Raw genomic sequence first — 243,132 nt, 5'->3', positions numbered from 1 at the left:
GTCGTAGCGGCCCGTTAGACGGCCCGTAAAAAGCCAGGCATTGCAAGCTCCGATGCTTCTAATCTAATTAAAAGACCTAGATAAGGTGGATGATGACGGCTCATCCTGCGCGCGAGCTTTTGAGCTTTTTTATCGGATGTGACGCGCAAGATAACTAATACGACTCTTTTAGGGGGCAAAGCCTTACAATTTTCGAACGGACAGTTTCGCACATCCGTCACTCAAATTCAAAACTGAGGAGCAAGCAAAATCTTGGTTAGTAAAGCTCTACGAACTCCCGTATCGGGAGGTATAAAGTCCACTCGAAAACTCCGTGTCTGACAATCGAGGCCAATAATCAAATTATATTCTCGCGTAGTACTACTTCGACGACGATGTATAGAGTACCTAAATACCGAACAATTGGAACATGATTAAAGCGGCTATAGCTGAAGTATTGTCGTTGGTCGCGCACTGCCTGCAAATAAGCCCTTGAGCTTGCAGCGTGTATAGAGCTGCTGCGCACACGAACGACTCTCGCGCGCGCATTCTCATCAAGATGTTCTTCTCGTGCTAGCGGTGTATTCTGAAACCAGCGCAGCGTGCATTTTTAATTGCTCGTTTCAAAGTAACGCACTGCGCCGCGGAGAGAGAGAGAGAGAGAGAGAGAGAGAGAGAGAGAGAGAGAGAGAGAGAGAGAGAAAAGCAAGGGAAAAAGCTGTGCTTCGACGTGTTCAGGATTTGCATCGTAGCGCGATGTTTGCACGGTGTAAATTTGCGAATTAAAATTTTGCGGTCCGAGCGAGCGACAAAGGCACGCACGTTTTCTTCTCTCTTGCATAGGTATTGGGGATTAAACGAGATTAAGCTCGTTAATGTCGAAGGAGACGCCCCTGCTTTACGCACTTTGTGCTATAATATGCTGTTTTTTTTTCTTTTGAAACTTGGACCATATATAACACACGAGTTTGCGTTTCTAGCATAATTAGCATTTTCGCGCTGCAACAAAGCTCAAAGGGTAAATTCAAGCTTTCGCGCGACTGTTGTTGTATTATCGTTATTTTGATATTAAATTTGGTTCAGCAGTGTGCAGACGCGCGTGTGTTCAGCAAAGCATTCTTCGTATACCTGGAGGCTTCTGGAAAGGCTGGTGCTAGCTTCTGACCAGTCAGATATTAAATTAGAACGTGGAAAATCGGCGTACAAAGGTCCTAAAAACACGGAAGTGCGCTCAGCATAACTATTCGCTGCGTATACAGCTCTTTGTGCATATCTTGTATCCTTTGATAGAAAGATTCGCGATCGACGTCGATACATTGTTCTCGATCTCTCTGAGCAGCGAACGGCTCTTTTTGCCTCGCTTACTCTGACGTATGAAGATACTGTATTAAACGCGAAATCTCGCCGAAGCAGAGGAAAATAATTAATATGAACGTAATACGCGCGCCTTTCTTCCAAAGGATCCACCGAGCCAGGAGTATGTGGTGAAAAAAAATTCGCTCGAACTTTTTCTCGCTAAATTATACGGAGAGGGAAAAAATTATCAAAGACACGCCGCGAAGAATCCTCTAGCGCGCTATTTAATTTTCACCCGCGCGGCCGGGCGCATAGTCTTTTCTCGCTCGCTAGAATTTCCTTAATTTTTCATGAATCCGCCAGTTTTAATTACCCCGGACGTCGCTCACACACACACACACATACACATACACATATATATATACACACACACGCAAAGTTAATTTCCCGTACATCACACGCGCGAGCGTTAAATCTGAAATTTTTCATCGAAGCTTTATACGCAGGTGGGCTCCATTATATACCCCATCCGTAACGAGAACAAATTCCAGCGCGCGAGGAGAGGGAAAAAAACGGGCGGCACATAGACCTCCTTCTCTCGGTCCCGCGCGAGCCGCATACAAATCAGACTCCGCGGATCATTACCATTAATGAAGACGTAGGGATATTTCGAGAGAGCCGTTATATGAATAACTCAGAGCTAGAGAGAGAGAGAGAGAGAGAGAGAGAGAGAGAGAGAGAGAGAGAGAGAGGGAGAGAGAGAGAGAGAGAGAGAGAGAGAGAGAGAGAGAGAGGGACGATCCGCCGCAAGTTTCTCGATCGTAATTTGCGATTTCGCTCGGCTCGGATTTGGCATGTCGACACACAGTGTACGAGCGATTGCATGATTTATACCGGCGCACTGCGAGGTCGGACGTAGCGCGCTATACAGTGGGGAGCTGGCTGTGTAAGTACATGCCGGGGATGGTCTCAAGTTGCGGGGCAATTTGCGAGCTTTCGCACTTTGCCGAGGCAGATTGGAGATTTCTGATCTCTGTATACGTGCGCACTGCGCGCGACGCGGCTACTGATGGTTTATTCGCTAGAGGATGAAGTCGAAGTCGCACTTAGTTATCGCTCATAGCGGATGCTGTTAATTGCGTTGCCGCGCGAGCTCTTGAATTATTAACGGCTCTGCGTGCTTCGAGAATTGCCTCTCTGCCGTTTCGTTATTGTCGTTGGTGCTTTTTTTTCTTATTTAATACGTCGCGTAATGCAAATTAAAGAAAATCGTCCTAAATTTTAATTTTGAATAGTTCGTAACAATGATATCACATTTTGAGAGAACGAAAATCAGATAACATCAATTTTCATGTACCTTCCAATTATTGCGGCTCGTGAATTAAGTATTACACTGAGAAAACTAGATATTAAAATTTACTACATATGCAGGAAAAATTACTATATTATATAATAACGGACGGTTATACTTGCTTTGTATTAAATTTTACTATCTCAGATAGTAATTTGTATACTGCAATTCAATTTTTTTTTTGCTGGGCAATTTTACGCGCTTATTCGAATATGATTATATTTAATGTTGTTATTGTTTATTGGTGAACAACTAAATTTTCTTTTTATATATATCAGAACGTCATACAAACACTATAAGTACAATGACACGGGAATGGCAAGTTACGTAGTAATTATCTTGAGAGTTGTTATTTGCTTCATTACGATTAAATATAATATACTTGACTTTGTTTGATTGATTTCAGTTCTTTTCTATCTGTAATTTTGTTGCGGAATATATCAAACTCGCCTAACCTTTTAGTTTTTTAAGAGTTAATTTTTTTTAGAGATAGTAATTTTTCCTACATATGTAGTAAATTTTAATATATAGTTCTCTCAGTTTAGTTTTAGATCTTTCTAGAAATCGTATAATATATATTAAGAGAATAAATTATTAAAGTAGTGGGACTGTAGCGTTTCATCGTAATTAAATTCAATAATCGCTACAGGCAATCATGTGCAATTTAAATTTTTAAGGCGATAAAAAATGTATGTAACGAAGTTACTTTCCCAGTCACCATGTATACACATAATGGATGTAATCAAACAAATGAGTTATACTAAATCGTCATTGCATGCAGTTGGATTTGGCTTTAATTATAGCAGTAGAGCTGTTGTGAATTTTTAAACTAGTGCGCGGCGGGGTGTATCGAAATATCGGTCGCTTAAAATTTCGAGCTCCATCTTCGCAAGAACAGCCCGACCTCTGGAAACGCGAATTTTCCATTCTTTCGTGGCGAGCGAGGGCCAACGCGAATTCAGAAGGAGAGGCATGCGGCCGACTCGATACAGCCAAACCAAACGAAAGGCAATTTTGCGCCTATCTGGCCGTTCTTGCACTCGACTCCCGGGGGGTTGTATCGCGCGGATGTTCGCTGAGAGAAAGCAGCGGTAGCCGCATGTTTAATTCATTATACCGAGGGCGTTTAGCTCGAACCGTCTTCTCTTTATCCAGGAATTTCAGTCTTCGCCTACTGCTCGCGGAGCGGCGGATCTTCTTATTTCAAGGTGTACGCTAGCTGCTACTCGCTTTTTCTCTCCTCTTTATTCGCTCGGCGGCCGTTGCTGCTGCTGCTGCTTTTTTCTGACTTATTTCTCCCCTCTGTGTCTGCGTGCGCCTTCTTTTATCCTTTTGCCCGCGGGGAAATAGCCGAGAACGGGGCCTTCGTTCATCTTCTTCTTCTTCTTCTTCTTCGCTGCTATACCGCCGTCGTCGGCGTCTCTTCTGCTGCTGCTGCTGCTAGTGCTTTGCTCTCGCTTGTTTTTTTCACAAGTTAACCGCTTTACTTTTCTTTCTTGGCTTTCAGCTCGCGCTCATTCGCTCTTTGTGTTTTGGCTGACTGTTATCGTAGCCTCGCGCATTTACATCTGTAGCTTTATTATCGGGTTATTATTTCTGACTGTCTTTCTCTGTTGCTGATGCCTGCTTGAATTCGCGGGATTGGCAATAAATGTCTTGATTTTTTGATGTAGGGCTTTATCGATTAATTGGCACTTCCGAGTTTAATGGGTATACCAAGTACTGTAGTAGTATAAATTACAGAGCATAGACTTTTTCAAGACCTTCGTATATCTTTATTTTGAAATCGCTTGAATAAATACAAGGATATGCAATAATCGATTTATCATACTTGTTTAAAAATAATGCAAAGATATTCGCAGTTCAATTAGTTTTTGTCAACGTATCGATTTTCCAATAACAATATGTGAATACATACGTGATGTATGTAATCATTTAGTAGTAAAAGAGAATATAGTACAGTATGAAATTCACCTGAAAATAACTATAGATTACAATTTTGGGACTCAATAGAGCTTTAGCTAAATATTAGAACAACATCGGATAGTATAGTACAATCTACTTATTATTTGGGCCTCATAATTTTAATTTTAATTTTATCTAATTAATTATCTGGTAGAAAATTGGCTGGATGATCTGGCCGCGAAACTATCTTTTGGGCAGTTCTGCAAACATTTTCTGCGCAGAAATTGGCAGATTCGGCCAGAATCTGGCCGGGAAGTTTATTTTAAACAGAGCCCCTAACCTTATATTATAAAAGTACAATAAATAAGAACTTCGTAAATATTGATGGAAATAAGTCCAGCTTTGTTATTCAGGGGTTTTTGGGGTCGCTGAACACGAATATCGCGACGGTAATACTCTCCGAGGTACCCGGTGCCCAGGGTGAGCAGTATCAACGTTGTTTCCTGGAGTTTTGTGGGAATATGATAGTAATTGAGTTAAATACGTTACTCAGGGATTTCTCGGGTCGCGGAACATGGATATGGATATGGTGTTCTACTTAAGATAATTCTAGGAGACGACGTTAATACTGGCCACCCTGGGCACCAGGTACCCCGAAGGACCTTGTCGTTGCTATATTTGCGTTCAGCAACCTCGAAAATCCCCGAGTAACGAGTCTTAACCAAATATGTTGTTAATTTACCTTGAAACTCTAGGGGACGACGTTAATACTGGCCACCCTGGGCACCAGGTACCCCCAAGGACCTTGTCGTTGCTATATTCGTGTTCTGCGACCTCGACAACCTCCCGAGTAAAGAGTCTCGACGAAATATATTATTAATTTTTCGTGAAACACTCGGGGACGACGTTGATACTGGTCACCCTGGGCACCAGGTACCTTGGGAAGCGTTGCCGTTACAATATTCGTGTTCAGCGACCTCGGAAACGTACTCCCAATCATCGAGTCTCGACAAAATATATTATTAATTATCCGTGAAACTCTAGGAGACGACGTTTGATATCGTCAACCCTGGGCACCAGGTACCTCGGGGAGCGTTGCCGTCACGATATTCGTGTTCTGCGAACTCAACCCCGAGTAACAAGTTACGACTAATCATGTTTTAAATTATATCGAAACTCTAGAAGAAAACACGTTTTAATTAATGTATAACCTCAAAATCCTTGCTATTATTTGACTCGCCACCAGATTCTGGCCGAGTATCGTCGCCACTGGGAGTAGATTCTGCCCAGATTCTCCAAGATATTCTGGTCACCCAGCATAAAATTCGCCAGATTTTGCGCAGATATGGGTCAAATTTTCTACCAGGGATATCGTCATCTTAAAAAATATTTCATAACATAACAAAAAACTTATACAAGCAGAGTAATCTCCTACCTCTAATTTTTTATCCGAGATTTCCTGGCATTTAGTTAATAACGGTTTAGAACCTTTTTGTCAATGCATTAAAAGGTTTTAGAAATAGCTTCTACTATGGTAAATTTTTTTTTTTAATCGATTTAGTACGAAAACAATAAGTACCCTAGTGGAAAAAAAAATGTAATAAGTTGTAATAAATTGTAATAAAACGTGAAAAAATGTAAAAAAATATAAGAAACTGTACCTTTTTTTTGGATTTCGGACCTTTTTTCTCATACGTTTTTTTGTACACTTTCTTACATTTTCAGATTTGTTAACTTTTTTTTACATTTTATTACATTTTATCACATTTTATTACATATGTTATTTTACCGCCTAATATAGTCAATATATTTTTTTAATTATTAATTTTATAATAAAATGTAATAATGCATAAGAAATTGTAAGAAAAAGTAAAAGAATGTAAGCAGAAGTAAGAAAATAAAAAAGTCGCCATTTTCTTATATAATATTACGCTTACAGACAATTTTTTTACATTTTGTTATACTTTTTTACGTATTGTTACATTTGTCGTTTCAAAGAAGAGACCTCCATGAAATCCTGGACCAATGAATTTGTAATACATTGTAATAAAACGTAACAAAATGTAATAAAATGTAGCAAACTGTAATAAAACGTAAAAAAGGTCCGAAATCTAACAAAAGCGTACAAAATGGTACGATTTATTACATTTTCTTATATTTTATTACACTTTATAACATTTTTTTATTTCCACTAGGGTAACTAAATAAAATTTGACTAAAAAATGTATCTCAGCTTATAATCTTACGTTACGTAAATTAACCTTAAAAGAGTAAATAACTGAGAAAGCGTTAGCAAGCGAGGTAAAACTAGCTTGTTATAGTGCTATTGTAAATATATTTTAATCATGGTGTAAATACACTGCGCGCGACACGGCTACTGATGGTTTATTCGCGAGGGGATGAAGTCGAAGTCACTTAGTTATTACTCATAATTTTTTATACTGTTAATAATTTAAGTAATAGACCTGGACTCCTTACCGACTACCAGTCAACAATTTTGCAACTCCTCCAATAGTCGTAAGCGCACAGAAAAATCAACCACCACTTCTACCAACGTAAGTAAGAAAATAAAACTTTAAGTTTACGTAGGATATAAGTATTATTGTAAATATAATTTTTATAGTGTAAATAATTTCTGAATTCTGACTATCCCATTTTTCTAGTGCTTACAATTTGCCCTACTATAGCGGAATTAAATAATGCCACTTCAACTTAACCTAGGTTATAAGTATTATTGTAAATATATTTTATTCATAATGTAAATAATTTTGTTATTTTGACGCACATTATTCTTGTGCTTACAATTTACCCTAACCGCTGCATTTAAAAAATGCGAATTTAAGTTTGCCTATTAGTATTATTGTAAATATATTTTAATCATGGTGTAAATAATTTTTTATGTCGTTAATAATTTGTTAATCTTGACAAGCACATTTTCCTAGTGCTAACTAATAATATTTAAGCTTATAATCTTACATTATGTAAATTAACCTTTAAAAAAGTAAATTTAACCGAGAGAGCGTTAGCGAGCGAAGTAAAGCTAGCTGGTTCAGTAATAATTTATTTTTTTGATTATGATATTCAAACTCCCTGGGTCAACGTCAAAACCTACAAACGATGAATAAAGCTATTAAGCCCCGCTCCAAATTCACAGCATCTTTTACACTAATTGCTGCGGTTTAAGATCAACTTTCGGGGACGCATTATTAAAGCCTAGAGAAACCGCCACTGTACGAGCTGACTGCATAAAGCTGTACCAAATGCGTCAAACATTCAATGCATGTTTTTTTAATCGACAAGCGACTGCTAAGTCTTTATTGTTCTAGCAGTGTATAGTGTAGAAGATCTAATCACCGAGGTTGACTACAACCTATTGATATTACAAACGCGATTGTCTAATGGCTATTTGATTTCCAAAGTTATGAAAAAACAATGCGACTCTAAATCTTCGGTAAGCTCCACTGTGCATTAAAAGTTACAGACACAGTGTAAAAACAAGGTTAGCATCTTTATTAAGTAACGCACCGGGAAAATTAGTTTATTAGCTTTTGCAACTTCGTAGTATAATCCGCGGAAATTAAATAACGATGTCTCGGGAGAAAAAAAGCTGGAAAAAGGCGCGCGCCAACCAGACTAATTCAGAGCTTTAACCGCGGTCTGCATGAATGCCTTCAATAAGCCATGTAACCGATAAAATTAGTCTTTATCGCAACTCCAAAAAAGTATAATAAGTAGGTAAATCGATAATTCCACGGACAGTCGACGGCTTGAATCGGCAGCGAAGATCAGTACACAGCGAGAACCTAAAATCTCGAAAATCAACGACCATTGCCTCGAAATCGACTGTATTTTGGAAAAAAGATCGAGCTACCAGGCAGAAAAAGTCTGCAGAGCGAGAGAAAGAAAAGCCGAAGCGAGTCGCACTCAGCACTGCTGTTGCTGCTGCTGTTGTTGCAGCCCGGCCGTTCATTTGTTTTTTGCATCTGACACTCCTCCGGGCTCGGGCAAACCACAAATCCCCAATTCCCACGAGAAAGAGAGAGAAAGAGAGAGGGAAAGAGAACAAAAAGGGCGACTTGTGGCAAGTAGAAGAAGGCGAGCTACGGCCAGACGAGAGAAGTCTAAACAATTGCGAGTTTCCTCAAGTAAAAAGCCCTCGAAAGTGCATCAAGTTCGGATCAACGCTCCGGGGGATCAGCGTTAAGAAGTTTTAACGAACATGCGCTACTACTCGACGGGAGAGAAGAGAGAGAGAGAGGCTGAAGTGTACAAAGTATCCCGCGGATGTGTTCTTTAATTGCCATCTCGCGACGACGAACAATACGTGTGCGTTTGCAAGAAGCATCGCTCGCAGCAACACAGCTCGTTCTCTCTCTCTCTCTCCCTCTCTCTCTCTCTCTCTCTCTCTCTCTCTCTCTCTCTCTCTCTCTCTCTTTCTCTCTCTCTCTCTCTCTCTCTCTCTCTGAACTAGAGAAATTCAGGTCGATCGCTCCTCGCCCCGATGTTCATTGAATTTTAATTGACGACTCGCTTCCGCTCTGTTTCCCCCAAAACCATGCGGTCGATCGCATCCCTCGGCCTGATTCCGCTTGCTACTACGAAAAAGTATAGACGCTAATTACCCCGCGTAACGCGACGACAAAAAACCGCCCGACTATGTACCCCTGCAAGTATATACGTAGCTGCGTCGTTATCATCCCCCCCCCCCTCCCCCCCCCCCCTCTCTCTCTCTCTCTCTCTCTCTGTCTCAATCCCCTGCTTCCTTAATCCAGCGGTAGTCGTCGCGAGGTTAACGAGGGATCAAAGGGCGGCAAAGCGACGCTGTAAAAGGCGAAGATTGGCGCTGCGGTGTTGCGGCTTCGCGCGAAAGTGTCAGCTGCAAGGTTATATCCTGATATCCGCACGATGGAGAAATTCAAGAGACTCTCGCGGCAAATCTTGGGACTTTCGGGTTTTTCTGACCGGCCGAGGCTCGGAGCTTTGCCACCGAGTGCCGACTTAAAAAGTTTCTCCTGCACTGTTTCGAGTATATTGCTGCTGAAATAGACGTTCCAAATTTGAACGATTGATTTTTAATTATTTATCTGCTTATTTTCCGCTAGACTAAAAGTTAAACATACAGGAAATTCAGCATTTCAGGATGCTTATTCATTGGCCTTCAATAAATTCATAATTTATATTTCACATTTTCGTGTAGTATATATTGTCGCCCCCTACGAATAGTATGAGATTTCATTTTCACGCGACGAAGAGCTTTACATTTCAAATCTCGCCACGAAGAACTTCACATTTCAACAATTGCCGCAAAGAATAGCTTACTCCACCTTTTTGCCACGAAGACTATGAGATTTCACGTTTTTTCCGCGAAGACTAACACGTTTCACATTTTGCCATGAAGACTAACATATATCATTTTATTTGCCACGACGACTATTGTGTTTTGGAGGAAACATGTTAAAACAGTGAATTAATGTTACATGTGTTTAATAATCTTAGAACGAGTGAAAGAACTCAGAGTGAGTTCCGACAAAAGGAAAGGGTTGAGTGAGTGAAGGGTTCTTTTTAATTAACACACACGATTTCGCGGTACACAAAAAGCACTTGCTTTGGCGTAAAAACCCTCACGGTTTAGAAGGAAAAGCCTCAGCAAGTGTAAGCTTTATAGAAATTAAGGAAAAGGAAACTATACAAATAAAAGAAAGAGAACAGTGACTCTAAAAGAGAAAAAACTCATGTGAAAGAACGCACGCAAAACGCAAAGACGCGAGGTACCTTTTCCGCACGAAGAGAGAGCTCTCTTACCGCAAAGACGAAAGCAAAAACCGCCGCTAAAGAGGGCGTTGAGCAGGCCTCGTCGTAGTCCGCCGCTGCTTTCATCCTGGTCCTGGAGGTCTGGAAGCCGGGCCTGGGGAGCGAAAGGATGGTCCGCAACCGTGCACCAAGCGCGCCCCGACGTCTCGGGGAGCCAGAACCCTTGGCACGAGGGCAACAAGGGGTGTTGCCGCTGTTCGCTCGCCCCGAAGGAGTAATGTACAACACGTGGACACCTTCGCCAACAAACCTTAAGACTATCGCCTCGAGGCACACTCACACACTCGCACAAATACACACACGCTAACGACGCGATCGCGAATTTTCCGCTAAACACAACAAACACGGCGCAGAACGAGGTGAACAGTGATAGCTCTGAGAAGAACAAGTCACTGGCTCACCGTACAAAGAAAAAAATCGAAAATCATAAGGAAGCCAAACGTGCGAAGCGCTAGGCAGTCCTAACAGGAATCAGCGCGCGCGGGCCCTTCGCGCGCTCGCGAGCGGGGCCGGCGGCGCGCAACTCGACGCATGCGCGCGCGCTCTCAACGTCGCAACGGAGAGCGCGCAGCGGCGCGAAATTCAAAAAGCCTAAATTTACACCTACACTACTTGAACGAATAAAACGAACTGAACAACATGTTAACAGTAAATTAATCAAAAGAGAGGAAAAAAATAAAAATTTCATTTGTAAGAGGAATTTGTGTAATCAATATCAGAGGTCACATAAATTTAAACGTAAAGTAAAATTTTACGCAAGATGAAGAAAAGCTTCAGATATTGAAACAAAAATTTTGAATGGAAAGCCATAAAGCGCTACCAAGTGCCTAAAGCTTACGAAGGCAAAATTCCTTTAAGCGAAAAAAAAGCGAAGACCTTCAGGCAATGATTGCAAGAAGGCTTATACCTTCTCAATTCCACGATTTTTATAACCGAATTTTATAAAAATAAACAAATTATTATTATAAATTATTTTTAATTCTTCATTTGAACCCTTTTTTGATTTTATTGTATGCACTTTGATGTTCATAGATTTTATCAGAATTTGAAATCTGTTGGTCTTCGTGGCAAAGACGTGAACTCTCATGGTTATCGTGGTTAGAAATGAAATCTGGCAGCTTTCGCAGGGAATTTGGGATCTGATGTTTTTCATAAGGGGCGACGGTATATTTTATGTTTATTGCACAAATAAATCTACTCTCGATGCAGCTGTTCGTGCTAAAAACAGTTATTACATGTTATAAATGTTTGAATTTTTAATTTGAAACGTGATGCGAAGTTCGCTGTATGGGATATTAAAATTTATTTAAAATTTTTCCTTTATTTTTATTTCTTTTTTACATTGATTGGTTTATAATAATAATCTTGCAAAGGTAAACATATATTTACCTTCACACGGGCTGCTGTATGTATGTAAAAATAACGTATCTACTCTCGCTGATATTTGTGCTCAGATTGTCTGATGCATACTGTATTGAATTTCGCATTCAAATTGTTAATTATATAGCATTTGAATTTTCCACGTCACACACAGAAAATCGAAAATTATGCTAGCATTTTAATTTATTTTTTTTCTCATTCACCAATCAATTTACAACAATTCATAATCATGTAGAGGCCAGCATTATCCTTATAAAATCATTTAAATGTTCCTACCAATATTTTGAATAAAAATTAAAAACAGTAACATTTTTAAACAGAACCCTACAAATCAAGTGGAGCGGTAGCGCCACGAAGACGAGCAGACGAAGCCGCGGCGCCTGTGACACTATTTACTTCTATATTGGTGTTCGGATTTTTATGATACAGAAAAAAATGCTTATTGTTACTGTTCGTAAGATTTTTTGGCTTATTAGTATGTTTTCTGAACTAAACTATGATTTCCAACAAAAATATTAGTGAAAAGGCTGCTTATTTTTATAATATGTGTGTATAACCCACAAATGCTAAAATTACGTTTTTCTTCTTCAGCCCGAAATGTGAAAGGACCGTTAAGTTAGCCGCAAGAAGTGTTAGGACCGTGAAGTTGGGCGCAAAGCTATATACAGATGAGAATTGCTTTATCAAGAAAATATAATAATTAATATATTACGATATTTTGAATTAAGAGGTTGCCAGTGCATACTCTGCGTTCCGGAGCTGTAACAGTAACTAGCTTGCCAGGGTAGCCGATGACAAGGTCTAGGTGGCGCGCCCCGTGGTTTTTGGTGTCTAGGTGTAAAGATCATTTAAGGGCGGCGTCTAGGTGTACAGGGTGGCCGATGACGAGGTCTGGGTAGTTCGCACCGTGGTTATTGATGTCTAGATGTAGAAATAATTCGATGGTGACGTATATTAGAACAATTAGTGATTTCATCTTAGTAATAAAAATGTTACAAAAAAGCTGTGGTCGAATGGTGCTAAAGATGCTTATATTTTATTTTTACGACTTTGAATATGCAATACTCTAAACAATTTTAAAAAATGGATTGAAGTCTTTAAAAAAATTAACTCTTAAAAATGTAAAAAGTTAGGCGAGTTTGATATATTCCGCAACAAAATTACAGATAGAAAAGAACTGAGGTCAATCAAACAAAGTCAAGTTTATTATATTTAATCATAATGAAGCAAAGAACAACTCTCAAGATAATTACTACGTCACTTGCCATGCCCGTTTCATTGTACTTATAGTGTTTGTATGACGTTCTGATATATATACAAAGAAAATTTAGTTGTTCACCAATAAACAAAATGAAACGGGCATGGCAAGTGACGTAGTAATTATCTTGAGAGTTGTTCTTTGCTTCATTACGATTAAATATAATAAACTTGACTTTGTTAGATTGACCTCAGTTCTTTTCTATCTGTAATTTTGTTGCGGAATATATCAAACTCGCCTAACCTTTTACTTTTTTAAGAGTTAATTTTTTTAGAGATTAATATTACATGAAATTTCAATTTGACGGTATGTTTCGACATACTTCATTATCAATGAATAGGTAATTATAGGTATATAGGTAATTACGTTGACTGTTCGCACGCAATATTACATATCGAAATAAATGAATAACATAAAGATGTAACAAGTGGAAAAATTTATATATACTGTATTAGATTATGTAGTCGATGCTCCTTTATTTTATATAAGAAAGAAAAAACGCGCGTCGATCACTTTTCTATATTACGTATAATTATGACAAACCTTATTCTAACTTTTTCTATGATATAGTTGCCTGTACATTAAGGAAAATAAAACCTTCGAACGCGATTGAACGAGAGGTATCTTGGCGCTGAAAAAGGTTGCGTGGCAAAGTTACAACAGAAAAAGATTTCGGGGGCACAGTTCTATTTATATCTAAATCCTATAATCAAAGGTGGATTCATCGTTTCGGGCAATCCCATTCGTTTCGAAGGACCAGCGCTGCGATAAAGAAATGTCCAGAAAGATGAAACTTTTTTTATTTATATAACGGAGAAAAAGTAAATCCTCCCTCTTTTTCACCTTGTTTTCTCATTGGTCCTTTTTTTAAAAAAAAAAGTAACAAAAAACTAATGCTTCGATAAGCAATCAAATTCTTCACCTCGATTCGCCCCCTGCCATTCTCCCGATCGCCATCTCGCTTCACTCATAGTCACTCAGTCACCTCTTCAGTAGCAGCAGGAGCTCTATACTTGCCGAACTTCTGATGGGTGCATAGCCAACCCTCCGAGTTTCTCAGAAGCATTTTCTTGCACACATACCCCTCGAGCATCGCGTCAAGCCCCGCTTCTCTCGCCGCCACCACCCCCTACTCTACGTCTATATATCTATGTACACACATACATACACAAGTTGTTGGAACTCTCGCTTGAATCGATCGGCCCGCGTAGGTATACCGAGAAGGCAGGTAGCAGGCGGCCTGCGATTACCCGTGACACGACAAATTATTCAGCCAATTGGCCTATCGGCCGATGTCGCAGTGGGAGCAGTATACCGCAGTGCCAGAACCACACAGAGACAGCGCGACTCCCTGTACACCATGTATATACTGCTGCTAATATACGCTGTTGCGTGGGAGGAGGCAGATAAGGCAGGCTGCGTGTCGGTGTAATTTTTTGCTCGAGACTACGCGATGGTCGAGATAATTTGCACGATTATTAGCGTTTCGAGCTAATGATGGGCTTGTTTGGGGAGGGATACTCGTTTGCCGGCTTGTGTACTTCTCTCTTCAAGTGGTGATTCATGCTTGCAAATTGATTTAAAAGGCTGCCGTTCGGCTATACTGGAATATTCGCGCGCTGATTTCATTTCGAACGAATGGCTGATTACGTCGGCGGGAAACTTCTTTTATTGATCACGGTTTTTGAGTACTCTTTAAATTACTCTGGTTTATCATATAATGAGCTTTCGGCGCGGTAATCCTCTCAGGTTCGATTTAAAAAGCATCCCACAATTCTACGCGTCGAGAAAATTGTTTAAAAAATCGTCGACCAGCTAATCGCGTGCATTAAACTTTAGCAGATCTACCGCGCGCGCTCGCGTTTACCTCCATCACTCGGTTAATCTAATATTTTAATCATCGCCGAGTTTCATCCACATCCGCAATCTCTCTCTTTCTCTCTCTCTCTCTCTCTCTCTCTCTCTCTCTCTCTCTCTCTCTCTCTCTCTCTCTCTCTCTCTCTCTCTCTCTGCCTCTCCCCTTTCTTGTTTGTATTCACCGAATATTTTACAGCAAGCTTTCGCATATATCCAAAAGCACAACGATACTGCTCGTACACGTGACTTATATATATGTCGAGGAAATAATATCGATGACGGCGTGTGCAGATTTTCAAGCGCTTCGCACATGCCGAAGTCGCGCGGAGTATAATTAATAGACGCTCGTCCCTCTTTTGTGACTATAGAATAACAACTATTTCTGCACCCAGGAATAAAGGTCGGGGAATAGATTTTTCTTAACACGTGCATGAAAAAGACCCGTTTCCATGCCTCTAAAGTGAATGGCAAGCGGCTCATTTCGAGCGTGCGGGAGGGAATTATTCCCTCCCGCTGCAGCGGGAGAGAATGGCTATTCCCTCCCGCTACTCATAAACACTCAAAAACACTAAAAAATAATCAAATTTTTGAAAATTTTTGAAAAATATTGATATTTTTTGAAAGAGAGTGGTTTAGGACTCAAAATGCGCAACTTACCATTCACTCTATATGCATGAAAACGGGTCTTTACAGGCACTTGTCAAAAAAAGTACAGTGTGCAACAAGGGGGGGGAGGGAGGGAAATTTCTACCTCGGGTGAGATTTGAGCACTCGTCTCCGTCTCGGTCGTTTTCAACGCCCTCGACTCCAACTCGTGCTCAAATCTCACCCTCGTTAGACATCGCCCTTTTCCCCCCTTAGTTGCACAATATACTATTCTCGGTTTACGTATACATGCAATACAGGCCCATCATTTCGAATTCCACACGTAAAGATTCGATTGCAACGATTGAATGTAAGCACCAGTAGCAAAAGCTCTCGGAACAACGAAAATTCTTCCGGTCCCTCGCGACGCCCGCGCCTCTTTCTCCCTAGCCTTAGCTCCATTATTCTGAGCGCCAGCAAACGGCTATACAGCAGCCTGTTAGGATGCAACGCGGCGATATACACACACATTGGATTCTCGAGCTTTCTCTCTCTCTCTCTCTCTCTCTCTCTCTCTCTTCATCTCGCGGACGGTATAACTACAAATGACCCCATAAAACGCGCGCGTAAAGCGCAGCCCCGCAGCTTTTCCGGCTATATAACGCTTCCGCGTATACGCGTTACGTATAATGGACAGCTCGCGGAATTTTCATTTTTCCGGTCGACCTGCCGGAAAATCATAACCCGCGCGCTTGGCTGACCGACGCCATTTCCGAGCGCGAGAGAAAGCGAGATACTTGTATCCTCTTCTTTCCTCGTATTCTCTCACTGCGTGTATTGTACGCGCCATAAGGATAAGAATCGGATCGACTTTTTCGCAAAAGTTGCCATAACATAGGTATAGTCGCGCTGAACGTTTATCTTGATTAAAGCATCGGAGCTGATGGATATTTTTCGGCGGCAATTCGATACATCTCGGGACGAGCGAGTTTTCATTCTGATGGAAATTGGAACTCGTTTTTTTTTCAAACAAAAATGGAATAATGAAATTTCAATCTGGTATGGAAGCGCTATAAGGCACTTTTCAAAATTCCGCGTTGCGCGTCCCTCTCTCGTACGCGCGAGCGTGCGCGGCGGCGGCTTTTAACCATCGCGCAGGCAAATACGAAGCAGCGGCACGTGCGTCACAGAGGCGACGGCTGCAGAGACGCGACGATGAAATGAATGACATTAAATTTAACGTTACCAATTTATCGAGCCGCTTGCGCGCACGCGGACTTTGACGCGGCTGCAGCAGCCGGTAAATGCCTGCGTGGATGTATGCGTGAAGGTACATATCTATACCTGTGTATATATATATATATGACGGGTACACAGCACGCATGTCGCGTTCCTCCCCGCAATATCCGTCCCGTTCGTCCTCTCTTTACTGTGTGTATATATAGGGCTATGGAGAGCGAGAGGCTTTTATTTCGAGCCGACGCTGCGTAGCACTTTTGCGGCTATAGGCAGGAAGGAAGGAAACGGAGGACGCGGCGTGAGTGTTTATGAAATTCATTCTGCACTGGCAGCTTCGCGAATAGCGTTCGAGTGTGGGTGTGCGGGTGAATCTGTGGAATCGTTCGTTGAGAGAGGTTGGATTTTTGCGTTTTTCTTGTTCTCGCGCTTGCACGGCCGTATAGCTGAAAGGATTTCGATGTGTCAGAAAGTTTTTTTTTTACGTCGTTGTTCGATCAGATACGTAGATATGCGATACGGTGGTATTAAATATATTGCGTAAAGAGCTTTTATCAAGGGGCGCGACAGCGCCGCGTTGGTAAGAAAAAGTACGAAGTACGATTTGTCGACGGCGCAACCCTATATACTTTGAAATTGGGTTTCTTAACCTTAAAAAAAATCTCGAGAGTATTTAAATCATTTCTATTGCGCGTATGCGCAATCTGTTGGTATCTACTTGAATATATTAACCTAACCTTTCATGATTAAAAAGATTAATCCAAAAATATTAAGTTATTAACTTAATATTGCAAGTTGAAAATTTGCTCGGTATATTTCTTTTCGTTCAGAGTTTCCATCCTCTCTCTATTTTTTTCGTCTCCTCCGGTCACGTGACTTCCGGTGAGTATTATATTAGATATTATATACACCAGTGGTTAAAGTGGTTCATCTACGTATATTAATTTTCAAAAATTCAAAATACCAATAATGAAAAGAATAATTAAAATTAACTTTCTGCAGTATGAAAATTCTTCATGCAGTGCTCGTAAATAATAAATCTCCTATATTTCATTTTGTATCCATATATACATGAAATTATATATGCGCACCGATTTCAAACATTACGAAATTGGGTTAAGCCTCTTTCAGGATTTTCTGACGGTATCATAGCATTTTTTTATCCATTACGTACGTGCGGTACATCTGAATATGTAAATTTTTAATAATATTGAACAGAGTAAATTTTGCGCGTAAAAAAATATTAATGCGAATTGTACGAATACATACATTGAACTAAAATTAAAATAACCCTCGATATAAAGTGAAAATCCAACGTAATGATCTCGTAAAAAACATCGCTGATGTATCATCTTGTTGGGCCGCTCGAACACGCATGAACCCTGATATCAAAGGCAAATTTCGCATCGCTCTCTCGTCGACGGTGGAGGTCCTCATCCTCCTCCAACTACGGCATTAGCACGACGAGGCACGTAGGTATCGTTTGAGGTGGTGGCGTTCGACGACGCGCCGCATAACGTATTATATCTGCCCAGCAGCATCAGCCCAGCAGTTCAACGCGTACAGCTACACCCACACACACACACACATGCGCGCATATGAACGCAGCTACAGTATAGGCCGTTGCACGTAATTGATTGTAGCATCGTGTGGTTTGGCTCGCAAGTGCCGGCTGCGATCGGTACAATGCTCGCAGGGCAAAGTTAATGGTAAAATATTCATCGGCGGACCGCGCGACGCTCCAGGCGGGCCTGTAATAATAACGGAGCCATTCGCGAATCCATCTCGCGTCTCCGCAGTAGCAGCAGCAGTAGCAGCAGCAGCAGCGGTGACAGAAATCCGCGGCATTGTACTGCTCTCGGGTCAATCTAGCTCTCTCTCTCTCTCTCTCTCTCTCTCTCTCTCTCTCTCTCTCTCTCTCTCTCTCTCTCTCTCTCTCTCTCTCTCTGTGCGCATGTACGTGTACCCCGCGTTTGCGGCTTTCTCCGGTTGGGCTTAGCTGGCACGTCGCGTTACTTATACATGACTGGCCGTCATTCAGCGCCTCTGCTGCTGCTGTTGCTGTTTCTCTTGTTGCCGCTACTGTACGTGTATATTCGTCAAGTTTACACCTCGGCGGGGCGACCACCCGAGTGTGAGTCAATTCAGCGCTGTTGAACTCGCGGCAGATGCTACTGCGCGCCCTGCTGTACACTCCGCTGATGCTACACAGTCGTATATGAGAGAAGGATGAGCTTGCGAGCGAGGGCCTATTCTGAAATTTTGATGGCGATGATGCCCGTTCGGGACATTCTTTGGCTGGTTTTAATTTCTAGTTGACGAAAAGCTCCAGTATTTGTCATGTGATGCGAGTTACGCTGATAACACACACGCTGATAAGAAATAATGTACAAGTTTCCTATTATTATAACACTAACGTATTCACAGATAATCTTCTTTTCAATATCGAAGTGGCTCTATGTTATGCTGAAATCCAATTTTTACGGCACTGATTAATTCTTACAAATTAATTCTGCCAGGAATTTCGAAGATCTTTTTGAATTCAACGAGGGTATCATGAAAGATATTCTGCCGCACACGCGAAGTTAATGAGTACACTCAAAATTTTAGATAGATATGCTTCGGTCTATTTTAAATATAATGTGCATTTGGTTTCGTGTTTCACTTAATAAAAATATCTCATTAATTTTTTTTTTCTTAATATTAAATCAAATTCAACTAAATAATAGTAATAAACGTTTTTAGAAGCATAAACCCTGGTAGAAATGTTAACGGTTAATAAGTTAAGTTTTAAGACACTTAGCTAAGTTGTGGTTAACGATTTAACTAAATAAGCGTTTAACCGTTATAAATGCATAGATATGACGCATTAACTCATGATAAAACGAAATTTTTGCTTGAAATTTGTCAAATGACTGTTACAATCTAAAAATTGTAGAAAAATACGTTACAATCGTAAAAAATCCAGATATTCGTAATAAGAGATATATACGTTTTAATGTCAAAAAAAGGAAAAAACAATTTTTAACTTAATAATAATACTGATGTGGTATTATAGATACGCATCACTAAAATATTAGCAATATTTTAATTAATTTTTTTACATTAAAATTTTATATAACTGGCCAATTAAACTTAACTTTTTAACGAATTTCAACCGTTAATTTTCTTACACAATGCCTCTCGCTACAAGTTAAATCTACACTCTATACAGTATAGGAGTAGCAGGATTATGTTAAAATCTTCAAGAGTCGTTTCCCTCAATGCATCTTATACAGCAGTGCACTATAGTATATACAGTACCCCAGCAGCAGCAGCAGCAGATGCAACACTCGGTAGAATTTGGCACGAATCCGGCGAATATCGAGCGGAATATTTCTAATCCGGCGACGACCTCGAAACTGAAATATGCAGCCACTTCTTCCGCTCGGGTGCACGTTCGGCCATTACCGTAAACGCGCGCGATTTTTGAAACACAAACGACGGAAGAACATATATAGCGCAGCAGAAGCGTCCCGCGCAATTTCGCCGAGCGACCGAACGGAAATCTCCCGGAGCCGCAATTTCACTTTCAAGAAATTCACAGAGAGACTAGACCACCGCAGCCATGCGCGCGCGCGTGTGTGTCGGGCTCGAGCGTTCGGCAGCGCTTCCCCTTTGTCCTCTCTCTCTCTCTCTCTAGCTCTCGCTGTTGCAATGTACAGTCGTGTACACTGGCAAGTCTCTTCGAGTCTCGCTTCTTGTGCATAAATCACGCAAGTTTACCTCGGCCTGGACTCCTCCATTGTGCGCCCCGCAGACTGTCCACGTCGGGCTTCAGCGCTGTTAAATCTTCAAATAAATCTTTGTGCCGCGCGCCAGGCCGAGAAGCTTCGAATTAGCTGTTCTCTGTCCGCGCGTGGATGTATATACAGAGCAGAAGCGAGAGGGATACTGTATACGCGAGCGGGCGCACAAGCTGTAGACTGAATAAGGGATGAGGAGACAAATCTCATTTCGACGTCGTTATTGTTTCATGGGCCGGCCAAGCTTCCACCTACTCTCTCGCTCTCTCTTTGTGCGCGCGTGTGCATGCGAGGCTGGAGACCTCCTTTTGCACCTATACTCGGCCACTACTTTCCCGAGGATTTGGGTTAAGAGTATAGCCGAGATCAGCGGGCAGCTTATTGCATCAATATGAAGACCGCGAGAGGAAAGTTTTATTCGTTGTCGTTTGGATTCTAATATCGCCGGCAGGGCTCGCTCGCTTAATACACGAAGAAGGAAGCACTTAAGACACGAGGTGCAACTTCCATACGTGCTGCTGTGTATCGTCTTTCAATATCGCGATAGAGACTTTGCTCTCGTAAAGAAAAATCGTATATAAGAATGGAACTGCACAAACGCGCCGAGTTTCTTATACTCCCAGTTGCGTCGCTTATACTTTCATTTCTTCCGCTCGCTCGGCGCGGTATTAATACCTCGTTATTATAAACAAGAAAGAGAGAGAGAAAATCTCTGCTCTCTCGGAGAGCGCGCGACGAGAAAGACAGAGGCTGCGAGCTTGCGCGCCAGAGAGAGGGTTCAAAGCTCCGGAACCTTGGGATTTTCTTGGGTAATTTCAAAGTTTTCGACTTGTAGTTTGAAAGCAAAGAAGAGTTGTTATTGGTTTAGCGTACTTTGTCCTCCCTCTCCGCCCCTCTCTCTCTCTCTCTCTCTCTCTCTTGCGCGAGTGCGCTCAGCTGTCTCGTGCTGACCCTTTCTCTGTCTCTCTCTCTCTCTCCCCCTCTCTCTCTCTCTCTCTCTCTCTCTCTCTCTCTCTCTCTCTCTCTCTCTCTCTCTCTCTCTCTCTTGGACCCTCCTCTCCGTTGGCCCACGGAGTTCGAGCGTTTGGTAATCAAAGACCAACTTTCGGCTGGCAAACTTCCAAACCGTAATCAATTTTGTATGACATAGACTCAGGTTTACTGATTAGTCAATAGATAAATCTAGACCCCGCGCGTTTTCGCTCCGCATAGCGCGAACTTGTACAACGACGCGCAGGAGGGGCGAAATCATGCGTTGAACCAGAGAATGTTAGTTGTTGCTTTCGAGTTAGCTGCTATTTGTCCCCTGCAGTTTTCGAGTTATTTTTAATGAAATGGAAAACGGGATTGAGCTATATCGTGCGGTGACACGGAACACTAGGGACGATGTAGTGTAGTGCCTTTCATACGCACGGGAGTATTATCGGCAAAGTTTTGCAACTGGATACAGAGTTTGTTGGTGTCGAAGTCATTCCGTTCGAGTTAATTGCGTTTGATATTACCGCAAATTAGCACAACCTTGCATTTAACTAGCTACGACCGGATAACTGAGCCTGTCCCACTTACCGGCTCCATCTATACTCTCTACAATCAAATTTGAGCTTGCCTGTTGGCTAAATTCTTCGAATTGTTAATTTGCCGGCATCATTTGCATAGACCAAACAAACAAGCAAACACACACATGTGTACCTACGAAACAAATCAAACCAGAAGCCACTAAATAATTCTAAACGGGACGCGCTGCTCGCATAATTAACACCATGCATAATTTATCGAATCAATCTACAGATCTAGTAGAATGCATCCGACTATCTTTTCACAAAAACAAAAACAAAATTCTGTGCTCCGAAAGGCTTTTGAAAATTTTTGATGTGTGAGAATTTTGTTGTTGCTCCCTTATTGTGACGGTATTACGAGAAAGGGAGCCCGATGTTCAGTGTAGCAAGAGAAGTGCGGCGATACGAAGTAATCGTCGACAATGGATTTCGGCTTGACACGATCAAAGAATTGTCGGGCAATGTTTGTACAGCGGATTTTTACTCGAAAGTGTGAAAATTTTATTGTTATAAAAAAAGGGGTACAAAGGTATAGTGAAATTAAGAACGTGTGCCTTTCGAAACGTCAGGCAAAAAGAATGGCTTGAACGATTTGGCTTTCAAATTTCTTTTTGCTTGATTCCTGATAAGAAATCCTTATGATAGTAATTTTTAGAGTTTGTGTAAAACATAAAGGAAGTATGTTTTGATGCATTTTTGTGTGTGTGTGCATGTTCGTTTATTCGTTTGTTCGTTTGTATACATCTTTATCTCTGCTTCTACCCAGTGGATTTTAATGCACAAAGTCTCATTATCTTCGTTTTATTCAACACAATGGGAAGACAGTTCGTTTTCACATTTTGTCGACGCGGTTTTTTTCATAGCGATTTTTTAGTTTTGTGAATTCAGTTTTTTTCTAATAGAGTTATTGAAACAGTTGATAAAAGTAAAAGCCGCTGTTCTCGCATTCACCTAAGCCGAAGCTTGTGACGTAGGGAAAATTATCGTTTTGTTTTACGAGCAGAAAACACACGTCGAAAACATTGATCATATTTTTCGATCTTATTAATAACTAGACACACGAGCATTGACGACCAATCTATCGCACTCATATACACTCACATATCACATACACGCTGCGTTGTACAAAATACATACGCGCGGGCCGCTTTCAAGCGTATACCTATTTCGCAGATACGACGCATCTGTGACTCTCTAAGCACAAGAGCGACACTTCGATAACTATAGAATCAAATGAGCCGCGAGCCTGCACTTTGGCTTTTATAGATCCACAGTGCGTCTTTCCACGAAATTGTGCATATCGAGAACATGGATTTTAATCTATAACCTAGGCTCGTTTGTGTATGTAATGTTGAAAATAATACAAGCAAAAATATACATAATTAAAATGTATTTACATATAAAATTCCACTTGCTTGATTTTATAATTATTTACTCAGTTTAAAAATCATTTAAGGATTGCTAGCCCGCGATGTGCTCGGCAATCAGTACTTTTGAGCTGTCTGCCTACTTAGTTCAGTACTTTACTATTAGGTGGATGGACCTGTTTGTAGATCTCCATAAGTAGATTTATCACCCGCTATGCACAACCAGATCTTTTACAAAATCAGCCAGCCATCAATAATACGGTACTTTAACTAATACGACGTCATTTAGTTGGTATTCATTAAACCAACTTGGAACTGCTTGTAATACATTCTCTGATTTAGTGATTTCCCGTTTAGGTTTCAATTCTGCTTGTGAATTTTCTGTTTCTTCAATTGTCATGTTCTTTGATGAAGTTATTGACAGATTATCGCTTCCGCTATCCTCTATAATAATAGTTATTATTCAAGTTTATTGTAGTATTTATAATTCTGATCCTACCCTGTTGAATAATTCCCGTGTCCTGTATTAAGTTTTTATTTACCTTCATTTCTATTTAGACTACTTTCGTTGTAGTACGACTTGTATTCGTAGTACCTTCCGCTAAAATCAGAAACATTGTACCAGATCAAAAGTTTTTGTAAGAACAGATGGCTTGACGATGACATTTTCAAACAATATTTTGACTTTATTAAAATTGGTGTTCATACTCCTTATTAAAAATGAACGAAAAACGGGCTAAGAAATGAAAACTAGCTAGCAAAGTTAAAAATATCTTCTTTTTCCAAATTTAAAATCCAAAAATAGATACACATATCAAATTTTTATGCCATTTAAAATCTAGATTCAAATTATTGCGGTGTACATACACTTACGTATACATACACACACGTGTTTAAACGACACACTTCCGTTAAAAAATAATAAAAAATTCGCATTTTTCAGAAAAATTCAATAATACATTGCTTTATCCAGATATTTCGATAATAAGCGCGCACATTCTCATCTTGGCGCGAAATACACCAGCACGAAAGAGAGGGAGGGGGGAATGAAGCTCCGTTAAATTTCGTTCATTAGCGTCCCTCATTTTCGCGATATGCACGCGCGCTTTTGTGATGTTTGAGTGCAGCACACATAGCCTATATATAGCTCCGCGGCGAAATTGATGACTGCGTTCTCGCGCGCTGTACGTTTTAACAAATACGGCGCATTTGACAAGATTAACATTTTAAATATTCGCGCGCGCGCCGAGTTGTTTCCCCGGATTCTTGGCGGAAAATTTTTCGAGCTTAATTGAAACGTAAATATTTTCCCGGCAGAATTGGCTCGTCAAAATTTTCTTTCCCCGCCCGTGAAATTGAGGACCGAATAAAAACGTCGTTGGAATTCTCACGCCGGTGGCTTTAATCGGTCTGATTCAGTTACAAGTTTGCAATCTCTAAAAATGAAGATTTGTGGGGGCAAGTTTCCGCCGCGCATTCTCAAAGTTTTTCCTTTCACTAAAGTATCGTTCTAATTTCCATTCCAAAATCGCTCTACCTCATTTTCTTGTAAATCCGAGCATCCTCGATAGTCTCACGCATCCCATTAGCCATAAAATCGCGTGCTTTATCATTCCCCGTCGTAAACCTCGTCTATAAGCCTAAAAAGGGCAGCGCTTTCCTTCACAAGAAAGCGGACCTTTGTATAAGCGTAAAGGCCCTGGAAAACATCGATATGGCCCCGACATAAAAGACTCTCTCATGAAGTCCAGCCAGTCCCACAGCTATAGGAGGGAAAAGACGCAGGTGCGCCGGATGCAAATCGTCAGCCATTGAGAGAGCGGCTCGCTCGGCTGCGGTCATACTGCAGCTGCGTACCCCCCCGCAATAAAGAGCAGTGGCGCCTATACGCTCACTCCGCTCGGATGTCTATGTATGCGTGTATGCAAGCACACGCGCAGGGAAGGAGGCTTCGACTAAAGCTACACCGACGGCTCGAATGGCTGCAGTCTTTACGCGAGAGCTTGTTTATCTGCGCCTCTTTGTTTTATATCTGCGATTAATATACATAAGCCGAGAGTATCTAAGAGCGAAAGAGAGAGAGAGAGAGAGAGAGAGAGGGAGGAGGCCTGTAATGCGAGGTGTTGTTAATGCGTGCGCGTAGGGCTCGTTCGTTTTAGTGGAGGCGTGAAGGCGCGGTGATTCGCGTATCCATTTTCCCGGTGTTTTAAGGGGCCGATTCCCGAGAGGAGAATTCTCTCGGATGTATGCGGATGAATTGTTTAGGACGATGTCGTTATCTTGCGGCTGAACTTGCTTGATCTCCCGCGGAGCTGCTGTGTAGTTAGTTTGACTTTAATTCGGTTAACATGCGGGAGAAACTGCGGCTAAAATTCTGAAGTTCGTCGCGCCCTCATCGATCTGGCGCCGTCGTCGACGACGACGACGACTTGACAGACGCAATCACTTTACGCCGAAAATTGCCTCGGCAAAGGCGTCAAATTTGTGTGCGCGTACCTACATATTTCATTCAAAATTCAGTTGGTTTTTCCCCGCACGTTCCAATTTAGCCGCGGCAATTTCGACCGAAGATCCCGCAGCTTAATGAATAACAAAAATACCCAGTCCGAAATTGCTAAACTCAGCCAAAAAGTAACCCACCGTGCTCGACAATAAAAAAATCCCCTCCAGTCAGACGTACGTATAAAAGATGCCCAGCGGCACGCACTCGGCATGGCATGACGCGCGGCCGAGAGAGAACCATAAAAAATGTATAACAACCGGCGCACGAAATGTTTTTTCGAAAGCGCCGGGCCAAAACGACGAAAGGCAAAAACGAATGCAGGACTGGTCCGTGTGTATACCCGTGTATATATTTTCTCTCCCTCTCAGCTCGGGTGCAGAAATAGATCGTCGCGTGGAGTCGTAAAAGCGACTCCCCTTTTGCCTGCATATTATATATCGCGCGCGACCGCAGGGTAGCATTGTCGCTGTGGGCTAACGCGACATAGCTATGTGTATTTGGAAAATACAGATGTTTTCGGCAGGTTGCGCTCACTTTTTTTTCGGCTGCAGAGTCGCATGCCTGTGGGATGCGTTTTTTTAGCCGAGAGATATGCGCTGAATTCTCTTTCTCCGCGCAGTTCTGTGCCATTCAATTAGCGCGACGAACTGGACGTGGTGTTCGTTGTTTTTTTTTTTGGTCGAATTGATTTCGCTCCTTTTTTTGCAATCGACGTTGTTCAGCAGGAACCCATTGATCATCGCACGCAAATCAGCGGTAACGTCGGCGCAACGGCACATTATGGAAATTCGCTAAACGTCTTAGAGCAACACAAAGCGCGTGGGGTGGGGGGGGGGGGGGGGGGAGCCGGCCGATCGACCGCGAAACCGTCACTTTTGAAGGAGCAGCGCAGCTTATATGTATGTATAGTCGGTGAGAGAGCGGGTATAGCGATCGATGAATAGAATATGGAAATCCCTGCGCCGTGTCGTTCGGCCGTATAATACCCGAGCTACGCAGCGTCAAACGCATAACGCGAGCGGCGAGCTCGAAATTATTATTTTCACCTCCTATATATGTAGCGCACGAATGATATACAAAGGGACGACACGCGCGTTTATTTTTCGGCGCTGCATATGCGTGGAAAAAGAAAAATCGAGCTGAATCGGCTCGGCCGTTAAGCTTCCGAGCGGTTTCAACGTACGATAAAAATTCTTTCTGTTCCCAGAAGCATTCAAAGTTCACTTTTTGAAAACACTTTTTTTGAAAATAAAGCACTGTACGCGAAATCCAATAGATTCCGTTGAATTTTTCGAGCAAGCGGCTCACGTGAGAGGGGGTAAAGGCAGAAAATTTATCCCCGAAAATACGGATCGGGGAAAGGCTATTTAGAGACGTCCGTAAAGTAGTATCTCTCACTCGGCGCGTCGACTGTTTTACGAGGCCGCACGAGAGACATATACGTGTCCGACTAGCAGAGGAGTGCAGGTGTTTTTTGGGCGGCATCGCGGCGCAGCAAGAACTTTCGCTCGGCTATACCTTCTCGAGAAATCGATCGATTTAAATGGATAGCCTCTGTACAGCCTGCAGAGAGAACGATCCGCACTCGTTTTATCAATCTATATCGAACATATCGATTCGCAGCTAAATTCAGCTGGTTTATATAGGTCTTCCGCGACACGCAAAAATAAACTTTGGACGTGTACTAAATGCGAGAATGGTAAAGAATACCATTCGACGAGTAGTAACAGCCGCGATATGGCCAGACGTGCGTAGGGGAACTATTAAAAGCGAGCGAACTACCCACTCACAATTCACACCTCGCAGTGGCTCTCTTCTAAACACAAACTCCTTGCAGCGCTCGATTCGGGCCATTGGTCACGACCGCAGCGGCGGCGGGAGCGGCTTAAGGCTCGGATCCCCCTTTGGAAAATCGCGTCTACGGTAAGTGATCCACTGATTCCCGGCAGCGGCGTCAAGAGCAGCAGCCGACCCATAACTCTTTCGTTGCGCCGAGAGAGCGACTTGGCCGGATTCCATTCTCCCTTTCTCTGCGACAGTAGTCGAAGGAGTGAGTGAGTGAGTGAGTGAGAGAGAGAGAGAGAGAGAGAGAGAGAGAGAGAGAGAGCAGCAACGGCTTATGATTCACGCCAGGTTCTCGCGAAATAACTCGCGCCTCGCGTAAATCCATTTACTGCCTAGTCCTCCTCTCCTAAACTCTCGCTCGCTTCCATCCTCTCGAAGCGTATAATCCGTCGCGCGCGGCGCGGGTTAGGAGAGCCGCGTATAGGCGCAGTGTCGCTCTCTCCCTCCCTCTCTCTCTCTCTCTCGCGCGCGCGCGCGCGCTCTCGCTCTGTGTGTGTGTGTGTGTATATAGAGCCGGGGCGCGGAATTGCCGAGGCTTTAAGGCCGGGACAGGCTGCGTATGCGAGATGTGCGCGCGGATGTACGGCTTTCCACCCCCGCGCGTTATATGGTGCACTTTTATCGGAGCGAGCTGCTGGTGTTCCGAGCGCTAGAGTGAGAGAGAGAGAGAGAGAGAGAGAGAGAGAGAGAGAGAGAGAGAGCTGGGCTGTACTCTAAGTGGCGAGAGAGCGCGCATTTTCAATTTCTTAGCTCGTTGAATTTGCTCTTAAAATGAGCAGATCGTTTGCCGGGGTTTATCCCGCGTAATTTATAAATTGCCAGGGGGTTTCACGACGGCCGGTATATAAAGTGCGTTTTTTAATGGGTTTCGAGACTTGCAAACAGGTGGATATGTTACGCACACGAAGACGAGTTGGGATGCTTGACGCTGCTTCTTTTCCGCGACGCTCGCACTGCACGCCGTAGGCTCGTAAGTTTGAAAAATGGCAAATGGCATTCTGCCTCGGCACGAACGATGTGGCTAAAGTACGAAAAAAATGTATTACAACGCGGGATGCTCGTGCCAACAGATCCTCGTTTTGAAAATACGCTGAGAGCTGAGCTAACTCACCGAAGCAGAAACGAATGTACATTTTCGATGGCACATGCACACTATAAGTAGCATTGCGCACGATTTTCCAGTCGACATTACGCTTTCGAAATAAACATCCCCGAGCGTGCGTCTGACCAAAGCCGAGCTCTTTCACTCGAAGTACGAATAATCGCGCGCGCGATCGAGGAACTGAAGAAAATCCGCGTTCGCGGAATATCTCCAGCCACGGCACACAGTGCAAAACAAGCCACTTCACCGGCAAGAGTGATATTCTTGAACCCTTGCCATTATCCCCCAGCTGCATCACGCACAATGTGTGCTCGTACGTTCGACGACCCTCGTATACATCATATACACACACGCGCCAGTAGTGCAGAGCTCGCGCTTCTCTCTTGGCTCTCTCTCTCTCTCTCTCTCTCTCTCTCTCTCTCTCTCTCTCTCTCTCTCTCTCTTTCGAGCGAAAGACGACGCATTCGTCGGGTATACGTACACAGAGGCGATAAACAAAACGATCTTGGCTTTCGCGCCGTCTATGAGCGCATACACGAGCTGTAATGCAGCTCTCCGCGCCATACACTGCAATTTCTTTTTTTTTATCGCCCTCCGAGAGAGGGAACTCGTCGACAAATGGAGACGTTAAGACGGCTATATTCCTCTCCCTTCTTCTCCAGCTAGCTCGCTCGCGTTTTTATACGCGCAGACGTTTATTGGCCTGATTCATAAATCAGGCGTATAGTTCGTCTCTTTCTCCGTATACACAACTGGGTTTGTTTTACGCTCTCTGCAGAGTACACTCACACACACACATACTGCGCACGCGAACGAGTGCGGGAGTTTCTTTGCGGGGCGAAAAAAGCGCTGCAGCTGCGGTACTGCAATCAGGCATGTAATACACGGACTGTATACTGCTCCGATGGAATATACATTCTCGGAGTACACACACGCGCATGTGTATACGCTCGTATAGTTTCGCGAGTCCGAACACGTAACGCCCTCGTTTTCTTTCGCTTTAATAAATAAATATCGCCGGGAACAAACAGCAACTAAAGTTTCGCGCGCTTTGAAATTTGATTTCCCTGACCGCGGGCAGCGAGTTATTCCCAAGTATACGCTCGCCGTGCGGAAATATCAGATTTGTACTTCGTATAGCTTGGTTTTTTGTTACTTGGCGCGCTGAGCGATATTTTTTTTTGGAAACCGCAAGCTCGTTTTTCACCAATTTTTCAGCGCCGCGAGATTGGAAGGAGGGATTTTGTGGAGTTTCGGCGTGTGATTCACCCGCACAGTTCCGTGCACTCGCTAGATCAAGCTATTTTCTCGCAGAGCCGTAACCGTTGAATCAGCCTAAAGATTTATAGCCCGAGCGAGCTGTCCTTAAAAAAGGAGCCCTCGTTCGTCGCGATCAAACGAAACAACGCGAGAGTACCGGCTCTTAGCCGATTCTTCCCAGGCTACACCGCTGAACACTGTGTACGCGGTTCAGCGTTGAAAAAGCTCGAGAGTCACGTCGAGCTTCGGAAAAAGGGGACGACTTTACATCCCCATACTCCCCGGGACACGTCCAGTCGAGAGCCATAATTCTTTCGAGCCCCTAAATACAGATATCCAACCCCTTACACGCGACGTACAACAACCGCACGGCGAACTGCGGTCAGTGGTTAAAGGCATTCCACAGTCGCCGTCGGAGAAGCTTGAACTTCAGATCTTGCCGCCGCCGCGCGTGGATATTACAGAGAGAGAAAGCGAGAGCTGCGCCCGAAAATTCTTTCAAGGCTTTGTGCGTCCAGCCGATGGCCGAACTTTAGATGAGAAATTGCGCTGTGGTGCTTTTCCTAAGCTTTTCCGGTCCGGCGGAATACCAAGGGCTCAAAGATCCGGATACATTCTTGCCTTGATACTGCACGACTATCGCTCCTCAAGCGCGTTTTTGCAGGGGCTGCTGACCAGCAGCGCCGTGGCGATGCCTTCTCGCGCTCTCTCTCTCTCTCTCTCTCTCTCTCTCTCTCTCTCTCTCTCTCTCTCTCTCTCTCTCTCTCTCTCTGTGCTCCCTTATTGCAGCCCGGGAAAGCCGCGAGCTATCGCTATGCGCTGGCTTCTAATCATTTCCCGAGGCGTGGCTCTCCAAAGAGAGAGACGGAACGTTATATGCGCGTACACCCAGCTCGGTACAGTGCCTGGAAAGATTTATTGCCGCCGTTCGACTGGAGCTTCGACTGAAACGCGGCTGATTTAACGTGTGCGAAAAGCTTTTTGCCGCCGCACAAACTTTGCAATTCGCATACGCTCGCGCAATATTACCGCCTCGTTACTATTAACGGATTCAGCCGGAAAAAAATATGAATAATACAGGCGGCGGCGACGCCAAGAGGGCAGGTTAAACAACGCTTACCATTAGGTGCGGGGAGAGCTGAGGTGCTATTCAGGCTAGCGGTACATGTGTATGTATCGGAGCGATGTACATCGCCACGATACGATACGATGCGTTTTGATACGTTTGCGCATGCGTCGAATCGTTTTGCGATGGTTTGCGTTACGTGCTGCGAATGCAGACGAGTCCAGAAGTGGTGGAATTTAGATAACGGTGATAAATGACACAATAATAGTAAAACTTTGACATTGAGATTTATTATGTAATAATACAATTTAAATAAATAAAATACACTATTCTTTTTTCAAATCCTTTAAAGCGTCTAAAATTTGTTCTAGCAGATCAAGTTCTTTCTTCTAAAATTCCTGTTCCTGAAGTTTAGTAGCATTGAGTGTTGCAGTAAGTTCTGTTATTCCCTCATACAACTTAGTCTCTTCGAGTCTTGATGTAATATTGTTTATAGCTTCATGTAGCTTTTTGATCGCAACATTGTGCTCAGACATACAATCGATAGCAGCTCGAGCCGTACTACCAGTTATGGTATCTATGAAATAAAATATTATAATAGAATGAAAATAAAATATTATATAAAATTGATTATAAAAAACTTACTTGTTTGAAACTTTATTCTCTTTCTTATTGGTGACTCGACAATATTATTAGAAGTTACAACGTTCACCTCAGGTGAAGCAATTGATTCTAATACACCAGCACTATTCGAAGATTCAGCATTCGCCCCAGGTAAAGCAATCGATTCTGATAAATCATGATTATTCGAAGATACAGCATTCGCCCCAGGTAAAGCAATCGATTCTGATAAATCATCATTATTCGAAGATTCAGCGTTTAACTCGCTTTTTAATTGATTTGGTGGCATTATGTTGGCATGAATTGTAAATCCAACAACTTGTATTTCATCGTCTTCATCCTGGAGCTCGATAACAGGTTCTTCGACTAAAACAATAGTGTCAAGGTTTTATACAATAGAAATTACACTTAGTGGAACAAAAAAAATCATTACAGTTATAATATATATTAAAATTTAACCTTTAAGTATTGGTGGTTGCAGCAATTTGTACAGTATGATTTGCTCAAGAGAAGGTGCAAATGCCTCTGTTTCTACCGTCACTGTTGGGGATACACTATTTGTAGCTGCCATCGATGGGCTATTATTCGTAGAAGCTGAGATAGGAGACGTCATTTGGGGCCTCACAGAAGTTTCAGAGGCTTCTTGTCGAGTGGAAGATGTCGCAGGAGCTGGTAGTCCAGTTGAAAAAGTCACAGGGGACGGTAGGCCAGTGGATGGCATAGCAAATGTACTCGCAGGGTATAGTAGTCAAGGGAATGATGTAGGATCTCGTTGTCCAGGAAACATTGCACTAGATGATTGCTCTGAGTTACCCAAAGTCTTATTACAGCATTCAGGAACATTCTTTATTTGGTCGTGCCAGGACTGTATAAATAATGAACAGATAACTTTATAAATATTGCAAGGTATATCATGCTCATAAATAATAATAATGATTGGGTAAGACTATTAACAACAAAAATGAAAATCAAATATTTACTTGTTTCCACTGTTGTATAGTTTTGGTTTTTCCTAATGGGTCAAGGGTTGCTTTCAAAATTTCCCACTCCCTGTCAGCATATTTGGTATCATACAACCAAGGACGTTTTGCCATTTCTTTTTTAAAGCGTCAATCTGCTTAGTAGTAGCTATTGCTCGGGCACCCTTTCTGTAAAATTTATTGGAATTGAGGTTAGGTATACGAGGTTAGGGCACGCTAATAACATCCTCCGAGCTGATGAAAAATAATGACAGTTGAGAATTCGTGAATCACGAATCATACTTCTACTTACTTGTCCTCATCTTTCTCATAATTTTCCATAGCAGCAATCTGTTATTTGCAGAGGTAAGTATCCGGTTGAGACGCGAGTTGCTGTGAATCGACGGGCTGGAGATGATACGCGAGTCTATAGTCGCCGCGTGCGCAAGCGATAGTGGCGCCATGTAAAATGCATGCATTTATATAAAGTTGATCTCGAAGTTCCAATTTTTCACACTATACGAAAACCTATGCTATCCCCTGTTATGCACGTAGCGAGTACATACTTGTTTACTTTTACTAAGTTATAAGATTACACGTTTCGTACTTAAGTTTTAATTTACAATTATAAAATAGTATGGATGAGCTTGCTATTTTTTTTTTTTTACATGGCATTTGGAACTCGAAAGTTCATCGCCTCATCTACGCAAGCCTTCCACGCTGCCCTATCTTGTGTCAACCCCACCCAAGATGCACCTCTCTGATCGACACCCACCGTCCTATTTCTACTAGATCCGCTTTTACGTTGTCCTCCCATCTACGTCTAGGTCTACCTATTTTGCTTCGCTTAATAGAGTCGTACGCTTTTTTAAAATCTATAAATAGTTGGTGTATGGTTTCGCAAAATTCCCACTTTTTCTCTAACAACTGTCTTATGGTAAACATTTGATCGCTCGTCGATCTGTTGCGCCGAAATCCGCACTGATAATCTCCTACTATATCTTCCGCGAATGGAGTGAGTCTAGCTTGTATTACGTTTGACAGAACTTTGTAGCACATTGCTAAAAGTGAAATACCCCTATAGTTATTGCAGTCTGTCTTATCCCCCTTTTTAAAAATCGGTATAATGATAGATTCCTTCCAATTTTCGGGTATTGTTTCATTTTTCCAGATGGCACATACTAGTTTATAGATTTTGAAAGTGAGCTCGACGCCCCCATATTGGAGTAACTCAGCTGGTATAGAGTCATTTCCCGCGGCTTTGTTGTTTTTTAGTTTTTTAATCGCGGCCTCTACTTCTTGGTAGCATGGTTCCTCCACGTGGGGTTCAGCAGTGTGAATTTCGTCCCCTAATTCTTCGCTATTTTCGTGCACGTTTAATAATTTATCGAAATAATTTTTCCACAGCGACAGTAATTCGTTGTCATTTGTTACGAGGTCCCCGTTTCGTCCTTCATCAATTGCGCTCTACTCCTAAAACCCTTTCTGATGGCGTTAATCCCTCTGTACATTTCGCGGGGGTTATTTTCCTTACTGTTAGTTTCTATTCTCCTAATAAGATTCTTTTGATACTCCCGCTTCTTATTTCTGTAGATCGCGCTCGTCCGTTTCCTTACGTTAGAATACTCTTCTACGGTCCTATCGCTTCTATTTTGTAAGCTATCTAATTTAGCCTTTTTGCGCCTTTCAAACCAGAGTTCGCACTCTTCGTCAAACCATGGTTTGCTCTTTGGCTTTTTCTTTTTACCCAGTACTTTGTTCGCGGCCTCTTTTACCGTTTTTTCGATGTCCCCCCATAAGCTATTCGGTTCGTCATTCCCCTCCGGCGATGTGTTTGCTTCTTCAAGTGCCTGAAACCTGTTATTAATTTCTATCTGGTACCTAATTCGCTCTGTTCTATCTCGTTGTTTCTCAATATCGAAGCTTTCTACCTTGTTTGCTAGCTTACTATTTTGATTCGCTACTAGTCTAGCTCTTAATTTGGCTACTATAGGAAGTGGTCCGAGTCGCTATCTGCCCCTCTGTAAGCCCTTACGTCAAGAACATTAGTATGACGTCTTTTTTCAATGAGGAAATGATCAATTTGGTTCTGTGTGGCCCCGTCCGGCGATGTCCACGTTGCCTTGTGTATGTTCTTGTGCTTAAAACACGTAGTTTTGATTATAAGATCTTTTGCCGCCGCGAAATTTATGACCCTAATACCGTTATCATTGCTGGCTTCGTGCAGGCTTTCCTTACCTATAGTAGGCCTAAACATTTCCTCCCTACCTATTTTAGCATTGAAATCGCCTAATACTATTCTTGTATCGTAAGACGCGAACTGGTCGATTACCTGCTCTAAAGTTTCGTAATAGAGATCCTTAGCTTCTTCTTCTTTGTCCTCCGTAGGACAGTGTACATTAATAAATACATATCTATACCATTCACCTTCGATAATGATGTAAGAGAGCCTATCATTGACGGATTTGAAACTTTTAACCGAATGTATGATGCTTTTGCTTACGAGAAATCCGGTGCCTAGAGATCCCCCACTCCCGGCCCCATACAGGTACGTGAAGTTACCCGATGCTAGTACTCCGCCATCTGGCCACCGCGATTCCTGTATTGCTACCGAATCTAGATTGTACCTATCAGCTTCCTTTACGAGTTCTTTAAACGCACCTGCTCTGTATAGACTGCGAACATTCCAAGTTCCGACCCTTAAGTCCCTTTTGGTTCGGATTTGATTTTTTTGAGCCATGATGTTATGTTAAACCCGCGCGCTTCGGATCCTGTTCCGATCGCAGGTGAGTCCACCGTTCTAGATGTGATAACCCCCATACCTCTCTAGAACTAAGTATGAGAGCTTTCCGACTTTGACGAGGACAGTGTCAATTCGTCGTCAGACACACTACGGTTTCATTCTCGCATCCTAACGCCCCCCCTGGAAGGCAGCGCGCCTTCGCTGGCATCGTTACCGCGTAAGACCAGGTGACGAATCATTCTACACATCCCCTTTCGGGGCAGTTGTCATCGCTCCCGCATCCTCCTCGGCAGCAGGATTTTGGCCCATTTTTGTAATGTGTGATGAAAGAGATTGAGAGATAAGAGATAATGTGAAGTGTTTTTGTTGTTGTGGTGCTTACGTAGTGTTTCTAGATGAATGCGTTCGACAGTGTGGGCTCATCACACCCACGCCTGTTCCTATCGGCTGTCCGCGGCTGCTTATTCAATTTATTCGCAGCTAACCTCTTTCTCAGGGGCTGTTCCTCTATCCGCAACCTAAGGACGCGCTGTGTAGTGGTGATAGGCACCCACCCGTCCGATCTGGACGACAACGCCCAAGACCCGCTTAGGGTAGCGGCATTGTAACAGGAGGGTGAGATATACATTATTTAATATAAAGTTAATTAATATTTATTACTAATATTTTTATTTAAACAGATTTTTTATTACTCTATGTATCTTCGACATAACCAAGCTATTTTTTAAAATCAATTTTTTAAATGTTTTTTTCGGAATATAATGGAACCAGGTAGTAAATAAGAAACACAGGATTATTTATTCTGAATTAAACACGTCTTTAGCTTCGCTTGATTTCGACCAGACTGGTGTGTAAGGAGCCAAGCTCCGAAAGCTACGATATGCAGCTTCTCGAAGTAGTCAAGAGTACGGGGAGAGCGGTCACATGTATACTATAATACATAGGCGCACTATATACTTATTGTATATTCCAACACTCCCTCCCGACTATGTACTTCTCGATATACATATTAGAATTCACACGGACTCTTTTACATCCGATTATAACATATCATACTCCATAAAAATAACATAGTAAAATTTAGCTAATAGTTTATCAACTTTTTCAAGTATAAAAATACAAAAATACAAATTATATAATAAGAGGTAGATAATTTTTCTTTTATTATAACTAAGTAATCAGCAAATATTTTACTCATTCTGGTTGCCTGTAACAAAATAAATATTAACCATGGTTTAGTTTTATTTCTTTTTACACATTGTTCATAATTTTATCAACTAGTCTTTTATGAACTTCTAACGAAAGTGGTTTGGTAAAAATATCTGCTATTTGTTCTTTCGATGAATTCTAACTAATTTTAACTAAATTACGTTTTACATATTCTTTAACGTAAAGCTCTTTTACTTCTGTCATATGCCTCAACTTATTACCTCCACTCGTTTTCGCACTTATTTCTGCAGCTTTATTATCACACCATAAATTCATAGGATAAAATGAATGATTAAGTATTAATTCTAACGATCTGTTCATTGCTATCAAATCTTGGCAAGTCTCGCTCATTGCTATATATTCGGTTTGGCAAGTAGATAGAGCAACATAACTTTGTTTGTGCGTTCTCCAAGCTATTGTATCGCCATATAACTGAATAACAAACCCACACGTTGATAATGAATTTTTACAATCAGCGAAACTAGCATCAGAGAAAGCTTGCATTCTATCATTTTTAGCAGTAAACTTTAAACCTAAATTTTTAGAACTTAATAAATATCTAAAAACTCGTTGAACCATTTTCCATTTGTTTTCGGTAGGATTCAATTGGTGTCTACTTAATACATTAACAGCATAAGAAATATCTGGTCGCGTTGCCCCTGCTAAATACAAAAGACTTCCTATCGCTTCTCTGTACGGTTCATTTTCTATGGCTTTATTCTGTTTTAAAGAATTTAATTCACACGATTCTTCTCGATCTCGTCTTTCTCTATTAGCGACTTGCGTAGTTACCATCGGGGTACGTTGTGGATATATTTCATCAAATTTAAATTTAAGTAGAATTTTGTTAATATATTTTTCTCGACTCAAAATTATTGTTTGTTTATTTCTATTTCGTTTAATTGAAATTCCGAGAAATTCTTGTGGCTCTCCTAAATCTGTCATTTCAAAAGGTTTTTGTAATTTACTTTTCACTTCATTAAGTTTTCTCAATTCGTTACTAGCTATAAGTATGTCATCAACATATAATAAAAGAATTAAAAACTTATCGTTATTTCGCCACATGAATAAACAAGGTTCATTATCATCATTAGTTAAACCTATATCTAAAGCTACTTCAGTAAACTTTTGATTCCAACGTTTTGGACTAATACGTAAACCATACAACGCTTTTAATAATTTACACACCTTTTTATTTGTTACCTCACTAGAATAATTTAATTCGTATACCTTCGGGTATTTCCATAAAAATTTCTTCTTCAATAGTTCCATTAAGAAATGCCGTTTTTACATCTAACTGATTAATAGCTAAATCATATTTATTTATAATTGCTAGTACAGCTCTTACTAAGGGCAAGCGAGATACCGGTGCATACGTTTCTTTTAGGTCATAATTATTCTTATCTTTAAAACCTCTGATAACTAACCTAGCCTTATATTTTATATTAACGTTTCTTTCAAGTTTTTTCTTTAAAACCCATTTTCAATCAATTATATTTGCTTTTCTTCCATTTCTTAATTTTGTAGGTCGATCAACTAAATTCCAAACTTAATTTTTATACATCGAATTTAATTCACTTAAGATCGCTTTTTTCCACTCATTTCGTTCACTACTCTGCATAGCCTCTTTATATGATATTGGATCATTATTAATTCTAGCTAAGAGAGCATGATACATTTCATCATTAATTTTAAACACATCATTTTGTTCTAATTCATAATTTTGAGCAGCAAGCAGTATTTTTGAAATATTAGAAATGCTTGTGTCACTAATTATGTTATCGCAGTCGTTGTTATCAATATTATTATCAATTTTTATGGGCAATTTTTTCGGTCTTCCTCTCTTTCTTTTCGATTCTTCCTGCCCATTAGAATTATTTTCATTCGTGGTTTGTTTAACTTCTCCCTCCGAATTTGAAAACCCATCATTACTTTTTCTACTTTCCTTTTCAAATTCAACAAATCATTTATTTTCATCATTTTTTTCTTCTACTGCAGACCAATCTTTAATCACATCTTTGCCATATTTATCACCATAGACTAACTTTTCATTGAACCTTACATCTGATCTGCTCTCATAATATTTGCCTTCTTCTAGTTTTAAAAATTGATAACCTGTTGGAGTATATCCTACTAAAATTACCCTTCTTCCTTCATACCTGAACTTAGAACCGGTTTTTCTCTTTACTTTAATATAGGCTATATGATTCACATTATAACTATGATTTGGAGCAAATTTTTGCAAAGGTGTAATCATGTCATTTGACTTATATGGAGTCCTATTATACGCGTATACGGCTGTATTTAATGCTAAATCCCACATATTTTCTGGTAATTTTGAATCATACATATACGCTCGAATTTTCTTTTGAATCGTTTGATTAAATCGCTCAGACACACCGTTATGTTCAGGAGTATCAGGACAAGCAAATTCTATATTTAAATTTCTATATATAAATGTTCTATTCCTAGACGATTCAAAACTTCGAAAGTATATCCACCCGTGAATTCAGTCCCTTGATCAGATCTTAGATAACACACTTTAGTATCGCGTCCTAGTAAGTTTCTAGCGCTTCGTATAAAAGCTTCAAGACAATGTCCAGTTTCATTTTTAGATTTCATTGAATATGCCATTGCTAATCGTGAAAAATCATCAATACAAACAGCAATAAATCTATATCTTTTCGGATAAGATGGCGGATTAATTGGTCCCATTAAATCAGAGTGTATAATTTGTAATGGGTCTGTTGCACGTTTACGTGTTGAACTAAATGACAATTTATTAAATTTAGCTATCATACAAACTTCACAATCTAAAATTGACTCATCAAAAATAGCATCTTGTAATTGTTTGTTTTCTGGAAATCATTTTTGCAATTCTTTTAAATAACTTATTGAAGCATGGCCCATTCTTACGTGCCAGAGCATTGCTTTATTATTTTTAACAAATTTATAATACTTTTTACTAAAAGGTAATTATGTATGAGTTAATTCAACTATTGACAATTCGTCAATATCACTTATTTTACGATCCCAAATGGTCGTATCAAAATAGAATGATCATAAATAATTTTCTTTTCATTTTTAGTTATCTCAACTGAACTAGTTTCTATCGTTTTATTATTATCTAAACTGGACACTTCTTTTATCACTTTATCTTCAATTTGATCATTATTATGATTAATTAACTCAGACGAATCCTTTAACTTAGATGATTCTTGTGCAGTTACACTACGTGTAATGTACCTTGGTTCTAATATACTTTTTGCACTTTCATTGGTTGTATTAACAAAAACTGTATTATTGCTACTATCTAAGTTAAAAGAATTAGTCTTATTTGTTTTATTTATTTCTAATTCAATAATCCAGTACGGACTTTTATAAATTCCTTTTATAAACAGTTCATTCGAAATTGGATAAAAAATTTCAATTTTTTCGTTGTCTAAATAAATACCTAAACCTAACTCTGTAAATTTCCTTTAAAAAAGTAAATTTTCAGACAAATATTTTGCACAAATAACTTTGTCTAAAACATAAATTTGATCTTTCGTTTTATTTAGAATTTCTACTACACCCTCTTCCTCCGTTTTTAAGTCTGCTTTCGAATTTTTATTTGCGCATTTAATCTTTCTACAATCAGACTTGAAAGTTTTAAATATAATTTTTGAATTTGTCAAGTGCTCAGTTGCAACTGAATCAGCTAAAAACTTTGCTATAAGTCTATTACTTTCACTATTTGAATTTACATATTAATTTATATCATTCATATTATCCTCGACTATTTGTGTATAATAATTATCTAAATGAGAATTCTCACCTGTTTGTTGGACATTGGCTGCATTGGCTTGACAGTTTTTATTATTACTATTATTTGTTGACTTTTGAGAGTTTTAGTTATTATTTTTCTTAAAATAATTATTTCTTCTATTTTACCCCTGCCTCTGTTGCCATTATTATTGCGTTGAAATTTATTACGGTCATTAGATCTCTCATCGTTATTAGCACTTCTTTTAAGACCTCTTGATCGATTACTAAAACCTCTGCCTCGTGTATTTTGCTTCTGATTTACATTACTTGGAGTGTTATTTCGACCTAGTCTCATTACAGAATTTAATGGACACTCGGCAGCTTTGTGTTCTACAAACTGATTACAGGAGTAGCATTGTTTCAATCCGGTTCCCTTCCAAGGACATTTTGCACTGAGATGGCCTTGATCATCACATTCAAAGCATCGATCTTTCGCATCGTATCGATCTTTCGGCTTTCTTGCCAACATAGCTATTCTAGGATTGTTTTTGGATGTGCTTTGAACTTTTTCTGCTTCAGCTCGCATAATACAATTTTTCAACTCATCGTATGACAAGCCTTTGTCCTTTGCACTTCTAATCACAAAATCTAGGTTTTGTACCTGCGGGACGTGTAACATTATTGCATTATAAAATGCGTCTTTCTTCTCTTCTTCCGGCAGAAAACTTACACCTGGTAAATTTTCGTAAGTTCTTATGAGTTCCTCGAAACGGTCCCAGAACTGTGCCGCTTTTTCTTTTGCTGGATTATACTTTATTGTGTATAATTGTTGCCTAACTGAAACTGACGTTGTATTTGTTTCACATCTTTTTATTTCTTTAATCTTTTGCAATATTTCAACTGGATCTTTCATATTAACTACTTTATCATAATAACTCAATTCTAATCTGTTAATTAAAATATCTCTTACTTTATATTTGTGTTTTTCTTTTAAATTTTCATCCAGTGAACTAGATCTCAGTGCAACTTTTGAATCAATTACATATAGTAGATCTTGCATTCTTAATTTTGACGAGAAATAATCATAAAAAATGTTCAAACTTCATTTGAGGATTGAGTTTGTAATCTCTTTTGACTCCGGAATCTTTATTAATTAATTTCACAACATTTTTAAATTCATCAGCTAATGATTTTGTCGGACTCGTAGTTGAAGTTGCATTTAATTTTTCTAACTCTTTTCTTACAGCTATAGCTATTTTATCATCATTTTTATTACTTTCGTCCCCAGATAAAATTGTGCTAGATTTGGCAACATTATTTTTATTTACTGATGGCTGATTTTGTTTTTCTATAATATTTTCTTGACTAAGTGTCTTAACCATTTCAGTAAGACCTTTAACGTTGTATTCTAAACTAGAAAGCTTCACGTCTTTTTCATTCTTTGATAACTCTAGATTATTTAACGCATTTCTAGTAGAAACAGCGTGCTTCTTCCAGATACTCATCAAATTATTGACAGTTGTGCACATCGTATTAAATGATCTTTTAAGTCCTGCAAAACTTTGAAGATCTTCCTTCATTTCACCTAAAAAAAATAATACTTATAATAATGCTTTTCACGTCTTTACACGTCTTCATTTCACCCTGAGCATTATTTGTTTGAAAATAAGCAGGCTGGATATTTCTTTTATATAAAAGTTAATTTGGACACTTTTGTTAATTAATTTTAGCAAATTACCTTTTGATCGATCAACCACGTCATCTCTCTTATCATACACATCTTTTTCACATCTTTCTGTATTTTCGTTCACATCATGGATATCCTCGTCATACAGGAGTTGATTATCAAACTCCTCAGAAATGCCATCTGCCTTTTCTTGCTGGATTTGCGTTTTTGGCAGCTCCATGCCTTAGTCCTCTGTTGTTTCTGAATTAATCACACCTTTTATCCATTCCCACTCTTCAGCACGGAACTCAATGTTTGCTATAAAATATTAGTATATTTAGATTGAGCTTTGCCAATTAAACTGTGCTTCAAATTTAGTGTTCCGAACAACAAGTGCTACTAAATCGAAACAGGTGAAATCGTCAATATCCGAACACAAGATATTTTTCGATCTCACCTTAGTCATCCATACAATAAAACTCGCACAGCGTGTAGATATTGCATAAATGACCCAACAAGCATTTATGTGTCCTTTTCAATTTTTATTTTATATTGAAATTTCAAATTTTAAATATAATAATTCACATCTTTGATCACATCTTATCGTACTTAATATTTGTCTTTTTACGCACCTAATTTATAATTGGCACCTGATTCTGCGTTTACATGTACAATATTCTCTTGTACATTTACCCATACTTTTTCATTAGCATGCTCTTTGTCTAGACGAAAAGTATTGTTGCACAAGTCTAGAAATCTTTGGAAAATTTCTAGCTCTGTTTCTAAAAGGAAACAATTTAATTAATACACATCGTAATTTTTATACATCAGTTCGTTAATACGTATTCAAATTCTTTCTTTGAAATGTATACATTTGAAACAATCTCAAGTCGATTTTCGACTCACAAAACACAAGCGGTATGCCGGGTACTGCGTAACCTATAAACAAGCGGGCTATCCACTTTACTCGAGCGCGCCTCAATTTTCACGCCTATGGCGACGTCACCCAATGCTTGCTTTGAATCGAGTCATGGCTTTTTGTCCACGTGCGCAGTTTCTTTGTCTGCTTCAATTAATAATTTTTGAAAAATCTGGACAACGACGTCTCGTTGTTCCAGAAGAACTGAGAAGTGTCGTCTCACTTTTATACTCGAGTTCTTTCCCATCTTTTTGTAATTTATTTATCACATTCCTTTTAGTAAATTGTATCACGAAATCTTTGAATTTAGTTACATCTTTTTAATAAAATATTTTATTATTTATTTTATACTTTCTTTAAAACATTCACGTTTCTGTGGGGAGGCATTTGAGAATCGAAGCCAAGCGACGCTTTTCCGCTGCAAATGGCGGTAAGCGAAGCGACGCTTTCCCTTCCTCGCACGGCCAAAATGCGTCACGGGGAAAACTCAGACTCCGAGTCTCGGTGGAAAATCCCAAAGCCCTCCAAACGAGCGGCGGCGGCAGCGTTCTAACATACCTGAGCCCGCAGGGGCGCAGGGAGGGAGGTACGCCGCCGGCCGAGAGCGTCGGTCTGGGAAGGGCCCGACGCGAGTGAGTGGCTCAGTCTGTCAACCGACTAGCAACGACGAGGACGACATCCAATGTAAACCCTAGACAACTACAAGCATTCTTATAATACACAGCTACAAATAAATACGCGTTTCGATTCTCTATGGAAATCCTGTCCACAAAATCCTTCATTCCCACATTTCAATATATTTTTATTGTGATACACTTACTTTTGCCAATCGTTTACTCGACTCATTGATAATTTTTGCAAGTACCCGACACTAATAACTTTTACGTAAAAGATTTATAATTATTCACATCTTTAATCTTACCCTCTGTTCTTACTGTCGCATTGTCCTCTGCGATTTTGCGCTGTTCAAATGCATCGCAACTTTGTTCCGAAACCATTGTTCTTCTAAATTTTCTCGTCTCCCAGAAGAGTAATAAGGCACCTGTATATGCACCTCAGCTAAAGCATCGGCCTTCTGCTCAATCACACGGAGAAAATCGACAGAACAAAGACAGCAGCAATTGCATTCATTTCTTTAAAAGTTTTTTTTCTTATTTATACCTAGTTATTATGTACTATCACTCGCGCAGTGGATGCGTGCTGGGCCCATAACCTTTCGGAATATAATGGGACCAGGTAGTAAATAAGAAACACAGAATTAAACTAATTAGAATTTATTCTGAATTAAACACGTCTTTAGCTTCGCTTGATTTCGGCCAGACTGGTGTATAAGGAGCCGAGCTCCGAAAGCTACGATATGGAGCTTCTCGAAGCTAGTCAAGAGTAGGGGGAGAGCGGTTACATATACTATAGTACATAGGCGCACTATATACTTATTGTATATTCCAACATTTTTTTAATTAAGATTTGCAGAAATTATTGGATTTCCCGGCGTGATAGGCGCGGTGGATTGTACTCTGCCAAAAATCATAGCTCCAGCAGACCACGAGGAAGCATATTTAAACTACAGAAGGCAGCATTCTCTGAATCTTCAAATTGTATGTTGAATAGTATTGTACAACATTGCGAAATTTCTAAACATAATATGCGGTTAATTTAATTTCTTATCTTACATAAGCTTAGCATCAAAATTATAATAATCGAATTTTCGTGAACATACTCTTACCTTGACAAAAAGTTTATTGTTTTAAAATTATTTTCTATAGGTTGCTAACACAGAATACAATATTTTAAATACGAGGATTTGTAGTGGGTCAACTAATGACCGGTTTGATTGGAACCAGAGTGAAATGCGGGAGGAAATGTATGAATTAAGAAATAATCAGGAGATAATGCGCAATGAGGGACCTTTTTACATAATAGGTAAATTTAATTTATTTAGGGACTCTTCTTGTATTATTGTGTTATAATATATATCGTTACGCAAATAATGATTATTTCAAAATTTTTTCGTTTTTAGGAGACGGAGGCTACACACAGTCTCGTGTTTTGCTTGTACCAATAAGGAACGCGGTTAGAGGTACTCCTGAACATGCTTTTACCACTGCTCTACGAAGAGCTAGAGTAATAGTGAAGAATGTATTTGGTATTTTAAAAGCAATATGGAGATGTATTAACAAAGCCAGATGTCTCCATTACACACCTCTATTCGCGGCTGAAATTGTACAGGCATGCACAGTACTATATAATTTTTTAAGTCAACAAGGGTGAGTCTAAAAGCTTATATAATTATATCATAAATTGACAATGAATATGTTTATGTTATAATTTATAGAATGCCAGTTCCTGATATTATCGAAGCTGAAGATCGAGACATATTGCAGGATGCCAATAGGGGACATAATTTACATGCTCAAAATGAATATTTACTTGGACTTGCTGAACGGCAAAGAATTATTAATGCATATTTTAATAATATTTTGTAACCTACAATAAAGTACATACATTTTCTATTTAATTGTTTAACTGTTACTAACGGCAATTTGAAAAACGCGCTAAATATTTCGGACTGTCTGAATAAGATGTGCGGAACGCCGAAATCTCGAACGTGGGGTAAATTGTAAACATGCTTACTTAACGTATTCCGGCATAAGACAATTTTGTCGCATGCATCACAATTAAAATAAAAACTAAATATAATTAATTGGCAAAATGATATCAAAAGTTACTAATGATCAAAAAGAGTGTTTGTTATCCTACATGGAGGATCATAGTGGTTTTGCTGCTCACAAGTTCATGGGACTTGATGGTACAGCCCAACGACATGAGCAATGGAATAAATTGAAGGTTATGTTGGATAGATTGGGGCCAGAAAAAAGCATTGAATCATGGTCAAAGGTAAGTTTTTAAATGTAGACTGATTTTTCGTTAGGGATTATCAATGATTTTAAGTACTGGACTGACATGAAATCGGCAGCTCGACACTATAATGCAGAAAAAAAATAAGAAAAACAGAAAAACTGGAAACCATGCAGATCAAATAATAGAGATTAATTGTCAACACGAAAGAGTACTCAAAATTGTAGGAATTTTATCATGGGAATGATCTTGCGCTTATACCAGTAATGGGCGTTTCTTCAAGAAAATTAAAATATAAGGAAGCTGTATTGTTAAAACCAGATGAAATCACTGTTCGTTTACAGCAAATTCATGAAACTATCGCAGAAAGTAAGAATTATATTTTGAAAATATATTGTATCATACAAAACTTTAATTTTTATTGTCTACTTATAGTTGAAACATCAGATTTAACATCTAATAAAAAAGATGGGATGCAACTCAACGAACAACGAACGAAGCAACACCTCAGAATGTGTATCAGACGGCAGTTTTAACAAATCTTAGCCGAATTTTAAAAGCAGTGCAGGATTTGAAATAACAAATTTGAAATAATTTTAAATAAAATAATTTCATTTAAATCTTTATTAATTTCAATTATTACTTAGATTATAACCTAAAATATTTCAGGGACTCGTCTGTATTTGCAGCACGTAACGCAAACCATCGCAAAACGATTCGGCGCATGCGCAAACGTATCAAAACGCATCGTATCGTATCATGGCGATGTACATCGCTCCGATACATACACATGTACCGCTAGCCTGAATAGCACCTCTGCAAACGCGTGGGTAGCACTCGCGCGCATGTAAAAGAGCCGTAACATAAAACTCTCGACATCGGCGTCGACATTCGCTCGAAATTATGAAGATACTATCGTCTCTCGTTTCGCAATACGCGGCCGTACGATGGCACACTTTCAGCAGGACGGGATAGCCTGGTGGGAGTAAAGAGGGAACGGGAAGGGCGTCGAATAGAATTTTTTATGGCAATGCATTTTCCGCCTGCATGTTTCATAACGCTGCTCCATTTGTACGTATACGCTGTATACCCACTACCTACCCACTACACCCACTCGCGCCAGATTCCCCCCGTGTCTTTATTTTTCCGCGAGTACTGCCGCAGCGCGCCTCTTCTTTTTCGATAATGTATCCTCTCGCGCTCGCACTAAGCTCTCCTACTGCTGCGCCTGATCCTCGCGTCCGATCTTTTCTATTTTTCTTTGCTTAAGGCGCTCGGCGCCTGGGATAAGAGGTTGGCTGTGCCTTACACTTTTGGATTTTCCGGACAGACCTGCAGGGTGTATGAGGAATATGGTGAAAAATTCGTGTTTCAAGAATTCAGGAGATCATCAACATCGGGTTGAGCTGATTTGCTTGCTTTGTTATATAGGCCGTATTTATTTGTTTGGAGACTTTTTATCGTCGCTCTGTACGAAAACTAGCACAGTTCAACATTTATACTAAGAGTTACACAACTTATTTTACATACGTACGGCTTAAAATTAGCCGCGAAGACCATAGTACAATTCGTGCATTCACCACGAAGATAAGCACAACTTAGAGTAACCAAATCGCAGGTTCTTCCCTGGGCTGTTCTAGTCCTTACGGCATATTTGAACTATGTGCGCTACTCTTCGTCGCAGCTAACTTTTATTTATGCTATAGTTTTCATTGGAAATTCAAACTGCGCTAGTCTTTAGGGACCTACGATATAACGTGAATAATTTTTAGAAACATAGATTGACGAGAATTACTGTTTTGCATTTAAACGAACCTGATAATGAAAAATCCATTTTTGGCATTGTGGATATAGACTCTGTTTATTTAAATGGATACTTAATTCGCGTACAATTTTGAGAAAGAAATTCAATTCACATAATTTCAATTGGCTGTAGTAAATATTTCATTTTGATGGAACACGCGCTTGAAAACACGGAAATTGAAATCCGAAATAGAAATTTTTTTTGAAGTGATAACTTCTTATGGGACGGTGAACCTACAATGTTTGTAACTTCTGGAATGCGTTACAGTGATATCTATAGGTATACTGGTATAGGGCTCTTAGCAGTTAGCTCTCGACCCGGCAGGCCCCCTTCTCCGCGCGCAAAGCTAAATATAGATTTACTCTCTTAGGACCTTATAGTACACTCTCTCCGGGCGCAGGGATAAGTATACATATAGCTATACTGTTTTCGGACCCCCACCCTCTCCGAGCAATACCTATAGATTTACTCTCTTATGTATAATATACCGCATTACTTTGCTTACGCTTTCCTCTACTGTCTTTCTCATTCTCTCTGTACTTCTCGTTGGTATATCGCCTTCTACAGACAGTGACACTGTGTATTTGTTATCCAGTGTCATACGAATTGTTAAATGCATAATTGTGAAAATAATTGAGTGAGCTCTATCGGTACTTCGAGGAGGGTAGCTTACCGATCGGCACAGCTGATTCGGACACACGTCAATTTCGGTTATCGATACAAGAGGATTGCAATACGAGATCGTGTTTGTACTAAATAAATTTTATATAATCACAACCAATATTAACGTAGTAGATGGGCTTGCGAACGGTACAGTTGGAAAATTAGTTTAGATAGAAACTAACGATCAAAATGAAATTACACGTGTAAGGTTGCACTTACAAGATTCACCAAAAACTGGACCAAAAATAAGACTAAAGGCTGATGCTCGCATAACTAAATATAATATCCACCCTCAAGCGGTGCCAATAGACCGAAGAACTGCAACTGTTTACTTAAATAATAATAAAACCATTATTGCAAAAAGAAATCATTTTCCGTTAGTATCAGCATGCTACTTTGAAAACAATACTTCTGTATTTTTATAATGCTTTCCAAAAATTATATTAATTTGAATAATAAATAAGTTCATATAGAACCCGAAAAATCTTGGGTTCCCAAGATTAAACAATACCTATTTTTTTGCTGGGCAGTTTAAATTTTTTTATGGGAATTTAACACCGAGAAAATTATCGAAAACAAGCCACGATTCAACTTTACCTACTCAGTGTATGAAGGTGCAATAAAAAAATGTGTATGAATACGATCAAAGTATCCAAAGAAAGCTTCAATTTAAGCGCTGGTGAGTTAAAAATGGTTGCCTAGGCAAAAAGTTGTCTAGGCTTGAAAATAGTAGTCACGAAGAGTAAGATGTTTTACGAAAATCAGCGATCTTTCTCTTATTCTTAAAATTCTTATAACTTTTGATCCAAGCAGCCAATTTTAATCATCCAGAGCTCAAATTAAAGCTCTTTTCTTTTATTTTTGTATTAGAAAATTGGATTAACATTTTAATTTTACAATCAGCTATGTATATGACTATCAATTATGGTTGTTTTTTTATCTTTTTTATCGTCATATATATATAGCTGATAGCAAAATGAAAATATTAATCTAAATTTTCAAACCGAAAACGGAAGACAAGAGCTACAATATTCTATAATAGGCATCATTCTATAAAATAATATTCATGTAGCACAACACATAATCATCCGTAGTAGTAATACGGGTTTTACCAGATTCATCGTACATCGTAAAAATGAATTTTAATCATTGTAGAATAAAGTTATATCGATCGAAGTCCACAAAAAAGTATAATCGAAAAATACACCTCTCGCAGCAACGAAGAACTGGTCAGGCAATTTTCATTCGGCGGTTGAAAATCGATAATTGGCGCAAAAACGCACGTGCAACCTGTGAAATTCGGCGTTTCATCTCCTGGCCCACATACGGGATGTAATCCAATATTTCGCTGGAAAACAAAGCGCCCTGCGCAATCGAAATTTTAGTTATTCCTCGTAATGAAAAAAAAAAGAAAACTAAATCTCTCGCGCAACGCGTGGAAGTATATCCTTCGGCGAATAACCACCGTCACCGCTCGAATTCCTCGAAAAATAATAGATCGCTATATTCTCTACGGGAGCGCTAAGTGATTTCGCTCGAAACTCATCGGGGATGATTCTTTCGGCTGATGGTATCCCTCGAGAGTGAAACAACGAAATTGGATCGAGGTATGTATGCATTTGTATACATTTTTCCGAAGCTATCAGAGCCATTCGAAGCGAACACTTATTTAATTTCCCTGGCTCGCGGCGTATTTTTGCAGGAGCGCACAGCGTACGCTGAATCTCTCGCATTTCCACAAATGAAACCTCGATCCCCAAAGCAAACACAAAACACATCGCAGCTCTATGAATTTCACGGCAACGAGCCGTCTTTACCTGTACGCAACCGTATTCTTCAAAATGAAAAATAGAAGCAAAAGCGTTCTGCTCTGATTCGCGCAAAAGCAAGCGAGGGATTCGATCGGCTGAAAAAATACAGAAAAGCAGCAGAAATAATAATTCCCTCCGGAACTCGGCGAAACGACGGCACGATAGACGCCACATCAGGCGTGTATACCTAGCTGGAAATATCGGAAATAATAATTTGTCCACCGTCCGGACGAGAGAGAGAGAGAGAGAGAGAGAGAGAGAGAGAGAGAGAGAGAGAGAGAGAGAGAGAGCTCTAAGGAGCAAAAGCAATCCAAACAGAGGACCCAAGCGAAATCTTCGCGTTATACTTCTGTTTACCTTCGGCCCGCGGGCTTTTCTGCGATTGCTCGGAGAGTCGCATCGACGACGTCCTCCGATCGGCCTCCGCAGGACCACCATCACCACGACCACCACCACTACTTCGTCCGGTGTTTGGTTTTGAGATTGAAGGAGGAAGAGTACAGCGAGAAGAGGAAGCTGCCTCCAGCTTCTTGCGCGCAATCGGCGCTGCGATCGATTTCCAATCCAATTATCAGGAGAATGCAACGTGTAAACCGCGCGCAATATACTTTCATGAGAGCGGCCGAAGCTTGAGTCGGCCGGCGCGCGTGGATTAGCCCCGAGAGTTGCATTGGAGGGCTTGATCAATGGGATTTATTGGAAGTCCAAGGAAAAATTGTTTTACTCCAACGGTGTGTACGTTATTCTCGATAACTCTGTTATACGTAAGAGTGTATATGATCCCCGGTATCGAACGTTTGTTCGCAGCGCGAAAAATTCAAGATCGCAGAAATGCAAGCACGAGAACGCAACGGAAAAGAAATTTAAAACATTCTCTGGAAATGAAAAAAAATATGCGCCCACTTAATACCGTAAAAATTTCAGGGTCTCTGGACAGCGCTGGCCGTCCTGTCGTGGAATCTGCCGTGCGCGGACGTGTACACCCCCACAAAGGGTCGGAGCGGAAGTGGAATTCCACGCAAGGGAGGAAAAAACCAGAGGGTATGTATACCTACGCATCGCGTATACGGGAGGGTAATGAAAGAAGACGGACGTAGAGGCCGGCTCAAAAGACAAGAGCGAGGACGTGTACACACAATGCCAAGGAGGTAAGCTCGCGAGTGATCGAGCCGTGTCTTTCGGCTTTGGGCCTCGTCTCGAGGGGGCAGGCCTTCTTTGTGTGGGAGTTTAATGGTCGATGCATGTGTTTTCTCGAGCTCTCGAGGCTTCTTCTTTAATTCCAGGCGTTAGCTGATTGGAATGGGAGTGCGCGGGGTACGTACTAAAGTTGTATTTCTTCTTTCAAGGAGATCATGAATTTTTTGTTTGCTACCCGCGAGGATTCATGCCTTTCTTTGACGTAGCGAAACATTGTTGATTACGACAATGGCTCGGGAAATCATGCTGAAAGCTAAGTTTATTATAAGAAGATTAATTGACAATGGCAAACCAATTCATTAGTGCACTGTGCAATCGTACGTAATAGAATAATAGTCGAACATGAATATTATTAAGGACGTAATCAAAATCGAATTTCCTCGTAATTAACGATGATAAAGCTCATCGTGAACCATCAACAACTAGTCCATCTCGTCAGAAGTGTAATAAACTAGCGAGCCTAATCAGAGTCCCGATTAAAGCGGAGCACTCGTAAAATCGTCGAACTAACAAACCAAAAAGACGCTCGCAATCCTGCGATAAAATCGAACTCTCGAGGCACGGAAGGCGAGTCGGTAGCTGATTCCGGCATAAACTCATAATCCAGCCCCTTCTCTCTCGGCGGCTTCAGGAGAGAGAGAGAGAGAGAGAGAGAGAGAGAGAGAGAGAGAGAGAGAGAGAGAGAGAGAGAGAGAGAGAGAGAGAGAGAGATCCACTCTGCCCGGCCCTTCTTCCGTTCCAATTTCTCCCGAAGTGAGTCGCTTCTCTCTCTCTCTCTCTCTCTTTCTGAAATGGAATTTCCCTGCGTTTTTTCGAGTATCCCTCTACGTCTATTTGCGGCCACTTAGTGGTCTGCGATAGTATAGCGATGGTTCACGTGTGGTCATACCGAGTAAACAGCGCTTCGCCATTCCGAGAGACAACATTGATTTCCAATGTTTAATTCTTTATCGAGTCGATCCCCTGCATCGACGTAAACAAAGAAAAGGAAAACGAATTTCTTGCGAGTAACTCTCGGTCTGGTTACGAGGCTCTTCAGGGCGTTCGATTACGTAATCCGCACGGCCAGTCTGACTCTGTGTGTACCAAGAGTAGAGTCTATCGAACGACCTGTCGACCAAAGCAAAGAGCGCGCGGTCTCTTTCACGTCTGACACTTGCCGCGACGATCGCGTCAAAAGTTACCCAAGGGAGAGAGAGAGAGAGAGAGAGAGAGAGAGAGAGAGAGCCTGCAGCCATCGAGAGGATCGTTTTTCGAGTTTAGCTCTCTCTCGGTCTAGTTTCGGAAATAGGCTCCGGCGAAAGTTTTATCGCACAGCTCGTATCGTGAATTCTTTATACGACCGGACGTGTATGTGTGTGTGCTTTTCGTCGAGTGAACTGCACCGGATTTCCAAAGCTCCTTGTTGATTAAATGTTTCTCGCCATTTTTTCTCTCCGCTCGGCTGCGTCGTGCGAACGAAACGTCGGCGAGTTGAGAAATAAAAGAAGAGGTCGTGTCTCGCGATTTCCCTCGCCTTTAAATACAATTCATCTGGTACAGGGCGAACAGTCCTCTCGCGACCCGGTGAAGGAGCCACCCTTTCAATTCCCCACTGCCTCCAATTTCGCGTCGCGCTGCCCTCCTTTCGCCCTCCCCTCCACCCTCCCTCTGCTCGCATTCCATTTGCACTCTCATTCTCCGGCTCTTTTTGTTCGCTGACTTTCGTTCCTTTTTCGTCGTTTGACTCGCTGCCGCGTGAGCACAGGTGAGCGTCTCTGGAACTTGGCTCGATAAATTCGCGAATTTCGTCGCCGTTCTCGCAGCCGCGACCCGTTTTTGAAACGAATTCACTTTCTCCCCCCCCCCTCTCTGTATGACGTTTTGCTTCCTTTGAATTCTGCATTGGATTCAATTCGTGATAAAAATTACATTATCTTGAAAGTTTTCGAAAATCGAGATTCGTGCGCGCTTGGCGAGGAAACATTGACCATATCGAGGAGTATCGAATCAACGTACGATATCGAAAAACAATGAAGCCACTGATGATATACGGCTGATAGGAGTCGTTATATGTAGAATAAAAAAACGAGGCCGTTATTTTGCCAGCGAACTTCTCTCGACGACACGCGATGAAGTTCCGATAGCATCGGATTTTACATTTCAAGTTCCAAATACATACGTACGTGCGGCACACGATTATACAGTCCATCACTAGATATCTATTCAAATTGAGAAAATCCTGCGCTGCTCATTTGAATACCTCGGCGGCGAAGGCTGCAGATGCATGCGAGGGTAAACATTTGAAATCGCGTGGAATTTCACTTAATTATGCTCCCATTCAATTATTTGCTCGGCAGAATGTAAAGCAAACCGTTTGATCTAATCCCTGCAGGATTCCGCGCGAGAGAAGAGGAAGATTTTAATCGGCATTAAGCCACGTCGGGAAAATTTCCGAAAGCGCTTAATGAGTGAGATTTTGAATTCAGTAGCAATTCGAGAACTGCGTTCTAATTACGATAGCAGTGCAAACACTCATCAATCTCCGAGAGAGAGTCATTTAAAAAACAACCTGTCGAGCGGGGTTGCGGGACGTTGATATAGTTATATCGACTCGCAAGGCTCTCGGCTAATTTGCCGGAACGTGTAAGGGCTTGCAATGGTAATTTACGTGATCGTATGCGCGCGCGAGAACGTCGCCTGCAGAACTACTCCAGCGAGTCACGGGGGTCGCCGGGCCGCGTCGGAAGGGCTCATTAAAGATTGATGAATGAAACGGGACGTTTCTCCGCTCTTGGCCTGCGACACGACGTCGTCGTCGTCGCGTGCAAAGCGCGTATTAAAAATCAGAGCAGCTGGGCTGGACTGCTTACACGGGCATTGCAGTCATCTCCAGGCTTTCCGAGAAAAGCTAGGAGCCGATCCATTAGCGTCACGACAATGTCGCGCACTTGTGTGCACTTCGAACTCTGATGGGCGATTATTGTTTTCGGAAAAGGGCTGCGCAGAGTCGTCGCGTGATTTACGCGGGGACAGGTTGTTCAACGATAATCTCGTCCGATCATTCAAGACTGTTTCTACTTAAAACTTTTAATCGGCCTATACTCCGGACGTGAAAAATACCTCGTTGGTGAAACTCGATCTTCGACTCGTCAGAGATATCATCGGCGCGTCACGCGTCGACGTTAAATCTCACCTCCCCGCAGCGAAGCGCAGAAGCGCATTTCCACGAGTTCTGCGCTCATAGCCGATTCCCGAGGCGTCACTCGATACGCCGACTACCTTGATCTTCTTTTTCTTCTTTTACTACTTCTTCGTTCGCGAGATCGACGAGAGAGCGAGCAGCGGCAACTGTAATACACCGGTATCAAGGGAGGCAGGCGTACAGGCGGGCTAAGTCCATAATCGAAAGAAGCTTCAACTGTCTGCCGAGGATTACCCGACGCTTATAGACGAGCGAGAATTCTGACTGACCGGGTGTATATACTCGCTCACGGAGGTCTCGTATCTTGTGTAACCCGCTTGTATGATCTGAAGCGCGCCAGGATATATACGCTGGTAGAAAATTCATGATTATAACCATAACTTCTTTATTTCTACGGACACAGATAAGAAATTCACTGACTTGTAGCTTTTTCAAAACGTAGCTACCATTCAATCGTGCCATTAGCAAGTTACGTATTGTCCAGACACAATCTATATGTCAATCTATAGTCCTTCTTTAAATAAGAGATTTAAATATTAGCTTAGAGAAAATTGTTTGGTTCGTAACTTTCTTCAAACTATTGTGTATAATCCAATACGAAAAGCATTATTAACTACATATAATAGTATGACGTTTTCATACTTTTTGTACAATGGCATAATTAGATTTGTCGAACCATTTCCACTTTCTCCAACCAATATAATTAGATTTTTAGTAAGCAACCGAGTATTGTCTGAATTTATTATAAAAGGGCTGCTCTTCACACGTCCTTCATAAGTGGAAGATTGACAAATAATTGAATTGAAAACTTAAAATTTATAAAATTAAATTCTTAAAAACAAAACATGCATTGAAATGGTCAACAAAATAAAAACGGTTATTTTTTTCATTATTTTTTTTTAACACGTGCATGGAAAAGACCCGTTTCCATGCATCTAAACTGAATGGCAAGCTGTTCATTTCGAGCGTGCGGGAGGGAATGCCTCCCGCTACTCAAAAACACTCAATATGAATTATTTATATCCATACAGAACATTTTCCTAAAATACCATGCTTTATGAAAAAATGCCTCAGAGCACGTTTTTAAAATTTGTTACGACAACTTCAAAGTTTAGCGTTGCACAAAGCTTTCTTCAAGAAAAGGAGCAAACTTTTCCAAGATATAAAGTATGTACTTTTTGACTTGTTCAAGTACCTCAAATGGAAATCAATTTTCCTATAAAATTGTTATGTTTATATTCTTCAATAGTTCAATTCTCTATGTTATCATGCATTCGGACATACTCCTTTAAAGATGCGAAGCAATGAACATTAAAATGCACCTTCTTATCTTATTGACTATATAGAAGGCAGAGCTTGCTAATGTATAATCTCCTTTTGCATGTCGCACAGTTGCAAAGTAGAATAACTGCGCAAAACTCTAACGATATTAAACTTGCCTTGACAGATTTCAACCTCTCAGTACTGAAGCTACCATATAAGCCCGTCTCGAGAGCAGCTCAGGCTTGTTCCGATATCACGCCGCAGAAAGCCTGGCGAAAGAAGTAGAGCCGCGAACGAGCGGGAGAGAATGAGAGAGAGAGAGATGGAGAGAGAGAGAGAGAGAGAGAGAGAGAGAGAGAGAGAGAGAGATAGAGAGAGAGAACGCAAGCTAAGCCGTTGGTGCGCCTGGAGGCTTTGCGCCTGTTGAGGTACTCCTTTTCCCGGTACGACGATGAGCTTGGTTGCAGCAGCAGCTCCAAGCGCCAACTTAAATGACAGTTGAGAAATATAATTTCCCCAGCTGTCAAATGTGTAAACCAGATCTCCTTGCGCGCGATCGTGCGTGTCACTGAAAGGACGACGACGATGCAGCGCACTGTATAGTGTACACTGCAACTCTATCAAGTGTACGTAGTGTGTATATATATATATATATATATATATGCTGGAGTTGCTACAAGCGAGAAACGAGTTCGACGAACTATTCACCCTCGACGTCGGGAATAATGCGCGCCAAATTCAAATTGCGCGATTACGAGAGTGCCGAAGGCGTACATGCGCCGGATCTTTTCCAACTGTCGGAAGTGGAAGAGCTTTGGAAGATACGCTAACTCGTCAAACTATCGCGATGCTTATCAGATTCGCCGCTCCAACAAAAAAGCGTGGAGAAGATGGAGCGGAAAACTGGATTAAGAGCCGAGTCGCGTGACGCATAAGTATACGCGTGTGAGCTGTATACTTACTCACGTCGAAGCGGAAAGCTCGTCTGGCAAAGTAATTACATTCCAGGAATCTCGAGACTCCTCAGCATCTCTCGTTCGCGGATGCGTTAATTGGAAATTAGCACATTTGCTCGTGGCGTACTTATACCCGAGCAGCGTTCCCTGCTGCAGAGCTGCGCAGAGAGCGAGGCAATTTTGAAAAAGCTCTTAACGGCCTCATTTGGCCGTCAGCCCCGAAAAGTCACGCGCAGCTATACTCGGCGTTCCATTAGACAGGGGCCTGGAAATTGTCGTCGCGCGATGGCCGCTTCGTCTCGGAAATAAAAAGAAGCGCCTCTCGCTCGCCGCACCTTCGCCGAAAGCGATCGCGCTCGCGCGCTTAGCTCATTGCGCTTTCAGAGTGTAGCTCGCGCGGAAGCTTCGAGATCGCTAACGAACTTGCTCGCTCGAGTGCTGCAGCTCGTAAAGCCCGCGCCAATCTCGGGATTGTTCTTCTCTGGGCCGTATATAGCAGTAGCGCCGCTCTGCAGCCTCCCCGAGTATATATAAAACGCGAAGAAGGTCCTCGCGCGGCTGTATCTCTTTTACGCGCGAGCCGGCAATTACTTTTGTTCAAAGCCGGCGGCGCTGCTTTGGCACATGACGAGATGTTTTATTCTCCCCGGTTGCGGAAGAAGTACGGGAGAGGAGCTGTGATTTTTGAGCACACGCCCGAGCTTGATTTCATGCGCGGACGGAGCGAATTCTCTGCTGATTTTCAAATGGAAACATTCTCTGGAAAGCGACGACTTGCGACGAAATTATGGACCTCGTAGCCGAGAAAAAGAAACCTGAAAGCCACGCTCGGCCGTTCGTTTTTACACATTTTTTATCTGTACCGCCCGGTACACGATGTTAAACGGTAGGTCGTATACACACACACACACACACGCGCGCGCGCGCGAACAGGCGAGTCGCGCGCGTGTCTGCGTAGTGTGTATACTTTGGTAACTGGCTGCTGCGGTTTACGGCTCGCCTTTTCGCTCCGGCGTGACACTGCGTCGGGAAGACCAGTCGGAGCCGCGATAGCGAGGGATGGACCTGCCAAGAGAAGAGAGAAGTAGTTGTAGTTTGGGTAGTTGAGGGCGATGTATATGGGTAAGCCGGTTAGACGGAAGTAGTTTCTCTCCGGAGAACTGTTGGGAAAGATAGACTTCTTTATTGTAAATTTTAAGTATTTTCTTTTATGGAACGATAATTTTTTAACTGCATTATGATGGTTCTCCTCTCTCTCTCTCTCTCTCTCTCTCTCTCTCTCTCTCTCTCTCTCTCTCTCTCTCTCTCTCTCTATTAGGGAAACTTTACTCAATTTTCTTGTTTAAACAACGATATCGAGTTACTGCTTTTATCAGATCGCTAACGACCGGAAGCTCCGCCAGGCGGCGATTCCTTTTTTTATGTTTACGTTAATAGCGCTGCATTAATTTGTAATGAAATAGCCGTGTTAAGCAGGGTTATTCTAGATTTAAAAAATTCGTTATTACTCAAACTGCAGAAGCGGATTTCGTTCTATTTTAAGCAATTTATTGTGCGGACTCCAATCGCTAATTTTTCCCCTTTAAAATCATTACGCAGCATTTAATTTTCACCTCAGAGAAAGTACAGCTCAGCGGAAATAATGCGTACTCGTTGGAAAAAGGTCAACCAATTCAAACTACTCACCCCGTAGCTTTGACGCGCCGAATTTCTCGTCCCCTTTTCCTAATTATCCCTCTCTCCCATCAGGCAGATATACACTCGTAACACCTCGCATAACGCGAACGCGCGCATCCTTTTATTTTGCCTCTCTATAGCTATACTGAGAGTAAGACTGAAATTCTAGCCAACGGAAGGGGGCATTTAAATTTTCATTAAGGCCTCCCCGGCATTTTGCCTACACTCGCCACAACTACTCTGCCTTTTGTCCGTCGCTCGCCTGTATGCTTTTTTTTGTCCTTGCGTCAATTTGACCCTGGCTCTCCGGGGAATTCTTCCGGCCGCGCTAATGCTGGATCGTAAAATGAATTTTATGTGTACTGCTCGCGCAAATTCGTTGCTTTTGCCTTTCTGATCGGAAAAGGATTTAAATTTTCGTTTAAGACGTGGACCTAACGAAGGGTGGTTGCTTTTTCTTATCGACCATTTTCGGAGCCATTGTGTGCGGCGGAGCCTCCCTACTGCAGCAGCAGATTTTTTTCGGCTGACTGAACACGAGAAATCGCTGAGTAAGCCCGCGATAACGAGCGTCTTGTGTGCGAACAGAAAGAGCCTTTAACTTCGGAAAATTGTTTTGCGATGCGTGATGGTGTATGTTATAAAAACAGTTTTCCAACAAATTTATTTTCATAATAACTGATTAGTCCGGCTTAAAACAATTATAACTCGATCATATGCGAGAAACGTTTACGCGTCCAACTATATATATATATATATATATATATATATATATATATATATATATATATATATATATATATATATACGAGCATCCTATTCATTCAACGAATACATAAAATTTATCGGAAATTCTGACTCAACTTTTTGCAACATTTACTAAATATTAAAGGAAAGAAGAAGAAATAATCAACCTTTGCATATTTTTCACTTATTTTTATATTTTCAAAATCAGTATGAAAATTAGCTACATCGTATATTGCGTTATGTTTTATAACTTTAATAAGTTTAATCGCATGAATTTCGTTAAAAAATATCGATTCATTTTTGGGATATTTTTTACAAACACTAGACTTGGCGCAGTGCGCTGCGCGCACTGTAGTAGGCTATAATTTCATTAACTTATTAAATGGAATATAAATGATTGATATTTTTAATATTTGTTTTCTATCACGGAAATATATCAAACTTTACAATATATGATTCATTTCGCGCTCATATAAATTTCAAAATTGCCGCGGCTTCGTCGCCAACTTCCTTTTAAAATTTTAAGGTTATATCTAGAGAATAGAATAGTCTCGAGAGTAAAATGTCTCTAGAATATTATAAATACACAAATTATAATTTGATATGTATTATAGTATTATATTACATTTTTAATATTAGAATCAATTTTAGAAATCAAAAACAAATCAAAAAATTCTAACGATACTTTTGACGCATGCGCACTACATGAGCCAATCATATTGACGCATTCTTGGCTTCACTTCATCTGGTCATGACTTTTTTATATAGGGAATATAAATTTCTGTTTAGTCAGTTTCAAGAACTAGAATACTATCACGAAACATCAACACTACGCAGTTTCAAATAGGAAAATATGTATGCATTGCTAATTGAATCACGTTTCTTTAAAAATAATTTATACAATATTTTTATTTGATTCCATCACAAGGAAATTTCTATCTATTTTGTTGAGTTCCTAGACTTTGAAAAGTAACTGAACATAATATCAGCGTCATTTAATACAAAAGTTCACAAATATTTAAATTCATAATTTTTGAAAAATTGAGTTAATTAAAATATGTCTTAAATAAAATAAATTTATTGAAAAAAGTAATATAATTTTACTTTAGCGGATTTTATATCAAGACAATTTTTTTTTTGTTTTCAAAAAGTAAATTTTGTAAAAAACAAGGTTAAAAAAATGTAACAAAAAGTTAAATTTTCAATTTTATTTCATTTTCAATAAAAAATAGTATAAAATATTATTATAAGAGTAGTAAAGTAACTCAATCCATTTAAAATACGCGCCCTTAGTATGCCTCTTGACTGACGCATGCGCGTCAGTGTATCCATGTCTGGCATCAATATCCATGTTGTCGCTATTGACCGGTAGGTGGATGACGACAACCCCAAAGTGAACAAGCGTTCTGAAAGTCTTATAAAGGAAGGGAAACTACGGCGCGGTATATTTGCTTGTTACTTATCTATACTTATCGGTTTCATTTTCGATACGATTCTCATCGAAAGTTTTAAGAGTGAGTTTGTGTTAGTGAACGAATCTCGGTAGTTATTATTATCTATGCTGTTATGCAACAAAAAAGTGACGTAAGTTGATATACTCATGTCTACTTTAATCTTTTGTTTTATTATTTATTAATAATGATATAAGACGAATTTCAAGCTATATTTTTTATTGAATATTTATTTAGAAATTGAATTGTCGTAGGAAAATTAGAAGAAAAACAGCTGGTTTAATCTAAATACTGACATGTGTTCGACTAAATCTACAGATTCAAAAAATAAACTTTCGGTCTTCAGCCATCTAAAGTACGAATATCTTGCAGCTGGAGTGGCTGGCGGGACAATTTCCACTTTAGTGCTGCATCCATTAGATCTTATAAAAGTGCGTTTTGCTGTCAATGATGGCCGTGTGAAATCAGCTCCACAATATAGCGGGCCAATAAATGCATTTGGAAAAATAGTTAAAAATGAAGGTTTCGTCGGTTTATATCGAGGAATTGTGCCCAATATAATAGGAGCAGGAGCTGCGTGGGGATCGTACTTTTTTCTTTATAATTGTATAAAAACTTGGATTCAAGATGGAAATACGACTAAGCCTCTCGGACCTTGGATGCATATAGTTGCTGCTACAGATGCTGGGGTTCTTACACTTTTACTAACAAATCCAATCTGGGTGGTAAAAACTAGATTATGTTTGCAATATGCCGAAGACGTGAATCTTTCTGAAACAAAAAGATATTCTGGAACGATAGATGCTTTGAAAAAAATTACTACGACTGAGGGGATCACTGGGCTATATAAGGGTTTAGTACCAGGTTTGTTTGGTGTTTCTCACGGAGCCATTCAATTTATGTTATACGAAGAAATGAAAGTCAAGTATAATTTATACAGAAATAAGCCCATAGATACCAAGCTTGAAACAACAAACTACATCATTTGCGCAGCCGTTTCTAAATTGATTGCAGCAGCTATCACATATCCATATCAAGTTGTAAGATCTCGATTGCAAGATCATCATCATAATTACCAAGGAACACTTCATTGCATTAGTAGTATATGGAAGTATGAAGGATGGAGAGGTTATTATAAAGGACTTAGTGCAAACCTTTTAAGAGTAACTCCAGCAACAGTTATAACGTTTGTAGTTTATGAACACGTTTCGAGCTATCTTTTAAGTCACAAATAAAATTTATGCTTTTGGAACTTCGATAGCCACATATGTTTTTACCAGTTTGATATCTAATTTGCTCCTTATTGAGGAGTCAGTATATCGAACTGATTTTTGGAAAATGGTGAAGTGTCTGGGGCTTGCTCCGACTTCACCGCGGGTCACCTTGCATTGCAGTATCGCAAGGACCGACCCGCATAATTAATTCAAACATAATTTTTTCTTATTACCAAAATAGGTGCAGTGATGTGCGTTATTAAGTAACTTATTTCATGATTATTTTATAAGGTTATACAAATACATGTATTAAAATAATTTTGGGGATTATATGCGCCTGCAGCCCTTTTTTAACCCAAAAAATGGCCACTAATGCCTTTTTTATAAAAGACATGCGATAATTGCGTTTTTTTCCTTCAAGTGAGCTAGCAAGTACTGTGTTCAAGTGGCAAAAAAATTAACAGCAAATAGAAAATAGGGATAAACGATTTGTTTTACCCTCTGATAAAGAAATGTTCAATTACAAATTTTCGTTTTTTGAGAATTTTTTCTGATTTAAATAACGCTAAATTCTATATATTCGATACAAAATGTACGTTGTGTAATAAGAGTTAAATGGTCTTCTTAACCTCATCAAAAAAACCTACTAAGTGTGTTAAGTATGAAATATACTATTTTTTCTTAACCCTGTCACATTCGATAGTGTTTGCTTATTTCGAGATATTTAAGCTCAACACTTCACCTCCCTTGCAGAAAAAAAGGCCATAAAAGCCTCAAGCGGCTGATCAATACAATGCAACAACACACTAAGCATATCAGGCGTGAACCTTTCGCCCGAGGTAGTCGTACTCTCTGTATCGAAGAAAAGCTTACATCGGAAACGCGTATGAAATGTGGTCAGAGTTTATCGAGTAATAAAAGTCCTGAATTAGCGATTGGATTTTTGTGCGTGAAAACCGCGTCGCTAGAGCGGAACTCACAGAATGCATCTTCGCAACTATACAATACATGGTCAATGGCCTCCCAATAAGCTGGGCTCAATAAAAGAAGCAATTTTCAAGATTTTTCTCTCAAGATCAGTAATACTATTTTTATGGGAATGTGGGAGCTGAAAACACTGTTTTTCTGTTCCATATAACTTTTTGAATAAAGCTTGCAATGAAAAACCAAGACCAGAGCGCCATAGTGTTGAGTTTAGTGAATCATTCTACCGAAAAAAAAAATACCAATCGGACTTTTGGTTTTTGTAAAAGTTGTGAAATACGAGCGGGTGTTTACGCGTATTAATGCGATTACAGCGCCAACCTCAAACGCCAATTTTACTTATTACCTTTTTTTAATTTGAAATTTCATCAATACAATGAGCAGAGCGCCATAGGTTTGAGATCAGTGAATCATTCTATCGAAAGAAAATGTCAATACGGTTTTTAGTTTTTTTTTTTTTTTGGCATTTGAAATACTAAATACCGTGTGGCGGATTTGCGAAGCTATAGCTCCACCTCCCCTTAAGCGTGCTCGAAAGATCACTACAGGTCGTTGGCGAACATTAGAAATTTCTGAAGAACGTAGTTTCTACATTTTTCATTGAACTAGGCATACCGTATGAGCAGTGCCGTTTAGAATTGACACTTCAGGAGAAGATCGTAGAGCGTGTCGGTCTCGGTAAACCCCGCAAATCTCATGTTTTTTTTTACGCTCCTTGGCGACTCTCTCGTCCTGCGATCCCAGCGCCAGCGTCTTGAGCAACAGTCCTCGCCCCAGCCTGATGATGCTCGAATGAAATTTTGGATGAGGGACTGTCACACTCTGAACAACATCGGAAGGTGTCTCGATGCGACAATCTCCCACGAGCATGTTTGCGTAGAGCATTTTTAAATCGACGTTCGCGTCACCTGTGATCTAAATTGTCAGCATCAAGTTTACATGCGTATGTTTTTTGGGATCTACATGTCTCTTTACGAATGATCCAAATTCACATCCCCTTAGATTTTATAAAGATATACATTTTTGCTGTGATTTTTTCCTTTATTTTTCTCGTATATTTACTCTTGCCCCTTTTTATTTTTCATCTTTTTTTGGTGTCAGAGCCGGAGTTTACGCTATTTTGTTTTTGCCAAACGCTGAATCTGGGCAATGACAGCTTCAGTTACTTCAACCTTGGAATTTGAGCCGCCATCTTGTCTGAATTCATCGGAGGGTTCGGGTCGATCTTTTGCTCTCGTTTACGGCGACCAAATGATTCTCCCCTCTTGCTGAACTCGTGCCCTGCTCAATAGGGAGCTGAGAGTCGTTATTTTTTACTCTTATGTCTTCGCAACATTGAGGCGCCTTTCTGTATTATGTTGCAGGGGGAGCGACATAATTATGAGCTGTTCTTTTCCGGATCTGATAGATGCATTTTTATGCAAGCTCAGCTTTTTGGGGGGCCGTGATGAAGCATGAGTGAGGAGGGTACTTATAGGCTTTCTGTCGGTGACTGCCTCATTTTTGAATGCGGAACTATGATCCCAGCTAAAACTGGCCTCGTTAATTGTGTGGTCCTTACCACGGGTCAATCCCGACATCGCTCGTCTAGGGGTCTACAAACCTGTCACAGCAGCAGGTATATCATTAGGTTAAAGCTTCTTCTTTTCAGATGATGATCATTAGTTTTAAGATAGATGTGTGATAATCTATATATTTATTTTATTTAACAAAAAATTGTAATTTTTAGGAACTAATGTAATACCTCGATACAAAACTTTCTCTAGAAAAGGAAGCAAAACAAAAAAAAACTTTACCGAATTTCGCCTGTACACACACCTTGCAAAGTACTGACAGGCTATATACGGACAAACCGAATTACGCGTGCATATTGCGTCCAGGCGCGAAAAGCGAATAATATGCCGTATCGCTGTTTCTCGCTCATATGGTTTGTCAATAGCGGTTAACCGAATTATTCAGCGTTGGCGTAATTCCGCGCGCGATGCCACGGGGGAACAACGCGGCAGAATATTCATAAATATGTATAAAATCGAGCGTGGAATCACGTCATACGTAGTTTCGCGTGTAGCGAGGAAAGTTCGTTGATATACGCCTGTGAGGTCGTATCGGCCCGGGAAATTCCTTGCGTAGTTGACGACGGCCTGACGCAAATGAGACACGGCGTGTATGCGATTTCCTTCTTTTTGCCATGGCGTTGGATATATTAATCAATGGCGGCGCTTGTGTTTTGCTCTACTTCATTTTCTCTTCGATTTATTGCGCGTACTATGTGAGTTATATTTTTTTAATCAAAAAGCTCGAGTTTTCGATAAAAAAGAATCGGCTTCTCAAAAACTTTTTTCTTTTAGCAAGCTTGTTAGCGTTAACACTTTTGTTTGAAATAATTGATTAATTTTCGTTTTCAGAATGGAAAAGTAATTACCAAGCTTGTTTGTGATAATTAGTTTGTTTCACGCTTCATCGACAAGATTCGGATGGAAAAATCAATGACAGGCTGAAATAATGAATGGCTTGGCGCTACGAGAACAGGTATTAATTTTCGAGCTGCCACTTTACAATTACTTTTCACTATTATTCGTCGAAAACTTCGTTAGGCCGGTCGAAACTATACTTCGATAATAACTCTCTTCGCTTTCGGGTTTGATTTTTCGATTATATCATCGGACTTCTAGCATCTGAATCTTTTAATAACGAGCGAGAGTTATTAAGCCGAAACGGATATATCATTTTATCCAAATAATTCTGTATACTTATCACGTATATATACGCGTTATATCCAACGCACTGAGCTCTTATACGTAATGCACCCTCACGGGCGATCTATTTACGGCCGTGCGTGGATATGAGTGACTCGGTGAAATTTGCGCTGTCGCTGCAGACCAGGGTTGCGGAGGATGCCGAAAATCGTCGCCGGAGTTAACGCATTAGATTAAAATTCGGAGGAGAACATCATAAAATTATTCAGATAAATGTTTTAAATTACGTTTATCTTTCATTGCGCTTAATTTTAGTTTGCACTTCGTAACGTGACCCTATAACCTATCCTTTTCTGAATCGTTGTTGCTATCTTTTCCTACTCCTAGATTAACCGGTTTTCTTCAAATAAATTTGCAATTACGACAAGATACTTTGTGGATTTTCATTTTTTTAGTTTCAGATAGCTGCGTACGATACGAAAACCGACGTCAGCCTGACAAGAGAGTTATCGCATCCAAAGCAAAGGATAACCATACTTCGCTCGTCTTTCTGGTGCTAATCCTATCCTAGAATCAGAGGGTAGTCTGCGCCGTGGATTTTCATCGAAATCAAGGTGCAACGAATTTCGAGCTGTGTCTCCGATGCGAGATTGGTCCGAGAATCAGTGCCGCAGAAAGACTGCAGTAAATTTTAAAGAGCAACAGACGATTTTTTTAACGTGCTTCTTTTATTAACGTGCAAAAAAGAAAAAAAAATAGTATGGCGATTAATCTGGCTCAATAATCAACACTAAAAAAATAGTATGGCATTTAGTATGGCGATTGATTTGGCTCTATAATTAACACTAAAAAAAGTAAATAAAATAAAAATTTTTTTAAGCGGGCATTTAACTAAAACGATGCCGTTGTTTTGAAATCGTCGGATTTTGCTGTAGATGTGCTGCAAGTACGTCTAATTGTTGATGTGTTTCAGTACTGTGAACCACATAACCTCAAATCACTGAGCGTCTCAATGCCTGACATGAGTACAAAATTTGTAAGTTTATACTAAACTTACCTTTGGTAGTTTCTTTTATCCTGAGGGCATTAGAACCCTTGCGCGGTGCACGCTAATAATTGAATAACTTCTACAACTTTTATGTTGACAGCAAAAACATAGAACTTGTTTTTCAGTCGGTTCAGTTCAGTCGGCCACGTTCCAAACGGAAATGGACAACAGATTTAATTTCTGTTGCGTCATGACCGAATCACTTTTAATAGAGTCACTCAAAAAAACTGATAAGGTTCGCGGTTCTGTCCATCTCCTGAGCTTCAAGACTGTTTCAGATGGCTATGTTTGGTGTATGCAAGACCCGTGCTACTCCCTTGCTGCTTGTAATCTCAATGTGTCAATAAAGCTGTTTACTCGTCATGTACACAGATTATTTTTTAAATTTTCTTCATACGCTCAACCATTTAAATCGGTATTGAATTTAGTAATTCAGAACCATTTGGCTCAAGTAAAAGTGAACCTTTACCTATTGCACCAATATAACACATATGTTGGTTATGTTCGATACCGTCAACCTACACTAATTTGAACCCTTATGTATTCGCTTAACCACTGCTTATATCGCATACTAGCGCACGCACATAGAAAAGTATGAAAAGGAAGCGTGAAAGTAAAGCCCTTTCTCTCTCTCTCTCTCTCCCTCTCTCTCTCTCTCTCTCTTCTGGCGGTATCTTCGAGCCGCAGGCGCTGTTTTCTTTCCGCAGTTTGTTCGGAAATTTATCGGCTGCCGCAGGAAGCGCCAGCCCCGGAAAGAACAGGATACAGACCAAATGTGTGTAGGTGTGTGTGTGCGTGTGCATGCATGGAGAGGAAACGGAACTGGCGGAGCCGTAAAATAAGAGTAAGACAGTACAGACGCTCGATAGCGCGCGGAAGTCTTTTTTTCGAGGGGGTTGGCTACACTCGACTCTGATGATGATTGTGATTAGTTGGAGGGGGGGGGGGATGTATGGGGAAAAAATTGCAGTTGGGTTTGTTCCTGTACAGTTTGGTACATAAATATTGCTGGTCTCTTTAGGAGTGGATATTACAAGACTAGAGCGCTTACGGGTATTATGAACTTAAGGAACTTTGGCTTGCAGTCAAAGGGTATTACGATTTTAGAATGCGGAAACTGCTAGATAATATGGTTACAAGTTTATTGACTTGAGCACCTTGGATAGTTTCGAATATGAAAAAGTCATTTGCTTGCAGGCGATACTTTTAGAAGCTATCGATATTTTACAGTAGTTGAGAATAGAATAATTGGATAATAATATCTTCGGAATAAAACGCTGGAACAATCCCAAACAGATAGCTTATTATTCCCCTAGTCGATCACAAAAGAATAACAAACAACCATATCCACAAAGGCGTCACCTATAACGCCGCAGACATAAATTATTCTAATGCGCGCTCTCTCTCTCTCTCTCTCTCGCCCTCTCTCTCTCTCTCGCCCTCTCTTTCCACACACACAGTAGAGCGAAATCGTTAACCAGGCCTCCTTTAAAAACACGCCGTAAAGCAACAACGACGTAGCTTATATGCGCAGCCTCTCGGAAAAAAGAAAAATCCGTTCCAGCAGCATAGAAACGAGCACGTATATAAATAATTCATTCGCCTGAGGCGACGCTGCCGAGAAAATTCGTAAGCAGAGGTACTACACACGATGATAACACCTGCTCGGGCGCGCATGAACGGTGTTAATCCCAATAACAAACAAGGAAAATTAATTCGCATTTGATGCAGCGCGCCTCGGCAGCAGGTGCCTCTTACATCTTCTTAACGGGGCCCTAAGCCAGCGCACACCTAACCTTGTTTGCCTTAGGCATCGCGTGCATATATATACATACATATACGGCCGTGAGAGATACGATATATGCGGAAACGGATGATAACCCGGTGTGCTTACGATTTCGCACGCTCATGTTTTATCCTCTGCAGTTCGGGCTTTCGTCAAACAAAGTACAGGATACCGCGTTTCGATTATGTAGGTGTGATGTGGGACGAAAAAGCGCGAGTTACGGAGTTAGGAACATGGGAATTATGTGGAAATTAATTAATGTTCATGCGCGTAAGTCTAATTACTTTATGCATTCCAACATTGAGAGGAATTACATGGCATAGCTTTTTCATCTGGAGTTTGCTAGTTTATTTGCCAGGAACAAAACGGCGGAGCATTTTAAATTTTACCATTCCAATCAATTGCATTGTTTATTTTATATATATTGTAACGAGTTGAGCACCATAGCCAACTCGTAGCGGTATGAGTACCGCTGCGCCGCGCCGAAACCGCGTAGAGTCGCGTGCGCGATAGTAAACACGTGCGAATTCGGCAATAGGCGCGAAAGATCTATCTAGCTCTCGGGCTTCGCTAGATAAACACGCGACTTCGCTAAAATTTCGAAAAGCTTCATCGTGTGCTGTGCTGTGTCCAGCGGATAGAGGTGTGATTTTGTGAGTGAGTGAGACGCCGAGTCCAGATGTCCTTGTACTTAGCCTAGTGGCCCAGCGTGGTGACCAAGTCTTGCGGCCTGTCCGGGACCAGGAACGTCGTCGACGAAAGAGAGAAGGTTTGTGTGGCGCGCAGTGCATGGGAGAGAGTGCATGTGTGAGTGTATATCATCCATGCGAGGGTGATCTGGCGCGCGCGACCTTCACGTCGATACACTCGTGTGAGCGCGATTATTCTGGCGTCGCGGCGAGACGCAAGGTTGTTGGCGACTCTCGTATTATTATTTCATTATTGTAACCACGTTTATTTCGCGACTGGCAAATATAACCTTAGTCTTTTTATTTTACGTGATTTGTCGTAATTTCTAGACCTCGTTCGCTTATTTCCGATCCCTGTTCCGATCCTGCGAATACCGCCGACTCCGCGGGCGTTATTTATTAGCACTTATTTAACGCAGTTGAGCAGCCGAGCACGTGCCAGGCGGCGCGTAGACCCAGTATACAGAAGCAGCTGAAACAGCTGCATGCAACGGAGGTGTTTCGCGGGCGGAGAGGAATCCTCCGCCGCATCGAGGGAACGCGATCCAGTCTTTTTACGAGTTATTCGTTGATCGAATTCACTCCCCGTTACATTGGAGCCCCACGTTGGGCGCCATGTAACGGGGTGAGACTTGACGTGAGAGGAGAAAATCACAAAAGGTGACGCCGGGATCGAGAATCGATCCGGCGCTCCCGAGATCTCTAGGTGCGCGTGCTACCGCTTGAGCTAGTGATGGGCGATACAATATCGATATAGCAAATATCGATACTTTTCATCCAATACATCGAAGTATTGTATCGATATTTATCTTACCAATATTTTTGTGTATCGATACATGAGTATCCTGTATCGGGTTTCGATACAGATATATAATTTAAAAAAAAATTATTCATGAAATAAAATAAAAATATAGAAGGTATGTTTTGAGAAAATAAATAAAACAATAATCAAATTTTTCATGCACTTGTATTATAACCTTACACACATAACCTTAAAATGCACTAAAATGCACTTAAACTTTTTACAGTTCTGATAACTATAACTAGAATCGTTTTGCTTCCTGTGACATAATTTAATTATTAAATAAATTATTTAATGTCCACACTTTCGCACTTTTAGATTCTGCAACTTTGTACCAGGTCTTCTCAGTTTCTTCTGATTTAATTGAATTGAATGGACCTCTTTTTCTCTTTTCTTCAATTAGTTTCATAAATTCTTCAAACATCTTATGAATAGGATTTTCTTGTCTATCACATAAGATTCTATAAATGCTAGGTCGCTTCCACAGAAACCAAAAATTAGCGTCAGGGTGGTTGCTAATGTCACTATAATCATCCAATAAACACAAGATTGTATTCTTGTACTCAAGAGCAATTTGCAATTCACTTTCAATTGCTGAAATTACAATTTCTTTTATTTCGTCGAAGCCTTGAAATATTTCATCGTGCAATAAGCGGATGCATCCACAACCTCTCGTAGATATAAAAAAACAATATCTTGCAGAATAGTTATTACCGAGATCAATGTTCATAATTCTAATGGCAGCTTTTACAAACCTCTCACTGTTTGACGCTAAAAGAAAATTGAACGCGAAACGCATTCTGTCTTTAACAAACTGATCCTCGATCACGTCCAGCAAATCAAGAGTTTTTTCGAAAACCATTGCGTCTAACCTATGCATAAACGTACATAAAAACTGTATATAATTTACTAAAATTCATGTTTACCATCTGCAAAACAATTTTTTTAAACTTACTCAATTTTTTCTTGAAGAATTCCTGATCACTACAGTGCAGTCGTGTTGACGATCTTGGACAAATGAACGTTTTGACGTCCGTAGAGGGAAAGTAGAAACAACAATAACTGACTGCACGTAAAAATAATTGAACATCGATGTTCTGAGTTTGAATAATTCTAAATCGCGCGTGGTACGTAATGTACGTATTGCGCAGGCGCGCTCGACGCTGATGAGACTGCTGACCTAACTGTATCTGAGGTGAATGAAATTCAAAGTTCGAAGTCTTTCGAAAAATTCGGAGTCGAGCGATCACGAGTACAACTACAACGACTACGACTGCCGCTGCTCCTAGCTTCTGGTGCTGCTTCATCGCGAGGATACGTGTGTGCTTGAGAGTTGAGAGACCCAGGCTATAGAAGCGTCCTCCACCTGCGCTTGGAGTCATCATTGTCGGCGCCGCGAGCCCATCGCTGCACGTGCGACGTGATACCTAGGTTTCTTCTTCGTCTGTCCATTCTTCGTTCGTACTCCTGATAGCACTTTTGTAAAAGCTCCGAGGAGAATTCTTCGAGGACGAGCGAACCTCATTCCTCTTTCTGTTTGGTAAGATTTTTCGTTCTGTAATATAAAATATCCATACTGCGATGATATACATTACAGATCAGCATTGACGCATCCTGGCTCATTGAGCTTAAGCTAAAATTTGTATTTTTTACTCCAGCTCTATCGCGAATCGGAGTGCCAACAAGTTTTAAAAAAGAAAAGAAGACATAAGAGAACTAAAGAAGAGAGACAGAAAGAGAGATAGACAGTGTACATTGTAGCCTGGTCCTGGTGCTTGTTCCGTGCATCTGAATATATTTTACAGGTATGTTTTTTTACAAAAAACTAAAGTTTCATTTGGTGGTCTAGTTATGAACTTTTCTTTTATTATTATGGTATGAGGAATATACATATAGATTAATAAAATAAAATATTTACAGCTTAAAAGTATCGTCAGGATTTTTAATTCCATTCGTCCATCCCATCACCATAGCATGTTTACAACAGTATGCACAATGCACATTCCATCCTTTTCTTGTAACCACTTATATCTGCCTCTTCTTTTACATGCTTTTTTCTATTTTTTCTTTTCTATGTATATATATACATATAATATAAAAAAAATTATTTCAGTGCCACCGACAAGCAGTGGAAGTATTTTGTGAAGGGTGATAATACGTCAAAGTGCAAACTTTGCAATAAGGAGGTCAAATGCAAAGGCAATACTACAAATCTAAAATTTCACATTCAACGTAATCATCCAGAGTTGAATCAAGAGAAAGAAACTAGATCTACTGAAAATAAAAGCATGAAGAGGAAAATGGATGAAACATTGAGCGAGTCTGAGTCTGATCGATGCACCCCTTCTCCAGCTTCATCGACTGATTCAATTTCAACCACTTGTGTTCCTGAACATTCAGAAATACTAAGAATGTCATTAAGCAGCAAGCAAATAAAGTTAGATTCGACTTTTGCTACACAAAAGTCATTCTCAGGTAATCATGGACATAGACTAATTATATATAAGATAGATTTGATTTTATAAAATAAATAATTTGCACACTATATTATATTTTATTTATTATTACAGAAGGAGGAGAAAGATCAAATTATATCACGAATGGTATTCTATTTTTTATTGCAAAAAACAACATACCATTTGATGTCGTGGATACAGAAGGTTTTAGAGTGTTAATGTACAAGACAGCTCCACTATATCAAGTACCCAGTAGAAGAATAATCACAAGACTTACAACAGAGAAATACGAAGTATTATCTTCGATTATCAAAGAAGAACTTGCTACTACGCAAAATATTTGTTTAACCACGGACGTATGGACAGAATCCGGAAATACGAAAAGTTTTCTAGGGCTTACAGCACACTACTTAGTAAATAATACACAAAGGAGCGTTGTAATAGGTGTAGAAGAATTAAGTGAGCGCCATACATCAGAGTATTTAGCTGAAAAATTGTTGCAATTTACATCAGAATGGAATATCAAGAAAGAAAATATAATAGCAATAATATCTGACAGTGCTGTTAACATTAAAAAAGCGATTATAGATGCTTTCGGTGAGGGAAAGCATCTGCCTTGCTTCGCACACCTTTTAAATTTGGTACCATCCAAAATTATTAAAAACGATGAAGTTATAAGTCCTGTAATCAGAAAAATTAAGAGTATCGTAACTTTTTTTAAAAAATCTTTGATAGCGGCCGATAAGCTGAGAAAAAATGTAGGAAAAAACTTATTCAAAGCATCGAAACTCGGTGGAACTCAACGTATGAGATGCTCTTAAGATTTGTCGAGTTAGCTGATAATATTACTGTAATCTTACTTCAAATTGATAATGGTCCAGATATGCTAACTGCATCTGAACTGAAAACTGTTAAAGAGTTTTGTACATTATTGGAGCCATTTTATCATGCAATCCAAATCATTTCCAAAGAAAAATATTTCACAGGAAGCAAAACGATCCCAGTTATCAGAACTATAAAGAGTAAATTAACCAGTATAATGACCAGTACAGAATCGGGATCTAAAACGAAGAATCTTTTAATAGAAGAGTTTGTTTTGAGATTTTCGAAAATAACAGAAAAATGAAAGAATTTTACGTGTTTTGGTGGGGGGGGCCAAGGTGGGGGGGTGGTGGGGGGTATTGGGGGGTGGTGGTGGGGGGGAGTCTTGCCAAAATGACTATATAATATAGGAAGATATATATATATATATACTAGGGGTGGTTCCCCCTGCTCGCTCCGCTCGCCAACCCCCCAATTTTAAGTTAAAAGTCAAGTCTTGAGTATAGTTTTGATAAATTATTTTGTGTTATAAAATGTAATAATATTGTATTGCAATACTATAGTATATACAATAATAATAATACTATATTGCAATATAAATATTGGAAATTTTAATTTAAATTATATTAATTTATTTAATATTGATAAATAATATTACAATAAAATGAATTTAAAGAATACAAAAATGATAAAATATCATATTCTTGTATATGATAAATTTATTTATTTTTTTTTCTTGAGTAAATAACAATATAGGTTATTATTTAATAAAAAATAATTAATAAATATTTATAGCAAATTTTATATTTTACAAAAGATTAAAAGGCTAGATTTATTCTTTACAAAAGAACAAATTGTGCGATTTATTCTTTACGAAAGAACAAATCGTGCGATTTATTCTTTTAAAATGGCGGACCGAAATTTAATTTTTTGGAAAAGATAAAATCGTGCGTTTTATTCTTTGAAAAAGAATAAACTATGACATTTATTCTTTTAAAATGACGGAATAAAAATTTATTCTTTATGAAAGAATAAATTGCGAGATTTATTCTTTACAAAAAATACAATGCGAGGTTTATTCTTTATAAAGATTAAACTTTACGTTTTATTCTTTACAAAAGAATAAACTGTACCTTTTGTTCTTTTTGCCCTAGTCAAAAGTATAAAAGTAATGATTTATACTTTTCCAAAGTATAAATAGAAACATTTATTCTTCCTAGCGCCTGTTTTTACTCTTTAGACTTTAGAGTGTATATGTAGCTATATTCATTTTCATTAATGTTTATTTACAACAACCTCAAACTACCAAACATTTTCCAATATCATATCCTTAGTATTTTTAATATTTGATCTGCTAAATAAATTGAATAAAGTATTACACTATTTTATTAGAATTGTAATGGACAAGCAAGAATATTTAAAAATTATATAAAAGAGAACAAAAATCATGTTTTATCAAACAATTTCAAGCATTAATTGCTCGGATATTATTAAAGAAAAAAGCATCAATAATTACTTTAATTTTTTTTTATTTTTTGTCCGATGTTAACGAAACAAGACTCATTTCGTTCGTTGAGAAATTTCAGGGGAGTAATGGTAGGAAATTTTAAAAGATGCGTTTTACCAGAACGGCGCTAGATCAGTTTGTTTATTAAAATTTGAATGATTTTCTTAAACAAACTGATCTAGTGCCGTTCTGGTAAATCGTATCTTAAATTTTCCTACCTCTAAAATTTCTCAACCAACGAAATGAGTCTTGTTTCGTTAACATCGGACAAAAAATAAAAAAAAATTAAAGTAATTATTGATGCTTTTTTCTTTAATTAATATCCGAACAATTAATGCTTGAAATTGTTTGATAAAACATGATTTTTGTTCTCTTTTATATAATTTTTAAATATTCTTGCTTGTCCATTACAATTCTAATAAAATAGTATTTGAAAATTCTAAATTCTAAAACTACTCTTTTCACTGAGTGAACTACCTTAAAGCAGTTATTGTACATTACCTATTGCATGAGGTAGAATGAGTTGATTATTCTTTTTTTTTTGGTACATAGATAATTTTTCTGTTTGTCAAAAATGAATTATAAAAGTGTATGTAAAAAATAAAATTGGTTATAATACTGAACACACTATACTAAAGTGTCTTTTGTATTACTTTTTTGTTTGTAATAACTACAAAACAGAATGAAAGGTGCTACTTCTTTTGAAGATTTGCGAACTTATGATAATAAACTATCAATCTTATAAAGAAGCAGCACTTGCTATGGGATTAGTAGCTGATGACTCTTGTGTTTATAATATTTTCGAAGAGGCCTGTCAAATAATGTTGCCCTTTCAATTACGTAAATTTTTCGCTTGATTTATATTAGTAGAAAACATCCTAGGAAATACAATTTGAAATATGTTTAAAATTTTTTTACTGCAGATTTTAAAGAAAATAAAGAAAATAATGCTTTATCTCATATCGAAAGTATATTAGAAGCAGAAGAAAGATGTTGTAAGGATTTTAGTTTACCAGAACCTGCTAATCTTATTGTTAATAATGATATGTCTTCCGAAAACATAATGCAAAGTGCCACTATTTTCAAACAAATGGTAAATCAATTAAATGAAGATCAACATTCCATTTTCACAGAAATCATTAACAGTAAAACTAACATTTACTTTATTGATGGTCCTGGAGGTTCAGGAAAAACTTTCTTATACAAAACTTTAATTCACTATTTTATTTCATTGAACAAACAAGTCTTATCAATGGCTTGGACTGGTGTTGCATCTATATTATTACCAAAAGGTATGACAAGTCATAGAACTTTTAGATTACCTTTAGATTTGGATAATGTAGATACTGCTTTTATAAAATTAGAATCGGATAAGAAAAAATTAAGGTTGGCTGATTTAATTATTTGGAATGAAGCCTCTATGATTCCGATTAAAGCTTTAGAAATAATAGATCGAACCTTGCAATATGTATGCTATAATAAATTACCTTTTGGAGGAAAATTAATAGTATTAGGAGGTGATTTTAGACAAATTCTTCCAGTAATGAAACATGGTTATAGAAATTTTATCGTTGAGGAAACAATTAAATATTCTAAATTATAGCCTCTTTTCAAAGTTTTAAAATTAAAAAAAAAATATTCGTTGTAATGATAGAGAATTCTCATCATTATTATTAGATATAGGAGAAGGTAAAATTAATCCTTTCAGAGTACCTCAACTTTGGAAAACTAATGATGTTTGTGACAAAATTTATAGCAATATTAATCAAAATATTTCTATAAATTCTGTAATTTTAGCTCCTCATAATGAAAATTATAAATAATAACGTATTAAAAGTGTTATATGGTGATTCCTGGACATATTACAGTATAGATTACGCAACACATAAGGGTGTAGATCAAACTGACGAAAATATTCATCTAAATTATCCAATTGAAATGTTAAATGAAATTAGAGAAGGTCTTCCACCTCATAAATTGGAATTAAAAATAAATTCAACAGTAATGTTAATTATTAAATTATATCAATATAATATTGAAGCAGAAATAATTACTGGAGAGAATATTGGAAATAAAGTCTTTATACCAAGAATCACCTTAAATACTGGAGAAAATTCTTCATTTCCATTTATTCTTTATAGAAAACAATTTCCAATTATATTAGCTTTCGCAATAACAATAAATAAATCTCAAGGACAAAGTTTTGATTCCTTAGAAATTTTTCTTAGACGACCATTTTCTCATGGTCAATTATATGTAGCTTTATCTAGATGTAAAAATCCTAATAAAATATTTATTCAAAATGAATTAGAAGACTTTTCAAAAATCGATAATATTGTGTGGAGTGAGATTTTCAAAGATGCAATTTAAAACAAATTTATTGCATTTTTTTTTTATCCTATGAGTTATTATTATAAATATATTTTAAAAATATCATCGAAATTAAAAAAAAAACAAATTTTTTTTATAGATTATTATTTTTTAAGACCTCCGTTACTTTTTTTTATATTACGATACAGTAATCACAATTAATTCTCTTTCTTTCAAAGCTCGCCAACAAATTTTAATAATTTGGTTTAAAAAAAATACTAATTTTTAAGTTCAAATATTTATTTACTTATTAATATAATTTTTAGCAGATTATTAACAATGGAATGGGATCCAGTTCAAAATTCATCAGTTCGTGTAGAGAATGTTGAACACAGAGATTATTTAATTGCATTGAATAATCAAATAGATCAACACTTAATCGAACAAGTAAATTATGAACTTTACTTGAATGATTTAGTAAGAGATCACGAAAATAATAAATTAAAAGAGTTAAATTCTCAAATAGAATTTTATGAAATATTTGACAATGAAATGGATGTACCTTGAATATTTTCCAATTTAGATGAAATTCCTACTGATATAACTTTAACTATTCAAAAGATTTTAAAATTTCGTAAAAAATAATTTATTACGAAGTAAACTCAAAGATAATAATCATGATGTATATGTTAAATATATTTTAAATATAAGCAACATTATAAATCATATTCAATTAACTACAAAAAATAATTAATTTGTAACATTTTTTTATTATTATTTGGAACAACACTAAATTATTTCTTTTAGATGCAGGAAAAAATTTATATTATTTATAAAATGATTTACTAACGAACTTAATTTACAGATTGGAAGTATGTAAATCAACATTAGTCAATAATGCAAGCATAGTTATCCGTTATCTCTAGTAGAAAATGTTAAATAAATAAAAATTATTATTATTTTAGTTTTTTTCTACAAATAAAAATCAAATAAAATATTTTACGTTATATTTTCTTAGAATTGATCATAAATATTATCTAAATATTTTTCATCAAAATTCAATCACTATATTTTTTTTCATAACAAATTATTATTTTTTAAGACATTTGAAAATTTTTTAATTGTAGAAAATTAGAATCACTAAAAATATTTCTTATAAATTATTTTTTTGACAACTTTCAATATACACAATATACAAACAGAAACCAATACAGAACAAATACACAAATAATTATTAGATAATATCATAAGTTTATTTCGTATTATTATAGGACATGATATAATAATAATACTTAGTTGACTTGTAAAAATTTAAAGATTATTTGTACACTTTTACATGAAAGAAGTTTTAATTAAATTTAAGCTTAATAACTTCTTTCAAGTAAAAGTGTTTCTGTAGGAAGAAGGATGGTATGAGGTGGAGTCTTAGGGGAGGATGATTGGTATCTAAGACTCCCGTGGTTATATGGCTCTAGGCGATGATTCCACGTTTTTTTTTAGATTATTGTATACAAATTTTAATTGATAAAAATGGATCGGAATTAATCATTTTATTTTTAACAATAACCATAATTTTATATAATTTAATCATGTCATTTAATTATGTAAAATTATTGGTGAGTTTTATACAATAAAATTAAAAAAAAACAAAAAAAAAATCAACGCACCTAAAGTACATTGTATTATGACTCTAATACAATATGCTCGTCAGTCCCTCTTGGGTGGTGTGGAAAACTGTCATTCTAAACTTTAAACCGATGTATCGATTAGAAATTTAGTGAGGCTTTGATCTTTACATTTTTGATGTAAAGTTCGGACATAACGATCGGATGCTTTAATCATTTATTTTAATTCCATCCAATCGTAAAATGTTATAAATTTGTATCTAATTGTTACATTCTTCTGTCTTACAATAATCCTCAAAATGTTGCACTTCTCAAAGTGTGAAATTACTCCAAAGAGAAGAAGTGGCGGGAAAATGGAGGGGAAGTGGATGGGAATTGGAGGGGAAGTGCATGGGAAATGGAGGGAAGTGGAGGGGTTAGTGGAGTGATTACGGAGGGGGCGGAGGGGGAGTGGAGGTAAGTGAAGGGGCAAAGTTTAATCAAAATAACGTTATTTTTTAAACAATTTAACGTTGTTAAGTGGAGGGGAAGTGGAGGGGTAAGTGGAGGGGTAGGTGGAGGGGTAGGTGGAGGGAAGTGGAGGGGGATGGAGGGGATTTTGAGCCTTAAAATAACGTAAATTTTGAAACAATTTTACGTTATTTAGTGGAGGGGATTTTCAATTAAAATCACGCTTACAAATATATATATATATATATATATATATATATATATATATATATATATATATATATATATATATATATATATATATATATATATATATATATGTATATTAAACAAGTCATTAATCATTAACATTTGGAAAAAATAAAATTGTATACTTTACGAAGCCGATGAATTACTCATTTTTGAGCTAATAAACAAATGTTTTGATTCCGTTTTTACCGTCTCCCCTATACCCATCTGACTTCTAAATTCAAGCGAGAAGACAAAAGTTACATGAATATCACTCTCGTTCAAGATCAGAACTCTCAGATAAACGGGCGACAAATTCTTCCCACTACTTCTACCCATTCCCGACGAACTAACTCACGAGCCATCATTACAATCCCACGAAATAAAGATAACGACAACGTCGCACGACGATGCAGTCGTTACATCGCGACAATTGCGGCCTTATCACCGTCAGGATCGCACGGAAATCGTAAAAGGCATCAGCCCGCGCGTGTGGATGGAAATCGGAGCGCGATATACTCGCCTATATACGGAAGAACGAAAAATCGTCGCGCTCTCTCTCTCTCTCTCTCTCTCTCTCTCTCTCTCTCTCTCTCTCTCTCTCTCTCTCTCTGCACGGCAACGCATTTAACAGTTATAGCGACACTGCAGCGGCACTACCTTATCTCGTTGCCTACATCTAATCGGCGTTTCTTGCCGCGACGTCTTATCGCGCACGTACTTCCGTCCCAATTTGTCGCGACGGAAAAGAACAAAAAACGGAGGAATAGACGTGGTTCGAGGGGCGCCGGAATTAATGCTAATGGTATGCATATCGTGCCAGCAGTAGTAATTCAATGACGGCGCAATAAATATCGCCCCGGCCGTAGAGATATTGCATCATACAGTCAAATTCGTACAAATGACGAGGGGCACAGGTGGGTCGACGTTGCCCGTCACACAGGCTGTTCAAGTTATTCCTTTCTTCTTTTTTGAAGATCTACATCGGAGAGACCGAAAAGCGTCAGTTTATTACTTTGCGTAATTGAAAGTAGAAGCGCGATTCTTTTCATTTAGTCGATTTTGTACGCCACGCTCGTATAATGAATCATTCTCTATACATCACGCTTTTCAACGAAAAAGTATACAGCGCGACTCGGTGCGCGCGATGAAAAGTATTGAAACTATTCAACCGCGATAATTACAATTCTCTGTCACTCAGTCTCAAAAAACTTTTCTAATTATTAAAACTCCATTTCTTCGCTAACTTAACGCTAGAAATTACCGCGCCCTCGTACAGCAGTAGCTGAGCGGTCGTCATATAATTCTATAAGTTTTTTCCGCGAGGACGAGAAAAAAAACAGAATTTTGCGCAACACGTATACTTTGCCGTGCAGTCGTGTAACGACGGGGGCAGATAAAAATCGCGTGACTCGGCCATAACTTTTAATTGCCAATTACAGCTATTTATATGCGAGCACTCTCCAGACTTGTTCCAGCAGAGCGAATAAACATTCGTTGTTGGGATGAATAAAAAAAGAGCGTATAATGCGAACGGTGGCAGAAGCGCGAGCGAAGCTAGGGAGAAAAATAGAATGAGATTGAAATAGCAGGGGACGCGCTGCTAGTTGACAGTGACGAATCTTTACATTACGTCGAACCGCGGGACGTGCAGAGACGCGTGTGCCTGAGTTAAAAAACATTGCGCGCCGCATCGAGCGGCTGTATGCACGTATGCGAAAGCGGATCAGATAGGCAAATAATAAAAATTCGTCGTGTTTGTTGAACTTTGATAGTAATAATGGCCTTTCCACGAAGTTCGTTTTTTATCTCATTCATCATTTATACAGTGCATGTTCAGAAATTGCAAATATGTTAAATATCAGTAGATAAAAACAGTCATCTTTCAAAAGATATTTAGACTTACTTTAGTAAAACAGATCAAGTTGAAAAATGAGTTGATGTTTTTCAAGCGCTAGCTAATCAGTGTAAAAAATGGAATATGTTTAATTTGGATTCTATATTGAATTTTAAATCCATATTAAATGTATCGATTACCTCGTGACCCGCACCGTCCTCTGCTATAGACCGTTCAAAAAGTATCGTTCCATCATAAGGTAGAATTCGAATATTGCGCAAGTTGTTCGACGAATCTTCCACGCATGAATGGCGCTATTATATACGGACGAACGACATTGTATTCCATTCAGGCTGCGATCTCGCAGAGGAATATAAAATATTCGATGCAGCTTTCGCAGTATGGCAGTAATGATACGGCCTTTTACATGCAAACGGCCATTTCAGCAAAGCCTGCGTAGCGCGCCATTATCATCCAACTATCTCTCAAAGTATACACGGAGCGTGCAGGTCTCAAGAGTTTCCGACCTGAAATCGCTCGACGCGGCTCGCGCCATCGATCGACGCGGCTTTGTGCATAACGGTATTTTTTCATGTATTACGCACAATAGCAGGAAGCATTGAATTATATCAGGATACCCTTGCGTGATTAACACATTATCGATTACGTATAGCGAACAATATGGTAGTCACAGGAGGGGATACATTAAGACGGGATTTGCCCGCGGGAGGAGCGTTTGTATACTGGATTCGATTCGCGTAGGATTCTCACGTTGCGGGCCCCTCGCCAATGAAGACGGAGTAGCGCCGGCAGCTTCAAACAATAACTCGAATTACCCCGACGAGACGTGAGAGCTGTGCAACAGCACCAGCAGCAGCAACAGCGAACGATGAGCGTCTATACTGTTGCGCAATGTGCGCGAGGTGTGTGTGTGTGTGTGTGTGTGCTACCGCGTATAAGTGCTTGTCGAGTTATTGGGAGCTGCTTCTCGTTCACCGCGGGATGAGGGTTGCCAGCATGCGTGACCAGAACTTTATGGCACTTTGTCTCAAAATGAATTCTAATGGGATCGAAGTGTGTTCCTCTGATTGGATTAGTGCGAAGAGACACGTCATTTTCAGCATACGGCCTGGGTTTTCGGCCAATAAACCTGAAAGTGAAGGAAACGTTACGTGCATAATGCTTGCGAAACAATGTTTTATAAGAATTGAAGCTAAAGTTACATTAAAAAAGTGAGAAGAACTTCTATGTTTGACTTTTGTTTTGCTGTAAGCTGCTTGGTTTAGGCAAATCTCGGCTGCATCAACTAATACGCGCTTCGAGTTTGTCGAATCAACTTTTCAGTAACCAGGAAAGCATTTCAAATATTCCGTCAACTATATTTATAAATTCGGACCACGCCAAATAATCCGAAATTCCAGAAAACTTTATTATGAGACAAAATGAAAATCTCAGCTATTCCCGTCCATTATGTCCCATCAATATTCAAAAACATTCGTAAGTAAAACGACTTCCGTCATAATTCACCGCACATCCGCTCAGCGTTGAAAGGTAAAAAAAACCTGAATCACACGAGCGCGCCAACCGTAATCTTCAACTTCCAGCGCCTTAAACTCGCCGTAAAAAAACCCACAGCTCAAGCTCAGAGAGTCCAGAGGCCACCTCAGCGTTAAAACCCCGGTACTTAGCCGGCCTCAGCGCCATCCAACACATCCCCCTCTTTCCTCCTCTTTTCAGAAAAAAAGTCCCATCCTGCACCTGCAGTTGCATGCAAAAACTCGGAGGCGTCGTCCAGGCGCGCGCTCGTAGCTACAATCTATTATACCCGCGCGGCACGCGTGTGTGCGGCGGTGGCGGCGACTTATCCTCCGTGTGCTACAGCTGTAAAAATAATAGCCCTCAGTTACGAGCATACGCGAGACGCGTCTTAACGTCGGTCGTTAAAAGCCCGTAATCCCGAGATTCCTATCCCCACGCGAGCTTCTGTTGTCAATCCGCCGCTGCCGTCGCGTTCACCCCCGGCTTCTTGGCAGAAAGTGCGTTCCACCGGGCGTTTAATACTTTTAGTGCGGGCTTTAGAGGGACACGAGGACGACGACGACGCCGTACACATTGGCCGGGAGATATGTGTATAATGGAGGAGACGCGCCCCGGTGCTTTCACGGCCTTCCCCGCCCTTTGTGAGTCTTCCTTGGGATTTGGCTTGGGCAGTAGTTAAGATTGCACGCGGCCGAGCTTTTTCCTCTCCGCGCACAAAGAGTTGTAAAAGCGCACAAAACGGGCGTAATTATACGCGGGAGAGCTGTCGTTTTTCCTAGTCTTTTTTCCTTTTATTGGATCACGCGCTTAACGATCTGCTCGACGATGGAATCCTTACCCCCGAGCTTGCAAGCATCATCAAGCTTCGCAGGTACACGGAAGCTTCCGCGCGTCAGGTATTGTTGCAGCGCACTCGATTGTTCTCCCGCGTGCGCTGGATTGGAAGTTCCGCAGCATTTCGCCTTAATAGTCTTTTCCGCTGTTGGCTCGCTGTGTAAGATGTGATTAATTGCGAGCATGCCGGCGGGCACCCTTTGTTTGTCCGGCTGTGATAAATCGCAGTCGTTTTGCTTTCGAATTCTTTCATTATACTCCCGCGAGGCTTTAATTAGGTTGAGTTTTTAGCCGGTCATAAGCCGAGGGATTTTTCTCCCCTCTCCAGCTCCACGCGCGGATCGCGCCTTAAATTGAAAAAGTTTCGCCGGTGCCCCCGTGCGCGCGCGAGAGAGAGAAAGAGAGTTAGCTTAACGAGCAAGAACCCAGCCTTCCCTTTCCCGCTGCAGCGGCCTTATATACTTTTTTAATTGCGTACAAATAGCTCAGCGATTAGGCTTTAATTCTGAATGATGACTCTTAACGAGGGACAGAGCGGCCGGCTGGAGATGAGAGCGAATCATCGCCCAATTAAATTTTCGGCTCCCGCCGCGACTGCGTACTAGTCGCTCGAGGAGTGCGAAGAGTCTCCGCGAGGATGTCAATCCGAGTGCAGGTGGGAGAGGGTTGAAGATGAGGGTCGCGTGCGCGCGAGCGCGATCTCGAGTTAGTTGGGAGAAAGTTTAAAGGGCCTAGGCGCGCCGTGCAATCTCGTCTCGACCCGCTGACTTCGTGATCCTTCTCTCTGCGTTGGATGAGATTTTAATATGCTTTTGAAAGATCTTTTTTAGTGGTAAATAGGAGCTCCACGCGCAAATTTGAATTATTTAATTAAGGACGCCGGAGAGAGGTGAGCTTTTTTCTCTCGTTACGGGATGAAAATATCAAGAGTCTTGACTTACCTCTTGACCTTAGCGTAATATGCTGGAAAAGTCTGCGACGAGCTACTGCATGCGTATACTCATGTGAAAATAAAAATACGGTCTTTTGCATGAGTAAAAAGGTAAGAGAATCGATGTCGGGGCTGATTCTCAAGTAGGCTAATAGTTTCTGGGGAAAAAATCATGCCAACCAGCTTCCATGTCAATAAAAATGTTATGCAAACGAAACTCGAGTTGCGCGAACTTTGCTTTCTCGCGGAAAATCTGGCGGACTAACTTTTAAGTGATTGCTTGAAAATTCAAATTCCGCAGAAAGCGATATTTCAGAAACTTGGAGCTCTAAAACAGACTTTGCCGCGGCTTATGATTATTTATGCCGGAAAACCCCGGCAGGGGTATGGGGAGCAACGAAAAAACCAGCGAATCGATAATTTTAAGACTATCGGTTCGAGAAGATACACTCCTTTGTAGAAAGAAGAATAAAAGTTGAATCGAAATTGTTAGTTTTGAAACAAACTACTCGCTGTCTGGCCGTTTCTTCACCTCTTCTACTGTATCTGCAAATGGGGTTAATCCAGGGTATACTCAAAACTCAAAGTAGAAAAAGCAAAAACTCTTGGTGGATTTAAAATGTTAATTTATTCTTATAATAAAATTTCTATACTGTATATAAAGAAAAGTTATAAGTACAATAATTTCATATAGACATAGTTTTATTCGAATGTGCCATCATGTACATAGCTCGAAGCTGCCATCCCTGCACTCGTTCACTGCACTCGCACACGCCTCGGTAAAGTTCGTCTTCATGCGAAGACACTGACCGCACTCAAGAGTCCCTGCAGTCTGCTGCAGAGGAGACTTACTCACCGCAAGCTTCTCTCACTCACTCGCTCTCGTTCATCCGAAAAATCGATATATCGTACACAAGCCTCCACTGCCACACACTCGCTCGCAAGCCGGGCCAAAGACTTTTCGACTGCACCTCACACAAACACACTCGCACGCGCACACAAACTATGGATCCCCGAAGGCTAGAGAGGCTTCTCTCTCTCTCTCTCTCTCTCTCTCTCCTCGGGGGATACATCGAAGAGCCGAAGTTACGCGCGGGGAGTAACAGGTGGCTCGCTTTCATGGTTTGTCGCTGCCGCCGCCGCTCTGCTGCTTGTCGGCGTCATTACTGACGGCCCCGAGCTTCCATTCACGGGCCATTAACGACGCGCCTCGACGCCTTTGCATTCGCCGCCGCTTCGTGATGTGTTCTTCAGCAGTTGAAAGACTACCGAATCTCGCTCGTCCTTTTTTGCGCGCTCTGCACACACGCACACACACACTCACAAGCGCGTGCACTCACTCACGGAAGCTCTCGCTGGCTTATGGCTGCTCGAAGTCGACTACAGAGTATGATTATTAGAGAGAGCGATACACAAAGTCCTATTTACACAGTAGAGATTTTTCCGAATAGATTTATACAAGTAGGTATATTGAGCTTGAGGGAACGAAACTTATACCGTAATAGCGCTACGCATGTACACACTCGCACCGGCTAAAATATATACCTTTTGATTATGTTCGTCGATTAGCGTTATTGCTGTCATACAGAGAAATCTAGACACATAAGCCAGTTTTTCCCGAAACAATCGCGACGCATCGTACGATCGTATTCGTATACAAGTACAGTCTTCTCTCCGCAGGCGCTATACGAAAGGATGCGAGCGACGGCTTCGCGCAGCAGTGGAGCGAGTCCGACTCAATTAGTATTCCGCGATGTCCCGGCGATTTATTTTCTCCGTGTGCGCGCGCGCGCGCGAATATAATACCGAGCTAGCGAGCCGCGAGCATAGGAGAGCTATTTATTGCCGGGGCCGGCCGTTGAAATATTCATGAAATATGAAAGCCCAGGCGTGCGCGCGCGCAGCCGCTCTCGATGGTCCCTCTCTCACTGTATTTTGTTCCTGCTATATACCCTGTGTGTGTGTGGGTATGTGCGCGCACGTTGGTGTTTGTGCACGCGGTTGCATAGAGAGCTATTTTTCTCGGGATTTTCAAAACAACTGGGTCACGCGTGCGGCGTTCCATCGTCTTTCTCCGTCTTCTGGAAATATATAAATAATCGTTGTTTATCTCCCCGAAGTAGGTATCGCCTCCCTGCCGAGAAATCGACTTTCCGTCTTATCCTCTCGCGAGTGATTTCGCGCTGCCGGTCTCGGGCCGAGAAAATTCGGAACGACAATCGCCGATGTCCGCGTCGAGGCAGGTAAGCATCCGAGTCAATTATCTTTGTCTCTCTCTCTCTCTCTCTCTCTCTCTCTCTCTCTCTCTCTTTCCCAAAGGCTTAAAATAATCGGATGAAAGAGTTTGCTTTACTCTTGCCGGACTCTTTCCCACCTCGGCGTCGCGTATTGTATTTTTTTTTCATCTTTCGTTGGTAAATTTTCGACTATACCAGCTAAGAGGCTTACGTGTATCGCGTATCTATTCGCCGCACGACCCAAACAAAGCAAAGTCGCAATGATATTCGAGGATATACGTCGGTGTATATTTACAAAGTGATGCTTTTTTCAAATTTGTTAGTCTCTCTTTCCACACGGAGATCTCGGGGTCCGCGAGCTCGCTCAATTTCGAATTCCCGAAAAAAATCGGTAATTCTCACCATCGACGCAAACTAGGTAGTGAGCAGCTCGATCACGCATCGGTGAACTCGAGATCGCACGCATCTCTACGCAAATACAAAGGACCGTCGAGAGCTTTTTACTCGTCCCACTGCTGACCCTCACATACGCACGTCTACGTCACACATCATTCGCGCGTCACGTGCAGTCTGATATAACAGGCGCGTGTATAAAAAAGGGTACATCCACGATGGATTTACTCGTATTAGCCGCGCGAGCCTCAATCAACGCTGCGTTATGTGTACGTTTGTTTGCGTTATCTCGCTCTCCTCCCACCCTCTATTAGCCGCAGTTCACGAGAGCGTGAATTTAACGACTCTATCCGTCCATCAGTATACACATGCACACACACCACACACGCCTGCCTCTCTCTCTCTCTCTCTCTCTCTCTCTCTCTCTCTCTTTCGCTCTTCGCGAGGACGACTAACAAGATCGGTAATTGCCGCCGTTAATTTGTTACGGCTGCGGTGGTTGCAGTCCGGCTAAAAATAAAAATGACGACGACCGATCGCTGTATAATTGGGTAATCGCTGCGCGGCTTCGACGAGCTTCAGAAATCCATAGCGGTCGATGGAAGCGCGATCAAAGCCGTGTTTACAATCATCGATATAAGGAGAAAGAGGATAACCCGCGCGAGAGTGTTCAAAAATGAGCGCGAAATTTGAATTTCAAGATTGCCTTCGAAGAGCGCGTAAAATGCACTGCACGGCAGGCGTTTCAGCGAGCAGGGTCCATTCCATCGCAGATAACTGGATTCTCGTAAGCGCGAAAAACAGAGCAACGAAATCCGCGCTCTCATCTCTCCGAAGTTCAATCCGATAGGGCAGCTTCTCAGCAGTATACACACACACACACACAGGAGCAGGCTATCCCAAAACGACCTTTATCTCAAGCGCAAAATTTCATTTATACCTCGCGCCTTTCTCTTTCGAAGCCGCGAATCGATACGCGCTTAGTAGGAAAAAAAGAATAACGCAGAGTCGATCGAAGCTATACAGCACACACACACACACACACACACATACACTCGCACCTCTGCGTAATTTTACACAGCTCTGCACTATCGCGCACACACATCGTTCTCATATCCGCGTGATGAAAAGCCTTCGTCGTCCGCACACACACGTTCCAAATATTTCGTGCGACGACGGCGCGCCCCATTTTTCCTGCACTCGTCGTTGGCTGCACCGCATTTTCTCCTCCCCCGTACTCTCCGTATGTATATATGTATATATATGTACCAAGTAGTCCGGCTCTCGCTGAATAATTTCCTCTGCTCCTTGACGTCTCGGCGGTGGTGGCTGCCGCTGCTGCTGCTGGCGGCCTCTCACGGGAACAATGAAGTGTGGCGGCGGCGGTCGTCGTCGTCGCTGCAGTTCTGCCGTGGCGCCGGCTAGGTCGCCAAATTCTGCAACACGAAATTCGTTAAACGCTTTGTTCGCACTGCGATAGGGGTGGCGCGAGCGAAAAAATGCAGTAATGGAGGACGAATGAAATTTCGGCGAGCTTTTTTTACCTCTTTCTCTCTCCCGCGGAGCCATTGTTCGGTATAGCCGGGACAGAAAAGGGGGGTAAAACAAATCGGCCGCTAATTCGTGGTGACAATGTCCGTTAACGAACTGACGAACTGTCCGACTGCGACCCGTTGTTTCCCGGGGAAAAAGCGTACGACGAGTGCGACGACTTTTTAGCAGCTGCAAATGCTGTTGCCGTGCGCGGAGAGGGGCTATCTCACGAAACGGCCCGAGCTTTTCGTCAGAATTGATTTGTTGCCCTCGGAAGAAAGGGGTCACGCAGCTGTGCGCTCGGCCTACGATTTCGCGCCATCGAGCGCATGTTTGTCCGGAATGTTTCCCTCTCAGGTTTTATTTTTCGCGCTATACATTGCGAGAAACAAGCGAACAAAGGCCGCCTCTGTGGCGCACGTAATTTGCGACAGCGGGGATTAATCGGCATCATTGCCGGGCTTTTATTTTCCCGTCGCAGAGATTCGAAATGGAGGGTATTTCTATGCAAATATCAGTCGGCGGAAAACAATTTTTAGCCTGGAATTGTTTAGAGCTGTACGAATCTATGCGTTTCAGCCCGACTATTTTTTTATACAGCATGAAATTTTGACACGGGAATTGGCTCGCCTCTCGCTTCTATTTATTATTCTCTCAGCGAACGAGCGCACATCGAAGAGAGATGAAAACAGAGCGAGGGGGAACGAAACGCGAAAGTAGCGCGGCGCACGACAAATTAAGCCGGCGGCGTATTACGCTTCTTTTTTTCGCCTACTACTCTTTCTCTCTCTTCTTTTTACTTGTTCTCTTGTCGATGCAAAATTGATACACCTGACGCTTCGTGTTTTTATATTAATGCGAGCGCGCGCGCGAAGCCCGAAAAAGTTCCATTTAAACGCTCGAATCCTGGAAAATACTGTCGCGCGCGACGGCAAATTCAATTTGAATCATTGATTAACCACTCGTTTTCTGCCTCTCTCTTCCTCAACATCTCGCGCGCGCGCTTTTATCCCATTTTTTCGTAATTTCACCTGTAGTTGACAGTCTGGCGGAGCGATAATCCACGTTATTACATTTGTATTAATTTTTGCAGCGCGCGATATTGTTCTTTCTGATTGGGACGAATTAAGTGAGACGGAAAATTGCCGCGGATTTCATCCCGTCCCAGCACGCATTTAATAATCGGTTTTCACTTCGGACTTGCTTTATTGCAGTTTACTCGTTTATTGCACTCGCGATCATTGATATAGCCGTGTACGTCGCGCGTGAATAAAAATGATACTGGAATTTCATAATAAAAAAGAGAGGTAGAGTTTAATTGGGATTTTGTCCCATTAACGCAGTTTGTTACGCGAATGTTACAATAAAAAACTGCGTAAAGACTGAATAAAGTTAATCGAGTGTGCATATTTCAAAGCTGACGAGCTGCATGGTTTATTCGAAATTCACTAGCGCAGTGTGTTTCGTTAGTTTGCAAAACCGCGTAGACTCGTTCAAAATTACTGTATTTTGTATAATAACAGGTTGTGTGTTTCGCAAAAAAAACTACGCACATCGGAATACGAGCGTTGATTGAGCAAAAGCGAACCAAAAATCTGACTTCGCATTCCTTCAAGCCCGAAAATTGGCTGTGCACGCGTGACATAAAGAGACACCGCGGTCCGGTCGCGCTTCACGCAAAATACGCAACCGCAGTGACTCCCAAACTTCCGTCGACGCGACCGTGCGTTATGGAGGGGTGTATACTATACGCAGCATAGGGAGTCGAGGGGAACGGTAGAGCCACGTGCAATCAGCTGCTAATTGGGAAATGATTGGAGAGCCTCGACGCTATCGGTGCGGCTATATATAACAGCGACGCGCCTCTCGTCCGCCGGCGGTATAACTCACGAGCTCGGGTTATAAATGCCGCCATAAATGCCAAAGTGGACACATGCGCGCCCGCATTGCTGCGCCAGCTTTCGTCTATTCTTCTTGTTGTCTTACTGCTCTCTTTGGTCTGACTGGCTGCGCGCGGAGGGTAGGGCCGCGCGAGGGCGGGAGCCGAGAGACAGAGAGAGAGAGAGAGAGAGAGAGGGATAGCCGAGTTCTTTTCTGCGGTAGGAGTTTTCGGAGAGAAAAAGAGAGAGAGAACGAATTTAGGACGACTGTACTGCATTTGTCAATTGGAATGAACATCGGCTGTCGAGCGCCGAGTAAATTATTGCTCGGGGATGGCCCGGCTATTATGGGGTTATTTTTCTACGGCCGCGGCAGCTATAAGAGCAGGAAATTGGAGGAGTTCAGCCGCGAGAGCACTTGTGCCGTCCTTTTTCCAGCGGATCCGATTCTTCCGCGATGTATATCTCGCTAAAGATCGAAACGATGCTTAGTATATATAACTCTTTGACGAGCGCGGAAACTCGTTTGCAATAATCACTCAGCACGATCAAACGAGAACAGCGATTGAAAATGTAACGGAACACCCGAGGGGATCGGATCTGTCTATGCATCTTTTAGCAACCGTCATAGCATATCTCGAAATCCAACTAACGGCCATTTTACACAGCTGAGCGCTCCCGCGGAGATTTATAAATCATGCAGCTGGCGGATAATTGAAGCTGGCCAGCTTTCCTAAATTCATCGTGGAATTCGTCTAATGTAGAATGCAAAGCCGAGCTCTCTCGTTTAATTTCAATGAGGCTCGTCGGCGCGGAGCGGTCTATTAATTCGCGAAAGCGAGAGAGAATAGTATACCCGCGGAAAGTTATCGTTCGTCGAAAATTCAGGCAGCTTTTTTCAAATTTACCGATTGCTCCGAATCGATCGAGCTTAATTTCGTTCCGACCAGAAGCGCGCAGTGGGATATAGAGAGGAAAAAAGCGAAGCCCGAAGTTATTAACGCTCGGAACGGACACGCGTCGCCCCGCTCTCTGCACTTAGTCCGGCAATCAGGTAGAAAAATATGGTTAGCGAGGACGTCGATTTTTTTTGTCCTCGGCGGCCCGGGCACCGATTTTTGCATAACTCGATCGACGCGTTTCCAATGGCTTTTCGGGTAATCGCCCATCGGCTTTAATACCCGTACGTCGTATCCGATTAGAGGCCCGAAATTTTCAAACAATATTCCGGCGATGCTTTTTAATCTCGAGGCCGTCGCCCGGAGGAAAATAGCTGCTTGCTTGTGTGTGTACATGCATATGCGAGAGGCAGAAGCAGTGATACAGCGGCTGTATGTCGCTATAACTCTGGAGAATATAACGAGAGAGGGAGAGACAGAGACCTCAAAGCGAATGACCCTCGATGTCTCCGCGCGCCGTATTCGGTGACAGCGGGATTATGTACACAGTATATCGGAGCTTCTGCGTTTGGCTGCTCTGTTATTAGTCCTGGAGATCCGAGTCTCCGAGGCGGAGCAATAAACAACAGGGCCAAGTTCGCTCTATATTGAAAGCGAGCTGACGACGATAAATACGAGCTTTTACTTTTATTCATCCGCGAGACAGCGCTTTTATCGCGTACAACGCAGTCGGCAAACAAAGGACTCGTACATCCAGTGCTGCAGCCGCAAGTCCCGAGTACAAGCCCTGCAGTACCAGTCCCTATACAATATACAAGCCGTGCAGGGTACTCCTTGCGGGTCACAGAGGGAGAGCAGCATTGCACGTAGTCGCGTTCTTTAATAACCATGCTATTAGAAGCGCTGGCTCGTCGCCGCCCAGGGGACTCCCCCGGCGTCCGCCGCAATTAGTTTTACGAGCCTTCCTTCGCCTCTGTATGCGACTGCGTATACCTATACATACGTCCTATACATACGTAGGTGAAGGGACGAGGTGCCGCCGGGGCTTAAACGGCCCGTAATGAAGGTTATCGCTGCTGCCGCCCCTCTTCGAGTGGGCATCACCGGATTATCGGAGACCCGCGCGCGGTAGGCATTAACGCGACGTACGTGCCTCCGATTGATTGGGAGGCTAGACTCGACGGGCGGAAGGGCTGCTGTTTCATGCCGAGCCGTTCTCCATTTCCCTCTAGCTTTTTTCGACGCGTGAGCAATTTTTTTCACAAAGGGTTTTCCATTTTTTCCGTTCGTTCGTCCGACCCGGCAGTTTGTATTTTTTTTCCCCACGACCGGCGCAAGTTGGCGGATATGAAAAATACGCAGCGGCGAATATGTCGGGCGTCATCGGTGTTTTCCTTGCGCCTCTGGATTTATGCCGTCCCGGCGTGATTTATACGGGCCAGCTGGTATACGCCCGACTGCCACACGCCCAGCGCGTCGCCGCGAGTAAACAGCGTGGGATTCGTTCCGGGTTTTTGAAATTCGCACGTCGCGAAGCGTTACACGCAGTTCCGGCGTAATGGCCCTCGATGCTGGCAAACAATCGAGATTAGCCTTTCGGCGCCGAGCTTCTAATTCAATCTCGGCCTCCGGAGCGAGTTTCGAGCTTCGACGGGTTGCGGTCGCTCGCTCTCGGTACTAGAGACTTTGTGCGCGAAGCTGCCGTGTGGAGAGCTCGATGGTTCTCGAACACGTGCGCCGCCGCTACACGCAGTTAAGAAGAGGCCGTGGCTTTTTTCTTCGCTTTTCGCTCGTCGGGCTGTTTTTGTTTGCGGACTGGTCGCGCGTCGAGAGCTTCGAGAGCCTACCGCTGCCTCCGCTGGACAGTTTGTTTGCATTGCGGGAAGGCTACTGATGGAGCGGTCAGCTAATTGAGGGGTTTTGGCATGTTTACGATGGTTTCGAGGCTGTTGCTCCGACTGATGAAATATTGTTCAAAAGTGCGCGCTCGCGTCTGACTGAACTCGGGCGTGACCACTCGTCGGCTTTTAGCGCGTCGAGGATTAATCGTACGCGCGTCGATTCGACCGATTATCATCAACTATATACCTTTGACTGCGCATTTCACGAGCGTCAAATCAGCGAAAAGCCGATGGAAATGATGCCTCTCAATACGCTCTCCCATCGGCTGCAATAATAGAAAATCCCGGCGGGAAAACGAGCATGATAAAGGAGCGGGCACTCGAAGATTCTTTTACGGCCCCGATTACAATCCATAAAACATACGCTTCGCCTTCCCTCGCGTTCGTTCAGCAACTCGAGTGGTTATACGAGGGAGTGGGAGCTCTTTTACGATATTACCCCCTGTCTGCCCTCTTACCGCTTCCTAATTCAACTTCTCAGCTCTTGCCGGGAGTCATCTGCTGGCAGCTGCAGTAGCGGCTACTCTCGGATGACGTCTTGCTCGGGGAATCCGTCGGAATTTGTTACGGAACTTTAAAGTTCCATTTAGCCGCTGCCGCCGTCGTACGATTACGCGGTAGGATCGGAAAGTTTTGCTCGTTTGGCCCAAGCTTCGGAACGCGCCGCGCGCTGTCGCAATATTCTCTCGTTTTGTCCGCGACCTCCGCCAGTATAATAACTCAATTCGCGGGAAATTTCTTCTTTCGCGGATGAGGCAAACAGTCGCGACGTTCCGAAATAGTCCTCCGGCTATGTGTGCTCTCTCTCTCTCTCTCTCTCTCTCTCTCTCTCTCTCAACTATATAAGCGTATGTCGGAGCGTGGGAGAGTGCAAAGTTTCGGAGCGAGGTGAAATTATTGCGCTGCCGGCTGCACTTTTTTCGCAAGCGCTCGTGACGAATTTTAAACTTAGATTAGGGGATTATGCATGCGGCGCGTCGCGCACTCGTATATACGCGTTTTCCCATCTCTCATTTGTCAACGGCTTTTCAGCCTGGATGTGCTCGCGTCGTTTGGGCTTCGCCATTTGGCCCCGATGAAAAATGCGCAGTGCAAAATTAATACGAAAACACTCCTGTCATTAGCGAAATCAGCCGAAAAGCCCCTCGACCGCAAAAAGAAACCGAGTGTCATCCGGAGAGCGAAACCACAACAGCCGCGACAAGCAGTTTCATCCGGTAGCTCTGTGTATACACGCGTATATACATGCACGTTTAGCAAGTGATGCCAAGAGGGCGAGAGAGGGAGGGAGAGAGAGAGAGAGACCCTTGGCGGAGATATGAGATTGTAGCGCCAACTGCCAGAGCAGCGCGGGCGAGCGCGCGGCGTTTCACTAACGAGGTTTCGCCTGCGCCGCGCATATTCACAGCCGCCGGGAAATGTAACCCGATAGATAACGCGTTTAGAGACACTACGCTATATATGCGGGCAAGCGAGAGAGCCGTGGAAGAGCAGCCGGTTAATTGCCAGAATTGATATGTCGCGGCGGGTACTGCGGCCGGGAGATGATACCCTTGTCGCTTTGTGCGAACCTGTGCGAGAGACGGAGCGCTCGCTGTGTCTGCCTATATGTATACTTGTGTCTTGAGTACGCGAGCAAAGTCGCTTGGCGCTGAGAATCCCCAGACTCGCTCGGAATTCGTCAAGTTCGCGCGTAAGCTCGGTGTTACAGCAGTTGTTACTGCGTGTTCGTCGCGGCAATTTTGAGTTTTTCTCAGCCAAGCCATCTTGTAACGAGGTCCATTCGATGTCGGGCGACTGTGATATCCAAAGCCGAACCCCAGGGCAAAAGCTTGCAGGTAGAGACGAGCTCTCGCATTACTACTCGCCGCCCTGTGTGCCGCGAAAATTCGTCTAGGCAGCGTAGGTGTCGGCGCTGAAATTGCGCGCTAAGAGACTCGGGCGTCGCTCGTTGGCAAAGTGCGTTTAATTGGCCTCTTTTGCTGGGACGCTAGCCAGCCTTCTCTCGGCGGCGGCAAAGGGTCTCCGCCGCGTGCAGCGTACACCGCGTCCACTTTAGAGCGAGATAAAGGACACGTGTAAATTCGCCCCTGACAGCGCGGCGGATCGCGTTGCCGCGCGCGAGCTTAAGGCGAGCGAGAGAGGGAGAGTCGGCTCTTTGTGCAAGCTCTTGTGCACCGACCGCCGCCGTTACCGTCGCAAGCTCCGGTCTTTGTTTCGGTTATTCTTTAGCATTCTTTGCCTCGCTTTTCCCGCTGTGCGACGACGCTACTGTTTTTGCGCGCATTGCAGGCGGCTGACAGCTGGCCGGTCGCGTTTAACGCCGGTGGTCCGCCAGTCACGCAAGCTTTAATTCCGGGCATTACGATCGCGCTTAGTAGGATTGATTTAAATTCTATTTACGTCGCGTCTCGGACTTTTTCCGCTGGCCCTGTTTTGCCGCTAGCGCGTGCGCGCACGTTTTTAATCCAAATCCAGATTATATGCTAATGCGATCTCTCTCTCTCTCTCTCTCTCTCTCTCTCTCTCTCTCTCACGGGCTTTTTAATTTTTTGATTGTATCTCCGGGGAATTAAAAAATTATGCGCAGCGTGCTGTGCCTTTTCCGCGTTCAGCGGCATGATACAAGCTGAGCAACTTTAATAATGAAAATTATAGAACTCGTCACGCAAATCTCGGCTCCGGAGCAGTCTTTTCTTTTGAAAAAAGAGAGATAGAGAGGGAAAGGGTGCGAGTAGAGCTTGCGAGCGCGCTAAGTGGGTGATTAAAGGTGTCAAAGCAATTTACCTCGGCTCGCGCACTTGCTACACTGGCGCGCAAGTAAACCAGGTTACGCTCGCGAGAAAGTGTCTTTGTATCACATTAACGGGCTGGTTCCGCAGGCGACTGCAGATTTATCGTGATTACAAAGGTAAAGTGAAAGGCGCGACTCTCTCGCTCGTCGGTTGATCAAAGCGAGAAAGACCGAGAGCAAGGCAGCAGCAGCAGCTTCTCGAGTATCGAATTGGAACGCAGACGTTCTTCTGGCTTCTCTACTCTTTCTCCGTCTTTCTCTTTCTCCCCCTCAGTATATATGCGCGTCGAGCTTCCGCTTTAAAGGAAGTATCAGGTTATGGCTGCAGTACACTGGCAGCAGCAGCAGCAGAGAGGAGCGACGGACAAAAAAGACGATGAGGTAGAAAAGCTTGGGGAATTGTCATTCGCCTGGAGCGTTAAAATATTCCCAGCGGCTGATTTCTACGCGCGCCAGTCGACTTTTCCGCTCCCCCGACGTAACGCATACACACACACACGCACGTATGGCTGGATATAGAAGGGGCTTAGGACGTTTCCATATCTAACGCCCATCTCGCCCCTCTTCCTCTTCTTTTTTTCTGCTCTGTGTCTCACGCTTTTTTCTCACTCTCTCTCTCTCTCTCTCTCTCTCTCTCTCTCTCTCTCTCTCTCTCTCTCTCTCTCTCTTTTACCTTATCCTCCCTAGCCGCTGTTTGAAAATTCCCTGCCTTATACAGCGGCGTACAGCAGCAACGCAGAAAGAGACGCGAGCGCGCGCAGCGTAACGAAGATGCTTTATTACTTTTTTCTCCCTCCCTCTCTCTCGCTCTCCCTTCCCGCCCCGCTCGTGTTAAAATATGCTCTTTGAAATTTCCATGTCCTCCATCATCTTTTCCTTCCTTCCGCCGGCAGCTCCTCTTTTTTCGTACCTCCGCTCAGGTATACACACCTGCGTTTAATCTCGTCAGTATTAGCCCCCGCCGGGCCTTCTGTTCGCTCCCTTGAACCTCACTTTTTTGTTGCGCGAACAGCGGCTTAATTTTCGCGCTGCGCCCTAGGTATTAGCATTTATTGTCGGTAATAACGCGAGATTTCGTCGGACGCGGCGCGTAAGCCGAAAGCTCCGTGCTGTACTCCTTTGTAAACTGCGCGAGAATGTTTATATACATACAGAGGCTGCGAGGGAAAGAGGAATTGCGAGGGAGCTTCCGGAGCTTGTATTCCGCGCAGAAGAACCCGATTGTTTACGCGCGCTCGTCGGGCTTGTGTTTTTAGTCCTCGTCGTCGTCGGATCTTGCCTTTTTATTTTTCCCGCCAGGCATAGCTTCTTTTCAAGCTATGATGCGATTCAGACGACAAGCTGTTTACGACGAGGCCCGAGTCGTAAAAATTACGCCAGAACTGCTGTAATAACGCTGCGCACGTTCAGCGCCGTGGCGGTTAGTGTTTCCGTGGAATTTCACAGAGGAATTTGGCGCCCAAACTTGTCCGTGTCGGCAAAGTTAAAGAGCTAATTAGCGCTGATTTTCATGACGGCGGTTGCCAAGCTGTCGAACTTTACAGCGTCTATACACCGTGCCCCGCGATTGATTCATTCGAGTTTCCCGCGTCGGTGAACTTCGCTCTCGAGGAAAATACACACATCGTCGTTTCAAAGTGCATGCGGAGTCTCCCTAGCATTTAAAAAAAAAGGAAAAAGTTAAAATAGTCCACAGTCGAAAGAATAATCAACCCGATGGCAACGAAAACGCGTCGCTCATTACCCGCGGGGGAGTAGCGGTGGCGGCTCCCCCCGAACATCTGATTTTAATCAAACTTGGCAGAATCGCAAAGAGGGTGAGAACATTCCGCAAGTGCCTTGTCGTTTTTACTTTTTACGGTATCGTTGCGTCGCGCTCGCTCGCGTTATACATCCTCGTCGTCGGGATCCCCCCGAGGCATAAAATCAAGCCCCGCAGAAAATTGCAATTTTTTATGCCGCCCATCATCCCGTAAATAAAGAAAGAGCTCGTCGCTTTCAAAATCCGCGAGCGCTCTGGGAAATGATCTCTCGCATATCGGGGCTCGGGCAGCTGCTATATAGATATACGTATACGCGTGATTCGAGGAGTTCGGAGAGAATTTATGAATGCGTTTATCGCGTCGTACACCTCCTGCGTATGGATCGGATTATAGCGTGTTTTAAAGCATCGCGCAACGCGTTAAATAATCCGCTCGAGCTCTCGCGGCCGTTTATATATTTTAAGTTAATCTAATAAGCGCGTCATGGAGAGCTCGGGATTAATAAATAACAATTATAATCATCAGCCATGCGTGCTCGATTGGATATTTCAAGCGCGCTGCAGGAAATTCAGCTGTATAATGTATACATAAAAATTCAAGCATCCAGAGACGACACGAGTGCATTATTTATATAACGAGCGTATGCGCGTAATGTGCGAGTCATTGGTGCAAGGGGGGTAGTGTCGAGAGACGCGCGACGTCAATACGCTTTAGAAACATGTGTGAATCATGCATCATAATTCATGCGAAAAAGAGATGCGCTGAGGTAAAAGATGAACAGCCCCATAACGGGAGGACTAGGGTACACAGGGCGTAATTACCGGCGCGTTCAGACGGCTTCGATTGCGAGGTTGCCTCATTACGCGAGAAATAGAGGTGGAATATCGCCCTCTCGCTGTCTCGTCGCTGCATAGACTCGCAAGCGGTTATCCTCTTTTGTGGATCGACACTCGCACGGCGGGTTACACGCTGCCAAAAGGAGCTTTGTGCGTGAAAGAGCTCGCCTAGAGATTTTTCTTACGCTCGTCGCCGTTAACTACCCCCCCCCCTCACGCGACTCTCTCATTAAAGTAATTACGAAACTCGACGCGCTCGAGCTACATGGCTGCAACTTTACTAGGCGTCTTTTTTCCTTTTGCTTTGTGCGCGGGAGTCAGCAACTTTTTGAAGCAAAAATTATCCCCTAGCTAGCGCGCGAGGCCGAAACTAGAGTTGATCAAGCGTCAATTGAGTTGTTTATTCGCGTTCGCACAAGCAGCGTCGAATTCATCGTTGCTCTCTCTCCCTCGGACTGTTTGGCCAGCGCGTCGTGTGCGCGATCATTGTGGGAACACGCTCGACTGTGTACGCGATGCATGCGTTGGTTATTAATTATAATGACGATCGTTTAGCCCACACGCACTGTAATGAATCGAAATTCAATTCAAAACAAAAGCGCGTGGGCAATCTAATCTAATTACACAGAGCAATTAACGGGCTGGGCAAAATTAATCATCGAGTGTTCTACAATTTGGCCGGTAATTGATTCCACTCGGTCGATATTTGCCGTTGAACATATACCTACATTGACGGGGGAGGTGAAAAATCCGCACGAGAAATCGAGAGAGAGAGAGAGAGAGAGAGAGAGAGAGAGAGAGAGAGAGAGAGAGAGAGAGAGAAAAGCGCTGCGATACCGGCGGGCAATATATGCAGGATTATGCTCGACTGACCTTCTGGCGCGATATCGGCGACCCTTGTCGCGCGCGCGCACACACACACTCACCCACACCTTTCTCGCCCCTTTTGTGCGACTGTCGGAGGGCGACGCGAGCCGATATTGCCCGGGCGATTCTTTGTTTTATCGCGAGCCTCGACTGTCGGCTCCTTCTTCTCTTATTGGCTCGGTAATGTGGGCCGTGATTGCACACCGGATTCCCAACGCTTGACACGGAGATGAAACGGTAAAGAAGGGTGTGTGACCTACTACCGTCGCACTGTGCTTTATTGGAACGTGTGTACCCCCGGCGTTGGATAAAGGTGTACGTTATACTCGCAGCGAGTAGTAATCGCCGAGTTTGGTCGGACAATCTATATATATTATATAATGAATATATAACTTTTCAGAGTAATTCAAAACACTGCGGCTCGAATTTCAGGTACTCACCTACGCGTAATTTCGCTAGAGTAGAATACGCGGTATTTTAATCGCTGCGCAGCGGTATGAATAAGTAATAGGCACACCGCTAGTTTGTAAACTGCGGGATGTAGCCCGCCGCGCCGTGAATCTGCATGTAGACACGCGCGAATACAAATTCAGGCGCGAGAGCCATAGCGTTAACTTTTTCGACTCTCGGCCGGTATAATCGGCTTAAGCATTTTTCGTCCACCGGAGATTTCCGAAAAATTAAATCCCCCATTATGCCGACGCAAATTTATTCAAAGCGTTTCCCACTGAGCTTTTTTCGTTAAGAGACTCGTCAGGAGCGGCCGCGCTCGAAATTAAAGCCAGCGCCGCGCATCAAAGCGTATCGCACGTGAGCTCTCCTCTCCTGGCATCGGAAATAAAGCCTATCTGCCTCTCTCGCTTCGCTTGACGGCGCCGCATCTTCCCGCCTCATCCGATTTCAAGAATATGATCATCGTAAACAGCGCTCGCGCATCCCATTTCCGCAATCGCATCCGCGCAGGATTTCGCTCCCAGAGATATATAATGCGCCTCCTCTCGCGTGACCCCGAAAACAGGAAGGAGCCGCACCCGTGTGTAATAACGCTCGCGCCGTGGCCTCGTTTCGTTATTAGAGGCTGAAATATGGAGAGAGAGAGAGAGAGAGAGAGAGAGAGAGAGAGAGAGCTCATTTCGCACGCCGTTTATTCTCCGGCCTATTGGCTGGCTTCGAAGTACAGCTGATTAAAAAATGCTGTTCGCTCGTCTGTATAGCTATAACTCGTGCTCGCCTATCAGGGATGCATTGCACTTGGGTTTTTTTTCTCAGAGCGAGCGCTATCAAATTTTTTTTTCAGAGCGCGTAGCTTGTGATTTTTATCGCACTCGCGCTGTAGAACGAAGGAGGCCGTGAAAGTTTTCTTTGACGCTGGTGTTTTGCATCCCCCGATGATCGGGAGCGTATCGAGAAGCCGCTATTGTACTTTAAAAAGTTCGCGCACGTGTCTAACTTGATTAATAAATATCGACAAGCCGGGTTGATTACACTGTTGAAGATATGTAGGGGACGTCGGGAAAGTTGCTGGTCCGAATTTTCAAATTTCGAATCGGCAATATCGACCGAATAGACGGCGTTCCAGGGAGATAACAATAAACCAACGCCGTTTTAATCACGAGCCGACGAGGCTGAGCCCTACTGCAGCCGCACGGCCGCGGCGCCATCGGCCTAATAGAAATCTGATTATTGCAAATGGACGAATTAAGTAGAAAATGGCCGAAATGGTCAGCCGGCGCGCTATCGGCTTATGGCACAGGGTCGTGTATTATTCTGATTCACGATCGGCCCCGCGATTCCCGCTCGATATTAAAACTTCCTCCGCTCTCCATTCTCTCGGTTGGATATAGCCGCAGTGGACATAATAGCCACTCTTCCGAAAAAGCTCCGTCCTCCTTCATCGCCCGGAACAATGCTCGCGCGGGGCATTGTCGAGGATGGAAAAAAATGAAAATCGCGCGAGACAAAGTAGCCGAAAAATCCTCTCGGCAAAACAATTGCCCCGTCTCGAGATTCATATTGTCCCGCCGGTGGTCTTCTTGATTTGCGAGCGGCGAGCTATCATTCATCAAGGCGAGTTCGGCACAAAGGAGAGGGAGAGATAGAGCGGCCGCGAATATTCACGGCGCATGGTTTTAAAACACGCGGCGGCAGAGTCGGGCAAACGGAGCGTGACGGCTCGCTCGGGCTTATCGCTCCACTTCCGACACCTAATCGATCCGAACCCCCATCCCGAGGCTGCAGCGGACTGGACGAGCCGGTGAATCTTCCTCGGGCCGAGAGCTATCGCCGGCGGCGTGCGGCGCGGGCAACTTCTCACAATCACGATTCAAGATCGCTTACTTCCCTGGAACAATACGAACGAGACACAACTTTTGCCTCGCAGTTATTTACTTAGAAATTCTCCTCCTCCTCTCTCCTCGGTACTTTTTCCGCAGCGTCTTTCGTTCCGCTTAACTTTTCGCTCCCGCGGCTCTCGGCAACTTTTTCAGCCTTTCTCGCACAACGCCGTCGATGATTTTGTTGGAGAGACGAGGAGAGAGAGAGAGAGAGAGAGAGAGAGAGAGAGAGAGAGAGAGAGAGAGAGAGAGAGAGATAAAAGAGATGTTTTTGCCAGTTATTATATTCTTGTTTTCATAACAGCGTGCGCGGAGCTCGACTTTAGTCATTTGTTTTGTTCTCTCTCACAGCGCAGGAACATTTGAAGCGTGCGTGGGAATACCTATCCTGTCGCTGTCATTTGTTTTACATATGTATGATTGCGAAATTGTGTATCATTAGTGCAAGACGTCTTGTTTATAACCTATTGGTACCTAACCGAAAAGTGATAACAGTTCTTGTGATACAGACAATATATCCGATTATGGAAATGAAATTCCACCCGAAATCGGATACCGCAGTGTGACAATCAAGTAGCATCTACTTCTGGAGCAGAAATTACAGTTGATCAACCCAAAAAATCTGTAACAGTTTCGTTAAAAAGAACCAGATTTGATTCGGAAGGTCGAGATGATGATAATGAACCACACGAGGATGAATTTTATCGATTAACCGAAACGCAGCAAGCTACATGTGGTTCACCGTTGAAAAAACGTAGACAAAACAGTGATGAAAAAAGCGAACAATCATTTACTATTGAAAGCATCGACAAAAATATTTCTTTTCATTTTAATAATTCTAATGTTACAATATTAATGTACATAATCATCATAATTAACTACAATGTACGATACACTATATTTGTGTTTTAGTTTAATATTTTTTGATAAAAGATGTAATAATTTTCTATTAAAAATAATTCATTTTTAAATTTGCAAAAATATTTTAGTTTAGTATAATTACACTCGTATATAGCGACAATTTGTGATTTAACGAACTTTTTGTATGAATAAGCTTTCACAGGAGCGTGGCCTATTTCGCATTATGAAATAAATTTAATTTGTATAATATACTAATTTAGTATAATGTCGAGCTTCGCTCGGGCCCGCACGACCACGCGTGCGTAAGTCGTGTTCCCCTCGCACTAGTTGCGTAATGTACTATTTTATTCGCCCCGCTCCGAGAGAGTCTCGAGTATTCCGCTGGAGAATATTATGTACTCGATCGAGGGGAACCGCTCGAGAGAAAAAAGAAAGTCGGACCGAACTCGGTCGCAACTACTCTCGCAGGAGAATATCCGTAATCGGCTTTATAAACAATCATCCGATCGCGCGCAGAAATAATCCTGTACAGCAGCGAGCTCTCGGCCGCTATCGTTCGCAGAGCGAACGGGCGCGCAACACAGGCATAGTCCGACGTACGTGCGCGATCTCGAAAGCTCTCCATAAGTTTGACACTTCAAAACTCTCTCCTCTCTCTCCACGTGCATACACACAATTTCAATGGGCCTCGGCTGCGGCGCACGCACTCGCGAAACTTTTCTCTCTCCCCCCCCCCTCTCTCTCTCTCTCTCTCTCTCTCTCTCTCTGTCTCGTGCTATTATGACGGCTTTCACAGCGTCCTATCTCCCGCCGACACACTTCGCGCTCCCCTAATTTTTCCATCCATTAGCATCTCTCTCTCTCTCTCTCTCTCTCTCTTTCTCTCTCTCGCCAAAAAGTTGGGCGGGCCATAATGGCTCGGCCAGCGCCGTATTTCATTTGTATTCCCCGAGTCCGGAATACATACGGCGTCTCTTGCTCTCTCACTCTCTTGCTCTGCGGCGCAGATACAGCCCAGTCGGTGCACGTGAACGTGTGAACACGCAGAGGGATGAGGAGAGCATGTGTGCGGACGCGTGTACGTCGGGGTAAGCGCAAAGCCTGCTGCAGTGCAGTGCGGCGCTCCGGAAGCGCCGGCGCATCGGAAGACCTCTTCATATTTTAGATCACGTCTCATGCTTAAACTGTCGTTTGCCGTGATATAACGCGTCACGTGACGCCGACTATGCGCTCTCTCTCTATATATCCCTCGTCCGTGTGCAAGCTGAGACTCGAGGCTGGTGTATGCGTGTCTTGTGTGTAACGGGCTACTGGAGCTGCTGGAGAAGTTAGCCCGTGTGTGCGTGTAACGTACGCGAGAAGCGCTGACTGCTGCGAGGAAATCGATGAACTTGGAGGGCCACAGCTTGGTAACGAGCTTTTCCAGCGATTATTACTCGACAAACGTCGACTTCGAGTAATTTCTCACAGAAAAATACACCATCAAGCTTCGGGATATCCAGTCGAACAGAAGCACGACACGCACGGGAATTGGCGGGCTTGAGCGAGCGAAGCTCCCCTGCGCATCGATGCAGAGAGAAAGCTGCGGCCGGCGGCGCCGAATGGCAAACTCGCCCAGTGGAACGGCGTGGAACCCAGTAAATTGATGCATTAATTAATTATAACGAAGCGCGGGCGCGCACGAGAGAGAGAGAGAGAGAGAGAGAGAGAAGCGTCCAGGATCATATCCCTGTGACGAGCGCGACACTGCGCTCGAATTATACCGCGCTGGCTGCGGAGCTATACCCCCGCCGCGTCTGGCTGTGCGCGACAACCGCCGCCCGATGCAGGTTCGTTGCCGCGCGCGCGTGTGTCAGAGAGGGATCGTCCGCTTTGGGACAGCTCGAGAGAGAGAGAGAGAGAGAGAGAGAGAGAGAGAGAGAGAGAGAGAGAGAGAGAGAGCGCGAGTTCCGTTGTACACGAGGATTGGTGTCTAAGGCGCCAGTCATGCGATCGCCTTGAAACTCGCAGCTCCTTTGTCGCGTGTGTGTGCAGCTGCCACCGCTGCTATCTAATGAGATAAGTTTCGGTTTGTTCTTGGGATTCCGACTTTGGGTTCCGCGGCGAGATTTCCAAATAGTTCGCCGGATATAGTCGATGATTGATCGCACGCGAGAGGACTCTGCCGCCTTTGATGGTATTATAAGTGCAACCGTCCAGTTTCGCCGAGAAGAGCCGACGATGCAGATCGCTGTAAAACAGAGAGCGGCCCGAAGCCGCAAATACGCGCGCAATTAATCAGGAAGCCCAACGCCTCATCGTCGCGAAGAGCGAGCGATAAATAAAGTGTCCGGCGGCGTGCATTTGAAAATTGGCCTATCTCTGCTCTCCAGGCTGTTTATGCGCGCGGCTGTCGCTTTTTATTTCGCCGCGTCGGGAGCCGCTTCCATTTGCGTAATGACCCTGGTTATGCAGAGGAGCTAGAGAGCGCGTATATACATGTATAGATATATCTATAGGTACACGTCGGCGTAGCGGAGCGCGGTGGTGTTTCGCCGCGAGCAATTATTGGGCTATCAAGAGCAAAGGCGCTAACGACTCTACGACGCTCATTTCAACAAAGTATATCGCTCCTCTCCTTTCCCGGACGATTAAAGCCGCCGGCTTTTATTTATTCCGTTTTCTCGCGTGCGACGCGCGAATTTATCGTCGCTACCGCCTATACCCACACTCGCGAGAGCCCGCATAGTCGGTTTTAATTATCGCAGCCAGTCGCACAAAGACGTCATCCGATTTTAATGGAGCCTCCGAGAGGGTATAAACAAGACAATGCCGGCAGTGCTGTATACATAGATAGCGCTCTCGTCAATTCGACGCGATTCTTGCTGCGCCGAGGAGGGCGTGCAGGGCTTTTTAGTTCGCGCTGACTGAGCAGTTTGCCAAGTGAATCTGTGCGGGACCCGGTTCCTCTCCCCCCCCCCCCCCTCTCTATTCAATTATTGAGAGTAGTTTCGCACGGCGTTGAGTCGGCGGCGAGTTCGGGTTAATTATGGCCGAAGCTGCAGCGCGCGCGCGACCGTTAATTTACGCGCAAAAATCCGACACGATCGCGTATTAATTGTCCCCGAAGTCTAACGTGCGTGCGTTTCGCGTTCGTGAATCATCGGACGCTCGTTAAAATTGAATTTGTTACGGACTCGCGGCTGGCGATATCTATACGAGCCATCGCTGTTCAGCATCCTTCGTCGAAAGTTGCCCGGCCGGAGGGGCCGAGGGAGTCGGCTATGGAAATTTGAATTTCAATGTGTCTCAAGGATGTGTTTAACTATCCCATCAAGCGAAGGGCCGAGCCTACTTCCGGGGCGAGTTTCGCTCCCCGTGCCGACCGCAAGAGCCGCCCTACAGCAGGATCGCGTCCCGATCGTAATTGTTCTCCTCGCGTACGTGCGGCGGCTGGTCCCTTTGATATCCCGGGCTATAAGTTCGGGGATTAGCCGCGGCTTTGATCAGCGGAATTAGCCCGGCTAATGGCCTTCATTCGTCCTCCCGGCGCTATATAGGTGCGGGAAAAAGGAAGGAATTCTACTCACGATGTCCTCGAGCTTGGAGCAGCCCCTACTCGTCGTGCAGACGAGCGCGACTATGACTCCGCCGCCGAACATGAGGAGCAGCAGCACCGCCAGCTTCCAGTCGTGATCCCTCTGGGACACGATCTTCTTGGCGGCCGGTAGGCTGGCGATCTCGCTGCTGGAGACGCCGAGCCTGGCCGCCTTGAGCAGCGTCGCCCTGAGCTTGCGCGAAGCTTTCTCGCACGCCATCCTCGAGCCGCTGCTGCTGTGGTTGTGGTGTTGGCCCTTGCCGTTGCTACTCGCCGACGAGGACGAGGAGTGTCGCGAAGTCGACGACGAGGCCGATCTCAGGTGATGCTGGTGGTGCTGATGGTGGCCGTTGTGGTTCATCCGCTCCTCGGTATCGTGCATTGGGCCGGCGGCTCGGACGGCTTGCTTGAGGACGACGCCTCAGTGGGCCCCATGCGATTCTGGAACATGCACAAGCGTTCCCGCCTATTATTACTCGTCTCGAGAACGAGCGAAAAGATGGATCGTGAGGATGAACTCTACGTGTACCAAGAGTCCGGCGATCGATATGCGCCACGTACACCCCCCTGTGCTCTGCCTATGCGTACTCTTTTCCGTCCTTAATACCTACCGAAGCTTGCGCTAACCGCAATAAAAACAATACACTCTCATCCCCCCGCGCGCCACGGCGGGAAAAAGTTCCATCTCGAAAACGTATATAACCGTGCCCATCAGGCGGAAGTACAGCGGAAGGAGTGTCGATTAGTCAGTGTATACTCTAGAGCGTCTCTCTCTCTGTCTCTCTCTCTCTGTCTCTCTCTCTCTCTCTCTCTCTCTCTCTCTCTCTCTCTTTCTCTCTCTGTCTCTCGCTGCTGCCGCCGACTTGGCAAGGACAATCGTCCTCTTGCCAACTTTTATTAGCCGGACGCGCCGAGGCTCCTATTTCTTCCCCTCGCGGCGTATAGAACGCGTAGCCCGGAGCTTGTGTTTCGTATTATACCCGTGTACATACTTTCCGCCGGGAGCCAGAGATATTAAGGAGGAGACGCCGCGCAGTTACACGTCGAGCGCGCGCGACACAAAGGGGACTGCAGGAAGAAGCGTCCTGAAACTTCGATCAGCGCAGCCGCCGCCACCCCCTCCGTACTTCCCCTCCGGGGATACGTATTCTCTCTCTCACGCTGTATATACTACAGCTCTGTACACGTATACAGAAGCTGGCTGGCGCGTGTGTATATGGGCCGTATAGCGCAAGGTACACACGCGCGAGTCCGCTCAGCTCGTGAGGGGGCGCGTACACCTGCGAGTGTACACACACGCGACTGGGCTGCAGGCTGGTCTTTGAAGACGCTCCGCCTCTCCCTCTTAGGTATATAACGCGCGAGAGATGGATAGTTTACCTATATGTGGAAACCGAGGACGCCGTCGGCTGCCCGTAGATTAGCACTCGAGCGGCTCTTGCGTGAAATCGACTCGACGACGACGACGACGATCGCGATCGCGATGATTACACGATGTGTACACTTGCTTTGATTGGTTAATTAATTAAATAAAGCGTCGCGTATATGGATCGCAGTGTGCACACGCAGAGCTGCGTGAGATTTCGTCCAATGGGAGGTATGCGCACTCAGAGGATACGCAGCGCGTAACAAAGGGCCGACTTTATCGGGATCGACAATCCCATTAGCGAATTGCTCTCCGCGTTGCCTGTGTATATGTGTGTATAGACGCACGACGAGCTCTGGAGTTTAGATAAAAAGGATTACGCGAGCGCGCGGCTTATTTACGGGCGGCGTTTGAAAATTGAGCCGAGGAGGCCCGCGTAAATTTCACCGACCGCACCGGTTAATCGGCCGGAGTCGTCCGCAGTGTCGTCTACTTGCTCGGCCGCGCGTCGGCCTTACTCGCGCGCCATTAAGCGTCACGCGGAGCTGCGATTTATAAGGGTCTAGCTTCGATTTTATCGGCGACTCGTGCCGGACGATAGCGCGCCGTGTGCGACGCGTCGATTTTCTGGACGAACGATGGCACATGAGCTTGTTTCGCTTTTACGGCTCGCTTAGGGACATTACTTGGTCTGCGATTGGATAGTCCCGGGTGAAATCGGCCGATTGCTATTTTTATGCGCGAGATGTTCTAAAATAGTATATCTAGTCGATCGTGATAGCTCGTTGCGAGCAAAAAACTAAAGCTAAGAATAAAGAGGCCAGCCCCTGCTCGAGACCCGTTTTGGTATTAAAGAGGTGAAAAATAAAGGTGAGTAGATCGGGCCCGGGTTTAGTCAGACAATGTCCTGCTCTACTTATGCCTAGGACCGTTTGATAAATCTATTACCGTTTCTGATGTAAGTAAAAATAATCCAAACCAAGAAGCCCGCGCGCATATAACTGCAGCTGGATACGACGCATATGTCGGAAGCCAAGGCAGAGCATATAGCCGGTGCGCCGCAGTGAACCCCTGACCTCATACCCCACGTGTCTCGCACCTCTCGCGCTGGAGTTTCGGGCTTATATTATGTGGCGCGCTGCAGCCGAGACGTAAAAAGACATCAAAGTCCTCCCCTCGACTATACACACGCGACCCGGCAGCTCGAGAGCGAGACGGAAATTTCGGTAGCTCTCACTCGCGCGAAGTGAGGAAATTCGAGTTTCGCCGCAGGAGCTAGACGCTGAAACAGAGAGAAAGAGAGAGAGAGAGAGAGAGAGAGAGAGAGAGAGAGAGAGAGAGAGAGAGAGAGAGCTTTTGCTATACACGCGCGGCTTTAGGTTTTATATGCGCGCATGCTCGACTGGAGTCTCAAGGCGATGTGACGATTTTCGACACGTCGATCTCGTTATCGCGGAAAAGCCACTTTCACGCGGCTTTCTATATTTTTCTTTCTTCCCTCTGGCTGTGCCGGCTTTTTGCTTTGCCGACGACGCTGCGCGTACACCTGCAGTTACAGCAGCGAACGTAATTGCGAGTCCTTTGGAGCGTTTGAGATTCCGCCGGAAAATATAGAAACGCTTATAAATAGGAAATTTTCCACGCGGCTGTTAATCAGGCTAGGAGGACGCTCGCAAATCACATGGGGGCGTAGATCCCCTTCAAAAAAGAAGCAAAGAGTAGTCAGCCGCTAGTGGGGCAAGAAAATCTTATTGCCTCGTAGCCGATAATCCTCCTTTTTTCGCTCTGCGAGACCGAGTGAAAAAAAAGACGAGGAGTAGAGGAGCAAGGGGAAGCTTTTGAAAAACGTCCCAATCGAACGTTTTAAATCTCTATTCTCGGTGCGGCTGATGCTCGCCCTTCTCGCTCGTGCGCAAGCGATAAAGCGAGACAGATAGATAGATCCAAGAGCGATTGTACAGAGCCTCCGCGAGCGACAACTCAAGCACGATATAAGACAGTGATAAAAGCAGAGTTTAACGATCGATCTCTCGCGCCAGCCCCAGCAGCTTCTCTCCGCTCTCGCTCTCTCCTCATCCCGTGAATAATTCACTCCATCAACTTAAATTATCGGTCGTACCATTCGTGTAAAATTAGTCGCCGCTGAAATCCTCTCTCATTCGCGTAATAAGTAACTCGCTCGCTTACTCTTGCCCTCCGCCTCCGTCTCTTCCTCCCTCGACTTTCGAACTTTTGCATTAGCTGACTGATACTCGGCCATCAATCTTTTTTAACTCGCGCGCGCAGCAGCTCTCTCACTCTGCCCCCGCCGAAGCGATATCCCACTTCGGGTTCATCAGGCGTCAGGATATACCGCGAATTTTTCAGAGAATATTGCCCTTCTCTGAAACGTCAGCCAGCCAGTAGTGCTTCATTTCGAATAAAGGGATAATCTGGACTCGCTCGTTTCAGCCCGACGAGCTGCTGCTGCCGCTGCCGCTGCCTCTGCCGGCGCTCTGCTACCGTTCGTTAAACTTAGCCTTTGCTGTAATGATGGATACGCCGCCGCGGGTTGAGGCCATTAAAATTCATGACTTGCCGGTGAGCTGCGTTGGTTATGTCTTCTACCTCTCTCTCTCCCTCTCTATGGCTCTCGCTTTTTATTTCCTCGGTACGTGTGGCTGAATTTACAGCAGCTTCACTTCTTTTTCGGCTGCGATTTCCGAACGCGAATTTAAAGCTCGATTCACGCGACGACTGCGCTTATTAGACAATACAGTAGCCGTAACATATCGGAGGATGATTTTATGGTCCTCGCAGCCAGCCGCTCCACTGTTATCGGGGAAAACAAGTTTTATTGGATATGTTGCAATAAGAAGCCAATATATTCCAGCCCTCGCGGCTATCGGCCTTTTATTCGTTACGGCATTTTTCCCCTCGTTCTCTGGTCATATCTCGCTTTTTACATCCCTCTCTATACTCGCTTTATCATCACGAACGCGCGACTGATATAATATTGTAATTTACAGCAGTGTCTCGCTCGCGGAATTTCTCAGCATCGAAACTCGATCATACGTATCTATAGAAGCTACAAATAAAACTTTTCCTCCGATAGCACTTCTCAACTACGTGTAGCAAAGAGCTTGTCAATACAAGGGAATTACGCGTTCGGCAGCCTGATTTCGCCGGCGAAAGCGAGTCGATCCGAAAAAGCGAGCCCTCGAGAGTAGAGAGAGAGAGAGAGAGAGAGAGAGAGAGAGAGAGCGAGGGAGAGAGGGAGAGAGAGAGAGAGAGAGAGAGAAAGAGAGAGAGAGAGAGAGGGAGAGCGGGCAAAGTTAAATAAACAGCGAGCGACGACCTCTCGACCTCCTGCCGACACGGGTAAAGCTTCTCGCGTGTTTTACCGAGTGTGTGCCCCCGTACGGGCTGCAGGCGGTATTTGAATGGCGCGACGGAATTTCGTGCAGGTGTCTCTACGGTTAATTGAATCCGGAGCTTTTCCTTCTCTGTGTGTACAGTCAAGCGTTTTAATTGATTACTCGCTCGTGTCACAGCCGCTTGATAGGAAAGTAAATCGCTATCAATCATCTCTCGCGCGCGCAGAAGACCTGCAGGTATATCGTTCAGCTACTCTTCTTTTTTTTCGGGGCTTCGGTTCTACGAGCTGTCAATTGTCGATTTTTTTACTCGATTCGCGCCAGATGTTACCCGATTCTCGTTATCGATAGCTCAAAGCGCGGATAGTGATCGGTGTAATTCGATCGTTTTGATTTTTTTCAACGTTTTCATTATATTCGTTGCGAAAAGAATTCCCTTCCGAAACACTCGTGTATACGCGCATTGTCCGACGGTAGCAAACGGTATCCGTATACACAGCCGCTCGCAGCGTATACACGAGGCACAATGAGCCGCCAGTAATCGAAAATTCGAATAACGGCTCCTGGGCCGCGCGCGCTGCACTCGTTATTGTTCTTATTAATAAAACGAGCCCTCGCTATAAATTACCGCATCAAACGTAGTTAAGTTCATTGTTCGCGATGTTATACAAGTATCGAAACGAGAGTATCGATGGCCCGACATTCGTTATCGTTTTACATGCTCGTTGCCCGCACAATCGCGCGTAATGTTCATTATGCGCAGACCGGCACACTAAAAATCAATACGCGCGCGCGCTCGCGAGCATACAGATATTTATTCGCATATTAAAATTTATCACAATAATTTACAACCTTAGCCCCTGGCGTACGTGCCTGCGCGCGTATATTCCTCGAAATTTACTGTTCTGTGCGTGTGTATACGGAGCTAAAAATATATTCACTCGGAGAATCGAATCAACCGAGGCGAATTGAAAACGTCGGTTAATCCGCGCCGATTGCTGTATGTATAGGTGCGCGATGTACAAAAGGAGGATCAGCCGCGGGTCCATGCAGTAGGCTGTCGATAATTTCGGATGATGGTTACACAGTGGGCAGTGCATCGCGCAGTGCGATTGAATTGTTCCTACTTGTAAATAACAACGGACTCCATTCATCACGATCGCGAGTCAGCCATCCTTCGGCTGTTTGCGAAACAGTCTATAGACTCTGGCATTGGGTCGTGTCACGCTTGCGCGCTACTGCAATCAAGACTCGATCATCGCGTTTACAAATATTTGCAGTCGAGTTGGGGATTGTAATCGATGCGTTACTTATATTTCTCGCTTGTTTCGATTTGATTACTTGCGTGAAGTCGTGTTGAGGTTTGTCTATAACTCTGTCATCGAGGGGGATTTGTTTTCCAAGAAGAACGACGAATAGAGAGCTTTGAATGCTTTTTATTATTTTTCTTGAATTAAAACTTTACTTTTAGCACAGGTGAGAGTTGAACAGCTTACGAACATTTATTTATATACGAAGTTTTCTATTTTCTTCCAAGAAATATATAATTATTTCACAACGTACTTTCACGTTTCATTGAACTTATATTCATCTATTTATAATAATTGTCATAAAAGAGAAAGACTTTTTAAATATGATTTGATCACTCAGACCTAAATGATACTTTTTATGCGGATATATTTTTATATTATTATGAAATCGTATGTTGTCAACCGAAGAAAGCATTGACGTTATGCACTCGAGACTCTTTTATTATTCATCCGATTTTAATTGTAAATATTTCGTTTTCTAAAAATACGATACAAAGATTAATAAATACAAAACTTAAAAAGTTTTATACTATCGTATCATCGTCAAGTGAATATAAGTATTATGTTGATTTAAGACGCTACTATCTATAAATTATTCGCAAAGCTAAAATTATCCATTCTGATTACATTGAAAATTTAAACTTTGACTCGAAGTCAAGGAAAATAATTTACATCCAGAATAGGTATGCACAAACGCCATGCTGGAAGATAGCTCCCCTCCGTGTTATCCGCAAGCAAATTCGCACGCCTGAAACACGCGTTCAAAATTTTAAGAACGTCTACGCGCGAATAATTCAAAGCACTCACGGTAGCGGCACTTCGAGATCAGTCAAGATCAGAATCGTCGATCCCCGTCGTCGCGTGCGAGCATTAAAAGCCTCCGCGCTACATTATTCACCTCCGCGAAAAAGACTCTCGTCTGCCCCCAATGCAGCAGCAGCACCACATCGATTACTATTAATGCATCCGTTGATATTATTCCCGGGCGAGGAAAAGCTCGGATATATAAGTCTACGAGTGTATGCGAGTGTGCACTTGCGTCGAGGAGAACGAAAAGTCACTGGCAGTCCCGAATCCCGGGAGTCCAACTTCACGGCAGGGCCCTGACGCACACACACACACAACGTCGAACCTTATCGGATCGGACTTCCGAGTCGAAAAGTCTACCTGGCCGGAGGAGGATGTAGCCCCGGGGAGCGGGCCGAGGAGGAGGAGGAGGAGGAGAGAGAGAGAGAGAGAGAGAGAGAGAGAGAGAGAGAGAGAGAGAGAGAGAGAAAGGCAGCGGTGAATAAATAATCGGCCCTGGAGATCGCCTTACCATAAATGTGTGCCTGTCGACGGACTACTATGTATACTACAATATGTAGCAGAAAAGTCCGCAAATTGGAATATTCAATTCCCAGCGCATACTTCGCGCGATTAGAACCTCGCGCGGCGGAATATAATAGAGGTAAAAAGTAAAGTCGCACGAGTGGATTTGCTATTTTTAAGTTCCCGCGACAGGGCTGGAGGGCATATTCAACCGCGCGACACGGCGGAGTCTGTTTCAAATTTCACTAGAATCTTGGTCTACGCGAATTTCACCCAAGGGATGGTACTGTGTAAACGTCATTGTGCGAGTTGAAAATTCGAGTTCGTTCTCGCGCGCGCACGTTCCGCTTGTATACATATTTTACAGCAGCGAGGGTAATTGAAGTAACGCAAACTTGCCTCTACTCTCCCTCTCGCGAGCGCGCGGGCGCTTGATAAAACATTGATGTAATTGATAAATCACTTAGGACGCGCGCTCCCGTCTGCTCCGAGAGCGAAAGTTATTCCGCGCGGAAAATTTAATTTCCGGATGCGTATAAGCCGCTCTTATATGATAAAAGGTAAAATAAGAATGCGCCACCAACTAATTAAATGCTATGCTGCAGTTCATTTTTCGCGCGCCGGCAGCTCGCGGGAAATAAACGGCCGTTAAAAGCGCCTCGATTGTGCGCTCGCGAGCGAGAGCGAGAGAGATATCCATACAAATTTAATAAAGAATTGTTAAGCGCGGACATCTGCCGTTCGTTCTCGCGCGCGCACGAATGCATGCGATCTTCCGGCTCCTTTTAAACGGATTCCTCTGTAAATCAGCGAGCTGTGCGCCACCTTTTCGCTTCTTCCTCGCCTTGTTCCCCCTCTCTTTCTCTGCTTTTGCCACTGCAAGCGCTTTCTCCTATCTGCCTTCGGGAATATCCTCCACTGCAGAATGCTCAACGCTTTCCACTGCTACTTCGAGCTTTTACGCCGGCGAAATCGACGCTGGAGATCTTTACTCTTGCCGCTGCGCTGCTGTATTGGTTTATTGATTTAACGCTGGGAATTTAGGAGTCGATTTTTTCGAGGAAACGCCGCGCCGTTGGTTTGACTATTTTTCGGACTAGTGATTTTTGCATGAGGCGACTTTCGAAACGGCTTTGTCCTCCTGCGCGCGCATTGAGTTTTCATTCGGGAGTATAAAATCTTTGTCGCTGCAGACTCGATTTGATGCATTTACAGCGATTGCGAGCCTTCTATAGGTTTCCGATAACACAAATATAATATAATGTCAAGCTTCAATAATTCAATACCTTTATTATTCAAATGCAGATCAAATTTGATTGATGCGAACGTTATCATTTGTTTAATACCAGAGAGAAATTAGATCAAGACCGTTGATGACATTATGATATCAAGAACTTATCCGATAATTCAATTCATTTGTTATTCGGACGTTGCCCAGATCGTTATCTGCAAAATTATATTCATTGAATCTTTCAAAAAGAGATCATTTAAAGACGCGATTCGATTGGTCGATTCAATCTAAATCCATACCATCATTGAATAAGGAATAGGTTCATTTGATTCGATTAATGTATAAAGTCCAGTTTATTTCAGAGCTTTAAGTATTTTTAAAGCTCAATGAATAAATCGTATAACAGGTCGCTGCTTTTCGTTCACCAAAGGAGAATTTTGGTTTCACCCAGCGCCGCTATTAACGGTAAATTTCGTTGTCAAAGTATCCTCCGCATATTCCTTTGCGCCACTTTTTCCACCGATTCTACAAAAGCAAAGCGCAACAGTCGCCCGGGCTAAAATTAGAAGCCAGTCCGGCATCCCATTATCTCCATCATTTTCCTATATAAATCACGTGCACTGATAAAAAGCAGCACACCGCAAACGAATCGACTATCTACAGAGGCTCTCGACGAGCCGCGCAAAACGAGCAAACAAAAAAGCTCGTCAGACCCAGTGGACTTTCAATCGCGAACACGCGTGTCCGAAGCATAATGAAATCCCTAGAAAACATAAATCTCTCAGCGAGAGCGCCGCTAAATGCCCGGCACCGCCGCCGGAGTTCTTTCGCGCTCATTTCATTTTTGCTCTCGCCCCGGATAAAATCGCAGGCTCGCGCGCGCTCTTTCGTGCAGGCGCGTTCTATATACAAGCATACAGGCAACGGCTCGACAAGAGCACACTAGTGCGCGCGGCGATAATGTTTACAGCTGTGCGGCCGGCTCTCGTTAGCAGAGGCTCCGCTATACGAGGGTGTTTCTCGATAACGAGGCCAACGATTAGCGTACTTTTATGCCCGCGCGAAGCCGAACAATGAGAGCTCCGCCAGCGATTCCTCTCTGCGTGCACCTATAGGTATGTATATATATCCGACACTCGAGAGAAAACTCGGGATTAAATTTTTGCAAATATTGATGTATGGATATAGCGCGCGCGTTCCTTTTCAATTATAAAACTAACTAGCGCGCCACGCGCGGCCTTATGGCCGCGTTGGCTTGCCGCCTTGTATCGCGAGGCGATGCAAGGCACGCAAAACGCTCGCGGCTCGCGCTTCGCGTTTTGCGCATAAGGCACGACCGCTGATGCTCGCGCTTCGCGTTCGTAATGCCTGTCGGTAATTATACAGTATTATCCTGTTTTTTTTTTCAATATTGTTGTCAAATTTTTGATTGGTATTCTTCTGGCAGTCATCAACACTATCATCAAAACTACTGGAAAATTAGTAACTTATTTGTATTTGTATCAATTATTTATTTTTGTTTGTAGATATTCTTAAAATATATCTTATTTTAATTTTACTCTATTCTAATTTCAGATAAATAATACAACACTTTTGTATCGCAGTTTTCAAGAGGAAGTAAACAAAAGAATGATATTTCGTTTGTAGGATTTCAATTAGAATATTAGAAAATTGATTGTTTAGGTATTTAGCATAGTTTAGAGGGATGTAGTAAGCTACTTAGAGCTTTTCTTCAATCTAAGCAATTTTTTTTTATTGAGTTTGGGTTTTTCTAGTTCAGTATATAAACTTGAATTTTGAAAGTGGATTGTACTGATTCAACTTAAAAGATTTAATTAATATAGCGTACGTCGTTATATGATGCCAAGTTACACGAATTGTATTCGGCGATTACGTATTTCCTAAATTATGCATTTTTTATAATTTTATTTAAAAAGTGGTTTAATTTTGTATATATGTATGAGATAAAGGCCAAAATATAACTTTCAGCTTTTAATAATATCGGAAAATTGCTGAAAATAATTGGGTTGGATGGGGCATGTTGCTCCGAAGTTATTATTGAATTTATGTATAAAAAAATCGCTTTTAGGGTTGTGTATGTCAAAAAGTGTTTAAAAAAATGTTTGCCACGGTAAAAAGTTGTATTTTAAACATGTCTACAACTTTTATATTTAACATTTTCATGTAAAACGTAAATCCGTAATGTTTATGGCAAATAATTGGTTTTTAGCTGTAAAAAATCGATTTTGGGCTGTAAACTCGAGTTATAGGCATTTTCATGATTTGATGTCAATAGAAAAAAGTTGTATTTTAAAAATGTCTACAACTTTTATATTTAACATTTTCATGTAAAACGTAAATCCGTAATGTTTTATGGCAAATAATTGGTTTTTTAGCTGTAAAAAATCGATTTTGGGCTGTAAACTCGAGTTATAAGCATTTTCATGATTTGACGTGAATAGAAAAAAGTTGTGTTTTAAACATGTCTACAACTTTTAAATTTAACTTTTTTTGTAGAATGCTTGGATTTAAAGTTACAGCCCAAAAACCGTTTTTAGCGATTTTTGAAGGTGGCCGCATTTTGTATATATGTTAGGAATCAGACCCAAAATAGGACCGTCAGCATACTATTATGAGACGAGTTCCTAGCAAAATTTTGAGCCCGATTGACTAAAGTCTCTCAGAGATAATCGCATCACAGGAAAATTTTTATTTAAAAAACGCTTAATAATCGAACAAATTGTGCCCGCATTTCAAAACGACGTAGAGGATCGGGATAAAAAAAATAGTTTTTTAGCTTTTGCAAAAGGAGACTTCTCCTAAAATTTCAGCCCGATCGGTCGAAAATTGCGTGAGATATCGTATCTCACACATTTTTCGCACACGATAATATAAGGCACTTCCGCGTCGCGGTCGTGCCTAAAAACCGACCTAGTCGCGTCATTTATCGGCTTTAGGTGGCATTTTTTATCTCGAGCACCGGATGAAGGGCTCAATTTTTCACGCGAAAATTTTCGACAGCCCTGTATCGGCGGGGACGCTAATTCCCCGGCGCATCGCGCTATACGCGCGTTGCGCATTGAATTGCAACGAAAGGGTGTCTCGCGCGCGGCGCTACGGTATACATACAGGCCGATGTGTACACAAAGGCTCAATGCGTAGAGGCGACTGTTGCGACCCGATAACGAAGAGCAAACGAATGATATCCGACGAGATATTGATGTGTCTCCGCGTCTCTTTTTGTCTTTCGATCCCTCTCGACGGGGGACGATATTTTCGCGCGCGATTGAATCTCCGCGGATGTACGCGCGGAAGGGAAGGAAAGATAGCGCAGCCGGACTGTATACGCGATTGCGCAAACAAAGCGCGTCGCCGCGGAATATTTATTATTTCGGCGCACGGACACCTCTTTCTCTCTGCAGACGCGATTCAAAGTTGAGCAGAGCTTTACGCGCGAGGCGCGAAATTCGAAAGTTGGCGCGCTCGCCGTATACTCTCGAAACGCGAAAAAATCAAAGGGAATTCGGAGGTCGTATCTCGGATTGAATACCGGGCAAAAAACGCCATAGAGATAGAGAGCTGTACGTGTGTATGGAGGAACGAAGCGATATATCGGCGTTGAGGGTTTATACGTGTCGTCGTCCGGCCGCGAGTCGAAACCACGCGAGCGATATCTCGCTCAATATATAGCATAACGGGCCGCGTATAAGCTATCGTGTATCCGCGCGCGCCGGGATCGTGTTGTGTGTGCGCGCTCCGAAAAAAAATGACGACGTCGAGGGCTTTAAATCGGGGGTGGGGGTGGGGGGGGGGGGAATCATTGATTTTTATGAAATAAAGAGTTTTATTTCGACGCACCGGCTGTCGAGGATAAAGCGCGTGTCGAGTGTGTATGCAGCTAGTGTGTATACCATGTCGTGTACGAATAAATCGCTCCCGTGCTGGGCTTTTCAAAAGAGAGCTGGATTCAAATTTTTCGAATGCAGTGTGTTCGCGTATTATACGTCTCCGCATAAAATATGTATCACCTAGCACGGTTTGATTCTCGCGCCTCTTGATGGCGAGTTAATTATAGCGCGCCAAGAAAAGAAAGAGCACATGCGTAAGCCCTTCTGCGGTCTGAGATCGATTAGTGCGCGCGAGAGCGTCAGATTCGTTTCGGCATCGATCGAGAGCAGTGTGATCCAAAGCCTAGCCTCTATTCACGTGTAGCTTTTTTATTGTGCCTGTAGTAATCGCTGGAATTTGAATTATATTTGTTAGTGAATCACTCGCATGTGATTCCTCCCTTATTCCTTTTCCCACTTCCTTAATAAATGTAATTTGACTGTTTTCACAGTGCAATAATGATCTTTTAAACATCGGTGATACATTTTCATCGTGGTTGAAGTTAGTGGGTCGCTGAATGCTCGCTTTTCGTGAGTTGATTATACTCGATGCGTTTGTAACAAGAGCTCGAATGTACGCAAAAATGAAAAATCCAGCCCTATATTGATAGCGGAAAATATACCAACGACTTAATTATTACGAGTATGTCTGCCTATCCATGATAAAGCGACCTTTTATTACCCGGTCGGCAGCCTCGAGATATTCATATGCCGTTGCTCTCGGTTCGATCGCGCGACGTTTGTTCCCCCCTCGACTAGCTGCACGCGAGGCAGTTTTTCTGCCGGCTTTGTTGCTTATATTTTTTTTGTTTTGTTTAATTTACGATGCCAGCCATATACACTTCGTTCGGTGCGAAACGAGCTTTTCGCATCGGTCGCACGTGCGCGAGTTTTTCTGCATATGAAGCCAGGTTAATTAACTTTCATCGCATTAACGTGTTGTAACTGTGATCTCGCTAATAACATTTAATCAAGTAGTTTATGCGCCGACTGCTTAAATTAATTAATTAAGAGGCGGCGTTTCAATCAGCCGAATGATTGGAAAATCGGGAGTAAAAGAAAACGAATATCAATATCGAATATCATGTATCATAAATCATTTCATTTTGAAAATGTCTCATAAGAAGGTATCACTTCAAAATTCAGAAATTTCAAGATAAAGCATACGAATCGGCCGACTCACGCTCCCTTCATAAGTTACACGCTGCGAGAAACATCGCCCACGCAAGGTATACCCATATACGTTCAAGTATATTTCCCAATACGGCCAAGATGTATTGACAAATCGCGGTACTATCTCAGTAAGCCGCGGCGCACGTGGAATCTCGCGACGCCGCCCCCGCAGAATGCATCGCGTTGTTCTCCGGCCCGACGCCTAAGCACCTCGTATATCGCCGTTGATTTGACGAGGGAGAGACTGGGACAAGCCCTGGCCGCCGCATCAGAGAGAGTGAGAAAGAGAGAGAGAGAGAGAGAGAGAGAGCCTTGCCAAGGAGAGAAGAGAAATAGAGAAAAATGAGCAGCGCGGCGGCGGCGGATGAAATGGAACCGGCAGCGACAGCGCGCGCGCGTGAGCGAGGGCAGAAAGAAGGGAAACGGGAAGCCCGGGGTGAAAAACGTGAACATCGAGTGTATATATATGCGCTCGCGAGAGCTGCACTGGCGCCGGTAATGGCGCGCGGAGATGCTAGGCAGAGCGCTGCTGGATATTTACTGTTGCACCGAGGCTTCGTGCGCACTACTCCGCGCGCGTGTGTACACCGGCGAAATTGAGTTTTCTCTCGACTATTTTTTCCCCCTGAATAATGGATAAAAAGGGCGAAATTGCCGCTCTGCGCGGCTGATCGATTCCTCTCCCGCGTTTCCGGGATGGAAATTTATAAGCATGAAACGGTTCTCATTATGCCGACCGGAGAGAGAGAGAGAGAGAGAGAGAGAGAGAGAGAGAGAGAGAGAGAGAGAGAGAGAGAGAGAGATGGAGAGAAACGAGTGTAGAACAAGTGGAATACGGCTCGGATTTCGATTACGCGAATATGCGCATCGACCGAATGAAAAAGAGAGGCAGCATCATCTCAGTCGTAAAGCCAAAGGGTGGGCGTTCCGCAGACTGGCTTTCGAATATCAGAAAGCAAACGAGACAGAAGCGGAGTACCTTGATATCTGCTCTCTTTCTCGTAAATAAAAATGAATCGGCGTCGCGCTCCTGCTGCTGCTACTGCTGCCTGTGCGATAGATCAAGTGCCGGCTAGAGAGGCTGCCGCTTTCGCGAAGGGAAAATAAAAGAGAATTATTGAGGAGGGAAATAAATCAGCGACGTGTATGTGTGTGTGCGCAGTGTGTGCTGCAGTGTGTACTCGAGGCACGGGCGCGCGGTTCAAAATGAACGCGATAAGAGAAACACGTGTTGAGCACGTTTCTACTCGGCGCTTTTTCTCTCCCGAAGCGACGAGGATCGCCTCGAACGGAACTCCGTTAACCGCATCCTTCGGGCATTTATATAGACAGCTGGCGCATTCCTGGCGTGTGCAGTATTTTCTCCTGTGTGTGTGTGTGTTTTTTTACTCGTCGCTGCAGTCTCCTTTATCTCGCGCTCGCCCCCCTCGATCGATACTCGCTTTATTCCGGCACGTTTTCGCACGACTCGCTGTGCGCGGCTGCAGTGTACTACAAAATCGCGAGAGCTCGGCTGTACTTTTTCACTGGAACAACGAGGCGATACGCGGGAATCACTTTGCTCGTTGTCTATAATTAGAGCTTCGCGTTTTCGGAGCAGCGGATATTCAATTTTCTAGGGCCGGCCGATATCAATCAGCCGATTATTCAACGCACACGAATAATAGAAACGGTCTGCAGTGTGCAGCTGGGGAAAATTTGCAGCTATTTGTCAGCGATAATCAATCCAAAAACGACCGCATTATTGCCATTCACATATTATAATAGGATAGAGAGCTGCGAGAGGGGGAGGAGGGGAGAGCTTGCGATGCAACTGACACGAGAAATAATTTAACGCTCCAGTAGCGAATTGCTTATTCAATTTAAATTATTGATAGCCGCAGCGCTATTTTCATCGGACAGGTAATCGTTAAATTAATAACGCTTCCTAATTCTCTCGACGCGCGCGCGTCTATCATGTCCAATGTTAAAGCAGAAGCTACTCCCGCTCGCGTCGAACAATCGGCTTTTGTTGTAAACTTCCGACGTATGCGTATACGAGCTGCAATGATTATCCCGCAATGAAATTCATCGTGAATAAAAATACATCTTCCGCTCGCAAAAACGAAGGTAATAAAGCTGAGAATAACTATTTTCTACCGTTGTACGTTACGGCCCGAAAAAAACTCGGAATCGGAAATCGAATGCGGAGTATAGGTTCAGCGTACGAATATATATATATATATATATATATATGTATATAAAGAGAGAGAGAGAGAGTGAAAATCTGAGAGTCGTCGCGAAAGCTGGAACACAGTTGTCGCGCGGGCTTTTCAATTAGAGGCGAAGGTAAGATTAGAGAGCGGACGAGGAAAATGGACGCGGTCTGCAATCAAGTCTCGGCCACTGCGACAATTAAACGTAGAGAGACGCAAGCTCTCTCTCTCTCTCTCGAAATACGCCGCACGCTAGAATGTGCGTGATCGAGCAGTTCGACGCGCGCGTTTGTTTCAGCGGTGATGCAATGGGATAGCTGCTGTAATTCGAGGGAAAACGGACTGTCGCGTTGAGTGGTTTAATTTCGCTTTTATTTCGCTGCTTTTCCAATTCGAACGTGTCCGACCGTCGTCGAGCAAACGAGCTTGCGAAGAGCGTGTGTGCGTATATATTATGATTTCGAAACGCAATATTCATCTGTTATTCAATTAACCTTTGATGCGCTTTTCATTATGCGCTCGGAAAAATCAACGAGTATCGGAATATACACTGCAGTTTAATGCTCGGAGGATCAGAGGTACGCGCGTGCGTGCAGTATATCAATGAAATATAAGTCCGCGCGGTTGAGCGGGGGCCATTATTCAACGTCGATAATACTGTATAAATACCGATGTAAAATTGAGCACGCGCATATAATTACGCAGCATTGGAGACCAATGACGATCCGATACACACAGGCTGCAGCGAAATGCGAAATTCACGTTTGGAAAATGAATAATCACGAGCCCAGTGCTGTCGGCTGTTCCGCAATAACGAGAGCGACATCGTTGTTTATTTTTATTATTCGCGCGCGCATCTTGTTAAAAAAAGTACTGTCAGCTCACCCGTTATGTAAAAACGTCGCGTTACGCGTTAAAATATAAATCGGATGAAAAGCGGTTAAAAACCTGCCGCGGCTTGAAATAGAAAACCGAGTAGAATATCGCATATCCTGCAGTGTTGCCGTTGCGTTGCGTAATGGATCGTTCGAAATGAGAGCAGGATTGCGTTATACGCGGACAAAAATAGTTTCCAGCGCGGAGCGCAGGTTGTCGTCGTCGCCGACAAAGGCACGAGGGTAGAAACTCCGTTGACAATCCGTACAATCAGGCGCGCACACCTCTCAATTAGCCGGGCGAGTCCTTATCCCATTGTCGCGGGCATCGACACATTGGCACCGCCGTCGCCGCTTACTCCTCTCTCTCTCTCTCTCTCTCTCTCTCTCTCTCTCTCTCTCTCTCTCTCTCACCCTCGGAAAGTCGAGCCCTTCGCACTTTGGGTACTGCATAATAACCAACTTCGCTGAAATATCTCCGAAGTGGCACTAACTCGGCAGCGCACGGTCTTAACTGCGCGCAGCGGCGACGAGTTAGTTTAAGGCTGGGCTGGAAACCATAGTCTCTCTCTTCGACACTCGCTCGAACTCGTGTGTAGAGCTATACGTATAGTACAACGGCATCATTAGCGCGAGTGCGTGCGTACCGTAATTTTCAAGCCGCTGAATTATGCTAAGCGCGTGAAACGGAACAAGATCTCTCTGTCTCTCTATCTCACTGCACTACGACTGCTGTTGTAAGCGACCGATGGTCGATCAAACTCGATCCCGAACGCTTGGCCGCTGATTTTGGGATACGTGCGGAAACGTGCCGTGCAACGCTACCCTCTGTGTTTGATAAGGTAACGCTGCAACGGTTATGCGAAGCCGAAATTATGCTGTGATTATCTCTGGCTGCTGCTGCTACTGGGAGAACGAGAGAGGGAGTCGCTAGTCGATTGTGCGGCTGCGTCGTTCTAATTATTGCGATTTGAATGCGCCACTCCAGTGCAGGAGAACTCGTTTGTTTGGTCTTTGCGCCGCTTTATCTTCGGATCTAAATGGATTATTCAATGAGGAATTTTTTACTGAGTAGTTTGAAAAATACCGTAGACAGGGTCGTTATGTGATAGCAAAATATATATTTGGCAGTTTTATTCGAGGAACTGCTTAATATTGAAATGGAGTTGTGACCAACGAATTATGTACAGCTCGCTATGAATAATGGTTCGCTTTAAAGTAATTGAGAGAGCGAATCAACGTTATTAAAAATTAATATTAGAACACAATTTTAAGTGGAATTCGTATGAAGTCAGATCGTTCCGCACGACAGTTAATTGGCAGCAGCTCCTCACATGTGGAATCCTATAGAGCTAATTGAATCAAGCCAAAAATGTGGGACGCAAAATGATACCAATTTGTTCTGGTATATGTAACGGCGACAATCCACGGCGAAACTTTTTCCCCGTTTCCCATAGAAGTATGTTATCGCGGAACGAAATTCAATTAACGTCGAATGATATTAAACTACATATTATATGTTCTCTTAATTAGCAGAGCTAATTGACGCTGCGAAAGAAAAACAGACGCCGTCGGCTGATCTCTCCCGCAGCTGCTTCTATACACTTTTCCACCATCTGTATTTATGGCGCAAAGCTGACAAATCCACAAGACTCCGCGCGCGAGTATTGAATATTCTCCCCTCGCGCGCGCAAAACGATCCTCGCGTTTGGCGCTCTCGGCGGCGGCTCTCGCATCGCGCGAATGACAAAGCAATATTACTCGATAAGTGGAAACACAGAGCACCTCGAGAATTTCCTCTCGCTGGCATTGTGCGCAGCGGCAGCGGGTGTGTAGACTCGGCTCATCCGGCTGCTAATATTTCTCGCGCGCAGAGAGTACGTACAGGGATGCTGCACGCAAGCCGGTATCGGTAATTGGCTGCTCGGATCGGATTACGAATTCTAATCATCCCCTCCTTGTTATTCCGCGAGTAGTCTAGCCGCAGACACGAGTCTGGCTCGCGGCGCAAAGTAAACGAGAGCGAGGGAGAGCGAGAGGCTTCGTCGCCGTCGCCCTCGAAATTCACTTTCAAGGTAAACACGCTCGCCGAGCGCGGCGGCGTTAATGAAAATCCGCAGCAGCAGCGGCGGAATCCAATCGGGGAAAAGCGCGGGGGGCGCTTCGTCAATCGGATATCGCGCTCGTGTGCGACGCGCGGAGACGAAAGTCGCCGGGGACGAGGACTCAAAGGCTGGCGTAGATAAAGTTTCTGCGATTGGTTGCGCCGCGGAGTTTCGCGCGGCTCATACGTCGCGCCTCGAAACTCTCGGCGCGTTTGACTGACTGGCAGGCAGACAGACAGAGAGACTGAGAGAGACCACCATGCCAACAGTAGTTCGTGTATCTGTTTATCCGTGACGAGAGAGAAGGTATATAGCCGGTGCAGAGCGCAGACGAAGTAAGAGGGAGTAACGAGGGAGTCGTCGCGTCGTATTTACCCGCGCACGTATACGTGCGGGCTCACGCGAGATCGATTCCGGGGATAGAGAGAGAGAGAGAGAGAGAGAGAGAGAGAGAGAGAGAGAGAGAGAGAGAGAGAGAAACTCCGTCTGTGCTGCTTTTCTTCGGTTGTAGCTCTGCCGTCTTTTTTCGCCGGTTGATTTTTCGCCGGTGGTGCCAGGAGAGCCGAGCAGATTCCGGAAGAGACTGGATGACCGACATACGACGAGGTGAGAAGACGTAATGTGGATCGAGTTCCGTGACTCTCGTCCCACTGGTTTTCTGGCTGCTGGATAGTTTAGTTTGGAGATTGATTCGACCAGATGATTGAAATACATTAGTTTCCATTACGGCGATGCGCTGTCGTCACGGTGTTTGAAAGTTTTGTCAGATTTTATACGGCTATATAGATGACCATTGTAGAAGAGTATTAGCTCATTTAGGCATCTTTGATACGTATAGAAACGATTGTGGAGCTTTTATTCAAGCATACTTTTTGGATTATGCAGATTCAAAGACATTTCGCCGATCATGAGAATTTTGTGCGCATCGTCACTTCTAACAAAGTTCTAACGATATTTCGAAAAAAAAGAAAAATACGGATAGAACCAAAAGTTATAAAGGCCTTGATGAGATGTTAGCCTTTGTAGAAGGCTACAACTGTAGAGCAAAGACTTACAAAATTTTGAAAAGTATAAAATTTGTTAGAAAGTGCAGCAAAACTGTATCTAGTAGTGCTAATGATGCTGCTTTAGGCTGCGTACCAAAACTGTTTCACAAAACGCTCAAGCTACTCTAAAATGTTCCGGAATATAATAAAATTGTTTTTACTCAGTCTCTTTGGAAATTTTTATGTTTGAAATGTTTGTTAACGCGAAAGCTGCGAGTTACCCATTTGTTCTACAAACGTTTCAAATCGACGAGATTAAAATTGCTGAGGAACAAATACGACTAAAACCATTTGTAGCGGCGTAGCACACGATGCACGTAATCAAAATAATATTCATATCGATGTTTGATTTGTTGCAGGTAATATTCATCGATACCTCGACTAACTGTAGAAGGCTCGCAGTTTCGAATAACGTTATTACCATACTATACTACTACTATTATTATTATCATCGTCATCGCGCGTGCACAGTAGACTGGCCTGTTTTGATCAGACGCTATATCGTCTGTATCACCCCCGAGCAGCAATTTAATTACACAGCGGGATTGACAACGCGATGCTTATACCTGCATCACATCGCGATATTACGCTATCATCAATATCGGAAAACTTGAACGAACAAAAATGACGAAGTGAGCGACGACACAAAGTCAATAAAACAAATCTCGCGCTGAGAATTATCAGTGTCGGGTGAATTTCACTCTCCATCGAGCGCGACACACGCGCGAGCGATAATATGACAGTTCCAATACTGTAACATCAAGAGCTCTATCTATATACGTCTCTCTGCTCGGCGTCAGAGAGAAGCAGCGGCAGCAGCAGCGGGTAATACAAGCCCTTTCTCGGGACCATAAATTCCCCGTCCGCGGCAAAGTCGCGCGAGAGAGAGCGAGAGAAGACGTTTGACGGATCGACATTAGGATCTTCCCCCTGGAATCACGCGCGCGCAGTTTCATCATCCCGAGCCCGTCTTTTCCTCTGCGTCGCGCTCTCTGTATATAGACACTGCGCTGCCGCGCTCGCTTCTCAATCCCGGGGCGTCAATGTGATCGCCGCCGGCTCCTTGATATTCCGGCTCGATAAACGCCTCCAGCTCTTCTCTCTTTCGAGCTTAGAAGTTTTAGGAGCCGGCTGAAATCCGCATGTTAATGAGATCGAGCCGGCGAATCAGTTATCCCTTTATTCTCTCGCTTATACGAGTATTGCCCCTCGTTTGCCGCCGGTGAATCTCGGGATCTCTCTCTCTCTCTCTCTCTCTCTCTCTCTCTCTCTCTCTCTCTCTCTCTCTGTCTCTCTCTCCCTAACTGTCGTTCTGCGAGTGAGAGAGCCTTTTACTGCCGCGCTATCCCTCGGAGTGATTTACGCGAGCGATATCCGGCGCTCGTCGTCGTTTCTTTTTTCGCTTTATTAGACGCCGCTCGTCTGTTCTCCATTTGCCGCCGGAGCTTCGTGACTCGGCCGCGTCGGCTAATGCAGTGTAAAAAATGCCCGGCTCCGTGTGTACACACACACACACGTGCCGGCTGATAGATCGAAAGCGGGCCGAGAGAAGAATTGTTTCGAGGGGGGCATGGCTCGGGGTAGAAGAGGAACGGGCGCGAACGTCAATCTCATAAAGTTGAGCGAGCGAGAGCTTGTCTAACCAGCCCGTAATTTCAAGTTACGGAACTGTCGGTAGACTTTATGGAGCGTGACGTATTCCATCCATACGTAATTCGCTCCTGGCTCTCTTTCTCTCGCGACTATCCGTACACCTACACGCGCAGACAGCGCGGATGGCATTATATCGCCGGGCTCTCCTCTCCCGAACTATCTCTCCGGCCTCGCCGGATCAGTCTTGCTTTTTTCGTGATCAACTGCACGGAAAAGTGTTCTTTTTGCGAACACACGCAGAGACACACGCCGGCGGAATGAGTAGCCGCGGAAGTATGACGGATTTCACGCTAGAACGGCTCCCGAGACTCTGCCGGGGGAATAGAAAAACTAGCGCTGTTCCTTCTTATAATATGCGAGCCACGCGAGGAGCCAAAGAGTGCAGCGTGTTACGTACATAGCCGAGCGCAAAATCAATATTTGCCACTGGCAGCGCCAAGTCCACGTGAACTTTTTGTCCGCGAATCCTCGAATCATTTCCTATGCATGACTCTACGACTCCGCTACTGCACCCGTGCAGGAGAACGACTGGATTCAATCCAGCCAGAGTAAATTTGCGCGCACTCGAAAATGCCCGATTCGAAAACTGCAGCGACGGCGGCGCAAAGGAGCAACGACTCCTGAATATTCATCGGCCCGAGGAGGTGCTCGACCCGCGACACCTGCGAGTACACGAGTTCAATGCCTCTCCAAAGAAGCGGAAGCGGGAGAGGAGCTCAAGAGAGTCACACACACACACACACACACCAACCTTGCGATTCCAATATCTCGGGGCGCAGCGGTGCAGCCTCGATGTCGTTGCCCAGGAATCTCCCGCTTATATTGGCTCGGCGGACTCCTCCGGAGAATTCGCCTATCGCGGCATCGCCGCTCCGAGGAATGCACTGCTGCCGTGTACAAGAACACTATCGCGCGGAAATTGGATTCTCTCTCGCTCTTCGTCGCGGGCACGCACTACCTATACATGAGAAAGAGAGAGAGAGAGAGAGAAAGACGACGACGACATGCACCTCGTGCGCATCACAGTGTCTGCTAACGCTCCGCGAGTGGCGTCGGCCTGGAGAGGCGTCGCGGCGCTCACTGCGGAGACGGCGCGGCGCACCCGCCCTTATAGCCCACCACCACACTCGGTCCCTCTCGCTCTATCTCGCTCTCTTTCTCGCGCACTAGCGCGCGCATGTGCCTCCCACCATCGGCTCTGCGCGCGCGTCGATGCCACTGCACGTGAGATATATATACTCTCGAGCGCGTTCGCGTATATATATTTTTTCCTCCCTTCTCTCTTCCTCTCTCTCTCTCACTCTCTTTTTGTTCGAGCTTCGAGCCGTCGCGCGCTGTCTTTTCGAGGCCGAATTATGAGGAGCTTTTTGTGCTCCGCGCGACGGAGTTTGGACACCGATGGGGTGCGAAGCCCGCGAGCGCATTGTTGCCGTTTTCGATTGCGCGAACCCTTTGTTTTTTGAGCTACGTCGACGAGTTCCGTCACTCGCACGTTGGATATAGATCGCTATAGAGGAGCTGCGGCTGTCTTATTATGTCGATGCGGCGTCGCGCGGCTGTGACCACTCGTTGCGGAGCTTTTTTCGAAACTTTTTCGGGAGATTTTTCCGGTGACATGGAACTCAGCCCTACGTCTCGTTTATTTTATTTTTCGGCTGAAAAAGCGAGCGATAAAATCATTTGATGGACCGGCGGGCTATAAGTAAAAAACTCTTCGACGGTATGCATACGTGCCCGGGCCTCTAGTTTTAAATTCAGGATTGCTGTGTATAATAGAATGTTTCGTTCGTTTTTAACAACGCGAGCGCACGCTCTGATGGATAGAGCTTTGATGGATGGCGAAAGAACGTGACAATTATTCCCTTTTTCCCCCCGGTTTTCGTCCCTTCGCCTGCCAGAGCTGGCTTACGTTTTATTTTTCAAAGTCCGGAATTTTCAACTACCGCTGCAGCCTCCTTTTTTCCTTGTCGAATTTTCGCGGATACGGAGTAACGATATGGATTACATAGAGATCGCACGCGCGCGCGTATTCCGTTTCTCGCTGTTCGGCGAAAAAATACGTCTGTCGCGCGAGCTGGATATGAAATAACGTTACATAGAACAACATTCCCGTTCTCAAAGAGACAAAAAATAGTAGAGCGCTGCCGAGTGGCCTGGAAAAAAGTCGCTTCTCAGCACTTTGTTACACCGTAATCGTCGAGGCGTCAGCTCCGGGCTTAGCTGTTCTGCTTATTTACATCTCTCGACGATAACGTCGCCCCCGCCCGATGAAAAATACAAACCGAGCTACTGACGAGGGAGAAAGAAATAAGAAAAATACACGGGACACGCACCGAAGTCATCCGCAGAGCGACGTATACCGTATACACGACGATCGGAGAGTGTAGCAGCCGAAGACGAGTAGACGTCGACGTGTCGTCTTGGCGCGAGCCGTTGCCGGAGGGGGAAATCCTCTGCTGCGCCCATATATATCGCGCTGACGCAGACGTATGTCCACCTGTCCCGGCGACTACCGGGGCATCATTAATTTATCCATCACCTCAGCAGAGCTCTGTCCTCTACGCTCGGCTGCGTGCGTGCCGGCTCTGGATATCGCGCGGGGCGACGCGTTAAAAAAGCATTCGTTTTCCTTATACTTCATTCCCCCCTTCTCCCTTGAAGGGGGAAGCTTTTCTCGAGTGGACATAGGCCTGTCTTCGGGCTGCTTCGTGGGGGGATGAATCTTGGAGGCTGCTGTGGATCGCATGAATAATCGCGACGTGCATTATTTAGACGCGTGCGTGGTGACACTTGTAGTGCGTCCGGAGGATGGGAGGTGGTTTGCCTAGTGATCGAAGTGGAACACGCCGAGTTTAGTCAGACATGTATATACAGTGAAACATGTATGCGACGAGTTATATTCGACCTCAGAATGTGGAATAGAATTGAGGTGGCTTTGAAAAAATCAGGAGAGAATAACTTGAGAGTATGAGTTTTGTATCTTACAGATATTCGCTTATTTCGATCAAAATAAACCTTTGTTCGCAGCTCAAGATTCCCTTTGAAGCGCGCCCCGAGCTTTTTTGCGAGGCCGCAAAGTACTTAATTAGAAAAATAACTTTCCATTCCGACTCTTGAGTCCGCAGGGAGTGTTTATACTTTAAAGAGGAAGGGAGAGAAGCGGAGGCGGGTAAAACATTTCGTGATTGTATAATAAGACGGATTTCAACAAGATGTACATTTATTTAAGCTCCTTACGTACTTGATAACAAAATAAACTTCTTCGAGGACTTTTTTTTCCTACGTCTACTACCTCCTCTCCGCTCATTCTTTTCCCCCGCACCCGAGCTTCCTCCTCTTCGTCTTTTTCGTCGTCTTCTTCTTCTGTTGCTGCTGCTTCTTCTGCCTCGTAGCCTTCGATACACTAGACGTGGATGAGGCAAACTTCGTTTGCCTCGCAATTTCCCGCTGATGCAAATGTATACACGGATTGCGGGCGCGATTCACTTTGCATTTCTCATGCCTGACTTGTGTGTACGAAACACAAAATGCATTATGAGCGTTATAAACAGCTGCAGACATTCTTCTCTCGTTCGCGTTCGCGATATTTTGTTTTCTTTATTCATACAAAATTACAAAAAGAACTCACTCTCGGTGAAAAACATAAACGTGGTACATGATAACCGAAGTATCTATACCTATACATTTGCACACAGTATGAACAACAATCGTCAAAGGCTCAAAATACAACAAAATTCATCTACGCTATGACCGCACAAAGTGCTAGAATACACGTGTTTTGGTAACTCTGTCGCGTCTAATTTGTTCGCTTGAATCAGCTCTTGAATTCTGACGAAAAATGTTCGACGTCACATTTCTCCCTCTGTCTTGCACAGTATTATATTGTGTCGCGTGTATTTACAAATCTCGTGTGTGCTTGAGTTCTCCCGCGATATGCTTGGCGAAAACGAGTAACGTAAGGCACTGACGTATACATTATAAATGCTTGCAGTAAAAAATTCATCGTAAGAAATTCATGCTTGATGCAAAATTCATTATGCTGAAATCGAAAAAGTGTGTATAAAATACAACGAGCGCAACCGAGTATATCGACAAAATTATTATTTATACAACGTACGTGATTACCCTCAGAAAAAAGTATACATAGAAAAATATAAGAGAGAATATAATAAAGGACAAGAATGAATATATAAGAATAACGCGTCAACTCTATCAATCTCTGCCGCGCTGACGGCGGCGGCCAAGGTAATCCAAGGCGAAAATCATTTACTCGCGGGCTATTACATCTGGAATCGAATTTTTCTTTGTAGCCGCACGCGTCCTCTCTCCCACGCGCGACAAGAAAGAGGGAAAAAGAGAGAGAGAGAGCGCGCGCGCACGGGCAACAAACAAACGCGCGAAGAAGACGCGACAAGTAAAGCGATTCCTTTCTTCGCGTGTGATTCGATTTTTCCCAAGTGAAAAGCAGTGGCGGCGACAGTGCGCACGCGAACGGACGATGGCCACCGAGAAAAAGCGCCGACGACGCTGCAGCAAAAGGAGCAGCGCTAGTCGCCGCCTTTTTTTTCTTCTCCACCGGCGCCTATATACACCACTCTCTCTCTCTCTCTCTCTCTCCTCTTTCACCTTGGCTTTTACACGACGGAGTAATCCTCGAGCAGAGTCTCGCCGAAGTGGGTAACCACGTAGTCGTGGTAGTACATCATGATGCATAGGGGCTGGCCTATGATGAGACTGGCCCACACTACGATGTTGCCCGACCTGGCGCCCCAGTGCTTCTCCACGTACTTGCTTAGCACCGAAAGCGGAATCTGTGGAGCAGAAGAATACGATGTGTATTTTTTTTTATCGGAGCGAGAGCGACGTCATCGAGCTCTGATAATAACTCGCTGGCAAAAACATGACGGGATTTATTTTCGTGTACACGCAATACCCGAATAACAAGTTTCGCGGGGGAAAATAGCAGCGGCCGCCGCGGCGTTGTTTTTAAATGTAAAATTACGTTCTGAATATTCATCGGAGCTGCTTCGACGAGCGATGCCACGCCGCGGAATATTCATCGGCAACAATTAGACGGCATGAAGTGCCATTAATAATGCAAGGTTGCGACTCTAATCGTGGAAATATACACACGGTGCGAAAAAAAATTTTAAAACTACGCACACTGATTAATAATAATGACTGCTCAACGACGCGAAGCTTAATAGAGCTTTCGTGGGATTGGGGTGGCGGCTTAGGAAAATGAGGGGTATACACCCTCGAGCCTCGGTTAAAGGGCATTAAGCGTAACGTTACGCAGGGGTATATTAGTACGCATATAGATATAGAATGGAAGGGAGCTGCTTACCTGGCCCATCATACCCATGAACGCCCAGATCTTGAAGGTCTTTAGCGGAACGCTAACAAGGTACTCGTGGAAGAAAGCGCTGATAAAGAAGACTGTAATGCTGGCGGTGGTCTTGCTGTAGCCCATCTCCACGACCGGTATGTACAAGTGCCTGTGAAAAATGCATTTCCTCCCTCCGAGTCAGTCCCTCTTATACATCGACGAAATTTTCATAATCTCATGCAGGGAAGAAAGTGCAGCGCAAGCAAAGACAAACGTAAGCCTTTGAAGTCGCGTCGCTTCGCGGAGATAGTTAAAAATTCGAAGCGCATATATACGAAGAAGACGCAGCTGAGATGTGGGCCGTCGGCAATTTAAAAAGTCCCGGCTCTTTACGCGCGTTAACATTTTCCTGCAAGACACAGTTGTTTCTTACGCGAGTCGTATGAAAGTTTAAAGAAGTCACGCTTGCGAGTGCATATAAACCAGTCGCGTGTGCTGTCTTGCGTTTTTTATATCGCGCGATACGTGTATGCGCGGATTCACTGCGGCGCTTTTTTCTCCCTCTGCTTTCTAGAAGCGTCTACTTTACGCATGGATTATTCCTTATGATAATTCAGGCTTTCGCGGCGCAGCTAGACAGAAATTTCGTGGAAGCGTCGCTATTTTTGTTCCGCCGGTTATATTGTGTGCCCGTGTAAATTACGTTCTCGAGCTCGAGATTCTTAGAACTTGCGGCGTTGTATATTCGTTATCTTTGTACACACAGCAGGTATTTTCTGAATATCAAGCTCGCGGCATTGAAACCACGCGCACGAGATTCATTTCCGAGAAAAAAGGCGCACGCGGCTGAATTCGCGCGGTAAATCGAAAAACGCCGCCGGAGACTGTCATTAAATCCCCGCGGTGAGAGAGTATTTTACAGTTTTCAATCCACTAAAGCAAAAGGATGCTCATCCTGGAGAAAAAAATTCCTCGCTCTCCCTCTTCGCATAAAAACGTGCCGCCGCCGTCTCCAAGACATTCGCGCACAGCCACATAGGCAGGATAAACAGCATTAAGTGAGTCGTCGTCGCCGCGAGGAGATGCGTATCGGTTTTTCCCATTACGAACTTGAAAGGATGACGCTGCAGAGAAACGTATACACACGCGCGCGTGGCTACGTGCTACGTCTTTTTCTCGCAGAGAGGTGCTTGATCGCGGGACAAAAAGGTCTCGAAATAAATACACAGAGCAGGCGCGAGAGAGCTCCAGGAATATAACGAAAAATTCAGGTCTTGTCTGCGAGGCCGCGCGCGAGAGGCATCCCTCGCGCAAATGGCCTCGCCATTTGCGCTGAAATAATACGCGGGAATTGGGCACATTTCTGGCCTTTTATCTCCTCTTCTCTCCTGCAGCCGTGCGCGCCTCTCTCGCATATTTCATTAGTTTTTACGCGCCGAGACTTTGTTCGCTCGTCACCGCGTCCCGGCCAACCCGCGAGATATTTTATTCAGCTTTATTAAGGGCGTAATCACCAGTGCAAACAGAATAATTTAACATGAAATTCAGCAGTCGTCCTCAAATACGTCGGGAGAGAGAGGCCTAAGACGCGCTGCTAACTCGATAAGGAGACATACAACGCGCTGAATTTAATACGACGAGGCTCGCGTTCGTGAACGCAATTCTCAAGCGTCTTCTTATATTATACGCGGGATTGCTTTTAACGAGTCGTATACCTTTTTCCCGCGCGCGATATACACTTGGCGCGTGTCTCTGCTGCATATATATAATTCACGTCGCTTTCGCAATGCAGATGTATATGCAAAGAAGTGAGAGAGAGAGAGAGAGAGAGAGAGAGAGAGAGAGTTCCGGGACGTCCTCATCGACTTCTTTCTCGCATGCCTCTCTCGCGGGGCGCATCAAACGAAATTGAATCTTCTTATAGTGAAACACGTTTGCTAACGAAGTTTCATCCAATTGCTGGAAAGAAGCAAGCCGTCAAAGGTCCTCCCACGCCCTATCTTCGAAAACACCTTCGATGCAGGATGCCTGCATCTTCTCTTTGCGCTCTCTACTAGCTCGAACTACTTATTTCAATCGCCGCCCCATTTCGTTCGCGAGCTGAAAGACCGATGCTTTTTGGTCGCTTCTCTCGGGAATTCGATTATTCGAGGCGGACGATTATGCAAACACACGCGCGTCGCACGCTGATTTCCGCTAAAAAGGCCGAGTCTCTGTGCGAGCGTACGGCGCGAAAAATACTCCGGTGAGCTGATAAACCGTACGACCATCCGCGGTAATCTCGGCGCGTAATAAACTCAGGCATTTTTAAATCACCTAACGGGTCGGTATAACGTTTTCCGATGCAGAAAAGCGCCTAAAATATTCATTAGCCGTCGCGAGTATCCCGGTAATTTCGGCAGGCTTTCTTTTTACATAAAAGCACGCGGCGTGTGCACGCGCGAGCTTCGATATGACGAGGGAGGGGCGCCGGTTTATCGTCGGCACAAATACACGCGATATTCAGCGCCCCCGATTTAGCCAATCGCTTATTGATTATTAATCCACAGCGAGAGTATACATGTATATGTGCAGTATATATCCCGAGGCCAAATAATTATGCATCTGCATATAGGGCCTGTTTGAAGCCTAAATGTTTGTCGCTTGCTCCGTGCGCCACCTCGCCAATTATCATTCGCGCCTCCGCACTTGATAAACGCATTATAATACGCGGGGGCAGGAGGGAAGTCGAGTCGGTAAGCAAACGTCATTACACGGGCGCGCGAGCGCGGATTTTTATATCGCGTGAGCGTAGTAAGCGCGCGCACGTGTGTCCGCGTCGATGAAAATTTTAACGGCCCGGGGACAAATGCGAGTGCCGCGAGCAAACGCGCGCGCTCGCGGCATTAAAAATTAATGTTTCCGCCCGCCGCGCGCTAAATCCGGAATTATTCGTCCGAGGTATCCTCTCCGCGCTTTTAAATATCATATTTATATTGTTATTATTATGTCTCGTTGAATTTCGGCTGCAAGAGTTGGAAAAAAGCTCTGCAAGCTCACCTGACTGCCCAGCGGTGAACGGGCATGTTCCAGGATCTCCAGAAGGTGTCGATGTTATTTGCGTTCCACCAGTCGCAGTAGAAATTCCGGTCGGCGAAGTGCAGCAGCTCCCCCATCAAGTTGAGATAAGAGTGGAACGACAGGTAGAAAAAGCACAGCCACATCAGGTGATTCGGTATCTGCGAACAGGATAAAAGCCACGTATATAGCACACGCACAGTATGAGAGTCGTGAAAATTCCTTCGTTTAATGCCGCGCATATTTCAACGTATCTGGAAGAGCTCCAGAGAGCTCTTTTAAATGTTTTCCCCCGTTAAAATAATAATAATAATAATAATGACGATCGTAACGAGGACGACATAATAATGTTCGGATCGAGTGCAAGTGGCACTCTTAGGGCGGGCGTACGAGCACACGTGTGCGAGCGCGTTTTACGGCCCATCGTGTTTCGGGGGGGTGGGCCGAAAGCTGTTATCGATCATTTAGCGGGCGCTGCGGAGCTCGTTAACAGGATGCAAATTTTCCGCCCCAGCGTGTATGCAGCGTGCGTGCTCTCTTTTCGGCGCGAGAGCTGGGCGATTCTGTAATCCGCGACGGTGGCGCTTTTTTCGCCTCCGTACCTAATTAGCGATTTCATCGAACTACTCGAGGTGGTGGACTCGCGACGACTGTTTCCGCGTATGGATTAATTTTCGATTTATTCATTCGCCAGCGCGTGGCGCTTTTTTCGCCTCCGTACCTAATTAGCGATTTCATCGAACTACTCGAGGTGGTGGACTCGCGACGACTGTTTCCGCGTATGGATTAATTTTCGATTTATTCATTCGCCAGCGCGTTGTTATCCCAAGGGGATGCGCGAGCGCGCTATCGTTTTTAATGCGCCGCGCGCGCAAGCTCGGTCTATTTTATTGCTCGGCTGGGTCGGCTGCAAAAACACGCTTTTACGAGGGCACTCGACGCGGGATTTTTTACGATATTATCATTATTTCACTGCTCGCCGGGGAATCACGGGGACGATGAAAATTCATCGGGGCGCATGAAATTTTTATTCCTCCAGCGCGGAATGCCTGGAATGACTCCAGGGGGATCGAGCTCGCGGAATCGAAAATCAAAGAAAGCGCCGAAACGTCGTTATCGCGTATTTAGGATTACCGTATGATCAACCCAGCGTTATTTCGTTTCATTTGTTCCTGCCATCTCTCGCTCGCTCGCAATTTCTCGCCTCGTCAAAGCTTTAATAATGTTGCCTCGCCGAGCTACAAGGTGCGGTCAAGTCCTTCCCCGCCGCAGGGCTCGTCTTTCCACGAAAGAGCAGAGGAACGCCGATGGCGTGCGGCGTAGCTCTGCGGACGAAGGGAGAAAACTTCCTCCGACGTTTTAATTTCGTTTTCTCGCTCACCTCCCTACGGCTCTCCTTCCGCTTCTCTCCCGTTCAGTCCGAGACACCGCTGCGGATTTTTCCTTCTCGCTCTGCTGTCTCTTCTCGGTCCGGGGTACACAGGGACGGGAAAAAGCCGAGGGAACGTCGTTTGCGCGTAACCGCAGCGTGAGCGCACACCGATAGTCAGCGCGGCGCTCGACGGCCACAAAGAAGCGACCGACAGTAAACTTTGAGCGGTCTCCTACTGTTTTCTCCTTAGTCTGCCCGCTATGACCTCGGGAATGTGTACGCGTGTGCTTTAGGCCCTGCACACGTACGAACAACACGAAAATTCGCCGGTATTTTCTTCCTCCTGCTCTCGCCGTCTATATTGAATTCACCCTCGTCCCTCGGCTTTTCCTTCTCGCCGCTTTTTCCAGCGTCTCTCTATCGAGCAACAATCTGACGCCGAGGAGGTTATTATTTAGCGCGGGAGATCAAACTCGCCAACTGGAACAGAACATGCCTTTGAAATTTTAACGACCGCCACGTTTTTTACAGCGACTCGCTGGATAGAGACGAGATTATTTCCTCCATGTCCCATATCGTCTCCTTCTCGCAAAGGGAAATCAAATTATAGCCGTCAAAGAGCGACGAGACGCTCGGCGAGCATAGAAATACTGCGGCGGCGCGCATCTAAAACGGTTCTTCTTCATCCATATTATACGGGACTATACGGAGCTGGAAAAGACACGCCACACACAACTCGACTCAGCGTGTTCTAATTTCATTCAGCGCAACATCCCCGCAATGAAAACGGAAAATATCGATTAAGCCGCGCGTGAGAGATGTATCGCCGCTCGCTCCTCCGAAGAAGCTGGGCGAGCGGCGAAGACGATACGGAATCACGTTTCCACTTTCGAGAGCTGCGGAGGCGTTATACTTTCTAACGACGCGTCTTTGATCAAAGTCACGGATTCCGCGCGCGCGAGCTGTCGATGCAATATTCATAAATCCAATATGTCTGCATCATTGATGGAATCGACTGGCGCTGCAGCTTCTGTCGTGTATTAATGGCACGTCTGCAGGAATGAAGGAACGAGCCGCTGCCGCGTAGAGAACGAACGCGCATCGGAGATAAATAGGGTAAACGAGGCGCCGCATCGAGGATCGGAAAGAAGCGCACGCGCGCGCGCGCGAGGGAGAGAGAGAGAGAGAGAGCGAGAAGGAGTAAGGTGACCCTTGTGTTATTAACCTTTCGATGTCTAAGGTTTCCACTGTCTGTCGGGCTTCTTTCCTTTTTCCTCTTCTGACATGTCATTTCGATTACGCAACTGGATGCGCTGTGAAAATCGAGTATATAGATGTAATTATAGACATGCGTATCTCGTGTGATCAGATAACCCTAATTTCGAGCCGATAATCGAGCCATCGACGATTACCAGAGAAAAAGCTCCCCGCAATAGCAGGAGAGCGGCGGCAACGATCAGTGTCAATTAGGGGATCTAAAAGTCCGCGCACGAGCCTCGCCGGTAATCGGTACAGGGCGACTGCTGATCGCGATAATTAGCGCGTCTCAAAGACCCGCAGAGAGCGGCGACGAATTAGCTGCTATGGCTCTTCAATTATACGCTACTCGCGAATCCGCGCCGACTGGCCGAGCGTGCGCGCGCGCGAATTTATACGCTCAATCGGGTTACCTTGTTATTTCGCGCGCTCGTTTCTTTCCGCGCAGCCGACTCAGCCCTCTGTTCTTCTAATTCGGCCTGAAAAGCCTTCAATTATGTTATAACCGCGGCAATTAGGCGGCTGCCGCGTAATTGCCGCTTCGCGCGTGTAAATCAACGGCCGATTTTCACTTAATAATCATCGCGAGCGCGCGCAGATTCGGTTGACCGGATACGCGCGCTCTGCACTCATGGCGAATTAGCCCTTGGCGACGCGATCGTCGGAATTAATTCGTGCATATTGCACGCGGGTGCTGAAGTGCGCGCATATTACAGGGAGGAGCAGGAGCTGGACAATGCGATTACAGATGCGGAAAGCGACGCGGGAGAGCATTGTTTCGCGCCGTGTCTGACGTGTAAACTGGAAAATCTCATTGCGGTGAAGAGGGAGCGAGAGCTGCAGCCTTAAACTTTGGCCTAACTCGATTTTCATCGTCGCGTATACTGGCGCGCGAGGGACGACTCCGTAAGGGCTTTTTGAGGAGACGCGCGTATATAGTGCGAGGGACTATCTGTTAGTGCGAGAATTACGTTATACCGTCCGTGTCTACCTATATATTGTTGGCTGTGATATTTCGATATATATATATATATATATATATATATATATATATATATATATATATATATATATATATATATAGATATAGATATATAAAAGTTCCATCTTCGTTGGGAGCCCGAACTAAGTTGTCGAGACTCGATTGACACAGTGGATTATTATATTCTTATGAGAGCTTTTCATACATATATTGTGCTTTAAGTAGACCGTTTATGAAAATGAAATAATTAAATGAGGTTGAAAGGTAGAGACGAACAATACGCGCACGCGAGATAAACGCGCGGAATGTAATCATCAAGAATTTTTTAGCGCGTTTTCATGTTATTTGACTGTCTCTAAGTGCTGACCTAATTTAATTTTATTCCATACACGTTGTAGAATTGAAAGGCTTTTGCTTTAATGAAATAATTTGGTATTTAGAATAAAAGCTTTATACGTATTCAGTTAGAATAAAAACGGCTTATAAGATATAGATAGTGTTTAAGAAATGACACTACATCGTTTGTATGAATCAGTCTTACGTGAGACAATCTCCTTTTATCGAACCTAAATCGATTTTTGCCTAAATCCACTGTTACGCCTAGTTGTGTCTTAAGCAGTCCATTTAGCGGTATAATAATGTACTACTTGAGCCATGACGAACAGGCATGACCTAAGTGTGGAAAACAGTGCTATAATTCTTTTATTTTTTATTTAAAAAGTTATGTAACTGCAGTTGTCCTCCATTTATTAGATTTTCAGAATCTGCATTTTAATCAAATCAAGAAGGAAATTTCATTCTGAGTAGCCGTTTCCACTAGTTATAATCTTTATTGAAAATTGCATATTATAATACGTATCCATTAAATTTCAAACATTCCATTCTTTAAACATCAATGCAATTCTAAAACATGCCCGTTTGTTTTTACTTTCCAGCGCAATATGCTGTTTGAAACGACGCTGAAACGAGTAGCAGTATACGGTTATTCAATACTAACAATTTTCAGCGTAATCCAACGTGTTATTCAAAATATTCAAAGTGTTCTTTGTTGCTCGGCGTAACACGTACATCCCGTTTAATTTAATTAACATCCCTCGCTCTAAAAATTCACAATTCAGTTAAAATCCTGACAAGCTACAAACGCGCGCTTCTGCGAATATCAGCCTCGCACAGCATAAGCAAAGGCAGAGCGAACGACAAAGCGCAGAAAAACTTACCGCTAGCTTGAGGAGACGCTCCGAGGCCTTGGCGACATCCATATTCTGCAACAGACAAGCATAAAGTACAAAGTTACATTAATCCTTTTAACGACGCAACTCGCTGCGCAAAGCGTAATTTACACACAGTCGAAAATACAGTGTACATAATACAATAAGCGCGCGAGTCGCGCAAAAGCCTCGCTAAACGAATCGGACCGATCGCGCAGAGGGATATATTGTGGCAAGTTTATAATTAAATGCAGCTTCGCTCGAATTTCGCGGAAGGGGAATTGCGGCTGCGACGACGCTCTGTTTTTGAAGCGGCGACGCATCGCGTGTGTCTTACTGCCGCTTAACGATTTCTTGATTATACGGCCTTGGCTTTTTCAGAGCTCGGCGAGAATTCCGGCAACGTCGGTTTTGTTACACAGCGCGCTCCGTTCCGGCTGCATACAGTCGAATTACATTGTAATTTGCGCGAGGTTTTTCGCAGTGCAATGCAGCACGCTATCGACGTTTCGTCGAATTCCAGCTGGCGCTAACAAGCGTCCTGTGCTTGGAGCTTTAAATTACGTCGAATTTAAACGCCGGTATTTCGAACTCGGTAATTGTTATAATAGCTTGACGCTGGTAACGACGTTCTGGGAAGGTACATCAAGATTTTCCTTCTCGGTTTTTCCCTTCGGCGTATGTTTGGCACCGTAAGTTAGCTGGTACACTTTGAATTCTTCAGGGATTATTGTAAGTAATATAGTTCTGAATTCACTTTGAACACAACTTTAGTAAATTTGAAAGGTAGTGTGAATTGAACACGGGTTTGGATTTAAATGATTGAAAAGTTTACTTTCCTCAGGCAATCTTAGTCGCTGGATATATTAGTTGAATAATGAACAACGGCATAACCACTCTATTTTATTATGTAGGATCTGAAACGTTTGGAATATTAAAGCCCCTATTCTTAGGAATCGGCATATCCTTTCTACAATTTTTCATTGAAAAATTGATGCACGACAGAAGGTAAGCTGACGCATTCTATGTAATAAAACTTTAGCGCGACAAATGTTTCAAAGCGTACTTTATTCGTTTTTGCAGAAAATATTCTCTTTATCGATCTCAGCACGGGCATGAGGCATCTAGTCCTTCTTAAAACAAGTGATACGATTGGTTGTTGGCGCATAAATCTGAAAATGCATCTAGTTGTTGAAATGGTACTATATTCAACATTTTGTGTGATCTAGAATATAAACATGAACTTCAGAGGGCCTCTTGAATTAAGCCATTAGTATAAATCTATCTAACACAATTTAAAAGTCCTATATCTAAAGAACAAAATCACTCGCCGTAATCTCTATAATTTTTCCACGTGAAACATAGCGCGGCGCAGTACCTATTATAAGCAAAACTGACAACGGAAATCCGCGTCAGCCATCGCACAACACGAAGTGCAGCACGAGCCTCGGCAATAAAAAAGAAAGCCCGTCGATTCAATTAGCACCTCGAGGCTGCTATCTCTCTTATCGGCCGTCGGCGTCTCGAGCCTCTTAACTGCAGCGTTGGACGATTAATTAGAGCGAGCCTTTCGAGTTACGAGGCCGACCGGCCGTTTCCTCCTCGTGTCGCTCCGCTCTCTATATCTATACACGCAGCTATTTAGTGCAGCGCTTTTACGGCCGGTCCTTTGAAAGCCGGCACGTTTTCCCCCTTTTTTCGCGTGGCGCGATTGTGCGCGGGGCCGAAATTCGAGTCTCTCTGTTATAGGCGAAAATAAAAAAGAAAGAAGCGGGGCTTATCTAACGGTGCAGCTAGACTCGTTTGCTGATTGAACGCTTCCTTCTGAATAACCGGCGATTCGTCGCGCGCTACAAGTATGTACCAGCGTCAACGTTTTCCATTAATTCTCGCTGCATTTCGCACCGTTCTGACAACTGAATGCGCGCGGAGTAGCTTAGGTGTAATTGTTCAAGAGAAACGCGCTCGCGCGCGCCCGTAATTGACAGTCGGAAAAAGCGCTACACCGCTCTCTCTCTCTCTCTCTCTCTCTCTCTCTCTCTCTCTCGGCTGCACAATAATTAATGAAACCCTCTGCAGAAGCGGCAGCGATGCTCCCTTCCACGATCAGCAAAAAAGGCGTGAAAAATGCAGGACGACGTTTATTTTGTGTCGGCGTCGTTTTTATTCCGATCGAGGACAGTGCGCGCCGACGTTAAAGCCCCTCTGAGTGTCTTTTAATTGTATTTATCTTGTCGCGATCTCCGGGCTGTCGCTTCAATTTGTCGCGCGCTATATACAATGTATACGGCGTAAGAAGACGCTGCTTCCCTTGCGAGGATTCTCGAGCCGCGCTGCACTCGAGGAAAAGCTCGGAGTTCCCCGGTGCTAATTGAAATAACACGGACACGATGATGCGTGAAAGATGAGAGCTGGGAAGCCTCCTCCGTTCCACTATTTTTCTACGAGCACGCGCCGCCCGCCTGCCAGTTCGATTATGCGCGCGGCTCTTGTTCGGAGTTTCTCATCACGACTGTTTGCCCACTTTTCGCTTCCAAGATTTCTGTCCACTACCAGCTACTTTTTCCTCTCTTTTTCCGCGCGGCTATACCTATGTGCACAATAGTGCAGTATAACGCCGCTGTACTAGGGAATATCGTGCGTGCGCCGCGGCTCGTCGAACCTAAGGAAAATCACATCGCGAGAGCGTCTCGGAGGTGTACGGCGATAGCTCGAGCGCGTGATCGATAAACTGTTGCCCGCCTCGCGCCCCTTTCATCGTCATCGGCTTATAATAAGCCTTTGTGACTCGTCTAAGGCTTCGCGCTCACTCTCTCCGATACAAACGAGATTCGCTCGATAAGCTCTCTCCGAATAGCGATCCATCTTGTTCGCGAGAGAGTGAGAGCGAGAGCGAGCGTTCACCCCTTTCGAGCTTTTTCTTTCGGAGCTTTTTTATCGGTGCGCCAGCGGCTGCAGTAGCAGTGGTAGTAGTCTGCATTGACATTTGAAAAATCGAAGGAGATTTCGCGGAGTGTATTATGAGGAAGGCTGGGAAATTTATTCCGCCCCAGAGCTGCGCAGACAGATGTGGGCGGTGTGTGGATTACGATGGGACAAAAATGATCGAGTTCATTCTTTTTTCTCTCCTCTCTTTTACTTTTTCCACCGCCGCTGAATTTCATTGTCTGTCGGCTCGGAGCGATTGATCGGAGGGAATAAAAAGCCCAGGGACTTTGATTCGATAATGCGACGCGACGAAGACTCGAGATATTCAGATATAGAAATAAAATTTTCGCGCTGAAAACGCACGATCTCCCTCTCACTCGCTTTCCGAATCTTTGAGAGTCGCGTACGGACGTGTATACGCATGAGACCGGGTGAGCTCCGGCGAAGGTGCAGTACTCGAGATCCTGCCTAATTCGATGAAGGGTCTCTCGCTTACTCAGCGCGCCATCAAAAGTAAATTAAGTAAATCTCGCGGCGGCAGTAGCAGTGCTGGCTTCTTATAAAGCTCCGGCTCCTCTTCCGCGATAGCTTTCTAGCTGAAATTTTGATTCGCTCGCCGAATCGGAATAAGTGGCCGCTTCGCGGAAATATCAATCTTCCTGTCATCCACTTGGTTCCGCGGCGCGCGCGAGAACCCTTAAGTGCTCGGCCCCTTTCAAACGCGCAGTCTTAAGGGTCGTAGCTCTGTGTACTTATACACGTCGCGCTCTATATTTGTGTGTGGGTGTGTTTGCATCATGTACGAGGAAGAGACGGTAGGGAGATGTGGAGCTGATCAACGGAGGGTCGCGGAAAGAGCGAGTTATTCGGATAAAGCGGGAAAAGCCTTTCGTGGTATGGCATTTTTCTCCTGGTGAACTGGTGAAACGCTGCTTTAGGTGTGCTTATATGTATATGCAGATGGCGCGTGCGGGATCTAATTCGGGTGTTACCGAATTTCGCACTTATCGCAAGTCGAGATTCAACGGCGTTCGCGTGTATGGATGCTGCTATGCTCTTTTTTATGATTGCTTATCTTGTGTGCAGAATCATTTCGCGATTATTCCTCAGCTATCATACAATGATCTGTTATGGTCACCGTGAAAAAAGTTCTTTGTGCCGTATAGTAAAAGTATATAACTTGTATTGCATTTTTACGGAAAAAGGGAATAACCAGATTTCCAATAAATTACCATTAATAGCATAGCATACAATTGCGGACATAGGTATATGTACATAAAAAAACTGATAAGTGATAAACGGAATGAAGTATATGATATGATGAATATAGGATTAAAAAGTATATAATTAAAATGTATAATCAAAAGTACATAACATTAAAAGCTTTTTTACTTAGGTCTGTCAATAGCGGATGAATACTTATGCTGGATGGAAATTTTCATGAAATTATCACCGTCATAAATCCTGCTCTATATATGCATATCTGAAGAGGCATTTGTTTTATTGTGAGAGCATAGTGAAAAAAATCCTCTTAATAATTCTCAGAAAGAAATTAGATTACTCCAGCCTATGGAAAAAGATAGTAGCGGAAGAAACACGAGAACTTTCATTAACCCAATTCCGCGAGGAAAATCATTCGCACGGCAGTAGAAGAGAGTAACCCACGGCGGATCTCAGAAATTGCATCGTGACTAACCGTCAAAATTCATTCAGGACAAATACACACATACTCACACATGGAGGACATTTATTAACGCACGTCCCGCTCATAAAGAGCATTTAAAGCATTTATTAAGTTTCCTCTATTTATTCGCTAAGCGCGAGAGGCGCGTCCGGGCAAAGCTCTCGCATCAGCAGCGGCTGCGGCGGCTCAGCAACAGTCGCGCAATAATAAAAAATTCTCCCCGCAGGCTCTCATTACGAATTCAGCGCGGGCTGTCGCACACACACATAGACACATAGCTACAGAGACTCGGCTCCCTCGCATACTGTGCGGAAGCAGCAGCGGCAGCAGCAGCAGCGCAGTAGGCGAGGAGGCATACCGACACAGAGAAGTATCGCGACGCCGGCATTTTATAACGTCTCCCGCCGCTGCAGTAGATCAGACCGCTCGCAGAGGAGGAGTAGACGTCGAGAATGAAATTTAAGAACATCGTCGCCGGGACCGATAGAGCGCGCGGCCCGAATTCCTTCGCCATATAACACCCGCCGCAACGAGTATAATGCGGAATGCCATGAAGAAGGGGAGGGACGAGGCCGCAGGTCAGCTCTCTCTCTCTCTCTCTCTCTCTCTCTCTCTCTCTCTCTCTCTCTCTCTCTCTCTCTCTCTCTTTCTCTCCCTGTTGGATCATAATAAAACTGGTCACACGCGCGGGCATTCCTAGAGCCCTCGAGCTACCCCCGAGCTTTTATCTCTTTCCTCGCGTTCTTTCCTCCACTTTCCTGCGCTTTCTCCCGGCCTTTTCGGCGCCGCAAGTTTTCCCAAATTTTAACACCGCGTTTAAAGTGTTAACTCCCATCCGCCCGCCCTCCCTTACCGTTGCTAAACTAGTTCGCTGGAAAAATGTCGGAGCGAGGAATAAAATTAAGGGATTCGCCCGGCGCGGCACTCGAAACTAATACGAACTTTCGGAGAGCGTTTCAGGAATCACCGCGGAAAGGAGCGCATCGCCCCATTATCCCCGAGAAGAATAGCAGCTCAAGGAAGCAGAAGCGAAGAGGGAGAGAATTATAAGTAGCCCATTCGATGGGAAATCGATGCCTGTATTTCATCCGTCGCGGCAGCGTCAACGGCTCGCGGCCTGTAAGTAAGAAGACGAGCCATCGTCGTAGTCGTAGCTCCTAAAATCCCTAAAACGATCGAGTCCCTCGGGGCCGTCGTCGAAACGAGCGAGCAGAGCTTGCCCGCAAGCTCGTTCCACTCTCTCTCTCTCTCTCTCTCTCTCTCTCTCTCTCTCTCTCTCTCTCTCTCTCGTGCGGTAACGATAAGCCGCTTCCTCCCTCTCTCTCCGACTCGTTTTTCCATACGCGATCCAAAGTGTCATGGGACTGGACCTGAATATCGGGTAAAAATCTCTCGCCCCTATCTCCCGTCGTTCCGGCAAAATACCGTGTTATACGCGCAGCATCAAAAGCTCCGAACGCACGCATCGTCTCTCGCGATTAAGCCGCGACAACGCAAGCATGCGGCAGCAGCTATACACATACTCGACTCGCGCGCGGGCACCACTGCTAGCTGGAGAGAGAGAGGGAGAGAGAGAGAGAGAGAGAGAGAGAGAGAGAGAGAGAGAGAGAGAGAGAGACAAGTAGCTCACGTCATTACGACTAGTCGGCTGCACTTGCAAAGCCCCGGCGCTTGAATTTAATGGAGTTGTTCGCTCAACAGCGCTCTGGCGGGAAACTTTCGAACGCGCATTCACGATTAGGCGAGTAGTCCTCCTCTGCTTCTCCCTCTGTACGTATACGCGCCCATATACTCCGCAGCCGGCCGACCGACGTCCGTTCGAGTTATTAAGTATTTACACCTCGGTGCGTTCGCCCATTGCGTTATATATCGAGGTATGTATGTGAGTGTGTCTGCCGGGGCAAAGAGAGAGGAGGGCGGGAAAGTGGATTGCCGCGGCAAATCGTTTACAACCGCACACTCGCGCGTACCTATGGCTGCGGGGAGAGAGGACAACGATGTATACGTATATGTGCGCGGTGGTAAACCTTCTACTGGACGAGGGTGTGTACGCATATACACAGGCATTTCGCCGGCTGTTGAGCGTGTCTCACTGATCGTCCGATCCGATGTTGCTGCCGCGACATTATCCTTTTTATAAATAAAGTATACGCGCGGCCGTGTTTGCCAACATCGGAACAGCAGCCACTATACGCCCGCGTGTTCTCGCTTTCCATTAATCTCGTTATGAGGGGTGCGAGAGACGTACTGCGCGAGTAAATCCAATTAGTAGCCCTCTCTCTCTCTCTCTCTCTCTCTCTCTCTCTCTCTCTCTCTCTCTCTCTCTTTCTCTCTGCGACGTGCCGAACACAATGCCACGCGTACTTCGCTTTCATCCCCGAAAATAAGCGGGGAGTATGATTAAACTCCCGTCGCCCGGCGAATAAATAAGAGAGTTCGTCGTCGTTTTTTTCCTCACACCTAGTCCCCGCGCGACAGCCGAGTTCTACAGTCTCGCTTTTCCAATTTCGAATGCGCGCGCGCAGTTGCTTATAAATATTTAGCATATCAAACGGCGTTCGATTAAAGCGCTATCTTCGCGGCTGGAGATAGCTAGCGAGAGCCGGCTATCTTTGGCTCGAATCCATGCATAGTAAAACAGTAATTACGCCCGCGAAATATGATTTTCAAGGCAAACGAGTTCTACACAAAGGCGCGCGCTCACGAGCCTGGATTCCTTAAATATTATACGCAAAAATACTGCGCAGGAGAACGAGAGTTAGAGAGCGGAAAACCGTCGATTCACGTCAGAGCAATTTTTTCCGGCGAAAAATGATGTTGCGCGAAACGATAATTATCACGTAATGCGCGTACGGGGCAAGAGTAATTAAAGTAGGAAATAAAAGTCGAAGGGTCTGCCCCGTCGTGGGCGGACAAGAGGCTGCTCCTAATATACCGTCCGAGAGATGAGGAGCGATGGCTGCTGATGCTCGAGCGGCAGCAATACACAAGACGTTATTATATGAGGCGTGTGCGTGCGAGCAGTCGCTCGTCTCCCTTCGCTCTCAGGATAGCACTTGCCGAGCCATTGTGTCCGCGTCGTCGTCCGGATGCTGACATACTCCAGCGCGCGATGTGCCATTAGCTCGAAAGATTAATGGCTTCGATTCGTCCTCGAGTCTCTAGATTTTTTTTGTCATTCATTCGTTCATTAGCGAGATCGTCCCTCGGATTATTTCCCCCCGTGCTGTCGTCATCGTCGTCTACAATATGTTATTCATGAAGCTTTTTCCTTTGATGCGGATGAATTTTCAATGCGGGCCCGATATTGCCCGCGGTATTTTTTATGGCCATTTTTTATGCGCAAGCGCGAGCCTAGTCGACCAGAATTCATGTCGCGACAATCGAGTATACGAGTAGACGCGCGCGTGTGCGTGCGTCAATATTAATATCGATATATATTTATAATGAGTATTTGTTCGAGCTTCAAGCTCTGATACGTGTAAAAAACTCTTCAAACGGGCGGCTTTGTGATGTAAAGTGGAGCCGGACCACGTGCGGTTGATGAACGACGAGTTCATTAAACGCCGTATGAAATTCAATATGCGAGAATCGTAATAAACAAGTATAATAATCAGCTTATATCAGATACTCACGCTGAAAGGTATGAGGGAATTCTTGACGGACGGTATCATCCACTGCTGAAAGAGCGACATGACGACCTGGCATCCGACGAGCACCTCCAAGATCCGCTTGATTAAAAACCTGCGAGTAGAGGCGTAAGAAGATGAGAGAAGAATGAGAGCAGAAGAGGGAGATGTATAAAGCGACACGAATCCGCGTATAAAATCGCATCATTCTTCCGAGAAGAGAAAGAGAGAGAGAGAGAGAGAGAGAGAGAGAGAGAGAGAGAGGGAGCGGTTCTCCGAATTTATTCCTACTCAACGCAAAACTTATTGCGGATAAAGATTCAGCCTGACCCCCTCCCCCTCTCTCTCGGCAGTAATTTATATATACAGCCGTCCGGTCGAAGCTTCTCTCTCTCTCTCTCTCTCTCTCTCTCTCTCTCTCTCTCTCTCTCCCTCTCGGGCGAGGATGAAAGAAGGAGGAAGCCGCGTGTTTCATTGCGATAAAAAGGAGAATTTATCTCGCGCGCTATATTCTGTCTCTTGTATATAATACACACTCGGGCGCCCGCAAGTGTGTGTATATAGCGGCGTAACAGGCGGGGGGAGTGAAAGAAGGCGCCCGAGGCATTGTAAATTACATCGGGAGGAATTCATCGACGTGGATATTCCTCCCGTGAAATTTCACGGTGCGCAGCTACGTGCATACGCGAGGCGCAATACTGGAATGGCCGGAAGTGCGCCAGCGCGGCTTAAAACATAGGCGAGCGGAAGCGCAGTGAATACATCAAATCCCCCCCCCCCTTCATCCCGCCACCCCTCACCGTTTACTTTCAACAATGCACCACTGCTGTCGCCGGCCCCTGAATCTAATTTTACGAGCGCGTCTTCTTCGAGCTCTGTAAAAAGGGACAGCTCGCTGCAATCAGCGCGGTTTACTCGTAGCCGGATTGATACGGGGGTGTTTGCCGAAGGGGGACTTTTTCCGAGCTCGATTTGAATGGAGACGCCAAAGTAGAGCGCGGCGACTGTCTCGTAAAATTTTTTTCCCGGGTCGAGAGAGAAAAAAAAGTTCGGAATCGCACAAGTAGCGCCGAATGGATTGCCCGGCGAGGCGAGAGCTTCTGAAGAGCCTAACGCGGAAAACAAAGTTCGTGCGCACGCATTAATCAACTTTATGAAAACGGAATGTTTTTCGAGGCCGGAGCGAAGAGCGGCTGAGAGCTGCGCGCGCGCTTGGCAAGGCTAAATAATAGAAATGCTTAATTAATTATGAACGATGGAAGAGCGCGTGCCTTTTTCAAAGTGCTTGGGGGAAAAAAAGTTGCACCGCCGGTACGCTTTAATTAATATCCACGCTGGTGCACGAAATTTTGCAAAACAAACTGCCGTTTTACCGGAAAAAAGTACTGCCACGCGCAAACAGAGGAGGAGGGAAGAATAAAGCGTAATAGAGGTGAAAGAAGCTACAGCGGATAAAGACCGGCGCGAGACTTGTTCGGGGCGCAACTTTCTATAATTAAAAATACAGTATTAAAGGAAAACAAAAAGCCCCGCGTGGCCAGCGTGCCGGGAGTGTATAACTATATGTATATAATACATACCTCTTGCGAATCCTCTGAGTCCTCGGGAAGTTTAATTCGTAGCAAAGCGTCGGTGCCAGGATGTAGTAGTAGAGGTCGAACAGATTCAGGTTGTCCGGATATTGCACTAGAGCTTTGCCGCCGCCGTTTATGTCGTGTCTCGTTTCATCGGAGTCGCCGCCGTTTTGTTTCGCGTCCGTCGCGGCTGAAAGCAGACGAGCGAACGAGATGAATGTGCACGTGTGTAGCAGCAGCAGCATCAGTCGGCTATGGGTACATTTTTATAAATAGGATCAGTCCTTCGATAAAAATCCGATCGGCGGAAGCGGTGCAGCCGGTCTTTAATTAATTACTTTTCTCTCCCAGCGACGCGCTTTTGGCGCCTCCCCGTATACACCTACGCGCCGGCATTTTAATTAATTAGAGAACGAACGTCGGCAAGTTTCCCTGCGCGTAACTACTTGACGCTTTTTGTATCCACTGACACAATCGGGGCTTCCTCCGCCGAGTAAGAGAGAGAGGGATAATCCCTCGCGCTTTGCTCGATCGATCCCTCCTCGTCGATTAATTAATTCGCACGCCTTGACTAATGAGTTTATCGCGCGGCCGCACGGCATGGAAGAAGCGAAAATCGCGCGATTTGTCGAGTGTGTCTTCCGATAATCCAATCTGCGAATAATCGCAGACGAGTAAAGTAAGCCTCTTAAGTTTAAGCACTGCTCGATGGGGAGAGTGGATATGGCCACGAGAGGACAGCAGTTGATACGAGCGAGAGCTCGAGATTGACCGATGAGCTTGGCAAGCTTCCATTTAATCGTTCCTCCAGCCCGCCGCGTGTATAAGGAGCCGAGACGAGTAATAAGGCGCGAAGAATTCGTCCAAATGGAATTCGCCCGTCCAAAACTCGATGAGGCAGTAGCAGCCCGTGTGTATTATTTAGTAATTTTAATTAAAAGTTCCTGCGCGCTCTTCTCCGCCCGCGACGCCGAGCTGACGCACAGAAAGAGCGGTTCTACATGTCACGACTAACCAGATTATCCATTTAAATCCGGGGGTTCTCGCGACGGGCGGGATAATATTATCTCGCCGTCCGGCTGAAATTAGAAATATGCGCGCACGGAGAAGCTCGCGAGAACGATAATATCACGAGCCGGAGCGAGAGCATTTCGCATTCCGCTCAATTCGGGCGAGTTGATTGCCCCGCGACCGAAGCGAGTGCATAATATTTGAATGCGAACAAATACAAGCCACAGCTGCACGAGCCTCGGAGAGAGAGCCGCGAGAGGGGGACAAAGATTGCGCCGACAATCGTTTTAGCAGAGAGCTCATTGTGCGTGTCGTAGTTAATTTGCTCCTCCATTCCTCGCGCCGGGGATGCTGGAGAGTCTGGGCGACAGACTGAGAGACTCCTCCTCTTCCGCTTAGACTTTCTCTCTTCCGACGCTGCTCATTTCGAGATATATGAGCTGGAGGAGCTCTAAGTACCGAGGTATCTTCTGACACAAAGGCGGAATTACGTTGGCCGACACGACGACGACGACGACGACAACGGCGACGAGCGTGATTGAAAAAAAGGAGAAGAGCGCAGCCGGAGATGGAGGAGGTGCAGGCAAAAGAAAAATAATTCCGCCGACGGTGAATTGCTGCGCCGCCTGTCTCTCTCCCTCTCCTTTTCGCTTGTACCTCTCGAGGAGGACGACGAGACGATGACTATTCTCTTTTGCGCGAACCTGGCTTTTTTCCTTTCTGCAGCTCGTTCTTTTCTGCTTTTGGCTTTTGACGCAGAGTCGAAAGCCTGCTGCTGCTGTATTCTTTTTAACTCTCTCGGGAAGCCCGACCGATGCTCCAGATCGAGAGGATCGACGATCGAAATTCGACCAATGAAAAATTTGACACGGTTCCAAGAATACAACCAGCGAAGTTCGTTTAATTTCTCCGCGAGAAGCGCAAAAACACGCTCCGTGCCAAGGAGGCGGATGCGGGGAAAAAGCAGGAAATATTGTTTCGCGTGTGCATCTAGATGGGGTAAGTTTTCGCGTCTGGAATTCGCCGTCGCGCTGCATAGCAGTGGCAGCTCTTTTCGGGAGCGATGTGCGAGCGCGAGCGAAAAAGGGATACGAACCCCGCGCGCCGACAGCACGAAATCCGCGAGGCCTTGAAATTGCCATTCGTCGCTCTGCCAGAGAAAGAGCGGCTGAAGGAGACGTGAATCATCCAAGTTTTCGAATACGCGATTTCAGCCTGTGTTATTCCACCTTTTTAGATTGAAAAATGCGATGCGGCCGAGCTTTTTTGGTTGAGAAAGCGCGCGATAACAACAATAATTTCTGAGGAGGTGAACTCAATTATACGCGGCAGGAGAGGGGGGGGGGGGGGTCGAAAAGTTTCCTCCTCGAAAAGCAAAAGTTTCATTAACTTTTCTGGCAGCCGCGCAATCGAATTCACGCGCTTAATCCGGTTACAAGCACAACAGAATTCAGCCAAGAAAAGTTGAAAAGAGAGAGGTGCAGATGGAGAGAGAACACACGTCTACTTAAGAGACGCCGCGCGAAAATACTTTGACGTGCAAAAATCCAAGATTTCCAAACTCGCGACAACGACGACGACGACGACGTCGCGTCTGTGGAATTAGCGAGACGCCGACGAGTATTATATAGAAACGTACCGCACACACACGTCTCGTCGAATCGGAAAATGAGTCGGACGAGGGGAAGACTAGACGACGAGAAAGTCACACTGCTGTCGACGACAGGATGCAAAGACGTGGGGATTGACGCGCTTTTGCGAGCGGGAGGGAAAAGCGATCTTCTGTCTCTCTCTCTCTCTCTCTCTCTCTCTCTCTCTCTCTCTCTCTCTCTCTCTCTCTCTCTCTCGAAAATCGCATGAAATAGGGGCGAAGAATTTCAAAGGCTGGATATAGCATGACGAGGGGTGGAAAGAGCCCCGGCCTAAATGACTGGTTTTGAATCATTTTAATCGGCCGAGTTTTGCCCGCCAGCGCCAAGTAGTAGCGTTTCAAAGCCTCGACTGAGCATAATATCTCTCGCGCAGCGAGCTTTTATTCCATTCTCGGCAAGCTTTCGACGCGATTTTGAATTTTCCAGTGTCTGGAGGCCGGCTTTTAGCGTATACGAGCTTGCGGGGTAACCGCAAGTATGCTTTTGGCACTCGATCAACGGACGCTGTTTACACGTGTTAACTTTTGGCGGGAAGCGCTATATATGTTTTTTAGTATAGTTGAAAAACAGTCCGTTTACGCGGGGCGTGAACATTGCAATTATTTGTGAAAGTTCGGCGCGACACAGGTAACAGCGGGGATTCCGCGAAAAAAGCGCGTCGGCGAATGAAGCCGTAAAGCAAAAGAAGGATTCCATACGATTAAAAAGGGTCAGCTGGCCGTTCGCTCGGCCGAGCACGAAAATTCTCCAGAACACAGGAGAAAGAGACATAGCTCCTCCTCGGCTCTAGAGCAGCAGCAGCAGCAGCAGCTTGGGAGACTGGATTTTCAGAAACTCATCGGACCGAATGGCTGGATGGCACGCGAGCTCGCTCGCCTTATGCCAGTCGTCGTCGCCCCCTCTCTCTCTCTCTCTCTCTCTCTCTCTCTCTCTCTCTCTCTCTCTCTCTCTCTCTCTCTCTCTCTCTCGCGCTTCCTCCTTCGGGGCTTTATTTCTGCACTCGAGCGTGATACCTTCGTGTCCGACTCGACACCCAAGTTTTCGCGAGGCGCTTCTCTCTCTCTCTCTCTCCCGCTCGTCCCGGAAAGAGCTGATATTACGCGAGATTGCTTATTGAAATTTGCAAGCGAAAAGAGAGGCAGCGCGGGAAATTGAGCAGTAGCAGCAGCAGTGGTAGCTGAGCTGTACACAGCAGCGGGGCAGAGCTGCTTTATGGAAATATAATCAGTCGAGCTCACGCAGAGGCCAGCGCTTCTTTTTCTCGCGCCTCGTGCGAGTTATATACGGGTGTCTGTTTCCAAGGGATAGCTTCTCGTTTCCAAGAGCTCGATCGTTTCTGTTGCGTGCAGCAGCTGCGTTTCGCGTTCCGAAAAAAGTCTTTCCGCGATCCTAAATTGCACAAAGAAAACGTCCAGCGGCGCAGTACGCAGTGAGCGCGTATCGGAGAGTCAATAACGCGCGCATACGGCAGGGCGCGCGAGCAGAGAGAGCGAGTTCATCGGTTATAAGGTCGATCCGTAATTTGACTTTAGCGCGGTTCTGAATAATCGATATCTCTGAAGCCCAATTCCCGGAAATAGAGGTGAGCCAGATCGGCAGTTAAATTGGCTGGAAATTATCTAGCCGATCCGCGTGCCCTCTCTCTCTCTCTCTCTCTCTCTCTCTCTCTCTCGCTCTCTCCCTCTATATAGTCGTAATATTCTACATGTACGCGCTACCTCAAACGCCGCACGCAGTGCGCCATAACCCGGCGCGCCAGTATTTCTATTATATTTTCATTACAGAATAGAGCTAGCGCGCGCCCGCGAAACGCATTTATTCTGCTTCGTGCGCCTGTTCCGGCCGTTTGACGCGTGGGTTTTGCTCTTTCGCGAACTGTGTATACGTTATTATACGCGGTGGCCAGTATGTTGGTGAACTCGCGTGTCGTCATCGACTCTTCGGAGAGCCGTTACGCGCAAAGGAGCTTTTATCGGACGATTACGGTTCGCGCTTTGATCACGTGCCCATTACTGTGTCGAGTAGTACGAACTGGATACGGTCAGGCGCGCTCAATGTTTGATTTCGATTTCTCGGCTTTTATTTTCGGTTCATTCGAATTATTATTGGAAACCGCATATTGAGAGGTCAGTTCAATGCAACGTAATTAACGTACATTGCTGGGAATACGCGTATTATACTTCAGTAATTTAAGAATATAATACAATGCATCATCATTTCGCCGGATGAATTTTTGACGTGGTCAGCGTTGGTATATCACAATCCATTTGAACGCGGTGCGGTGTTTTGATACGTACCTCCTCTATATACCAGACAGCACCTTTCACATTTCAATAACGTCAAAATATTTTCGCGTAAAGAAAGAACGACGAGCCTCTGCCGAGCTCTGATTTGCATAGTGCGGCATCAGCGTTCTCGGGGTCGGCAAAAAGCTCGTCGCGCGTGTGTGTCCCACGTGTGGATATATACTTACAATGCAGATCGGTATAGCTGAAGGACTGCCGGCGCATCCTGCCCTGGGACGTAGTCTTGCTCTTAGCGCTGAGTCGACACCACATGTTCACCTGGACGTACGACCACAGCTTGAGGAAGAGGATGGCGTACAGCATGCAGACGTACATCGCTCCGACTGTAACAGCAGACGGAATGGAAATATATCGATACGTGTATATTAAATTGCGTCGTATATCTAACTCGCCGGGGATAGAATTTCGGGCATATAATTCATGTGTAACACGATATAAACGAATAATGTAATCCTTCGTTCGACATCGTTCGGCCGGACGTCAAACAGCTGCGAGCCTCGTTATAAATTGATTCGATTCGCTCTCCCGTGCGAATCTCGAATAATTCAATAGCCGTCATCAAAATTTTAGCGCGTGTTTTTACGGTAATTCGACTCCATGTACGCGCGTGTAACCAGTCGCGTTACAAATTGCGCTGGAAAATCCATGGGAGCGCGCGAATGCTTTCGAAATAAAGTGACTCTAGAGAAGCAGCGCTGGCGTCGGCCATTCATCGAGCTCCGCTAAAATATTTATAGAGAGAAAGAGAGAGCGCGCGCGTAGTATCACAAAGCGCATTCAATTTCAAATATGCGCACAAAGGGTGAGGGGGGGGGGGAGAGGTCGGACACATCAAGCGCCCGGCCTAATAGAATAATGCATTATACTCGCCGCGGCTGCTCGCGCGAGTTATATAAAATAGCGACAATGGACGGGCTGTATAAAAGCGCGACGCGCGTATGTGTGTGAGGGAAGAAAGAAGAGAGAGGGACAGGTATGTGTATCGTAATTTTGCGGCGACATCGCTTCGCGTGCCGCAAGGGAGAGTCTTCGTGACGCGGGGACACGGCATGTGTCGTGCGCGCGGCGCTCGGGATGTCCCCTTTGTGTTATGAGTCGGCCGTGTATTACTGGGAAAGTGATGCCATCGTTTATTAATACGAGATCGCGCTACTGCACGTAATCGACGTCGGTTCCCGCTAAATCGCTCGGCAATATAAACGGAACTGCCTGGAGTTGATATTGCGTGCTGTGGATTGAAATTTCACCGAGTTCCGCGAGCGTGTTTCGAAGTATTGTTTTACTTCTTTTTATGCATATGATATCGGATCAAATGGGAACGCTGAAACGTATACGGTCGCGTGTAGCGCAAAATTAGCAACAATTTCAAGAGTTGACGTACGCATTGCAGCCGTTATGATCTCGCCGCAGTTGCTACGCGATCAGCTCGAATTTTTACCCGAATCAAAAATACGCACGTATCATGGGTTACAAGATCCCAAAAAGGCCGAAACAGGCGGATCATCCAGCGATATGAGCAGTGCGACCGCAAGACACACGATATAATAATTGGCGAATGTCGTGTCTCGTGTCTCGATCGCTGGCGCGCACTCGTATGCATACACGATCGGCCGGGATAAATCCATCCGCTTAACGCAGCGACTCCATTGCAAACACGTATACGCGCACACTCTGGCGTTTACCAATTTCGGAGCAATTGATTTGCGGCCTAGGCTTAATTCGATTGAATACGTCCGCTATACTATGTGCGGTTCTCGGTGTGAGTGTCGTTGCCATGTGCGAGAGAGAGAGAGCGAGAGAGAGAGAGAGAGAGAGAGAGAGAGAGAGAGAGAGAGAGAGAGAGAGAGAGAGAGAGAGAGGGAGAAAGAGAGACATGTAACAGCAGCGTGTAGTACAGCTCTTTCGGCAAACGCTTTTTGTCGCGTGTATCCGCATTCATTTGCTCGAACAGCTTCCGACGGCGTGTTTTGACTCTCGAGCGCGCGGCTTGTAATGGCTTTCGCGACCCGTTGTTTTATATCTCGTTTGCAGCGCTTTTCGTTGTTCCAGGCCTCTCAGCATCATCTCGAGAATTAATCGAGCGGATAAAGTACATCGGAGATAATCGAGCGAGTCAATCGTCGATCCGAGCAAACAAGCAGGTTCGCAGCGGCTTATCGCTCACATACACACGGAGATCTCTCGCTGAGCACACGAGAGAGAGAGAGAGAGAGAGAGAGAGAGAGAGAGGGAAAAGAATTTAATCCGAAATTAAACAGAGACTCTCGTGCGCCGTGTAGACAGTCGAAATTCCCCGGATCTAATACGCGAGCGCACACATACACGCGGAAGAGAGTCCATTAATAAAGCAGCGCCGAAAAAGGGGGGCCGGGAGAGAAATTCTAGTGTAGTGCTAGCTATAGTGAATTTTTCAGGACATCCATTATGCCCAGCGGCAGTGCGGGAAGCGCGAGAAATAAGGTGGCCGGGGTATAGTCCATGATCGAAAGTAGCAGTGAAGTTTCTCTCTCGCGCCGTGTTTCACCGATAACGTGAGCGCGCGGCGGGATCGCATTGTATCGACTGTTGTGTACGTACCGTATATACGCGGTACTCTCTCTCTTTCTCGTCCAGGCCGCGATGCGCGCACTGCAACTTTCAGCGTGAAAATACTTTCTCAATTTTCTCCGGACGGCCGCACGTCGCGTCGCTTCTCCACGGAGCCTGAGGAATTGCTAGTTCTCGGGATAGTTCGCGACGACGGCCATTGTCACGCTATCTTTCTCCCGACCGGACTTGCACTCGCGGCGTTTCGGCCTGTCGCGCTGCGTTTGTTTCAGCCTCGCACGCTTTGTTTTAATCTGTATATCTATATATGTTTACGTATGAACGCGAAGTACTGCCTTCGGATGAATAATCCATGAGCTGCGCGCGGTGTATCGAGTAAGAGCGGCGGAGAGTCTAGTTCTCTCTCGGACCGAGTACAGTGTATTGTGTGTACGACAAAAACATCAGGGAGAGACTTTCCGTCGATGTTTCCGTCTGAATAATTCCAAAGTAGCAGTAGCGTCTTTCCCGGAATCTTCCGAGTACACGCGCGCACAAGATGATTTCCCAGTGTATAGACGCTTGGTATCCGCGAGGCATCGGCCGTCCTCCAATTTGACATGGAATACACCTCTCTCTTTCTCTTCGCTCTCGAGCATCGCAGTTACTGCAGCTATACCTATGGAGTATACTCGCGCTCTCCCTCTTTATATACGTATTGGGGATATGTAGCTTTCAATTCCGCGGAGAGGAGAAAGAGGGAGATCGCATCGGATATTTTCTGTTTTCCGCCTTTATTCGCCGCCGCCGCGCCGTTATGGACTCGTCGCTCGCTCGCTCCTTATTATATGGGACGTGAGCCGCGGTCCGGGAAAATCGTTTTTGCGAAAGGATCAGCTACTTCCTCGAAGATCTCTGTTTATACCGCACACACAAATACACACACGCAACACAGAGCCGCGCTACTCGAGAGGAGAGAAGCTTATACGTCTGAATTAATCAGGCTTGTATCCCGTGCGAGCGTCGGCTGTATCGCATCCGACACTCGCTCGCGCGCGAGAAGACGTACTAGTATGCCTTTTATTCTCGCTTTATTTATTCCTACGCCTTGCGCGCGCTGTGTTTCTCGAGCTGCCTTCCATAGCCGCGCTTTTATATGCGCACACCCCCGCACGACTCGCCCAGAATAATTAACTTGTCCGGGCTCTTATTATAACGCCTGCATCCAGCGGCACGACGAGCAGGCGAGTAATTTGCAGCGGCGTAATCGTCGCTTTCGCTGGAATAAGCGATTAGCGCGTAAAAAGCAAAACAGCTGAACGCGGAACTTTCGAATTCCCCCCGCGCCACTTACTGCAATCGATCAGCGTCTCGTTACCGCCGACACTTGCGCTCGAGCGCTGTCTCTCCGCTTCCTGCTCCCGGCGCGTCGACATGCCGCGAGCTCTTGTATACAAAGTGTCGAGGATCGATTACCTCCCGGTGTTATAATAAAACTCCTATACTTCGCTCCGCGCAGGCGAATCGGTTCAACGGACATTTGAACTCTGGCAGCCGGCGGAGTTGGCACGAGACTGTAATCGGCGCCGTTGCAAGCTTCCTCGTGCGTAAGGGCCGTATGATCGACTCCAATGCCAGAGCGAGCTCCTATAGCTGTCTGTGTGTGGGTGTGTACGCGAGGAGGAATCGATTGCACTTTGCGCGTTTGCGTCGCATGATTGAATCTGATTCGACTGTAATCGAGAGAGGCGACGTTATTAGTTGATTCGTGTGAGGGGTATGGTCAGAGTTCCTACCAGGAATTTGGTTTACTCCGCATTTCGATTGTAACTCATCAATATTTTTAAAAGAAATACGCAATAATCTGCTGCGCGAGAAACGAATTTTAATTAAACTCGATGAAAAGTGATTTTCGAATAGTATATATACAAAAAAAGAGAAGCACCGTTACCATTTCTTTGAATTAACTTTGTTCTCTCCAATCGAAGTATCGATTCAGTTTAATTTACATTTTTGCGAAAATACGAGTATTAAAATCAAAGTAACTTTATGGAGCTTTAATTTTACCGTTGAAAGATCCCAAAAGAGTGGATTAAAATAAAATCCATTTCATCAGTTAATTAAAGGTTGTATGGGCATTGAAAATGCTTTTAAAAGTTATTAATGTTCTTTAAATAAAGCTGTGATTCTTTCGTTGAATCTTCTTACAATATTTATCAACAGCGAATTCAACGTTCTGCTCTTTTTCCACGATGGGAAATGTTTTAGATCATTCCAAGGAAAAAGCCTCTATAGAAGAAGCAATAATCGAACCAATAGATATAGATTTTTAAAAATGGTGTAAACATTTTGATTAGGCTGGCACTGATCCTTACCAAAGAAAGAACGATGATAATTCGTTGTATATCTAAAATTAATTAATGCGGTGCCTCGAGTTCATTCGGAATCCTCATAACACCTCATAACACCAGAAAAGGTTCAGGGTGGGAAAAAATATCAAACTACGATGTACGAGCATACCGCATCATAAACGCGATTAGCAGTTCAGCGAGGGACAGGAAAGAAGCGAGGCGCACAAAAATGTAATCGAGCGAAGCTCGCACGCAACTCGTTACTTTTCATCAGTCCTCTCAGCGCGGCTCGTATAAAACCGAGAGCCAGCAGCATAATACAGCCTGTACTTTCGCCGAGCGAAAGTCTCGGCACGTCCGGCGTAATGGCCCCCTGGGCCGATTAAATATTTGCGGCCGAATAAAATACGAATTCCCCTGTAATACAGCCGCGAATATTATCTGGCCTACTGCTCGCGGAGGATGGCCAGAAACGTTCTCCTGCGGTTTAACGCGACCGAATAACTTCGATCCCTACTGCAGAGGACTCGAGCAAGATCCCTACGCTCCCTCCCCGTCCGGAGAGCGAGCGTTCTCGGCTAGCCGAGCCAGTTTGGAAATTCGGGGAATCCTGACCGTAGTATAGCTAGTATCCTCTGGTCCTTCGGAGCTTAGCGTCGGAAGATATCCCGATCCCACGGAGAAAGGGGCTCTCTGTGCAGCGCGTTAAAAGGTGGCAATTGACTTGTGCCCCTCTCGGGGGACTAATGCGCGCCGGATATTTATACGAGCGGCCTTCGAGATTTTCCTTCAGCGGGTGCGTACATGATGAACGCGGGGTACGTGCGCGGCTCTGAATTTTACGTACCGCTCGAGAGCTTAGCGTCTGCGGCTTTTAATTGCGCGAGCGAGCGCCTTTCGCATTAAGCGATGAATTATTGTAAGGAGGGTCGATTAAGCGGGGGATCGGGCGAAGAGTAATTGTATGCCGAGTGGATGGCGGCGATACGTATATATACGAGCTTTTTTATTGAGCTTTTTCCGGTGCTTCTAATAAGCGCGCTCGAGATGGAAGGGTGTATATCGGAAAAGTCGGTTTTTTACATTCGACGCTCGGACGAGTCCCCCTCGTGTTATTCTCTCGTCATGGAAACATTTTCATCCGTTTTTCCTCCGGAGTTCCCTTCAAAATTCTCTGAAAGAGTCAATTAAAAACAGCGAGTCTTTTATCTTTTTCCTTATCCGCCGCTTGTCACTCAAGCGCAACAGCTAATCCGCTTGAACTCGCGCACCTATACATACAGCCAGAGACTTCAATCTTGGCTGGAAAATAAAATTCCCGCCGCTCGCTCGCTAGCTATACATAATAAAAAAGAGCCAGGGCAAATCCCCTCGAGAACTTGATGAAATTCCGAAAACCATAAAAAGCCAAATCCACTATCGCCGTAGCGGCAAATATTAAAATCCGCCGGCAGAAATTCAAAAAAATTCACGCAGCCCCGTACTCCTCTGCTAAGAGAGCGAGAGAGTAACAGCGGCAGCAGCATTTCAATAGGGAACAGACATGGTTCTGCTATATACATATAAATACTTATATACAGTAGAAAATAGCATAAGAATACGTTATGCATCAATTTTTTGCTGATTTAATAGCTCTAGGCCCTAAAATGATTAATTAAAAATTCTTATGTTTGAGTGGTTTTTAAAACGACAGCTCTCCAATGTGGCGGCTCAAAGGATAAAGACCTAACCTAACATACGGGCATGTAAATACATAAATTCAGTCATCATAAATCTATTTTGATTTTGACGCGTTATCTCTCTTCTTTATTATGATTTTGGAGAAAACAATAAGGTTATTTTATGTATTAAAATTTACATGCGTTTATAAATCCATATATATTTTCATCCTTCGCGCCGCCATATTGATCACATGAACTCTCAATAGTTTAAACGTATCATTAGGAAACCGAATTTTCAAAACAATATTACTTAACAAATATTGCAGTAAAAATCGTGATTCTTGTACTTTTTTGTAAGATTTATCCTTAACTTTATTTTAAAAACGGTTTTAAAAATCATGTCTGTTCCCTATTTACAATATTCCGGACCGAGCCCGCGGCTTCTGCGCTTGACTCTCCGCTGCAGCTTTGATCCTTCCATCCGCGCAGGAGACACTGGCGCGAAGCAGCAGAGTCGAGCAGACGAGTTCAGCCTCGGGCGCTAAACGCGGAAGCCGCGTGCGACGGCCGTTATACAAGGGAGCATCTCCATTCTTTCGCGTTACGCGTCGCACGCAGAGAGGGGAAACCAATTTTGCGGCCTAATTTTGGACGGATTATCCGGTATAAACGAGCTAGTTAACCTAACAGGTTGGCCGGGCTCCAAAGCGTCGTCGCGTCGTTCCATATGTAAATACATATCCTCTGCTGCTCTCCGGCTGCGGAAAGCCGGCCCGGCCGCCGCACCTAGATACACGTGTATAGCTCCTGCTCCGCGCCGGGGGTAGACTTAGAGTATTACGAGGGGATATAAGGAGGAGAGAGAGCCGCCGCCGCAGCGACACGAGATTACTCCAACTATTGTTCCTACCTGCTACGGCTGGATTGTCTGTCTGTCTGTCTCTCTCTCTCTCTCTCTCTCTCTCTCTCTCTCTCTCTCTCTCTCTCTCTCTCTCTCTCTCTCTCTCTCTCTCTCTGTGTGTTTGTACGCTTAACTTAAAACTACCTACCGGCCCGAGCCGTTACTCCGATTAAGGCTTATCTTTCGCACCGGCGCGGACTTTTCGCGACACTCTCGTTTGTACTTTGATATTTTCTCCCAAATAGATACGACTGCAGACGCAATTTCTCCCCCTTCTTCTTTTTTTTCGACAAACTCGCCGAGCTCGCAGCCACGTACGCACCTCCGAGCGCGGAACGATAACGATGTTACGAGTCCCGAGTACAAATGCAATTGAAAGGCAGTAGTCGCATCTTTTCCCTCAAGTTTTGCCCCCTATACTCCGCGAGCGCGCGCGACGTACGCTACATACTTATATATACGGCATAGAGCGAGCGGGGGTGGCCGTTTCAGGGGCCTCGACGTTTCACGCTCTACTGCCGAACTCGTCGCGCGAAATTGACTTCTTCCTCGAGGGCCTTCGTACGTGCGTCGCAGCTCCCGTCGACCTGAATTTTTCAAAGTATGTATACCCCCGATGCGCGCGCGCGCGCGCGAAAATCGCACAGGCGTCAACGAGCTGCTCTCGACGAGGACGATGCTAATCTGCTGGAGTGTTGAGAAAGTTATTTCGAAAAATTCTTGATCGCTGCTCGCGCACAGCAATTTCGGCTGATCCGCAGAGCCGGAGCTAAAAATAACAAAGAGAGGGTATGATAAAACGAGGGCAGCGCGCGCTAGAGGGTTCACGTGCCACCGGAAATTACATTCGTACGCCAACCGGAAACTCGCGCTCGCGTCATCTCCTCTCCGCCGGTGTATGCACGCCCGCGCGACTTTGCACGAATTTTGAATAACAAATCGCCGCAACTCGCTAATCCCGGAGAATCCAAGGCGCAGAGAGGCTGTGCTGCAACAGCAGCAGTAGTGGTAGTAGTGCAGCAGCTCTACCGGTCCCTCGACGCGGATGCTGACTTTCTTGGCGTAGCGAGCAAGCCGAGAGGGTAAACAAGCCGGAATACTAACTGATGTAATAATCCGAATAACGAACTTGCCCCCACCCCTCTCGCTCTTGAGCCGCTGTTGGCAACAAACGTGAATGCCCTACTTCGCTCTCAAGGATGTGCTCCTCGTAAATTCGACGAAGCTAGCGCAGGGAAATGACCTTCTTAACGAAGCAAAAGATGCGTGCCTAATTTGCAAGAAACTTTGATAGCCGTCCTATAATTTCGTTACACTTCGAGTTGAACTTTTCCTTCTTTGTGCGCAGCCTCGAGCCGTAGACTATACCCTCCAACGCGCGCGCGTAATTCGAACCGCGAGCTGCGCACGGACGGATATCATTTAACTTCAATTTCGGAGTTGTGTCTTCTTTTATGTATTATACGCCGGCGCTCGTCGCGCGTGCGCGAAAATTTCAGCCGGAGATGGCAAAGTTTTACGAACTTCCGTTCGCGAATTATGGGGCGCAGTCATCCGTCCGTTAATGATAGCGCCGCGCTTGTATATAAAATATGCCGCACGTCCGGGTCCGTCTATATACGTGTATATAGGGAGCGCGGGCCGAGTGTGCGCGAGTCTGAGGACTTTCCACAAAACAATACGAGACCGAGTGGCACTTAACGCGGCGGGCAAATACTCGACTCACTTTTTGCGCCCGCTGCAGCAGCAGCCACCCCCCATTTTTATTGCAATGCGCAGCGGCGGCGGCAGTGGCGAATGGGGTTTTGTACGTGACTGCGGGCTTTCATCGACCAAAACTCTCGAGAGCACCTCAGCCGCGCATATACCTGTCCAGCGTAGCATACACGCGCGCAGCTACACACGGACAGTCGACGTATAAACCGTATTTTCCAACCAACTTTCTAAACAAAGTAATTAATCAAATTTCAACGGGCAGCTGGCGGCCGTACTATTTTCGAACTTGTTTAGCGGGTGTTCGAAACTTCCGCTGCGAGAATGGCGCTCATCGTTTACTTGTGTACCGGAGGTCGCGCACCGAGCCAACTCGCGAGTGTGTGTATAAGGAAACGCAATTTGCCCGCCGACGATAGAAGACTCTTTCGCTCGACGCTCTTGGAAAAATGATTAGCCGTCCGCAGCGTCTCTAGCTGCAGTGTATAACGACTCGAAATTACATTATGCGATTAATTAATCCGCAAAAGCAGCGGTGTACGATTAAGATGGACATCACGCGAGGCGATTCGTTCACACGAGCGGCCGCGGCGGCGATTCAGCTCACGTTCGAAGGTGCCGCGGCATCGTGTCCCTAGTTTGAAAATGCATGCGCGCACGAAGCTCGTCCGCAGGACGACGACGTGTTTGCGCGTTATTCTAAGCCGCTCCTGTGCAGCTCCGGTCGCTCACTCTCGGCCGTTTTATAGCCGAGTAAAAGCGAGCCAAGAATGTAGCAGAGGCCACTCGACGATACTTTCGAGTGCAGTGTAAGGAGCAGCTGCTCGGCCACTCTCGCGCCACTCGACTAAATGCGCCAACCCGAGCTGGGACTCGCGATTCTCTTCCGTTTGATCCGGCTCTGATCGATGGCCGAGCTGCCGGTGTAATTGAAACGTCGTCGGCTGAATATTTTAATTAATCAGCGCGCGGAAAATTCGCGCTCTCCCTGGGGGCATCGACGAGTCGCTCGATCATTCGGGGCCGCGCCGCGCGGATAATAGATCAAGTCAGCGCTCGGCCAGAAGTACAACGAGATGCGGCGCGGCAGCCTTGTAATTACATTTGCATGCGGCCGCCGACGCGATGGCCGCGCTGTGCTGTGTGTGTGTGTGTGTGCTTATATTCCCGCGTCGCGTTATTTGCATGACGACGTGCGTCGAGTCCTGGAATTAAGTGGATCATTGTTTAATTGTGATTATTATACGGAGATCCACAGTCTCTTCTCTCGACTATACACGCGAGGCGACTGTGTTTGTTCGATCCGGTTTTTGTACGGAAAAACGAAGGAGGTAGACTTTGCCAGAATAAATACGCCCTGGCGGCCGACGTGATTTAGACGAGTGAGCACACACTCATTGTCGGCGGTGCGCGCTCCGTTTTATAATCGCGGCGGGAGAGTCGAGCTCGAATTTTCCCTCCCGAGTTTATTCTCTCGCAGCAGCGCGAGGTTTGCTCGTTTCATTAGACGGGATTCCGAGACGCCGGGAAAATAAATAGCGCGTCGCGGAGGTGTGCATGTCTCGCGTAACGGTGTTTGTCGCCACTGGCGAGTAATTTTATAGAATTCGGGGGACGTAGAGGACGATGACGGTAACTCACTCAGACTAAATCCGGACTCCTTCACGTGGATGACGACCATCGGCATGAGGACCATCACGATGAGGTTGACGACGTGGAACACCATGCCGGGCCCGTGAGCCATGATATCCTGGAAAACAAAGTGAGAAATCAGCAATCAGAGCGCTGGCTCGCTTCGTCCGGTTCGCGAGAGCGGAGGAAGCGCGATTCGAAAACATTCTCGAGAAGCGTGTTACGTGCGCCGCCGGAGGAAGAAACTTGCGCGCAGCCCCTTTGAGAGAGCACCGAGTGAATTGCGAGTATCCGTAGCTGCTGCAACAAACCCCTTGAACCAATCACTCCAATGTGAAGATCTCTTACTTGCGTCCGAGATACTCGACAAACTCTACAACGTTTACCGAAGTACCGGGGCTGCCTCTACTACCGCTGCAGCTCGAAGCAGCTATATACCTGTTTAACTCAATAGCTAAAGAGCGAGCCTTTGCTCTGCCTTCCGGAAGCCCGATTTCCCTTATTCCCCTCTCGCCGCGCCCGCCCCCGACATTGTAAATATAGAGAGCCGAGCGCGCGCTGTGTATTTGGCAAATTGCATTTGCCCGTTCCGACTGACTCGAGAAAATCAGGAGAAAATCAGCTCTGCTTTACGGCTTCCAGCGTAGCTCTTCCTCCCTCTCCCTCTCCGACGATTCCCGCACCGAAGGGTCCCTGTCCGACCGCGGCGTAAAGCTCGATATCTAAATTAATAATCGAAGCAGCGACACAGCAGCGGCAGCAGCAGCGCGACGTTAATCCAGGCGCGCAGTTCCGAACTCTCCCGTCGTAAAAGGCGAGTCGCGGAAAGAGGACACAATCCAGTTTTATGCCGAGACGTAAAGCTAACTACCGGGCGTTTTAGCCGACTCGGCCGGAAGACAAATTTCCATTTGTCTTGCTGCAGCTGCACGCGGAAAGAGCCCTCGCGAGTTTACGGAAGCAATTTCCTAGAGATGTAACTGCGTGTATCGATACACACACGAGCCCCCCGCTGTAATCGATCGCGCCTCCGTAAGTGCGCACGCTGCATTTACGCGCAGCTCGGCTATTTGCACACTCCGCGAGCGACCGACGAAATTTGCAGGGTGGTGAGTACCTCGTTAATTCGTGTCAATGTTCCCATCTCACACGCATATCCATACGTACGTGCCGCATGGATGTGCGGAGAGAGATCGACGTACGCGCTTTCTATCTCTCTCTGGACGCGTATTCGCGCATCCGGGGAAAAGCAGGAAATTCAGCTGGACGCGAGCGATGACGTGATCGATGACTCGGCGGAAAGAAGCTGTCGCAAATAATTGACGACATGTTGCGCGTTGCCACTGCCGCTGTTGCTCCGATTTTCGGACCATGGCTCGCTAATGAAGATGAAGAGCTTTTCGCGCGCGTTCGTACGAGCTGCGATTCTCGATTTTTCACTCGATACTCACCATCGCCAGGCCCTTCTCGATCAGCAAGCACAGCATCACAGGAACCACGGAGTCTGAAACCAAAGCAGGAACGTCCGATTATTGTACAGTCTGTGTCTGACACAACCAGTGCTCGCACTACTTAAACCACCGACGCTCGGTTCAGAAGTCGAAAATTCTCCGCCATGACATGTCTGGCGGTGATAGTAGTGGGAGTAGACGGCGCAGCGTTCGCGTGTCGAGTCATGTCAGGACAATTGAAGAGCGACAAAAGGTGTCAATGCGCTCGCGCTTACATGCCCCCCGGCAAACATTACACGGCGTAGCGCTGCTGGAAGCAAACGAGCTGACTCACGGGGAATCGGTTTCGACGCGTCGTCTCGCAAGCTTGTCACTCAAAGCGCGGGAGACCGGAAACACACGCTACAGCATCAGTGCAGTGCGGCAGCGGAAAGAAGAGAAGGCCACTCGACTCGCGACCGGAATTGAGCGACAAGAAAGCGAGAGAGAGAATTCCGTGCGCACCGAGTGTTTTCGAATTTTCAGCCCCGATGCGTTCCCGAGGAGAGTAGGCGGATACACAGAGGGGAAAAATAACGCTGCTGCACAGGTGGCTTTGCACGCGAGAGGACGAGCATCTGGCATTATTGTTGAGGAAATTCCGCTCAGACGTTCCGCTGCTAGTTCTTTGTTATCTTGCGATCCGGGCGTTTTCGGCTATGTGGGAAAATGCGAAAAGCACACGCGAGAATCATCCAATTAGCGATGATTACGACAGCGCCAGACGTCGAAAGTATCACTCGTCACGTGCTCTTTGTTTTGTGATTCGCGTTATGCATGCAGCGCTCGGGACTTGCTGTCGGAGCGCTTTTTTACTTTTTTTAATTAAGATCCGCGAAGGGGCTTTCGAGCCACCTTCTCGTCAAATTTCTCGAGTATAAACGTCTGGAATGCTTGGATTTTTAAATTAGCTTTATCACGTCCTCGTCGAGCGGCTTTGAAGAGCTTTTAATTGCACCGTGTGTGATTGACGAGCACGCTAGAGTTGCTTAAAATACAACGTTTCATCGTTAACCCGCCACTGAATCATGCATCTACGTCAATTACCCCGCTTCGGCTCTCTTTTCCTCTCAATAATCAAGGAGAATAAGAGCTCGTTCCAGTCGGCTAATTCGCACATTAAATGCGCTCATAAAGAAAGCGAGTTCCGCCGCGAGTGGCGCATAAAGAAAAGCCATAATGACACACGGCAGTGCGGCGTGGCGTCGACGGCAGAAACAGTAAAAAGCCGCGCGCGGGTTTATTAAAAAGCTGGCGTAAATATTCATCACGGAACCGCGCGGGCAAAGTCTAACACAAAACGTCGCTCTCGCGCGCATATAGCAGCTCTTTTCGAATCATCCTATACACTGCGAGGTGTACGACTCGCGCTTATTGCGCCCGGGGCTGAAAAATAGGTGGCCGGTTTTCGAGTGTCTCCGCGCGCGGCTGATTTTATTTCGCGTCTCGCTGCGGGACTCAAAGGAGCGAAGAGAGCCAAAGAGGAAGGGAGAAAGAGCTGAATTCGGTTTGCGCGCCCGCGTCTACGTGTATGTGTGTGTTAAGCTCCAGCTCCCAGTGCACTAATAGAAATGAATGGAACGCCTTTACCGCAAAATTCGTCCTCGTTCCACGGGCTCTCTTTTTAGCAGTGCGGGGAGTAACGCAACACGGCGTGAAAAAGCAGTCCGCGCGGCTCGATTTGCCAGAAACAAAAAAGGAAGAGGAGATATAGCCGTGCGCGAGTAGCGCCGGCAAGAAAGCTGCGCAGGAGGAGGAAGGAGAAAGGAGGCTAGAAAAGCTCTAAATAGTCGCGCTCTCTCTTTCTCTCCGTGCTACGGTTACTCTTTCGTTCGGTGAAAGCAACTCGGGAATTCCTCTGTACACCTGGAAACGTACGAGCATTAGAAGTTAAAGTATTATAGGCTTTAATTCCTCAAAGCTGCACGGGAATAAGAGTAACGCCGCCGCGGGGGGCCTGGAATTTCAACAAACTGACCATCAAACTTGCTCGTCGGCGATTCGGCTTCCTCTTTTTTTCTGCGGGTTATTTCGCTGTTTTCCTTTTTCCTCGTTTTTATCGCGCTCTGTCGGCTTTGGAGAAATTTCTTTCCACCTGGTATAATTACCGATTTATCGCGGCGTGATTAAGACGCAGCTCCTTGGGAGCTGAGTTGAACTAAGGCGCATAAAATTTCTCAGAGTAGCTGAATATAAATATGAACTTTGTGCGTAAAATAATTTTGCGCAAGCTGTTTATTACAGCTGATTATAAGGGCGCTAATTAAAAAACCTTTTCAATCTCGAGTAGTTACACGAAACCGCGTGCTTAGCGTCTTCTTAACAAAGTTCCGTAAAGCCGTAAAAAGTAACACTAGATGAGAGTTATTAATACTATCTTTTCTTAGACTTATCAGAGGTGGCACATCTTATTTTAAAGACCACTTTGACATTGTGCAAAAATAATACGCGCTGCCAAAAAGTAGGACACTATAGACATCATGCTTACATGTCACGTCATCCTTCTGAATTTTTTCCGAGGAATAAATAAATTGCTCAATACTTTAGCATGACGCAGCGGAAATACACGCTGGTCTCGTCGTTTTATTTTTATCTTGACTTGTCGGAATTTCGAAAACATCCTTCAGGTCACGTGGAAAATTCGGCACAAAAGTTGTTGACATATATAGAAAACTGAATACTTAGCCAAGGGTGCTCCACGGTAACTTGATTTATAAGGTAAGGCCGTAAATGAGAAACGCACACTTATATACATACACAAATACATACATGTATATGGGGAATTCTACGGGAAAAATGTCATTTTATGGTTGGAGAAACCGAAAAAAAAACAAATGTTGGGGCACACTCCCGTAACTTTTTTTTCTTACTGTGCATGTTTAGAACATGCAATATTACGTTCCATCGAAAAAGTGCCTTGTGACACTGTTTTCTAAGCCCTTTAAATTAGTGGGAAAATAGCCATTGTTCAACGGCATGTACCTAAAAGATAAAGGCACAAACAGAAAATGTATTACGGTAGAATGGAAGAACGGGAAAAGAGATTCAATTTAAACAAAAATACATTAAAAATGCTTGATTTGGTCAAAAGTTACACACAATTGAAAATACGGAAAAAATCATGAACATTGCCGGATTTTTCGAAGTCAAGAAATTTTTTATCTTTTTGATGATTTTCCGCATTTTTGATTGTGCGTAACTTTTGACCAAATCAAGCTTTCCAACGCATTTTTTTAAATTCAAGCTCTTTTCCCGTTTTTTAATTCTACCGTAATAAATTTTCTGTTTGTGCCCTATTGCATTAGGTGCATGCCCTTGAACAATTGCTATTTTTCGATGAATTTGAAGGGCCTAGAAAAAAGTGTCACAAGGCACTTTTTTGATGTTGGAACGTGGTTTTGCATGGTTCTGAACATGTACAATAAGAAAAAAAAAGTTGCGGATGCGTGCCCCAACATTTGTTTTTTTTCGGTTTCTCCAACCAGAAAATGGCATTTTTCCCGTAGGATTCCCCATATACCATAAATGACTTGTTAAACTTGTTAAACTTGTTAAAAAAAATCTTTCACTATTTTTTAATTTTTTAATTCGCAGATGAGTGTAACAAAAGATGATTTACTGAAGTATTTGCAAACCCAACAAAGACTTTTAATTAAATTTAAACTCAGGTTCCTCAAAGAAACATACGACACTTTTTGACCAACAATATTTTGAAGAAGAGAAAGCATGGTCACAAATTCAACTTATTTTAATAGATAATTATTGAAAGTCTTTTCAACGTCTTATCAGACTGGACTCTGCAACTGAAAATATCAGACGAAACTGAAATTATGACTGATACTGTTTTAATTACAAATAGTTTCACCAGTGACGAGGGCGATAATTACTAAAAAAATGCTATCCAATCCAAAAGTAAATAACCGCTATGTTAGCGACAGAAGGAGTCACTCGGAACCAAGATGTTATAAGTACAACCCAGATTGGGAAAAACAATCATGGGCCAAAGGTAGTATACATTTATAAGGCTTCTGTAAACATGTTGCATAAACATGTGTAATGTCTAATAATAATATTTTTTTTAGGTTAGCTGTCAAAAAGTAAGGATTATTAGAAGCAAGCTCACTGTGACGTTTGCAACAAGGATTACAGAGCTCAGCGTGCGGACTTGGAGAAACATGGCTCCATAGCCACCCACTTGCAGAACATGGAAAGAATTCATGTAAAACAGAAAAGGATCACAAATTACCAAACGGATTCCAAAAATGAAAACAAGATTAGAGACATAAAGTTGGCACTATACTTAGCCTGTCACAGCAGTATCAAATCAGCAGATCATTTATGCGAGGTATTACGAAATTTAAAAATGAGTTATTTAAGACTGCGTTGGCCAAAATGTACAAATATGCTTAAGTATGCAATTCGGACGTCCAAGCACCGTTAGAGGGCGCTATTTTCAGCGCTGAAAGTTAGAATAAGACCACGTGATACATGGAGGCAGAAACTAAAAAAGAGTAGAAAAACATTTAAATTCATATTGTAGTATTTCCCTATTCAACATTATAACTTTTTAATAATTTTTGAGCAACAACTTTCTATCTCAAATCTATACTCATGTTATATTTGTATATTCATATTTTGTTTGTCGTCTGCTTATTATAACTTTCAACACTTTTAGAAAAATCTGCTAGGTGTGACACTTACAAAGCTTAATGGGAAACTATCAATATATCTTGTGATGACAATGGAGAATTCCCAAAAAAATTTCATTCTTTTGTAAAACTTGCGAATACGCGTTGGCTCGCGCGTTATAATGCCGTAAAGGTGATACTTGAGCATTTTTTTTAATTACAAACTTTTTTCAATACAGTTGCGAATCAAAAATCTGATAAATGCTACACTGCTAGGCAGATATCAATGATGCTTAATAATATTTCTAATTATCTATACCTAAGAATAATTAAACCAATATTGTTCGAAGGCAATGAAGTAAACATTTTATTTCAAAGTGAAAGTGTTAACGTCAGCGGCGCTTATGATGATCTCATTAGTCTAATAATTCTCTTTGCAAAGAAAAATTTGAAATCTTCGTACATATCAGAAAATATTGAAGACCTTGCAAAAACACTAGAAGATGATAACAGTATGTTACCATTAGAGAAAGTTGAATTTGGTATCGAATATAAATATGCGTTATTAGAAAATAAAGAAAAAATAAAAAAGGAAGAGCAAGACGATATTGAAATCAGAGCTGTCAATTATATTAAAAAAACTGTGCGTTCAGTTAATTCAAAGATTACCAGAGAATCTAAAATATTTTCCTAAGTTAAAAACTTTGTCGCCTTCCTTCTATCTAAGTCCTACAAGACTGCGGTTTGAGGATTTACTGTTCTTAGAAATTTTTGCTAATAAAAGCGAATTCGGCTTACTAGAATCTCAATATAATAAATTGTTATCTGTAAATTGGTCAGAGGTGTTGAATGAGAAAACGATTACTTATCCTAATACATTTTGGGCAGAACTTTACATATCTAAGAATGCAGGAGGAAACTTTATTTTTCGAGAGCTTGCAACATTTGTACTTACATTGCTAAGCTTACCGTCCACTAACGCTGTTGTGGAGCGCGTGTTCCTAGTAAAGATGTGCTTAAGGATTTCAATGCGAAAATTTTATACGCTGACAAATATGAATCCGAGACTAAAAAATCAAAGAATAAGTCTCAAATATACGAAGAAATAGAAGTCAAAAATCTTCTATCAGACTTAGATTGTCCATGTATTAGTCCAAGTGAATGTTTATTTTAAACATAAAACTCTAATAAACCTGTGACTTATTCATAATAAATAAATTTACGTAATGAACTGGTTTGTAAATTAATTATATTGGTCCCTAAAACAATGATTAGATTTGCTAATTTATAATGTTATGCTGTGCGATTTTGATAGGTTGAATTGGCGGTTTCTGGCGATTTTGTCACCGTTAGGTGGCGACATAGGCTTCTCAGCATCTGGCAACCCTGGTTGCCGAGTATTTCCAGAAACTTTGAGTTTATTTCAAATTTTTCTTATCTCAAGCTCTGAACAGGTTCCAATTAATAGTCGTAACGAAAAATACCGACAGAACTGCTTAAATGCATAGAGCACTCGACGCTCTCTCAAAATCCATTGTACAACTAATTTCGCGCGTCTCGTCACAAATTAGGATCGCGGTATACTCACGCCCCGGATGATATTTGCGCGCGCACGCACCCGAAATCTCTCGCTTTAAATTTGATTATTTTGCGAGTGCGCGCCTGCCGAGTGTAATTCGTTCGCGATGTAGGCTTTACGATGCGATGCCGAAACAACGCGTCGTTTACCCCCCTGTACACACACACACACACATTTGCAGCCCGTATATATGAATTTCCAAATGCATTACAGGGATTGAGGATACCGAGTGAGAGAGAGGGAGCAAGCGAGTAGGCGCAAAGGGGAAGCAGTGCTTTTCAACTTTGTTAATTAAGGAAATTAGAATTCCAAGGCGCTAAATTATCGCGTCGACGTTAATACGCGGCTGCGTGCTTCAGCGGGGCGACAAAAGTCCGACGATGTTTCATTTTCAAGAGAGGAGCGAGAGACAGAGCTGCGTGTGTATGCGTTACTTAATAACGAGGACTATTCATTCGCGGCCGCGCTACCCAGTTGTGAAAATAAAACAAAAGTGCGGTTTATTTTATTCTGAATCCATCGTTCTTTGGTGTGAATTATTGGATTTTACGCACCGAGAATTCCCCTCTGCGCGTGAGATGCGCCCGTGATCTAAATAAACCGCTTGATTTTACTGTAGGTTTTCCGCGGCAGCGATGAATAGTCAGGCCTCATTCATGCATTCGACTGGATGTCGCGCGCGTGAGATTATTTATTATTCGCCGAGAGCCATTGTGTTGGTGCTGAAAGCACGTCTATTTAAAAATATATAATGTGGGCTGTTTTGTTTACACTGGCGTTTGGCATGAATATATGCTTGAATTAAATAGTAACGGTAATTCCTTTTGCTTTTCCAAAAATAATGCTTTGTAAAGGATGAAAACTTATGTAAGAGAGATTTTCATGCACTTTAGTGCTTTTTTTTTATTAAACAAAAATTTAATAGTCGTATATAAAAGTGCGTAACAAATTATATAGGTGTCTTTTTTATGAATATTCATCGTTCAAAATGCGTGCAATCAGTTAGGACTACACGAGAAACAAAACTTCTTCCGTTTTTTAAGGAGGCGCCATTATTTTGCTTTCTCCTAGAGGAAGCTTTGTAATAGTAAAATTTTCAGTTTCGCTAAAACTTCGTAGAAACGCATTTGGAGGTGTTTGGAGTTCGAATCATGCATTTTTAGAAAATGTTCGTGCGGATGGCTGTGTGTGTACCGTTATGATTCTGGGACCACGGGACTGATTGCAATAAAATTTCGTATGCATATATATAATTTTTGAAAACATATTTTTGTTTTTTTTTATAACATGATTTATACAATATATTCAACAACAGTGTATCTAAAAAAGCATAAAATTGACCATTTTTTTCTAGTTATGATAAAAAGTGTGTTTTATTTTTCAAATTCATATCTTTAAAAATAAATAGTCAAACGTTTTGAAAAAAATTATGATAGTAGAAAATGATAATATCTACTCGCTGTAAAAATGTTAAACCATTTTGACGGTTAGTTTTTGAGCTTAAAATCAAAAACTAAAAAAATGGGTTTTCTATGTCATACGATTACGGGAGTAAAAGGACTTTAATTAAGTTCAAATTTTGAGAAAATATCGATCTTTCGATCACCTCGGATAGATTATTTTTGCAGCTTATGAAACCGTTTAGTTAAAATGATATTAGGATTCAATTTCTTTGTCTCTCACCCTGTATACCCTGTATAACTCAAAATTACTATTTTTGTTAAACCTTATAACTCGCTAACTAAATTTTAGAATGTTTTGAAACAATTCATGATTTTATGAGTATGGTATTTAAAATATTGCGGTTTAAATTTTTGTATGAAAATTATATGATTTGATATTGTGACGGGTGCTTTTTCAGTAAAATAATTAAGTATTTGCGAAAAATCATTAATATACTATATATTTGAACAATATTTTAGTTATTAAAACCTTAAATTATGGGAGTGCCATATTGGATCGTATTGTGAGAGTGTGTAGAGTGGTGTGTGTATTTGGGATGCTGTAGAGTGGGTATTAGAGGGGTAGGAGAGAGGGAGTAGGTAGGAGGAGGAAGAGAAAAGGTCCATCTGAGAAGGGTGTAAAAAATCTGTGAAAAAACGAGTCAGAGTAGTGAGATAGAGGAGTTAGAAAGAAGTAGTAAAAGTAGAGAGGTTAGGAAGGAGAGTGAAAGAGATAGAGATAGAGAGAGAGAGAGAGAGAGAGAGAGAGAGAGAGAGAGAGAGAGAGAGAGAGAGAGAGAGAGAGAGAGAGAGAGAGAGAGAGAGAGAGCGGGAAAGGAATGATGAACCTGTCGAACACCGAGGTACAGGAAATAATCTGCGGAACGGAATACGGAACAGGAATAGAGCGACAGGGATTTAGAACACCACAACCGAGTATAGTGAAATTGAAGAGGCGGGAAATTCAAAAAGTGCAGGTTCAATGAGAGGATGGAAAAGGGGAGGAGGAAGAGGGGGAGGAAGAATAGGGAATGCGCTGAAGCAGGGAAAATTAGAGGACAGCTTAAAAGGTAAAGAAGACACAGGGCTCAAAAGAAAAGAGAGAAGTCCAGAAGAACACGTCAAGAAAAATAAGAAGGAAAGAACTGGAGAAGAGACAGAAGAAAGAAACGCATTTGCAAAAGGAGGGAATGTGAAAAGATCACCAAAATAAAAAGAGAAAATCGAAGAAGAGATAGTCGGGCTGTTAAAGAGCACTATGGATATAATCCTACAGAAGGTGGAGGAGATGAGTATGAAAATGGATAAGGGAAAGGTAGAAAGGGAGAAGATGATTGAGAACTGGGAACAGAAATATATTGGACTAGAGGAAAAAATGAACAGAAAAATAGAGGAAGGGCTAAAATGTATAGAAGGAAGACTGAAGGAAGAAGGAGAAGAAAGGAAAAGAATCAGAAGAGAATGCAAGGAGGTGAGAGAAAGGGAGGAGGAAACAAGAGAGATGGAGAAATAAGAATGGGAAGTGAGTCTGATATAGCTTACATATTAATAATGAAAAAAGTAGTCATAAATCATAAACAAAAATTTGTAGAAGTTTTTCTAATGTTGTACGCTATATCTTATACTTAGTTATAAATAAATTTGGACTGAAAAAACATTAATTTTTAGTGGTTTGATTTACACAATTCTTGTAAGTTCATCCACTATATACACGATGTGCAAAAATATGTTGCGATAAAGTTTATAAAAGTAATTATTTTGTTTTCTCCTGAAGAGGGCCACTACAAAGTGTATTGTTTACGTTGGTCGAAACGTTGAGATATAAATAAATAATATTTTACACCTCTAAGAATTTGTTCGTTTTACCAATAAAGTTTATTATCCTTTTCAAAATTTAAGAATACGTACAATAAATTCATAGTTAATTTAATAGTTTTAAAGATGTTTAGATTCGAATTCTTTGCCTCTCACCCTGTGTATCATCTTTTATATATAATAAACACAAAACTTTAAATACTAAATTTTTAATTTTTCTCTAAAAACTATGGACCAATCACGTTGATTAATTCTAAAGCGCCATCTGTACATGTCTTTCGTTTCCCTTTCCCTTTGCTTACCGCCAATCACGTCCATTACGTTTATAGCGCCGTCTGTACATGTCTTCCGTTCGCCCCTCCCCTACCCCTACAAAGCTTCGTGAGACTGATCAGCATTTCACTTGTCGTTCAGACCTTATTCAGAATTCTTTATTGATCGCTCACTCGTACTTTATAACCGTACACGTATCATAGGTACTCAATACAATACTGCAACCTTGAGTAATTAAAAACAAGAATATTTATAAGATGGTTCATTTTCATGCATATTTAAGTAGTATGTATCATCAATTTAGGTTTTATTTCCTAACTCAAATCTTCTAGGTAGGTTTATCTTTAAGGATAATCAATGTACTAAAGTCTTTCTCAGTAGAATCTACGAAAAATCAAGGAGAAAGAATGGCATCAACAAGATAGCAACCACCTTTCTAAGCAGCTAAGAGGAGTTGAAAAGAGAAAACGATCAACAAATGCAGTCGACGCAGAGTAAAGGGAAAACAACCCAAATCAATGTCCCGAAACTCCCAAGAGCTAGCATACCTAAAAAGAGTGTTCCATGAGGAAGGTACGTCGACAGCGAGAATATCGTTATTCGGCCGTCTACACTCTGCTACTTGAAAATGGACGCTGATGACAAGCACTCGCTAGATTATTATGATGCACTTGTTTACAGCAAACTGGAAAAGTTAACTGGCACGGAGATTGATAGATAGGAAGTCGAATAAACTATTTAGCTGCTTTGAGCGGCCGGCTAGTCCCATGCAGAAAGTTGTATCTTCATCTTCAAGCGACAGCGACGTAGCTCGGGTGATCAATTACCAGTACTGTCAATTCTGGAGTCAGATTTTAAATTCGACCACCTGTCGAAGTCAATGCCTGAGCTTATTGAATTTCCATTGTTAGCACACGATGATCAAGAGGTTGCTGAGAATTTACAAGCACGAGAAAACTTGCAGCCAGAATTCGAGCCTGTCAACCTTTTCGACTTTTCAACCTGTTCAACGTCATCGTTACCGAACACCAATAGTTGCAGTTCTAAATGTTCATGCTCGAGCTCAAACAGTGACAACACGTCTTCGTCATCAAGCAGCAGTAGTACCAGTACTTGTTCACGCGCGTATGTCCTATCACGAATTATCGACATTCTATATACCTGTACCGACTTGTTTTACAAAACTCTGTTCTGTTCGTGATTACTCATAATCCTCTTTAATTGTCACTCCTGCAGCACATCTATTTTATCGCGGTCCACGCCGACGGACGGCGGCCGGGTTTCTCCGGTCCCTAATAATGCCCGGTGCGCCAGGTCTGCGCCGGCCAGCCACGTAAAATAGTACGGACGATGCAGATTCATTTTTATTGCACTGCACCCACTCTAACGGCTCGAGCATCCGACGGTCATGTGCCCAAGCACCCCCATTTATTCTCAGAAAACATTTATTATTACAAACACACCTAAGTCTTTATAATTCAAACACAGAATCCTGTTGTAGTCGATTAATTTTGACTACAACCCACCTACTCGCCGGTATAGTACTGTTTTTTTAAGTTCCAACTCTTTGTCGAAAAAGGAATGTTCCAACATTATAAAGGCTCCAGTATACAGTTCAAATCTTTCTTCTATAAATAGCTGTGCTAGCAGCTCAAGGTCGAGGCTGAGCATGAATATAACTGTGGTAAACAATACAAGCTCGAGAAAGCAAGACGTAAATCCTAAAGTGGTAGACACAATATCTCTAACACCAAAATACGGACAAAACTGTAGCAAAGAGTCGTGAAGCATTTCATCCATCTTCAAAAGGGACAAAAACCACAAAAATGATTATTGATGTATTTTTATTATAACGTATATTATTTTTAAGGTATAATAGGGACGCAACCTGCGCCGTCATTGTGTCGTATGTAGTTTGTAAATACTGTTCAGTTCGTTTTATTCGTTCAAGTAGTGTAGGTGTAAATTTAGGCTTTTTGAATTTCGCGCCGCTGCGCGCTCTCCGTTGCGACGTTGAGAGCGCGCGCGCATGCGTCGAGTTGCGCGCCGCCGGCCCCGCTTGGGAGCGCGCGAAGGGCCCGCGCGCGCGGATTCCTGTTCGGACTGCCTAGCGCTTCGCACGTTTGGCTTCCTTACGCTTTTCGATTTTTTTTCTTTGTACGGTGAGCCAGTGACTTGTTCTTCTCAGTGCTATCACTGTTCACCTCGTTCTGCGCTGTGTTTATAGTGTTTAGTGGAAAATTCGCGATCGCGTCGTTCGCGTGTGTGTATTTGTGCGAGTGTGTGAGTGTGCCTCGAGGCGATAGTCTTAAGGTTTGTTGGCGAAGATGTCCACGTGTTGTACGTGACTCCTTCGGGGCGAGCGAACAGCGGCAACACCCCTTGCTGCCCTCGTGCCAAGCGTCTGGCTCCCCGAGACGTCGGGCGCGCTTGGTGCACGGTTGCGGACCATCCTTTCGCTCCCCAGGCCCGGCTTCCAGACCTCCAGGACCAGGACGGAAGCAGCGGCGGACTACGACGAGGCCTGCTCAACGCCCTCTTCAGCGGCGGTTTTTGCGTTCGTCTTTGCGGTAAGAGAGCTCTCTCTGCGTGCGGAAAAGGTACCTCGCGTCTTTGCGTTTGCGTGCGTTCTTTCACATGAGTTTTTTCTCTTTTAGAGTCACTGTTCTCTTTCTTTTATTTGTATAGTTTCCCTTTCTTTATTTTCAATAAAGCTTACACTTGCTGAGGCTTTTCCCTCTAAACAGTGAGGGTTTTTACGCCAAAGCAAGTGCTTTTTGTGTACCGCGAAATCGTGTGTGTTAATTAAAAAGAACCCTTCACTCACTCAACCCTTTCCTTTTGTCGGAACTCACTCTGAGTTCTTTCACTCGTTCTAAGATTATTAATCAAATACTTTAACTCGCCAGCGCGGCGCTGTCGCGTCTCTTGATTTTTTTATAAGATACGTTGCCTATTTCAATGGTGGAGTTTGAAGGTTTCAAGGAGTTGATATAACTTTTAGTATCTTTATACAAGGTTTAATCGAAAAAATGATGACCTGAAAACTGAAAGTTCGATATAGTATTATGTCAAACGCTTTTATTACAGAATTAGAAAGTGTGCTTTATGACTTACAGCTGATAATAGAACCGGCTCTTGAATATGAACGTGTAACGACAAACGACGATGAGATTAATGGATAGCGCGTCTTTTCGGAACCTTGCTTTCCCGAAAATGTCGTATAATAATAAAACAATGCATAGAGACGATACAATACAATGGTTAGTGAAAACTTAAGCAATTTAACAAATAGTAAAATGTAGAAAATTCTTCGCGTAGAAAACGTATCTACTGTTTTATTACCATTAAGCGTTAGTAAGAACATATTCATTAACGAGGAAAGTATAATTGCAGCAAATAATTGTTCAAGCGACACAAAGAATAATAATGCAAGCTTTCAAATGGAAAATACATTAATCTGGCCAAGCCTTACGGATTTAATAAATGATGATTTGACGTGTTCACACAGTGAAAATGAAACGAACTCCATTTGGGATCCGAAGAACGATTTTCCTAGTTCTTCATTCATTGACGGAGTAGACAATGAGAAAAACAAAGGTGTTCAAGAAAAGTCAACAACTGGTATTGATAGTAGTGTGATTGGGCCGTTTTGCAAAGCTCAATCAGACTCAGAAAAAGGCTGTTTATGATGCGTATGTTTTTCATAATAGTCCATGTTCATTCACGAACCAAAACAGTGAAACGAAGGATTAACGGCAGGTAGAAGCGCCAGATTGGAGCAATGAAGCTGGTATAGAGAATAACCAGTCCAATTTTGACTCGCTTAAACACTCAGACGAAGACGAAGTTAAAATTCATCTTCGAAAAAGAAAAATATTCACATGATCGCTCCAACAAAGATATCCTGACGGGGAAGTTAGTTATATTATGATGAAGACCGTGGAGAAAAATCCATAGATGAAAGTTCAGATAAAAATTATTCAATCGGTTCCGATATAGTAGCTCTGAAGATAGTTCAGACAGTCAATATACTGAATTCCAAAATCTGTGTAAAGATGTCAAAAATGGGAAAAAAATAAATAAAAAAATGAATAAGAAGGATACAAAATTTAAGCTCAACATTGGTACCCTTAAAATGGATTCAAATAGCTTCAGAAATGAAAATAGAATATACGATAAAGAAAAAATAAGAGAAGTACTTTCCTACAACTTACAAGATTCTTTTCATTGCAAGTGTCTTTTATCATTTTATGGGGAAATGCGCTTCAATAGAAGAAGTATATTCGCGTATGCAAAATGTGTCTCGGCAGAGCACCAACTATTACCGACACGCACAGAGATTTATCCACGGCCGCGAGCTCTGATAGTCCGACGCTCTAGCGTAGCACCTAACAAAAGATGCTACGTATGGGTGCTACGCGGGGATTGAGAGGATCGTTTCGCGGTCGATTTTCTCACCATCAGTCGAGTGGACTGGTAAAAGGTGAGGTCCAGGGAAAAGTAAGATGAATGCTTCATGACCTGATCGCCTCGGAGCGGGTTGGCTCGGAGTGTGGTCGCCTCTGAATAGAGCAGGCCCTTCGTGGACAGGCCGAGTGTTATTTTAAGTCCACGCGAAATAGTTGACGACGTGTCGCGTCGTGTAGATTATAAGATCGACCCTTGTAATTGCTCTCTCGGTGTAGGTTTTCTCCTCGCGAGGCAAGACGTCGAGTTTTCCCTACGCCACAGACACTACATATACGTAGCTAAAAAAGATGATGAAGAGTATCCAACACTTAAGGGGACGGATACACCTTAAATAGTCAAACAATGAAAAATTCAATTTGTTGTTTATATTTTTCCCAAATTGTTTAAAAAATGAATAAACTATTAAATATATTCAGATATAATATAAGAAACATAAAACCATGTTTATATGTGCCATATTATCAGGTATGACATTTCTTTGAAGCCAAAATTCAGAATTTTCATTTTTCAGCTACCGCAGACTTACTTAAGATTTGGGCTTCGAAGGGCACTTTTTACTGTACTAATAGATATGCTTCAACAGTCATATAGTTTCCAGATAGAAGTGGGGTTTTACAAAAAAATATTATTTTAAAAAAGTTGTCTGGATATTAACATAAAATTTGTTACTATTTAAAGTGTTTGAACAATTTTTGTTGATTATTTTCAGAAAACTTTGTAAATAATATTTTTTTGCGGCGACGCACGTCGACAGCATTAACAGATTAAAGCGTCTTTCCAGAAAACTTGCTTCCCTGAAAATGGCGATGAGCATAGCGGCTCAATAAGTGCGATATGCGGTGTGCAAGTTTGCGTGCTAGATTTGCGTGCTACACGAGGTATGTTATGTGCCAGCGTATAGGACCTACGCGAATTCTGTAAGCGTAGGATGTATGGACCATGCGTGCACGTAGGTAAGTATGGATGTATGCATGTATGAACCGTAAGTCAGCCCGCAGAATTGGATGCTGAGGTAGGGGCCTGTTCTCCCCGGAGCGCGCCCTCTCACACTCTGCAAAAGCGGATACCGGGGGGGGGGGGGTTGCGGCCCTATAAGAGGTGAAGTTTTAGTGGGTGTGCCTGGCGATAGTCCCTCCTGACATGGTGCATTAAGCATTTCTCCAACTCTCCGGATAAACAAAAAAAAAACTTCCATAACATGGATTTTTCTCTACTAACACAGAGTATTTTATTATTTATTTTAAAATTGTATGCTTATCCACCGCTTCCGAGAAAAATTGTTCAAACATTAGTTAACTCTCTCGAACATTTTATTCATAACATTTACTTAAAAAACATAATGCTTCTCAATCAGTAATACACAATGTAGAAACATATATAAATTTTGATAATACAGTCTGCAAACAGTTTAATTCTAATATTAAGATTTTATCGCCAGAAAATGCGCATGCAATTGACATTTCTTTGCAAAGAAAACAAAACGGAATGTGTGTATACGGCATAAACGAACATAAAAAATCAAATAACACTGTAATTTCCGATCACATCAACAACTTAAATCACACTTTCAATTTCGAAAATTATCACATGAAAGACAGAGAAATTAATTCAAACAAAAGACTAGTTTTCTAAATGTTACACATACACTTACAAGAAAACGGAATAAATAAAAAGGGCGATGCACAAAGTTTAAATATACCATGCACAAAACTTATATACCGGCTGAAAAGAAAACAAACATGATGGAACATGATGGAACAAACGTTATAGAAAATTAGAGTTTTTTCTTTCATTGGAAACCAGGGCCATTCTCCCACTTTTGAATTTTCCTTCTTATTATTTTGTACAATATGGAGAGGAATCCAGATACTTATAATTACGGTATACAAAGGAAGAATGGCCAGACTCAAACTTAGTTGAGTTTTTATGGATACATTTCTAAGATACATTTCTGTTCAATAGAGGCTTGAAGAGGTCTTCACCAAGGACGAATCGTCGCCAAGTAGTTATGAAACATTAACTCGGAAGGACCGACATAGCCAAATCAATATTTTGATCACCACCGAGGAATATCATCAGATAGAGGAAAACACATTTTCTCAATAAAAAATTTTCTTTGCGAAGAACTTTAAAGAGTTTCTTGAGAGGTTCCCGAAATGTTAAAATCTATTCTACAATATTGCTGCTGCTGCTCGCTCGCACGCTTCTTATGTCTACTTCTGTTGCTCTAATGCTTATGAGTTACGAATAGCCACCTAGTGGAGCTTATCCGAAGTTCACTCTTTGTCTCTTGGGTGGCGATTATTGCCGTCTCACTACATTTTACTGATTGACAGCATTTATGTGTGATTAAAGACGGCTTCGATTAATGCAAAAAGCAAATTCTCTTTTGTTGCGAAACGATGTTAGGGACCATTATACTTTGAAATCAATAAATCGACAAGAGTTAGTAAAATAACTAAAATGAAAATGTAATTTGAATCATCAAATTGTTTTTATGAATCACTATACATATATTGACTTGCATTTTATGTACAGCAGAATAAAACAACTTTATGGGCTGGACACACGAGTTTGCTGTTGACGATAACTAACATATTTTATTAATAATAAATAAAATTATTTCGCACTCGATCGTTCAAACATTTTAAAAGGTAGTGGAAATATCTCGTCAAATAATAATTAATAACCTAAAATATACTTCTATTTAATTCGGATCGATCGATTGAAAGTACGTGCTATTAAATATCGAATGTAACTATTTGAAATTTCGCAATTCAATTATTGCGTATGCGAATTTACAACGAAATTACTCGCATGCTTGATTACGAAAAATTGACAGACCGAAATGAGCATTTAGTAGTAATAGGCGCGATTGGCCAGACCGACGAAACGTTGTATCAATTAGCCAGTACAATGCCAATGTAAATTGCCGAATCACAATTTCATGAATGATAATCAACTAAAATACTGAATGATGGATTGTGCTTTGAGTTACTGTTTACGTACACGCCAGACACCTGGTGATAAATCAAAATTTGGTTCGGCATTCTGCCCCTACAAACTTGCCGCTGGTTCACCGCGAAATTTTTTAATTACGCGCGCGCGCAATTTAAAATTCATTTGCACTCGCCTACACACGGGCCAAGACTACGCAGAAATATTTTCGCAAGCTCAGGGAGAGGAAGCGCGAGAGAGACCCGGGTGAAACAGAAAATTAGTTCGCACGGCAGGAGAGCAGCACGTATAATCCATTTCTCCTCGTCGGCCGAAAAATCCCAAAAAGCCGGAGCAAGCGCAAAAAAGGGGGGTCGACGTGGTTAAGCTATACAGAGGCGCGCTCGCGTACACCGCATACCTGGCACTGCACACAGAGGAAAACCGCGAGCAGACCGGGGGGAATCCAAAGTTGAAATAAATCCCGCGGTCGAGAGCTGCCTCGCGCATTATTCCGCTCGTTACGAGGGGGACGGCAGTGGCGTCTTTCACGTTTGCTCTTAACTCGTTAAGAGCTGCGAGAGTTACCCGGCGGGTGAACTTCGGGATGCCGGCGTCGTGAAGTTGGAGCCGAAACTTAACGCCCTCTCCGAAGCCGCGGACAAGCGGATACGTGCCGCGGTACACGTATATCGCGAGAGTCTTGTTACGGGAGCTCGTCGATTGTCCCGAGCTATCGCTCCATCTCCTCTTGGATCTTCTCGCGGTGGGACTTTTAACGACTTTAATGCTTTGCGCACATGTGTGTGCATATAGACTCGAAATCTCCATTTTTCTTCGCATAAAGTTGGTATTTCCCTTTAGAAGCGATAAAACACGCGCTCGGACATATGAGCAGAGCAATCGAAAAAAAGCAAGAAAAGCGCTCGCGTATATCGCGCTATTACCCGGTCTCAGCCGAAAAATCCTTTTTGCATCGACTAAATTACATAAAGTCGGGGGCGGGGAATTCCCGTACACAAACGATAAAAAACGACGAGCATAAAAGAAAAACCCGAGAATATAAAAAGAGAGCTGGAAGAGGGAGAGATAGAGCGCCGCACGTAGTCGCGCAGAAATGTATAAACGTTGCGGTGTGCGCGCCGGTCCTCGTCACGAGCAACGTTTCTCTCGACAGCTGTATTCTCGCTGGCTCCCGGTATTATACGTGTATCTCAGGGGCGTCGCATCGTAAAGTGTGAAATTAACGCGCGTCAGCTACGTGGACCAAAAACAGGGCGGACTTTTTCCGGACACACGGCTCGGCGTTGCCGCTACTCCGGCCTCGATCAACGAGGCCGTATACGCTTTTATTTCCGAGCGACAGCTGCTTTTATTACACCTCATCAGACGCGACGTAACGACTTCTGTCTTTTTTTTTCTCGTGCATACAGCTCGAATTCCTTCGTGGGTTTTGAGTCTCGAAATCTCCGACGAGGGATCGCTTAACAGTAGTAGGCCAAGCAATAGAGAGATATCCTTGACATAAAAACTACTTGCAAACCGCCTATACCATCACGTGCAGGGCAGTCCATAGTTTATTCCCACTATGTTTCCTACTCGAAAACGTCATTTGTTAATTTTGTATAAACAATTATTATCAAAAAATCGCGTTTTTTTCGTTTTTTTATTATAAAATGTAAACTATTGAAGCAATGTTAATAGTGTCAATGGATGGATTGTAGAGAATTGAATTACGAAGAGAATGAGAGGTGGATCGACCCGATTGGACAATTAGAACCGGAGCAAATCCGGAAAACTGCAATATTTTCGCGGAGTGCTGTATGCGTTTGAGGTCGTCCGATTGAAATTTAGAAAACGGATTTGGAAAGTAGACGTGAACAGCAACAAAACGTCTATTCTGATTTTTCAATCAAACGCGTTTAAGTGGGTGAAACAATATTGCGAACATGAGCAAAAACGGCCAAGCGCGCGAGAGCGGTCGAGTGGTGGGGGGACAGTTCGGTGCTGAGGGGAAATGTATATATAGTAATAGGCGCGCGCTGCGCCCAACTTATAATTCTTTTCATTTAATTATCTCAGCGTCTACTGCTGATATTTGATTGATTTTTTTTTTTTTTTTGATGTTAGGGTATCGGAAACTGAAGAATTCGATTCTTGACTCAGATTTTATGAGTGATGGAAGAATAAGCAGGTATTCCATGTTTTACCATCAGTTTCGTTGCTGTTCACGTCTACTTTCCAAATCCGTTTTCTAAATTTCAATCGGACGACCTCAAACGCATCCAGCCCTACGCGAAAATATTGAAAAAAAAATTCAATAATATTAAAAAATGGCGGAGTTATGAATTTTTTAAGAAAACACTAAATTTTCCGGGTTTTCTCCGGTTCTAATTGTCCAATCGGGTCGATCCACCTCTCATTCTCTTCGTAATTCAATTCTCTACAATTCATCCATTGACACTATTAACATTGCTTCAATAATTTACATTTTATAATAAAAAAAATGAAAAAACGCGATTTTTTGATAATAATTGTTTATACAAAATTAACAAATGACGTTTTCGAGTAGGAAACATAGTGGGAATAAACTATGGACTGCCCTGCACGTGATGGTATAGTCGGTTTGCAAGTAAGTTTTATGTCAAAAAATCAATCATTTGAAGCTCTATTGCTTGGCCTATAGCTCATGTCATCAGCGCGAATACGCGAGAGCGCGATTAATATCGTTTCCAGAACTGCTGCGCCGAAAACACGGTTCCTCCGCGGGGGAGAGCGATTGGCCGTGCGCTCCCGAGGCTAATGAAGCGCCGGTTCTGGTGATATAATAAATTGGCCGATCCCCGCCCTGCTAACGCGATTTAATCTCCTCCTCTCCGGGCTCTCCCCCCCCCCCCCTTCCTTCTCCCGCGGCTATATACATCCGCGAAATAATTAATCCCCTAATCGCGCTGCCACCGCGGAAAGTTCGCTTAAAAAGCAATCTTGACTCCCCCTCCCAAGCGGTAGCAGCTCTTTATATCCGCGCTATATATACGCGCGCAAGGGGGTCGGCAAATTATTATGCGAAGCGCGAGCAAAAGAAAAGAGCGCAAGGTACATAATGCGCGAGCGTGAGCGCAAAAGAGAGAGAGAGAGAGAGAGAGAGAGAGAGAGAGAGAGAGAGAGAGAGAGAGACTCGAAGATTCTGAAATATGAGGGGCTATTAGCCCGACGGTTTCTCCCCTCCTTCAAAGGCATTACCAACCCTTATACGCGTAAATAATGCAGCTTCTTAGTCGGGCTTACCGCGCAAGCTGATATATCCGAGACGGGCCGCGAGCGCCGCTTAAAGTCCGAGAGAGGAGAGAAACTTTTTTCAGCTCACTCTTCTTTGTTGTGCTAGCGCGCTGCGCGAGCGGAAGAGATGTTATACGAAATGAGCGAGGGAATATTGTGCTGCGCAGGAAACTTTTTATACACGTGTAAAAAAGCCAAGCGCTCGGCTGCACTGTATTCTTTCTGTATTTATATGTACGGCGGAGCCGCGAGTGAATTATGCGCTGGGCCTTTTTAAATAAATTGTTGCTCCCCGCAGCTACAGCTATATGGTGCCGCTCTATGTCTAGCCGGTCTTTTGTTCGAAAAAAAGACGGATTTTCAATCTCGCGTCATCGTCGGCTCTTCAATATACGCGGGAGCTCCGGGGAATCGTCATCATCAGAGGAGTGACGACGAAAGAGCCAGATACAGCGTCGGCCGTGTAATAAATCCTCGGCCGTGTGCGAATGATACGGAGAAAGGCGCAGGAGGTCTTTTTCATTTCCGCGTTAGCTGCGCGAGCCGAAATTCTAATGTCGCGACGGAAAAAAAGCCGCCGCCTCTCACCTGACTGCGCTTTGCAATTTCTTACATACACTGCAGCCCCGCCGCCTCGCGCGCGTGTCATCTGCTGTTCAAAGCGTCATCGACTTCTTCGCGGTCTCTCTGAGATCGGCGTTTTTTCCTGGGATATGAGAACCATAGAAGGCGCGTGAAATATTAAAAAGAGAGCAGCACGCGCGCGCGAGATCGAGAATTGTTTTTCTTTATCTCGCCAAAAATGACTGGGGAATCGTGATGGATGCTCCGAGCTGCAGCTGACACGGCCGTACCTATCCCGGAGATATTCTCATCGAAGTTTTGTAAAAGCGAGGAAGATCCTTCTTAATCAAGTTCCGATTTTCAATCTCGAGCGGCTCGTTCAGCCGCTCGTTTCTTCGCTCGGGCGCAATCGATCTTGACAAGTTCCAGTAGCTGGAAGAGGCTATACAGTCGGACGTGCCAACTGTAGACTCGACTTACATAACTGCGGGCTGGGATTTATACATATTTAATGCCACGATGGCTTCTTCACTCGTCCCCGGCGAGGAGTCGTATTAATGCCTCCTCTCGACTCGATCCATATTTGCTCGTTTAATTGATTGAGACGAGCGAGCGCGGAGAAGCTTTTTGCAGGCGGGCAAAAAGACGAGCAGAGCGACGCAGTCGACGACTCGGCAGCGGAGAAGAGCTTTCGAGATTACTTGTCGGACAAGCGTGTATAATAGGTGCGAGAGAGGCTGAAAGACGTTCACTTTTTGAAGGCGCGGATGCTCTTAAGGAAATTTATTCAACTTTTATCCCTTTGGAAAATCTCGGCGGCGTTTTTATTCAGCGCTCGCCTAGCTCCTTTCGCGGACTAATGAAATGTGCCCGAGTAATTTTACCTCTCTCGCGCGTTCGCGCTTTGTGCGAGTTCTAAGCTGTCAAAAAATGCGACTGCAATTAAAGCGTCCGGGAAAAAATTACATTCTCAAGTGTTTTTGTCGCCGAGGTCGTCGTCGCGTCGCAGTCGTAGTCGTGCGCGCGGCAAAAGGAATATTTAAATGCGCGACTAGCGTCGGCAGATTTTTCTCCACGCGGCAGGTGAATCAAGCTACTTGCGTCGACGTACGTTCTTTCTTATACTGCGCTTTCTCTCTCTCTCTCTCTCTCTCTCTTTTTATTGTTCGCCAACTGAGAGAGGAGAGAGAGAGAGAGAGAGAGAGAGTATTTCGCCCGGGAAAAAGTGGAACTCGGCGCTGCTGCTGGCCGGGGGATTAATAGCGAGTATTTAACCGGCTGCTACTGAGGCTGGAGGGGCATTTTCATGAAAATGAGGCTGCTCGTCGACATCGTCCTTTTTTTATTTCAGTCCGCGATGCATAGCTCATAGCCTATAAGGAGAGATTCTTCTTCTGTGTTAAAGAGGAGGAGGGAAGCAAAAAAAGAGAAAAATCTTCGGCAAAATGAAATACAAAATTCATTCCGAGTCTCGGAGCGTGTAACTCGCGCTCCGGCGAACATCAATAGGACGAAGAAAGGCTGCGCGCTCAGGAATCAAATGAAAAGCCGTCGAAGCTGCTATACCGGCCCTGTACCTTCTGAGAGGAAAGAAGCGAGAGCGCGACCGCGGATTGATAAAACTCAAAGTACACACGACGAGGAGCGAGAGAAGGGATAGATAGAAAGCGAGAGAGAGAGAGAGAGAGAGAGAAAAAAGTCAACTTACAACAAATCAGCAGGATCGAAGGGTGCTCCTTGCCGCCGTCGTTCTTGCCGCTGAGGAAGAAATACCACTGCCTCGGGTCCACTCTGATCCCGTACCTGCGGGCAAAACGAGAAATCGAGAACTGGAAAAAAGAAGTGTAGCAAAGAGAGGGAGAGAGAGAGAGAGGAAAGCTGAGCTGGTGGAAGAGAAGGTGGAGGAGGAGGAGACGAGCTGGATAGAGGACGTTACACGCTTCCCGGCATTCGCGCGTGCGACCAAGACGCCATTAACGTCCGTCTTCCGAAAGCACGAGTCCCTGGAGGAGAGAGCGAGAGCGGGAGCGCAGTGTTGTAAAAAAGCTCCGCCTTTTGTTCTTCTCTGCGGCTAGCGCGGGGAGTAAATAATAAACGTCACTCGGCGTGCGACTCTATTCCGGCTGGCTGAAATATGAGCTGTAGGCGGGCGAGGCAAAAAAGGGACCCGATATCGGTTCGGCTTCTTATCGCCCTCGAGCTATTGAATATTGACGAATCGCCCCGATGTAAATGCGATTTGCCGCCGGGGGCAAAAAGAACGACGAGTCACGGCTCTTTATGCCCGCTGCAGTCGACTTCCCCTTCGGAAAAACGTTACCGCTAACAAGCCGCACGTAACGCGCTAATCCCTTAACTGCTATTCTATACAAGTCGTCGTCACCGGCGCCGGCCTTAAGACTTTGTAAAGCGATAGCCAGTTGAATGCATACATTATGACTACAACTTGCAAGCACAGAGGTTGCTGCTGCTGCTGCAGCAAACTTTTCCGTAAAGCTGGGGCTGGCCGGGCGATCAAACTTCGGCGTTGCCTACTTTTCCCTCCCGCACTTCCAGAACGCGGCGCGCTCGCGCGAGCTTCACTTTGAACTTTTATCGATGACAGGGATGTCGCGCGCTCTCCAGACGAGTCGTCGTTGCTCCGACTTATCGGCTACTCCCTCCCCGTGATTTAACTTTGTATAATATAAGCGATTTCCTCACTCTCCCGCTGCTCGCCGTTTTTTTAAACGAAATTTATTTCTGCGATTCTTTCGCACCGAGCGTCCTCGGGCTTAATTAGCTCAAATAAGAGCCCGGAAGTTTCCTTCTCCGAATACTTGCGCTTGACGAGCCAACTTTTTTTCCGCGCGGTTTACTCCCCGCTCAGCGACGAAGGAGCATTAAAAATGTAAACAGATTTTAATTGCTTCTTCGTCGCATTCGCGCAGACGAGAAAATTTTTCTGGCCGTTGAGTCGGGGCGTTGCCGAGAGATCGAGTTTTAATAATTGAAGCTCTGCGGTTGAGCAGACATGTCCGTAAAACGCGAAATTAAGGAGCTTGCGGAAAATTTATTCGGGAGATTGAATATACAGACCCCCTTCAAAATCGACGTCGTCTTCGTCGTCGTCGCGGAGCCGTGTTAACATTTTTAGGAGAGTTTAAGACAGTTTTAACTGACGTTTAATTTAGAGCTCGCGCGCGACTGCATAATGCATGCAGCAGTCGCGAGCGTAAAAATTTTCTAAAATGATAAAATCCCATGTAAGAAGTTGGCCAAACTCTATTTTCTCTGGTACAAAATCTACTCGCGCGCGGATTCGTATATATAAGTGCCCAGGCAATTTACCGGTCGTGCGAACAACAATCCATAAAAGCCGTTCAATTACAGGTAGATTAAGAGCCGAATAAAACAATCCCTTCTCCGCATCTCTCGCGCGCGTACACAGCAAGAGACACATCAGCGCGCGCGCGCACCCAGTTAACTGCCAATAAATACAAGTGCCAAGTGAAGCTCGATGTCGAAAACAATTACCACTCGCAGGGCCCGTTACGACCGATGATCACGCGTGTAATTGCTCCGTGCAGATATAGGCGCGCTAGAGTAGATGCGCGCGAGCGAGTACAGTAGGCAAAGAGTCGGTATGAAGCCAAGCAATTAAGGGGGCGAGCGTCGAAACTTTTCGCTTAAACTTTTCTACCGAGAACTCGCGCCTCGGCTCCTTAACGAGCGTTATAAATTTTTGTTGCGCTCAGAGACAGGGCAAGGGAGTCGGAAGTTCGAAGAGAGAGAGAGAGAGAGAGAGAGAGAGAGAGAGAGAGAGAGTTTAGAAGTGGAGGGCGATAAAAATCTCGTTAAAATTATTCATGGGCCCTTATTTGGAGCCAGTACTCGATATTGATCTCATAGTCTGTCGTTGAATCTCAGAATAAAGCGCTGTCATATTCTATAGAATTTTGATTCGCTGAAGCAATTTGTTAAGCTCGTCAATTCAAGTATAAATACGTGGTAATTCCAATTAGGAAATTTATGCTATGACACGATAACTTGAATCTACATAATTTAACAAATAATTTTTTTTTCTTTGTTAAGGAATTTTAAGCTTTCCATATAAAGCTTATATAGCTACATAAAGTTTACATTTGTATTAAATACGTAAATTACATTCTTCGAAGAAGGTACATATAGAAGTTTGCAAGCAGCAATATCAGGTTTGCAAATTAACATATCGGATGAAAGCGGAAGAGAGTAACCAAGTTTAATAAGATTAACAATAAGTTTGTGCCTTTCTGCGTTGTACAAATTGCATTGCCAGGCGACATGATTTAGATTTTCTTTACGTTCGCCGCAGATACATTTGGAAGTGGTTTTGCATCCAATTTTGAATAAAGAGGCCGCTAAATTGTAATGATTGGATCGACATCTGTTAATAGTAACTATAACTTGTCTGCTTAAATTCTCTAAGCAGTCTTAATTCGACTAAATTCACCGCCAGGATCAACCCGCATGTGCTGAAGATCAAGAAAAAGCACAATGAATTCATTATTAAGAACCCAGAAAATGATATCAAATACTACTGGATTCCAGCACACGTCGGTATTCTGGGAAATGAAATGGCTGATCAACTCGCTAAGGAGGCCGCTGAATTGAATGATGAATCACCTGTTACAATACCCTACGCCGACTTCTATGGACTCCACCAAATGGAATGCAAATTTAAAACAAATCTACACGTTAAAACAGAAGGCCTTAACAAAGGAAAATCATTCTTCCTTAAGTTTCACCATGAACGGAGCAAACCTTGATTTCATAACAAGAATTTAACAAATAATAATGCATGCTTGTAATAATAGTAACTTCAATCAACAATAATCTCGACATTTAAATGAAGTTTATTTTTAATCTGATTGTAAAATAGATCATATTATAAGCTTACTTTGAGCGTAAATAAGCTGATTAACAGTTAAGTTTTAGCTTTAGATAATAGCTTATCGTTATCAAGTTAGCTGATGCGTAAGCTTATTCTTCTACCAGGGATATCATTTTCCTTTATGGTAAGTAATTCTATAACGTAAATTATTATGTTAGTGTGTTGGTTTACATCCAAGATTTTTACTGCCCTGGTAGGAGATTGCCGGTAAGTGATGCTCAGTAGTCTAGAAAAAGGCAAGCATTGTAAAGAAACAAGGCTCGAATACATAGGAGCATTATCGGCAGGATCCAGAGAAGAGCAAATGTGTTTACATTGCCTGCTTGAATTCAACGTTATGTTGTTAAGAAGCTGATGCACTGGGGCAGGGGGGGGGGTGGCTTTTTAAGACTTGGGTGATATTTTGAGCACTCGTGTCCGCCTCCCAAATTGGAATCTCTAAGCAAATTTCCCCCTTTATTTGCACACTATACTATTTTAAAATTGCCAAAATTAAATCTGTGTATTAATCTGTATATTAATTTTTTTCTCTACGATATAAGTAGCGACTATCAGTAAAGAAATATGGATTAACTATAAACAAATACGTCTCTCAGGGTTGAGCCGCGTATGTATACTCCAATGACGAGCTTAAAATGGTTCAACAAATCGAAATCGTGTAGAATATGGCAGCACTTTATTTTGAGACGCAATGACAGAATAAGAGATCGATATTGACAACCGACTCCAAGTAAGGGCCCGTGAATAATTTTTACGAGAACAAGCACCAATCGTATCTTGTGTAGTTTTGACATAAAAATAATTTTTTTCGTAAATAGAAGAATAGGCTTTAGGGAGTTAGAGATTTAGTGGATATGCGTGTTGATATTTTATTTCGTTTCTATCTCACTGCGTCCGGAGTTTGTAGAATAAGTCGAAGCACGTAATTGTCAAAAGTTTTGTCACTCATAGACACGCATCTCCCCAACATTCGCCATCATTAACGAGGGAGCTATCAATCAAGCTAATTTTTCCGCGAAAGTTAGGACCCGTGTTTGTTTTTGGGAGCGCGATCCCGAAACTCTCGTTCTCAAACATGCCCCGCGCGAGCTTTGCTATAATCGTCAAACTAATTTCTATATAAACTTTGTTGCACAGAGAATAAATCGATCATACGCACAGTGGTGCATGAGAAACTCGCCAATTCTTGTGGCCAAACTCCCCTGCGACTATAGATCTGAGACTGCATAAATTTGTGTAGCCTTGCGGCCGGCAGAGGAATTTGTATGGGCGATCGTTATGTGTACACGTATTATCCAAACGTATTTTCGCTGAGTCGAGTTCAATATATGATATCGCTTCTTATCGCGAGTTATCAAACGCTGCGATCAGGGCTGCATCATCGCACGTATCCAAGGTTTTTTTCACGCGATTTACTTTTCCTTCAAGACCTGTGAGGTGTTTTTCACTAGTCATGTATGATAGACCGAAGAATACCTCTCAGAAGCGGATCAGCCAGTTAATAAACGTATCGCCACACTATAAGCCAAGTCAAGCAGTATGTTTTTAAGTTGTCCAAACAGCCAGCTTATTATGCGCCGGTAATCCCGTCACGTTCTCAAACAGCCGGAAGCGTGTTTGCAAATTATCGACTAATCCACGGCAAAGCTCCGGCTATTGACTCCTCGACAAGCTTGCAGGCGCACACGCCTCGGCACAAAAGAATAATGCAAGCCTGTTCCTGGCGCCGGGGCGAGTCGAGAGAGAAAAAATGCCTTTATTAAGATCTGGCCGGTATCCAGTGACTCGGCTCTCGCTTTTCATTAGCGGCACGCCATAAATCTCACGGCTCTAATAACAAAGCGCTGCAGTCGTCCGGCAATCAGCTTTCGATCGCGAGCAATTTCGCTCGGAGCGGAATTATCCGCGAACAAAAATGGCTTCGTTACGCTCTCGCGTGATACGATTCGTACGTGGCAAAGCGAAATGCCGGGGGTTAATCATATAGCGGGGAGAAGGAAGCAGAGGAGAGAGAGGCTATATAGCGGAAAAGGAAGAGAGAGAGAGAGAGAAAACTTACTTTATAAAGTTCTCCAATAAGAGGCGAATGCCGCCGATGCCCAGCAGCAGGAAGCCCCAGTTGACGAATCCCGTGAAGTTGTCGAAGCCCGAGCTCCACGAGAAGAGACTGTCCCTTGGACGATGGCACCTGCAACGTGAAGAAAGTAGTCGTCGTGAGACAGAGAGAGAGAGAGAGAGAGAGAGAGAGAGAAGGAGGAAAAGCTGAACTTTGTTCAATTTCGTAATTACATCGGAGATGGATGAAAAATGAAATTTGTAATGAGGGTCGCTCTTCTGCGGGATTAATATCCTCCCTCTACTGCGCGATCGAATCATTCTGGTTTTATTTTGAAACCTGGTATCGGTTTTTAATAGAACGTTTTTTTTCGCCGGCATGTTTTATATGATGTATTTTCAGCGATAAATTCATCGCGCGCAATAATGGCCCTTCACATGTTTCTACAAATAACGAACCATATATTTCTGGGCGTTATTAACTTTTCCAATCACAGCCAACTCTCGGAAATTAAAAATCGAACCGTTCATTAGTTTTCTACCCTGTTCACGGCCATTCTCGTTCGAACAAAAAGGAACGTTATATATAACGAGCTTCGTCGTTAAAAAAGACTGCTAATTTTAAGCGATTGCTCAGAAATTATTCATCGCCAGAGAAAGACCGCATCCACGCGTAAAGAAGCTCGTCACGACAAGATCCGAGAATAGCCGCCTGCACCCCCACCTTCACGCACACACATCTCGACATCTTGGCTACTTTACTATAGCAGCGCACTGTACGAGCCACGCGAATACGGGCTGCGACAAGTGGCTTTTGTTCCAGACCCCGAGTCTACCTCCAGCTTCACCTCTTGCGCGCGAGGCTATTCAAAATGCATGCATTGGGACAACGACGACGACAACGCATTGTTAGCACTGCCCACTTATCCGTCCCAAGACGCGCACGCACGGCCTAGTGGAATCTTTAATACAAGCCAAGCCCACTAAGGCCGCTTGTTGTACGGATAGCTACACGCGTGGAAAGGAGTAGGGGAGGGAGAAATTAAAGCCCTTTTCTTTAAAAAATTCACTTTCACTGGAGGACGTGTCGAGTGTGCCACTGCCTTTTTTCGAGAGCTGCTGCTGCAGGATCGATGTGGCCAGCGGGCCGCGCGTGGCGCGTTTAATAAGTCAAATGGAAAGGGTGCGCGTGCGATATTCCCTTTTACTGCCGCGAGCGATTGATGCTCTTCATTTTTAAAGTTGCCGTTCGCGCTTCAAGAGTCGCGCGCGACTCTTACGCCCGAGCACGCTCTGCATACTCGCCGCGGAGTGCGCCTACGGCGCGTGTAAAAATAAAAAGCCAAATATATGTAAAAGCTCTCGGATATAAATATCTCGCGTCCCGCCGAGCTGCCGGAAAAATTGATGCTGCTCCTTCCGCCTGACATTTATCACATCAGCTATGAGCAACGCGCGACACACGCGCGTATAATACCTGCGAGAACAAGAGAGCGAGTATTAAAATTTAAACGGTGCACACAAGCCCGTCACTCGACCTCTCCGACGCTAAGTGTAAAAAGTTTCTCAACCTGCGCGCAGCGCACCCGCGGGAAAATCCCTTGCGCCGCCGCCGCGTTTAAAGAATCGTTTGCCCAGGGCATGCTCGACTTTTTTCGACTCTTTCCGGCGTCGCCTGCATCGCGAGAAAATATACATTATACTCATAGTTGGGCGAATTTCGCGACGTGCCCTTGATCTCGCGCTCTCTCACTCAGTCGAAGATGTATTCAGACGGCGTGCGCTCATCCGCGCGCGTATATACGCAAGATAAATCGCGTATTCTTCGCTCGACCCAAGAAGCGATGCGATACCGCCGCTTGGATCCCTCTGTATCTCTATACACACGCGTATTCGAATGGCACGTATATCTAGTCTTGAAGGGAAAAAAGAGGCCGCGATGTCTGTCGGCGTTGCAATGATAACGCGCGCACCCGAGGAAGCCCAGGGGGCGACTCTATCGCCGCGCAGCTAATGCGCTTATGTTCCTACGTGATTTATTGCCGATCATTTGTCACGTTCCGCTTATTATAATACAGGGACACGTACACGCGCTTTATTCCAAATGTGCATTTGTTATACACACTCGATCGGGCGACGAGAGTTGCACTTTTGACCCGATCAAACATTCACGCGAAAGAGTGCGCGCGACGATGAATAAACTATACACCCACACACGAGCTATCATGAAAGGCGAGAGAGAAATTCGAAAGTTGGCTACTACACGTTTTCAGCATCTCACGTCGGAGTTCGGACCCGTGGATCCCCTGGACTTTTTAAAGATTTACAAAACTTTCGCGATTGACTGGATTTTTCGCCAAAGCATCGAAGGCTGAGCTTCGCAGCTGGCTGAATACTGGAGCGCGCACACACGCGCGGACGCTCTCTGCACCTTTGGACGAGTTTGCGCGCCGCACCTCAAAGTAAAAAGCCTAGTGAAAAGTTCGTTCGCGCAAAAGATTTTTCTAACTGTTATACCATACGCCACTGCAGCGCCGGCTTCGAGTTTTAAGAAGAAGAAGGAAACACAAGACGTGCTTCCCGGCTTCCGGGTAGTAGAGAGGCAGATGGTACGTATAGTCCAGTATGAGAGCAGGCATTCCAAACATACACTATACCTATGAGTTCGTCGGATTCCACACTCGGAACTTCCGAGAGTCTCCGGTGCAGCCGCAGGTGATCGTTCCGCGTCTTAATTAAGAACTCTTTCCCTTTTGTTCGACACGCTCTACGTCATACGGGGGATAATAACAGCCACATCGTGTGGATTCTGAATCTTGAGCGCGAAGTTCGACCCGGCCTGAATTCTTCATCGCCCGAGTCAACGTGTAAAGCTCGCGAGATGTGCACACAACGCGCACGAGATGCATTCTCCGCCTTTGGCCTGCAAGTATTTGCTCGATCGCTGCTGCTCCGAACTTGCTCTCCCACTGCCACTCTCCGTAGCTCGTACGCGCGAGCGTGAGCAAAGTCCAAGAGAGAGAGAGAGAGAGAGAGAGAGAGAGAGAGAGAACGGCGGAAGACGGGAAAACCGCATAGGAAGTAAGAACTGCGGTGTATAAAGCCGACACGACAATAGAGCCAGACAAAAGCCAAGCTCGAAAGTGGCTGGGCCGAGCTGGCTGTTATATGGTTCCAAGAAAGCCAAATGTACGAGCCCGTTTAAACATTGATATTGTTAAGAGGATTTGCGCACTTCCGAAATTCGCGAGCGATTTCCGGTTTTTCGGGAGGAGCCGAGGCTGCACATCCACCCAACTCTGGAAGGCTGAAATTTTAACCAAGAGAAAAAGCGCAGAGCTTGCACTCACGCGCTTCATTGTTTTCGGATGAGCGAGTGGGCTTTCGCATTTCAGCCGAGACTTTTCCTCGCTCTAATGAATTGTTTGCCGGATTCCTATATGTTCCGGACGTAACTGAGGGCTGCTAGGGATAAAAGCAAGTGCGACGTATTTATTCTTTATCAATAATATATTCTACTTATTAGTAGTTTTACCGAACGTTTCTCCGTCATTTGGCTCTCAGATGCGCGAATCGACAAGGCGATTCGTGGCTTCAGGCCAATACGGTTAGGAGTGATTTTATAATCATTCCTAGACGACTCCCTCTAAGAGTTTTACTCCGCGGATTTTGAGGGTCACTTTCAGTGCGGAGAGGCTAAAGGGCTGATCTGTGACTGTCAGGCCAGAGAGTCGAGTGGCGGGAGGCGTTCGCGTGGGCACATGACTGCATGTGTACAGCTATAGATATAGAGGAGCGCGCGCACTGCTTCGAGTCCCTTCGGCAGTCTTCGGGAAAGCGCTTTTGTTTTAGCGGGCCCGAGTTTTCGGCGGCGTTTAATGAGTAGAGCGTCAGTTCTCGGCGACAACTTGTGAGAGAAGGTCACACTAGGACCGGATCGTTAGGAGATTTAAATAAAGTCATAATATCTGATCAACAATGATTTCACAGTTTATTTTTTAACTTTAATGTAGTCTTGTCCCATACACTATACGCATCAGTTGCACGCTAAATGACTACAGCGGATCGGATTCGACAAGGCGGGGCAATATCGCGAAGTGCTTTGCGAAGCCGTGTAAATTAAACTTGGAAAAAATGCGAAGTTTTCGAGCTCGACGACAACGATTTCTCGTTTCCGAGTCTGATATGCAAATTTAATTTTAATGCGCCGGGAGACGGGAAATGAGTCTGGTCAAGGAAAATAAGAGAGAAGCCTCGCTTTATTTTTCATTACAATTCAAATTACATCACGGCAGTAATGAAAGACGAACCTCTACTTTCTCGGGACGACGTCCCTGCCGCTTCGGTATACATATAACAGTGCTGCACTGCAGAGTCTTTTGAATGCTCGTGTCTGCTGCTGCTGCGCAAGAAATAACGAAAGGGCGAGAAAGTGGAAAGGGCAATTAAGAAAGAAAAGCTAGTGCGCGCAACTGTATATCCCCGGGGCGTGCTGAAGAATAAGGAGAGCCAGAAGAAGAAGCAACAGCAGCCTCAATTCTTGAACCGGCAGTCAGATTTAGATGAAGGAAGGAATGCCGAGAGGGGGTTGAATTGTGAGAGGGATTTATGAAAAAAAATCGCGCATTAGATAAGATTGGCTTTGTCTTTTTGTCCAATATGAGTTTGTTAGGCAAGATGTTTAGAGAGCTTATTTTGGATTTATTATGTACTTATCTAATTTTTTTCGGCATGTACTCAATGTATAGTACGGGACAAATTCTTCTATTTGAAATATAGGAATCGATAAATAACCGTGCAAACCATACTTTTGAAAATAGCCACTAACTTCAACGATATTTTTCACATAAAGCGACAAAAATATATTTTTAAAAAGATTTAGTATCCACAAAATTTGGTATGCGGTATAGTAAAAATTGCTATGTAGTATAGTAAAATTTGATGATTTGAAATTTTACTATACCGTATACTAAAATTTACTATAAGTCGAGTTTGTGACCTCTTTACTATATTTGTATAGTAATTTTTGATGAAAATTGTAGGAGTATTTATTGATACATTTCTCTCCCTGTAATGCACGGGAAAGTTATAAACTTTTAAAACAATGGAAATTTTTGAATTTTTTTCGGTATGAAACAAACTCAATCTATCAAAACCAGCAAAATTGGATGATTTATTTTTTTCTAATAAATGCTTCGCGCAGCATACGCAAAAAACTTTTTCAAAACACGTCAGTTACTCTAAATTTAATGGATAAAAAAGCCCGAACCTATAACAAAAAGTTCAGCAACATTTTTCGTTATATTATTCATATTTCACGTAGGTTCGATAAAAGAACAGAATCGCTGCCAATTCTTTGGCACGTAGCTTCCTCCAACAAAATTTATAGTTCAAATAGATAATTTGAATCTTAATTATTTTACTGAAGGAGCACCCCCTCACAATATCAAATCATATAATTTTCATGAAAAAATTTAAACCTCAATATTTTAAATACCGTAGGCTCCTCATAACCTCATAAAATCAGGAATTGTCTTTAAACATTCTGAACTTTAGTTAGCTAGTTATAAGGTTTAACATAAATAGTAATTTTCAGTTATACAGGGTATACGGGTAACTCAACGGTTTTATAAGCTGCAAAAAGAAGCTAGCCGAGGTGATCCGAAAGATCGATATTGTCCCAAAATTTTAACTCAATTTGAGCCTTTTTACTCCCGTAATCGTACGACATGAAACCCCCATTTTCATGACACGTGCACGAAAAAGGCTACTTTCCATGCATGTAAAATAAATGGAAAATCGAGTTTTTCTTAGCAGCAGGAAAAAACTACTCCCTTGGAAGGAAAAAACTTTTTCCTCCCAAGGGAGTAGTTTTTTCCTCACTCAGCAGCCTATTCGATGGATGTGTGTATCTATATGAGTATTTTCGAAATTTTCAAAATTTATGAAATTTAAAAAATTTTTGAAATTCTCGAAATTTTCAAAAGTTTTAATATGCTATTGTTTTACTTTGAAAAGTCCTCGAATTTCCCATTCCTTTCATATGCATGATAAGTGGCCTATTCGTGCACTTATCATAAAAAGTACGGTGTGCAACAAGGGGGAGCGACTTTTTCAGACTCGGGTGATGTTTTGAGCACTCGTGTCCGTCTCGGGCTCCTACGGCGCCCTCGACTCCTATTCGTGCTCAAAACATCACCCTCGCTAGAAAAAGCCAATTTTCCCCCCTAGTTGCACAATATACTATTTTTTTAGTTTTCGATTTTCAGCTTAAAAACTACTTATCAAAATGGTTTAAAATTTGTACAGCAAATAGATATTATTGTTTTTTATTGTCATAATTTTTTTCAAAACGTTTGACGATTTAGTTTTGAAGATATTTAATTTTTTTTTAAATTACCCCTTTAGCATAAAATTTGAACTGAACGGTCAATCTAGAAAATCTTGCACAAAAGTAGGCTATTGTATGCTCTTTTAGATACACTATTACAAAAATATTTTTTTCAAAAACCAATAAATGGCTACAGTATGTCCATAAAATGGTCAGAATCATAAAACAAAATTTTTCCCGAATTCAGAATCAGTTGTATATGTGCGTATACGTACATACACACACACACGCACAGCCATCCGCACGGAATTTTCTAAAAAGCATAATTCATATATTCCGAACACCTTCAAATGCGTTTCTACGAAGTTTCAGGGAAATTAAAAATGTTACTATTACAAATCTTAGGAGGAAGCCATATTAGTGCGAAATCCACTGTTTCCTTAAACTTTATTATTAGTACATTACACAATTAGGGGCAAAAGTTGGCTTTTTCAAGCGAGAATAATGATTGAGCATGAGACGGACACGAGTGCTCAATCATCATCCGAGTCTGAAAAAGCCCCTTGTTGTGTACCGTGATTTTTATAATCAGGGCATCGCTCTTTTTAGCCTGCCTAAAAAAGCAGAATATCGAAAATTCAAAAAATTTTGAAAATTCAAAAAATTTCATTAATTTTGAAAATTTTGGAGGCGAAAGTGCTGTCTACTTTCGCCCCTAGGGAAAAAACACTTTCGCCTTAAGATATATGTATATATGTGTGTTTGGGTGTGTTTGTATGTACATATACACAACAAAAACACTAAAAAGGCCTTTCGCTCCACTTTTTCGTAGGCGAAAAGCACGTTTTCGATGCACGAGTTATGAAGAATCTTTTTATTCGGCAAATAAAAAAAATCATCAAAACAAACTAGTTTGAAATGAATCGGCTTTTCGATAGAACTTCCATTAGTCTTTATCTCCTCGCGGTATGGATCCGAAAATCCGACACAAACAACAAAGCTCGTCAAAGGCGAAACGCTTTGAAAAACATCTGAAAATTGAAAACACTGCGCAGCCATCACGTGGAAATAGCTTTCGCAACCGCAGCGAACTTTCTCTTCCTGACCCGGCATCAGCAGTCTCTCTCTCACACACACGCAGCGCGAACAACGACGACGACGACGCGAGGCCTTAATCCTCGGCTCTTGTTTAGCCGGTTGCGAGACTGCTATTCGCGCAGCTTGCGTAATTACCTGCTCGCGAGCTTTCACGCCCCTCCGCAGGCAGCCGCGTGCATGTATTCGGAATTTATGGGAGATTGCGATAATTAATAGAATGAGGGAGGAGGAGGAGGGCACGCTGCACGCAGACAGTCGTCGAAGCAGACAACAATCCGAGCAAAGTTCCGTACGCACCTCTCTCCCTCTGTTCTCAAGTGTCTCTACGTCATTGTACACGTATACATGTGCACATCGGCGCGAGCTAGAGAGAAAGAGAGAGAGAGGGAGAGAGAGAGCTGTCGGTGAGAAATCTCATATGCATGAGCGGTTCCGTCTGGCGGCGGAGGACTTTTTCCATACTCTCGCTGTCTCTCTTCCTGTGCTGTCGTTGGGGGTTAAATTAACGCCTCGATGGGGCGACGCTCGCGCGTAATAAATCAGCCGAGCATTCGCTTCCGCTTAACTGTCGCTCGACGTACCCTATGCAGAGAGTACAAACGAGGGAAGCGCTGTGTTCTCTCTGAGCGCGCTACTTGCTCCACTGATCATGGGCCTGATTGATCCTTGATATACGCGGGCGTTCTTAGCAGCGACTATTATTATGTGCTGCTGCTGCATCTCCGTGACGCGTCGCATGCGTTTCTCCCCCTCTGTCACTCTCGGTGCAGCGCGTATCGTGGATCAAATTCCGCGCGGAGCATTACTCGAGCGAGCTCGCACGCGAAAACGACGATTTCATCGGCCCAAACGGTAATGGCGCGCGCAGACCGAGAGTCCGATTTTATTGCAAAATCATGTATGGATAACGTGTAAAGCATCGCGCGTTGGTAATGCACCGCGGTGGTCTGGCAATATCCGACCGAGCGGAACTTTTCCTCAATTAATCGCGAGAAATAAATCCCCCACCCCGGCGGCCATTGTCCGCGCGGAATCGAAAGTCAGTCGTTCGTCGCCGCGGGCGCTTTTATTGAATCTCGCAAAACGCCGCAGCAGCCGAGCGAAGCTTTCATCTAATCTGCCGATACGAATATACAATAGAGAGAGAGAGAGAGAGAGAGAGAGAGAGAGAGAGAGAGAGAGAGAGAGAGAGAGAGAGAGAGAGAGAGAGAAGCTAGGCTCGAGGCCTTTCACAAAGCTTCGACACTCGCGCGCGAGCATTTCAGCGCGGGAATAAAGCTCCGATTCGAAGGATTACAGTGGCCAGGCATCAAACGAGCCGAGCTTTAAACGCCGTGGTGCAGGTGCCTGGTTGCATCGGGAATAATAGCCGGACAGCGACGTTCAAATAAAGGACCGTCGTCGCTCTGCTTTTTCCCGACGAGAGAAAAAGCTCTGCGCTGCACACGCGACCGCTGTTTTGGTATAATTATCCGAGCGTAGAGCGTCGCGCCGAATCTCCAGTGTAGAGCCAATGGCTCGTGAATTTTTTTCGTTCGCTTCTCTCTGCCGTGCGCGCACTACCACGCGGGAGATCTTCGATGAGCGAAAAAAAGTGTAGAGCTCACACATGGAATAAATATAAACGCCGAAGCGTAAAAGCCAATTTACGCCTGCCGATCTGCATCGTTGATTATGGACTCGGCGGGCGGAAAAAATCGAGCGCGCTTCTGTCGCGCGCCGGACTCTTTTTTCACGGCCGCGGGGATGCGTTTTGAGCTTGTCGGGCGGAAAAAATTCGATTGTTCTTTTACCACAGTGAAGAAGGGAGCCAATGCGGGACAGATGGTCGGTTCCTTCGTTTTTCGGAAGAGGTCTCTTCTGAAATCGAGCCCAAAATGCTCTTTCCGAGTGAGAGACAGTTCTTTGTTTGTGTTGGTTGATTAACGACTGAAAATTTCAGACGGAATCGAAAATGCACCGGAAGCGGCATACAACTTTGATTTCGACTATTTTAAATGATTCAGGGCTGCAGCTGCTTATCGCAAAAATAGAAATAAACAAGGTCGATGCATTAGCGTGCAGCTGCCGAGCCAGCGATTCATAATTAAAAGCTTCAATTTGCAGTAAATCGAATCGTAGGCGGTCTATACAGTGCAAACGCCAAAGCTCGAAAAACAAATTTAGCTTTCAATGAATATCATTAAACGGGGCTCTCCCGGGCCGTATCAATTCTTAAAATTCTTCCAGTAAAACTTGCGAGAGCTCTCGATGGCCAATAACGCGCCCCCGGTTGGTCATTAAAAATTCGATTACGCCTCTCCGCCCTCGCTCTCGCGGAGATCCCGTTCCAAGATTGCCGCCCCCTTATGATAACACACGCGGCATCGGGAATCGAAAATTGAATTTGCGTAATTTCTCTCCGCGCGCGTGTATCGCTGAGAAATTCCCTCCGCTCTCGAGCTGCTTAGCCGCGGCGGCTGGCTGGAATGGCTCTATCGCGATTCTCCCAGAGACGAAGAGTCGCGCGCGCGCGAACGTTATACGAGGATGGAAGGAGAGAGATAGACAAAGAGTACAGAGCCAAAGGCGTCGAGACGGAGACTATTTGCTTAGCAGCCAGCCAGCCAGCGTTTATGGGATACAAGGGGGGTTATCCCAGCGGGGCTCGTAGCTAAAGCTTAAAGCAGCCGGCGCGCTACGGCTGCGAGGCCCCTCGTAAAAGATAAAGGTGCCAAATCTTTTGTTTCCGCGTGTGTTTCACTACGCCTTTCCGAGGCTGGCATAGAAGAAATATCGCGCGCCTGAGAGTTTTCATTTCGGATGCAGGAGAGATACGGCAAGAGATTGGCCGCTTTGTTCGGGCCTAGATTGGAAGCTCGCCGCGACATTGTTTTTCCATCCCAAGCAGTGTGTCTGTTTGACTTTTCGAATGCGATAACTGATACATAGTCGCACCAGTGGTGGCCAGGTATATGCGGAAGAAAAGCGAGAAGGAACGGCTGCCGCTGGAGAGGAAGCACTTACTTTTGACGCTCTCGAGATCCGCACACAGCGCGGAGGCGCAGCTTCGAGAGGAAATCGAGAATATCGGCGCGGCGCGGCTCCATCGCACCTCTAAGTATCGAGACGGGGGAGAGGAGAGAGGAAAAAACGAGGAGCCAGCGAGCGCGAAAATGGAAGTAATATTCCTCCGTTCCATATCTTGAAATCGGAAATTTCCTCGGAGTCTTGAATATATGTATTTAAAAAAAAGTCCAGCAGGTGTTCGCCAGCTCGCTGTCTCGCGTGCCACTTTTGGAGCCTCCTCTCGTTTATGTAAATTGCTTTTCGCGAATAAAAACGCCCGGGATGTATCTCATGCAATTTTTATATTGCCCGCGGTATTAGGCCGTATACTCTCGCGCAGGGTTCGTCGGAATTTTTTTCTCCGCCTCGTCGATACGCGCGCGCACTTACTGCCTAATAGAACGGCGAATTTCCGAACTTTTCTTTATTCATCGATATTTTTTGGGGATGCGCGGGGTTCGGAGAACGAATTTCGTTGTAAGCGAGTCGGACATTTTATTTCTGTGCTGTGTATGAAACGAAATTAATACGACGCGTAAGTAACTTCAATCCATGCTCGCGTGCATTTCGCAAGGAAAATATCGCGTTACTACGCAGCAGCTTTTACTTTCCAAAGACAGAAAACAATAGATCGACGATACAGCGACGGTATTTCTTACCCAGCTGCATCGAATCGGGACGGAATAGAAGCAAAATAACGATACAACGGAGAAGCGGAGGGAATATCCGAGTGAAGGGAAGAGAAAGCTGTACAAAAATACTTGCACTTTTTGTCGTGCGCGCGATGTGTACACATACTCTTATTCTCGGGGCGTACATTCCTGCAGCGAGGAACAAAACACGACGCTCTGCTATACACGTTAATCCCGGGCGTTCCGCAGTGTCCCCCCCCCCCACCCGCCGTTGTACAGGCGCCTCTCAAAACTTAAACGCGCTGCATGTGTGCGCGTATGTAAAACCAGGAGCCGCCTTCCTTTTTTCGCCAGCCTGCAGTAGCAGCGCCTGGGCTGCACACGAGAGGACACATTGAGCGAGAGATTAAAAGTTCTGGGGGATGTGCGGAGGAAAATCTCGACCGAGCTTGGTTATTGCATCATTTTTTATAGACCGCCGCGACGAGGCTTTCAGCTGGGCAAAGTGCGCGAGGCGCGGTCCTTGTTAAAATAATTTGTCAGAGCGTTGTATTGCTCGAGGGAGTAGGGACAGGTCGATCCGATTAGACGCCGGAAGTCTTACCTCTGTCGTCGCGCGGCGGCGAGGAAGCTTTTCGGGGAGAAAAAAAATTCCATTCGGAGTTTCGATTTTTCGCAGAGTTGCCGCGGCCCTCGAAGCTGAGCTGATGCGGAACGACGCGGTAAAAAGGAGAAATGCGCCCGATAATAAACAAGATTTTAATAGGCCAAGCAATAGAGAGACATCCTTGACATAAAACCTACTTGCAAACCGCCTATACCATCACGTGCAGGACAGTCCATAGTTTATTCCCACTATGTTTCCTACTCGAAAACGTCATTTGTTAATTTTGTATAAACAATTATTATCAAAAAATCGCGTTTTTTTTCGTTTTTTTATTATAAAATGTAAACTATTGAAGCAATGTTAATAGTGCCAAGGGATGAATTGTAGAGAATTGAATTATCAAGAGAATGAGAGGTGGATCGATCCGATTGGACAATTAGAACCGGAGAAAACCCGGAAAATTTAGCATTTTCTTAAAAAATTCATAATTCCGCCATTTTTCAATATTAAGAACTGAAATTTTGCACTGTAGTAGTTATTAATGTCTACTTTATGTGTGCGAAACCTGGGCTCTGTCGGATTAGTAGTTTTTGCACAATCCCCGTTTGAATTTTTTTTTGCAATATTTTCGCGGAGTGCTGTATGCGTTTGAGGTCGTCCGATTGAAATTTAGAAAACGGATTTGGAAAGTAGACGTGAACAGCAACGAAACTGATGGTAAAACATGGAATACCTGCTTATTCTTCCATCACTCATAAAATCTGAGTCAAGAATCGAATTCTTCAGTTTCCGATACCCTAACATCAAACAAAAAATCAATCAAATATCAGCAGTAGACGCTGAGATAATTAAATGAAAAGAATTATAAGTTGGGCGCAGCGCGCGCCTATTACTATATATACATTTCCCCTCAGCTCCGGACTGCCCCCCCACCACTCGACCGTTCTCGCGCGCTTGGCCGTTTTTGCTCATGTTCGCAATATTGTTTCACCCACTTAAACGCGTTTGATTGAAAAATCAGAATAGACGTTTTGTTGCTGTTCACGTCTACTTTCCAAATCCGTTTTCTAAATTTCAATCGGACGACCTCAAACGCATACAGCACTCCGCGAAAATATTGCAGTTTTCCGGATTTGCTCCGGTTCTAATTGTCCAATCGGGTCGATCCACCTCTCATTCTCTTCGTAATTCAATTCTCTACAATCCATCCATTGACACTATTAACATTGCTTCAATAGTTTACATTTTATAATAAAAAAACGAAAAAAACGCGATTTTTTGATAATAATTGTTTATACAAAATTAACAAATGACGTTTTCGAGTAGGAAACATAGTGGGAATAAACTATGGACTGCCCTGCACGTGATGGTATAGGCGGTTTGCAAGTAGTTTTTATGTCAAAAAATCAATCATTTGAAGCTCTATTGCTTGGCCTATAAGGCCAGTGAAAAACTTACGTAGAGGCTTTATTTACGAGGTAGAGAGTAAAGCCCCGGCGGCCATTATCTAAAAAGCACTCGCTTCGAATTTCCAAGTTGTTGGCGCGTTGACTCTCAATTACCGCGAAATATACTTCTGGAAATAAAAAAGTTTCCGCGGCGTGCGGCGCAGCGCGCGTCAAAGGGTCAAATAAAGTACGTTTTTTATCGACACTCAGAGAGCCGCCGCCGCAGCTTTCGCGTTCGCGAGAAAAAAACTCGCCGGAGAAGAAACGCTCTGCGCCCTGCTGCTGGAGTAACGAACTTTAATGCGTCAAGTGCGAAAAAACGAAAATCACGCCCACGGAGCTTTCATCATACGGCGAGCCTCTTCGGGCGACGATCGGTATATAGGTAGAGAGAGAGAGAGAGAGAGAGAGAGAGAGAGAGAGAGAGAGAGAGAGAGAGAGAGAGAGAATGAAAGAGAGGAATGGGGGAAAGAAAAAAAGAATAGCTGCAGCTCTGAGAGGGTGGATATAGAGCTTCAAGCTGAGAGAGCGGAGAGAAGAAAAGCTCTCTCTCTCTCTCTACATTTCTACCTATCGCGAGCGCGTCTAATTGCAAAGTTGGACGAAAACAAGCGAGTGCTCGGCAAACAACGAGCCCTAAGTAAATATAACTTCCGTTCGTTCGCGGAAGGGAGAGGAGAAAAAGGTATACGTAGGCGTGTCCCATATGAGAGACACGCACGCGTGCTTGCGGAAGCTGCAGGTATACTGTACACAGCAGCAGAGTAAAGACGCTTGATGAAGAGCGGAAGGAAAAGGATCGGTGCTTTCTTTTATAGAAAAAGCGAACGCACTATCTCTCCACACCACCATACTGTCTAGCGTTTTCTCCTTCGCCCACTCTCGAGCTGAGTCATTCGAGAAAGAACGACGAGGAAGACGACGACAGTGGGGCTCTTAAAATGATTTCGAGAAGGACGGATCTCTTATTTGCAGCTCATTACAAGGCTCGCGCGCGCGCTCGCGTCGAGATTCTTCTTCTCCCCTTGCGCGTCTCGCCTTCTCCTCGTCTTTTTTCGCTCGCTTTGACTCCCACGCTAAGGAAGAAGCGACGGCGAGCCATTGTGTCGTCAGCGGCGCGCTTTCTCTTTTATCTACGCGCGGAAAAGTTTTACTTCGTTACGAGGCGTTATGGAGCTCCGCCGCCGGTGTTTTTTCCATTATTTTAGGAATATCAGCCAACGCGCTCGTGTAATGAAGGATTTTAGGTCAAGTGTCGTTTAGCGCGACCGAGTGCTTTCTCCCCTGGCGAGTGCTTGAATAATTCGGTTTTCCGAATCCTTTGTTTGAATGGCGGAGCAGAATGCTTGTGGAACACGACTAATGGTTCGTTACTGCTGCGTCTTTTTTTGGTGATTCTTTTGGATAAATAAATGTATCTCTTTTTTTGTGGAAATTGAGTTTGGCTGATTATGAGCTCTAGGATAAATAGAACAACGTAAGTGGATAAAGTGATAGTGGCTGTGGATTAACATAAAAATACATATTACGATTTTTAGTACAGCAAGTCGATAAAAGAAAAAGCATGGTTTTTTAATTACCGAATTCGCGAATATGATGATTTTTACTAGATTTTTATGTAGGATAAATTTTACCGACCTAGTAATTATCATTGTAACAGACTTTTAACATTTCCTTATAGTATAAACGTATATTTTGGATATATTAATCACCCATAATGTAAGTATATAGCGTAGCACTGTTCGGAAATGCCGCCAAGAGTAGCACAACTTAAAATGTCAGTATTTTACGTTTTTATTGGATTATTGGGTTAGTTAAGTTAATGAAAACCTCGGACAAAGACAGACAAACCTCAAAGTTTTAAAATGTTTCGAAAATTTCTAAAAAAAGTGAAAAATTTATAAAATGCTTGTAAAAAATTATTGTATTTATGAAAACAATTTTAAATTCGGTAAAAATTTGTAAATTGTGAACATTTAAAAATGTTCATTAGGGACATTTTCGCAAAAATCGGGAAATTTTTATAGAAATTCGTTGTTTAAAGTTTGATCTGTGCTAGTTTTCGCGGCAAATGCGCGAGTTGTGCTAGTCTTCGCAGGAAATTTTGAGTTGTGCTAGTCTAGCATGCGTCAAATGAGTTGTGCTACTTATGACGGGAAATTTGAACAGTGCTACTCTTCGTAGGGTGCGACGATATAATGCTGTTAAAAAATTTCTCTATCATGTTATAAACTTAATTATATTTATCCTCAAAGTGAATATAACAACATCAGAGAGTTCGCGAAAATATTGATGCTGCTATATTCCATAATCTTATAATTAACTGCTTTAATTAATTGCGCATACGTTGCAAAAAAAAACACGCCTGCTCATACCTCTCCATTAGATCCATTAACTACAATTGATGCGAATTCCGAAAAATTAGCTTTTACGCAAAGCCATATGCATGCATATCTGCTTATACATTCCGTGGAAAAAGCTACTGAAGTACTACACTAAGTAGTCAGCGAGTAATTTAGTGCATATTCACCGTCAGTCAGCCGGTGAGTTCATTAAACAAATTATATAATTTCTTGCGCCTGGACATTCCCCCGCACTTGCGCTCGTAATAAATATTTGCAACAGTAGCAGCTGTAATATCAAGCGACGACAAGCTGGGCAAATCGAGAAAAACACTAGCAGTCCGAGGGGAAGAAAGACTTCTCGCCGACGAATAGCCAAAGAAAATTGATTAATTACAAGAGGCGCAGTATTTCAGCATTACGTGGACCGCTGATGCTCTTTCTCTCCTACACCCGGCGAAAGGCCGAAGAGGCAAATACTAAAAGCGTCAAGGGCTCGGGCTCGCATTTGCATGTCTCTGTCCCCCTCTCTCTCTCTCTCTCTCTCTCTCTCTCTCACTCTCTCTCTCTCTCTCTCTCTCTCTCTCTCTCTCTCTCTCTCTTGGCTCTGGCTGAGTCGTTTGCTCGTTTTAGAAGATTAATAAGTTTATCTAGCGCGACGTCATTCGCGCAAGTGGCTTTTTGCGCCCGACCCCCCTCCCTCTTCTCTCGACTCAATCTCAGCGCAGTGTGTATACAGATATAGTACAATTCGCTCCGCGTCTGTCTGTCCTACGGCGAGAGCTGAACAAAAAGGGATGGAAAGAGGATAGAGTTGTAGCGCATCAACGTTTTTCGTCTCCTCCTCTGCTTCTTCCCTTTGGCTTTCGTTTTCGGCCGAGTAAGAGAGAAAGAGAACGAGTGCAATGTATCACACAATAGTAATATAGAGAGGCTTACGCAAGGGGATTGAGCGGCGGCTGCCGCGCCAAAAAGTTATTGGTTTTATTTCTACGCTGCGGCTTTTTATGCGTTGCTAGAAAAAAAACAGTATAGCTGCTCATCGAACCGAGTGTCTGGCTTTTTTATACGCGCGTCTACGAGAAGATTCGAATTACCGGCGTTATTCTTCTTTTTGCTCGCCGCTGATTTTAATTTATGGATAAGGCGCATTTGCGAGCGACAGAAAATGTATACGTTACACAGATAAAATGCGTCGATTCACATTGTTTTTCTATGCGTGAAAGTGTAATGAGCTACGATAAGATAAGACACAGCGAAGCGTGCAAAGTGCGTATATTACATAACGCGCGCCGCGTTTGATAATGCCTAATCCAAGATCGCCAACCCGTGAGTTTGTACAAAACAAGCAAAAGCTACTATTACGCTTCAAGGTCGCTCGTCAATAAGAGAACTCGCGCGCGCAACATTATGAATGAAGGCTGACCGGTCGCAGGCTGCTATTACGGTAAAAACGCGCGCTAAAAACGTCGTCGTTCGCGCACAGATTCGAATCGTCTCATGTGCTGCGGGGAAAAAAGGACTGTCACAATCGCGATATACTGCGCGCTTACAGAAATCGTAAAATATCACGATTCCGGCATGAATATAGTATCGTGCGTGCGAGACTTGTATAAGATTTTAAAATCTCATGTTTAAAGGCTACTCGCCGTCCCGAAAGTGTTAAATGATTTAAATTTAATTTTAATAACAGTAAAAGTTGCTCGCGGGAAAAGAGAGACTTGCCCTATAAGAAAGAGGCTTGACTTAAGTCCGCTTTGAACAGCTCTCGAGCAAGAATTAACATTTTATATCTACACCGCGCGCTCGAGATTCTTCCATCAGAAGAAACTGTATTGATCGACCTTGTCACCGCCGGCGAGAATCTATATTATCATCATAGGCAGAAAAAATTTACGACTACACTCGATTCTCTCTTCGCCGAGATATGCACTTAGCGCGACGAGTAAAAATATCGTCATCGCATAAGTCATGCGTATGGTCGAAAGAGGCAGATCTATCCAAGCTCGCGCGAGCAGGTGGGCCTTATATTTCTCGGCAGTTCCCCGTCGTCGTCGACGATTTGACTTTGAATAATTCATGTCTCGACTCGCGACTTTGGGCTCGTCGCTTCGTGAATACGAATGTCTACTACACGTGTATACGCGTATGTGCCGTCGTCGCCGAGGACGCCCTCCCCCATCACCCCCGAAGTATAGACATATATATGCATTCGAATGTGTACATCAAACATGCAAAAATGTGTCCATCAGCCCCGAAAAAGCCGTCGCGCGTCAGACATGCAGCACACAGCCGCAAGAGACGTTCGGATTTTCACTGTATTATGCACGAAACTGGGCTGTATAATATGCATGATAAATTGACGAGACACAAGACTAGAGCTTATACACATAGTATATATATATATATATATATATATATATCGCGAGTATATTTATCGCGTCTGCAGCGAAAACGAACCGATATGCGCGATCGCGTATAATTCAATTACCTTCGCAATCTCATAATTGGATTCCGATTCCGCGCGCTCGCGTTCATTAGCCGATCGCGATTAGAGAAAAAGTTGATTATATTTCCCTCTGCGTTTCGATGCAGGCGCGTGTGACCGAGATCCTGCGGCTCCGCGCAGTGTGATATTTTCAATGATAGCCGATATTTACATCGGCTGCACTTTCGCGCGCGCGATCGCCCCTCGGCTCTGCCTGTATGTATCTCTTTATCGGCTTAATTGCCAAAGCCAGTCGAGCGAGAAGGCATGAAATCGGATGGCGTGTTGTATATACGCGTACCTACACTTTATTCACTCCAGATAACGCGCGGCCTATTAATCATCTTTCGTTTAAACCGCACACTATACAGCGTTCATGGAAATTGGCTCTAATTATCGATACACCGCGCGCGTGTCCAGAAAAATCCCGCGCTCTCGTTCTCCTCCTAATCTCCCTCGGCTATCTCTCTCCATTGTGAAAGCCATCGCGCGCGCTTAATGAACTTGTCGTCGATGACTCACGAGAGCCGGTCGGGGCAAATTCTCAATGAATAAATTGTGAAACGGATTCGCCTTCGAGGCAACAGAGTAACGCCGCGCGCAAATTGTTCGGCGGATTTCAGCGCAGCAGCTGGGAAAATTGGTTATCTGCTGAGCGAGAGAGAGAGAGAGAGAGAGAGAGAGAGAGAGTCTATAGGAAAACCGCCGGTGAATTAATTCCCGCGAATACAGCGGGGAAAAAGCCCGGGCGAAATTCGAGTTCTAAATTAGTTCTCGACCCCGTCGTCAACCTGTGCGTTAACGAGGAGCAATGGAGCAAACTTTATTACCGAGTTCGGACAGCTGGACTCTTTTTGCACAGCTGTCTTATCTCGACAGGCGCTGTATGAATAACATTTTTCCGCGAAATTGAAACGTGCGCCGTCGATGATCGAACTCTACAGCTGATAACGAGTCGTTTGGAAAAATTCATACAGGACATCGTTAAAAGCTCGTTACCCGGTTATAGACGCACTCGAATAGCGCGCGCTTACGCAGCGAGTAGACGGAGACGGAGCGAAGGGGAACGAATCCATAACACACGCCGGCGCAGTAGGTAGTGAGAGAGCACTGGCCGAGCCGGTCTGTTGCCCAACATCAGCTGCTCTCTCTCTCTCTCTCTCTCTCTCTCTCTCTCTCTCTCTCTCTCTGTTTCCGCGATAAAAGCAGAGTGTCTTTATCGACTGGCTGAGAGGTTAGGGTTTTCAGTTTCCTGTACGTTTTTCGGGCTTATCGCGTCGACTGCTATCGTTTGCTCCTGTTTTGGAGTTTTTGCCGACGAGGCGGACATGCGGGCTGTGAATTCACTCTGCTGCGCAGCTGCTGACATTTCGCTTTGCTTCTGCTGTAGGCGAACAATCTATGCTAAGGACACGAATAATTGCGGCATTTGTGAATCAATAGCACTCAAATTAGCCACGCATTACTGTACAGTAAGTTTGCAGAACTGTATTTACCCATGATGATTCAGCGAAAGAAAGGATATCCATAACCAGTCGATATTTTCAACGTTGAAGTATCGTATAGTCGATGTCGACGCAAGATCAATTATTCAAAGCAACTTTTTTTCCTGGATAATAAACGCCAGCTCAAGTATAGCCACCGACAAAAAAAGCCAGCGAGCAACTAGTAGTCGCGGTGAGCGCTTGTGTCAAGTTCAATCTAAATGCTAAAGAAACGTGCGCGAGAGCGAAACACAGTGTCCGCACAATAGAGCCCTCGCGAGCACCCACACACACTTACATTGTAGCATAGACTATAGGCACCAACACGCGGACATTCCACGCGAGCGAAATCGAACGACTTACGGCTTGTCTGGCTGAGACCTGCGTGCTCTCTGCTCGGCCTTCTGAATCTCCTCGGCGCGGGTGACGCTCTTGGTCCTCCTCTGCCGAACTCCCGAGCCCTCGTGCTCGTTCCCCGTCATCTCTGCCGAAGGCTCTTCTGTCTTTCCTGCGAACACTCGAGCCGATTCACACACGCGCAATACACAACTCCCCGTGCGTATATGCTGAGTGCTGGCACTGAACGGCCGGGAGTTGCGGCTACTACTGTGCGCTGCACGCGCTTTCTAGGTTAGGAATCATCGAGAGCGCGCGCGAGAGTCGAGACTCGAGAGGCGAGTGAGACGAAGTGCGGACGTGTGTGCGCGGCACGTATATCAATATCACACACGAGGAGGCGCTTCGGTATGCGTGTGGCGCGCTTGATCATTGATGAGGCTTTGAATTATGTACGCGTCGCGCGGCGCGCGCGAGAGAGAGGAATAGATGGTGTTTTTCTTGAACCAACAAAAAATATTGGACACGCTGCGCTTTTCGCTATTTGCTTGTTTACGCGGGTGCTTGTTCTTGATTGTGTACTTTGATCGCGAAAATGAATATGCAAACGATAGCGAGTTGCTTAGTTTATTCAAAATCGCTACTCTTGTTTCAATCTCAAGTACGTGAAAATATAGTTTAGTGTAGATTATTGTTTAAAATACTTTCCCTGGAATGTCTAGCTAACGTTCCCGATGATAATTCTTTCCAAGCATTTCCAAACTCCTATACACACTTCAATATCGAAAAGCGCAACGCGAGGCACTCTTATCTCCACGAGAATTATCACAAATTGTCACAAATTATCACAAATTATCACAAAAATTCCGTGCATCGGAGCGTAAATTGAAAGTTTATTAATAGCCGCTTCATTATAACCGCTCGTCTGTCGCGCGACAACCGCACCAAAGTACACCGCGCAACCGAGTCGATAACCGCACACCACTGCATGTAGCAGTTAAAGCCTCGTCATCTTCGAGCGCAGTCTCGCGAGCCGCAAATAATCTCATCAAAGTATTCTAGTCGATAATATATAGACGAGTTTCTTCGAAGAGCAAACGATCATGGCGCGCATATCTCGCCGACCCCCCATCGATCTCAATATACGCGCACAAGCTATACATACACGCGCGCGCGTATAGTAGCCCCTTGCTGTCGGATTAATTAACGGTATGTCGAGAGGCACGCTCGCGATTGCATAATCGCGCAGTCGGAATAGCATACGCGGCAACACGAGCCTCGGATTCCCGCTCCCGGCCGTTCGCGTAACATTCTCAAAATGTCAGGATCGCACGCGCACCTGTGATGCGGCGATGCTATACTGCTGCACACACAGATACACTATACCGATATGCACCAGCGGGCAATAATGGTCTCGCGACGAGGGAGTACATTACACACACTGGACAGTAGCGCGAGATCGACTGAGCGCCAGTTTTTCTGCCGGCGAGCCGAACTGCAGGTTTGACAGATAAGGACGCGGCGAATGGCGCTCGATCACGCGATGGATACGCTTTATGTGTGCGCGAGATATCTCCAGCGGACCTTTGGTAGCCTGAACTTTGTATTATTAAGTTCGAATCTCTCCGGCGGCATTGCGTAATTGCAGCCGGCGTCGCGTCGCCTCGTTGCGCGAACGATCATGTCTTTTATCGATACATGCGAGCGAGGTGCAAGCACGCGCGGTATTTTCCATACGAAAAATCTCGCGCGCGGATGCTGCGTATTTCGCAGAGTCCTCTCGCGCGTATGTCACGCGGTCAGCCCGAGGCTGCTGGCAGATTTTTCGCGTCGATCGATATGGGTGAAAAGTATTTTAGCGATTTTGGGTGCTCGATGAATTCGCGCGGAGGTCGAAGAATTTTCGAAATTGTAGCGATGCGCGATCTTTCGAGTCGCATTGTTGTTCGATCAGGAGTTGGATACTTATTAGAATATTGAATATTTGGCCGAGTTGATGTGCGGATTTTAACAGGCTTCTTTTAATATGTAGTATGAATACGAGGAAACACCTACGGAAGTTAAGCACACTCAAAAGTCCAAAAGTAACTTATAAGCTCCATTTTTTGCAATGTAATGAGATACCTAGACCGAGAAGGCAGTTTTCAACTCTCAGAAGAATATTATTTAAATGCTAGGTTCTTTTTCTTATGATTCAAAATATGTTGATGAAACCTTATATGAGTCATTCTACGAAAAGTCGGACACTTTCCTGTCGAAAAATTGAGCTCTTGCAATTTTGAGGGCACAGGAACAAGACCAAGTTTTTACATGCGTTTGGGCAGACAATATATAAAAAACATACGAGTGCCACCTCCAAACCCTATGCCAACAAAAAGTTACGGGCCAATTACTAATTACCAAAAATAGCCTTTATTGCGCCTCGGGTAATTAATTACCTGGCCGAGTAATCGTTATTTTTTCGGCATTAATGAACAGCGGAGCCCGAGATCTTGAATTAAAAAAAAAATCGTTGAAAACGACCGTCTCTATCGAAAGTTACAAGCAATTTAAAATAGTATTTACTATAAAAGTAGTCGAAAAAGTGAAAATTCTGGTGATTCAGGCATTTTTCCCTATTTTCGACAATTTTTACCCTTACTAAATTGCTCGCCACTTTTGATAGGGTCGGTCGTTTTCAACGATTTTTTTTTAATTCAAGATCTCGAAGTGCTACTCATGTTTTTTACATATTGTATGCCCAAGCGCATGTAAAAAACTTAGTCTAGTTCGTGTGCCCTCAAAATTGCAAGAGCTCAATTGTTCGACAGAAAAGTGTCGGACTTTTCGTAGAATGACTCATATGTGCAAATCCAGAAAAAATCGGACACTTTTGGGGGTCTGAGTTAACGAAATTGAAAATTGGGGGCACACCTCCCAGACCAACTTTTTTAGGTTCCTTGGGCCACCCAGAACCCGTGAAACCTCGGGTTCCCGCGATTACGAAATACTTATTTTTTTGCCGGGCACTTTAAATTCTCTTATATACTACCCCGCAAAAAAGTTTGGCAAGCGATCGGCTATGCACGCGCGCATTCTCTCACTTCAGACGGCCCAAAGAACCAAAAAAAGTTGGTCTGGTAGGTGTGCCCTTAATTTGAAATTTTCAACTTCCAACCCCCAGTTGTTCTGTTACAATGCCGCTACCCTAAGCGGGTCTTGGGCGTTGTCGTCCAGATCGGACGGGTGGGTGCCTATCATCACTACACAGCGCGTCCTTAGGTTGCGGATAGAGGAACAGCCCCTGAGAAAGAGGTTAGCTGCGAATAAATTGAATAAGCAGCCGCGGACAGCCGATAGGAACAGGCGTGGGTGTGATGAGCCCACACTGTCGAACGCATTCATCTAGAAACACTACGCAAGCACCACAACAACAACACTTCACATTAACTCTTATCTCTCAATCTATCTCTTTCATCACACATTACAAAAATGGGCAAAAATCGTGCTGCTGAGGAGGATGCGGGAGCGATGACAACTGCCCCGAAAGGGGATGTGTAGAATGATTCGTCACCTGGTCTTACGCGGTAACGATGCCAGCGAAGGCGCGCTGCCTTGCAGGGGGGCGTTAGGATGCGAGAATGAAACCGTAGTGTGTCTGACGACGAATTGACACTGTCCTCGTCAAAGTCGGAAAGCTCTCATACTTAGTTCTAGAGAGGTATGGGGGTTATCACCTCTAGAACGGTGGACTCACCTGCGATCGGAACAGGATCCGAAGCGCGCGGGTTTAACATAACATCATGGCTCAAAAAAATCAAATCCGAACCAAAAGGGACTTAAGGGTCGGAACTTGGAATGTTCGCAGTCTATACAGAGCAGGTGCGTTTAAAGAACTCGTAAAGGAAGCTGATACAAAAATCTACAGCAGCGTACTGTAATGTAGCTAAAACGTACGATGTTTATTTCTATTCGGGAAGTAAATAAATATGTTTGCTTAAAAATGAAAATAATGAAAAATGAGGGCACGGAAAACTTGGAGGTCTATAATATAGACTATTCTCGAAAGATGAAACCAGCAGGTTTGATGCTTCCATCAGAAGTGAAATACAGTACAATAATTACTTTTATTAGACCCATCCATTGTTAATTTGCTATAAACAATTATATTGGAATGAGTATTGCACTTAAAATGCTACACTTTTGCTCTTTCAAAAATTACAAGCGTTTGTCACGTGAGCATATGATACTCATCTTCGTAAACATGCGTGTTTTCATGCATGTGTTCAAATTTTGCTAGTCAAAATATCACAAAAATACATGTGGTAAATCAACACGTGTTCTCATAAATTACTTTGCCAACAAAAACGTCAAATAAAAGAGGAATACAAAATTTGAAAATCCAAAAATGTTTATGTTTCAGCGTCGGCGACGGCCAAATTAATCGTAGCTTATCAATATTTCATCCGAAAAGACAAAAATGCGCTCATCACGACAGTCAGAAAAAGGACTCCCTTTGCAGCGTATACTCCCCAGCGCAGCCGGCAATTTTCGCTTTCATTTCCAACTCAAACACACATATATTCATATATGCACACAGAGCCCGACAGAGAGAGAGAGAGAGAGAGAGAGAGCCGATACGTCGCACGGGGCAAAGCCCAACTCCGCTGCAGCACGTAAGCGCGTCGTTCGTGATTTATCTCGTTCAAAGGATTTCTGCCGTTGCACACACAAACACCACAGCGGCGGCTTCGGCGTCCTTGATTCGGCGCGTTTCATTTAGCGCCAGAGACAGCAAAGTATCGACAGCTGAAACTCGCCCGAGGCTGCTGCCGAGAGAAACAGGGGCGCGCGCGCGCGCGCGGCTGCTACAGCAGTGCCACACTAAAACTTGATACTTGTATTAGAGGGCGCGAGCAGGATATTACATGCCAGTTTATAACGGGCGAATTTCGTGATGTACTAGCTGCAGCGTGTTTGCCACGATAAATCCACGGAGGCCCTGCTAATGAATTGTTCCTCGCTTACAAGTCGCAAGCCCCCATTAATTTTTCTTAAACCAATTTTATGCATAGCTCTTTGAGGTAGCTTTCCATCATCGTTATATACCTCAACGTGGAAAAATAGGCGTATAGCAGTCACGGACGGAAGATGGAAAGCAAAGTCTAATAAAACACACTCGGCTAGGGTAAAACGAGTAAAGTTCGCACGCGCGACATCACCCTAGCGACGCAGGGTCCGGTCGTTAAACCGCTGCTTTTATTAACGATGCGACGCTTGCGCGCGTTATCGACGATGTTCGATGGGCTTTACGATCCGAGGCCACTAAACTTCCTCCAGCGTAATAGGCATGCAACGAGCTCGGCCTATCGTCGAACTATACCTTTTCCTCCTGCCGCGCGTCGGCTTTATCAAAAATCGCGATGGGATTTTCATATACCTGGAGAGGAGCAAGGCAAGCACGATCGCACTCCCGGATGACCGATATACGTGATGCGATCCCTTTTACAACCCTCGGCTTGCAACGAGCTTGCTATAGAGAAATGCTTGAATTTTCGAAAAAAAGTCTTGCAGTAGCTCTGGGTTTTATTCGTAAATCATTCAATTTATGAAATATTCTAAACGCGATTCTACAAATCAATGTAAATTCTTAGGTAATACACTAATACACTACTCAGAAATTGACCTCTTACTGAGACAAACAATTAAATGTCCTCGAAGACCAGAATAGGAAACAGGCATGATATTGAAATCACTATTGATTTTATTTCCCTTTGTAGATGACAGCTAAGTAAAGTGATTTGTAGTGAAATTTTATTCATTTAACGTGCGTTTCTACTATATTTTGAATATTTAATTTAAAGTTTAGTCATATTCAAACATAGTGCCATTTGGACCACGCATACAAAATTAACGTGATTGGCTACAAAATCAAAATGTTGGCGTTTACTTGGTACAATACATATGCATGAGTCTAGCGTCTAAGGATGATAACCCTCATATACCTTCCTAAAACTAAGTATGAAAGCTTTCCGACTCTGACGAGGACTCAGTCAACTCGTCGTCAGACACACCCGGTTTATTTTTTGAGAAATGCATATGCGTTCCTTTTGTTATCGAAGTGAAAAACTTTGGCATTGTAATGTATTCGAAATTAACTTAGAAGCCGCACGTAATTTATGTAAATCGCACACTATATGGGAAACTCTACGAGAAAAATGCTCTTTTCTGTTGCAGAAACCGAAAAAGAAAAATGTTGGGGCACGCGCGCCCGCAATTTTTTTTTTCTTATTGTACATGTTTAAAACAATGCAAAACCACGTTTCAACACCGATAAAGTACCTTGTGACACTGTTTTCTAGGCCCCACAAATTCGTTGAAAAATAGCCATTGTTCAACGGCATGTACCTAATGCATAAGGGCGCAAACAAAAAATGTATATCGGTAGAATGAAAGGACAGGGAAAGAGCTTTAATTAGAAAAAAAAACTGCATTGAAAATGCTTGATTTGATCAAAAGTTATGCAAAATTAAAAATGCGGAAAATTGCAGGATTTTTCGGAATCAAAAAATTTGTTTCTTTTTTCATTATTATTCCGCATTTTCAATTGTGCGTAACTTTTGAGCAAATCAAGCATTTTCAACAATTTTTTTTTACTTGAAGCTCTTTTCCCGTTCTTTCATTCTACCGTAATATATTTTCTGGTTTGTGCTCTTATATGCATTAGATACATGCCGTTGAACAATGGCTATTTTTCAACGAATTTGAGCGGCCTAGAAAACAGTGTCACAAGGTACTTTATCGGTGTTGAAACGTGGTTTTGCATTGTTTTAAACATGTACAATAAGAAAAAAAAAATTGCGGGCGCGTGGCCAAACATTTTTCTTTTTCGGTTTCTGCAACCAGAAAAGAGCATTTTTTACGTAGAATTCCCTATATACGGTTTAAGTATTGTAAATTAAAAATAGTGTTATAGCTAAATCTGATTTTAATCGTAAACTTGCAAATTATTAAAATGAGACCCTGCTCCCCAACTCTCCCGTACGGCTGAGGTCAGCGTGTTTCACTGACTGTCCAGGCGCAAATGTTTGGTTGGATAATTAATAATGAATTGTACTTACTCGTTGTATTTTGGAAATGAGAATAATAGCAGCTGGTGACATCAGAAATAACTAAAAATGCGAAATTAAGATATCCAAAACGATTTTCCAAAACTCCTTATGATGAAATCCCTCTCGTGATTTTTGTGACTGGCAAACTCTTTTAATCGAATCGGTTTTTGGAAAAACAAATCAAAATCCCTGATAATTGACAGCAGAAGTGATATTAGCTGACTTTTTATTGAACTCAAAAACTACAAAATACTTTGAGAGATATAATTTACTTTAAGAAATCTCGGCATCTGTACTAATTGCCGATACACACTGGAATAAAGATTCGGTGGAGGCATCGCCAGAGAGAAAGCGTCACAGCTTTCTCCCACGCAGGGTGGTTACCTCTCCTCTCGTCACACTTCAGCTTAGCCTCTCTCTCTCTCTTGCTCATTAGGCCTTATGGGCCTACCCTATGGTCAGCGGCTAAGCTGCAGCGTCGGCTGTTTGTTTTGGCTTAGAGTTGCTTCGTCTGCAGGTTAAGTGTCGAAGTTTCTGAATCTTTCCTGCTGGCTTTGTTTGATTCTACGTAATATTTCTGAATATTTATCCAGAGAGCTATTATTTTTTAGTAGGTTGATTTATAAATTATAAAACTAAATATTGTAAAATATTTAATTTTCAAGAATGTTGTAAAGAATAATAGAAAATCCAATTATACGCTATCGTTTCCTCGTCATTAATTATTGTATATTATAAATTAACTATTTGTACTAGATAACGATGGAATCAAAATTGTTTACTAATTTTTTCTTGGTCAACTTCAAATGAATTTGTTAGTCAATTAATAATCATCTGAATAACACTTGCTTTTACGTCACTATTATTTCTCATCCAAGCTCGGACTCTCTTTCATATCAGCTCTGCTCCCTCCTCTGCTGGTTTTTTTACTCATTTGCTGGATGCATAAAATCATTCCTCTCAATTCACACAAAAATAGAAAATTTCGTCCATTGTCTTTAAGGCACTGAATATTCATAATTTTGTTTTTTAAATTTTGAGATGTTGAAATCATGAAAAACAAATGGTGGCTATTGTATATTGCAAAAACTTGAAAGTTGTGCAATACGCCAAGCACCTAGTAAAGAAACATAATAAACACAAGGATATAGCACCAATATGCAAAATGCCGAAAGGATCCGAACAAGGCCGCAAAGCAATTGGGAAATTAAGAAACAAAGGTTTAGCAGATTTCAACGAAACACGCGGGGAAAAAATTCCGCTAAGAAACCGGCTAGAGGAAAGAACAGATATAGTAAAATGTGAAATCTGCGATAGCTAGCTTCCGAAAAACTCTTTACGGCATTACAAAATAAACTGCATTAATGTATAATTGATAATATTTATTTATTCATCTATTAATTTATGTCACTCTAGAGTTGGTATTATTTACACTATTTTTTTTTTACATGGCATTTGGAACTCGAAAGTTCATCGCCTCATCTACGCAAGTCTTCCACGCTGCCCTATCTTGTGTCAACCCACCCAAGATGCACCTCTCCGATCGACACCCACCCGTCCTATTTCTACTAGATCCGCTTTTACGTTGTCCTTCCATCTACGTCTAGATCTACCTAGAGGTCGCGTTACCATCGGCCTGCCCTTCATGACACGCGCTGCCGTACGGTCGTCTCCCATTCTCGCTACGTGCCCTGCCCATCCCAATCTGCGCGATTTTATTATTCTGTTAATATTTGGTGACGCGTACAGATTGTGTAACTCATCATTGTGTAGTCTCCTCCATTCCCCGGTTTCCTCATCTTTCTGCGGCCCGTATATTTTTTGCAAGACTTTATTTTCAAATACCCTAAAACGGTTGTCCGCCTGCTTAGTGAGAGCCCACGTTTCGCACCCGTACAGAACCACCGGCAGTATTATTGTCCTGTATATTCTTATTTTAACGTTTTTAGACAACAGCCTCGACTTAAGTAATTTACTCACGGCGTAGAAGCAAGCATTACCCGAATGGAGTCTCCTATTTATTTCGACATTAATCTCGTTTCTATCATTTATGGTCGTACCCAGATACCTGAATTCGCTAACCTTTTCAAAAGTAAAATTCCCAACTCTGAGATCTTCCTCCCCTCTGCAGATGCCTAGCTTATCCACAATCATGTACTTTGTTTTTGATTCACTCACTTCTAACCCTGTATACTCCACCGCTTTTATGAGGATTTCCGCGTTTCTTGCTACCGTTTCCCTACAATCCCCCAGTATATCCAAATCATCTGCGTAGCCTAGTATCTGCGTTGTTCCATTAAGCGTTGCGCCCAGCTGGCTAACCTGCATTTTTCTAACGGCATACTCTAGCGTTAAGTTGAACAGCACCGTAGAGAGCCCATCCCCTTGTTTTAAACCATCGCGTATCATGAAGGGTTCTGATACATTACCGCCTACTCGGACCTTTCCCGTGCTTCCGTTCAGACATATTTGAATTAATCTCACGAGTTTTTTCGGTACACCGAGAAGTACTAGAATTTGATACATTGTGCTTCGCTTAATAGAGTCGTACGCTTTTTTAAAATCTATAAATAGTTGGTCTATGGTTTCGCAAAATTCCCACTTTTTCTCTAACAACTGTCTTATGGTAAACATTTGATCGCTCGTCGATCTGTTGCGCCGAAATTCGCACTGATAATCTCCTACTATATCTTCCGCGGATGGAGTGAGTCTAGCTTGTATTACGTTTGACAGAACTTTGTAGCACGTTGCTAAAAGTGAAATACCCCTATAGTTATTGCAGTCTGTCTTATCCCCCTTTTTAAAAATCGGTATAATGATAGATTCCTTCCAATTTTCGGGTATTGTTTCATTTTTCCAGATGGCACATACTAGTTTATAGATTTTGAAAGTGAGCTCGACGCCCCCATATTTGAGCAACTCAGCTGGTATAGAGTCATTTCCCGCGGCTTTGTTGTTTTTTTAGTTTTTTTAATCGCGGCCTCTACTTCTTGGTAGCTCGGTTCCTCCACGTGGGGTTCAGCAGTGTGAATTCCGTCCCCTAATTCTTCGCTATTTTCGTGCACGTTTAATAATTTATCGAAATAATTTTTCCACAGCGACAGTAATTCGTTGTCATTTGTTACAAGGTCCCCGTTTTCGTCCTTCATCAATTGCGCTCTACTCCTAAAACCCTTTCTGATGGCGTTAATCCCTCTGTACATTTCGCGGGGGTTATTTTCCTTACTGTTAGTTTCTATTCTCCTAATAAGATTCTTTTGATACTCCCGCTTCTTATTTCTGTAGATCGCGCTCGTCCGTTTCCTTACATTAGAATACTCTTCTACGGTCCTATCGCTTCTATTTTGTAAGCTATCTAATTGAGCCTTTTTGCGCCTTTCAAACCAGAGTTCGCACTCTTCGTCAAACCATGGTTTGCTCTTTGGCTTTTTCTTTTTACCCAGTACTTTGTTCGCGGCCTCTTTTACCGTTTTTTCGATGTCCCCCCATAAGCTATTCGGTTCGTCATTCCCCTCCGGCGATGTGTTTGCTTCTTCAAGTGCCTGAAACCTGTTATTAATTTCTATCTGGTACCTAATTCGCTCTGTTCTATCTCGTAGTTTCTCAATATCGAAGCTTTCTACCTTGTTTGCTCGCTTACTATTTTGATTCGCTACTAGTCTAGCTCTTAATTTGGCTACTACTAGGAAGTGGTCCGAGTCGCTATCTGCCCCTCTGTAAGCCCTTACGTCAAGAACATTAGTATGACGTCTTTTTTCAATGAGGAAATGATCAATTTGGTTCTGTGTGGCCCCGTCCGGCGATGTCCACGTTGCCTTGTGTATGTTCTTGTGCTTAAAACACGTAGTTTTGATTATAAGATCTTTTGCCGCCGCGAAATTTATGACCCTAATACCGTTATCATTGCTGGCTTCGTGCAGGCTTTCCTTACCTATAGTAGGCCTAAACATTTCCTCCCTACCTATTTTAGCATTGAAATCGCCTAATACTATTCTTGTGTCGTAAGACGCGAACTGGTCGATTACCTGCTCTAAAGTTTCGTAATAGAGATCCTTAGCTTCTTCTTCTTTGTCCTCCGTAGGACAGTGTACATTAATAATGTATATCTATACCATTCCCCTTCGATAATGATGTACGAGAGCCTATCATTGACAGATTTGAAACTTTTAACCGAATGTATGATGCTTTTGCTTACGAGAAATCCGGTGCCTAGAGATCCCCCACTCCCGGCCCCATACAGGTACGTGAAGTTACCCGATGCTAGTACTCCGCCATCTGGCCACCGCGATTCCTGTATTGCTACCAAATCTTGATTGTACCTATCAGCTTCCTTTACGAGTTCTTTAAACGCACCTGCGCTGTATAGACTGCGAACATTCCAAGTTCCGACCCTTAAGTCCCTTTTGGTTCGGATTTGATTTTTTTGAGCCATGATGTTATGTTAAACCCGCGCGCTTCGGATCCTGTTCCGATCGCAGGTGAGTCCACCGTTCTAGAGGCGATAACCCCCATACCTCTCTAGAACTAAGTATGAGAGCTTTCCGACTTTGACGAGGACAGTGTCAATTCGTCGTCAGACACACTACGGTTTCATTCTCGCATCCTAACGCCCCCCTGCAAGGCAGCGCGCCTTCGCTGGCATCGTTACCGCGTAAGACCAGGTGACGAATCATTCTACACATCCCCTTTCGGGGCAGTTGTCATCGCTCCCGCATCCTCCTCGGCAGCAGGATTTTTGCCCAGTTTGTAATGTGTGATGAAAGAGATAGATTGAGAGATAAGAGTTAATGTGAAGTGTTGTTGTTGTGGTGGTGCTTGCGTAGTGTTTCTAGATGAATGCGTTCGACAGTGTGGGCTCATCACATCCACGCCTGTTCCTATCAGCTGTCCGCGGCTGCTTATTCAATTTATTCGCAGCTAACCTCTTTCTTAGGGGCTGTTCCTCTATCCGCAACCTAAGGACGCGCTGTGTAATGGTGATAGGCACCCACCCGTCCGATCTGGACGACAACGCCCAAGACCCACTTAGGGTAGCGGCATTGTAATAGATTATTTACACTATAACGCACTTAATAGAAAGCATTCAATAGAAGATATTTAATAGAAGACATTTAATAGAATGGCGATCGGCCCAGGGTACTAGACTCGCCATTTCGCGATCCGCATTAAACTGGACCATGTATGGATTATTCAAAGAGAACCAAGGCAAGGCACTCAACTAGAGCGGTGGCGCTGAACTTTGTACAATAGTTTTAGTCGTCAGATTTATAAATCAACAGTCCATATGGATATCCACATGGATATCCATCTAGTTTTTTAAAAAGTTAAGACAGTTAAAAATTTTGTATGCGCCTGTTATGTATAGTTCATCTAACCATTAATGGAAGTACCATCCGGATGATAACACCTAAACTGGGATTGTGAGCTCGAAAATCTTAATTTTTTTAGCATTACAAAAAATGTCTTTAAAATAATTAAAAAGTGAAAATTTTGGAGCTCAAAATCACAGTTTAGGTGTTATCATCCGGATGGTACTTCCATTAATGGTTAGATGAACTATACATAACAGGCGCATAAAAAATGTTTAACTGTCTTGACTTTTTTAAAAAACTATATCCATATGGAATATCCACATGGAATCCATATGGAATCCACATGAATCCATATAGATATCCATATGGAAAATTCACCTGGATATCCAGGTATATATTTTCAACAGGGATAACACGTGCGTCTCCCCACTAACCTTACTTCTTATATATCTATCTCTTTCTCCCAACGATAACGGAAGAAAAAATACACTTAAAAGCACAGTTTCCACCAAAAAAATTAAAACTACAGCTATAACTCCTGTTGAACGCAGCAAAGAATATCGACAACGCAAAAAAGATGCTACTCAATCAAGTACTACCGTAAATTGCAAAAGTGGCGCTATACGCAGTAACGCTGAAAACTGCAGATAATATCGACACTGAAACAAATGACGCTCCAGAAACGAGTATTTCAGTCAATCGCAAAACAGATGCTCAACGCTCGAAGGAATACCAAATACAAAAAAAATCTTCTCAAGCAAGTGCAAGTGCCACCGAAATATCAAAACGGTAATTTATTCATACTCATTCAGTACCATAGTGACATACATTTTTAATAATATCTTTCATGATTTTTCGAAAACAGTAATGCTGAACGCTGCAGAGAATATCGACAACGAAAAAAACTAGTCAGAAATAGCTGAAATATGCTCGGCTCACTGCATTTTAGAAGATGATCAAATATGTATCATGTCGGATCATTACAGATATGATTTAATTTATCCATAGATCACTACTTGCATACACTGAGGTGGGAGCTCGAGATGACCATGAAATGCTACTGATTTTAGCAGGAAATTTCAATGTTAACTTTGCCGACGAAAGTGTACAACTATTAATTACATTTCGCAAAGATAAATTTAAGTTAGAAATGAATAATGATTCGTAACGATCAACTACTGAGTACAGCACAACATTAGATGTAATATTTTCGAGATTTTTATATAAGATAGATTTAAAAACATTCGTATCATATTTTAGTTACCATAAACTAATTGCTTCTTTTGTTGAATCAAAAAATGAACATGCCTGTGATTCTACTGTACGATAAATGAAGCTGTAAATATAGTTTGTACAAAATAAATTTCTATACAAATAACAATAAACATATTTTTATTATTTTACCTATTAAAAAAAAATTCCTATTCCATTTTCCATTTCTAGCGGCTGTCCCGGAGACAGCCACATATTTTATAAATATGTAATGCCGGATACATATATGGTGCTTCTAAGTATTGACAAATCTATTGCTTGATTCCATTTTTTTCCGACCGGTAAAAAAACTGGTACTCGACGCCCGCTTGTAGGTACGAAAAACGCGAAAATCGCAGTTTTACAAAAATAACAATACAAATGCATTCTATGCACCATCCTGAACATGGGGGAAATGTGTGGACACTAACGAACCATTGGCCAACTTTATCAGCAGCCTCATAGGTCATCTACACATTATGCTTTATAGCACAACAATGACACGTTTATTCATGCCTAACGAGAGTTGTCTAAAGTGAGAACTTTTCGCCCTTTAATCTTACATAAAGATAAACAAAGTTTAACATTTCACAGCATTCACACATCGCGGAAAAGCCAACGAAGTTAGAACCAAAAAAAGATAAACCAGCCAGACCACCTTCGGTTGCAACCATGCACGCACTCGACGTACAATTATTCTTTTGTGTCGCAACATCGATATTATCTGGGCTTTAATACATCAAATGTAGAAAACTCGTCGTTTTCTGTTGGCACGCTTTCACAAGGAGAGAGAGAGAGAGAGAGAGAGAGAGAGAGAGAGAGAGAGAGAGAGAGAGGGAGAGAGAGAGAGAGAGACAGACAGAGCTTACACATGGCGAAAAATAACGGTAAAATAGCCGGGAAAGGCAGAGCAGCGCGTTTCGTTTGAAAGAGAGGCAGCGAAAAGGCAGCGCAGTATAGCAGCAAAAAAGTCGGAGTAGAGCGACGCTCGCGTCCGGCGGGATTGCGTCTGGGCGGGATCCGTGCGTTAATTTATTTAGCGGTCCCAAGGAGACAGACGCACCGCAGAGTTAGGGGACGTCGCATCGCCGGCCATTGTATCGACAGGATTTCATCCCTTTTAAAATATCGCCTCCTACTCTGGTTGCCTCGCGAGTCTCTCGGGGACTTTAATTAATTTTATGGTAAAACTAGCTCGTTGAGCAAACACAAAGAAATGTCTACAGGCTGCTCTCTCTCTCTCTCTCTCTCTCTCTCTCTCTCTCTCTCTCTCGTTTTTCAGCCGCGTAATTTTTACCTGACCGAGCGCGCATACCATGGAAATTGAGCTTTTGCGCGCGCTTCGGCGTGTAAACCAATTTCCTTGATTATCGGTTGATGAACGTGCCCGTAACTCTGTTTAAATTCGATTTTCTTGCCCGCGGGCTTTTAATGCGTATTCAATGCACGTGGAAAACTATTTTTCTTTTCTAGCCACGTACCAGAGCGCACTCTGATTGTTGCAATTATTTCGAAGCGCAATCTACTGCACAGACTGCGTCGGAATCATCACGTCTTTTTATTCGTATACATCAGTGGCTGCAATCGAGAAAACTCGAAAAGTGCCACAAGACGTCTTCTCCCCCGACATATGTCGCGCAGTCCCGCAGCACTGGCGTATCTTCTCCTACTATATACTATACTTTCGAAATGCTCGCAATCATCGTTACCGAATCCGCCCTAGTGGAAAACAAAGACCAGCAGACTTGCACTCGCGCTCTCTCCCTCTCGAATTCAATGAAGAACGTCCACGCGTATCCGGAATACGAATCCGGAGCCGCCGCCGCAATTCCACCCCACTGGATCTCTCCTTTTTCTCTTTCCCTCTTGAGTGTTTTAGGTGCAGCAAGAGAGAGAGAGAAGGAGAGAGAGAGAGAGAGAGAGAGAGAGAGAGAGAGAGAGAGAGAGAGAGAGATGCGCACAGGGCCAATAATTCGCGTGGCGCGGTTGGCTTTTCCGGCTATTCTGCCAGAGGGAGAGGGATGGAGAGCGACGTCCTCGTTGCAGGACGCCGCTCGGCGACGACGACGGGATCGAACCAATATTGCCAAAGTTTTTCCAGTCTCGTTCTCGGACTTTAAACTTTGCCGATCGCCGGACGCCGGCTTCGGAAAAGGAGGACTGCCGGGAGTTGCACTACTCGAGGCAAGTTTCCGAGCGAAGAAGCGAGCCGGCGATTGCCCACGCGCTCGAGGGGCCACTTTCATGAATTTCATGTACAGAAATTTCATACTTTATTCGCAGAAGCTCTACAGCTGCTGCTGCTACAGCAGCCTGAAAGTCGCGCGGGCTAACTCTCGCGATCTAAATTAACTTTGCTTCTTCGCCACAATCTTTTCTAAGGGGACAAGTGGGCCGATTTCTCGCAGTGATTTATACTTCTCTCCAAACGGCTTCTCCCTGCTATCGCTTCTCATCTATATCTATAGATCCACAGTATTCTTTCTGTGTATATCCGTGCAAGGGCAGGAAGATTAGTTTTGAGAAACCAATCGCGGAGGACAGTTAATCTCGCGAGCCGGGACGTCTGCAGTTCGTCCCCGTCGTAATACAGCAGCGCGGGACATTTGAATTTACAGTCTAATTAAAAAGAATCATAAAAAAGAAGAGGAATAAGAACTCGGCACCTCGCCACCCCTCACGAAGAAAGATAATCCAGCTGCAGAGCACGATAAAAGCCGAGAACGAGAGAGAGAGAGAGAGAGAGAGAGAGAGAGAGAGAGAGAGAGAGAGAGAGAGCTCCCCGAGCGTCTCGAACTTGGCTCTCGCGCGCGGCGTGCATTATTCTTCCGTCATTTATATCACAAAGCACGAAACAGCGTTTCACGATCGCTCGTAAAGCCTGGCTTTCTGCCGGCGAGTATAAGTCAAGACTTTTGCATCAACTCTTTCTTTTTGTTATTCCTCTTCTTCTTCTTGGCGGACTTTTGTGTCTCATCGTGCCTATAAATACCGGGCGAGGATATCGCGCGCAGCCGTGAAATGCCGCCGCTTATAATACGCGAGCGAGCGCGCAGGACGTTTTCACGCTTTATTCTAACGACCGCGGGGCACGTGAAACGGAAAAAAGTCTGCAGGAAGAAGAACCTGTAACGCTATAGATACAGTGGTAGTCCATCCCAGACACGCGACATTAATCCCGTCCGCGTGCGCGTGTGTATTGCAGGGGGAATTAGTTTCTTTCCTTGTTTTACGACGTGTGGCCGCTTCGGATGCGTGTTCCCGGATAAAGTTGCGACTCGCTATACGTAAGACGGAAAGATTAATAACGGCTTGAGAGCTATATCTACTACTACACCTGATATTACAACTGATAGTCACGTAAAACTGGCATAACGCCGTGACGTTTTATTCTGCCTGATGTTCCTTCGGCTGACATGATTGTTTTGTTTAATAGATAAAATTCTTCTTTTCCCCTAATATGGCTAATTGTCTCGCTCCAGGAGTCCGTAAGTACAACAGGTTGAATTGGTCAGGCGTCCGTTTAAGTTTCTAAAAAACCGCTGCCAATTCTTTGGCACGTAGTTTCTTCCAACAAAAATAGTAATTTTCAGTTGTACAGCGCGCGTATACAGGGTGAGAGACAAAAAATTTGAATCCTAATATCTTTTAAACTAAACGGTTTTAAAAGCTGCAAAAAGAACCTAACCAACGCGACCAAATGTTCAACTTAATTAAAGCCTTTTTACTCCCATAATCGTACGACATAGAAAACCAACTTTTTTGCTTCCTCCTAGAGCAAACTTTGTAATAGTACAATTTTGAGTTTCTTTAAAACTTCTAGAAAATACTTTTTAGTCTGTTAGAAGTTCAAATCAAGTGTATTTGGAAAATGTCCGTATGGATGTGGGTGTGTGTGGATGTGTGTGTGTGTGTGAGTGTGTGTATACCGTAATATTTCTGTAACTACGTCCTCAATATCAATAAAATTTGACATGCATATATATTTTTGGATTCTGAATTCGGGAAAAACTTGAAATATTTGAAAGAAAATAAAATTATCTACTTTTCCTCGTGTGGTTCTCGGGATTGACCGCTTTATTCGGCAGATAAAATGAAAAAGGCGATTCTTTTTTTAAATTCATATCTCTGAAACTAAACGTCATAACCTCGCGAAAAAAATTATGTCAATGGGTCACGTGTCAAACTATACCCCATTAAAATTTCAAGTGATTTGACTACTTATTTTTTCAGTAATAAATCGAAAACTGAAAAAAATTAGTTTTTTGCACTTGAGATTTCGAGAAAAAGTAGATATTTTATGTGTTTTGGCTAAGTTTATTGCACAGCTTTCAAACCCCTATGGTTCGTAAGATATCAAGGTTTTAATTTTTTTTTGAAAATTGTTTGATTTCTTATATCTCTAAAACAATGTAGTCAAATGCTTCAAAATTTTATTTGTTGATTGAACGATTCCATCAAGCGGTTTTCAACTAAAGAGCTAAAATGTAAAAATCGTTTTCTTGAAAATTGCGGGAGCGACCTATCTAATGAATAACCTGCTGTTTTGATGGTTAGGTTAGTTAGGAACACATGTAAACATACGTGAATTTCTGTGAAAAAAAATTGACGACAGTGTTCGTATTCTATAATAAGAAAACAGAGGGGTCTGCAAACTTTTGGACAATGAACTATCCAAAACTTTTATTAAATTGTGTATCAAAAATCGCCTAATACATTAGCAAGCAGATATATAGATATATTAAAACAGTATTTTATTTATTGGACTTATAAATTTAGTTGGAGGAAGCTACGTGTCAATGAATTGGCAGCGGTTTTTAGTTTTTAATTTTTACCTCGAAAACTAGTCATCAAAAAGGGTTTAACATTTTTACAGCAATTTATCGTTTTTCATTGTCATACATTTGTTCAAAACGTTTGACAATTTAGTTTTGGAATTATTAAATTTGTTGTTAAAACACCTTTTTTGTCATAAAAATTGAACGGAACACACAATCTGGAAAATCTGGCGGGAACTGTTGTTGAATATATTGTCTAAATTATTTCATCAAAAAAGCAAAAATATTGTCAAAAATCGAAAAATGGCCATAAGATGGACATAAAATGATCATAATCATAACAAAAAATGAACCCAAGTTCAGAATCAGAAAACATATATGTGCAAATCCACGACCGATAGTACACAACTCGGGTGTTGAGAATTTCAAATTGAGGGCACACCTACCAGACCAACGTTTATTGGTTCTTTGGGCCATCTGGAATGAGAAAATGCCTGCGTGCATCGCCGATCTCTTGCCAAACTCTTTTGCGGGGCTGTTTAAATTCTCTTACGGGAATTTAACACGGGGAAAATTAAAGAAAACCAGAAAATTTCCACTTTCTGTCTGGAGGCACAATCCAAAAATGTGTATTAGAAAAAAGAATTAATTTGAGGGCTGGTGGGTTAAAAATGGTTGCCTAGGTCAAAAGTTGTCTGGGCTTGAAAATGGCAAAAAATCGCCAATTTTTCGATTTTTTACGGAAATTAGCGATTTTTCTTATTTTTAAAATCCTTATAACTTTTGATCCTAGCGGTCAATTATGACCATCCAGAGCTCAAATTGTAGCTCTTTTCTTCCGCTATTGTTTTGAAAATTTAGATTAACATTTTTTTACGATCAGCTATATATATATATATATATATATATATATATATATATAGCTGATCGTAAAAAAATGTTAATCTAGATTTTATAATATATATATATATATATATATATATATATATATATATATATATATATATTATGACGGTAGCTCGGTCGTCATTATTATTTTAAATTCTTTGTTGTTTATGTTACTATTCACCGATTCCGTCGGCTGTGCAGAAGGCACTAAATTCTACCGACTATAATCTATCCGCGCACGGACGTAAAGACGTATGAACACGCGGCGGTGACAGTAATACTCAGGACGTGGATTCAAAAGGAGGAAAAGTCAATGAACACTCGCGGATTATTGTAAAACTTAGACTAACTGTTTATTGGTGCTTGGCTTACACAAGCGCGTCAGACGGGCGCATGCCAGCTACCAGCATGTAGTCGAGGTGAGAGAGAGAGAGGAGGCTTAAAGTCGCCCGAATAAGCGAGAGTTGATAAGAACTAGCACTTACAGATGTACGTGGCCGGCACGGCCGTTCATACCCACGCGAAGATGGCCTCGGACGGATTTTCCTCGGTTCGGTTGACCCCGCAACCCTCGCACACAATAATCGCAATCGCAGAGTGTCTATTCGCGAAACGGAGCGGAGCGAAGACAGACTCGGAATGGCTCGCTAGCGCGAGCACAGATTTACCTATGCCCTCTGACACACTGTTGTCAACTCTTGACAGCAGTGTGCAAGCAGGTGACAACATTGTACGTTGCTGAATTTAAATCTCTCTCGATGCTTATTCTCTCTCTCTGTCTCTCTTACTCTCTCACATGCTGCGCCTTTAGTAGCTGTAACAACAGAAGTATTATACCGAATATTGATTCTGTCCCGGAGAGACGTCGTAACGTGCTCAACGTGCGTTAATTGCACTGGCAACCGTTACAATATATATGTGACGATGAAAATGGTCAAAAAACGACCATAATTGATAGGCATATATATAGCTGATAAAAAAATTAAAGGTACAATCTAAATTTTTAAAACGAAAGTAGAAAAAAGAGCTTTAATTTGAGCCCTGGGCGATGAAATTGACCGCTTGGATTAAAAGTTATAAGAATTCTAAAACAAGCGAAAAATCGCTGATTTTCATAAAAATCTCACTCTGTGATTTTTTACTATTTTCAAGCCTAGACAACTATTTACCTAGGCAACCATTCCTAACCCACCAGCACTCAAATAAAAGCTCTCTTCAGATAACTCGATCCTAGTAAAACTTATTTTTGGCCTCGCATTGAAAGGTTTAAAGAACCGAAAAGAATTGGTCTGGTAGGCGTGCCCTAATTTGAAATTCTCAACTTCCAACAACCGAGTTGTGTACTGTCGGTCGTGGATTTGCACATATGCATGTCAAATTTAATTACGATCGGTCTTGTGGTTCCAGAATCATAACGGTATACGTGCATACACACACAAACACACACACTCATCCATCCGTACGGACATTTTCTAAAAACGCATGATTCGAACTCTAAACACCTCCAAATGCGTTTCTACGAAGTTTTAGCGAAACTGAAAATTTTACTATTACAAAGCTTCCTCTAGGGGGAAGCAAGAAGTTAATCGCGAATTCCGCTTTTCTATTCTTGAAATAAGGATCTGAACCCGTTTCGCCTGGATCGCTTGAATTAGATTGTTATCGATATTGTGTCTGGGCATAAAAATTATATTTAGATGACTTCTTTCTATTTCGAGTTATTATTATCTATAAGGGGATATTTAATTAAATCGTAAAGAAATTAAATTGCGATGTTCAAATCATCTCACGCGCAAGCTCTGCCCGGATTCGGTTTGGTGTTTCGCGACTTAGAATAATTTCGGTGTTCTGTGACTTAGAATCATTTTAACAGTTTGAGACTAAGAAAATTTCGGATAGTGAAAAAAACTTCGAATATTTCGATCATATAAACTTAAAATCATTTCAGTCATACAACTAGCATACTTACGTTGTTGCTCTTTATTTTTGATAATCTAAAATAATTTTCAAAACGATTAGATAGTTGCGAGCGAGCGTTAATATTAAACCGTGTGGCAATTGAATACATCTATTTATCTTTGGGAAGCAGAATCGGCACCACTGAAAGGACGTGCTAGTAGCCGAGCAGTCCAGTAGCAGAGAATAAAAAAAGGTAAGTGACTTTATTTAAATAAGCATGCTTCAATCGCGCACTTCTCTCTTTCTCTCTCATGATCAGAAATCCAAGTAGCCTTTCAAATATCACGAATTCGCGATAACGATATCACGATTAGAGTCACGTCCATTCGACGAATAACCCGAAAAGTATCGGAATCAAATTTTAGGAGTTTAAATTAAATTTGTGCGTGTAACGGGAACTACTGCAATTTCAAAAGACTTTCCGACGGCTACTGGAGGCCGTTCTATTAAATAGATCGCGAAGGTAGTCAAGTACCGACGGCGCTCAGCTTCGCGCTCTGAAACTTTGTCCTCGTCCGTGCTTATGAAAGCAAAATAACCCGTATAGTTACTGTCCGGTGACAGCTTTCAATAGCTTAGGACATAACAAACGTGTTAATCAAATGGAGGCATTTTTTCCCAAAATGAATATATAAATTTCTTATAAATGGTTTAACTCTATGGTAATTATTTAAAGCATCTAAATTATAACATGTTTACGGGGAAATTTTTTTTAATTTACCCATAGAAAAAAAATAAACATGGCGTGTTGTTTCTAATTACGAATTTGGTCAACAGTTCGCCAACTGATGCTGAGGGTTTCTACCAGGGTACTCCTTCCTCAAAATAATTAAAAGAATTTACCAATAAATCTATGTGTGCTTGAAATAGAAGGTAATAGTAACTTAGCCTTGACGTTGTATTTGTTATTTATTTTGAAGAAATTCCATTAGCATTTTTATAAATGTCGATTTGTTCATTCATTGATCTCCTCAAAAGTTCGTTTTTGACAATGCGTTTCGACAATATTTCTATTCCTTATTTCAGCATGAGAGATTTTTCTCCGAATGAGAATATCAATAAATTGGATAAATTCGCAGTATATACAAGTTATATACAAATAGCTTTTTACAAACTTTTCAATCTAGTTTAAATTTGTAATGTCGAAATCTTTCAACGCTAAATGATTATCTACATCTTGAGCTCGAAACATATTTTTATGTGTGGAGCAATAGTATCAAGTGGCACGGTAGCGCTACGAAGGCGAGTTTGAGAGCAGACGAAGCCGCGGTGCCCGCGCTACTATTTACTTCTATAATGTATTTTGTTTGAATATTGAACCATAACTTATTTATAAGCTTCCTAGTTTACTACACATGCATGAAATATTAATATACTGCACATATATGGAGTCTGAAAATAGCGAAATAATAACGTTGGATATAACCACTTGTGACATCCAGTATTTATTGTATGAGTAGGCCAACATGTAGGTATTTGGAAGGTGATTAAATGCCAGAAGAGAGAGGAAGTCGATCGCCTCACTAGGTCTCGAAATGACTAAGCGTGTTTAATAAAATTGCCTCTATTAATAGTAACTTCACTAAACTGAAGTTACTATTAATAGAGAAGTAATCAAACAAAGATAAAATTAGTGTAGACTTCGTGAGCTTTGGTAGACTGGAGTGATCTGCTCTCAGAGACTTCCAGACGCTATCTGGTCTCCGGTTCTCCAGTCATCCTTCTTATAGTCGCCACATCTAAGGCGAGCTGTTGGTGCGAGAAAGAGAGGGCTATTTGCTCGTTTGATGAGAGAGGTGCTGATCGTGCTTCTAAAGCTTAGTAAAGCTCTCTCGTATTTTGTACACTAAATATTAATTATTACTTTAATAATTTTAATTTGTCATAACCATTTTCATTATAATTTAAATAGTTTTACATCAGACGTTATATGAAAGTTGAGATTATTTTTTTAAGTGTAACATATTCATTATAAATAACTATTATTTACACTTCTTAACGTTATATAAAACATAGCTTAATGCTGAAATCGATTCCTTATCATTAGTAGCTAAGCCTTTTATTGATCTGATTCCCGCTATCACAACTAAAAAAAATAATTTATGTTCATGATGTGAATATACAATTTGGTATGAAGTGATTGAAGTGTGACGTGCTTACCATCCCTGACCTTTGAGAATTCGTTTCCTTTAGATTATTCTTTGATGGATTTATTAGTAGACGATGCTCTCATAGCAGCGTACTTTACCACTACATTCTTGGCCAAAATTTTTTTAACATAATGACATAAGATTTTGTAATTTTTATCCATACGTACAGTTAATTCGAAGCACGAGGATGAGCTTCAGTGATAGTAATTCAGAGGAAGAGAAAGATTAATTCATTTCAAAATTGTCATTTATATCCTTAGAAACTAATTAATTACTAATTAAATCTTTCTTCTGTGGGGAAAGTTATTCCATAATTATATTTCAAAGTAAAATCCACTCTAGAGTTGATTATAAAAATTCAAATACTAAAATTATAATATAAAATCATACAGTGCTGAAACCTCTTCCTCCGAATCACTATCACTGGAGTTCATCCAGTCATTACAATATATGAATCACATATCTTTTATTAATTAATTAGACTAAGGTAAAAGTAACCTTAAAATTAGAGTTTGGTTTTTTTTATTTTATTTTGAAAAAAAATCACAACTTAAAAAATGCAACTTTGAATAATTTGAGATAAAAAAAGAATTATCCTTAGAAAAAAGAATCTTAAAACACTCCACTCAATGGAATAACTTGAATATGAAATGGTTTTCTCTCTCAACGCGGCACCGTCATAGGCTTCAGCGGTGCAACGCGCGATTTCGCCATGACTAGTGCTAGATAAATTCAAACTTGCGTCCATGAGAACGTATAGTTGAGTCCTTTTGTACTCTGACCCGACCAGAATGTAGCATCTTGGAATTTCGTATCTTTGAATTCCTATTTGTGACGAATATGCAAGCGCGTTTTTCGCACTAAAATTGTAGTTCTTTATCTGACCGCCAGGTGGACTCGGCGGTGGCGAAGCATTATAAACTGACGACTCGCAACCAAATCAGACCCAGAAGGGTAGTTATAGAAGCGAACTACTAAGATCATTGGACGTGGATCGAGGCTTTTGTGCCTTGCCTTACATTCTCTATAAGACTGCTCTCCCCTAGTAAATTGCTTGTAAATTGGCGAGTCCCACAATTTTTTTTTTCATTGACGACTGCGACAAAGTAGACATTTTTGAACTGCTTTTCTTAACGTTTAAGGCTCTTCATTCACCACCTCTCCTCTTTTGCATGTTCTCTTGTGCCCATTGAACGCTGGCCTTGAGGGGAAGCTTCGGTCGCATAGGCATTCAACTCTTCCTTCCATCAGCAGATCGAGCTTTTATTCCAAGGGGCTATTTTTCAACAGCATCAGTGCAAGAAGTTGCAAAATATTTAGTTTTTGTGTTATCTTCAAAAAACGATTCCGGGCCTGAAGTAGTTAAACAAGAAACATTTCCTTGTAATTCTAAATTTGTCTTCTTATTATAATACTTAGGTAGCTCAGGCGCAGCTGATACTTGTAAGTATCTAGCTCTCTAGTTGTTATCGGCCAGTGTAGTCTCAGAGAATCGGCGTAAGATTTAAGCCGATAGTTGGCTTCTTTCGAGTTCATGGTCGCGCGTCCCTGTTGAAAATATATACCTGGATATCCAGGTGGATTTTCCATATGGATAATCTATATGGATTCATGTGGATTCTATATGGATTTATGTGGATTGCATGTGGATATTCCATATTCAAAATTTCCCGCGAAGACTAGCACAACTCAAACTTTAAACAACGAATTTCTATAAAATTTTCCCAATTTTTGTGAAACTGTCCTAATGAACATTTTTAAATATTCACGATTTACAACTCTTTACCGAATTTAAAATTGTTTTCACAAATACAATAATTTTTTACAAACATTTTTTTAAATAATTCACTTTTTTTATAAATCTTCTAAAATTTTCGAAACCTTTTAAAACGTTGAGGTTTCTCTGTCTTTGTCCAAGGTTTTCATAAACTTAACCAACAAAATAACCCAATAAAAACGTGAAATACTCACATTTCAAGTAATATAAAGTCGCGAGTTGTGCTAGTCTTGGCCGCATTTCTGAACTGTGCTACTCTTCGTGGCAAATCGTGAGTTGTGCTAGTCTTCGTACGGAGCGACAGTATCTATGTTCATATAATACTGCGTTGCCGACCAAGCGGGCATGCTTCATGGATTAGTGTGTGACTGAAAATCCGCGTGAGTTCTTAATAGAATAGTCAGTTAGACGGAGGTGAACTGCGGTGGCCTCTGCACGGGGATGTGCCGGTCGAGCACTCAGGCGAAGCCCATTGTGCTGTGCCTCCTGTACCTTAAGAAATTACTTTATAAACCCTTGTTTATAGCTTCGGCGACTTGGCAAATTGATGCCAAGCTGTTTAACCTTACAACCTCTAACCCCAACATAGAAACCCCCACACCCTCTGTCTTGTCCTTGCCCCTGCCCTTGATAAACAGGATGCAAATAAAAGATTGCAGAAAAACTAAAACAATTCAAAACTTTATTTTCTCTTTGTTTCAATATATCCTGATAATTTTCGTTTTCAAATGGAAATTTTAATAGTAACCATAATACTGGAACGAGAACTAATAAATTATCCTGCAATAACATTTCAAATTCAGAATCAAAAAGCTGATTGTAACTCTCATACGAGATCTTCATGTTACCTTCTTGATTTTGTTCAACTAGTTACATTGGTTGCAAATTTCTCAAAACTCTTCTGAAAGCGTCTCTGTGGCTTGACCAACGCATTTCCGAAATCAATACTATTCGACTTTCTACTAAATTTAACAATTTGCTCTCCAATTGTATTTCAAAAAACTTAGCCAGTGGAACAAGATATCTCAGATTCAGGAAATGCGTTTAGAAACCAGATAACTCAGAAAATGTGTTTGGAAACCAAGTAACTCAGGCAATACGACACATGTGTTTCCTGTTTTCCGAACGCGTTTTCTGAGTTATTTGGTTTCCGGACGTTACTCGGGTCTTTTTTTAAATACCTGGTTTCCAGTAACTCTATTGAACTGTAATTAACTGGTTCATCCTCCAACCCGTCGATATATTATATCATTTACAAAGATTATACTTTATACATATGTGCAAATCCAGAAAAAACCGGACACTTTTGAAGGTCTGAGTAAACAAAATTAAAATTTGAGGGCACACCTACCAGAGCAACTTTTTTGGGTTCCTTAGGCTACCCAGAATACGAAAAAAAAGCAGACATAATTGATGGGCGTACACATAACTGATCGAACAATTAAAACGTTTATCTAAATTTTGCAAGCGAAAGTAGAAGAAAAGAGCTTTAATTTGAGGGCCGGGTGGTTAAAATTGACCACTTGGATCAAAAGTTGTAAGAATTTTAAAAATGGGAAAAATCGCTAATTTTTGTAAAAAATCCAAGTTTTTATGTTTTTTCGCTATTTTCAAGCCTGGACAAGTTTTTACCCAGGCAACCATTTTTAACTCACCAGTCCTTAAATTAAAGCTCTTTTATAATACTTCGATCCTAGCAATACACATTTTTGGATTGCGCTTTCATACACTGAGTGCGTAAAGTTGAAGGAACCCAAAAAAGTAGGTCTGGTAGGTGTGCCCTCAAATTTTAATTTTGTTTACTCAGACCCCCCAAAAGTGTCCGATTTTTTTCTGGATTCACACATATATGTACTATGAATTTTTTGCTCAACCATTTATTTATTTAGCAGAAATTTGTTAACTTATTTATTTATTTATTTATTTATTTATTTATTTATTTATTAAATACCATATACGTATGCCTTTGAAATGCATCCTATAGAGGCAAACGCAGTTGCCTGTACATAGGGATGGCATACATAAACATTAATACTAAAAAACTTAAAACTACAATATACAGCCAAGATAACGCAATCATTTTTTTCACTCTTTTTTTTATTTTTTGCCTCTAGTTGTACAATGTACTATTTCT

The 243,132-nt window shown here is 43.5% G+C and overlaps 7 protein-coding genes, 1 long non-coding RNA gene and 1 pseudogene across 11 annotated transcripts; 5 read left to right on the top strand and 4 right to left on the bottom strand.

The window, feature by feature from the left end:
• Positions 1-31,410: 31,410 nt before the first annotated feature.
• Positions 31,411-33,176, bottom strand: LOC100680521. The gene is made up of 5 exons (XM_031932696.1): positions 33,036-33,176; positions 32,744-32,911; positions 32,223-32,628; positions 31,788-32,129; positions 31,411-31,719 (listed from the first exon to the last, which is right to left on the bottom strand). Exons 3-5 carry the CDS (start codon positions 32,482-32,484, stop codon positions 31,532-31,534), a joined length of 792 nt encoding a protein of 263 aa, XP_031788556.1. The 5' UTR covers positions 32,485-32,628; positions 32,744-32,911; positions 33,036-33,176; the 3' UTR covers positions 31,411-31,531.
• Positions 33,177-36,261: 3,085 nt separating this feature from the next.
• LOC107981200 (chromosome partition protein Smc-like) lies at positions 36,262-44,319 on the bottom strand. Of its 2 annotated transcripts, none has more exons than XM_031932697.1 (5): positions 43,929-44,319; positions 42,720-42,869; positions 42,160-42,405; positions 40,492-42,006; positions 36,262-36,672 (listed from the first exon to the last, which is right to left on the bottom strand). In XM_031932697.1, exons 3-4 carry the CDS (start codon positions 42,326-42,328, stop codon positions 41,504-41,506), a joined length of 672 nt encoding a protein of 223 aa, XP_031788557.1. In that variant the 5' UTR covers positions 42,329-42,405; positions 42,720-42,869; positions 43,929-44,319; the 3' UTR covers positions 36,262-36,672; positions 40,492-41,503. The 2 variants fall into 2 exon arrangements, with proteins under 2 accessions (XP_031788557.1, XP_031788558.1); XM_031932698.1 differs by having other exon boundaries at positions 42,720-42,863.
• Positions 44,320-45,622: 1,303 nt separating this feature from the next.
• LOC100678775 lies at positions 45,623-46,485 on the top strand. The gene is made up of 3 exons (XM_003424737.4): positions 45,623-45,904; positions 45,984-46,234; positions 46,301-46,485. The coding sequence occupies exons 1-2, from the start codon at positions 45,719-45,721 to the stop codon at positions 46,110-46,112; spliced, it is 315 nt and encodes a 104-aa protein (XP_003424785.2). The 5' UTR covers positions 45,623-45,718; the 3' UTR covers positions 46,113-46,234; positions 46,301-46,485.
• A 14,125-nt stretch (positions 46,486-60,610) lies between these two features.
• Positions 60,611-66,351, top strand: LOC100116581 (mitochondrial folate transporter/carrier). Of its 3 annotated transcripts, none has more exons than XM_008203784.3 (3): positions 60,611-60,751; positions 60,873-65,085; positions 65,222-66,351. In XM_008203784.3, the coding sequence occupies exon 2, from the start codon at positions 60,915-60,917 to the stop codon at positions 61,851-61,853; it is 939 nt and encodes a 312-aa protein (XP_008202006.1). In that variant the 5' UTR covers positions 60,611-60,751; positions 60,873-60,914; the 3' UTR covers positions 61,854-65,085; positions 65,222-66,351. The 3 variants fall into 3 exon arrangements, with proteins under 3 accessions (XP_008202006.1, XP_031788553.1, XP_031788552.1); XM_031932693.2 differs by having other exon boundaries at positions 60,631-65,085; positions 65,222-65,345; positions 65,968-66,351; XM_031932692.2 differs by having other exon boundaries at positions 60,631-65,085.
• Positions 61,855-62,037, top strand: LOC116417787 (annotated as a pseudogene).
• Positions 66,352-71,886: 5,535 nt separating the features above from the next.
• On the top strand, positions 71,887-73,354 carry LOC107981185 (zinc finger BED domain-containing protein 1-like). Its single transcript, XM_031932707.1, has 2 exons — positions 71,887-72,312; positions 72,408-73,354. Exons 1-2 carry the CDS (start codon positions 72,126-72,128, stop codon positions 73,112-73,114), a joined length of 894 nt encoding a protein of 297 aa, XP_031788567.1. The 5' UTR covers positions 71,887-72,125; the 3' UTR covers positions 73,115-73,354.
• Positions 73,355-84,985: 11,631 nt separating this feature from the next.
• Positions 84,986-128,964, bottom strand: LOC100680294. The gene is made up of 3 exons (XM_003424689.5): positions 128,510-128,964; positions 106,243-106,691; positions 84,986-88,442 (listed from the first exon to the last, which is right to left on the bottom strand). The coding sequence occupies exons 2-3, from the start codon at positions 106,630-106,632 to the stop codon at positions 88,428-88,430; spliced, it is 405 nt and encodes a 134-aa protein (XP_003424737.1). The 5' UTR covers positions 106,633-106,691; positions 128,510-128,964; the 3' UTR covers positions 84,986-88,427.
• Positions 128,965-130,960: 1,996 nt separating this feature from the next.
• Positions 130,961-217,230, bottom strand: LOC100116518 (diacylglycerol O-acyltransferase 1). The gene is made up of 12 exons (XM_001600943.6): positions 215,820-217,230; positions 195,983-196,111; positions 190,720-190,814; positions 167,983-168,035; positions 166,541-166,649; positions 155,915-156,070; positions 150,785-150,968; positions 149,211-149,319; positions 140,973-141,017; positions 136,127-136,305; positions 133,106-133,256; positions 130,961-132,569 (listed from the first exon to the last, which is right to left on the bottom strand). Exons 1-12 carry the CDS (start codon positions 215,936-215,938, stop codon positions 132,393-132,395), a joined length of 1,506 nt encoding a protein of 501 aa, XP_001600993.2. The 5' UTR covers positions 215,939-217,230; the 3' UTR covers positions 130,961-132,392.
• LOC116417757 lies at positions 215,331-229,580 on the top strand. The gene is made up of 3 exons (XR_004228019.2): positions 215,331-215,444; positions 228,747-228,984; positions 229,061-229,580. It is a non-coding gene; the product is annotated as an uncharacterized LOC116417757 (long non-coding RNA).
• The last annotated feature ends 13,552 nt before the right edge of the window (positions 229,581-243,132 follow it).

The sequence above is a fragment of the Nasonia vitripennis genome, chromosome 5, assembly GCF_009193385.2.
Source record: "Nasonia vitripennis strain AsymCx chromosome 5, Nvit_psr_1.1, whole genome shotgun sequence".
Taxonomy (NCBI): Eukaryota; Metazoa; Arthropoda; class Insecta; order Hymenoptera; family Pteromalidae; genus Nasonia; species Nasonia vitripennis.
This window is presented reverse-complemented; position numbering and strand designations above follow the sequence as displayed.

What these genes read in the sequence shown, in the direction of transcription:
- LOC100680521 (XM_031932696.1), bottom strand. Translation starts at nt 32,484, where the DNA reads ATGCCATCCACTGGCCTACCGTCCCCTGTGACTTTTTCAACTGGACTA. An exon ending in GCAACCACCAATACTTAAAG is followed by an intron (nt 32,130 to 32,222) that starts GTTAAATTTTAA and finishes CTATTGTTTTAG; the next exon opens with TCGAAGAACCTGTTATCGAG. An exon ending in GAGAATAAAGTTTCAAACAA is followed by an intron (nt 31,720 to 31,787) that starts GTAAGTTTTTTA and finishes TTTATTTCATAG; the next exon opens with ATACCATAACTGGTAGTACG.
- LOC107981200 (XM_031932697.1), bottom strand. Translation starts at nt 42,328, where the DNA reads ATGGAGCTGCCAAAAACGCAAATCCAGCAAGAAAAGGCAGATGGCATT. An exon ending in CGTGGTTGATCGATCAAAAG is followed by an intron (nt 42,007 to 42,159) that starts GTAATTTGCTAA and finishes TATTTTTTTTAG; the next exon opens with GTGAAATGAAGGAAGATCTT.
- LOC100678775 (XM_003424737.4), top strand. Translation starts at nt 45,719, where the DNA reads ATGATATCAAAAGTTACTAATGATCAAAAAGAGTGTTTGTTATCCTAC. An exon ending in GCATTGAATCATGGTCAAAG is followed by an intron (nt 45,905 to 45,983) that starts GTAAGTTTTTAA and finishes TGAAATCGGCAG; the next exon opens with CTCGACACTATAATGCAGAA.
- LOC100116581 (XM_008203784.3), top strand. Translation starts at nt 60,915, where the DNA reads ATGTGTTCGACTAAATCTACAGATTCAAAAAATAAACTTTCGGTCTTC.
- LOC107981185 (XM_031932707.1), top strand. Translation starts at nt 72,126, where the DNA reads ATGAAGAGGAAAATGGATGAAACATTGAGCGAGTCTGAGTCTGATCGA. An exon ending in TACACAAAAGTCATTCTCAG is followed by an intron (nt 72,313 to 72,407) that starts GTAATCATGGAC and finishes TTATTATTACAG; the next exon opens with AAGGAGGAGAAAGATCAAAT.
- LOC100680294 (XM_003424689.5), bottom strand. Translation starts at nt 106,632, where the DNA reads ATGCACGATACCGAGGAGCGGATGAACCACAACGGCCACCATCAGCAC.
- LOC100116518 (XM_001600943.6), bottom strand. Translation starts at nt 215,938, where the DNA reads ATGACGGGGAACGAGCACGAGGGCTCGGGAGTTCGGCAGAGGAGGACC. An exon ending in AGGTCTCAGCCAGACAAGCC is followed by an intron (nt 196,112 to 215,819) that starts GTAAGTCGTTCG and finishes TTCACGTTGCAG; the next exon opens with GTGCCATCGTCCAAGGGACA. An exon ending in TTCGATCCTGCTGATTTGTT is followed by an intron (nt 168,036 to 190,719) that starts GTAAGTTGACTT and finishes CTTTGGTTTCAG; the next exon opens with ACTCCGTGGTTCCTGTGATG.